This window comes from Plectropomus leopardus, chromosome 18 (assembly GCF_008729295.1).
Source record: "Plectropomus leopardus isolate mb chromosome 18, YSFRI_Pleo_2.0, whole genome shotgun sequence".
NCBI lineage: Eukaryota > Metazoa > Chordata > Actinopteri > Perciformes > Serranidae > Plectropomus > Plectropomus leopardus.
The window spans coordinates 12,511,906-12,799,833 of NC_056480.1; the positions used below are offsets into that span (position 1 = coordinate 12,511,906).

Genomic DNA, 287,928 nt, shown 5'->3' on the forward strand with positions numbered 1-287,928 from the left:
GATTGGTCCAAGACGCAGCGAGGATGAAGAAAGCGAAGTTTCCCCCCCCCCCCCTTTCTCTTTTTTTCTTTTTCATAAACAGACGCGTGAGGGAAAAGCGTTTCACCTTGGCTGCTGGTTAGTGCGCTTGATGTAGATGAATGAGCTGACATTCAGAACTCCGCTGCCAATAACTCCAGGCAGCCCCAAACAAGAGAGCCTCAAACCTGAACAAATACAGCACAACAGCTGTTGTTCGTGATATAATTCCAGTGTATTAATACTCATCATCAATGTCAGGACCTACTGCATTATTGCTAATACTAATGCAACTAATATCCCCAACATCTACGGAACAAACCTCAGCTGTAAAAATCTCCATCTTATCAAATCATGCAATGCATTGAAGGCTACTCCTAAAAACCTATTTTTTCCTTAAATAAATGAAATAATCTGTCTGTGCAGGAAGAATATTTCAAGCGCTTTCTAAGAGGCACTGAATTTTCCAGGGCTGAGTGTCAGTACATGGAAACTAGAAAGAATAAGATGTTGAACTCCAATACAGAAAAATGACACTTGATTTTTAGGATAGAAAAAAAACAACTTAAAATTGCTTTGCTCTGGAAACATGTTTTACATAATTAAGCTACAATCCATAGGATTTTCATTATATCACACTTGTTTTTTAAAAGTTATTCATGGCAAGTATTTATTTATGTATTTACACTCATTGGTTACTTTTCAGTAATGTAGTTTGCAATTCAGTGGCAGAGTCCGCCATTTGTGCACTGTGTCAAATTGCAACTGATAAACATGTCTTTCCGAACAGAACTCCGGGGCTTGTAATTTTAAGATGTTCTTATGACCAGTAATCACTTGCCTTACTAAATAATCCAAAACTGAAATCTTCAGGATTATCTGTTGAAGATTTTTTAAATTGTTGTAACAGAATAAAACTCAATGGAAACATAAGACTTGATGGACACTGGGCTTGAGTAGTAAAAAAAAAAAGAAATGTTATGGTTCCCGGTTTTTGTGGTCTGAGTAGTATTGACCAATCATGTTTAAGCAGCAAAAAAAAAGAAAAAAAAAAAAAGTCTGTGAGGAGAGGCGGAATGAATTGACCAAAATGCAATCTTTGAATCCATCGGCTATCATCCGACAACAATTTAGCTTCATATCAGCTTTTTAAAAATGTATCTTCATGCATATGCAGATATCTATTTATGTAAATTAGCCAAAATTACCGGTGCGCTGAAGGGGAAGTCTTAACCCCGGATATCTACTTGCTACCCTGGATCTCCTGAAATATTGGCCATTGCCCTCAGACGATTAACATCATCAGACCAATAGCCGATGGGTTTCAAGATTGTTGCAGGCAATCCTAGGGCTTTTGCCCCCTTGACCCCTGAGAGTTTGGGGCCCATGGTCAGTTGTCAGCTTTGGTAATCAAGCCTCGGATGAGAAAGGAGAATGTAATACATTTATATTTTTTTATTTTATGTGATGACAACTGAGTCAACTTCACTGAAAAAGAGCATCAGATGCGGCGAAGCTCTGAAAATGATACGTGGACCTGTGAGTCAAGACAGCTTTGTTAAGAGTAACATTTCACATCTAAATAGATAAGAGCCAAACAAAATTGCTTGTGTGTATATATGTGAGTGTGAGCCAGTGTGTGTGTGTGTGTGTGTGTGTGTGTGTGTGTGTCTGCTCTGTATGCCAGCAGAGGCAGGACAAGGTGACTAAAGCCTTCTCAGATGCTGAGTGTGTGTTTCTGGGTTGGGGATAGATAGATAGGATCCTTTTTGTCGAGGAACAGAAGGGGCGGGGAGGTGAGCAGAAAAGAAAAGACAGGAGGGGCTGTACTTTAATAAATCCCCAGCAGTCTCATTGCTACAACATTGCAGTGGTCAAGCATTGTCGCCATAACTCAGCCAGCAGGGCTGATGGGATCCTGCTCTGAATGGCCCAGATAGCCTTCACGGGCCCAGCATGGCATGCGGTGGTAGAGCAAGGGGCGATAAATCACCAGAGGCTGGCTGACTTCCATTGTGGCGGTAATAAAGCACAATCTGGTCTATGGTAAACTAAAAGGCCCATAATTCAGGATTAACATTCTCCCCTTGTTGATCAAGGATTTCTTATCCACATTTTGCCCAAAAGTTAACCCTTTTTTTGAGATTCGAATAAGGCTTGTTTGAAGAATGTGAGCCTCTGTGATGCAGGTTTGACTTAAATGCCAGAGTGATTAGGTGATTAGGATTGGGAAGAATTCTGTTTCTCATAATAATTCTCAAATAGTGAAGCTTGGTTCAGTGACCTCATATGTCAAACAGTGACAATCCAGTACCCCACGCTCGGGGACGACATGTCAAGTTGCGCTTGTTACGTGCATTGTGTTTTTTCAAATTAAACGTGCAAAGACTTGTTAAAAAAAAAATGTTTAAAAAGAAAGTACTAAAAAATATGCATTCCACAATGCACAGAAATAAGCTATTTTTGTGAGTGTGTGCAAAAATGAACTTGTTTTCAAAGAAAACGCATCATGTACATTTCACTCATTAAATTTTTGCAGTCCTTTAAAAATAAACCTAGAACACAGGTAAAAAATTATTTTTACATATACTTACTACTTAGATTTAGGTAACAAAAGCATATAGTTAGCTTAAAAACTAAATAATGATTTGGCTTAAAATAAGTAAATATATTACTAATGTATACGTATATACGTTACCACATATGTAACACTGTAATACATTACATGTCATGTGACTTACATCATGTGACATATGTTCGTAGTGTTGTATGCTCCACACACTAGACCACTGTGTTGTTATCAAAATAACTCGACTGACTTGTGGTTTCACACAGAACACTTAGAGCAGACCCCCGGGGGAAGGTCATACATTTTTTGACCTCCTACCCTATAATGATTTTCTTATGTTTTTTAAGCTATGGCAGTTGCTGAAAGCTTTAAATAATGCCACTTCCCAGTTTGTCCCACACTGCTAAAGGGTGCCTCTGTGTGTTAGTATCTTATGCTGAGGGCCACTGGTCAAGCATCGGTATTTGACAAGTAGAGAGTGAGACTGGGTTGTTAATTCTGTATCTCGTAATGCATCAGTTTAAGGTGTTGTGTGTCCTTTATATTTAGAGAGTCTGAAGTGTTTGAACTGCTAAAGGATTCATCGAATTGTCCAGTGCCAATGTTCTCATCTGGTGACAGAATTGCAATATTAGGTCTTAAACCTTAGCCTTGACCCCAACCAAATACGTAACCTTAAATTTCTCTTACCTCAACCATACTGTGGTTGTTGTGTAGTTACTACAGAAAAAAAGAAACACTTAAACCCTTAATGGGATTTTAAAGAGTTGGTCATTAGTAATGGCAAAGGGATCACACCTGACATTTTATATACCATACCACCATTTTTATTTGTTTGTTGTTTATTTTATGTGTTTTCCTACTTATCAGTTACTCCCTTCCATTCGCTTGATGTAGAATATGCATTGGCTTGAAACATACTTGAATTAGACAAAATGTATCACATGACATTACATTAATTGGAAGATGCTTCTGTCCAGTGATTTACAATAAAAGCAGGACACCTCCATGGGAAAGAGAGCTACATGTCATCCAAAACTGCATCTTTTCAACAAACAGCATCTTTCTTGAACAGTATGTTCAGCACCACAGTGAAGTGCTTTTGTAGAAAACGGGACCTGCATGTTCAGACTGTGTCTTAATGCAGTTGGCGATGCAGAGTGGTTAGAAAGGCTTCACTTTGCCATGTAATTATGATGCAACATTGATGATACAGTCAGGCATATTCAAGATTTAAATTGATTTTCAGATGGATTAGTGATATAAATGAAAGAACCAAGACTGCCTGCAAGGTTGGATGATACACTTAACATTTTTTAAGTAAATATATTATGTTTTGTTAGCAGATAGCATTACTTAAAGTATAGTATTTGGACTTTATAAGTGAGGCAGGCAAATTTATATAGGACACTTTTCTTTCACTTCTTTCTGAAATTTTATAAACACAATGAGACATGCCATTTCTATTCACTACATGCATTCAGCTTGGCATCATGTTTATGTTATCAGATTTCTTTCTTTCTTTTTTCTAAACACAGATTTACTGCATCTCTGTGATGGTGACGCTAAAGTCATGCAACCATGATGTAGTTCAGTTAAAGCTTAGCGTTAGGTTTTTACTTTTGGTGGTTGCATTTATGCTTTGAAAATGATAAAAATGGTGTTCCCTGGTGAAAATAATCTTTCTGAACAAAACATGTGAGTATCATAAACTTTAGTTTGCCACAAAACTTGCTGCAACTGCAACTATTGTTTTTTTTTTTTGTTAAGGGAATCAAGGTGAAGTTAACTTTTGGCCAAGCCTACAAATAAATGTCATCCCCGCAGAACTCTGTTGATTCTTTATCTCACCAGCCAGGGTAAACAGTCGCTGGTGAGCACAATACCAGACCTACAAATCAAAGATGTGGGTGGGATTCAGTCATCAGGAAACAGGCTAGTATGTCATGTTACCCTTACTATCTTAGGCTATATTGTTGATGGAGTAATTAACATTTGTAACTCAAGAGTCATTTTTATATAAATAATTTTAAAAAAGCTTAATCTGAGTAATTGTAAAATTGGGAGCAGAGACCTTCTGCTTAGAAGTGGTGAATTTACAACCCACAGCAACTTAATATGATACAGTCTCTGGCTTTTGTTTGATATCTTATGTTGGAAAAACGTTGTCTCACATTTACAATCCACTGTTAGTGCAGTTAACTTGTTTAGTGCATTACATGAATGCTGCTGACACACTGAACATCCGGCTGAGTCCCGTTATAACTATAAAACTTGGTATGGAAAGCCAAACAAATTGTTGAATATTTGTATTAAACAGCCAAATCTAATTCAGCTGGCATAATTCTGAGTCAGGTAGAGCCCTAATTCTAAGGGTGCAACAGGCATGTTAAGGTTGGAGTTAGAGATTAGGTTAGGTAAACATCAACTTTTGGTTCATGTATTTCACACTACTTCCTACAGTTACACTTATCATAAATCGTGAGGTTTGGAATCACCCAATATGAATATAATTCCAAGGGTGAATTGGCGTGAATTTGCGTGTCCTATGATAGCGAAGGCCTGACCCACCCTACTCTGCCCTTTTCTGCCACTGTTTGGCTTACCCTGACACTCTTTAACCTAACCTTAACTAATTTCACTCCTCTTGCCTAAACCTAACCAATCCAACCAATAAAGGCAAAGAGCACTCACCAGTCACAGGGAGAGTAGGGCGGGTCATGCCTTTGCAATCCTAGGATCACGTATACACAAGCTGGGCAGGTTTGTCAATTGATATGTGTTTGACATCACTCCCTAAACCTTACTCAAACCCTCTGCCCGGAGCCATCCACCAAGGTGGGCACAGCGCATAATAAGGAGGGAAACAGTTTTCAATATGGGAACATATTTCAATACAGCACCAGTATAAACTGTGTTTTGGTTCATGCAGCATTTGTGAGGTTAACGGGAGGCCTGCAAACAACAGTATAATGGTGTAAATTCTCAAATTCGTGATAGAGGTTTTCTTAATGATTGTGAAAATCTAACAACAGTGGCTTCTGCAGACACTGAGTATACAGACACCTCTCATCTAAGGGCGGTTTGGCCTTGCCAGTGTCAAAATGTATGTAATAAAATGGTGAATAAAAATGCATAAGCTATTTAGTGCTTTGACTAATGCTTTGGAATGTGCTCCGAGTCAGTAACATAGACAGTCAGCAGGGAAATATGAGTCTCATTGCATTTCAAGGGCACTATAGAGCATCAGTGAAGCACAGAGAGTTAGAACTGAGCCACTGAGTTGTGTCAGTGTCACAGAATGAGAACCATTCACAAGAATGATGTGAACACAGCCGGGCCCTGCCAGCCACTACAGAAAGGGGAGAAAAGAGAACATTTCTTACTTCTCAATCAAACACCTGCTCTCCTTCCTCCTTTCGGGCACCAGATCGTCCCTCATTGATAGAGTATAATCAGGAGGTCAAGTTGCTAATTTTCCAAGCACACCTTTTGGTGCCCATTCAGTGCTGGGGGAGAAAATTACAGGGTAGCCTTCTCCTAATAGCTTACCATTGGGCTGTAAAGAGGAGGGGCAAGAGATAAAGACAAGAGAGAGGAAGAGGATGATTGCCCAGCTGAGTGATGCTGGCATGTGGTGGCATGAATATGTTCGGCTGGCCCAGCTCCATCGCCGATTGTGAGGGCAGATGTTGCTGCGGGCCCTCAGGCGTGGCCGTGACGCAGCGGCAGCAGGTTTGCCGTGGCCGCTGCCCAACCAGCTGCCATCTGAAGTGTCACTCCACGCAAGGGATAGGAGTCAAACTGGGCTTGACCAGAAGGGCCGAGGGCGCGCTTCACGCCATGTGTGGCGACAAAAGGCCCGGCGGTCTGCAGTCACGGTTGAGGCTGCCAGTGCTTTTCAGGAGGATGTGGAGGGTGGGCGGGCTGAGGGGGAGCTGACAGAGACAAATGGCTGAGTGGAGCGTCGGTCACAGGATGCAGCTGCTGCACATCAATTGCTTCCTCATCACAATTAGAATGACTGCCGGCTTCACCGCCGAGGAGCGGGGACGGAAACTCAAGCTACCATTTGGCTTATTGAAGGGTGTGAATAGCCTACAAGTCTTCAAGTGAAAGACAGAATTTGCTGAAAACTTTCAGAACTTAACTTGGCCAGAGCAGAGTGCTTTCTGTCTTTATGCTGCTATAAACCATAAGGGAGTCTCCAATGAAAGAATTCTTGAGCAAAGGGACAGGAAGATAGCGTGAAAGGATGAATCAGGTTTATTACAACTTCGGTTTTATGTTTTGTAGCTTTGACTAATGTCCCTATTGGTCGAGATAACATTGTACCCAAGTTTACTGCTGAAATTTGGGAAGGTGGTGACATTGCTACCCAGTATCCCTTGAAAGTAAATACATATTGTGTGATTCTGCACTTCACGATTTACAGGTGCTGGCTGCGTGTTTACATCCAACTTTTGTGGGAGACCAGCATTACCTAACCTTTATCATACTGTATGTAATACTGTAGATGGATTATGGAAATGTTGGCTCTAAAAGTTAAATGTTTCTGATTGAATGAAATTCTTGTTTTTGCAGAATTGTCCAATCTCAATGGGCCTCACTCACAATTATGTGAATATGTATGATTCATGACATTCATTAGTTCTTAACACCTTTCCGATGTTGGTGAATCAAAATTGTTGACAGGCACATTCTAGGCGTTTACCATCAGCATGCTGCCACACAACCATTTTTCTAAACAAGGAAATATGTTTGCCTAGATGTGCACCATGGAGAAAGTGGTGATGTTGTTTCTTTGCACATACTAGTGAAAGTGTTACCAGTTGGTCTCCAAATATGCGCTCTCTCCTGAGGGCACAGACTGCAATATCTTCCAGCATGGCTTGATATGCCATCCTAACAGATGCTGGGAGGTAAATCAGAATCTTTTATATACCCTGCATTCCTGTTGATCAGCTACCAATTAAAAGTGGCAACATATGTGCAATTTCAGGGCACCAGGAATTGGTGGAAGAGGGCAGTCATCATAGGCCGAGTGGAAAAAAAGTTAAATAAAAACAACAAAAACCTAAACTGTTATTGTGCAGTACAGTATAGACATTCTTATATACATTTACATACACACCAAGTTAGGACGGGGACACACACTTTCTATCCTTGTATAATTTAATTCTGACAGTAACTGATGAAGTTGAAAGGATGTCATAATTTGTCATGCCTCATCCTGTCAAGTTGTCTTTTTTTGTTCTCCTTGTGTTTCATTGTTTTGTACTTCATGTTTTATTTTGAAACTCACATCTTGTCTTATTTCAGGTCCTGCACTTCCTGCTCCTGTGCAATTACCTGCCCAGCCCTAATGTGTTGCACCTGTGTCCAATTGTCTGCACTCCCCTTTAGTATATAGTCTCTGTGCGAGTTGGTCTTGATTTTCCGTCAGCATCCTAGCCATCCTTGTGGGAGTTTTGTGAGCCTTTTTTGAGAGTATGACCTGTTTTCTGTTTTTGCTCTCTGCCCTTTGCCAGACGATTTTGTACCTCTGCCTAGGATTTGTTTAGATCTTCTGTGTACTGACCTGTTTTCTGGCTATTAAAGGACTGATAGTTGATACTTTTATATAAGTTGCATTACACTTGCATAACATTTCATTATGGCCCAAAGTTGCACATATTTAAGGGCGGGGCCACTTGAGTGACAGGCTGTCTGCAAATCATTGCAAGAGTCTCTGAGTCACACCCAGCGTTTGCTCCTCCACAGCTTCACCCTCTCAGCCAAATAAAGTCACTTCTGGCTACAAAAAAACAAGGTGGCGACGGCTGAAATGCCGAACTGGAGGATTCAAAATGGAAGTCCACAAATTAATGGATGACATCAAGGTAGCTATGTCTATTTTTTATATAGTGTATGGTTGAACAGGGAAATCGGTCAGTAACCCGTGATGACTGTTGACAACAGATAGTTTGGAAATAATTTTTACGGTTAAAACTTCAAATTCCATTCTAAGACTGTGGGGTTTGACTAAAACCCACTGGCTCTCCTGACTGTGTTTCTCCATACGATAATATTAGGCGACCATGACGGCCCAAAGAGCTAGAATTCTTTGTGTAAATCTAGCATCAAAGACTCAAACAAGTGACACAAAGGCTTTTCTCCTGCTGTAAACTGTGTCTCCATAGATGAAATTCTTCTTTCAGGCATGGATTTTGGAAAAAGGAAAAAAAAAAAAGAGTGAAATAAAAACATTAGTCTGCACTGGGCAAAAGCACATATTTTACTCCTCTTGTTCCTTTGCTATCTTTTGCTCTAAACTATCAAAGTGCAGCTCGCTGGTAAACATTAGTGTGCTGTGTGCAGTTCACTGAAAATTAATTTTAAATTTCTGAAATTATCAAAAAGTCCCTTTTCACCAACATATGGGGCAGTGAAAGTGGCTGTTTTTCTCACAGGCTATGGCTGAAGAAAAGACGGAAAACACAGAGACATTTAATGAGAGGTGAGGAGGTTCTTCCGTGGCTTTCCTCTCTCACTCACCACAGTATCTGCAGTCTTTTCTGAAAGCCTTTTTTAAAGACAGACCACCACTTTCCTTGATTGAGGCAGTGCTTTATTTTATCAGGAGGAGATTATCAGTTAAAAGAGACATCTTTTATCTTTAGGCTCCGGGGAACAGAACTTCGAAACAAAGAATGCTGTAGAGATGATCTTTAGTGTTTGACCTAGTATCCTTAATCAAATTTTCCGCCAGATCTTGATGTCTCTGAGGTCGCAGCAAAGTCACCGGTTTGAAGTGGGTTTTACAACATGACTTAATTGATTAGGGCAGCCTTTTCTTGGCAGAGGGAATTTAATTGGAAGACAGAGACATGATTACGTGAAGTGCTGATTAAATGAGAGGACCAAAACCATGTAGCCTGTCTCTGTTTTACTTCCCAACATCCGATCATAATCAGGGGCTCTGGTGATAAAGGCAATTACATTACTTCAACAAGCAGAGGACAACAATTTAACCAATGGAGGACTAGAATAATTAGACCTAATTGTCTATCTACATGACTGCATTAGTACAGAATCCGTGCCTTCAGGGAGCATTCTGTAGCCAAAAATACACGGTGGTAAAAACCGCAAACATGCAGTATAAGGGAAATATCTCAAGTACTGAGTGTTTGACCTGACTGCTTCTCCATTTTTTTGTGATTTTTTTTTTTTGCCACATATGTTTATCCATAGTTTTCATACATTCTATCAGTCCAGCAATTAGAAAAAAATAACAATATTATCTCAATGTTCTTTACTTAGGCTTTACAATATTGCATGTAGGAAGGCATTATAGTATGACCAAATCAAAAATCACGCCAGCCTCCAACTGAGCAGTCTGCACAACTTAAGCTGTCTTTCACTGACATCTGGTGGTAATGTTATGGCACAGTTAGGATTAAATGTGCTTTGTATGAGTGTGCATTTATCGTAAATGAATACAGTACATTTTAATTTTTCTCCATGCCAAAATGTTGGTAGAGCAGTGTTGATTTTTATTCTACTGTTGTAGCTGTTATTCACAAACAGGAGTTAAGGCAAAACTGTTGAAGTTGAAGCTAAAATCTGCTGCTGTGTATTAGTAGCATCATTAACACCCTGTTCCTCCCTTTGCAGTGTTTACAGTTTTCCTGCTGAAATACTATCAGTTTCATATTTTCTCTGTGGTGATTTGATGACATGACATAACTTAATATGCAACATATAAGCACAAAGTTGAAATAGTGAAGTTCTTAAAACTAGATATGGACACATTTACCCTCCTCAAAAATAGGGCCAGCAGATCAGAATATAAAAGGTATAAAAGTTTTAAAGACCCAATTGTGTGAGCTGATGTCGTGTTGTATTTGCTATATAAAATTTGCACAAAATACAGTAGATAGCAAATGGTTTGTGGCAGCCCAGTTGCAAGAAGAACATGTTGGCATGATTCATACGTATCATATCAACATTTTCAATGTTAGGTAGTAAAGTGTGTCATAAAGATGTGAGGGAAAAAATAGTTACAATGTGATAAAAACAGGTCATGACATAGCATGCTATGAGATTTTTATGAAAAAGTCAGTATAGTATTTCATAGCACTGCAATGAAAAAAATAATTAATAGCATAGCAGGAAGTCATAGTATGCTGTGACAGAAAAATGTGATTGAAGAAATATTTTAGAATGTTTTGTCAAGTTAATCTGTTTTTAGCTACGTAAGTTTCATTTAAATCAGCAATCTCTTTTTCAAGGGAGACCTGGCTACGACTGCAGCCTCAGAAAAGTTAGAGACAAAAAAAACATTAAAAAAAAAACACAGAAGATATACAGTGACATGTAGAAATATTAAAACAAAACTTATAAACAACAACATCATCATCATCATCATCATCATCATCATCAGGTCCATCTGCTCCTGACTTGTCTGTACTGCCCTGAGGATTTGGTTTTTACTTTGATAACAACGTTCATTGAGAACATTTTCAGCTCCCATGTTAAACAGTATTATTTGATGATTTTATTTGTTTTAATTTAGTTTTGCCAGTTTTCTTTCATGTTTTAATAATGGTTGATGTCAAACAGAAATTGAATGTATATATATTAAGAAGAATATTTTAAAGAGAAAAATACAAATATGACAAGGAGTAATGGGGCATAGGGCGGAGGGGAATTAGTGGTATATTTCAAATATTAAATCTACAGTTTAATCCTTTGAAGTATAAGGCAAACAGTGCCTATGAACTTTTTACGCCATAGGAGTAAACACTTCTAACTTAGCAAAGTCATCCTCACTGCATCTACAGGTGACAAAGGCGTAGAGGGCGGAGAAGGAGGTGAAGAGAGGGAACAACAGAGTGAGGAGGCAGGGAGTGAGACAGGAAGAGACAACTGGAGACAGAAACTCACAGATGGTACTCTACCATATTTCAATCTGGGAACTGAGAACCTTGGAATTCAACTGGTATAGGTAGTGACAATAACATTTCTGGCATCATGGCACACCTGCTCCAGTGTAATATCACCTAACTGATGGAATTAAGAAAACCATTTAAGCTCACAGGTAATTCTTCTGGGACCTCGTGGTAATCTTGCCTCTCGGCCATATATCAGCATGAAAGGACTGTACTTTGTGGATGTACGACTCTTTGAACGCAGGGAGAACAAAGTTGCAATCGAAGAGGAGATGCCAATTTTTTTGATGGGCAGTGACTCGCTTTTTAAGGGCCCTAAAACAGAATAGTGGCAAACACCTAATGGTCATATACGTAGCAGATAAGACAGATACAGTAGCCTATCACACAAGTACAATAAACACTAATTACCTCTTTACGCTGTTATTTGTTTCCTCATCCAGAATGTTTGTCTGTGGGTGATATGCAGCTGCCGTCACATCCCGTTTTATAGAGAGCAGGTCACAAATAGAGCTGTTAATCTGAAATAAATTAATAAATGGATTTTATTATTGAACAGCCAGCTCACAGTCCTAAATGATGAAGTGCAACATAATGGTGAACTAGCCTTTTCAGTAAGGCCGTGCAGTTCAGAATGAATACATATCACAACACTCATCACAAGTGATTGCACAGAATATGTAACTGGACAGAAGAAAACAAGGACTAAATAGTTTACTGCAGTCTTTTTGGAAAACAAAATTCTGAGTTTGTCAGAGAATAAATGTGTATATTTGTTCGTAGACTCAGCTCATTAACTCTCTTCCTTGAGCAGAGAGAAATCTGACCGGGAAACCGTGTCTATAAATGATAGACAAAAGGTTTGTAGCCACTTCCCCGGCAGTTTTAGCTTTTAGTGGGAATGCTTCAACTCATTTTGAAAAATAATCTGTGACTGCCAAAATGTAAATATGGCCACGCTGGAAGTGGTCCTTTCCAAGTGGTGTATTTTGTGATGTATGTTATTTCTGAGAGCAAAACATGAAGGTCTCTTAAGCTTGTATTAACCACAGAACTTATTTAAGGCTTCTAACCAAAAGACCATTAAAAAAAGTCATTGACTTTGAGACGAGGGAAGTGGAGGTGCTGAAATGCTAACTGATTACTAACTGAGTACTTTTTACACCTGCCAAAAAGTGACTGCAGCACCTGTCTTGTTACTGAAAGGCCATTTTTGCCCAAAATTACTTGATTTCACTAATAGTGATTATATTTGACAGATTATAACCCACCCAGTCCCTTTTACCTGTCTAAATACCTTTAATAGACCATTTCAAACCATAAAATGCACTTAATTGCTGGGTTAAACTTTTTTTTCTGACTTCAAGTGCAGAATTTATTTAAATTTCTTGTGAGAGGGTTTTCAGTTTACCTTCATGGTACTGATTTTCTCTAAATTGAGAGAAAATCAAGCTCCTGTGACCTTCAAATGTTTGTAATGTTCTGCTGTGCATTTTTTTTTTTTTTTTTTTTTTTACAGTTGCCTCATTTTTATTGTTTGTTTTTTCTCTCTTTTTTTTCAAAATAAAATTCTGCAAAGACAGAATGGCAAACTTTAAAAGAAGCTTGTTGACAGATACCTGACTAATACCACTAATATATGCCATTGCACTTATACACACATATAGGCCTACACATACCACAACATAAACTATTGACCCTGTTATATGCTTTTTACCCTCAGGAAAACAGGAACGGGAAAACTAGAGACGGATGTGAATGGATTCTGGAGTTGCAAAACGCTTTAAATCATATTAATCATGATAAAAACCTGATATTGTACTGTTACCCCCTTCTCATGTTTAATCAATTGTAGATGCATTACCCGCTCGCATCAGCAGAGGGACGAGGCTGATGTGTTCAAATGCTGCCTTCACAGCGTCGGAAATATTCATGTCCAGCTCCTGCCTTCATGAAGACCCAAAAAAGAAGCCCATAAATACAACTGAGAAACATGGAGTATGACTCGACTGGCAGTTTCTGCTGTATGACTACCGATGGCGCGGAAGAATTGAAAATGTGTTCAATGCCAGTGACCACAATAAAAATTAAACTTGCATGCCTTGCTCTTGACTTTTTGCTTGACTTCTGGCCCTTTAAAAGATATTCAAACAGGTAAAAGGGGCCGGGTGGGCTATAGGTGATCACTATGAATGAAATCATTCTCATGTCACGTCATTCTGACGCAAAAAAAGTCTTCCGGTGACAAGATAGGAGCTGCAATTACTTTTTGACTGGTTGAAAGAGTGCATTTTATGCGTTGTATTGTTGCACTAGCAATTTATGTGCATGTGTTAAGTAATTAGTTAATAATTAGTTTAACTATATCAATCTGGCAACACTGAGTTTGACCGTTTGATGCGATTCCGGCCCGAGTTTGAGGCAAAGAGAGGCTCTTGATCAGCTGTGTAACCTACTTTTTTTTTAATCTGTGGGGGTGGCAGTTGCATATGATGGTACCAATCACAGCCGCAAGTATTTTCTGTCAGATTTCTTTAACACAGACTGCACTTGCACAAATCAAATGTTTAAATATCCAGCCTGAATATCCAGACCTCTTTTTTAAATCAGCTCGACTGCAGCTACAACATCAGCGTTTCTCTACACACATCTGTTTAACCACCTCAGTAGGTCTAATTTGTTTAGTTGAAGCTAAAAGAGAAATGGCTTTAAAAATTGAATGTACTGCATGTAGGAGGAGTTACTCATGGCATAATGATGAGTGTCGCTGCCTCCTAACTTAATGAGACCGGCTGGCGTTTATACAGGTAATGTAGCTAGTTAGTTACAATGCGAGGTAGCTTTACTTGGCTAATTCCATGGGACTACTACTTTATACTTCTGCTTCATTAAATTTCAGTGGGAAATATTGTGCTTTCTACTACAATAGGTTTATTTGACATTAATTTAGTCACTGTTCATGGAGATTTAACTCAGCGGAGTTATTAAATTTCTGAAAGGGGATGCAGTCAGATAACCTAAAGATAACTAACAAGTAGCAAAAACATGGACGACGCGCCCCTGCTTACCCCATGGAAGTCGACTTACCCCCGATATGCTTAAGTGAGATTTAAATATCCCGGATACGAGTACTGCCATCCCGCGAGTGTGATGTCATTGGGAGCCCTGCATCCATGATCTGCGCAGTAATGATAACCGCGGTGGGGAGAGTTCCCGCCCAAACACCCGTCAGACCAATCGTGAGCAGCTCCATTGAATGTGAGCAAACGGATTGGCTGATACAGCTGTCAATCATGGCGAAAACGCCCCCTTTTGTATGATTTCATTAAAACCGAACGTATCATGAAAACAAACACTTGAACAAACATCACGGTACTACCACCAGTAACAGAAACCATATTTGGGAAAAAAATATTTGGCGTATACTTTTAGTTTTTAGTTCAGCCTAAGACCATTCACTGACATGGAGGGGCGGGTCTTAGGACCTGTACTGCAGTCAGACACCAGGGGGAGATCGAGATCTAATAGCTTCACTTTGGGGGAGCTGTCATGTCGTCTATCTTTATATATAGTCTATACAGTCTGTGGTAAAGACACAGATATTATATACAGTCTAAAAGACTGATAAAGCGAAAGATCTGCCAAAAACTACAAGCTGTTGTGATTGGTTGATTCGCATTTGATGACATGCAGAGCTCCCGCCCCCCTCGGGTGGTTGGCGGGCAATACGAAAATAAGGAAGTACAAGGCGTGTGCATGCACGCGCGTCAGCGAGCTCGCTACCGTCAGTCCTGCTCAGTTTGTGCTTTGAGTGCTTGTGAGGGTGAGTTACGTTACTTTTGTACAAGTAATGTGGGTTACCACTTTTAGTTTTCACTCTTCAGTAATGTGGACATCTGCATGCAATGTCATGCCACATGAGGAAATTTTCTGCCTAGCTATCTATTAGCAAGCTAAATTTACACCGACATGTTCCCTTAGTAAAGAAACGCTCAGAATCAGTTTTAAGTGCACATTATTACGAGAGTCCCGGCCCTGCTGAAAAAACCCAAAAAAACAAACAAACAAAAAAACAAAACAGCTAAAAAACACCTTATGCTGGTAGCTGGTTTTAGCTGGCCGAACATGGTCTTAGCCTACTTGGTTTTGACCCAGTTCCTGCTGGTCTTTGGTTGACATGCTGGTGTGACAGACCTGTTAAGCTATGCACATTTATCTTTATGCATAACACATGATAGCAGACTTACTTTGCTTTTCTTACTTCCCCCTCATGACACTGTTATTTCTTCAAGGGCATTGATTTGGTTTCATTTTTACAGGAAGTTATGCGAAAACACACCTGAAGATGGTCAAAAAAGCCGGTCAACCAGCTTAACCATCTTAAACTGGTTAACTCATATCCCTTTCTTTGTAGCCAAACTCCATAGCAAAAAAGAGTGATTTAACATTGCTCAACACAGGATCTGCTGGTCTACCTCTGCTGTTTGGGAAGCATTACATTAGGGAGCTATGTAGGAGACCAAGGCAGCAATTAATGACATAACAATTGGGACACTACTTGGATGTGATAGTGCAACATATGTACTCTGTATTTTTGTTTTCTGTCTCATGAGTCAAAGACCGAGCTGCGCTACGTGTTTGACAGCACGTACATCAACCTGGCTGTTTCTAACCATATATGCCCTTGTAAGTTGTAACATATCATATACACATATCTCTTCACAATGCCGAAATAAAATTATATAAAACATGCTGAAATGAAATTATGTAAAACAAATTGGTGTACTCGTCTTTGTTTGCAGCTTTGTTGGCTGCCTCCAGCAAAAGCATAATGGGAACCAAAGCTGTGTTATGCTTTTCTAAAAACAATTTATTTGTAATTTTGCGGTACCAGTACAGTGTCTGCATGGAAATGTTTACATAAGGAGCTATCATTGCCAACTTACATATCAAACCAGTAACATAACCTAACTTCAATTTGGTTCATGTAAGGGCTTGAATAATAGTTCTTAAAATCCTGCAGCTCAGACAGAGGAGGCGACATGCCACTTAAAGGTCCAGATGTCTGAGATGCCTAGCAAAACCTCGGCTCTTTCAGCAATTGACAGTAAAAAATTCATCTCATCAGTTATACCAGCGGTTAAGGGTAGGATGCAGCATCTGTACCCTGCATTCTGCAAAGTCATGAAACGAGTTTGTTGTGCACTACACTGTGAATGAAATCTACATTTAAGGTTCTGAACAGCACAACAGTATGGCTGACTCACTAAATAGTGAGTTATATAGTGGACGGGTGTACATCCTGAACAGAGCTTTTGTTTGTGTTATTGTGTGACTTTGGCGTTTAAAAAAGTAAGCTTTGACTCACCAAAGCAACACAATAACACAAATTACCTGACAAACCAGAGCAGCAGTAGACCAGCAGCTCCCGTATTCAGCAACCCAAAATTACTGTGTTTGTCAGTGGAGTCTTGTAGCTTTGACAAGAGCATAGATGTGCACTTTCAAGGACTTTCCTGTCGAAACCGGCTGTATAACGGAAAGGTAAAGTATTCTCAATGGGACTTCTTTAGGTGGCTTAAATATGTTTTGTTGCTGACCCCATCCATAGCAGTATATTGATTAGCTTCTGTTTAGGCACTCTTGCCACTTCTCCAAACAGGGGGCATACTGACAGACATTGTTTTTTTTAAGGATTATATTTATGGAGATTTTCCCTCTATTTGACAGGGTAAAGATGGTGTGAAAGGTGGAGAGAGAGGGGATGACATGCAGCAAAGGGCAGAGGGTGGAATCAAACCCATGACCGCTGTGGCAAACACGCAGCCCCATGCACATGGGGCGCCCGCTTCACCAGGTGAGCCATTGGGCACCCCATACTGACAGACATCTACTGTAGGTTATACACTGACTATTGATAAGTAACTCATACAGTGTTGAAAAACAAAGGAAAAATCCCATCATCAGGTTGTCAACCCATTTTAAGTGAATTTCACCTTATTAATAATTTTTCAATTTACAGTCAGCGAGTGTGTGAGTGAGAGATGAGAGTGATTCTGGCCTGTTAGCATGGCAAAGCTTCTTAGAGGGGACCTTCTACAGCAGGTACATCAGCAAACAATATAATAAGGCTATTGTATGATAACCTTTTTAATTGAAATACTTTGATATCTGATCAGAGACTCAAACCTACAGGGTTTGAAATTTCTGTCAGGTAGAACATACATCTGTCAACACTCTGGTAAAGTCTGTAGTGGATTGTTTACAAGACAGAATGTGTTTAAGCACATTAATTATTTTTTATTGGTGCAGACATGCATTTTTTCACACTAAATTAATGGATTGTATTTTCATTTTATTTTGTATTGTCTCTTGCAGATGAGGGAAATGCTGCAGCAGCGCGAGAGACATGCGCCTGCCTGTAAGTACCTCTTACAACCTCACTTTAAAAACCTGAACAATCCCTTTAAGAAAAATACAAATCCTGCTTAAAAATGATGCGTTAAAGCACCATGGGAAATTTTGTTTTTCTTTTTGTACACTTCCTGGTTATGATAAATGGTGTGATTTTACAGATTTTTAAAGAAAAAATGCCTTCTGGCGGGATTTGGGGTTGAGGTTTCTTGAAAATAATACAAAATTAATACCATTTGAAGTTGTATGTCCCTCCCCAAGTGCTTATTTTAAAAAAAAAAAAGCCATCCCCATTTTGCACCACCCCTTCCCACCTGATATAAAACAGTCCCTGACCACCGAGGGTGGTATTAACATTAACCGCTTGCATTAACAGATGGGAACACTATTCAATGGGGGAACACATTTTGACACAATACTGATAACAGCAATTTCTGACACAAACTGCTGACCCTAATGTGAAGCTGATACTTCACCCCTGAAATAGCAGTTTTAGGATTCATCCACTCGATGGCAGTGTTTATCTGAATTCCTTACTGTGGTTGATGCCAGCAGCTCCAATCCATCTCCACAGTTGGCACTACTCACATGGTTACTTAACAAAGTTTGAGTCAAGTCATGTTGCACCAGGCATCTCTAGATGCCTCAAAAGTGGGATTTTCAGCCCCATAAAGGTGAGTCAGATCTGATTCAACAGTTTACCTTATTTATAAACGATGCTTTGTGTGCAAATAACTCTACAGAGAATGTGCTGCAAAAAATAAGATGATTAGAGGCCTTATTCCATCTTTTTTGAAGACATTACTCTTTTTAATGCAATTTTACAAGAAACTGCAGTAGGAACAACTTGAAGTATTGTCAACCCATCTACAGTATTTTTTTCTATAGAAATAAGTAAAATACGTAATCAACAGAAAATGGTTTCTAATGTGATCTTCAGTCACTAACAATAAGCTGCAGATATCAATTTAGGGACTTTATGCTTCATGGTAAGTTCTACTTGAAAAGCCTGAAATTTAAACTAGAAATGTAACTAAGTATGGGGACATTCTCACTGAGATCATTTTTGATTTACTCTTATTTGACTACATTTTGACAAGTTCTCACATTATGTGGTGCTGATTCCTCCGTCAGTTGCCATAAGACCCTCTGAGTAATAACATCACTCTCACTCAGTCTTCCATGCTTCTTGTCTTTTGCATAACCAGATTTCATAATGAGCTCCTGAGATAAAGAGGGCATGCAAGTACAATACTCATGTGTCCCCATGATCACTGGTGATGAAATGCTCTGAAACTCAAAATATGGTGTCAGTCTTATCAGCTGCTGTAAACTGCTGTAAGCTCTAAGACGCCATAAACAGAGTACTTCATTGTGAATGGTCGTACTAAAGGAAATATCCACTTGGCTCCTTGAATCAACAACCGGATGCTTCTATAAAGGTCATAAGGTTTTCTGAATGGTTTGATGAAACCTGTGGGATATTTTGAGACTCGTCAGACAGTGCGCTCCATCAACATCATGAAAACAGAAAATTAGCAAGAGCAGGTTATGGTGTAACATCTTACTAATGTTGGGTTTACCTTTCATAATTCACCCATTTGTGCCTTTGCAACATTTTTGCAATTAGAGGTTTCCTACATATTACCAGAATGCCTCTGAGCAGCTCCCAGAGAAGGGAATATGATCCTGTTACTTTCACCTTGAACTGAACCCACACACTCTTGATCTTCGTTCATCAGACCTTGGTGCCTCTGTGCCGAGCTGGTGTGATTCATCAAAATTTCAGTATGAATTAAAAAGTAAAAAAACAAATTATGTTTAGCCATTTTACACTTGGTTTGTTTCATATGAATGGCAAATGTGTCGTTATATTACCCACAATTAAATTATTTTAATTATTTCCATTTCACATTACTAATTCAAAAAAAGCTGGGAGAAATTAAAAATACATAAACAGCATAAACATGTGTCCTAGGAGGCTAGGGCAGAGTGAAAATTTGGCTCTAACACAAAGGGAAGAGAAACAATATTGTTTAAATACAGTGCACACTTTCAGACAGCAGGAAGTTTAGAGGAGAAATGCTAGGGCGTACAGGTACAGGCAGAAACTCAACCTTTTTGGATTTATCCAAGACCCCTGCTTCACACATCCAGCAGACAAAGATCAACATCAGCAGTCATCTGCAGTCATGTTTGTATCATTTTAGTTGCTAAATGCTCCACAGTGTTCATTAGCTAGGCGTCAGCTTTGTCTGTGTGCTGTTTGGTGCTTGGCTTGGTGTACAATGTTTTCAGAGCTTTTCCCTGAAAACAGCTGTCTGCTGTGGCTGGAAACTATTGTAGCATAAGTGCATTAAATGATACCAAAATATGCACCGACAGTTTACAAGCCTCAAGGGGCTCTGAAAGTATGCGTCCTAAACACATAAATTTGTACAACAGATCAAGCAAAAGATCAGAAATAATATCTTTAATATTAAATAACAGAATTTCACTTTTGTTAAGCCCACCTCAGAGCACCACCCATGTAAGAAAGATAAATAGTTGCCAATTAATTTATTCTGTCTCAACTACTAGGTTACTACTACGTTTTTGGCTCATGTACAGGGACCAATTTGTAATTTGTATTCTGACGTGATTAAACTAAAGAAAACATACTTATATTATATTCTAATTCTGCCAATATATCACCATTAACCCTGTATACGGAACCTTTAATATAATTTTTTCATATTATGTCTTTCTTCTTGTACATTAAGAACTTCCTGCTTGAAATAAGCATGCCCTTTTCTCAAAAAGTACAAATTTGTTCTTGAAATTCCAACTTTATTCTTATCATAGTACAATTTTTTTCTTGAAATCATGACTTTGATCCTCTGACTGTCTTTCTCAACATATTTCAACATAATTCTCGCAATTTTGGCTTTATTATCCTGATCCATCATAGTGGTCATAAGTAAGGCACTGAACACGGCAGCGTTAACAGTTGTGTTGTGAACTGTGGCCTCTAGGGGCCGACCGTGAGGACTTGACTGTTAATCTTGTTATTGAAGGTGTTGCTGGGTGGTTTCAGCCTAGATATCTCCACTCAGTCATTGTATGTGTGTAGAGACTGTGTAGTGATGGGAGTGGTCCGTGGCTCCCCTGCCTCTGTTGCAGAAGAAAAACAGGGCTGACCCACATTCTAGGAATATCACCCTTCAGTACAGAACCTGAATAATGGATACTTTGTCATAAAGACACATGGGACGTTGTCTGCATCCTATACAAAACTAGATCACAAGTCTGCACTTATAGAAAATAGAGTTGCTTTTCAGAGCCACGGATCAAAGATGAAATTCATATCAACTCTTTATTATCTTCTGTTGCCTCTCTGACACCTTCTTTCCCATCTCTCCAAGCCTCTTTTCCCCTGCCAACCATCCTCCGCAACGCCCTGAATCCTGCCGCTCTGCCTCAGCAGACACACTGAATGTCATGGTGAGCTGAGCGCTAGTTAGGAGCGTGACATTTCCAATACAGCCAGGCCAACCAGGGACATCAATTACCTCTGTTGATATCACGTAGAAACAAGTGTATCCTATTAACCCCGCTGTGTTCTCACAGCCGGCCCAACACTCGCCCAATTCCCAGCATCCTCGCTGAGATTTAGTGGTAATTCGTTGTTGAACCTGACAGGAGTCATACACTCAGGAAATAGCCAATTCCTTTTGTATGTCGGGAAAACATCTTATCAATTTCACCTCATCACATGCCTTGTGATGAAAAAGTGTGCTGGAATTTAAAGAAAAAGTACATCTCATATAAAGCTACACCAAATTTCTTCTAATTTCTATGCATAAATTCATAAATTGCCAAAAATTCATCTCGATTGTAGGTGGAGCTTTGGAAGTGTGGCTACTAAGTCAAAGTAAAAAGCCGATAAAAACAGTGTTCAGCTAGACACCAGTTTCTTTGCTGAGAGTATCCTTAAGAGACCAGAGTAAATTTTTAATGTCTCTGAGACGGAAATCAATCCTATCTGGCTAAAACATTCTCAGAGTGAAATATATTTGGTCTCATCTACCCTCAAGGGTCAACTCACTTTTTCAAAGGTTTGGAGCACATCTCACATTTTCCATGTAGTGAACCTTACTTGCTCAGGTAAATGTTCAAAGATGGTCTCAGGTGTGTGATGTGAATGTTATTTTTGATTTTTCTCTCATTGGTCCACTGACTCTTGGTCCATGTCTTTTGACGCCTGCTGGTGAATTCTTATTTTCTTATCCATGCTCTGATTGGTCAGTGTTTCCAGGCCTTTTGTATTACTGCATTTTTACATTGTCTTTGCACCCTATATTACGCCGTTACCAGCAGCGTTTCAAACTGCTGTGACAGGAGCCATCCAGAATGTGTCATAACGCTGCAAAAGGTTCAGTCTGACTGCATTATAAACCAACATCACCTGGCGTTATTATACCACTTTGAAAGGTGGGTTTTGGCATTGGTGTTTGATGCTGAAATCCCTGACTAAGCAGCTGTACTTGATGAGTTTGAAATGGCTCAATATAAACACTTGCAGAAGCGTGCCTTGAGCAGATGACCATATAAAGAAATTCGGCACACTATGACATCATACTGTATCCAGAGTAGAAAAACAAGCTGGAAAACCGAGTGTTCAGAACAGTAGGAAACCTGAGGTTTGGCTCATAGGGAACACTACATACATTAACCCCTTTTTGTTGTATGTTTACCATGAACATCCTTCATTTTAACACTATATGTAAGACACAAAAAATGGAAAAGCATAATAATGCCCCTTTAAAAGTTCAGATAATGGTAAGCTCCAGCTTACAGGCCACCAAGCTCAGGCAGTAGAAATAGTGCTGATTGTGGGCTTAGTTCTAAAAAATATTAATAAATTTGAAAATAACATTTACAAGGATTTTAAAATGCACTTTTGTGTTTTCATTGAGACTTTATGAAGAGTGCTGATTGTTCTCAATGCATCTGCCATGCTGCAGTTTTTCCAAACTAAATTACAGGCCAAAATTCAGTCCATATAAATGAATCCTTTAATCCTTCGTATCAAAACAACTGAATATTTTTACCCCTCAAACATCAAGTGAGAAGGATGGTTTGGTTGCCCCCATTTTGGAGTTGGCCTTCTTTCAGTTACACCCCCCCCCTGCACCCTCTGGTGGGGTACAATTCCAGAAATGAACAACTTTGGCCACTTCCTTTTTGTGACCTGGATTTATCATTTATCATCTTACTGCAAGGTCCAATGGGTGTTAAGAGCCCATATAAAACAGCACAGAACTGGTTGACCCATTTATTTATATCCGAGTGCATACGTTGTTATTCAGGTTGTAATAGGCCGTGAGACAACAGCTGTGTTTTCTGTATAGATATCTATTTCACTATTGTGCTTTGGAAACAGGACATGAAAATGAATTTACAGCTTAAAGCCCCTGGAATTTTTTTTCATCAGCAGATTTGCACAAACATAATTTGGAAAATTGGATTGAGCAAGGCTGTAAATATAATGTAATCTGAGCTCCCCAAGCTGACATATTGTGACACTGATATTGACATTATGCTGAGCTGATTTTATTTAATCTACAGGAAGTTGCTGTGCATATCCAGCCCAGCCTTTTTCTAATACACATCAATGCTCCCAACGGTATGGGCTGGAAATGTTAGACAAGTTAGTGTTGACCACAGATGTCCTTGATTTGACTTTGAATTGGAAAAGTCTTAAGATGCAGGATTTTAAATTTTCGCTCCATATGATGAAAAGTAAACATGGTAAATGTGTTTTGTTTTGGTTTTTTTTTGCATGCATGGCTTCACCAGGCAAGCAATTGTCATGCCCAAGGCTACTAGCCATGAAAACCCACATATTGTGCACTTTGCCAATACGGTAACTCTGTGATGTGGAATCATTGGGTGCACAGCTCGTGATTGGTGCTAAGCAGCATGACAGGCAGAGAGGAAAGGACGGCGCGAGACCCGGAGGTTCTTGTCTCTGGGAAGGAATGCCACTGTACAGCTCTCATTGGTAGAGCCCTGAAGATCCTGGGGGGTCGCGGGGAGTGCAGTGGGGGGTTCGGGTGTTGGGGGATGGGAAAAGTAGGGGTAGGGAAGCATGGGGGAAGGATAAAAAAAACAAGCCGGCGTGGTTCCTCCAACCTCGTTACAGCTAATATCCCGTCAACTGTAATTAACGCTGCCACTTTGTAGCGTTTCTTTAAAGTTCTGTCACTGGGGTCTCCATAGACTCGGCCTCATTACTATGCTGCTGCAAAGTACGTTAAATCCTTGTCTCAGCTCAAAACAGGGGTTTTTGAATATACCCAGCCAGATGCAAAATTATTGCTACAGCCTCATTTCTCAATTATGCTGTTGAAAATGTTTATATATGCACACCATCTGAAACTGTAAAAGTCTGATCTGATCTACGAATCTGGAGCCTACCTATTAGATATTATGCTTGAACATTTCGTATTACTAATTTTGAAGCTTTGCATGGTTAAAATATATTTATTAACATAAATGCATACACAGAATTGTCTTCTTATGTGAAAAAATCCTGTAATATAAAAAAAACAATATTTAGACAATCTGAAGACACCTACACTTAGTAATTGCAATAATAATACTGAAATATGTCATAAAAACAATTTGATTATAATGTTGTGTTATGATTACAAGCCAGAGTTGAGGTCGTGCAGACACTATCTAGCCCCACTCTCTACACAAAAACAGCTACAGCACTGCTGTTTATGTTAAAGCCATTCTATTGATTTGTTGTGAACATATCAAATATATGCTTCAATATTAAATTCATCAGAAAAACACTGATTTATATAGTGTTTTTACTGGTTTGACCCATCATGTCAGTTTCTTTTCCATTTCATTAATTTAATGACACAGAAAAGGAATTAAAAGTAACATCAGGTGTGTTACAGTTAAAACTGGATTTTCAGCAGGTTCCTGTTCAGCAGCACAAAAACGCATTAATAGAACAGAAACATACAACAAAGACATGACAATAACAAAACATAGACAGCCTCAGAGACATAACAAGGTAGCAGTGTTTGGTGGGAGCAGGATGGTTTGAGGTTTGAATCAGTGGTTGCAGGTATGCATAGTGTTTATATGTATGTTTGAAATGAGTGATTAAGGTAATTGTTCTAATGTAGTATGGGATCTTTTTCCTTGTGTCAACCTGGTTGGGATGTAGGAGGGGGTGCACAGCCTAAAAAGAGTGGGAACCGCTGGTCTAGAGAATGATTGCATGTTGTGATGTGTCTGAAACGGAAGGGTCTTTTCTTGTTGTAGACCTACAGTTTCTGAATGAGCTTCTTAGTTATGTTCACAATGTGGTGTTTTGGAGAAGAAGAGAGCTCTGCAGATAATTTTGCCAGTATGTTCCCACTGTTTTGCTCTCCACGCGGACTGTCAGATACCAAAATCCTGCACTGTTGCCTATAGATGCTGCATACATATGCAGGTTTCTGTTTATAAAGATTACACTAACCTCCATTCTGATGAAGTGCTTTGAGAATCTGATTCTGCAGCACATCAAAGACAACATCCCAGCCAGCTCCACCGCCCTCCACTCAGCCATAACACATTTTGACAATAACAACACCTACAGCAGAATGCTGTTGATTTCAGCTCCGTATTCTGTACAAACTCACCCATCAAAGTGATTTGCAAGTTCGGTACTCAATGCTTGAACACTGCACTCTGCAACTGGATGTTGGAATACTTCACAAAGAGACGGCAGACAGTTTGATTTGGTGGTCACACCTACCACGCTCAAATCATAAACATAGGAGCCCCCCAGGGCTGTGTGCTTAGCTCCCTCCTGTTCACGGCGTACACACATCACTGCAATCCCCAGTATGTAAAGATCTGTAGAAAAAAGAGAAAAAAGACTTGACTAGTTGCTCTGTTTACTCAAACGTAGATAAAAAAATGTGCCCTTGGAAAATGGGGAATAAAAAGAATGAAACAAGAAGGCAATCCAAGCCGTAGAAAATATAAGAACAAGTATCAACAGAAAAGAAAATCTTAAAAAACCTTAATCTTAAATTGTAAAGCCAACATGTTTTGACCACTTTAGGTCCTTATCAGCACTTCAAACCCCCCACAAAAAACCACCTTCACCTACATAAAGAACTCTTTTCTGAAGTTTGAGAACAACACCACCATCATCAGCCTGACTACAAAAAACGAGAGAATTCATATTTCAAGGAAGTCAACAATCCTGCTGAGTGGCTCACAGAGAATTAAACATTAAAAACTGGCATAGTTTGTATAAGTGTTTGTGTAGGGGATGAATAATTCCTCCCAGAACACCATTGGTACCCAGCGACTGAGCATCAGTGATATCAGTGAATTTTAACTTTAACTTTTAACTTTTAACCTTTAACTGCCCTACACCTACTGCCATTTGACTGGTGGTAGTGTAAGAGCAGCCTCAGAAATGCCTCCCACCATTGCAGGTTTGAACAAGGCAGACGATGAGGCAATGGTTCTTCTGGCGTGCCCTGGTTGCCAGAGGGCAGTGAGGGGAACTTCTTTTACTTTTTTATGAATGCATCATAACATACAGAACACACATAAAGTATAGTTAAACAAATGTACTATAGCTGTTTCAAATAGATTGAGTAGTATTCAATTTTGTTGTCCACCAGAGTGGAAAATGGCCTTAGGTTTACCATGCACAAGACACAACAGCATAAAAAGTAGATAAGCAGTTAGTAAAACAAAAAATCTGAGGTCATTATATAAAGTTTACACAAAAACAGATCTTGTCACAGGGCTGCCTCCTGAAAATCGAAGATTCAGTCCTAGACCCCTCAGTCAAATTGTGCAGTCTGTCTTTTGTTTCTCAGTGTGCAGTTTGCTCTTGGAAATGTTTCGGCCCCGAGATGTAGCTACAGAGTGAGCACTCCTTGCTTTCACACTGCTCTCCAGTACAGGCATCGGTGTCTCAGAGAGGCAGTTGTAGCTACCCAGTGGATAAGAGGCTTCGCCCTGACAGGTTATCTTCTGCCTTCTGCTTAGAAGTAGTGAAATTACTGCTCAGAGTAACATAATACAATACCATCTCTGACTTTTGTTTGATATCTATTGTCAGCAAATAAAAGTACATTTCAGTTTTGTTTTTAGTGTTGTTAGAACACGTAAGCGTAGAGGGTTTACGTGACTTGTTTATTCTATTAAGTGGACATTGGCGTCACCCTGAACGTCCTGCCGATCCCCGTTCAAACTCTGAAACGCTATATGGAAAAAAAGAAATAGTCAAACACAGTACTGAGCAGCCGATTTCACTGACATTAATCTGAGTCAGATGCAGCCCTAGCACCTGGGATAAAGGACTTCTTCAATTCATTTTAAGTTGCCAGAGGGAGTCTGTGGCACCTTAAGAGCTCAAACTGGCTGAAGAGAAGATAGAAGCTATCTGCCAGGATACTCCTTGCTTTTTTTTCTCGTCCTTTCTAAAAATAGTGGGGTCAAGGGCTTTTGGAGTTTGCCAACGATTTTGCTTGCCATCAAAGTTTTTTTCTTAGATCTGCAGTTTAGGTTACCACGCCAGGCAGGAAGGTGAAGGGTTAAAACACTCTCAACAATCTGACAAGCACTGAGGCCGCTAAGTTTCCTTAGAACACAGTCACTGTGAGCATCTCTTGAAAATATACTCAGTATTTTCAGAGAAGTTCACCTTAGTCTAGAACTGTGCCAAACTATTTTAAAGTTTCCACAGTTTTAACATGTTGGCCATCAAGTAAAACTGTCTCTGTCTTAGATCTTGATTTGCGCACATTAATTTCTAGCTGGACCAATGCAACATCGTGCTTGAAGGAACTTATTGTCGGACAGATAGGCAACCCCATCTAATGGGTTTGTTTTCTGTAGAAGGCCGAATAAGGCCATGTCGTCAGCATACTTAAACGATTTAAAATGTTTTTCTCGTTGATCATAAATTCATCAGAAAAAGAGACAACAGCACAGGGGAAAGAACGCAGCCTTGTTGACAGCCTGTGCTCACAGTGAGCATGTCTGACATGCTCCCCCTGACACAGACCCTCTGTGGGCGGTGGGAAAGAAAGTCTCTGATCCACAGAACTAACCTTTTACTGATGTTGAGATCAATGAGCCTTTTCAGGAGAATGTGTGTCTTCATTGAGTTAAAAGCTGAGCTAAAATCCACGAATAGAACCCTCACGTCCTTTAGGATGCAAAAGCTGTTTGGTAACTGTCCCTCTGTCACTGCAAACTAGAGTGAATCCACAGTGGCCATGGTGTTGTTCAAGTGACTAGCTAGAACATTTTGTTTGATGGTGTTACACAGTGGGGAAGTTATTGCAATGGGCCAACAATCATTTTGCGTATCAAGATATTTCAGGGTATTTTTGTTATAACGATATTCTTGATGATATGACGAAAAATACATTGAATATTTTATTATACATTTTTAACATCAGATGCATCTATATAAATGTTATAGTTGTGTATGTCAACATAAAAAGGTTGCCTTCAAATTTTAAGTAAAAACTGAACAAAAAATCTCTCAGTTCTTTTGTTGGTAAACAACAGTAACTCATAGTGAGACTTAGATTCTGTATATAATACAAATATTAAAACAAAAAAAATCAATCAAAAATTACACATCTTCACAGTAGCAAAGCACAAAAAGCATCGTCTTAAATCTATAAATAGTGCATTTTTTTTTTATAAATTACTGCGTTGTTTTCTTCACCTGGACCTGTATGCGCTGCTAATTCTCCTCGACTCTCATTGCTGTAGCATTTGTCTCTCAGCGCTAAAATAGTTAAAATTATACCGGCATTATCGTGGATGATGGTGGATGATATGGTGCACAGGCCTGATTATTGGGAACTTCTATGATTTTGGCAATATGCAGGTATCTAGGAGGAACCAAAACAACTATACAGAAACCTTTAGATGAGAAACATAGGCTTTCTTTTTGACTGTAAGACGACATCATCAACAACATCATCCTCATTGTTGAATATTGATATCTCTACATGGGAATTTTGCAGATTTGATCACATTCTGTCCTGCTGTCCATAGCGAGTCAAAATTCACAGAAAAAATACAGTAATTAAGGTCTTCAGCGTAGAGATGACAAAGGTTGCTTATTTGATATGGTCTTTCACTAAATGTCTTTACAATGCAAAGCTTATTTACTTTGTTCCCTAATTTTTTTTACAATTCCCTGTCTCTTGGGGTGATGGGATGTATCAGATATTATTACGTCAGATCTTGGGTCCCAGAGAGACATGCCCTTTGTCCTCACAACATCAGCATCTTTTGAAATTCCCCTGGGGATCCAAGACCGTATGCCGGCGCTACACTTACAGTCGCAAACCACCCTGCTAATAGTATTAATTTGCTTGGTAAGAATTGAATTAGTGTCCCAGTCGAGGCGACACACAGGAAGTCAAGATGAAAGGCCTCTTTGACCATGCTGCTGTGGGTGTAATTGCTGTTTGTGCAATTACGAATCAATCAATCAACCCCAGCATGTGGAAGATGAGATAAAGAAAATTAGTATACACTGCCTCATGTGCTTTCAATGACACCAGAATAAACATTGGCAGTGGTGCTGACCACATTAACGGTTATTTTGGAGAATAAACACATTTCTGTTGTCAGAGACAATTTGATTATAAGTGAATAAAATGTCACTGTGCTAGATACAGCGTGAACCTTATACCCCTTAACCCTAAAATGTATTAGGGGATTAAAAGGAGCTCATGAAAAATCCTTCAAAACATAGATGTGAGAAGCTTTTTTGAAACTGAGAACAGAGATCTGAAAGACCCTATTTTGCTTTTGGGAGGTGCTTGAAAGGTGCCCCTCCTGGGATCAGGAATAAGTACCATGGCCCAGGGATTCATCTTTTGTTTTTTCTGAGGAGGGGAGCCACCATGCTGGATCAGGGTTGATTTACATGACCTTTGCATAATTCTTCTTTAACCCTAGCACTACTATGTTCGCTGTTCATCCATCCATCCTCACTACATCATATAACCAAGGTCACTGCAGGAGAAATCGACTGAGCACACAGACTGACACTGAGATTAGTTGCTAAGTTGCTTTAGTTGTTTTAGGACATTACTAGCAAAGCATCAGTGATATTATGTATTAGCTTTTACAGCTAGTTGTTTTAAGGCTTTGGTTTGAGTTTGCCAGATAAAGCTAAGTTGGTGGATGATTTGGAATTGTCACATGACAACCCCAATAGCATGTGGGGTAAGACACTTCAAAAACATGAGAAAAAGGAAAGGAAAAAAAAAACAAAAACAAAAACAAGACAACAACATACAAGAGAATGACTTGAAAAAGTACAGAAAATTAAAAAATATGTTTTTTTATTCAGTAACATAATTCTAAACAAATAATTATAATAGTTGTAAATATAGTTTTCTGGACATTTTTGTGTAGTTTATCTTATAACTGACAGCAATATTTACATTTGCTTAAAAAAAAAAAAAATAGAAGCTCCAACAGAGGAAGAGAAAGTGTAGACCACAGTCCTACAATAAATCTGATAAATATGCTGGGCTATTGATCCACAAAAGCTTATTGCAGAGATGTTGTAACTGTAGTTTTCAGATTATAGTTAATTTTTACACTGTATATTGCATATATACATTTAAAAAAAAACCTTAAGTGACCCTTATGAATTATATTTGTTAATGTTGTGTGCTTACATTGCTTTATGTATAAAATGAATATTGGCCGATGTATCGTCATGTAATTTTTCAAATTCTCCAAAACTGATATCTGTTTCAGGGACAAAAATGTGTTATTGTCGAGGTATAACTTAATACCTGTAATTTAACTGACAGTTCAACTAAATGGTTGCATTTGAATTCCTGAGAAAATAAAAGTTATATACAGAGTGGAGACATCTGTGGGACCTCAACATTTCTAAGTTCTCGGGTATGGGCCCTTTATTTATTCAAATATTTTATGTATGTATTTATTTATTAATTTAATGTGTCTTAAGTGTCAGTAGTCATGAATGACAAGACAGATTTCTGGGCGAACCAGCGAGTTTTGGAATGTAAGCACTGATGTATAAATAAGTACCATAAGTTCAGTCCTTTAAAAAACAGTGCATTATGAGTCCAGAGAGAGATTTTTTTCTGTAGTTACAATTAGTGAGGGCTGAATTAGTAATTACAGGAGGACAGGATGGCAAATATTCAGGTTCAGCTACCACACAAAGGTTGTGTGTTTGCTTGCGTGAGTCCTCAGAGGATGCTCTTATGTTGTTTGTAGTAACCCCGTTAAATCCTCTTTTTGGGGTGCACCAGCCATCAGTCTGAAGTGGGACTTTTTTGGGGGCTAAAAGCAACCCCCCCCCCCGCGCTTTGTTCCGTCAATCTGGTTACCGGCTCTGGGCCAATGAAGCGGAAGACAATGGAGAGCTGGGGATGAGGCTAAAGGCAGGTTGCCGTCGTGGCCTCCGCCTGGCTGAACTCATTTCAGGGATGATTTGCTTTGACTGATATGAGCTGCTTGGATTACCGTTGAGTCTCTTTGTTCCTGATTGGGGAAGGGGTCACAACAAGCTCCTGAGAGCTTAGCACTAACACGTAACGTGCCCTCTGACAGATTTAAATTTTTACACCAGTGCTGTCGCTCATATCTGTGCCCTGCACGCTATTTCAGGGCTCTGCTTGACTTCAGAGGAGGAGCAGAGGGAGATCTGCTCCCATTAACTCAACAGGAAAAGCCCCTGTTGTGAATGCACATTTCTTTGTAGCTGACAAATGGAACAAGCAGTGCCGGACCTAGCACTTTTGCCACCCACACACACACACACACACACACACACACACACACACACATATGTAATAATAATAATAATAATAATAATATACCATTAATAATATTTTTTCATCAATAATATACCATTAATATTATTTTTTCATTAGCTTTTTTTTCATAACAGTTGTAATAAATATAAAATGGTGTAAATACAGCGTGTGCAAATTTGCACCTGTTTTTGCACTTCACCTCTGATGGCTTTTGCCTTTTCAATATCTCGTACTCTCGATCTGCCACTGGAAACAAGCTCCTTCACATGAAGCTTGCTGTTTGTGTGCGAGTGCCTCCCAAGATTGCTTATTTTTCTTATTTGACATGAACAAATTAACCTTTTCAGAGCACACATGTAGCTTCCCATTTTACCGTACACCTAATCTCTGATCCTTTTCACCCCGGAGTCTCGACAAAAGACAGTGTTCCCATTTTCTGTTGTTTCTAAATGCGATAATTGATTTCTCGATCATGCACGCCAACAATAGTAAACATTTAATTATATTATGACTTGCTTTGTTCTCTGTTCTCCCTCATTGCCACCTTGTTTCTCCATCCTGCTCCCTCCGATAACATTTGCATATTTAAATTGGATGTGCTTGGCTTGGCCCCGCAGCGCTTGATTTAGCAATTCTTGTCCTGGTCTTGAGTCAGGGTGGGATTCTCATCATCCATATACTGTTTCTACACATACAATGACAATGAATATGTTTGTTTTCATTCTCCGGTTGGCTAACCCTATTTTGCTTGTGGTGTGTTCAAGCACTACAAGAAACTTAAGATTTTTTTTGTGTCTCTCCTAATCTGCGAGAGAGGGAGAGTTAAGATGGTAAAGTACATAAAAAATCCATCCCCTCATCATTTGTAGTCTCATGTTATGGCAGCAGCTCTGAGTTATGATGATGCTCTACTAATGGAGACAGTAATCACTCTTTTATGTGGCTCCGTCAGCCCTTGAGTGCCTGAAGGGTTTTATTACATGGCTTGCTGTGATATGTTCGGTTATTACCACAATGCACATAGCTGGTAGCTGGAGTGTTTGAAACAATGGAATTAATGTGTTGTGCTGGATTTGCATTAGCTGCGATATACGCTTGTGTGCCTGTTGATCAGAAACCATCAGAGAGGAGGCTGCTGCTGTGTGTAAGCATGTACTGCTGTCTTTAAATTGCCTCTGCATCATAAATTATGATGTTACACAGACTAGAAGGTATGTATTTAAAAAAACAAATGGACAACAAGTGGATCAGGCCAAGCCCAGTTGGGTTCAGGCAGACAACAAGACCTCGACTCCATCTCTCTCTCTCATCACCATCTCGCCTGAGATGTCTCTATGGAGACCTGTGATATCTCTCTTATACCAACCCCCCGTCTCCTAGAAATCATGTTTTGCATATAGAACATTGTGGTGACAAAGTAGTCACAGCCTTTGTTATGTTATGAGACAATGGTTCTGTATGTGTGCGCAGCACCACAATGGTCGAGATTTATAAAACAGAATCAGACGTACACACGGCTTTATAAATCTGAGGAAAATAATGTGTATGCATATTTCTGCCTGTCTGTGTACACAGTTTTTGTTGCCAATGGTTTTATGCATCTGACCCCAGGACTGTGACACCAGAACCCCGGGTTTTTGTCCACACTCCTAACAGGTGTGGATGGTATCCAGATGTAGCACCACTGACAAAAAGGACAATTCATACTAGCCTTTAATACATCTCTTAGCAGGCTTGGGGATTTCTGAGGCACAGGAATGATCCAAAAACTTGCCAATGTGTATGCTGCCACACAGAGGACCATACTTCAGCACCGTTTAACACATGCAGATGAACAGAAAAACTGACTTAGAGCTGTCGGAGAAGAGTCAGTCAAACCGACACCAGGAATGTGGGAGAACAGCTCGTTTTCAGAGTCAGAAGGCGAAGGAGTTACTGGGAGGCAGGTGAGGTAATTGATTTGAAGTAGGGTGGGATCAGCAGCAAGGAATCAGTCTGAGAGTAAATGCTGGAAAGTCTTGCATAGGAATGGCAAAGAACAACAAGAGGTGAGCGTGACTGATACAGAGGAGTGGAAAACCAGGGTGAGTTTGTGACCAGTAATTCAGAACTGTGTCATCTTAGGTCTAGGCAACAAAAGCACTTTGGTTAAGGTTAGAAAAAGATTATAATTTTCTTTAGGGTTAGGTTTGGGCTAAAATGCAGCACTCAGGATTATGAGTGTTCAAAAAACTGTAAAAGATCTTTATTAAAGCCCAATCATGTTCATTAAAAAGCCTAAAACCATTCCCCTTTTTTTAACATAAAGAGTAAAGTTCAAAAAGACTGGAGATTTAAAAGGACCAACAACAAAAGCAACGCAGTGGGAGTTTCAGTTCTTATAAACATTGTAAAGGCTCCCACAATCTCTCACTCAGCCGTTAAAAACGATATCTGTGTGGTGAGCATTAATATGAAAATCAATACAAAATCATTGAAGTTATAAATAATAAATACATAAATAACGGTTCATCATGTAAATGATTTACATCTAAAAAGAAGGGTCTTAGGATAAGTGTTGAATTTTTTAGGGTTAGAGTTAGGCCACTTGAGGCTGTCTGTGAATTTACAGCATTTTCTAAATATGTTAAGAGAAAACATAATTTGCTCGACATTATGTAACTCTTAAAAACATATTTACAACGTCATTCTGATGTAGGTGTTGTTGTTACATTTGGGCGGTGTGTGGGCTGAGCTGAGGGCAGTGGAGATGGCATCCTCTGTGGATCTGTTGGCTCTGTATCCAAGCTGGGTGAGGGCCTGAGCTGACTGGGATGCTGTCTCTGATGTGCTGGAAAATTTGTTTCTTAAAGCACTTCATCAGAATAGGGGTGAGTTACACAGGGCGGTAGTTGTTTATACTAGACACAGCAGACTTTTTAGGAGAGAAAAAGAAGTTTATAGTCTGTGTCGAAGCAGGTGACAGTAATAAGTGAAAATTGTCAGTGATGACATTTACTAGCTGGTTGGCACATGTTCTTCTTACGCAGCCAGGGATGTAATCAGGCCCCGCAGCTTTGCTCACATTTACTTTCAGAAGGTTATTTCTCACATCTCCTGTGGATACTGGTAGTGGCAGATCTTCTGGAGGCAGTCATTTTTTAATTTTTGTGTAATTGTCTGTCTTGTTTTGTGCTCTTTCTGGTTAATTATGTGGCTACATTTGCTACACTAAGGGAGGTCGTTGTTTATTCCTGTTTTATAATCAGTTGTATTCACACGCTGCAAATGTTTGTCAAAGGAATTTATCACCGGATGGTGATAAATTTGACTACTTTTAACTTTTAATTTTACTTTTACTACTTTAAAGTAACAGCGCTTTTATTTGAATAAAATGTTCTAATACTCTTTCCATTCTTAAGTGTATTATGGTACACTCTAATCAACTATATTTGACTGTATATTCTACTGCGCTACACTGTACTATTCTTTGATAGACTAAACTATGAAGTGCGCTGAATATGAATTCATCATTTTGATATTAAGAGGAATCCTTCATAATGAGTTTTGTCCATAATATTCATCTGGGCATTGTATCATTACTGGTTTTAAGAAAAATTATATAATATGGCCAAATACAACCCCTATTTTTAGTGTCCCACTGCCAAAACTTTCTGTTCTATTTCCTCTGTTCATTTCTACCTTGGGACTTGACTACAAAGACTTGAGACTTGTGACTTTCAACCAATGACTTGGTCCCATCTCTGACATTTACACAGCTTAATTTGTATATTTTTTATATGGGTGTCAAACACAAATTCTATTTTTATTTGCCTGATCAAGGTACATGGTGTAGGAGTATTATATATACTATTTTGTTGGAGGCTAAATTTAGACATATTTGTAGTTTATTAAACAGTAGAACACAACTGAAGACAGATTGTGAAGCAATATAGAAGATTTCTATCAAATCCCACGTCTGTATTATAGTATACTATCCTATTCCATACTATACCATACTAAACTATGCTAAACTCTACTTCTCTGCATGACTAATACAAGTCTAATTTTATCTAGCATTTTTATAATACATTATAATCTCATATTATTATCTGTTTTACTTATACAGAGCTGTTCCAGACTTGGCTCTCTCTTCTTCTCGTAGCCAAGTGTTGGGTTTGTCATCTTAAAAGTAAGCTGGAGACTTTAATCCCACCCAGCAGATTCACACTAATCAGGGTCAGATTCAAAGTCCTTAGCGCCCTGGTAAGCCCTCCTTTAGCCTCGCTCTCACTCAAACTGGCTTTCTCCCTGCTCCATCTTCTTGAGATGCCCCAATGACTCATGTGGATACTCATCCTAATGCAAAGGCAGTCCCACCAAAGCGGCACCTGGTCTTCAATGCCAAAGGGGATTGTGGGAAGTGCCACACAGAGTCATGCAGGAGCACAGAGGATCATTAAGCCTCTGATGAGGATTTCAGTCTGCTTGTCTCATTATCTGCAAATGAGCATGGGATTCATGCTCTAAGTTTCAACAAAGTAAAAGGCATGTCATGATGTTCCTCTTAAGAGAGGCCATTCATTACACACTCATTTCAAATACCTCTTTCATTTGGCAGTGTTTGGACATGGAATGGACATTGTCCAAACACGCCTGAAACGAAAAGCTGCACCATTGCAACCATACGTTATCCATGTGTTGATAAGTTAATTCTAGACTATTTAATAAATTAGTGAAATTAGAATGAGTATTGAATTGCTCCGCATTTTTCCCCTGTGCTTCTTAGGCCATGTCCACGCGGGGACGAATTTAGGTGTATCTGCAAAAGTTTTCATCAACACAGAACCAGCGCTTGGGAGCCCAAATATGTTCATTTTTTTAATCGGGTCCCAGAGTGAACAAAACTGAAGACAGCACCCTTACGTTTCTGTGTTTACAACCCATACGCATCTTTCCTGAACCGATGACACCATAGCCCAAATTCTCCCTTAACCTGCATGTGCTAACCCCGCCAACAACAACGGCAGATTACAGTTTTTTGCGTTCATGCTGCAGAATCTACTAAGCAGAAATTCTACCTCATCGTCAATCCACACAAATGTCTCCTTTCTAGCTCGATTCGTATCCTCCGCCATCTTCTTCATTGTGCATGGCAGCGACACATTTCTTGAGACGATTCTGCTATGGAAAACATTTAAAAAACGAATAAGAAATAGATCGGTTCAGTCTCCGTGTGGAGACGGCCTTAAACTCTCAACTGCTTAATGCAGTAAACAGTAACAGTAATGCAGGAAACAGTATGGCGCCCTCTACCAGTTCACAAACTCTCACATTACAGCTAAACAGTACGCTAAAATATGTTTTAAGAAGACATTTTAGGTGAGAAATGAACAATACAGAAACAGTCTCAGTTTATATTTGGTCAGCAGTGCTTAGTTTAACAGTTTGATTAGAGTTTGGTCTGAGTTTGAGAAAGACAGGTAGGTTCTCTCTAAACTAAGACATTTACTGTATATTTCTATTCTGCTTTAGATTTGTAAATAGACAATATTGTTTCATTACTTTTAGTACATAGGCAGTGTAGTTTTTATTTTTATTTCAGTTAACACATTTTATTTACAGATAGCTTTGGTTTTTAGTGTAGTGTAAGTTAACTATAATAACTTTGAGCCATACTTAAAAAAAAAACACTCCAAAGAAATGGTGAGAGAACAGTAATGAACTGTTAGCACCAAAGGTTTATAGATGAGGTCAATCAAACAAAACCTATAACTACAATTCCCTGGCTGGTTTGTGGGAGTGTGATGATTGACATTGTCCATTTGATTTACTGACCTACCTGCTGCTGATCAAATTTATGATCTGCTTTCATTAAGTGCAGTGGTTACATCTCATGAATAATAAGTACCTCTTCTAACTGGGCTTGAATATCACACAAGGTCAAGCTGAGTACATCGATAATTTATCCCTTTTCCCCATTTTTTAATTTTATTTTTTTGATATCATTTTTAACAGTTATTTCTTACAAACAATAGCAAATACATAAAAAAGTTTTATGTTCATTATAAATCTATTTTAATTTCCCTATCTGCCCAAAAAAGTACACAAACAGGGATGCAAACAGGCATGATATTAGCACAGAATCATATCCACATTAGCATTCATGTGAGAGAGAACATCTCTAAGGCCTAGCTACTTTATAGAGGAAACTCATTTTGGCCACTTGGATCCACAATATCATTATGTTGGTTGCTATCTAATGTTCATGGGTTGGGGGTTGGGGCACAGACCATTTTGCTTATTAAGAATTTTGTATCAGTTATCATTTTTAAAAAAGCCATTCTTTCACCGTGTTGACTGTTGTTTTGTGCTGTATTCTGAAAAAGTATCCGTTCAGGCACTGTTTAGGTTCTAGTACCATTTTAAAACTATTGTTCTGGTACCGATTTCAGAAAGAAAACAACAACAACAAAAAAAAACCAATGTACAGTCCTACTGATAATTAGACCACAATCTTTGATTATCTTTATTAAAAACGGGAAACCACCTGCCCAATCTACCACTCCTCAGGCATGTCCAGAGCCTTCAGCATCTCAGGGCCAGTCTCACTGACACCTGGGACCTCGCTACTGAGGAGCTTTTTGACTACCTTAGTGACCTCTGCCAGGTATATTCGTAAAGCTTCCCTGAGTCTTCAGACTTGGTCTCCTCCACAGTGGGTGTGCTGGCCAGGTTTGGGAGTTCATCCAAGTGCACTCTGTTTTTACTGCATGCTCATCAAATTACCCAGTCCAAGTCTGCAGTTCTACTCCCCTGCTTTTCGTTTTCGAGTCAGGTAACGTTATGCCAGAAGTTCATTGAGGCCAACCAAAAGTTTCTCTACGTAGCATCCCCAAACTCCTCCTACATACAGATTTTTGCTTTGGTGACCATCAACAGCAGCAGCAGCAGCAGCTGTGGATCAATAAAATGATATCTGTTCACTTGCAGAACACAACAGTCTTCTGAGGCAGCTTCCTTGGACATAACACACTTGTGTGTGTTTTCCTGCTTATAAGAAAACAAACACATTGTTTCACTGACCTCTGGTGGCATTTAACCATAATAATATCAATGATAATAAAATTATAAAGTGACTTACAGAAAAAAAGACTACAAAAAAAAACAAGCATTGGGATCATAAAACCGTGTGGGTGGTTATGTTTTCATTTTTTCCAGGCTCTGGGCCATTTTGACTCTACCTCAATACAACAAATGTAAATGGATTTAGACCTAAATGGGGAGCCAAGCATGCGGTTATGTCTTAATAATATGTGCCTTAATTTAATAATCACAACACATGAAACATGGCAATGTAAGACTTGTAAGAAAATGGACATGAACATGAACTCTTTACAGTTTTAAGTATGCAAATACTGCATTATCCTGTGTTGTGGCCACCAGTTTGAATTATTTCAACTTCAAATTATATTTTGTCGGTGACTTTGGTTGATGGGTATAGTATCAAAATACCCATGAGCCTTGGCTGGCATTGCTTTAGAAAATAAGCTTTTCAGAGGCAGAGGTGGAGTGTAACTGAATACATTTTGTCAGTTACTGTATTTAAGTACAAAATCAAGGTACTTGTATTTCAATTGAGTTTTCCATTTTTATGCAACTTTACATCTCTGACTTCTCTAGTAACAAGATGCCTTTTAGATTCTTCTTGTGTTTCCTGTCCAGTGAAAACTGTATACCTCCAAAAATAGTGATTTTTAATGTCAGTGTTTGAGATAAAAGAAAGATGAAGTGCTTCTTTTTGCGTTGAGAAAATTCTCTGCGTCGTAAGCTAGATAAACTAAACCAAAAACCCTTTGGATCAACTAGAAACAGGGCTGTTTTGCTGAGCTCATTGGAAGACTTTCTAAAGACACTTGGCTCTCACAAGACAGTGACACTACAAACATATGATGATCTTATGGAATATGATGCACTGATGTTGACTGAACTACCAAACAGTATAAAAATGAGTTCACATTAGCACTTAAGTCTACAGCAATAAAACGACTAGAAAGGTGAAGTTATGTAGGTTTGGTTTGGACAAGTAAAATTACGAAGTTAGACATAGACAAGTAGAGTTATGTTGGTTGGGTTTAGACAAGTGAAGTTAAGTAGACTAGGTTTAGGAAAAGAAACATGTTGATGATGTTCTTTAAAATACCTCAAGGTCCACTTGGTCCCACACACTTATGAGTTTGGAAGTCCTTTGTCTGTTTGACCCAGACTTCTGCTCTTTATACCATTTACTTCCTTCTCCCATGTGTCACATACTAATTGTGGGGTATACCTACTTTTCAGAACAGCCTGAATAGTAAAACACTGAAAGGGAAAATGTTAATGCACCATGACTACTTTTACATCTGATACTTTAAATAGGGTTTTGATGATGACTCTTACATGTTTTTTCAGCAGAACTTTTACTTGTGGTGGAGTGGTATTAGTACTTTTACTTGTTGTTTACTTTTACTTGAGGCCACCACTGACCCAGTGCAATCCCTTTTTAACTCCCTAAGAAAATGATTGTCATGTTGTTGAAGATAACACTAATAACAAGTTTCGAGATGTGTTTTGACTCTATATTAAGGCACTTGTGCTGTTCAGTTTATCAACAAACACATCTCCACCTACCCCATCCAGCTGCCTGCTTCGATCGGAGTGCGGAGCAGCTTCACTGAGCCCTTTGGAAAAGGGATGAGAGATGAGTGAGCAGGAGGGGAGGGGAGGTAGGGTAGAGAGGGTGGGCGTGTGTGCATGTGTCTGTGTGTGTAAGAGAGAGAGAAAGGAAGAGAGAGAGAGGGAGGCGCTGCATCAACCCGGCATACAGCAGCAGCAGCAGCAGGCTGGGCTTAGGGCTCTATTGTTCCCTGTTTTATTACTGCCAGACCTCGTTCTCGCTCATTAAGGATCCAAGAGAGAAAGAGAAACAGAGAGGACGAGGGGAACGAGTGGAGACCTCAGCCCCATTTGCCTGGGATTACTTCTTCTTGGATGCACTGGTGTGGACAAAGCAGAAGCAGAAAACACACACACGCACTTCGGTCCAGCTCCCTACCACGGGCCAGTCTTGTTTTTTTTTTTTTCCTCTTGACTGCATTGGGAACTGCAGTACTTGCCGTGCGGTGGCCATGGAACTGGCCAGCAGAGCTGTGGGGACGCTGGGGGTCTCAAGAGGGGCACCGCTCCCCTCTCTCTGGAGGATAGCGCTGCTCTTTCTCTCCATCTGGGAGATGGAGGCACAAACCACAGTGGAAACTAAACCCCTGTATATCTGGCAGACAGGTACGGTCCAGCCTCTACTGTTTCACTACATTCCCCCTTGGGTTCGGAGGGGGGGTTCTTGGAGAGTTGCTGTATGGATGTCCCATCCACTACTATGCTTGCAGTCTTGATGCAACATTAACATGCATGTTTGTGTAGCTTATAGCAGGGTGCAGGGACACATGGTCAACTTGCTCAAAGTATTCTGCTTTGAGGCTTCTGATTTGCAGTTACTGCATTGTTCATTTTTTAGGATTCCATTGAGCCTTTATTTAAAGCAAAAGTTTCTTTACCGAGCCTCTTTTCCTGCAGACATGCATGTGGCAGAGGTTGATGCATTGGAGCCATCTTGCTACTGTATAGTGAGGTAACATATTTACTGCAGTCCCTGAGGTGAATGTCTCTTTGCCCCCAGACTGGAGGTTAGAGGAGTGGGGCTGTGCTGACTGTCTTTTGGCTGTGCTTCCCCTGTTCTGGACTGAGGCAGCTGGGACTCCTCGGCTGCCCCGTGCTGCTATTGGACTCATTTATCACAGTTTGACATATGTGCAGTTCATGAGGAATGGTGTGTGCACTGTAGCTGCATGTGGGGCTTTTTCTGAGGGGGGCGGGAGCACGCTTCAGAGGATGCGGGGAAAACACTCCGTAGTACACCCAGCAGTAGCCTATTTACACATGGAGGTGATTTGTGGAAAAGTAACCCAGAGGTGGATGTTGATGAGTTAAAGGCAGAGTGTTGTGAGAACAGTAGCTTTACAGTGCAGGCAGCTGTGCGGTACAATAAAAGGCTCCCCATTGCTGCTGGTTTGGGTGGTGCCTCTCACCGGTCGAGGCTCATTCACTGCGAGAGAGCAGCACATGGTCAGGAGGACACAATGCTGGTGCATGGTCCAGTGAGCAGAGTGCAGAAGTGGGAGAAGGATAGGAGGATGGGAGCAGGAGTAGAGGGGATGGGTCCCCCGACACCCCCCAACAGGGGTGCCCTTTGGATGCAGCTGGAGATCAATGTTCTCTTACACTACTGTCTAATCTCTCTCTGTTTTCCTGGATCAATGTACTGGCTTCACTGGGATCCTGCAAACCCCCCTCCTTCCCTACCAGTGGGAGCTGATCAATGGGTATAGTCCTGACAATGCAGCTCAGCCTATATGGAATCAATTCTGGCTGTAGGTGGAGTCTAAAATGTAATCTATACATGTTAATAATCAGTGTCTGTGACATCCACCGTGTGCAGGACGTAATTACCCTCTTGCTACTCTAGTCCATTGGTAAATGCATTGAATGTTTGCTAAGAATTCAACATATGCATCATTGGTGTTTGTTTTGAATTGTGCACTTTATAGGGTAAAGTTGCAGTAACAACAGGGAGATTTCACTGTTGACTATGTCTGCTGTTATTGCATTGTCCAGTGGGCATGAGTGTTGGTATCGTTGATAGCACTGCTGTTATTTGATTGGTGAAATATCTGTTAGGGAGGGCACTGAAATTGTGTTTGTATTTTTTTTTCTTTTTACATGTCATGTTTCTGTCTAATCGTCCAGCATTGGTAATGTAAATATTTTCCAATTGAAGATATTAATTCCCTTTCCTTTAGTCCTGTGCAAGCAAAAGTTAGTGCAAGCGATTTTAAATTTTGCTACAGTATACTAGGCATCTCGATCCCAAAAAACTCAAATTCAAGCTCTGTTTACATTGTTTTTTGTTGCAACTTAAATGATTTTTGTTTCCCTCTTCTGACACTATTGTTGTTTACCAGCTTCATTGCTCACACCCTGTGCAAAGGAATGGAAATCCTATGGTATTATGTGCTATACCTCCCACCGTGCTAAGGCAGGGGAGGAGATTAAGGGTAGAGAAACCAGAGCAGATTGGCCAGACAAAGTTAACCTAGATACGGTATAGACATGTTTATGAGTGTCTCCTCTTGGCTTAAGTGTGTCGGCACTTGGCTCCCGGATGCTCGTTTGGCTCGCTGACAGGATACTGATGCTGAGATGAATGGTGATGGACCATGTTTGAATATTCGTGTGTCCTTGTCTTTGATTTGACATTTTTTGGTGAGATCCTGTCTTCGTCTCACAGTTCCAATCCTTCCCCACATGCTCAATGCAACAATCCATTAGGCTTTTTCCTCCACCTCAGCACCTTTCGTCTGGGAGGAAGGTGCAGGAGCAAAGAGGTTGTCTGTTGACATCTTTAAAAAGGAAATTTTTTTAGGGGATCGTAATATATGTATTTTCAGTGAATACTATATACCCACTCTTCTTGTACAGATAGGTGGCTGAAATTAGCCACAGGAGTAATGCGGGGGCTGGGGGTTCTCAAGAGACTCCTGTGCCCAGCAGTATGTGCGGAAGTGCCGAGGGAAAGAGTACAATTCACTAATGCTCTGTGGAAATATAAGTATTTAATCAATTTAATCATCCCCGTGGACCATTACAACAGCTGATGTGTAAGCAGGCCAAAAAGGCTAAATGAAACAATAACAGATGAGTCATGTTTGTCACATTACTCCCCCCACGCTACCTGCATATGTATGGAATTTGGAGCGATGTTTAATCTGGCAGTGTGTAATGTCTTGTTGGCAGAGGACTTGCTTGTATTGTCTTAGTGACTGGATTACAGAAGCCACAGACAGATGGTTGAGCGAATAGATTCCGTTTTCTCTCTGAGTGGAGACTACAGGATGTTCTCTTGGTTTTAGTGATGTCAGGGGTTAACCGTTAATGGTTAACTGCTGTTAACTTTACCGATTACATATATCAGTCTATAGGTTAATTTTGATGCTCTTCAGTTTGCTGTACTGTGCACCATCCGGATTTGGTGGGAGCTAGCGGCGTTGCTCAATCTGTGATTAATTGCCAATAGTAATGTGGTCCCCAAGAAGCCTGTCTCAAGAAGCCAGCAAGTTAGCGCCTTGGGCAAAAAAAAGTGTAAGTGTAGTAACATTTCCTGTCTGATATGGGTTTCCCAAATCCTCATTCTAAAATCAAGAATCTATATGTTATTATGTTGGACACAAGTTATCAAATGCTTTACTGAAAAGTCAAAAGTTTCAGCATGTGCACAACTTCAGTCATCATACTTGCAAAGATTTAAAGAGAAACATGGAGAAAGTTTCTCTTTTCAGTGGATGAATGCAAATACAAAATGCAGAGTGAAGCTCCAACGTCACAGTGAAGCAATACTAAAACCTTGTTGATTTCTCTGTTAGCTCAGTGTTTTTTCAACATTAAAGCTGTCATAAATGTGTAAGAACCACAGATAGCATTGGGAGGAGAGAGAGGTGATAGAGAGGAAACAGAAAGTAAAAGAGCGCTGGTGAGGGAAAGCACTAAAGGAGAAGGAGAGAGGTGTGAGACGGAAGGTCATGTTTTTTAGATACCATATCATTAAGTCAAAATCATCTTTCAATTAGAAATGTGGATGTATTGACAGCTAATCTGTTTTAACATTAATGATCATGATGAGCCACTGACAGAGGATGTGTCTTCAGGTTGCCCCATGAAAATTGGACATTCGAATTATCAGTCAGAGACCTTCAATCAACTGAGATTGCTTCGGATCAAGCAGTTTTGGGTTTTTTTTGCTGCAGATTTTGTTGTAGAGTGAGTGCTTTTGACTTTTACGTTGCTCTTTGGTGCAGATGGCTGCAGACATGCAGGCAGCAGCACGGAGGACGAGAGAGCAGAGATCTTCTGCTTAGAGGTGGGGAATTTACAGCTCACAGGAACTTAAAAGGATTCAGTCTCAGGCTTTTGTTTGATATCTAGTGGCGGCAATACATGTTGTTGCACATTAAAACCCATTGTTAACACATTTAGCTTGTTTACTATGTGACATGAATGCCACTGTCACAGTGAAAGTCCTGTAGAGCTCATTCAAATCTAATTTGATCTGCATAATTTTGAGTCGGGTACAGCACTAGTGTGTGTCTTCATGCACTTCATGAAAGCATGTGTTTGAGAAGGGAAGCTTTTAGAGTTGATAGACAAAGGGCAGATGCTTAGTTTTGATCCTCAGCAAAAATTTTGAGAGGATGTTGACCTGAAAGTGCATTTATGCACAACATTTTTGATGGCTTTGTGCCAGCAGCAGGTGGCAGTGCAGGTGGGTGGTGGATCAGTTTTTGTCACATTAAATCTTTGCACCAATCAACAACTGTTGTTTCCATTAGTCACTTGGGTCGAAAAAAATAAAGACTGAAAAGTCAGTGGCCTGAAAAACAACTTTTGCTGCTACATACTTTCAGGGCGCTCTTATTGATCTTTTCACTGCAGTCTGCTACCCATCATGTACACCACAGACGGGGCTTGATACTTCCTGGTACAGCGCAGGACAATAAAATTCGCTGCAGAGCTGAACAAGCTGGAGCAACGTCTGATGGTAATTAGTGGGGCAGTTCTCCTGCACAGACCCAGTCAGCCTCAGAAAGACCTAATGAATGGAGGCTATTTATGCCTGTTAAAACCACACACACACATACACACACCACAACAACAACACAGTGTCTCTGTATTGTCCTCATGCAGTGTGCAGCTCTGTTCAGACGCTCTGTGGCAGATGCTCATGTCCATGTGGTGCACAAAAGAAAGAAGAGGCTTCACCTCGAGTCACATGGCCCACTCTTTGTTCTTCCTCTGATGTCCCCATAGAACCCCCCCCCCCCCAAAAAACCCCCCCACCACCACCACCCTCTCCCTCTCTCAAGGTGACCTTTAACCTCTGAGCTGAGAGGGGTCTCGTGAGGCTATCAACAGTGAAAAGGAGGCGGGGGTGGAGGGTGAAATACAGCAGCTTCTCCATATCAAGTTGTCAAGTGCTTAATTCAGCCATTTACACCAGTAAATTTAATAAGCTCTAGCTGAAGTACAGATCAACTGATTTAAATTTTTTTTAAAGATGATACAGTGATAACACTATTCGTGTTTTAATTAAAGGTGCCAGTAATGTGTACATTTCAAATTGGTCTTATAAATACATTTAAATGAACAAATGTATTGTTCTGAACATCCCAAACCCAGTAAAATAAGAAGGAAATAAGAAAATACAGGCAGAGGGCCTCTGAAGATAAATATGCCACCACACACTTGTAGTGGTTCGTAAGTGATGGATGAGAGGGATTACGTTTGTTAACATAGTTTTAAGGGATATCCTGCAAAGTATAACCACTAAAGAGACTGATATTTTTCACAGGAGTTGGTGGAAAACAAAATAGAACTAAAAGGAAGTTGAACATTGGACTGTCAATTGTTAGTTCAACAGAAATTTTACCCAATCTTGTTGATTTTTATCTTGTTGTGGAGTTCTCCCTCTAATGTGGGGTCCGTGTGGGTAGTAAATGGGATGAAAAATGGGCCATATATAAGTGTCCACAGGTTCCATAATGGCCCTTTGCCAATCGTCCAAATGGGTGGGTTAAACCAAGTGGGATCCATCCAGATGGGTTATGCTTGGGATACCTGGGTACTAAATGGGTATGGACCCAAAAATGGGCATCTTATTTGGGGGCAACTCAGGTAAACCATGGCATGGGACCACTATAGAACCCATGGACAGTCCCATATGGGGCCCATTTTTCATCCCATTTACTACCCCATAGACCACACCTACAATTGTTGTCAGGAGAATGGTCTGTCTTAGTCAGATGCAAAAACTGATAGCACTTTCATCTTTACACAATCTATACGGAGCTGGTAGGGTAATGATATGTTTTCTTAAGTGTACCCCACTTTCATGTACACGACACATGTATGTGCTTACGCACACACCATAGGCATCACCATCTGGATGTAATAGCACAATACTGACGGTAACATTCAGAACCATGGACAGCGCCTTGTTAGACATAAAATTGTGTTTTGTGTCCCAAAATCCACCCAAAACTGTATAATAACACTGCAACTCAAGAGACTATCAAAACAGTCCATGTAATTAAAGGTTCAGGTTATGTTTCACCACATGTTGGGCAAAGGTTCCCTCCTGAGCTGCCCATTTCAGTTGGCTTCACCAGCATTTGCCCTGCTGAAGTAATGTTAACGTTAGGTCACAACAGTGCTCCTTCCTGCTTTTAGCCTACACTTATGTTTGGCCATTTTAATATTATCTTTATATCAAAATCCCCACGGTGTGCAACCAAAAATAACGTATGGTGCTTTTTTTTTTTTTTTAATTGAGTGGGACAGTGTGATAAACTTTGGCAGTGGGGATGGCCTGTCAAAAAATGGTAAATAACTTCTAAATTGATTCAGTTTAAAGAAAGACACACACAGGCAGGCAGATGTACACACATAAACACACAACTTTGCCATGTCCCCTGTCATAACTCATAAACCACTTTTCTTATGCAGGCATAGTGATGAGTGTTTTTGAGGTTATCCGTGTCTAAATGCATGAACCCTGGATGCATATGCTCATGTGGTCACAGCTATTGCAAAATTGCACTTTTATTACTCCATTGCAGTACCACTTTTCATCTAAACGTTTGAATACTTTTTTGACATTGCTTTGCAAAATAGTTGTTCTTACAGTAAGGTTGTCATTTTTCAAGCATTTTGCCCAACTCCGATAAAACTCTTGACTTTTAGATGTACCAGTTTCCAGCTTGTCACTCTACATAATGTTGTACAACATGTGAAAAACAGATAGTGAGTTGGTGTAAAACTAATCATTATTTACTGATCGATCCTCTCATTTCACTATGCCAGCGAACAAGCCTGTTTCCTCAAATGTCCAACTGTATTGATGGACCTTGGTTTGGGTAGCAGCATGTGCAGCTCCCGGGGATGAAATCTGTTGAAATTTCTCCTTTTTTTGAGCGCTGCTTGTGTTGAGCACCCCTTTCAATGAAAACATATGAATGTGATTAAATGGCATTTGTTGTTTTGAACAGACACTCGAGTGTCAGATTGGCCTGCGCATACGGAGCTGGAGGAGTGCTATCAAGGCATAATGGAGGCGGGTGAAATTATTTCTGTTTTCCCTGGGATTCATCAAGTGCCAAATTGCAGCCATTATGTTTTGTGGGTTTGAAGAAGCTGCATCCAGCTGTTCAATTCTGCCTGGCGGGCCACCCCAGTTGGAGGAGGGATGTCTGAGAGTGTGTGTGTGTGTGTATAAACACACACAGGTACATGAACTCAGTGCAGTGTCTTTGTCTTTCTCTCAGCCATCTGCTGTCTGTAATCGTCCCTGTAATCCCCATTAACATTAACATTAATTCTTATTCCTGCCTTTTCTTACTTGACAAGAAAAAAAATAATTTATAATCATTTAGTTCAGAATCTCAACACCCTCACAAAAGCTGAGTGACAGTGCATTTCATCTCGCACCCACCTCCTTGCTATTTTACGCTTCTTCTTTTATTTCTCACTCACACAAATAGCTACAGCAGCACCCATTCACACACACATACACACTGGGATGGGCTTTGTGCCGAGCGTGTGCATGTGTGTGTGGCGTGCCTCATTACTCCCAGTAAGAGGGCTGACAGTGGGGGAGGAGTGTTGCTGTCAGCACCCCACCTGCAGGCAGTGGACACGGGGAGGCTGAGTAATTACATGGGAGTGGTGCTTGTTTGATTCGGGTGCGACTCCACTGCATGGCTGCCACCTCGTCCGATAACTGACAAGAGGCCAGTTCAGACAAAATACACACTCAGGTTTCACTGATAAATGACTTAACAGGTGAGTGGGCTCACATTGGCAAAGTATTAACAAGATCACATGTCAACAGCTGGCGGCCCCTAGAGGTAGCAGTTTTTGCTACATCTACAATGAAAGTGTTGAGCAGGTTAAACAAAAAATTCTAGATAAATCGTGGGTATTCTTTGAACCTTTCTAGTTGTGGGGTTAAAACTATAATATCGGTCATAATGATAGAGGGAATAAAACTAAACAGGGTTCATCCTCTGGGGATCAGTAATGTTTCATCGTGTATTTCAGGAAAATCTGACATTTTTTGACTTGTCTTGTGTACAAAGATAAATATTAGTGGATATTAGTATTACTGGCACTAAGGTTCACCAGCTAGTTGCTGAAAAAATTACCAAAGTAATTAGAATTCGTTCTGTGTGGGAACATGAATCCCAGTCCGAAAGTTTGTAGTAAATCATCTAGTTGTTGATCTAGTTGTTCAGGGGATCCCAAAAATCATTAGGATACCTCTTCTGGAAAGCACCTGTCAAGCACATTTTATGCCAATCCATCAAGGAGATTTTGAGATATTTACTAGATTAATGGTCTGTGGACTGCATTATTCATCGCTTTTTTCGTCTTAGAGAGCATTTGAAGCTTTTGACACTACAGGCACAATTCCTCCATTCTCACGCACACATTCACACATGCTGCTCTCTGGTCATTAGGTAATTGAACAAGCACTCACACACCATGGGCACCATTAGAGGCAATCTGGGTACAGCATCTTGGCCAAGGACTCTTTGACATGAAGACTATGAGGGCCAAGGATTAAAAAAACTTGGCCAATGTCAGCCCCCATACATTGAAACACCAACCCCCTGATTGGTAAGCAACCTCTCTATGCACTGAGCCACAGCCGCCCTAGGATAAGTGGACTTCTTGATGGTGCTAGAGAAGTCAGGAATCACCAGAGTCTTTAAGATTCATTATCTGGGGACCATAAACCAAATTTCATTGCAATCTGTCCAATAAATAACCAAAAGAGCAACATTGCCATCCCTTGAGCCACATAGAAAAGAAAGACAAAGCAAAACAAAGAAATAGTTCTTTAACTGTCAGTAATGGCAAGTTTTGCTTTGTTAGAGCAATTTAAAATGTGTCAAAAAGATGGGACACTCTAACTAATTAGCCACTGCTGCAAGCATACTGATTTGACTTGACTCAGAGAAAACAATGTCATCTGTAGGTCCAGTTTTGCCGTCTCCTTGACTTTCACTCACTGAACTAATGAGTCTTCAGAGTCATTAGTCACCAAACCGATCCACATCTCTCGTCTATCACCCATCAAAACCCAGTATCCTAGTGTTTTCATCATAATATGGCTGCTCACTTAATTCAGGCCTAATCATGAAAAGACAGAGATAAGAGTGTAGGCAATTGGAGCAAGCAGTGATGGCCAAGGTGAAGTGCTGTTCATTGCCAAGCAACTGTGTGTTGTTGCAGCCAGTAGTACAGAACAATACCAGTCCAACTGACCACATTACAGCGATTAGTGTCTTCCTGCTTGCAGATAAACCCTTGTTTCCCTCTGGCTAACTCTTGCTCCCTGTGCGGCTTGATTAGCCCTGGGAAACGTGCTGGAGGATTGCACTAAGCAGCATAAAGAGCTTTTCATCAACCTGCTTCCTCCTCTCCATGCCATCCTCTGTTCGCGCTCACCTCCGGCTAACCCTCACCTGACATTTGATCTAAAACCTCAGACTCTGCGCTCAGTGTTGCATATCTTCAGTTCTTCAGATAGTAAACACATCTACAACCTACAAAAAATCTGAATGCATGTGTTCAAGCCAAATGCATGTTATTAATTTCACAAGCATTTTTTGTGTTAACCTTCCATTAAATGCATTCATTCTTTACCAAAGCCTCATCCTAACTTTAAAATTTACCTTAATCATATCCTTTAAAATGTGTTTTGATCAGTTCCATGGCTACTGTTTAAGGACATGTTATGTTTTCAAAATCTCATTTTTTTGCTTGGATTTAAGAAAACTCCCAACAAACTGAAGGACTTTTGATTATACAGTTAAAATGTACACATGGTAATTTTTTATTTTTTTTTTACTAATTTTGGGGTAACAAAAACATCAGAGCTGGGGCTGAACATCAATATCAATATGTATACGATACTGTCCCATGCAGTTGAAATTATAGCGCTGGATGCGATATCCAATGATCCACTGTCATTGATAAAAAGTGAAAATATTGATACATATTTTATGAAAATACATATGCGTAAAGTTATTTACTTTACATGAAGTTACATACAGTAGATTAGGTTTAGCAAAGTAAAATTATGTAGGTTTAGGAAAAGAAACATAGTCGAGTGCCGTCACATTACGTACTCAACATTACTTTTTGTAAGTATACGTATGAACGGTGCATGACAACAGCTTGCTGTGTTTCCATTTCGGCACAATCACAGCTCCTTCCTTTACATTCAAGCAGTCTTGCAGACAGGCAAAAAATGGCAAACAGCCAAGAAAGATACAGTGAGGATATTAATATTGTCTCATATCGAAACACCGCAGGACATATCTCAAACTCTTGTTTAAAAAAATACCTGCTTTTGTTGGTCTCAACTGTGGTCTGCTGCCATCTCACTTGGTGTTACGTCATCTACTATCTCCTTCTCCTCCTGATTAGAAGCTCTGCTCATTTACCTGTAATCTGAGGTTCATCTCATTAGAGATGTTGATATGATATTTATGTAATGTTAAAATGTTACAGATCCATGGTTTGCAAAAATGTACATTGCCAACATTTTATCCTTGCCACTGGTGCTGTATCTACACTATGAGGCTTTGCTGGCAGAACCTCAATGACTTGCACACACACACACACACACACACAGACACACACACACATATATATACACACACACATATTTACACAGATGTGGTAGATAGCACTATTTTAGTTCTGTGTGATGTATTATACATAGCCAAAGAGCTTACACAAGCAGAGACTCACCTCTGGCAGTCAAAACTGTGCAGCTACACAAATAAGAACACACATGCACACGCGTGCACACACACACACACACACACACACACACACACACACACACACACACACACGCATACATGCACTGAAGAAAAGAGAAATACTCTGATTTTGATTTGCACAGTAATTGAGAAAATACCCAATTACCATGGGTAGTAAATGAAAAAAAAATTATTTAGAGAGAAAAATATGTTTTATCCTGCCAACAACTCAGATACAGAGAAAGGAAATATGTTTCTGTTATTTTTGTTAATTACTATGGCTATGTCATGCAAACACATTTGATTGCAGTAGTGTGGACATGCGTGGTCCCCATTACATTTATTGAGCTCATTCATTCTCTCTGGGGGATGATTCCAAGTGATTTTGTTGAATGCCTTCACTTGTCATGGACTGGATTTCCATAAAAGTTGAAATGGACATGCATGGTCACCAGATAATTTTTATAGGGCAGCACTATCAGGTGAAAACCAAAATAAAACTGCCTACCAGCTTAAAGATCAAAAAGTTAAAATAAGTTAACTTTCAAAAATTGACTCTTTTTGGTGAGAATGTTCATACTTCTAAGTAGATGACCCCTTAATCTTTGACTCCTTTTTCCTAATGTCATGGTCAAGGTAAAAATGTTCTTTAACTACACTTGTGACAAGGCATTTTGAAAACTTCCAACCTTCTTTCTAATTATATCTTGTGAATATTCATTGTCTACAGATGATAAATCCTAATTTTTCAGATAAAAGAAATTGTTAACATGAAATTACATGTAGAATGAACCCTTTCAAGCCCAGTCACTTCCTGAGTTTTCATAACTGTCCATAATCGGGACAAACTGTCAACTTTGTACCCATGACTAATAAAACAATTGTCATGTTGCTATTTAAGTTACTTAGCATGTTCATACTCCCAAGGGGATGCACCTCTCTGAGTATCTGATCCCATGACCTTTCCATCAGTCCAAACTGGACTTTTTTGTACTCATCGAAGAAGAGCAAAACTCTCAGTAGGGTATATTATTTGTACTTTATAACATTTTGGAACTGTGGTGTGTCTTAAATACTGTATTACAACCTCTAGGGTGGGTTTAGACTTCTAGTCTTGTTTTGTAATTGAACTGAATTGAGTTTAGTTCAGTTAAGGGTGAGAAACAGAGAGGCAAATAGAAAGATATGAGATGTGAAATATTCCGTCTGTGTACTCGCAAATATCACTGAAACTCCCGTAAATAGAAGCACTTTAACTGCAGTCATCACTGTATTATTCATCAGGTCTTGCAGGCAGTGGCTCCCTGGAAGACACAAACACAGTTATACCAGTCATCCTCGGCCTAATGAGGCCCTGAGGACGCCACTAAAGTCAAAACACAGCCAGAGCCCAGCATGAGAGCTTTCTTTTCCACGATAGAAGAAGACACACTAACCCTTTAAAAAATGATGATGAGTAGTAAAACTAAAAGGAAGAGACACACACTGTCTTCTGAATGAGAGGTTAAATTCAGGTCCCAAGTCCTTGTATAAAATATACGCTGGCACTGTGTCACAGCAGTGCCACTATATATCTTTTCTTGCTCAATCTCAACACTCACTAGTAGCCTATTAAATCAGATGAGCGGGTGATGTTTCCTGAAAAGAGGAAGTGAATAGATTGATTACCAGTTGATCAGATTAATGAGAATCTTAGTAGCACCAGGGCCACATTTATCATCAATGCTGTTATGATTAATTAATGACTTTTGAAAACTTACCAGTTGCAAAGCTTTTCATTTAGTCAATTAAACCACAGCTGTTCTTGATGGATCCTGACTAAATGGCTGGGTTCTGTTAAGCAGAAGATGGAATTGGCTATGAAGTAGCTCATTTTATAGCTCTGTGTCTGCAACACTTTAATCTGGGGAGTCCTGCATGAGTCAGTAAAAGAGTGTGAGAAGGCCCTGGCATCCTTTTATGCTCTATCTTTAGTTTTGTTTTTACTGCTTTTCAGATAAATAGTGGACAGATTATTTTCATGTGAACAATCTGCAGCTTGCCTTTTGAGTGCTACAGAGTGGAGGCGGATTAAATGTCCCTTAAATAACGCTCTGCCACAACCAGAAATGTAAGATTTAAATGTGCACGATCAACATATACTGGATCCACGTCTGAGTGTAGCTCAGAGGTTTTTATGCAACCTGTCACCTTACTCCTCCATATTGCTCTGGCCAAGTTGAATCCTTATGCTTGACCTTAAACTATCCAGACAGCAGTGCAATCAATGATTGACTGTCTTCTTCATGTTTCCTGGAAAAAGCCAACACTCCCAAGGTGCATTTGAGCATTAAGCTTCAAAATCCACTGCCAGGCTGGTAATGTTAGGCTGAAGTTGAGTTTTGTAGAAGATTGCTGAACACATTAAGCAGCTTGAATAATTTATTTGAATAAATTAGGCAACTGTGGCTCAATGTTATTGTTTTTTTTGTTTTTGTTTCTGAGTGACATTCTTCATAGCAATGATCACTGAAGCTCAGGGGTAATCAGTGAACATATCAAAATGCTAAAATGAAGGTGACGATATTGTAACCCCTGTTCTATTTGCACCGGTGGAGCCTTTTACTAGGCAAATTGGGCAATGGAGCCCGTCGGTGAATGAAACGACTCTGATTGGCAGTTCAGCTTGGCGCATGAGAAGAAAAACGGAAATGAGTAATTTAAACAAACATCTGAAGTCAAGAGGGAATGGGGCCGAAACAAACAAAAAAGATTGTTTATCTTTAATCACTTAGCTCAAGCAGAAATGTTTCCTGATAGGTTGTGTTGTTGTTCATTGGCGCACAGTAAATATGCTTTGTTTTTTTTCCAATATTGGGTTGTGTTGTTAATGTGCAAACTGGCTAACTAGCTTCTTGTACTGGTGTTTGGTGTTAGAGGGCAAGTTGAGCTCAGGGAGTGGTCTTTCACATGTTCAGAGCATAACCATTTTTAGTTAAATGTATTCAAATTTGTTTTAAAACTGGACTGCATTTAGCAGAGACTGATCAAGCTCATCAAGGGTTTTTTGTATAACTGGGTCACATCATGCATAATCTGACATGCAATAAACACAGCGGCCGGTCAGGAGGGGTCAGGGAGCTTCAGTGTGCTGTGGGTCAGATTTGGCAAACTGTGGCTCTGACTTTGAAATGGCTCCTGTGTTTGAATAAAGTATAAATAAAAATAAAATTTGTGGACAGAGCCGTTTCCGAGACCATGGTGATTTAATTACCGAGATCAGTCTATCCTACAGATGCATCAGTAAAGAAACTAGCAAACACAAGCTCCCGTCTAATAATAAACCCTCCTGGGTGAATTGTGCACACAATGCGCAAGGCATGTGATAATATATGCAGGGAAGTGAAGAAAATGAAGTGATCACAACTTTATATATAAAGGAGCATAAACAGGAACAATATATACAGGATTTAAAAAGTGAGCAAAGATATCAGTGGGAACAAAGCTGTGAGGATTTTGTTTTTTTTCTTTATTTCTCAGTTTCATGTTAGAAGTGAGATTAAAGCAACTTCCAGGCAGCATCTCTTCCTCTGGGCGCAAATGCTCATTTGCTTTTATCACCTGAACACAAAATTCAGGGTATAATGAGCATACAGATGGCCTGGAAATTATGGGAAAAAACAGTTCCTAGGTTAATAACAGTTTGTTAAGCTGGGAACAGACCTTAAAGCTGCATTAATGGGTTTATTTTTGGCCAGATGGAGACAGCAGCGCAAACACAACGTTGGAGTTTTGTTTGTGTCCACCTGATGAGTGTAAGCCCATTATGGACCCACTTTTAGCTCTGTTTTGGTCTCTTGTAGAGAAAACTATCTGGCTCTTTAGCTGCTAAATGATCCCCTTTGATTGCGAAGTAGTCAGTATTTTTTATTTCTGGTGTTAGGTGCTGGACAGTTAGGCTACAGGGGATTATTCAAAGCTTTTTTTGCCTTTTCTGAAAACACCTGTCTGCTGTTGCCAGTGGAAGTGGTTGAACTGGAAAGTCTGGATAATCAGAATTTATCCTAATCTTGCAATTTCTAATTGATGCTGCAGCTTTTGCAAGAAAGGCATAGAAAGGATGATGGCTTTGCACTCAAACCCAATGACGTGGATGATAAAATAAGTCTCACGGCATACAGCAGTGTTTAACCCTTTCCTCCCTGTCCTCTCTCTGCTCCTATCAAGTAACTTTTGATGGGAGCTGGTGACAGATTCCATTTTTATGTTAACAATGCAGCTAAGTAAAATTAAAATATTTTTTATGTGTAAAAAGTACTATTTGGTCTCCTGTGCATATGGAATATGATGCAGATTTGGTGTGTATTCCTGAGTGATTGAAAACAAGATTTTGCCTTGGGCCCCGAAAAAAGCTAGCTGGTGTGTCTACTGGACAAGATAAACCTGTAATGATGAGAGGCACAGCATGTTGCTAAGGACAAAACGTGTTAGAGAGATCTCATTGTAATCTTATGTCCCGCTTTACTTACGTTATTCGAATTATTGGCATAATTTGACCCCTTATATGTAGTGTTATCTTCAGCTCGCTCCCTGTAAATGTACATTGGCTGCCGACTCGTTAGCATTAACTGTAATGTTACTGTTAACATGTTAAAAAAGTGCACCAATACAAAGGCCAGGCAGGGGTCAACTTAGGTCGGTTAGGTCGTCTTGCAGAATCCCTGTGAGTCTCAGCCTTTGTCATAACTGCGAGAGTAATCCTTAGTCGTAAGCTGCATGTACATTGCCTGTTCAAGATGGGAATATCACTTTGTTAAGGCGCTTCGCTGTTCTCTATATAAAGTCCAAAGCTGGTAACAGAGTGGTTTTGCCTCAGAGTTGGGACTGGATGTAGTAACAGCACCATAACAAGATTTGTGTAAAAAGTAATGCTGGAAAGATATGAAAATGGGTGGCAGGAATGTCCTGGTTTTTACAATTTATGTGTGCGACCCAACATGGTTGATTTAAGAAGCAGCTGTTAGCATAGCGACTAATCCAAAGAAGCACAGTGACCGTAAGTGTCCGCAAAGTGGGAAAACAGTGAGATTTGGGATCTACTTACCTTCCAAGCAGAGGTGAGATCAGCTACCATATAACAGAGACAGTATATGATTGTGACATGTTATGTCATTTGTATTGTTTAGAAAGTGCTGCTAAAGCATATGTCATATGTCACACTAGAGGCGGACACTCATGTTTTAACCGTCTTGCCCATCAGGCCTCATTTGATCGTGGGATATTGTGATGCAGTGTATAATCACAAACTGGAGCGGAATGATTCTGCCGTTGTTTGGTTGTGTATAAAAAATGCAGGAGTGGTAAAGAGGTGACTTCTCTGTGGCCCTATAGTGCAATCTTTGTGTAAAAGTTGCTATATATACTCCTCTTGTGGGAGGTTGGCCAGCATTCATCCCATAATATTCCCTCATTTGGTTCAGTATTGATGGCGCTGTAGGTCCATAATCTCACCACAGAATAAGTAGATTGTTGATTTTGGTGTCTTTTTACACCTTTTCTCTATGACCTTACTGATGTCAGGACTTAGACAAAGCTGTCTGCCCCCCTGCTGAGAGAAACACTAGCAGATGAGATCTGACCTATTCAGCGGCTTGGTTACTTACTACTGTCTACTATGTCCATTCTTTACCTTTAGTGCCACTACAGTTGGTCACACCAGCTGTTTCTTCAGATCACATGGACAGAGATGTGACTGAAAAAAAAGAAACATTCTGCAGATCAAGAGGTTGATTTCATTCGTGTCGTTTTTCATCTGGGGGTGTCTACAGGGCCTGGAGTTAAGTGAGTTACAGGCACTGGTCGATTAATCATACTTACGGCAGTCACTGAACTGTACTCCCTGAAGGCATTCTCCTTCAAATCAACCTCCTCCTTCTTTCCACAATGCACCATTACCCAAAAACCACTAGCCACCCTCCGTCACCTCTGGTCCATGCAGTACAGGACTCACTGGTTGATGGCTCTGTGTGGACCTGTTGTCTCGTAACTGTGGTGAAAGCAAATACAAAAACAATAATAGATTGTTCTGTGTGCTTGATTTCCGTTTTCTGTGGGTGAATATGCAACAGATTTGTACTGTTTCTACTGCTGGCCTGTTACATGATATAGATTGTAATCAGAAGAAAAAGGCAGGGTGAAAAATAACATTGTAGACCTCAGAAATAGTGCTGTCACAGTCGTGAATTTTTGTTGGCAAATTATTGCAATTAACGCTATTTCTGTTGTCATTCCACACAGCAGTGCTGTTTTCTGCGGCTTTGCAACTAGCCCAAAATCCATGTTGTTAGTTTTAATGGCTGCTCATCATCGTCATCATCAAAATGATGCGATCATTGGCAAAGTAGTGTCAATTAGTTTACTGAAACAATGTTTCATCTCTCACTCTGCTGCACAGATTTATTTTAAATAGGCTAAATTGTTTTAAAACTGTTACAGGTTGTCATAATGTAACAAAAATGTGTTTCGGTGAATCCCAAAGATAGCAAGTGGTTAGACATCTGTGCAGGCCACATCAAATATGAGCCTTGGCTTTCATGATGATGTCATTCTGAAACATGGAAGAGACAAACACAAGCAGAGTTGGAAGTGCATCATTGTATCTATTAATATCTCCCCCAACTGGGATTCATGGGCCATGAAACCATGAAAAAACAGTCTATGTACTGGCCATATCTTATGAATAACAGTCTACTTACCAGAAAAGCAGAAAAAAACTTTCACTAGTGAGTCAGTTTTACACAAATTGTAGTAGAACTGCAGTAAACAGCAGCCTCAGCAGAAGCAGAAGCTCATGTATAAAGGTTGCAACCTTTCATTTCAGCGCATTCAACACAGAGCTAATGAAAATCCTATAGTCTTTTTGACACATCAGCAACTAGAAAAGCTTTATGTAGGAACGTGTTAGTTATGTTAATCTCTTAACTCAACCTTGATTTATCTGACTCAGCATTTGCTGTTGTAGTATTGGCTAACAATATCTGTTGGCTCTATGTGATGCCTACACAGACACAATGTTTACATGTTTGAGACACAAAGACATATCAACTTGTATGAATTTATAAGGCTGAAATGACTCGAAGCATTGATATTTTTTACTGATATTAAAATCTTTAAAAGTGACCATTTTCCTGCAAACGCTTAACTATTTTTGTGGCCTCTAAGCTGTTTTGTTGCTGCCTCCTGTTTAACTTTTGGAGAGACTGTAGATGCCTTAATTGTGTTCAAACAGCTGAGTCAATTTCTAAAAAGAAGAATATGTTGCTGGAAAAGCAGGGATGGGTCGGTAAAAACACCCAGGATTGATGGCTCATGATGGGGAAGTGAAACTAGCTGCGGGGAGTGCGTATTTTCAAAGAAACAGGGGTATTGGGTGGTGTTTGTGCTGGGGATAACAGACTGTCAAAGAAAGTGATTTTGGTCCAGTGGGACATTTTTCCAACCAATGGGGCTTCAGAATTTTGGGCTGTTGAATAATTGCATGGCACCTTAGTTCTGACCTGTTGCCCTTTGCTGTGTGTCATCCTTTCTCTCTCCCACTTTCCTCTCTATACTTATGGGACTAGTATTACAAATGGACCTCTGGCTATGTACAATAATTGTGGAGGTCGTCTGGGATCTTAATCACGTGTGAATCTGTCAAGTCCTACCTGTAATTTGTCAGGTAAAAACTCCACTGCAAGTTACTTACCATAGTTCACCAAACAGAGATCATAAGATAATATAAGTTCCTTGGGAATCAGCATTTCAGTGATTTGGGTTTATTTTTTTGTTTTCTCTGCATCACTTTTCTGTGTCTTTGTTAGCCGAGGATTATGGCGTTGGCAGTTATAAATGAAAGTTTTTGAATTTCTAAATCACGCGAGGTCCCCTAACAATACTGATCCTGTGCAATAGGGCTGCTGTTTAAATTTTCACATTTTTTAAACTTTCACTACAATTTACATTCAGATTAAGGGCTTTACTATGTGGATTCACACACTTACACCCTCTTGGACATCTTTTTTTTTTCATTTTGGAAAAGAAGGAAGAACAGTCACCGTAGGGGGCTGCTTATTAGGCTGATGACCGAGCTTACACTCCAGACACTGCTGATATAAATTTGTATGAAGGGATTACATATTATTTAATGTTGCTTATAAAAACTTGCTTAGAGTGCTTTAAGAGGATTTGAAGACCAGGTATTATGCACTTCTTATTTACATTAATTTCTGGTCTGCTTTAGAGCTCTGATGAAAGGTGTGCATCCATTTAAATAACTCATAAACTGACAGCCTATTTACAAATACTCTGCAATCCTTGCCAGAGCGGATATTTTTAGGATGGCTCTCATTTTATCCTGTTTAACCCATTTTCTCATGCCTACTCCTCAGTATGTGTTTAGAGCTCATGCCGACTCTCTTTGGCTGTCCTCATTACAACATGTCACAATTCGTTTTTGGAGACATGACGGTTGCTATGGCTCCATTAATAAAGCCTTTGATGATATTATTACTGCTAACATCAGATCACTTTCTTATTTTATTATTAGGGGTCCAAGCTGGGCCACTCTCTGCTGGAGACCAATTGTTCTTGTTCTTGTATTTCTTTCTTCTTATTTGTCTCTGTTTAACATGTTCATACAGCAAAAACTGTGAGCCCAAAAGTCACCAAAATTGATAGGTGGGTTGTAAATTCCAACCACTACTCAGGCACAAAACATGACACAAATAGACCTCAAGATAGCGCTGTTACAGTCAAGTTTACATTCGAGCAATTATCTCATATCTCATCTGCATCTTTGCTCTTCTGCTTAAAACGTCAAATTTTTGCAACTTTTTCTCGATTTCTCTCTAAATACTATTTTCAGAACTTGCCAGAAACCTTTGGACCAAAAATCCTGATACTTTTGGCCTCATCTTCTATCGACATCACTGATCTAAAGATAGAGGAAATTTTGATACACCAGTCAGTTTAGAAATCATACATTTTCAAAACTGCCTGTATAAGTTCACATTACATGCTCATAAATCAACATTTAAAAATTATATTTTTTAATATTTTAGGGCCATATCGCCCACCCCTAGTGACGTGATGACATGACAGCTTGAGGTGACCCTATGTACGTATGTACATAGCTCAAAATAACTGAATGTTGAATTTTAGTGTCACACAGGAGTTGGGACACAAACTGTGGCCTCCTAGTTAAAAGTCCTTGTTTGTTTGACCCATTCACCACCCCAACTACCCCCTTATGCAGACTTTCATGCTTGTTATACTATTTAAACTGACTTCCTCCTTTGCCCCATCATATTACAGACAAAAGCCTGCAGCGCATGTGAGCACAGCCTACTGTTTGCCATTATATGGGTTATTTAATAATTAGAAGTAGAAATATAAGTGTGAACAGTAAATGAGAGCGACCTGCATAACTCCACCCAACCTTTTCCAGTTCTATTACTCAACACGAGAACATTTTGTTCCATTTTAATTAGTGTCCATACCCTGAAATTAACAGTGTTGGACGTATAGCTTTCACTCAGACAGTAATCTCTAATTTATTTTTGAGACATGAATACAATTTACTCTGGAAATGAGTCTCAAAACAACAAGGTGGAGTTGTTAACATAATTTTACTTGATGAGTGTATTTGATAAAATTTTATTGCAATTTACAGTTTTGACAGCTATGGATGATTTTTATGGGTTAAGATAACAAATAATGAAGAATTATGTGCTCAGTGAGGAAAAAATTCTTCAAAGGTGCATGTTGACTTACAGATTTACTCAGAGAAGGATATTAAAAGATGCAAACACCTCCCAAACATGTTATGTGACCCTGCGTGTCAGACAAGCAGACCTTTCTGTCAGCATTGGTGTTCAAAACCTTAGGTTGAAAGCTTAGAGACAATAGCTTCTCTTTAATAGTCTGCATTTTTATTAGCCACAAAGTCCCTCTGTGCGTCCCTCTGTCTGTCACTCTTATCATCGCTGCTCTTCAGCCAGCTTTCATTCAAGCCTCATGGTCCTCATGTGGCCACATGTTTGTGTCCCACCTCAGCCTGTCTGCTCATGCCAGCGAGCCAGTATTGTGTCTGCACACTCTGCCAGGCCCTCCTACATATTTAACTCCACTACACTGTGTCGGATAAGGTGTGTGTGTGTCTGCGTCTATGTTTGTGTTTGTGTGTCTGGAGTGACATTCCCTGGTGCGTCTGTTTCGCACCACTGGACAGCAAAAAAAAAAATGGTCCACATGCTACACTGACACATGAAAATTTGCACAAGTACAAGTACACACACCACCCAAACTCTGCCTGTTTCACACACACATTGGCATCATTAAGGCTGTGTTTCTGTCTGGCTCTTCATAACCTTGCTGCTACAGAAAATTATTCTTTCCACTTCATCATTTACTGCCAGTGTTGAACGAAATGTCACAGACCGACAAGCGCTCCACCTCCTCAATAACTGTAATTTGTTCGGCACTTGAGGGGCAAATGGGGAACAAACATGACAGTTGGAATTGGTAAGTGTTGGTGTCTGGCTTGCACTAAACAAATAGGGCAACAGGCCAAGCTGAAACATTTTCACCTGAGTGTGGAGTCAGCAGAAAACGCTCAAACAGGGACATGAGAAGAAGGCACAGTTCGGTGATTTTGTTCCGGTGCATAAACCCTTAACTGTCTTTTTATCTGTGTTTGCAGCTTGAGATGGCTGCTATAAAATCATAGTGCTGTTAGTCTGGTCAGATGGCTGCTCTCCTCATAGTTACCACTTTAGATACACATCAAGCTGCTCTGATAGAAGGGACTTGCCCCAACCACTAACAAGATCCCACTCAAATGTTATATTTTTATTTGGCAGATAGAACCATTCTAAATATTTCCTCATTATATTTATAAAAAAAACATTAATGTAGCATTATCTCTGGTCATATTTGCTGTTTTTAGTATTAGTTTTAAATAAAAATCATTTCTAGGAAAAAAAAAGAGCTGTGTTTGGATGAGCCAGTTTTATTTTCCATCATCAGCATGTGTCAGCTCCTCAGAACAGCAGCAGTTTCATTATATTTAGCCCACAGCACCTTATCGCAACCTCTGTCTCTGTGTAGTGTTTGGTGGCCACTGGCTATAAAGACCAAAGAGCAAAAAAGCCAGTAAAGGCGGAGGCAGTAAAGTAGTAAAGCAGCTTACAGTGACACAGCAGCTGGACATTAACCTTCAGGTGTTGTTCCTGCAGGGTCACTGGACAGTTTGCTGGAGTGTATCCGGCCTGAAAGAGCAGCTGTCTGTGGTTTTCTTGCCACACATATACCTAAACTTTGGGACAAATAATACCAAATAGAGGGGCGTTAGGAACAAACACACTTGTATAACACTTTTAACATCTAAATGGACCCGTACTGTATTTTCATGCTCCCAAGAGAATGACCCCTTCATTAAAGAGTTTTGACATCATTTTGGATTGTCTTGGGGTGTTTAGAAACATGATATCGCTTACTGTAAGCGAACTGCAGGTAGAGCGGGTTTTCAGCCAATCACAGGGTTAGTTGTTATATCCCGAACTCCCTACGTCCATGTGTTGAAGTGTCCTTAGGAAGGCTAGTGTATTGAGTGGCAGCTCTGTGTGAATAAGACAATGAGAGGTGAATTGCAAAGATGTCTGTGAAGGTACTCAAGGCAAAGGGAGCTCTCTGCCATCTGTATAGGAGGAGGACAGGGTGAAAAACTTCAAGGCAGACCTCAACTATTTTGTAAACATTGCTCACCAGGTGAGGAGGTCCAGCAGAGACTATACTTCCTTGGGAAGTGAAAACAGTCCTTCCTCCCACACCAGCTGCTGGCTGATTTTTACTGGGCAACTATCGAGAGCCTCTCCAGCAGCTGCTGTACAGTGTGCTACGCAGTGTTAGGAAGGTTACTTTTGATGCAGGATGACCACTGCTCTACTCAGCTAAGTTCGGGCAAGGTGCTGAAAGTTAAACATCCAAACTTGTAGAAAAGATTTCCACACACTTACATCTATGCAGTGTCTCGCTTTGGACCACTACCGCAAACCTCCTTAGCTATTGCTGCACAGTGTGGTATGCAGTGTTAGGAAGGGTACTTTTGTAATGTTATAGGTTACAGATTACTAGTTACAATGTTAAATATGTAATCAGTGATGTAACTACTTTGATAACTTCATCAAAGTAACTAACTTCTTACATTTGATTACTTTCCAACAAATATAGATATGTATGTATATAGACTATGTGCAGTGTATAGTGTAGAATTTATAATCTGCTGATAGTTGTCAAACTCAGGTTATATACTATATAATATATTTATATATATATATATATATATATATTCTCCTTTTCTATTTTTTTTTATATTTACTACTGTACTGAGCCACTGTTCCCTTACCTTACCTTACCTTTACCTTACCTTACTTACCTTACCTGACCAGGCAGTGTTTAGCTATCAACAGTATTCCATGCCAATTATTGTCAATCTTTTACTAAAAGTGATATATTCTGCATATGCACTGTATTTTAGTTTCTATTTCCATTTTAAACCTTTGAAACCAGAGGAAATTGGCTCAAATTTATTTCATGGAACATGGGAAGAAGGCACTGAGCAATGAAAGAAAAAGAAATGACTCAAAATTTTGAAATAAAAAGTACAAGACAATTACCTGAAAATTTAATTGGAAGAAAATCATAACAGTTGAAAAACAAACAAGGAAATGACCTAGAAAAATTTATTTAAAAATTATAATAATTCTTTAAAAATAATTTTAAATATGCATTTATGATAATAATAAATATAGTTAAACTTTTTTCCTTGCTTTTTTCTCTAAAAATTTCATCTTTGCTTTTTTACAAGAATTGTCTTAATCTAATTTCTTGGATTTTGTGAAGTATTTACCAGTTGCTCATTGGCTTTTTTCCCATGTTTTTAAAAGACTAAGATCTAAGAAAAATCACATAAGCTGATATGTAATAACAGTTTGACTGTTTGCAGCTCTTTTACAAGATGATCTCAGTCTGAATTTTCACTGGAACAGACATCACAACACAATGTGATTATAGCAAATGAGGAGCAAATGGCCTCATTGTAATTATCTCGCTGCAATGTGCCACGAGCTGAGACAGGGTCTCTTCATTTCTTCCTCTGGTTCTTTCCACTGTGCCGCTTGGCTCAGTCTCATCAAGAAAAAACCTGAGCATCAGCAGAAAGTCGGTGGTAGGGAGTGGTTGGGGCCTCCCTGGGCCACTCACATCCCTGAATATTCTGCTGTGTTTTTACCAGAGTGGAGAGAGAGGCGCTGCAGCATTTATGCTAAATCCCCAGTAACTGCAGGGAGAGGGCGATAATGGGGAGAAGGGGAGCGCTTGGGTGGGTCAGTGGCTACTTTTGATCTTTCCCCTGCTGATGAAGACTGGGCTTTAAATGCAGAATCCCGCTGATTGACTGACAGATAAAGCAGGACTGGCAGGGAGTGCTGGGTTTCACAGAAGGGGAACTAACTGCCAAATATGGCCTTTTTGCTTTTCTACTAATAACTTGGTCCAATGGGAAGATCAATATCAGTACATTTTTTTAAATACTATTTAAAGGAACGCCTAACAGAATCTGGATTTATGCGGCTACCATGCTTATTTCCTGCATGAAGTATGTGGCACTGGAAATTATGTATTGCAAATTTTTTACCACTTTCTGTGTCCACTTTGTTGCACTACAAACAAAACACACGTTATGTTGCTGTATGTCAAGGGTAGACCACAAAAAATTAACATAAATAAAATTATGATGGTTGCACAAAGCCTACTTCCTGTTGTTGGTATGTGGCACAATGAGACGAGAAATGTCCTAAAATTCTAGAAAGCATTCTAAATATCTAGAAATATCCTAAATCCTACAAGTGTGCTTTAATCCCAGAAAGGTCCTATTACTGAGAAATAGGCTTAAAATCCTAGAAATGTTCTAAAATCCCAGAAAGGTCCTAAAACACTAGAAGGGTTCTAAAATCCTAGAAACCGAACCATAACTACAGCAGTGGCAGATTAGAAAATGCTGATATAAATCTTTTGTACAACAGTAACGTACAAAATCTAACATTTTATGAAGGTAATATCCCGCTGATCTGAGCAGCAGATCAGGAAAAAGCTACAAACTCTACAAACAACACCTAGAACACAACATTGAGCTCGGAGGACTTTCCATTCAGCACATTTCTATGACTGAAGTGAAAAATGTTAAGGATGTTGGGTGAATACGTCAGTCACCGCGGCCTCTTTAGGATAACAACACGCAATCTCAAATGAAGAAAGCAACAAACATAATGTCAGAGTTGATAGGCTGATAAGAAAATGCCAATCCAGTCTCCCCCACAGGGAGAACATCAAATAATTCTAACCCTCTAACATTGGCTCTTCGCTCCCATACAGCCAGTATTATGTGGTCTTTGCTTGCACGGGCAAGTGGTAACACCTCGACCCTGGCTTTCTTTCATTGTTCTCTGCAGCTGGCTGCCCTGAGGCTGTTCTGACCACACTGGCTGCTTTGGAACAAATGCTTCATACAGCTTTGTCCTAACAGAGATTTCATTTGCCCGTTTGCGATCGACTTCCTGGGGGTGAAGAAGCCACCCATTACCAAGATCCCACCTTTTGACTCTCATCTCTCTGGGCTCACCCTGGCATATGGTTATTATTCAGAAAGTTTTTGTTATTTTAGAGAGAAGCTGTAAAGGTCAGTAGCTGCAGGGCTGCATGGAGTCAAGCACAGGCATGAAACTGGCAGCACAGGGAAAGGTTATGTTTCCTCTGACTGCTACTGCATGCAGTAAGTAACGGTGGTGACTGTGAAACTGGGATAAATACTTGATAGTCAACCCTTTCCTCTGAGTGAGGACTACACAGTGAACATTGGAGCAGAGACACAGTCTGAATTCATTCTTTGTTTGGGGACTTGTTCTGTTTGCAGGTGCTTGACCTGTTCTTTTTCATCTCTATTATGCTTTTATAAAATGAGCCTTCAGGGCAGACTTCCTGTGAGCATGACTCAACATTGGATACGTTTTTTTTTTTCTTTTTGTTTCAGATCCTGGCGGTTTATCATGTCATAGTACTCCAGTACAAATACCCATTTGGGATGTCACAGTGACTCCACATAACGTGTTTAACCCTTTAATCTTTAATCTGAGCAATTTGACTTGATTTCCTTCAAAACCATAGGAAGAGGCAAGTGTTAAATGTATAATTAAGAGCATTATGAATATAGTTTTCTGGATATTTTCCCCATTTTTTTGATAATTATTTATTCTAATAATCCCCCTTGTTATTTTTTTTAAACATTTTCTGTCACCTTGTCACTATTTTTTTGCAGTTTGTGGGATATGTCTGGCTTATTATGTTTTTGAAAGACATTAAGCCAATTTCTGTAGATTTCAGAGGTTTAAATGCTTGTGAAAGGCATCTGAATGCAGCCAAAGAAAACTGCCGCTGATCTAGGTGTTAAAGGGTTTTTGGGTTTAGCATTTCCATCAAGAACCAGATTGTCAAAACGGTTGCATAAACATCAATTAAGGGTTTAAAGGTGACTTAATGTATCCCCCAGAGGATCTTGTAAATGGAGAACACAGCTGAGACAAGGTGGCTGCATTTCTAAATTTGAATCCCAACAGTGTATATTTGCTTTTAGATGGAGATTTACCATCACCCCATAGGATCTGGTCATTTTCCCGTCCCTTGTGTTAGCATTACGTGATTTGATAGTTACAGTAAATCATTTGTTGCAAAATCTTTCAATTTGAACAGACAGGTCTGCTTCATTGTTTGCTCTGGATAACAAGATTAAACTGTAGCGTTAGACATTGTTTCCCTCTGCAATTCTAGCAACACTTCCATTATTATATTTTAAAACTATTAAACACAGAGCAGTCCTATTGTACCATATGATATATGATAGTACACACTACCCATGTATTGTAAACGGGATGCTGTGTAAATAACTTGTGTGAGCCGCTTTAATAAGTTCTGGTCCTAGTAGACTGTGTTTGGCCCAGGGGTTCAATGAATATTCCATCAGAGGAAGTCGATGCACAAACAGCTGCAGCACTGGGAGTGTTGGTAACAGCAAAATGTCTTGTTTTAATGGTAGCTATAGTGTGTTTAAACTATGTGGCCACAAGAGAATATACTGCTGATGTGCACAGATATTGCTGGAGCACATTTATTAGTGGATGGAGGTCCTATATAGTGATGATAATGTTACCTGAAGAGTGAGCCCCCCCGTAGGGTCGTGGAGTGATTTCTTTCGTTCTTTCCTCACAATATTGCATACCACTCCGATATGTTTTGCGTTTTCTGTCATTACCTTTAAGTTATCTTACAATACTTTTTCCTTTATTCACTCTGAGAAGTATGTCTGTTTGTGAGAGAATGCAAAATTTAGCAACAATCGTTCCAAAGACTGAAGAAACCGAAACAAAGGCTATTGATAAACATCTTTACTTGTGCCAGTTATTGATTTTTGCAGTGCATTATCCCACCAGTATGTTTGCTACAGGCTGAAGCTACCACTGTCTGCTCCTCTGCAGGTCTGCATTACCTCCTGTAGCCATACACTACCATGTTGTCAAAAATTGATGAAAAACAGCTTTCATAGACATACTGCAGCACTGATGCTTGGAATTTGTTATTTTATCCAGTTCATGCTCTACTTTTTCTCATCATTTTTTTACACCACAATCACTGCAGCTGTATCAGTAGATCTGTGCTACCAGAGCTGAATATGAATATAAGTGATCTATGTGAGATCTGCACCACACTCATTTTGGAAAAGTGAAATATTAAATAATTTTAGGTAGTTAGCTGCTAAAACTGTATTGTTAGAGATTTCAGTCGACAGATGCACAAGCACAGCTTAACATGATGAATTAGTGGGTGGACAAAATGAGCTCTGATAAAAATCTTTGTTGTTTTTGTTATTAAGAAGTTTTAATTTCAGACTTTATTTCGACTAATGCACAGAGTGTGAAAGGCATTGGCTTTTGTTTCCTGGATGTGGATTTCTTTCTCTCTCCTTGTCAGAAGGATGTTGTCAGCCTCCATCCCCCCTCTCTATGCTTCCACCCCAAACTCAACCATGCAGCTCTCCCAGGAGCACTTATGGGCATTGTGGGTAATTTCATGCCACCAACATAATTAAATTCAGTGCTGAAAACAGTTACTGGTTGTGGAATTAATGTGCAGTCCCTCTGAATACTAACCATGCTGTGTGCAGCTAAATGGAGGTTTTTCTCCAGTCAAGTTAATATCATGACTACTTAGGCACCCTGCTATTAGCCAGTTAGCTATTGTTCCTTATTGCTGCTTTCAAAATGAACGACTTCTGTGGAACCCAGGAGTTGAGCTAATGCAGAATGTTTTAGCTGTACATTCAAATAAGTTATTTTAAAATGTAAATGTATTGAACATTAACTTGAAGGATCTGTCGAAATGAGCCATGGACTTTGAACTGTGACCCTTGTTAGCTTTCTGGCTAGTTTTCTAACCAGTATGTCATTATCTATAAGTATGTACACGTGTCTGGTGCTGGCTTTTTGAATGAGTTACAAACTAACATCCTATCGACTTGGGTCAAGTTGCTTGGTGGAGTCAGGTGTAGCACACCGAACATCCTTAAGTCCCAGTTACATTTTGTAGCTTCCGTATTGTAAGTTTCCATTGCATGGGTTATGCAATTTCTGATAACAGACTGAGAGAGGATTTCTACGAAAGAGGACAATACTGCACCTCCTACACGTGCATAGGTAGATCAGGAAATAGGCTCAATCCAAATGCAATTTTTTTTGATAAATCATATTTTAAAGTGCTGTGCAGTCCAAAAATGGCAAAAACTATAACAACAACACAGAAAATAAAGATAAAGTAACAATGATAATAAATAACACAGGAAAAACACAAGACCATACAAACAATGAAGACACACAAGGGAGAAATTCATGAATTAAAAATGTAAAAATGGTGTACGTACAAACTTTGCAAGAGAACTGCTGGGTCTCTGCGTCTGGCCAGCCCACTCAGATGCTTGAAGACACATCAAACATTTCTGATGTATCAAATACGCTTTTCCCATCTTTTCAGTAACAAGAAATACTCACTATGCATTTAAAATCACAAGGATGATTTATGGATGCACAAAGGATGCCATATTGTGATTTAGGTTTTTAATGCTCGTCCTGCACAGAGCTGAGTATTTTAATGCCATTTGAGGTTTCTACTCATAACATCATACAGTATGCTGCAGATGTTTAACATTCACATGCTGTGAATATATTAATTGGCTGCTCTCCTGCCGTGCAGATAAAACAGTTCAGTCATATGGCTGTAACAAGTGATACAATAATATACCATTTGAATGAGACATTTTGCTTTTGCTGGAGATGAAAGGATTGTAACACAATCTCTTGTTGAAAGCGATTGGTGTAGTGGGGCATTGATGCGACTGTGGCTGACTGATTTATGTGTCATTCTGCATATATGTGTTCTCCTGTGCATTGTTTTTGTTGAATGTATGTGTTAGCTGCGTCGTTTTGGAGCAGTAGGTTTAAAATGGAATAAGAGAGGCAGTCCTCCATTCTTAGCTTTTTAACGAAGGTCCTGTGGGAATCCTTAGCTTTCCATTACGCCCAGCCAGGTGAACATCACTGCGGGGCAAGGCAATCATTCCCCAGCGCATGAAATGATACTTTAATATTAAATATTAATGCCAGCTATTGTCTGACAGTGGTGCTCTCCATAAGACTGATGTACTCATAGAGCCCAGATTTTTTCATTTTACATTCTGGCAGCAGTGACAAAATAAAAACACTGAGTGTGCAGGGCAGAACCAACCACTGACATCCCCAGTTATTTAGCCTGGTACGACAGAGGTGACAACATGCAACTATATGTCTTGTTTATTTGTACTATTTTCTCTCCGTCTTTGGTGATATGTGCCTATTCTTTATCTGATGAGGTGCTCGTTCTTTCAGTGCTGCCTGGGATAGCTATTTGTTTTCTAATTTTCACAGTTTCCTCTTCAAGTCCTTATACGAAGTGAGGTTTTGTCTGTGTGTATTTATTTCTTCTCTTGCATCACACACATACAGTATATCCTTGGGAACGTCAGCTCACTCAAAAATGAAACCTCCCTTCCATTGTTGTGGGCAGTTAAGCGTACCTACAAAAAAAAATCAATTTGTGCTAAAACAAAGAGTCCATAAATCAATTAGTCAATAAAAAGAAAACTAATTAATTTAGCTAAGTAATTTATCAAATAAAAATATCAAACATTCTCTTCTTTCAGCTTTCAATTTGGAAGGATTTACTGCTGTTCTCTTTTCCATTATTGTACGTTATTAATTGAATATATTTGGACAGAGAAACAAATTTAGTCTGTTCTCATGCACTGTATGTATGTAAACCTATGAAAAGTAATGCACAAGAATTTTAATATAATCTACCTAATAATGAGCTGGTAGTTTGTATATAGCCCATGTATCCTGGAAGGCTGGGGTTACATCACTAATGCGGTGATGGGAGTAAAGGAAGAAGAATCATAAATACTGAAAGTCCAAATAACAAGGCAGGTTTAGACGGTGGATGAGTTAAACAAACGTAGGACTTTCCCCCATGAGACTAGTGTTTGTGTCCCATGTGAAACCAATTGAAGTGGTTGACTTGATTTCAGCACCAGGAGCTGTCCACAGTCTGCAGAGAGGCCCAGTTTCAGAAAAATAGTCAGATGCGCATCACACTAGCACCCCAACTGTTACTACCTTTCTTTGCTACATAAAGAGCACAGTATTTATTGCATTGGCGCTGAATGTTGGCACTCAAAGTAAATTGCAAAATGCTTAATTTCATGTTCTCTTCTCTCTAGTGCTGTATTTGAGCACTCGGTAAAAGCCAGGTAAACATGAGTAATTTCACTAGTAAACCAGATGATTTCTTTCAATGAATAGCTACATCTCAACTGTGTCTTGTTTATTAAACATTTTTTTCTAAAAATGTCATGTATCATCCACACATTTTTGTCACTATTAGGAGGAAGGGCTGTAATATCTTGCAATTTGGCTCTAGCAGTGCTCATCATCCCGTTGCCTGAAGGCAAACTGCAGCGGGGTCAATTAGCAGTTCATCCTCTTGCCCAGTGCTGTACATGAGTAAGCTCCATGGTAAACAACTGTCAGTCAGCGTCGGCTCTGGGAAAGACCAGAGTGTGTTCGCAGAGCCATAAATGGATGTGTGTGCTGAGGGGTGTGTTCTTTGTCTCAGTTGATGAACACTCGGGCTTCCAGATGACGGATTGTGAAATGTTAGGGTGGAAATGAAGGACTTGCAGGTGTTACTACACTGTAGGGCATCCTCTGTAACTTCTGCTTGTCTACTGTGTTTTTATGAAAACCTGGGTTAATAGATTTGTATAGTTTGATGCTGATAGAAATCGTGGAGAAGTGGTGGTATTGAAAAGTGTGGGTAGCAAAATATTGTCAATAAGACGATAAGCAGCTCATGGTCAACCCTTTCTATTCGTCATTCCTGGAACTACTTTTAGCAGCTACTACTGGAGGCTCTATTGCTTATTCAAATAACAAAGGGATAATGGGCGCTGTTGTTCCTTGAAACTGGTTCACTAAAAAACAAAAACAAAGCAAAAAAAACACAAAAAAACCTTGGAAAATATTCCATTCAGCTGTACTGCAGCATTTGGTGCATAGGAGTATGAGGCAAAGCTACTACCTATATTTCTTTTTGTAAAATAATTTTAAAAAATCATGTTTGTTCCTGTATTTGGATTTTTAAGTGAGTTGTTATTGATAGTTACAAATAGTTGTTGCTTGATATACTATATCTTGTTGCAGACAAATTAACATTTTAACAATGTACCTACAGTACATTAATTAATTAATTTATTAAACATGAAATGTTTTTGCAATCTGCCCTCGGAGAAAATAGAAAAAGTAGGTTTAAACTGAGTGTAAATAAAGCAGCTGTTAATGGTCCATGTTGAAAGCGGTTTTAAAAGTTGGAAAATGCAAGTCAGAACTTCATGATGGAGATGGTGAGCACATGTATTTACAGGAGGCCTACATCAATGTATAGTTGGTCTGAAAATTGAAATGTTAAAAAATACTAGAGCTATTGTCATCGGATGGGCCATAATAGCTCTGTAGCCTCAGCTTATCTTTTTTTCCATATTATACTGTGCAACTCCAGATGGGCTATTTGTGTATTCACATTAATTGACACCCCTAATGAATACCACGTGTATACTGTAGTACAGATAGACTGTACAGATAGCGGTCCAGGGGATCACCATGAGGTGCTAGGAGACTTACTGCTGTCTGTCTGTTAGCATCATCTACTTGCGGCTCATCATGGTCACCTGCTTGGCTGCAGCCCTGCACACATCCCTGCTAATTACACCAAAAGCCATGCGCAACTGTGCACACATCAATATTTCAATAACGCCATATGCTAATTTGAATATATAAATATGCAATGATATGGTGCTGAACTAGTCTTAAAACAAGTGCACACAGTGCGTACATGTGATACAAGTGCACAGAACAGAATCCATGGCAGTAAACCAATCCCTGTGAGGCAGCGTTTCTGCTCCGTGTGCACAAGTGTGGTCTCTCTAGCCTGGTTGTGAAAAGCACTTGCTCAATCTTGCCTACGCGCTCACAGCGTAGTTGCTTGTCAATCACATCTCTGGTAATTTCATAGGCCCTTTTTATAATGACGGAAAGTAATGTCTGCTTTTCGGCTAAGCAAGTTTATTTTAACTTCCATTTTATTGTCGCATTTTATTTACTGGGATGGCAAAGGCATGAAACACCAATGATCCTCAATACTTTGACCTCTGGTGCTATACCACTATAATCGACCAATTCGCCTGAATTCGCGTCTGCTCTACTCCATAGGTCACTTGTATCCATCCACAATCTCCCTCTCCCCTTTCTAACACAGAAAGTTTCACTTAAGTTATTTCCTGGATTTATGCAGAGCTGTTCAGAAAGTCACTGGTTCTGCAGCTTGAGTGACTGTTCTGGTGTGAGATATGTTTAAATTTTTGAAATGGTCACAAATTCTGGTCATCCTTCCAGCTCAGCTCATGTCGGTGGATTCCCACCATGCTTTGTGCGAGAAATCAGTTGCTTCCCAATACACAATGAATAGGAGCGGATTTCTGGTCGCGTATCGTGGGGCTGCACCCTTTTTCTGCCACTTACCAATCACAGTGCTTTTAACTAAACCTTACACCACCAACAAGGGCAACAAGTATCAGCCAGTCAGAGGGAGAGGTCATGCCTTTGCCCTCCAAGGGGAAACAAAATTGCACCAGAAACTTCTTGGAGAAATGCAGGAATGCTGAACAACAACCTGAAGTCATTTCTAATTTAAATTTCTAACTCTGAAGTTAAGACCGGTAATGTTAATGTTCACATTTTCTTTGTAACATTATTGATTATTTCCATTTTACAATTCTGTAACTTCTGTAAATGGTTGGGAAAGTAGGCTAGCTAAATTAGTAACCTTATGTGATGCTGCCTGCCTCTGCAGGAAATAAGAAGTTAACTAAAGTTAATTGAAGTTCAGTGTTAAGCATTTACTTCTTATATTTATGTATATTCACTCGCTTATCCCAACACTACTGTGTAGAATAGCTGGATAGTTACTGACTCTTAATCAAAGCTAAATAATGAACCATTTCCATAATTTGATGCTGATGTGATTCATCATATTGCTCATTCCCTTGTTGGCGTGTCTTTAGTTACGGTCGATTCCATCCCTGCCTCCAAAGTCTCAAAAGTTAACGTGACGAGGGAGAGAGTTAGTCGAGCAAGCGCTTGTCACCGCCCAGTGCTCGTGGGACGTTACTTGTGTATGTGAAGCAGAAATACTGAGGACAGTTTTCTGCTCGTAGTTACTGTTCTATGCTTGTATCAGGAGCCTGTATTGGCACTAATTAAATTCCATACAATGGTCAGCATAGCTAATATAAAGACGTCCACAAGAGATGGAGGAGTGGATGTTAGAGTGTAAAATCAATTTGGGAAAGTATTTGACTGTGTAGAAGTCATCTACATCTCCCACTTATGGGGAGATACAGTGTATCTCACATATCTCTCTGGTTTGAAGCAGAACATTATCTCATCTGCAGATCCCATTCAAACAAATTCACAATGATGCTTTCATCTAATAATACACAGTGCCTGAAGAGTTCAAGACTGTAAGATATAATTGAAATCCCTTTTCTCTGTGACAGCAGATGGGATCCTCTGAAAGCTTTTGTGCGTGGTAACTGGTTGCGTGAAGAACACAGGAAAATGGATTATACATTCTGTGTATTAATACATTTCTCAAAAAGGGAGAAAATGGATTTAGCAGCAAATCTATGGATTTTGAAAGAGCAGCAGTAGGTTTGTGCCAAGTGAATGCACTAAACCCACCGAGGCTCGAAATCATCCACGCACCCCACCTCCACACACACCTCACCCCGTTTCTATACGTGAGAAATGCTCCTAACTGGGAGTGATGAAGCTAAATATATCATTGGCAACACGTCACAACCGAGAACTCGGTGAGTCTATGGTGGGCTAATCAACACCTCCTCCATCCATCAACCCCCCTAACCCTCCATCCTCCCACCCTCACCTCCATAAAGCCCTCCCTTAGGTGCCACTGTACCCCATCTGCTGTGTTTACTGCAATTAGCCTAAGCAGGAGGAGATGGTGCAGCAGCAGGGGGTCACTCTCTTATTTTCCCAGAGTGCCTTTCTCGTTGTCTTTCATATTGTCTTTTTTATGCCTTGTCTTTGCATGCACATGAATTCTAAATGTGACATTCATGTAGATGTTGAGTAGTTCACACGCCGCCCTCGACCTCATTTTGTTTTGTTGTGGCAAAACACATGGAACAATGTGTTGTCAGAAGACAAATTTGTATTCAGCTTGGTTTTACAGTTGCATGGCAGCCAGAAGTGTATAGTTCATACATACATATAGAATAATTCATATATTCATGTCTTGCATTATGACCAAGAAGGTCCATATATATACAGTAGGCTTTAATGTAGAATTATTTAAGAATCAGAGATATCAGTATATCACTTAAGTGGGTGCAATCAGAAACTGAAGTCTCCGAAAGCAACCTGAATGTGGTGATATATTTTCAATGCAATGATATATTCAGAATTTTCAAAATAAAAGTCCACCAAGAATCAGAGGTTATGCAATTTGACCTGCTGAAAGATGTTTAAATTTGAAACAATGTGCAAAGATTGTTGAGTTTTAGGCCTTGTCCACATCAAGCGGCAACTTCTGGGGCTGAAATATGAAGCCAACACGTAATGTGCCCAAAGCTGCAGTTCTTTGGATGACTACTTGCAGCTGGCTCCAGAAGCCTGTCAGTTCCCACAGACCCCCATGTTTAACAGCAGAAATAAACATCGTTGAAGCCTGGTACAAAAAGTAGAGGGGGCGGACTGTACAGGGGGCGGATATTTATACAACCCACCTTTTTACTTTGAGTGACTGTCTGCCTCTAGTGTCCTGGGCTTTTCAGTCAGGTCCACCCCTCGCTCCTCCACAGCGCCACCCACTCGCCCAAATATGGTCACTTTTGGCCCCACATAACAAGATGGCAACAAATGCCATATCAAACCTGAATCTTCAAAACAGGAGTCCACAAATCATTGGGTGATGCCATAGTTACTATGCCTATTATTTTTTTCAGTCTATGCTCCACACGTACATGTTTTTATTTGAAAATGTAACTTTCCAAGCGTTTGGCTTCTCATCCCTGTCTTTTAGGACACCGAAAACAGATCTTTTCTAAAACTCCATCCAGAGATAAATTGGGTTTTTTTAAGAAACTCCGTATACAGGGTTGTTGTGTAGACAGGGAAAACAGGCTCTGGCTTCTAGTGTCAGATTGCACATTGGACATGACCTCAACGGGAGGGAGGACCTCAAAGGCCTTGAATAAAAGGTGTTTGCATTTTTTTTTATTTGTAAGTAATACGGCCATAATTAAATTAGAACTGGCTGAATAAATTATTAGAAAGATTGAACTTTGTAAAAAGGTGAAAAAATGGTTTAGTCCACCTGCACACTAGGATTTGTCTCTAAATGCAGCTGGAGCACTAAAGTAAAGTGCATGTCTTTCCCAAAGAAAGGGAAATCAAGGTTTAAAAAAAGAAGAGTAAAACATAGATAGGAAAGTGAAGGAAAGCAAACTAATTTTGGAAAAAGAAAAAAATTGGGTGGATCAAGAGAGGAATGATGAGGGGCCAGTAGAGACAACTTAAGCCTTAGGCCCAAAATTTGGTGCTACGCCCCTGGCTACGGAGGTTACTGCTCCAGGTTGCCTTCTGGTAATGGCTTTTTTTTTTCTTTTTTGGTGGTAAACATCTTCCTTGTTGTTCTGGCATGCTTTTGACAGCTCTTTAATTGTGTTTTGAATTTTTATTGGACAGAGATTTTCTTATAACAGTGCCTGTGTGCATGGGATTTTTTATTTTTCATTTTAGAACAAAGGAGGGGAAAATCCCATTTCAAAAAAGACTCAATTTAAAATCATTGAAATATTTATTCAGTGTATGGTGAATAAAAACAGCTTAAGAAGAAATGTATGTTACATTTTGTTAACATAACAGAAATGATGGAACTGGAGCACACAGGTTCTTACAGGTTCATAATAAGCCTCTGCCTACTAAGAAACCTTTGTTCTCGAAGTGTTGCTGAATAGAAATAACCTCCTTCTATTTGATGGCTGCCATTCCATCCTTCTTGTCATTGACTGAAAATTAACCCCCCAAAATGATACCATTTTCCGTCTTCATACGCATACAGTAAAGATACTTTGGTGAAATCTCACAAAAACACACATGCTGAGGCTTAACCACTGCAGGGTATAAATCTCTTTTGGTATGGTTATTAATTTTTCAACTGTATTCAGATCAGATTCTTTTGAGCTGCTGGCCAACACGTGGAGAGTAAATGCTGGGGGATTATTTATCTGTAAAGAGTCTATGTGACGATTGAAGCTGTTCTCCTTGTTGCTATAAAGCCTTTTTTTCCTGCTTTATAGTTTTCTTAATATATTCAGCATTTCTATAGGCAGCATGCTACCACCTACAGTAGTACAAGTGGCTTTTTTCAGAGTGATTTGATTCAGTGTTAACATATCAAAAATATTGTTTTGTGCAGCTTTAAAAATAAGTGTTTAACTCTAACTCTGTAAATAAAACACCAACCCTGGTTACCGGAGTGACTTTAACAATCTGCCGTTGGTTACAGTTTATAGAAAGCATTTTATGCACCATTGAATTTCACTGCACGTGGATTCATTATGAGGGAGTGTGTGTATGTGTGTGTGCGGACTACCATCCCCCACATGTCAGCGTGGAGCTTCTATTGAAGAACATGCCCCACGGGCAGGATGGCAGACGCAGAAAGGAGATGACAGCTCTTCCCAAAGATGGTGACACATGGTGACCAGAGATGTTTGTTTTTATGTCTTCAGTCACACACTGTATTGTGCGCACTATGTATACCGCATGGATATAGACACAATACAGTATGTGGCTGTTAACCTCAGTATATACAATAGGGCATAATAAAATCTTATGGATAAAAGGTAATCAGAAAAGTAAAGCCATTTGTTTCACTAAATCACAATTGGGCCTCTGACAAACATATTTCAGACATTTGACTATTGATTCAGTAGTCAATGTCAAGAAATTCAAAGTTTGTCTTGATCTTAAAATAAAATGGGGCAGTTGTAGCCCATAATTTTAAGTGATATCTGGGAATATCAAAATGAATTAATAATTCTCATTTCATTCAAAAGTGGTTTTATATTGAATGGTGAATGCTATGTAGTTCTCCGCTCATGGTAATTCTGACAAACTGGTCACATCTGACTGTTAGGATATCAGATATCATCTAAATGCTCCTGTTGGCAGCTCAGTCTCTCTGTAGCTGCATTTACACCGCCTGTTCAAGGTGGGAATATAAGGCCGTTATGCTGCCTTATTGTTCTGTATGTAATGTGCGATCGTGGAAAGGGGGGGCATAGTGGTCTTGCCTCTGAGCTGGGACAGGAGGTAGCAACAGCCCTGAAACGAGGTCTGTGTGAAATGTCTGCAAACGCAGAAAACAATGAGATTTAGGAGCTCCTTACCCTCCAAGCAGATAATGAGATCAGCTGCTATATAACAGAGATGATAATGATTGCGAATGACACATGAATGCCACAGTTATCGTTTATTAGGCACTGTAGACGCATATGTTACATGTCATGTAATAGGCTGACGTTCGTGTGTTCATCACACCGGTTATGCCTCTTTTCATTGCGGGATGCCGGGATTCAGTGTATCATCACACACTGGAGCAGAATGATCCTGTCATTGTTTGGTTCTGTGTAAAATTGCCGAGGTGGTATAAAGGGGGGACTCGTTGTGGCCCTATAGTGCAATCTTAGTGTAAAAGCGCCTTGTGACTGCTGTGTCGTTTGCCAGCATTCCTAACACATGGCCTAACACATGTATATATACATATATATACACAGATATAAAACATTTTACAACAGGATTGTTGTGAAACTCAAAATGTTTGGTCTACCTTTTTAGCCTATGCACACCAGATATTTAGTAATATTAACTGTAAAAAAAGAAAACCAGTATATCAGTCTGTGATTCCTTGACTATCATATAGTGTTTTCAACAAGCCTATATACTTTAACAGTATAACTGGATTCCTGAAATTCAGTTATAGATTTTGGTTTTAGTTTCCCATAGTAACATTTCTAGGGGCACTTACTGTTTATACTGTTTATATGTAGCACAAACTGGTACAATGTCAGCAGCATGCCAAAAACCATGACACTGATCACTCTGTAAGAAGAGCTGCATACCATCAGCCACTTTTCAGTCTCAACATTGGACATTTTTGTTTCAACTGAGGTATTGTTGCAGTATATTTTCTCAACCTATTTGTAACAGTAGGGTGGACTCAGTCTGAGAAACATCTAAACTGTTGCAGTTAGTTTTCTGCTTCATACTCGCCATAATTCTGGATAGTGATGAATTATGTACAGCCTATGCCTCTTTTTTAGACATATGAATGAATTTATTGATGGAAATTCAAGCACTTCTCTCCCTTGGGCCAAACAATACCATGCAGCAGGGGGAAGGGCGTCAACATTAAGCCAAGTCAATAGAGCCTAATCTTACGGTTCTTAGCATACGCATTGCCATGCATATGCATATGCAGACTGCGTATTTTAAACACTGCACACAGCACACACCGTAGTTAAATGATTCCCAGACTCTTTGAACTGATAACTAAAACAGCAAGTGTCATATTGCATTTCATTTGTGTTTGTTGCCATCCAGGAACAACACAGCCTGATCCCTGCTTTGAATAATTCATCAGTTACAGTGTGCTGCCAGACATCGACTGGAACAGGAGACACTTTTAGAGCAGGACGACTGTGCTAGCAGCAGTTGGGTAGAAATGGCAATGAGGTTTCATTTTTGTCACATTATACTTCAAGGTGCCTTCAAGGTAGCCGCTCTCCCACTCCAGTTACACTCAGAGGAGATATCATCAGTGGCTTTGAATTCCAACAAACACTGTTAAAGCAGTGCTATTCACTCTTATTGAGGATGTCAGTGAGAGCCACTAGACTATTTTTGTGTTTAAAAATCTTCCAAAAGGTGTTCAATTCAACTTGTACAGTACCAATTACAGTGTATGACACTAAGGCAGCCAGAAATGACCTCTTTGTAAAGCTGTATAATCTGTGTTGGCACTTTGTGAACTATTAAATACATGATACTGTAACACTCACTGGTAGGCTGACTGATTTGCAAGGTCAGTGAATTTGTGTGTGCTTACTGACACAGTGGCCCTGATCCGCTGAGCTAATGCTACGGGGCAAGGCTGTGTCTGAGCTCACTGTGCTAATTTTATTCATGTCAGAGTGGAAAAGCCTCTGCAACAGAATGTTGTGGATGCGCAGTAACTCTCCACTTTTACCCTGGAAAATAATCCTGCTAATAATACTAATGCAACATTTCTGCTGCTACTACTGTGGCTACTGCTACAACAACTACTGAAACACATTCATTAATATGAACAAAATATCACACAATAACCATGTGTTATCCAGGTGTATGTAGGTGTAATATCAATCAGTTTTCCAAAGCTTTCCATGTGTTTCTAGAGTCTAAAATGCCATGAGCTGATTTGCAGTGGTGGAGGAAGTATTCAGATCCTTTACTTAAGTAAAAGTAATGTACTTAAAGTATTAAAAGTAAAAGTACCCAATGCAGATTAAAAATAAAAACACACACACAAAAATCCCCCCTCAAAATTATTCAAATAAAATTGAAAGAAAAACACCCCCAAAACTCAAATTATGGTTAAAAAAGGAGGAAAAAATCCACAGAAATCAAAATAATAAAAAAACACCTAAAACTGCAACTGATTGATCATCGTGGTTATTTATCAATCTTAAGCCAAATGTGACATAGTGTATTGAAATAAGTCGAAGGCAGTGGTCACCTTGAAACTAAAAAATATAAAAATGAAAATGAACCTTAACATTACATACACATGACTAACTGAGTATAAACTTTTACTCGAAGCAAGAAAACTATAGAGAACCCCAATCTTTTCTCATCTGTAGCTCATTGAAGAACTCTGATTTAGGCCTGAAATGTCACTGAATTTTAAATCATGTCAAGGCAGGTGATAAATCAGAGACACTCCACACTGAAGAAATGGCTGTTTTGTGTGTCATATCAGAGCCCCTGGGTGCTGTGTGGGTCATGTTGGTGTCTCCATGCAGGGAATCCCCTCGTATCATCGTCTCCACCCTGCTGTGCTCACCGAGCCGAGCAGCCCTCACCTCGACCTTGTGGGCAGACTGGGCTGCCCTGATGAATATTCAAAGCTTTTTTAGGAGGGGCTTAATGCTGATTCCGAGCAACGAAGGCACAGCATGCTCATTTTTGTGACCTTGTCGTACAGTGACTGATCATTAGTATTCTAGGCCCAGAGGATAGTCAGTTCTGTCTGCCTTGCGGTTGTCACTTATCATTTGTTTAACACCCTTATTCAAATTAAAAATTGCGTTTCATTTTTCTTTTTGGGAGCAGTTTACTCAAATTGGTGATTTCTTCTCTTGCCTTCTAACATCAGAATAACTGCTATCAGAAAATCCAGACAATTTGAAATAGATCCTAATATCTCCACCAAAAAAAGACTTGACTCTTTTAAACTTGCTACAATAGAGTGATTCAGGCCCACAGAAACATGACTTTTTAGCAATTACTTATTTATCAAGTTGAAACGATTTCCTCCGAGACAGGATAACTTTGCTTTTATTTCTAATAAAAGTCGTGGTCAGAGAAAAAAAACAGTATTTGCTTAGCCTACTGGGTGAATTGATGTTCCTCTCTAATGTTTGTGAATACAGCATTATTAAATGAGTGCTAACCGATTTTTGTTACAGATGTTAGGGAGTACTATGTGGGAAAAAAAGTTGTGTGAAGCATTTTATATCTCCAGAGGGAGCTGTCTGAAGTCTGAAATTATTTCATTTGAGTCAGCGACATTGGATAAAGGAGTACTTGCCTTGTTCAAGTTAACATCATGAATATGTCGTTTCATCACATACTGCAATACTTACAGTCTGCTTCTTGAAGCCATGTTGCTTTACTTCCAGACACTATTTAAATCACACTGCGGCATCCTGGTGAACTGAGCCGGTGCAGCCATGTAGCCTTTTAGTCAAAGCAACTAAAACATTCTCATCCCTAGTCGTCGCGTATTGCCGCTTTGTCAGTGGACTTTTGCGTCTACATATTATGCTCTAGGTAGCATCTGCTGTTGACAGTCCGGGATGCTGCAACTAGTGCCAGGACATCAACAAAAGCACATGTTTAGGATTAGGCAACAAGAGCATGGGTGGCTAGGTTTAAGCAACTAAAGCACAAGTAACATTTAGGAAAAAGAAAAAAAAAACATTACACCTTGGATCTACATTGAAATAGGAAGTGAACACTCTCCGGCTCTGTACATGATGTTGTAACCGGCAGTGTTTCAACCTGACGCTGTCAATGCAGCACAACATACAACAGCGACAGGTTCTGTCGAGCCATCTTATCAACTGATGCTGTCCATCCATGTGTCACACAGCTGCGCCAGGTGCTGTCTGGCCAGCTAGTGGCGTATCATAAAAGATGGCTTTTGACATTGGTATCTTATGCTGAAATCACTGATAAAGCGCCAGTATGTGATAACTTTGGATTGGGAATGGGCTGGATCAACTGTAACTAAGGGAGGAGGGACTTAGGATCAGTCAATTAAAGCATATGAAAACACACACAGACACTTTTTTTTTTTTTAAATTTATTTAAATTTAGAAATTATAGTCTACAGCCCAAATCTGAGGACAGGACTTTTTCTGACAATGTTATCATATTACAAGTGCAATTTCATGACATCTGCTTCCAGGGTTGGTACATCCTGGCTTCTGTATCAGAATTTTGATGTGTGGTCTTGACACCAATGGACAGGCTTTACGTTGCAAAGTTGTGGATTGCAGTTCTGTTTAGCCCTCTTGGCATGACGTATCATCTTGTTGATTTAATCTCCACCTTGAAGTTAAATCCTTATTCACATCTGATGCAGAGATGCTTATTCTTAATCTGCTGCTGCTGATCCCACTGTCTAATCTTCAGTCTTGCATTGCTTGAATCTCCATTTTTATTTGAATTTCTTCTGTATCAACTCTCCTTAGGATATAATGAAACCTAAATTTTCACCCTGGCATTTTTGGTCCGCTTGTAAAGAACAATAACAAAATCAGCTAATTGTCATCAACAGATTAGTAAACTCCCAAGTCTGACTTAAGCTGTATTAATGTCTTTGTGGACCTGATCATCCCTGGCTTCGGTTCCCAAACAGATTTTCCTAGATTTAATCTCATCTGTTCGGGCTTTGCTGTGACATCGTCTCTACTGTCCCTAGGGTCAATAGTGAGGACAGGGATAAATCTGGTGCTCATGAAATAATTGAAAATAAATCAGATTCTGGTTAAAGATTTCGTAAAATCTGAACAATGTGCTTTTATAAGATACAAGTAATTTTTACAAGTTAACAAGATAAAGATAAGAGTGAGTACACTCTGGCGAAAAATATTTGATTTACATGGTCTTCAGATAACCTTACGATCAAAAAGTTGGAATAATGAAGTATTTTTTGTATCTGTATCATACTGTATCCAATCGAATGGAATCACGGAAGTTAGTGCATCCACGGCGAATGTTGTATTTTCATCATTAATGATTTAAGGTAAATGAAGCTGGAGCCGCTTAATACCAGCAACTACATTTTTAAAACGTATTTAATCAGTCTCTTCTGCGAATTTGGTGCAGACTTTATTTTGGAATGATGTTCAAGTACTGCTTAGACAGAGATGGGGGGTATTTTGGGGCAGCCTGTTATTGCATCCCACTGGTAAAGGGGCTTAAAGTAGTGCAGCCACCCGGGTGTGTTATCACCACCACTACTGATTGGAGCCAGAAGGGATAAATATCGTTGACTGCAGAGTCACAAGACCTTGGAGTGAATGCTGATTAAACCCTTTCCCAAGATATTAGCAGGTGTTTTTTGTGCAGTGGGAATGGGGCCATGGCATTGCTATAGATAGACATAAGTATCGTAATACTAGTGTCAATCTCTCCCTCATAGTGAGAGAAAAAAGTGTCTTTTCCTGAATGTTGTACTATTCCTTTCAATGGATTGTTGGTGTTCTGAAAATTGTGACTTTTACCACATAAGCTACAAAATATGATGCCTCTGTTGTGCATTGGCATTTCCTTGGGGGGAAAAAAAGAAGATTTTAGCTGTTTTATTTTTACCTCTAAATTGTTAACCAGGTCAAAACGGCTCACAAGGCATAAAAATAATACATAAATAAAATGTGTGCATTTTAGGTTGCTGTTTTCCTGTGATGCCTCATGTGTCTCTCAGTAAGCAGGCATCCCCATCCACCAGCCAAATCCACCCTCCTTCAATCCTTTGTCTCATCTCACCTCACTCCCAGTGACATTTAAGCAACTTCCCCTCCAAATCCCCCCACCGCCATCATCCCCACCACCCTTTGTTCCCTACCAGTCTGCAGAAGATCTGCCTTTTTAAATTGCACATGACTGTCTTTACCCTGCCTCTCTCATACAGCTTTAAATTCCCTCCTCTTCAGTTCACCTTCTTGGACATTAAAAACTGGATTTAATAATACTGATATCATAATATGCTAATATTTTTGCCCAATATGAACCTTTTATTAAGCTTTTATTAGGTTCAAACCAGAGTAGCATGGACCTCCATTCACTGAATGCTGGTATTAATGTTTTAATAACCTAAAGGGTGTACCATGAAGCAAGTTTAACAGAGCCAGGCTTTCTTTATCTCAGCTGGCCCAACAAAGCCTAACGCCTCAGTTAGAGATAACGAGTACAACAACACTAATATTCAACTTGCTTGTTAACAAAAGGCTTTCATCCTGACAGTTCATGTATGTTACCATAAAAGGGGACTTGTGGGGCGTCATTTGACTCTTCGACTGCAGAAAATGAACCTGCTTACACCAAAATATGAAAAACAAATATTCTAGCAAAAAGCAGTGCTGTTGCTTCAAATAAGGCAAAAGAGGAGTGCTGGCAGAAAGTTAGGTTACTAATTGTGTAAACTCACAAGTTAATATATTTATTTTACCACTCTCTATATTTTTAAGTTGTCATCGCATATTCTGCGACTCTAAAACTTCTGCTCTAACTTTTTTTTTTCTGGATGCATGTAAGTTCCCGCAGCAGCATGATGTATACATTCTGCTGTACTATAATTACACAGCTTCATTCAGTGGCATTTCTATGTAATGTTTAAGCTCAACAAGTTTGCATTTTTAACCTATTCCCTCAACTGTGAATCTTTGTCAATCATAGATTCATTTTTGACTATAAAGTGAAGCTATTTCTAAAGAAATTGTTTAGTGAAAGGTGCTTTTTAGCTGATTTCAGCTGAATCCATGAACAATAATTGGTCCCAACCAAGTTAGCCTATCAGCTGAAGGTACCATGGCGAGAGTCAGGTTAAAAGAGAGCCACCTTAGTGACATCTAAAACTCTCTCCATAAACAACATATCTCAGTAATTCACAAAGTTGCTTCATGCCTTATCCCTCTTACCCCCAATACTGATTTATGGTGATCATCATACAAAGATAGTCATGGACATGACAAAGGTTATAGAAAAAAGTACTCCCACACTCATGCTCGCTGATTTGATTTGGTCTTCCCCCTTGTGTTATATATGTTTTTTTAGTCAAAATTTTTCTGTTGTTGTTGTTGCTGCTCACAACAGAAGGCTGATGGTGTGCTGGCATACAGATACATGTAATTATGTGTAATGTGAACCTTTATTTGCATGAGATACGTTCGATACACAGATTGACGGTTTGCAAATTTTTAGATTTTAGGCTTCCAGTGATTTATATTTATTGAGCTCATAAATAGTTAATGCATGCTAAAACAAGCTGTATAGAGAGGAGTGACAGGATCATTTCCCCATACCTTTGTTCTTCCCAGAGTTTTTGTGTCAATAGAATTGTGAGTCCAGAGCAATAACTTCTTGGATTTTCAGTTTGAGAGTCTGCCATTTGTGGACTTTTCTGTTATGATTGCTCAATGATGGTAGGTGTCACTGTGTATGCTGGCCACCTAGTTATACCAAACTAAAAATGTAAAAACAAGTACATGAATCTGAATATTCTGAATAGCAGACAAGTACTTATTTTAAAGGATAATTCCAATAATTTCTTATTAGTAATAACACTGGGCACATCCCTTGCATTCTGGAGATTTCGGAAACAGCCACATCAATAAAATTTAAGGATGTGGAACTCATTTGAAAGAGCGATAAAAGGCAAACAGTAAAATGATCACCCGAACTGTTTGTTGTAGACATTAATTACAGTTCACAGAGCCACTTCCAAATTCAATTTTGACAAGCTGCACTTATTGAAGTTGTGCTATTACTGATATTTCCGTGCTCATTTTCAGTGTTTCCTACAAATAAATTGGATAAACAGCTTGTTTCTATCCTGTCTTATAATCATGTTTCTGCCTTCATCAGATTTTGTTGTGTCATTGTGTTCCAAAATCTAAGCAAATACTTAGATGAGAGCACTGTTAACTTTTTAAGCTACATCAAGGATGTCTTTTGCTGAATCCCTTCTCTTCATCATGTCTATGAGTGCAAGCAGATGTAGTGCTATAAGGTTCCTTCCCATTTATTCCAGTAAAAGCTGTTGTCACAAGAATAGTTCTCCAGGTTTCTTTGTAATTTGCATGCACTTTGGGCCCCCCAAAAAATGTCTTTTGGGTGAACCGGCAAGCTCCTCATATTATACATATTTATCCACACCTTAGGATTTATCTCCAATGTCAACTTTAGTGCCTGCTAGGCTGTTCTAACAAATTGTTAGCACATTTCCTTACGAAAAGTAATGCACCCAAATTCGTATATATCCCACATATTTTGAGAAGCTGAAATCACGTGACCAATGCGCTGACATGAGTAAACAAGGAAGCAGTCCTGAGGCAGGTTTTGGTGGTGGATGGGTCGCAGAAACTTTACGTTTTAGTCAATTTAAGGTATGTCCTTGCAAAGTTTCTTTTCCCAAACCTAACCACAATAACTTTTATTGCCTAACCTCTAGCCTCTGTAAGTATACATTAATTGTGTTACTGTTAAGGACATGACATCATTCCTGTGGTGCTGATTTGTAGGATATCATAAAAACTGTTCTATGAGAATACATCATGCCAGCGCAGGAAATATGTTGTCCCTTGTGCAGTGTATCAGAATCCTGACCATGGACGACGGTCCTTCAGTAAATTTAACCAACTGCTCTAGCATGATCTTACTGTGGATGCCACCCACAGATTGTAAAAATAAATGGTGTTGAATGGTATTGAATTTAATTTGAAGTTTTCAAACAGGGTTCCAACTGTCCTGAAAAAACCTGGAAAAGTCATTTCACAGCCTTGTTTTACAGGCCTGGAAAAGTCATGTAATTTTGTTCTATGTAATGAAATGAATTTTGACAGTAATCTTCTGAAAGATAACCTTCTGCTTAAAGTAGCATGCTGGTGAATTTGTTTTTTGTAGATTAGGTGTTCACATAAGGTAGCTTTAATGTACGTCAGCTTAGGGCTGTACAATATGTGGCTTCACCATCGTCATTGCAAATAGTCGCATCAAAAGACGTGCAATGTCATGTAAGGCAAATTTCTATGGAAATCTTGCACGGTTCTCAATTTCCAGGACTAATACCGGCCAAGCCTTATCGTTCAAAATGACGTTGTGTGTGTGATGTAGCATGATGGCACTTGTTATGGGAAGTGAGACTCCAGCATGTGTGTAGAAAAGTACAATAACTGAGCCTGCAAGTGCCGCAGACACAGTGAAGTGGATGCTTTTACAAATGGAAGCTTTAGTATTTGTCCATGAAAAGTCATGGAAGGGAAATTTAGTTCATTAACGTGTGGGAATTCTTTTAAAATTTGATAAATCACATGACTTTCAATGGAGACTTTGCCCCTATGGACCAAAATCACCTCACAACACCCTTGCACTGGGGTTTGATTATATTTGACCCCCTTTTATTTTGAGCTGTGTTGCAGTAGCACATTGTTGGAAGAGCTTTTTGCACGCAATTTGTATGATTATGTTAAAATGACGGGTGGGAAAGCGGGTAGAGCAGCGCATGGACTGAAGCCACAGTTGGCATTTCCTGTGTTGAGTCTCGTAATCAGATCAGGATGAGTGGATTAGTGCCAGTCCTGCCTGCAAAGCTGGTGTCTACAGCCTCAGCCACCAACCACATAAACACCCCCTGGCTCAAACTCTCTTCTTCTGTCAATCGTTTTTCTTTCACCACCCCCAATCCTTTCTCCCTCGTCCTCAGGGAGTGTACTTTGCCATGTTTCCCCAGCCAAATCCAATCATGTTAGCCTCTCCACTCCCTGGTCCTGGCTGACTAATGCCTTTTCATCTAAAGGGCACATTTCGCGAAAGAGTCACCCTACTATCTCCTCTCTGATGCCATTCGTCCTTTTCCTCTCCACCAAGTCACTATGTGTCTTCTCCTCCTCCTTTTCCTCCCTTGGGGCTGCCATTTCTCACTGAAAAGCCTTTTCAGATCAACCTCAGCACAGCCGGGCCCTCAGGTAGCTTGATAAGGTCGGCGGCCACTCAAAGCATGGTGGTTCTTCATATTTCCCCCATTGCTCAGAGATCATCCATCAACATGGCACCAGAAAACTGTATTCTTCCCTTTTTCTGTCCAAATATACCGAAACAACAGCCTAAATTCACCTTGAGGGCATTTTTATCAGCAGCTGTTATTCATTTTAAGATACACAGCATGCGGATTAATTAATATTTCACAGTTCTTTAGTGCTGCTTCACGTCATTTATTTCTGCAACAGCTGGTTAAAAAGGCAGGTGCAGGTTAATTTAATTTCAGAAGAATGGGTGCTTTTTATGGGCAGGATATCTCTTGGTCACAGTGCCTGTGCTTACTGTTATAACAAAAAGTCCCTGTCCCCTGCAGACGCACACTTGACGCCTGCCAAAATAAAGAACAAAAGAGAAATTCTTGACATCTCGGAGCTAGCAGTTTTTAGGGTGGGGTTGTAGGGGAAGGAGAAGGGGTAGGATGGGAGGTGGGTGGCCAGTTGCTACCATTAGGGAAAACAAACAGGGAGAAATTGTTTTCAGTGGAGCTCAAGCTGTCACAGCGGGCATAGTCAGTTGGTGTGTTAATGGCGAGCGGGCCTGCAGAGAAGGGTTAGAGCAATAGTTGGGGCCTCAAATAGGATATTATTACATGTACTTATCACCAAGGAAATGTGTTTGCTGCGGTTTTGCTTTATCTAATCTGAACCACTTGACATTTTTACCTTGTGGTGGCGTGATCTGCAGAATATTACTATACCAACCTCGTGTAACCAAGGGAATTGATTTCCAGCAAATGGTCACACAGTTGGACTCTGAACTCATCAAGTATTGCAACAACTGCATTTACAGAGGAATTAGTTTGAAGCCCGGTGTGTCATATAAACACTACTGGGTGCCTTTAGCATCTAGATCACACGCCCAAGAGCATGACATAGCATCAGTATTTGACAACCTAGGGATTATAATTGGTTGAATAAACACATATATGAACTGGAAATCATAAATACCACCAAAAGCTTGATAATTATAAGGTGATAGTTATAAAGGCTTCACTGTCCTTGCACAATGTATCAACTCCTGTATAGAGTAGTCTGCATAGCTTCTTGTAACCTGAGACCATGTTTGTTGGTATTTATAATATTGACTGGCAGCAGAACAAGTTCAGAAATATCTCATGTAGATCAATATTGGCTGAAACATTTAGTAGCAGAGAGCAGGGCAGGTGTTTGGCGCCTGTTTCCAGCTTGTTTGTGTTTCAGGAATGCTAATGTAGCAGGAGCAGCCGCATGGTTAGCATGGCAGAGACAGCCTTTCCCTCTGTGGACCACACCATCTCTGTAAAACAAACCAGTATTTAACTCTGCTGTGATGTGGTGGTTTATGTGATTGCTTTCTTTATGAATATCAATTAGTAATCATAACAGTGGTATATGTGTGTTTTCTTCTGTGGCTATGAGTGTTGTGAGTGGGCAGCAGTGTGTAATTAAGCCTTTTGAAAACGCTTGAGATAAATGTGCTCTCATGTCTCTCCAGTCACTCTGGCATATTCAGTCAGATAACTAGCATCTGTTTTCTGCTCGAGTAGTGCTGTAGCTTGAAATAGACTTTCATGTGTCTGTATATGTGTGCGCCCCACCTCTGAAGTGTTATGCTTTTTGTTGACGGTATAGGTAGCAGGCCGATGAGTCACAGTGAGTTGGTAAACATGCTGCCCTCGGCTCGTCTTCTAGGTTAGCCAGAAATTATATCAGCTGTGTTAACAACTCATTTTAAACAAATCTCCAGCTCAATCATATGATGGCTACAGTGTTGCTGGTGAAATTCATTGAAACTTTTCAGTCTGAGATTGCCTTAAAGCTCATTTAAAAAAGGACAAAGCTTGGTAACTTGTCTTTAAAAGGTCAATTCAAAAAAATCACCTACACTTGCACAAAAACACCCACTCATAAAATCGGAACTATCTGATCGCAGTGTTTTTTTGTTGTTGTCTTTTTTGAGAACTTTATGCAAATTGCATCTGCTTTGCACTTAACCTACTTTGTGTTTATCCGGCAAGCATTCTTGACATTTTTCAGGGCCCAAAGTTGAAAACATTCAACTCTGAGCAGAAAAACTATGTAAGCCCTGAAAGACAAATTGAAAAGTTTATCTCCTACATAGGAAATAAACTTAAGTTTGACCAACATTGCTTGCATTTTTTTTGCCTCCCAGGGCTTCTATAATGCTGTGTTCACACTACGAGCGACACGGCAACAGGATCCAATTCATTTTCACTGGAAGCCAATGGTATTACACTACAAACTAATGTCCAACCCTTGACGCTGCTGACGGGTGTGACACACTACAAACAAAAGTTGAGCTTCTCTCAACTTTTTTGTGTCAGGCAATCATATGGTTTGTTGATAGCTGTGTTATTGTTCTGTGTTATTTAGCTTAGTTAACTGACGCTTTGCTAGCTTTTTGTAAATTTTAGTGCACACAGGGATGCAAAGGAGCTCAGACAATGATCGTAAGCAAAGACTTCTTTATGACCAAACTCAAATTTTAGATGAGGCTAGTGATTTGTGGAAAGTAGCAGAGTAGCCACACTTCAACAGCAACTCTGCGATAGCTTGGCATACTGTTGCTGTGTTGGTTGTAGTGTGAATGCAGCTTAAATAACTCAAATTTAAGGAACTCTTCCATTAGATCTCAAAAACACATTAAGTGAGGTTAGTAGTTGTTTTTCATCACATTAGAGAAAGGGCAACATGGCTTTCTGTGTCACTATAATCTCTCTCTCAAAGTGTTTGAGATTATTTATTTAACTTTTAATCTGGTGGTTAACTCCATTCAGAACTCTCAGACAGATTAGAAAATTCCCATTCACAATAAGCTTCTGTTTCAGTGAGACATCTGCTTGATACTAATGTTATCAGTTGTCCTGTTTTGGTCTTAGAGCTTCTTTCAAGAGATCTGAAAGTCTTTCCATATGACAGCATGTAACACTTTTTTCCTGTCATTTCAAATTTTTATTCTAAGCCAGTTATTTAAAATGACTATATTTCTCAGGAAAACAAGAGGTTACATATCAGTGGTATACTTGTAGTGAAGTATATTCATCAGGCATTGAGTGTTATCTCTAACAGTGACTCTAACAGTGGTATTTCTGCATTCTGTATTTCTGTTCTGTTTGATAGCAGCAGAATGATTTGCCCTTTACTTACATTTACAGAAACTGCCTGCAAATCTTTTGTTCATCAGTGTTGGACAATTGCTCCAAATCTATGGAGCTCTGCAGCAGCAGGAGTTCCCACTAATTACACCAGAGTTCATGCCAAGACAGCTTTTCCCTCTTGATTGCATACATACTAGATTTTTACACAGCTTGAAATTGTCTTTCTTCTCTCTGTGTTTCTACTATATAGTCCTGCTTCCTGCTTCAGTGTTTGGAAACATAATTATCCCCACAGCTGAACATCATTCTTTGTCTATAAGAATTTCAAAAATATAAACACAGGCAGCTGCTGGTCATAAAAATGCCCCTCTTCAAATTCTGACCTGGGCAAATGATAATAATACAAAAAAAAAAACTTACAAGTCAGTACCATCTGCTCATGTTTTGCTTCAGGTCTGAGTTGGAATATCCAGAGCCAAACACTGCATTTAACAAGCAGCAGTGTGCTCTGTACTGCTGTAGTGAAGCTGTTTTCCATGTAGCAGCACGACACCCCAAATGAGCCGTGTAATGTCCCTCCCTGAAAGGGATGGCTTCGCTATTCTGACAGGCCTTATGAAAGATGCATGAACGCTGGTTCTTTTGAGCCTCTGGTGCCTCTCCATACCTTTATCTAATATACCCAGCAAATTGTAGCAATGTCATTATTCTCACTAGGCTCTCGGGTTACAAACTAAACACCACGTATAGTCTTTGGATTAATCATACAGTTCGGATTAGCTGCTTTTGTTTATAAACTGTAATGCTTCATGAAGCCTTCACAATGTAAAGTCCGCATCTTACAAATTGACTAAATCCAGTCATGTTGTTTCAAAGGCCGATACTCGAGAATCCCATATATGCATCTGTTTTCATGCTATACCTTCCATCAAGCTGGCAGGGGGCCTTTGGTGACCCCAGGACAAAACAGACCACTTTCCTGTCATTTCCGCACAAGGTCTTCTTTTGATCATGGCGTCTGCAGATCAAAGACCAGAGGCTCTCTGCCAGAGTTGAAATACAGCTAATCTGAAAGCAGTTCACCCTGAAACAGACAGGGAAGGTGGTTAAGATGGCAGCAGACAGTGGAATATGATGACATGAAACGCTGTTCCCCACAAGGGAGGCAAACTGAACAATAATGCGGATATATTTGAAACAGGATTTTGTTTCCATTTGGGCTTTTGGGTATTTTATTTTTCAGCTTTGTCGTCCTCTGTGACCACGAAACAGTAAAAAAGGTTAAATATCTTGCTTTCCTACTCTTCTGATTGATGAACAAATTTGTGCAATATCGTCATGATCTGGTAGAGGGCGGGGCTGAATGGAAGGCATATTTTGCAAGCAAATGTTTGTATTTCTGTCTTCTATACTACCCAAGGCTGATTTTAATTTAGAAGCTGCTGCCTTACAGACCATCAGTCAGATCAGTATTTTATACCCACACTGTACTTTTTTAGCTGAAATTGTCAAGTCTGGAAGTAGCATAAGGACTTCTACAGAGAGCCCCTTTTCCTGTATGCCGCTGTCAGGCTAGTTACTTTTCCACTACTTCGGTGACCCAATGCAATCTCAGTGAAGATAAATGAGCATCTACAACAGCACCATAAAGACTCAGCTGTACCTGACTCAGAATTATGTCAGTCAGACGAGATTTGGCCTTAAAATACGAATACTCGATGATTCATCTTGATTTTCTATATAAAGTTTTACAGATTAAATTAAGACAATCACATTCATGTAATTTAGTAAACAAGCTAACAACGATAACAACAGATTGCAAATGCACAACAACATTTTTTTACTGACACTAGATATCAAACAAAAGCTAGAGACAGTGTTGTATAAAGTTTCTGTGCCTTTTCTGGTAATGACTTCAGCCTTCTGGTTGGCCAACGTGGCCATACAGTAGAGGTTATATAGGCACCTGTTGCTTTGATGTGTTCACTTGACATCGCTTGACAGCCTTTGTTGTGTTTTGATGTGGACAGAGATTTTTTTTCAAATGCCATTGGTGTGTGTGGGAGGAGGAGGAGTAAACCATAGGAGGAAGAAATGTGTTTTTAAAAATATCCGTGTATATTTTTAATCATGGCATAATAGCAAATTTGTAAACTAGCAACAAAAAAAAAACCCTGTCAGCTTCAATTATGTTTTACAAGCTTAGCAGCATGTGCAATACCAAATACTTAATAACTGTTTGTTTGAAGTTGTAGTTTCACTTTAGCTATACTAAACTTCTTAACCTGGTGTGAAACATCATTCTTCCAGGTTTTGTGTGAACTAGATGTGATCAATCAATGAATAACAAAATAATTTAGCACCTCTTGTCAAAGTAACCCTGTCAGACACTGAGATGCATCATCTCTCCTTGTTTCATCAAAATCTTATAAATTGTTCATGGTGGAATGAAGAGGAAAAGAAGGAACGATGATGAAATCAGCAAAATGAGAGCGCAAGAAAGATACAGCTGCACAAAATCATACTGAAAGCATGAGAGTGGCAGAAAGGACGATGAAGAATAACAGAGACAGAGAGGCTGAAGAGAGATGATAAGTGAGTTAGGTCTGCAGTGATATCAGTGTCATATTGCTTTCCCTTGAGCCTGTAAGGCTTGGTAATTCTAATGTTGTGAAAGCTGCCAGGACTGTGTAATGCGCACAGAGAGGCACCGCGGCCTGGCTAAGACGATTTAGGGCCATTAGGGTCATTAGGTTGCTTAAGTCTGTGTGAGGAATCCGCTGAAGAATATGGGGCCTTGAGATGGTACAGTGCTCCAATTTGGAAATGTAGTATTCAGCAAAGAAAACAGCATACCTGTGCGAATGTGGCAAATGTGTCATGTTAACTGTCAGTGTTTGGAGGTATTTGTAGACACTACACGTAGCAATGCTGATGCAACTACATAATGTTCCACATGAGAAATGTTCCACAAAGTGCACAAAATCAGTAGATTTAGGAAATCAAAATGATTGAAAAAAAAAAGGGAAACTTCCTAGGTATTAAAAGGCCATTTCTTTGTTGTTGTGTTTTTTTTTTTTAATTAATTTTTGTGTGTGTTCTTTTCTTTTTGGGGGGATTTTCTGTGCTTTTTACTAATTTCTTGGTAATTTTAAGTGTCAAAGTGTTAATATTAATTTTTTCTTCACCTGAACAGTGCTATCACACTTGGTGCCCTAGGCAAGCTTCCCTTTCAACCTTTTTCCAAAAATGGTTTTAAAGGTCTTATAACACTACCCTGACCTCAGGACATTTATTATTCTAGCCACATTTACATCAGCCTTCATCCCATTATATGACCTGTCCACATTCTCATATTCTACATCAGTTTTCAGCTGCCATTCCCGATATATATGTGTTTGTCCCCCTGGAGTTTGTTGATTGTGCTCCGGACCTCACATTGCCAGATATTGTTTGCTGAACATGGGTACCAATGCAGGCCCTAGGGCAGTTGGGCAACTTATTTTAATTTATGTGTGAGAGATATCTTCACAAACCAAGCAAATAGTCAGATACAGTATGTAGTGTGCTGTAGGCGACCGTTGGTCTGAGCAGAGAACTTTTGCTTCTTATTGTTTGCCTTAAATTTAAGCACACAAAATTTGCATTGGAATTGTGGTTCAGACCTGATTTGCAATGACTCCAATGTCCAATGACAATGTATATTGACGCTTTATGCCTGACACCTGAGCAAACTCTGTCGACAGAGGACCATATGGTATGGCCGAAAGCTTTTTTATTCCTTCATTCTGATAATGATTGTGAAAAATAAAAAAAAAGATTAAAAGTTTTACATTTAGGGAAAAAACATATGCAGTTTCATATACAGCATATGTTGTTTACATATGCAATCCAAAAGCAGCACAATGGGTCAACGACTGCATTATATAAACAATGTATGTAAATGAAACCAAAACCAGTACAAATTCAAACATAAAAGAAATTATTCAATAATTTTCTGCCTGATTATCTTTGCTCAAGGGATGCTATTATGGATTTACAGCTGGAATAGGAATCCTTTATTTCACTATGCTATGAAAATATTAGCTTTGTATGCGGGCATCCAGTAGTTATGGTAAATCCATGACCTTTTCAAAGTCTCTTTATCATAGACATGTGTTCAACATATGAATACAGATCGACTGCGTGCTGCTGCTCTCATTTATCTCGCCTTTCCGTCCAAAAGCCACTGGTGGGTTGCACATCTCACACTGGTTTCCATTATCCCCGTAAATGCCAATGCCAATCTTCTGTTTGGCACCATGGGAAAAGCGGGAGGGAGACTAGGTCGGAGGTCTGGGGGTTGCAAGGTAGGGTGCATTCTAAAAGAGCAATCCCATTATTGGGGAGTGAAATCATTTCACACAGATCTCAATTTTTTGTGGCTGGCAAGCTACAGAGAAGATGAACCTGTTGAGAAACATCAGGAAAAAAGGCTTTTTTTCTCCTCCCCTGTGGCCTGATGGCTATTAAATGGACTGAATTGTGGATATTAAAGTGCGCTGAAGCTGTAAAGACACAATTTGCTTCCTTCAAAGATCAATCTTTTTCTACTCTATTGATTTGTCTTCCTGCTCAGCAAGTAACTCAAATAACATTAAAACCTAGAAAGAGGACTTTTTTTAGTGTGAAAGTCAGGGGGTCAGTATGCGAGTATATTTGGGTGACACTGAAGTCAACCTGAAGCCTTTTTAAACCCTGGCTGACTGCTAATGAACCCAACTGTCATGTTGGCGTTGTTTGATTCTGCAAACCACAAATATCTAGGATTTTTAAAATGTTTTTTTTAATGTAGGATAGATGTATAATAGATATTTATTAAATGTCTTTTTAGTGTGAAATTGCTCAGTGAGTTGTCGTAGAAAGAAAACTATTTAAAAACCGGCTATGTTCTGCTTTGTTTGCAGTGAGGGGAAACCTAGCTCCTCATGATTAGGAAAACTGATAGATCTGGTCATTATGACAGTGGCATTACTGACGGGTGTTTGTAGTTTAAGGATGGAGGCGGGTGTGATTAGATGTGTGACATCTCCCCTGGAGTTTTAGCCTTGTTGGCACAGTGCCCTCCATGCCTCCTGGCTCTTCTCAGTGGGTGATAGGCGATGTAGGCCAGCATGAGGACAACCATTCTCATTTAGCTGTTACGCTCACCATCGGCCTGGAGATAACCGTGTCATTCAGTGGCATGTACATAAATTATGTTGAACACCTGCACGAAGCTGAGACAATACTGCCTGCCAGGGAGGTAATACTTTATGGGTATTAAACATGCTGGCGTCTTTAGAGTGCTGGCTGTGGATGAATACACCGGCCCAGATGTCTACTTAGCCTTGCAGCATGTAGCTTTTTGCTGATATTGTTAATTACAAAATCAATTTACCATTGCTTTTCATCACTTAGCTCTCCATCTCATCACTGACGCGGTATATGCTACATTAAATGTTACACCAAATGAGCGGTGTGCCTCAGAAATCCTATTCTTCCTGTGGTGTATTTCCTCATTTCCAGCCAGAGAGGATAATGGCAGCCAGTGAGAGATGCCAGATCTGTGACTGCAGCTGTCTCTTGTGTCTGGGGCAGTTTCTTGCTACCTCTATTGATTTGTATTGATCCCGACCCTCTGCCTGCAGCTGTAAGCTAATTCAGCCTGCTGGTTCTTCCGTTGACATTTTCATTGCTGTATCCCAGCTTTATTGAGTGATACCATAAAGCACTGTTTAATACAACCTCTGGCTTTAGACTCTGAGCGCACTGAATAACTATATTGTCTGGTGATAGACAGTTACAGCTCATTTTCTTTTCTTTTTTTTAAATGGCTATTGGAGGTTGTTTGCAGGCGATTTGGCAAATTTGACAGGAATTCTAATTACAGTCGGTTTTGATGACAGTATTTTTAAATAATTTCCGCAGTGGTCTGCTGGTTTGATCAGTTCATCACATTGATGGATTCTTTCAGTCGATTGCCATGATCTGTTGTGCAGACATTCAAGATCGCCAGGGGCTAGAGTCTTCTGTCTTTGGTGATTGCTTGACCATTTGTCTAGTGCCACCATGAGGTTGACATTTTTGGTTTTGAGTGAAATACCTCGACAACTATTGGACAGACGTGGAATTCGGTGCAGATGTTAAACGTTCCCAAAGGAGGGAACCTTAATGACTCTGGTCATCCCTAATGACTTTGGTCATCCCCCACATTGCTATCCAGCGCCACCAGCTAGTCAAAGTTTGCCCTTATTTAATGAAATGTCTCAACCTTCCCTTATTTTATTGATACAAACATTTTAATAGACATTTATGGTTCCCAGACGATGTATCATATCGACTTCAGTGATACTGGGATTTTCCTGAGCGCAGCTAGTAGGTTAACATTTTTGGTTCAGAGTGTAATGTTAACTGTTGCTCAACTCTCTTTAGGTTTTGAGTGAAATGCCTCAACAACTATTAGACAGATTGATGTTGAATTTAGTGCAGATATTGAAGGTTACCAAAGGAGGAACCCTGATGACTTTGGTCATCCCCGTCACTGCTATTCAGCTCCATCCGCTAGTCAAAGTTTGCCCGTATTCAATGACTCTCTACATTTATTGATTGTATTGCCACAAAAAAATGTAACAGACATTCATGGTTCCCAGAGGATGTGTCCCAACTTTTTCCTTCGCACAGCTAGCAGGTTGATATTTTTGGTTTGGTGTGTAATTTCAACTGATGCTCAAATGTCATGACAATTGGGTACAGGCATTCAAGGTTCCCACAAGATGATTTACAACTGTAAAACTTTTCTCTCTGATGTAATATGTAATAAAAAAAGTCAAGCAGATGTGTACCAGCATTTGGTACTTCAACTCAAATTTATATACTGTAAGTGTACTATAAGTGGATAAAAGAGCAGTTTAAATATTGAATTGTTGCCTATTTTGCACTTTTTTTAGCTAATTGAAAAAAAAATCAAATCCAGAGATATTCAGTGATGGCACAAACTGTAATTTAGGAATCAGGTTTTAGGGCTTGAAATACCCCATACGTAAAGTTTGAGCTGTGCACATGATTCTCTTCAATGGTCCAGTGAGAGATGGACCTGCATATTAAAATTAACATTCACCAGTGCAAGACCAAAGAAAAAAGTGTTTCAAGCCGTGCCTGGAGTCGGTCCACCAGGTCCCGTGGTGTTTTCACTGCAGGGCCTGGTTGCTGCTGATGGGAAGAGATGACCCACTTGTGCTCTTTGATTAAAATGCCTTTGATCAGCCAGGGTTTCCCTCACATACAGCAGGCATCATGAAGAGGCTTTGTATGGTTAAACCAGTGCAGCAACAATTTGTTTTCACCAAGAGGTCATAGTAAAAAAAATAGCTATTTGTTGACAATTTAGGGGATTATTTTGAATTTCTTTGTTGCTCAGTTTTTAACCTGTCAAGTTGAGTTTAATTGTGCTGAATATTATTTTGAGCTCATTGCTATGATGTCTTACTGTATTATTGTTTGAGCTAAGTCCTCAACATTTTTTTTAAACATTTCAGTGTGGACAAGGATGTTAAACCTTTTCCCTGGATTTCTTCTCGAAGTTTGTATTTTTATTGTTTACCGTAGGTAGGCTTCATACTATGGGACGTAAATGTTGCCAATGGATTCCTTTTCTTGAAGTTTTCTTTGTGAGCATGAGATAATTACTGTTTGATCTTGATATAAGCAAACAACTATGTTTTCTTATTTTGCGGTCTTAGTACAGCAATCATAAAACAGATATTTTCAGTCTGGACTTACAAAGGTTACCAGCATTGTAACACCAGACAAGGCTAATGATATGCAGGGCCACTCCATTTCTCATATCAGTTAATTTTTAGGTTGTAATCGATTGAGTCTTTAGTCTCTGGCACTGCTGCGCTCCTAACAGGTTTTGTGCTGAGAGTGGATGTTTACTTAGAACTATAATTGCATTCTCATAAATCCAGTGGAGGGGCAATCACAGTATTGGCACTTGGAAGCACTTACGCGATGTGGAAAGGCAATAGTGTTGTCCTTAGAAGCACTTCAGCACTATAAATACTATCCATTTTCCTTGGGATACTTGGTCTTTTTTGTTGTTAGATTATGAGACAGGTTGTAACAAGCCAAAGGTTTATCTAGATTGTATAAACCACTGGTGCTTTACCTTTTCAGTAACAAGGTTAGGTTATGGAGACCTTCATCTGAAAAGATTTTGGTTGTTAAATATGATAAAGACCAATTAAGGAGATAACCATGGAAGAAGTGAAACTTATGATCAGAATAGTCAATCATATGATTCTAAAATACATTGTGCTCACTTCTGCAGTTGTGAAAATACGCTATTCTCCATTTTTCTGGGGACTACTTGGATCTCCCTCAAGGACTCCTTGTTGACAATAACTTAATTTAAACCATACTATTTGGAGGTAAATCTAAAATGGATATACTCCCATACAGTGCAGGGGCATTGTGCATGCACAACTCTGATATTCACTGTGGGTAGAAGATGAACCATTAAATTAGTCTGAAATTGAGATGGTTCCAGCTGGACAGTTTGCATAATAACTTTACAGTTCACCTTTGTGTTTTCATCTGAATAGCTATATCTAACCTGATGGTTTGTAAGCGGATTGTACGATTGCTCTTTTATAAGCAAGATAACTTTGAGCTTTCCTTTACCTCTCTGTTGTCTTACTCTTTACAGGTCCATGGGGTCGTTGTATGGGCAGTGAGTGTGGGCCGGGCGGCAGCCAAAGCAGGGCTGTATGGTGCGCCCACTCTGAAGGCTGGACCACCCTGCACACCAACTGTGACCAGACAGAGCGGCCGGACAACCAGCAGAGCTGCTTCAGAGTGTGTGACTGGCACAAAGATCTGTATGACTGGCAGCTAGGTGCCTGGAACCAGTGTGTCCCAGTGTCGATGCGCAGTGCCGGGGTGCAACGCCCCGCTGTGTGTACCCGGGGAGAGGAGGGCATCCAGACCCGTGAGGTGGGCTGTGTCCAGAAGGCAAATGGCGAGCCCGCAGAGGATGCAATCTGCGAATACTTTGAGCCCAAACCACGCCTAGAGCAGGCCTGTCTTATTCCCTGTCCACGGGACTGTGTGGTGTCTGAGTTTAGCCCATGGACTCACTGTTCTAAAACCTGTGGGATGGGCTTACAGAACCGGATCCGCTTTGTTCTGGCTCCCCCATTGTTTGGTGGTGCTGCCTGTCCAAACTTGACTGAGTTTCAGACATGTCAGCCAGGTCCCTGTGACGGCGAGGAGAGCCTCTATAGCCTCAGGGTGGGACCCTGGGGGCTGTGCTCTGTCCCGATGCCAAGACAAGCCAGACAAGCTGATAAACCACCCAGAGAGAGTGACAAACCTTTCAAGGACAATGATAAACTCCCCAAAGAGGGTGACAAACAGTCCAGAGAGGGTGAGAAAATGTCCAAAGGGGGTGACAAACAATCCGGAGAGGGTATCAAACTGTCCAGTGAAGGTGGCAAACAGTCAAAAGTAAGGGACAAACAGAGCAGAGATGGTGACAAAGAGCACAAAGAAGGAGAGAAAAAGTCCAAAGAGGGTGATAAACTTTCCAGAGATGGACACAAATCCTCCAGACCCAACAGAAAACTGGGTAGGGCTAACAGGAGACCAGACAGGCCGTCCCGACAAGCAGACAGGCCCAAACGACAGAAAAAGGCTAAAAACAAAGAGAAGAAAGAGAAAATGAGAGACAAAGTCCGGGACAGGTTAAGGGAGAGGGGTAAGGTTAAGGATCCTGAGACCAGAGAACTCATCAAGAAGAAGAGGAACAGGAACAGACAGAACCGCCTGGGAGGAAAGTTCTGGGACCTGCAGGTCGGCTACCAGACCAGAGAAGTGACCTGTGTGCACAAGAGTGGGAATGTCGAAGCCCTCAGGTAATAATAACAAACAAGCGTTCTTGTGTGGCTTACACAGATTCAATGCATGCTTTTGAAGTAATACTGTTAAACTATCATGTACTCTGTGCTTTTGTGATTTTGGTTTGTCTTCACTTTCTTAGGCACCAGTTTAGATAATGATTTGGTGTCAGTATTAACACTAAAATAATAGTTACATCTATGTCAAGTTTAGAATATTTTAGTATCAGGACTTTCAAGTTTAGTTTGGGAAAAGGATTAGGATTGGTAAATTTTAAGGTCACGGTTGCTGAATTGAATGCCATCATTGGATGGTATGTCAGGGTTAGAGATTGGAGTTGGGATTCGGTGCCGAGATCAAGATTAGAGTTTTGTATGTTGGAAATTTTGTCCTTTCTGCCTCGAACTGTGTTCATAGAAGTTAATACAAGAGCTCGTAGGGCACAGGTGTCTTTGTCTTTGGGCATAAGGGTTATCATCAGCTCTTTCATTCCATGTGTATTCAAAGTGTTTTCTAATATGATGGACAACATTCGACTCTTTGCTTTGCTGAAGGAAGTTATGTTTATTTAACTGGTCAAAAAGTACACATTAGTTAATAGGCTTGTAGCTCATCTAAATTCCATGCAGGACATTGGACTTAGCATCCTGTTACAGACAAGCAAATAATGTCCACCTGTTTTTAAACTGCTGCTGCAATCACTAACCCTACCAAGTGTATGCCTTACCTTAATCATAGCTTGACTACATTGTATTTGCCATAACTTATCTTTTCATTCGAACCATACCGGGGTTCCCTGGTGTATGGGTCTGAGGGGCTGGCCATGTAATTGCAACATCCCCAGTGAGCCTGGCCAGTGTTTTGTTAAGGCGTAATATATGCTAAAAAAATAGCAGTGCTCACAACTCTGAAAATATATTTGACAGCATCAAAAAGGTACTTGGTAGAGGCGAAAATCAGACAAGAGAAACACCACCAGCACTCATAACATTTGAATTTTTTATTGAGTTAATGCAATCATGGACATGAATACGTTTCGGCTAATAAGCCGTCTTCAGTGTGACCAATAATAAATGCTCCCAGCTAAACGAAACCCTTACCCAAACTAATGTTGCCATGCACAAGTGTTGTAGAAAGAAAGGACTTTAGAAAAGAATAAATATAAAAAGAATTATTGATGAAACTGCTTTTTTTTTTTTTTTTTTTTTTTTACTTCCCACCATACAGTATAATTGCTGTATTTTTGATATGATATGTTCATTCATGTAATGTGATTTGACATATTTTCACAGGAAAGGACTTATCTGATATGCATTGTCAGAGTGCTGCATGTTCCAGCTCACAATGTGCTGTCTGTGGCACTCAATGGCATCTCGTCTCACGGCTCATAACACTCAGTCATAACACTTAGTGTTTTGAAATGCTGTCAACGTTTAGTTTTATCTTTGTTTTCTTCCTTGAATCTAATATTTAGTCAGAGCTAATTGAGGTTATTTAAAGTCCTGCATGAAGACATGAGTTTAATTAGTGGAACTGTTAATTAGAGATTGATAATTGCTAATAATTTATATAGCCACAATGAAGGGCCGCAGTTATAATGGTTGTAATGAGAACCGCAGTCAGTTTCAATTAGTCAGTGTTGAACATCATTTTGTCTTTTCTATTTGCTCAGTGTACATACAGTCTCTCCCACCTCAATAACATTGGACACATTTGTCAAAGCTCTACTGTGAGATCCACCCGAAGACGTACAGTCTCAATACATGTTTATCTTCAGCTAGGTCACTGTCCACGTGGCGTCTTAGATCCATGTTCTTTGTTAGAAGATGAATGGCCTCATTCTGTCTTGCTGTGCTTGCTCGGCTCTAATAGAGGCCACTGAGCAGCTTCCGTTACGAATGTGATACGTTTGCTTTTAATGCCTGGGAGGAGGTCAGAATTCATAAATCTTTCAAAATTCAAGCAAACGCCACTCGTCACATTGCAGCATTCAAGCAGAATGTTATGTTCATATGATACACACCAGGATTGATATGTGGAATTTTTATCCAAAAGAGAACCACATATCCACACTCCTTTTCAAACCCCTGTCTAAGCCCGAGACTTTGTTTTAATACCCTGCTCGGAGTAAGTTGCAGAATATAGATATGGCTGAGTTGATAGTGATGCTGACTGTTTAAATGTTTGCTGGAGCTACGTTATTTACATTTGGAGCCATCACTTTGGCACTTTAACTGGTGGCTAAAATTGCTAATTATCCCCAAGTGTCAAGAGCTTAAAATGATGAACTGCAAACTTCACTGGGCCTTAATCAAGCGCTTAAACATTGATTGAGAAACATTGTTTTGACTCACTGATTAAGATTCTCATTTATATGTTAATATTGGTCAAGATATATATGTATGTCAAAAATTAGTATAAAAAACAGTTAAGCATACTGAATATTTTTATACATGTTGTTTTCATTAACTTGCAAATATTATTTATCATAATACATATCAGAAACATTTATGGTAGCAACATATAAAATGTAAATATAAAATTTTATGACGTATAGATATTTAAATATATGCACATATACATATTTACTGTATAACATATGTGTTTCACATATGTTATAACCTTATATTCATATATTAGGAGGATGTATGTGATAATTAAGTGTATGCTTTTTAGGTATTGAATACAGAAACATCACTTGTAGTGTTTTGCTAGTATTTTGTTGTGTAGTTTGGAGGACCTTTAGTTATTGACCACATTCAGTTCAGAAAAGATATTTATGGTCTCACAACCACAAGAAGTAATTTGTATGGAAAACATAAATGCAGGTCTTTCTGAAGTCCTTTCTCAGTATGCCAAACACACAAAGTGCTTGTGTTGTTCGTCCTGTGATAACATATTGTGGTGTGAACATCAGAGTCAAAGCCAAAGTGCAAACTGTTACATTTTGATTCTGTAAAGCTTCATGACGCCATAATCGCGTATGTGTCTAGACCCTGCTGCTCTGACTTTTCTATAAAGGGTTTAAAGAAAGAACCTCAGTGGTTGCAGGAGAACCGACCCCAAAACACAACCTAAAAGAGCAGAGTTTGTTTTTACATGAAGCTTCTGAACAGAGTTGAAGAAAAATTGAACTGAGACTCAAAGGGAAGACAACCAGAGAAGGGAAGCTGTGTGTCATTATCCCAAATGGCCTATCATCCTCTACAAAACACACAGAGAGAAAAACAAGTGTCTTTCAACTCCTCAGCAATCCCATCATCAAACAAAGCCACGGTGCTGTGAAGCACCCGCTGAAAATGGGGATAACAAATTGTTTGGGTTTGTAATGAACAACTTTCAAACCCCTGTTTATCACATTGGCTGAGTCAGACAAAGGAAAGCTGCAGGATGTACAGCAGCATTTCACCAGTCGTTTACATCTTTGTAATCCCCACAAAACAGTCGCTTTATTCCTTTCTTAATAACCCAATCTCTGAATGTAGAGGCATTTTAACAGGCTAAAAAAATGCTGTCTGTCTGTCTTTTTTTTGTCTTGTATGGGTGGCTTTTTGTGGACTTTGTGATGTCAACATGATGCTTTTTCAGCATCACGGATATGTAATGGGGTTTGCTATATTAATGCTCTAAATGTCACATACAGCTCCTTTAAAATATTAAAGTATCATCTTGTCTTTTCATCTCCAGCCTGTGCTCCCAGGAGTCGTTGCCGGTGACTTTCCAGGCCTGCGTCATGACCAAAGACTGCGATGTGACTGAATGGTCTGAATGGTCAATTTGCTCTAAGGAGTGCTACGACCCCAATGGGCCCAAGGGGGAGCGCACTCGTACCAGAAAAGTGAGCCAGTTCCCAATCAACGGAGGAGCAGATTGTCCAGAGCTGGAGGAGAAGGAGCCCTGCAGCCCCCAGGGAGACGGAGTGCCACCCTGCATTGTGTAAGTACTGGACAAAGATAGAAGTGCAATTGTTGATAAGTTGAGTAGATGTACAGTTTTTCATGTGTAAATCATCTGCGATTAATAAAGTGACTGAGTTATGTGAAACAAAACATTATCTCAGGCAGAAATACCTAGAAGTATTCAGGTTGGATGTCGGCTATACCTAATACATTTTGCGCTTTTTGGGGGGTTGATGTTGTTAGCCATGTCAAATAAGATGTTTTTGAGACCCTGACGTAAATTAGCTATATGGGGTTGACTCAGTTATCAATCTTACCCATAACTGGAGTACATATTGACCCTCTGTGTGTTTTTCATCCAGACTCAAATGTCTCAACAACTATTTAAAGCAAGGCTGTCAAATGATTAATTTTTAAAATCACCATAAATCACATAATTTCAATAGTTAATCCTGATTAATTGCATTTTTAATCCCATGTTTTCAATTCCATTATTCTGCGTTACAAAACAGTTATGAAGTCTATATTTACAAGGAAAAGCAGTTCTCACCAGGTTGTCTTGTCTTCAGATCAATGGACGCATTAAAAGCCCACCTTTCACATTAGGTGTCATAATTAGGTCAAAATTTAAATTTGTCCAATACCTTTGTTTATGACCAAATTCCCTCCAAAACTACACTGACCAATCAGCCTCAGCTATACTTTATGTTTAGTGCACATTCGCAAATGTTGACAAGCTAAATTAAGATGGTTAATATATTGAATATTACCTTCTAAACATCACCTTATAGCATTGTTATTGGGGCCATTTTTGTGCAGTTGTGTTTGCTCAAAGCACTGTCATGCCTAAACACAGAGGCACAGAGCTGCATGCATGACTGTAGACTCTTAATCTTATTTTTTTCACCTGTCTGTCTTGAAGCAGTAGAATAAGGCTGTTCTGTCATATTACTTTACACCACAGAGCTTAGCTTTCAGTGGTGGGGCTAATAATAGACTGGGCATCCAACAAAAATTGGTGCTTTATCAGAAGACACCGGCAGTAACATTAACAAGTAACCGGAACTGTAATAAGCTGTATCATAGCAAATGTGTTTCCCTAAATTATGTTAAGAGTGCAGGGTGAGGCAATAACAAACCCATTACTGCCAAGGTCTGCAGGTTTAATAATCCCAGACAGAGTGAGGGTGGATGACGTGGGTGGGGTTAGAGGAAGGGTGTTGTTGGGGAAGGGTGTGTGAGGAGATGCGGTGGAAATGGCTTGTGTCTGGCTCAGTGCCAGCAGGAATAAGTAAATAGAGCATCTGAGAGGAAACTGCTCTGCTGAGTTATTTTTTTTCTCTCGCTCCACCTTGCTGTCTCATCTTGACACCCCCATCCTGCTCTCCCCAGGAGGGACTGTCAATTACCTTTTAGGTTCCTCAAAGTCAAGTTTATTAGCCATGAAAAAAAAGGTTAAAACTAGGTGGTCATACCCAGTGGTATGATGTTAGATTTCTGTATGTTCTGGTGCTGATAGGGCCATATTTTGTGGCTATTATTGGAACTACGTTTTTTCTCCTCCATTTAATATTTTTCCTTACATCAGTCTCTTTGTATGTTTCATAGACCATCTTTAAGACACAGTGGTAATGTTTAGTTTTCAGATTTCAACACTGGAAAGAATACAATTTTAGATCACACATTTTTTTCTCACTTTGTTGTTTTGCATAGTGTTGGGTAATTTAATGCATTGCCCATAATCACACACATCAGACATGACATGCAGGCAGCAGTCAGGATAGCTGGGACATGCCATATGTGTCTGTGGGCGTAAGCACGGGGAATGACATGGCATGCTGGTAAGTGGATTTATACAGACAGCAAAAGGAGTGGGCATTTTGATGGCTGTCATCAGCTGCTGATGAAAGGTGATCTTTGGTTTTTCAAGTTGATGACGGTTCACCCTTCAAACCCTGAAAAAATTGGTTTGATTTCATTTTTTTTTTAAAAAAAAAAAAAACATGAGGAAAAAGGCAATGAGCAACTTGACAATAAATGTCAAATTTAGAAAACTATTATTATTTAAAAAGCTATATTTATCATAATTATATATTTAAAATTGTTTTACAGAATGTTAAAAATCTGAGGCCTTTTTCAGGTAATATCTGTATTTTTTTAGTTTGTTTGTTCATTTGTTTTAATGTCCTTTTTTTTAAATTTTCAATTTCCAGGTAATTTTCTTGCACTTTTTTCTAATTTCTTGCCAACTTCTGGGTCATTTCTTCTTTAGTTGCTCATTACCTTCCTCCCAAAAAAGAAATCAAGCCAATTTCCCCAGGTCTCAAAGGGTTTAACAATGGTGGCTTGGGCATATGGTAAATTGTATTCACCAAGGCTGCCAAAAATAAAAATAATAAATTGAGTAAGAGAAAAAAAACTGTGTGTAGTGCATGAGTTTCAGTGTGATTAACAATATTTCTGAGGGTTTTCTTTCTCCTGGAGCATAATTTGATAAAGCATTTTTGTCCAACGTCCATTGACTCACATTGCCTTTTGTTTGATGTACAGCAGGAGGAGAGGCAGCAGCTCTGTCCATGGTGCTGAAAAACTGCTCTGTCTGAGTGTCCCCATCTGGGCAACTTAAAGCCCCAAGATGCAATGCTTTCCCAGGGGCCTCATTGTTGTGCAGCAGTGCAGAGGCAACTGAGGGGCAGAGAGACCTTGCTCATGAATATGGAGCCTTTTATTGGCGACCTCAAATGAATTCCATTATCAGCCGAGATGGAGGCAGGGTTTACGTTCTCTGACCTCAGGGTGGAAACCACAATACATTATTGCTGAAGCAGACTGCTGCCAATTCACTAACCAGACACAAACCCATCCATGCTGCAATTAACAAACTCCTTTCAGCTGAAAAAATGGAGTCTTAGAGATATGTCAGTGGGAAGTCTTGGTGACATTACAAATCCTGAGGCGTTTTGTAAACAGAGATCTAAGGTCAATAACATAAAAAGTCTTTCTAACATGCTCGCCACCCAGACTCAGCCAGGCACAACTGATGCTGTTCATTGCCTGCAAAAAGCCATACACGCTCTTGAGTGTGCCTCGAAGCAATTTAAAACATTTGGTTAAACCACAATATCTGCTCTGCAAATGATATTTTAAGGATCTGATATTTGATCAGATTTTTGTATTGTGTAGTTCAGCAAGATAATCTTCACACTTTTATGGCTTTTGAAGCATATATGCAATCGCCAGAAGTTAAAAGCAAACAATAGATGGTTAATGAAGTACACTACAGCTGCGGGACGTTCTGTAGTCTCATTTAACCACTTGTTAGCAGCTGCCTTTTTTAAGACATAGCCTCAGAATTCACAGATGGGGTTTTTACTGACATACTATATATATTGTAGAACAAAACGTAAACGTTTATAAAGCTTGTGATGACCACAGACCACATTTCAGGGAACTAAAACCTCATTCAAAAAAGATCTGGTAATTTTGAGATGAGGGAACTGGCAGTGCTAAAATGCAAAGTCATTTCCAGGTTTTAGGGCTCATTCTTGCACAACTCTATTCGAGTAAGAGAAAATGATGAAATGAAAGGCAACAGCCATCCAGGATGCAGAAAGTAAAAAAAGAATACAACATTTGCAAACTTGCTAATTTTTTCGTCATTTGTTATATAGTTATATTTGCATTATTTAAATTGTTTATTTGTTTCGATTTTGATCAGCTCTTGTTCTTGTTTTTAATCAATATAATAAATTCAAATGATGCTAACTACTACTACTAATAGTAGTTAGTAACTAATAATAATAATTTTGGGGGTGGGGGGCCCGAGGGGAAGCTTGCCCAAGGTGCCGAATGTGCTAGGTCTGGCATTGGACAAAAGTTATCAGTAAAATTATGTTAAAGAAGAAAGTTAAAACAAGAAATGTCAAAAATGTCAAAAGTTTGGAATATTTCATTATATTGTCATAAAGGTTTGCATTTGATTCTAACAGGACCATACTACATTTAATGTACCAGTTTCATTTATTGTTTTGTGGTGGTTAAGCCAAACACGTGATATTTCGTGTGTGTACTTTGTCTTGTTTGCTTTCTGAAAAAATGTAAAATGAAACCATTGATTTTTTAAACTTAATCTATGGGCTGTAACAGGAAATGAAACTTAATATCCAGTGACCTTTGATCTGACTGCTCCAGCTTTATGGGTACATCTGGTCAATATGAATTGTGTTTTGAACCAGACCGACAGACCACGCTGATAGTTTGTATGTCAGCAGCTTAACAACAACCAACTCCTTTTCCCCGCTTCTGCTTTTTGAAAGCTGATACTAATGACAGCATTTGTTGTTTCAATCAATTCAGTTATTTTTTAAGGAAAGACAACAAAAGGCTGACAAACTCACCAGACTAACTCTTCCAATGTCCACCTCTGTCCTCAGCTACAGCTGGAGGACCACAGAGTGGACAGAGTGCAGGGTGGATGTGCTGCTCAGCCAACAGGACCGTCGGCGTGGAAACCAGACAGGGTTGTGTGGAGGTGGGATTCAGACCCGTGAGGTCTACTGTGTCCAGACCAGCACTGACACCCCGCCAAACCTCAGCTCGCTCAGGAGCAAAGAAGGTGATTTTCTCAGCATGCTGTCGTCTTGTATTGCTATATTTGATCTTCTGTATACAGTTTTAACCATTCAGCACCGCAGGAGTTTGCTTACTTTATTTATTTACCTTGTTTGATAATATCGTCTCTATTTATTGATTTATCTTATCTCTGTTGAAAGTGAAACAAAAAGTAAAGGAAAATGAAAATGAAAGATAAAAATGGCTTAGACAAACAAGTCTCAAGCCAATGGTTTTATTTTCTTCTGCATCTGACTAAAAACTTGGTGGGTGCTGGAGTCTGCCAAGGGTGTCTCTTGTCACTCGATGTGTTTGTGACAGACTCTCTTGGCTCAGCCAAACAGTGGAGAACATCCAGTTTGGTGACCTTGAGATTGCATCTCTGCTTTTGGAAAAAAAAAGTACTAATAGAACATAGTGATACCAAAATATAGAGATTTGTATGCATTTCACATAGATGTCTATTTGTATTAAATGTAACACTATGGGACTGCTCTGCCTTCTTTTTGCCAGAGAAAACATTCCCCAAATGGTGCAGCTCTGGCTCTGAATTAACGCCATCTGGGTGTATTTTCTTTGGTCATTAGGTCACTATGATTGACTACCACAGGCACACTGCTTTATCTTTCCCTATAGGAATATTGTATAAATAAATTGTAGCACCCGTGTAATTTGGACACTATACTGTTAACTGTTAATAAACACGGGCATACTACTAGTTTTTAAGGGAATTTTTATAGGCACATTACACACATTATTTGGAAGTGTTATGAAGTGAAGTAGTGTTGTGTTTGCTGTTTTGAATCTGAGTGGCAACAGTGAGGAAACTGTGGTGGAAAAAGCCAGCTGATTATAGATGATATATCCACTTCAGAATATTGGATACCAGTTTCTAATAAGGGTTTGTTTACAAAAGGTTTGTAAGTAAGCATATTTTAGTTGCAGTAGTCAGGTTTCAACCTTAAGAGGGCAGTCACTGTGCATATTTCTAACAAATATGTAGAATTTTAATCATTTGCACTCAAATGTCATTTCATTTTAACTATAAAAAGTGGTTATGTTTTTTTTTTTTGTAATGTTGCAGTATGTAACATTAAATTAAAACAACATTACATTTCACACGGGTCAGAAACTGCAGTCCCCTGGATAAAAGTCCAGTTTTGATTGACCTATTTACCTCGCTCTCACCCTCGTGCTATACAACATCAGTTGCTCTCAGCGTGCAGTATCACTGCGGATTGGTTTATTTTGACTTACTTGAAAGCTTGGTGCATCTCATAAAGACCTCACAGGGTTTCTTGGTGTCCGAGGGGCATAAATTGTTTGTATTTGATGACCTTGGACAGGAAACAAGTTGGAATTTGATTTGCTTTCCTACAATATCTTCTTTTGACAGCTAAGGTATGAATACTGCGCTTGTGATTCTGATTAGGCTGCTAAAACACTTGGATAAGGTCAGGGAGAGGTCCAGGGCTTGTTTAAATATTGAAAAAGGCTTAAAGTGAGACTGGAGGTGCCTTATTTTTAAATAATAAACCAAAACCACAATCTTTCCCAGCCTTAACCCAAGTGTTTAGAGGCCTTATCCTGACTTGACATCTGTAACACTTCCTGGACTTGAAAAAAATCATGCCAGGAAATGTAATCTGGGAAAAATGTCTTATGATATGAGTGTATGAATAACAGTAGACAGGGCTGAAAAATTACTGCAAACAAAGACCAATACAAAGAACACTGGCAGCATCATTTTATCAATGTGATTGTTTAAATTGGATATGAAAACATCTGCATTTCTTTATATAGTGGAACACTTTGCAAATAGTCCTTATCTTAATTCCAGTCCCACTACTGTACTGTAAATGAATAGTAATCATTATATGAAACAGCATTCATACAGCCTATCCAGTGCCGCTTATCCGCTCAAATAACAAACAAACAACATCAAGAAAGAATAGGAGCAATATCTTGGTGACACAAAGCAAAGTGGGCTTATGGAGTAAATTATAGCCTTTTTAATAGCAAGTGTTTTGACAGAGGCTGGTTTAAAAACAGCTTCAAATTACATCTGTGAGGGCTGAGTGGCACACAAAAGTTGTTTATGAGCTTTTGAATCATCTGTTTGGGCTTGCATTTCACACAAACACGCACACACCAAAATCGTGTCATCTGTTCCGGCTCTGCGCACAGTCACTGATATCCTCCCCCCTGCTTTACCAGAAATGTGTGAACCAGAGTGGAGAATTAAAGAGGTTTTCCCCTCATATTAAATCTGGGACTGAGCTATATGAATATATTAATGTGCATGCAAAAGCACACGGAGAGGATCGCAGATGAAATGTGAGCTTTTGCATAAATTGGTGGCATTACTGAGCATACGGAGGGCTGGAAGTGGCCTGGTAGCACGCCCATGCTTATCCAGCACTGACACAATAAAGTCTCAGTCCATCTGGCCGGAGAGGCCGAACTGGCGTCTGCTGCTAGAAATTATTTAGATCAGATGCTCACAACCAATCACGCGCTTTCATCCTTCAGTGTCAAGAGTCCACATTGCCAATTTTGTTAACAGTGGTGAGTCGTAGTTTCCACTGTCCCCCTTTATTGTCAGAATAAGACAGAAAATAGCGACTGCACCTTCAGCCAAGACACCCTGTCTGCATGTTAGCACAGTAATTGTTAAGGAAAGTGTTTTTGGGCGGAAGAGAGGGACAGTAATGAAGGCACAATGACAGCTGAAAAGCATCTAGATTTGGCTCGGATGGTGGCAGAAGAAGAAAAGCGAGAAAAAGAATGGATGTGATAAATGAAGTGAATAAATGATCCTCCTCCTTCTTTTCACCTGTCCTTGATCCCAGACAGGTTTTGTTCTGTCATGTCTTGTATAATTTTAGCTACCCCCTAATGTGATGTGCATGAGAGACTTCACCTATCCTCCTTATTCATTTGCACATTTTCTCAATACTTCCTTTTGGCTTTTTTCATGCTGGCAACATGTAATTCCAACACTACAGTCTAGTGATGGCGCTACTGATTCATCTGATTGATTTTGTTTTAAAAAAAATGTCAGTTAAGTGGATAGAGGAAATTAAGTGCCTGGTCAGCTGACAATCTCTGTTTTGCAAACGTTTTTCACACTAGCATATAGCCTAAGCAGCAGGTACAGTAGGAGCATGCATCAGAGAAGGCTTAAAAAAAGGGGAAAACATTCAATTCTATCTTTTCAACCTGAAGGCAAAAAAGAACTGCAATGAAAAATGTTCATTAATTTCCATTTTCATATAAGACTGTGTTTATGGAGCAAAGACTGTATAAAATAAGGGCTGTAGTGACATCACCCATTGGTTTTTGTACTGCAGTTTTAAAGCCTCGAGTTTGGCTGTCGCCATCCTGGATTTTTGGAGTGCCATTAGTATGGCATGAGTGCTTCTGGCCTCTAGCTTGGTTAGGGTGGTGCATTTACAGCCATATTACATATACTGATAATACTGATGCTAATATTTGCAAGCAAAAAACAGACTTAAAACCATTGAACATGGACGAGAGGTTGGAGCTGTGGAGGAGCGAGGGATGGACCTGACTCAGACCGTAGGAACACCTTGCAGACAGCCTATCACTCAAGCGGCCAGGCCCTTTAATATGTGTAACTTTAAGCCTCAAGTAAATGTAATTGGGCAAGTTATATCAAAATTTCTCCCCTTTACAGTTGTTATGTATGTTAAAATTAGCTATAGAGACAGAAACCTTTTTCTGAACAAGTTTATTTCTGGTGTAAAGTTGTACATCTTAACATGGAGATCTATTAGGATCAATTGACTCGCTTAGAGCCAGCCTCAAGTGGCCATTAGAGGAACTGCAATTATTGTCACCTCAACATTCACTTCATTTTTCAGCCCCAAAGGTTGCCAATAGTTATTGATATTATTTCCCTGCTTTAAAGGAACAGTTCACCCCAAAATCAAAAATGCTTATGTTTTCCCCTATACCTGTTGTGGTAGATTGTTTTGGCGTGAGTTACAAGTGTTGGAGGTATCGGCTGTAGAGATGTCTGGCTTCTCTCGAACATACTGGAACTTATGGAAGTTGATATGCGGTGCTGAAGTGCCAAAAAAAAGACCATTTTAAAAAAACTCAACAGCAACCTCTTTTTTACAAAAATCAAATACTTCAAATTTCATGATGCAATTGGATGATTTTGCCAAGAGTTGGAGTGAGCAGATACATCCTAAGCCACCTTTACTGAAACTGCTCTTATCATGACCAACGGATCATTTGCTAGTTCTCGTGTCAGCATGCAGTGGATGATTTCAGTGTCATGAGCCAAACGGCTGTGTGAGGGGAATCTGTATCCCAATTAAAGCTGATGTAATCTTATCATTTGCTTTCAAGGATGATGAGCAAATCCCATAGTGACTGAGATAGGACACTCTGGCAGTAATATCTGTATTCAGACATCATCCCCATTGCGATTACTGGGAAATGCTACCATCCCAGAGCATTGCTTACTCACAGTTGTAAATTGAAGGATTTACTTGGTCCTGAAATTGTGTCACGCATGCAAAGATTACTTGTGACAGGATCACTGTTTATAACAATGCTACATTCTCAAATTGAGTGTTTTTTGATTATCATAAGCAGCTTTTATCCTCCCTTGGCACACATTTCATTGCCAGTTTCTCATTTTCTCTTGAAGATAACAGTCTGAATGTAACTGAGTGGGAGTGTTAGTTGTTTCCGCTGTTTTTTCTGTATTGGCTTGGATCAATGCGAAACCCAATTTGGGAGCAAACTGTAACATGCTGTATAACAGCTGTGCCACTGTGACGCCATGAATCCTCGGCTGGAGAGGAACTGGGAGTTGTGTTATTAATGGCAGGTGGCACGTGGCAGCGGAGGTTCCTAATTTGGCGGCTGGAGGCACAGCACAGGGAAGACTAGACCATCTGGCACAGAGATACCTGGGCAAGGTCAGACTGTGTGGAGATTTCCATTAATCAGCCTTTGTTATGGTTGTGAAGAGCTGCTCAGAGTGGACAAGGAGTGAGGGAAACAAAAAAGCTATTGTTCTCCCAAATTCTGAATGAACCATGTGGATGAAAAGCTTTAATAAGAAATGGGATGTGTGACTGTTTGGTTGGCCTGACAACACTTGGACATGGTGGAATTATCATCAACAGGTCATTAGGATGTTGTAATAAATGGTATATTTGCTAATCTGATTTGGGATTTGATATCAGGGTTCCAGTGGATCAGTCCTGACAATATGATATCTCAGTTAATATAGAGTCTTACACAGCTAATTGTGAGGACCATTGCAAAGTGCTAGTTGTTCAGGTTCAGTGGAGGCATATCCAAACACATAGTTCATTTTGAAGCATTTGGCTATAGTGGAATATTCACAAGAGTGTGGTAATTAATCACTGCCTTCTCAGCCAGTTACATTACAGTCCTTTTACCTCTTACACAGTTGTGTCAGTCAAAGTGGGATGTGAGAGAAATGATTCATGAAATGGAGGGCAGGGGGCAGAAAGTGTAAAAATAATAATGTCGTGAAGTTCAGAATGGTAATAAGAGAACATGTGACAACACGGGTCTGTAGCCAGGGGTAGATGGCTTTTAAAATCGAATCTGTTTCCAAGTTTTTATTTCCAATCCCTTGCCACCACAAACTCTTTACTTTTGAAACCATTACAATACCAAGCAATTTGTTCCAATTTAAAGCACTACAAGATCTGAATACAAAAGGCAGTTATTTTAATACTAATTTTGTTGATGCCTCTAAATGGATTTAGACTTAGAATTTATAGACTAGTGTAGGTGGCTTTTATAACTGAAATTTGGTTTAATTAATAGGGGAAGCTTGCCTGGGGCACCAAATTAGCTTTGTCCGGCACAGCAGGTCCCATTGGATTTCCAAAATGATGCCCCCCGTCTGATAACATCAGTCCCATATATCAGCCAATTTGAGATTTTATTGTTCTCTGCATGAAAACATGTGTTCAACAACTGTTAACATAAAATGCACATCAAACTATTTACAACTATGTTGAAGTATTCGAAAATAATTTGATACTGTTGTTGATGGGAAAAAAAACCTAATCACATCACAACATTTGACATATCACCTGTTCTTGCGTCAGGTGTGTACTCAAGGGCATGCCACATGCACGCATACTTAAGCGACACTATTAAAGGACGCACCTTTGGCCAAGTGGAGGCAATTTGCATGTAAATTAGGCTCAGTCCTGTTGTGGCACAGCGAGAATGATTCATCAGCCTGACGACCTTGCGGAGAGTCACCTACAGCTGTTTGGAGCTGAGGTCCACAGAGAATCAGGCCAAATTGAAGACTGGCCTGCTGTGCTGTGGGAAAATTTTTAAAAGAGCTTTGTTGTTTCAAAGTTGTCTGGTTTTGGAAGATTTGGGGTTTGGGGGGTGGGTGCTGTGAATGAAAGAGGAGGGTGTTTGCAATTTTTGGCTTTGATTTTTAGCTGAAAGGATTTGTTTCTGGGTGATGTGGGATTCTGAAGGCAGGGGTATTGGAGACCTAAAAGACCAACTTTTGCCTTTTTTCTCTTTTAATGTTTTTATGTCTTTGTGGTTTGTTCTGTTAAACTATACAGATTTCACATAACTTTGAAGACTGGAGTTGAGATGCTGTTGTCCCTGCAGTATTTGTGGCCTTCTGTACAGCTTTGAAACTGAATGGAAGATCCTGATGTATAAGTTAGAAACTTTGGCAGCTGGTATTGCAGAGGGAAACTCTTCTACTTACTTATCTGAGCAACCTGATTTTGCTCCGAGTGTGGTTCTTCTGTCAAACAGTGTTTGAACAATTATCAGTGACAAGAACTACGGAATGTGTTTCAGGCATCTTTAAATTGTAGCTTTTAGTGTTTAATGTCCCTATTTTTTCTGGTCTTTCTCATAACATCATTCCTAAAGTGTCCAATAACTCTTGTGTTTGTCTCCATAGCATTGCGGCCGATGGACAGTGATCTATGTCTGGGTATCCCTCCGAACACCACCCAGCTCTGCCATATCAGCTGTCCTGTTGAGTGTGAGGTGTCTTTGTGGAGCGCCTGGGGACCCTGCACCTATGAAAACTGCCAGGACCAGGCAGCCAAGAAAGGTAAGAAGTCACTGACTTTTTGGATATAAAATGTCATCACTTTGTTTATATCCTATTATACATGTGTTTGAAACTGTTATAATAAGCACATGGATTCTTGAGTTACGGCCAAAATTATGTTTTGTGAAGTCACAGTGGCCATGACCTTTGACCATGAAATCCAAATAAGTTCATCCTTCAGTCCAAGTTGGACGTTTTTGTGCTAAATTTGAGTAAATTCTGATTAGTTCAATGTTGATTCTAAGACATTTATGCCAAATTTGAGGAAAAAAAAACCCTCAAGATAATCTTGAGATGTTGCATTCATACAAAAATGAGACACATGAGGTCACAGTAACCTTGACCTTTGACCTATGACCCCCAAATTTAATCAGTTCATCCTTGAGTCCAAGTGGTCATTTGTGCTAAATATGAAGAAATTCCCTCAAGTCATTATTAAGATGTTGCATTCAAGGGAATGAGACAGACGGATGGACGGGCGGACAATCCAAAAACATAATGCCCGTGGCAGTGGCATAAAAATAAAAGCACTGTTGACCAATCAGAGCAGACTGGGCTTTTTCGAGAGTGGAGGTCAAAGAGATAGGCTCTGAAACGGAGCATTTCAGACAGAGGGTGAGTACAGGAATCCAGCACAGCCAGTAAGAGGAAAATAATGTTTTTGAACATTAAAGCAGGCAATCATGTTCTAGTAGAAAAACCCCAAATACAAGTCTGAACCTGAAAATGACTATAGTATTGGTAGTCAAACTCCTGGCCTTGTGACAGCACCAGAGGAGGGTATGAGTCTGGAGTGGGAGCCAAAGCGCCATCATCTTCCCCGCCTATTTGTCGACTGTTGTAGCAGGTCCATGAGCGGGTTGATGCGGCCGCTGCTTCAGACCTTAATTATCCCCCGAACAGCGGCGTCCGCCATGACTAATGCATGTTGACTCTGCTTTAATGAAGCGCCTCAAATGAAAGGGACGGCTGGAAATTCTTCTCCATGCATCTTAATGATGGATCCGCTCCCACTTGCTCATTTTCTCACTACTCTACTTCTGCTCTTGCTGTCGTGTACTGTACATAATGGAAGATGAACACACACACACACACACACACACACACACACACACACACCAAAGTGTGTGTGTACCCTGGCTCTCATTATCCAGAAAGATGTGGACTCAAAATGAGTCCTCCTGGCTTCAAATCTTTTTATCCTGCTGACATGGAACATGGGAATCAAGTGGCTAAGATTATAGTGTGTTAGTTTACTCAGTGTTGGTTTGTACTGTATGATCCAGTGTACGAAGGGAAATGCACATCTTCTTCGTATTTGACTAAGGCCTAATTTTGACTTCCCCCAACTGGGATTTACAATGCATTCATTTATTTTAATTTGAACGCCAGGCAGGTACTGTCTCAACATATCTTCATACAATATTTGGTATGATATTTAATGAATTAGCGCCCCACAAATGACATTATGTACTTATTATAGAGTTAAGTTACTTAAGTTATTTAGGTTTGGTTTAGGAAAAGAAACATGGTGACAATTAACCTTAAAATAACTCAAAATTCACTTGGTTTCACACGGTCCCAAAGACTGGTCTCCTGGGGGAAAATTCTGTGTTTTGTGACCCTCCACCACCCCAGCCTCCCTTTTTAAGTGGATTACTTCCTTCTTTACTCCTGTCTACATACTGATCATGTGATCACAGTCTTCTTCACTTGACAACTGCTTTCCTGAAAATGATGCAATGCATTGTGCTAAGGCTAGAGTGATTGAGAGCCTTACTGCATTATATTCCATTATGTTTTTATATTTTGAATTGTTACCTGGTTCCTGAATAGCGTGTTTTCCTTTTAAATAAATGTTACTTAAAACTGTTCCATCAAAAGTAGATGCAGAAAAAATGATCAGAATACAGCAAATTAAATGTTTGAGGTCAAAATTTTCCTGGGTGAGGATGACCCCCCCCACTTGATATGCTTTCCCCCAATTCTGATGCAACACCCATTTCCTTGATTACAATGATAGAGATGGGTGGTTCTTACTTGAGGTAACCACGTTTTACTGAGAATGAATATTACAGACAGCAGCATTCAGAAACAATCTAAGCTAGCTAATAGTTTCATCTTGTATTTTGGCTAACTAATCCAATCAATGTTAGTTTGCAACAGTTCACTAAAATAAATTTAATTTAAGATGAGATCAGACAAGATCAAACTTTATTGATCTCAGGAGGGGAATTAAGCACTGCAGCATGTATCAGACATGTATAAATAAGTAGATAAATATGTGAAACGGTTGTTGAAAAACTCCTCCGCCTCATGACACTGTTAATGATGTAAGACAGAAATGATGGCTCTTACAATTTGAAAATGATCTTTGAAGCTTCAGTTTAAATCTAAAAACAATAACAGGACTCTTGCTTTGGTATAAAATCTCTTTTTATGTATATCTTGTCCATCTCCTTTTCTTGAGAATCAGTGGACAGCCTTGGTATCCTCAGCTGATGTCTCACGCATGATAGGTCATCACATATGATAGTTTCCATGTATCTGTGTCTTCAGTCAAAATGAAGCCTCTAGCTCTGATAGCAGCTATCTGTGCTGTGCTGCTCCCTTGCAGCCATGCCATTCATAATACACCCTGCAGATAGCAAGTGACTGATGCCTGATAGAATTGAATTCCCTGCACCCCAAGCCTTATTACACCCCCCCAGATAAAACCTCCATCAAAGGGCCCAGACACATGGCGGTACATGTTCTGCCAACCTGTCTTATTAAGTAAAGGTTTTTGAGGGGAAAAGAGAGACAAAAATGAAATTGAAAAAGGGGAGATCCTGCCGTCTTCACCTGAGTCCCGCAGGCACTCCAGGACTCTGCTGCCTTATCGGGCTGGAGCAGGAGTGTGGATTAGGGAGGTTGGTTGACCTTGGTTGAGCTGGAGTTAACATCCCCCCTTCCCAGGACCCGGGTCACAGAATCCCATGCCCTTGAGCAGAGGACACGACACACATGAGAACAAACCCCAGCTGAATTAATGGATTCCTGCATGCATTAGTCACTTTGGATAAAAGCCACTGTAATGAGAGGAGAATGAAAACATTCATTATGTGAAGTTCTTCTTGAAATCTCCGTCAACTTCTGGCTTAATGGACTGTCATGTTAAATACAATATTACGGTTATCATCAAAGGCACACTGTGGCTGAGGAGTGAAGTTAATGTTCTTTTGGTTGCACATTAGATTCTGTCAAATTGCAGCAAGTTTTTTCCTCAGTAGATCACAGAGGGAGGGATGTGGTTAATTAGCGTGGGGCTGGTTTGTGTTCATTTACTTCATTAGGTCCCTGTTGTTCCCCGCAGGCTTCAAACTGAGGAAGAGGAAGATCGTCAATGAGCCGACGGGCGGGACAGGAAACTGCCCCCACCTGGTGGAGGCAATACCATGTGAAGACCCCAGCTGCTACGACTGGCTGGTGGTTAAACTGGAGGAGTGCATCCCTGATAATGAGAAAGAGTGTGGACCAGGGACCCAGATCCCACAAGTGCAGTGTGTCAACAGTGATGGTGAGTAGTCACAAAGGTTGTCATGATACTAGAATTTCTAATTCAATACCAAAACCCACAAAAATATAGGATACTCAATACCACACATTTTTGGTTTTCTGTAGATGAACCCTTTATTTTATTAGTTCATTCAAAGCAACCCGTACAGCCAGCAAATAGGGCAATATATACTGAGACAATATAAATGTGTCAAATAATTGTCATACAGAGTAGAGTCACTGGTTATTCTTATTTAAAGAACCCAGTCAAGGTGGTTCAGGCATCTGATCAGGATGCTTTCTGGGCTCCTGGCTTTGGAGGTTTTCTGGGCACATTTAACTGGGAATAGACCCAGGACACATTGGAAAGATGATATAGGCTTGGAAACACCTCAGGATGCCCCAGGGAAAGTTGGAAAACAATGCTGGGGAAAAGGATGTATGGACTATCTTGTATAGCCGGCTTCCATTAAGGTCTCACCCTGGATAAACAACAGAAAAAGGATGGATGGATTGGGCAAAGTCTCTGCAGGTTTCCAGAATTCTGATTATATTACACAAGCTAACCCTGCACATTAACACTGATTTATATTGGCACGTAGACTATGTGCCTATGGAAGCGGGCTGCACTGTTGTAAGCACTCATGCTTGTGCTGTGGTGGGTCTGCCTTGCTCTGCAATTACACCTCCAAAATGCTTGTTGGTGTTGGGGCTTCTATGCCACCGTATTGAGTCTCTGTAAATCGCAGTTTGATTGATTCTTAGGCACCATGTAACTTATCTGGTAGAGCAGGCTTTGTCCTTACCACAGCAGTTGCAGGTTCGATTCCAACTTCAGCCCTTTGCTGCATGTCATCTCTTCTTTCTCACCCTTTCACTTTACCCATCAATAAAAACAAAAGTCCCAAAAAAATCATAAAAAGGTTTTGATCAAGCTAACACCCCTAAAACAACAAACAAACATTAAACAAATGCACAGAATTCGGCTCCTTTATAACTCACATGGTTTACCAACAAAACAATGGCCTCTTGCTGGACGTGCTACCTGACAAATACAACATGCTAAAGTTATTAGCATGAACTTATGTTATACATCTATGTCATTTTACAATGCATGAATTAGCTTCGCAGCTTGCAGACATTTTTCTACTCATATGAAGCTGGGAACAAAAGTATCATTCCACAAAGGTAACATTACAAAATCCATCTCCATCAAAACTAACCTCAGAGGTTTACAGATAAAACAACTGTTCAGACTAGGTCCGTTTTCCTTATACACAACATGCTAACGCTGTTAGCCTATAACATTTCCCATTGCATAGATTGGCCTAGCTCTTAGCTGACTTTTCCTCTGCTCTGCTCTTCTTTTTAAAGTCACTTGAAAAACAACAGCAGTCGATCCTGTTCAATGAAACTAAGAAGGAAGGACATCGCATCATATTTTCCTTGATCTTGTTGTAGAATTATGTTACCAATCCTTAAACACAGATGTTAGTTAAAGAAAACTGTAAAAGACATCTGTAGGAGAGCGCTTTTAAGTTATAGGCTGTGATGTTTGGCACAGTAAATGTACCAGCACTGATGGAGAGGCTCTGTTGAACCCATGAGCTAATTACCAGATAACTGCAGATGTTTTCTGCTTTATTTGGAGGTTATGTTCAATGTGTCACAGGTCATTCAAAGCTCTGATCGCTGCAGAGCCGCTTGGCCTCTCTTTGAACTACCACACTATGGGTCCTATAGCCTTGGCTCCCTGCCCAACATTGTAATTGCCGTATATGTTGTAGGCAGATATTCCTCTATTGTTTGTGCTATTCTAAGCAATTTCATTGTGCTCCTGTGTGTGTGTGTGTGTGTGTGTGTGTGTTTGTAGCTGCCCTCCCCTGGGTTCCAGCACAGGCGACTGGCCAAAACTGTGCTGGAAGAGAATGTGAGGCACCAGGCAAACAGTGCTGGCACTGCCTTAGGGAGCTCACTCTCTCTCACACACATACACACTTACACACACACACACACACACACACACACACACACACACACACACACACACACACACTGACCTGAGGACTATGCACCTGCTTTCTTGTTCATATACCTCAACATACCACGGACCTAGCAGGCAGATTAATACATTATGTTCTTTCTAGACAAAAGCATCAGTTACACAGTTTAGCATTTAACAGACAGGTACTCATTGCACATGTTGCTGTTTTCCTGTGTGGCAGAGAAAGCAGATGCCTTCGCTTGTCTTTCCAAGCCATGCTACTCACAGTGTTGCTGAAGCTACATTTTACATAATAATAAATCATTTGTTCATTCTCAAGTTTAAGACAACAGATCTACCATAAGCAAATGCATCTGTATCTACCAGCCTTTACACTGCATTATACATCAAGTGCCAGTGGGTCCAATTAAAAGTGAAATCTGCTGGACTTTTGTACTTACTACATGAATGGAGCTCAAACTTCCAGAGCTTCTGCTCACAGCAGTGAGAGGAATGAAGCCACTGTAAAATAACTTAACACACATATCTTGTCTTCGGGGATAACCTGTTCTCATTCCCAAGTCTTCAAATGCAGACGCTTCATCATCCCCAGAAAACAACTGGGATTGTGCTAAATACATTTCTTGGTCTTTGATTGCTGTTTATTTTTGTTAATCAAATTCAAATTCGTCTAAATCAAAGAGATGCTAAAGCTCAACTTCCGTCACTGTCACGTATTCTCAGAGGAGGTCTGAGGAAAATCAACAAACATAAATACATAAACTGTAGGAGCCAGAACTCCTCAAGATTTAATTAAAAAAATAAGTTTAAAAAAAAAAAAAAAGTGTGATGTAAGATTTAGATAATGTAGTCACAAATAGTGTACAATAACAATAAAAATAAAATATATATTTTTTAAAAACCTAGGTACAATTTTATAAGCTGGTACAATGCCAAGCAGCTACAGATGAGTGGATGACTTAGCAATCACTTTTGACCTAAATATTGCCATCCAATCTTTCTAGTCCTTTTTTTCCCCTTTTTAAAAAAATAAAAATTATCTGTGTATATGCATATTTGTCTGTGGCGGGGGGAGGGGGGGTTGCAATTATGGGTAAATTCCTGAACTATAACAGTAGCTGCTAATGAGGGCTCAGGGGAGAACGAGAAATAGAGAGAGAAAGAGAGAAAGTTGGGGTTGTTCATCAGATTCCATATTATACTCATAATCAAGGTCCCCATTCACTGGCTGCAGCGCTCCGTGTTGTTGCAGAAGCAGTGATTACCATCTTCCTCATCCCAAACTGACTTGTTCTCGGCAACTCATTATTTTCATTCTCTTTCTCCTGAAAAATTAAAGGAAAATTGTCCTTGAAAGATCATTTATTATGAAGCAGTGGGACATATGAACACCGCTGAGACCTTTATGATAGTTTTCAATTTCTTAAGGTTCAGATCTACAGTAGGTCTGCAGCGAAGCATGGCAGACATGTGAAACATGCTGTTTAACATGCTGCTGGAGTTTTTCCTCTGGCGTTTTAATCAGTTAAGAAACAAAGACGCAGCTGAATGTTAAGACTGCAACAGTTGTAGCTGGGCTCAGTTCTAGGTGGCAAAAAGGTGGACATTTTTGTGAAAATGGACTCATATATTACATACAAGAGCAAAGTATTGATTTGTTATTATATAACTTAATAATATTGAAAATCCAAATTCAACTTTTGGTAGCCTACTAGTATAATAAAATTGATTGCTTTTCACTCCACTAGTTTTCAGTTTATTGCTTCCATAAAAATAATATTGTGACTTAAGTATTATGATAATATCTGTACCATGGGGCCACTGGTGATTCCCACCGCTAGATTGTGGTGGAATATTTTTTCTGATAAACATTTGTTTTTAAGAATCATAATGATTAAGAAGCCAGCGATGTGGAGAACATCAAATATCCTTATATTATTTTTTTTTATTATATATGTATATATTTTATATTTTTATATTTTTTTTTTTTTTTTTTACTGTTAATTAGAAAATGCCTACCCTATCAGAGGCCAGATTTAACCTTAAGTTAATTATCACTGTTTTACCAGACTGTACAGCCAATTCATAGACCGTGTTACAGACACTAAAAGAGGTATTTGAAGTATTAGTGATCATAAAAAACCTAGCCACAGCTGTAGCTAAGACCATAGCTGTAATTACAGCGACAGGGATGCCAGAGACCCTCTACTAACCACACCTAAAGGAGCAATCAACTGTAACCCCGTGTAGAGAACTACACAAAAAACTACTACAGAACAGAAAATTTACTGCAAGACACATACTTGTTTTTGTGAGAAAAAGAATAACAGAGAGAAAAAGAAGACAAAAAGAAGTATGCCATTTATTTTCTATTAGAATCAGTATAGACTGTGGTGTCCACACATTCTTAGATGAAGAAGAAATCCGACAGTATCACTTATCCTTTAGCCATCCCCGACATATTCATCATATCATCACTCCATCTTTTAGCCCTTCCTCTATTCCTTGGGGCACTCTTTATCATCTGGATCCTTTTAAATGACTGGTGAATACATCCGGGTAAGTAGTGTCAGCCATAAAAATACCCCAAGGTGACCTCATCTTCATCTTTCTTTATTTCTTCCTCTCCTTGCCTTTTCAGAAAGGCACTCAGCTAAAGAGGTGCAGGCTTCCTTTCATGGAACCCTGTTGAATCAAACTTATTGGTAAATTAGATTAGCACAGCCTGCTCAACACAGTCAGCTTGGATTTAGTCTGCCTTTCTTCCCCATTACGTCTGACTGTGTGAGAGGCAATCTCCCCCGGATGTGGCAGAATTGAATAGAGGAGATGTCAGCCTCCGTCTGGTACATTTCCATCAACAGAGGTTCAGACAGCGGTTTGACTTGTCTGATGTGTGTAATGTTAGAAAGAAAATTGTCCCTTTGATCGCTTCAATTGCTTGCTGAGCTCAGGGTGAACTGATATCGCTTCAGCTTCTCAGATCTGTGAGTTTAACAGAATGATTTTGAACACCGTGTGGAACAGGAGAGAAGGAAGGTGCTTTCTCTGAAAGTCTTCCTCCATGCTATGCTTACAAGGCTTCTTTGAATATGACTTTCATTTACACTGAAAATCTTTCGTTTACCAAAAAGTGAAACATTTTTTGTTACTCCCTCTGGGAGGTATAATTCAGCATTTTGCTGGAATGCATCTTACCTTCTTATGTCAAACTGTGGCATATTATGCGGTTGCCTATAGGAAACCCAACCTCCATCCTAAATGACAAGAAAAGGTAATTTTGACATTGCCATTCATAAAATAAGCCATATGGACTTTTTCTGATCTGGCACCTCTGTCAAACTGTGGCAAAGTCATGCGTTCTCTTGTCTTAGCATTAGTGAAAATGTAAAGTTTGTCATCAGTTGGTGAGGACAAACAAAGAGCATAAAGTGTAAAGGGAAATTTCATGGCAATCTCTTTAGTAGTTTTGATAGAAGTATATTGTGTACAGCTGGAATATTTTTTGCTTGATGGTGAAGTTAGAAGTCTTAGGTGTTAGTCATTGTTTTGCAAGTCACAAGTAACTCCTACATTTTGAGTCCATAATGCACTTTTCCTCAAAAGTAATGACACCAAAATATCATGACTGCTTTTTAAAATTTGAATTGGTTTCAAACATGTTAGTCAAAAAAAATGTAGCAGTTAAGCAATTGGTAGCTAAGCATTAGTTCATTGACTATGTTAATAATAACCTCAACTTTCCGTGCTTTGAGCAACTTCAAATATTGAACGATTTTGGAAATTGTTGTTCCTCTGCGTGTTATTTTCAACCAGCACATTATGCATGCTGCAAATATTATTATTGTTGTATGACTGCAGTTTTTATATGTAAACAAAATCAGATTTCGTATTATTTTTTCTAAAAGGCGCTCAGTAATGTAATGTTGGTTTTTCTTGGTTCTCTGCAGCAACTTGATTGGATGCTGTTGGATTGGTTGAAATTAAGTGGATCTGGGGAATTAAGTGTCAACCTGCTGAGGTGGAATAATGTTAATGCAAGATGATTCAGGGCATGATAGGAAGGGAACTGAATCGTGGCACACTTATGTAATTACATACCTTATCATTTTTTGGGGAAGATACCAAATATTTTCTAGTCAAAAGGCTCAAGTTCAGGTGTATTCATGAGTAATTAGAGTTTAAGGCCACATCCACACGGAGACAGAACCAATCTATTACTTTTCCGTTTTAAAAAAAAATTCCATAAACACAGAATCATCTCAAGAAATGTGTGTGTCCACACAAAACCACTGAAAACGTTGTAGTATATATGCCAGGCCTGTAAGTAGCACTGTAACGCTGCCACAGAAATACACCAAAAACAGGGAATAAGATACGGAGCGTGCACATAAAACTCGTGTGATGTAAGCAAACACAGGAAGAAGAAGATGGCGGAGAATACGAATCGAGCTAGAAAGGAGACATTTGTATGAAAGCCATATCACGGTCAGTAGCTTCAGCAGCACAAACACAACATTGTAATCCGCCATGATTGTTGTTGTTGTTGTTGGCGGGGTTAGCGCATGTTGGTTAAGGTTGTGCAGAGTCAGATATACTCTGAACTTGAAGATAAAACAACAACATGTATCGTATGTATTGTTAACAGTCTCACCTTTCTGACTACATTATGGTGTGTTTTTGATTACCAAGAACTACAGTTGAACCCATGCAGTGCTGCAGTAACAAAAGACATCATGATAGCCATCAGTTTCATACAGACACTGTAATGATTTCCTTCAGCATCAATCACATGGAAGTCAAGGCTCCATCTGCCCCCCCTCACCAAAGCACCCCTGCCCCACCCCCATAGCCATGTGGCATCCCTCAGAGTTTCTCTTCACTGGCCTCTTATTGATCTCTTGTTGTCTCCTTCTGATGAAAATGGATCTGTTTTTCCCTGGGGTCCTAGACGTGTCATTCGACTCACTGGTCGCCATTCTCTCAGCACTTCACAATGAGATTTTCACAGATATGGTCCTTCAGCCACAGGATGGGCTGGGGTTGAATGGGATAAGAGTGAGGACAGCCTGCAGACCTAGATCAATATTGGCCACGTCAGCATCTCAGCACCTACACCCCCAAATCCTTGAAAGGACCTCAAACATAAATCAGACGTCCTTTTTCCTTACGTCATTTAGGAGTATTTGTTTGAAGAACGTAATGTTCCTGCAATCCATGCTTATCCGTCAGTGTTTCAGCAATAGATCTGTGCATTTCGCTCTGTAAGGCTCCATAAGGAAATTAGTTTTTTCATGACAGTAATGTTTCCAGCGTTGCTATCATCATAATAAAAAACTTGGATAAAAAAATCCACAAAACTAGCAAAATACATTGCATCTGATTTTTTAATTCCGAGGATGATTAAATACTTTCACACAAAAAATCACTAGGTCAAAAATTGACCCAGTTTGAAATGTTTTAGCTTTTTAAACATTTATTTGCCTTTATATTTTCAAACATTGATTTTCTCCACTCAAAACACATCTGATTTAGTGAACTGTGTCAGAGTGAAGTATGTTTAAGATTTAATGTCAAGTTAAGTGATATTATGAATTTAACATTTGACAATTATTCATAAGGATCAAGGCTATTTACAGCATTTTGATTGAAGAAATGCATACACATATGGGCCAGACTGACTCGATGTAGTCAGAGGTTGCTCCAATTTAGACCACAGACTATATTTAGTAAGTTAAGACAAAATACCACAACATTTGATCTGATTGGTTTGAAGTCTTGAAATCTAATGAGGAAATGCTTTTGGCAAGTGTTTAACACTACAACTCTGAACAGTTTTGATCACATGAAAAAATCACACTTTTATTTGAAAATGTCTTCAGATTTGTGCTTTAAAGAGTCCAGAGACCCCTTCCACCAAATGAAACAAGCAGGTTAAGCTCGTATGGATTTTAACATGTTTGTGTTTGTGTGTGTGTGTGTGTGTGTGTCCAACTTCAGTCACAGCAACATAGAAAAACAGTGCTGTGGACCCTCTTTTCCAATAAGGGTTCATGATATATAGTATTGTTTTACTGTCAGTTGACTCTGTGGAAGATACATTACCCAACACACTCTGCTCAGACACATTGATTTTGAGATGAATCTGCTCAAGGTCCATGGCAAAGTCACTGGTCTTAATCTGTGCACCCTCATGTTCGTTTCACTCTTGTAAACCTTAGTGTTGACTGATAAAGACATGGACATTTTAATTTTATATTATAAGCTAATCTTTCATGATTTTCATCTTGTCTTTGAGTTTTTTTTTTTCTGTTTTGGGGGAAAAACACAACTAGAATTTCATGTCTCAATTGCAGTTTAAGAATGTTTTTTAAAATAATTTCTGAATATTGAATGAATATCTTATTCAGCTTATTTGAATTTCTCAAGTTGATGACTACTCTGATGAATTGTTATCAATACTGGGTTTCCTTTTTGAGCCTCTAAGTGACCATTTTTGGTGTTTACCAAGAAAATAACAATCCAGACTGCTCACTTGTAGTGCTGCTGGAAAATAACACAATTTGGCAAAACAATTTGGCAAGCTCTGTTGTGTTTCTTATTAAAAGATTTTAATGGTTTGATATACAGTATATGATCATCTTTTACCCTTTTTTGTCTTCTGTTACATTGCTAACACCCAGAATCTGCTCGTGTCCATCCAGGTGAATATGTGGAGAGGCAGCTCTGCCGTGACGCCATCCTGCCCATGCCGGCCATCTGTGAAGTGCCTTGCCCAAAGGACTGTGCTCTGAGCCCCTGGACCCAGTGGTCTCTGTGCTCCCACACCTGCTCTGGAAAAAATACAGAAGGCAAGCAGACCAGAGCTCGCTCCATCCTCGCCTATAACGCAGGAGAAGGTAAGAACTTCTATGTCCTGCAACACAAGGTCAAAGCTAGTAGAGTTTTTGCAAATATATGGGACTCACATGGACATTTCAATCAATTAGAAATCCCAACCCTAACCGTAACACCAACCCAGCTATCCAGAAAGATCAGTAGTCTGTTTGCCCTGACAAACCTATGTTGAACTAGAACCACAGTGATGCTGGTAGTAGAGTGAAAGAAAGTCTTAAAGGTGAAGTGTGTAAGATTAAGGGGCATTTGGTTACGTCTAGCAGTGAATGGCAGATTGCAAGCCAGCTTAAACTTCTCCTGGCTGTAATTCCTTCAATGCTTGTTGTTAAGGATGTTTTTAACAGGAGCTGACTTATCCCCAGAGACCCCTTCCTCTCCAAAACAAATAGACCAATTAAAACTGCTAAAAACACTGAATGAAACAGTTTCACTTTACAAATCATGTATGTCCATCGCAGGCCGCTCACCTCTTGATGTGTGCTCACCTTATTTCTAATACAGATGTGCAGGAGGTTTTTACCGGAGACAAATTATCAGCAGAGATTTCCTCCTTTCCAGAACAAACAGAACTGGTGATTTAAACTGGTAAAAACACTGAACGAATCAGTTTCACTTACAAATAATGTATTTTAGATGTAGTTTAGCGCCTTGCTATGGGTCATTTGTCCAAGATGTGTGGTCAGCTTCTTTTTCCAGTAACTTACGATCCAGATATCAAAAGGTTTTAACCAAAAGCCAAATTATCCTCAGAGGTCTCTTCCTCTCCAAAACAAACAGACCAGATGATTTAAACAGCTTGAAACACTGAATAAAGTAGTTTCATGTTACACATTAGTGTAAGTCCAGCACTGCTCATTGCACTTGGGCTTCTTACTGCGGATGCCGACACAAAAATGCAAATGGCCATATCTACAGCCTACATCCCCCATCTACAGTGTTTGGTTTGTTCATTCTGGGCTACTGTAGAAATATGGCGATACAACATAGCAATCTCCTTAAATGAAGACCTGCTCCCTATTTAGATATAAACAGCTTATACAAAGGTAAGTAGAACACAGCAGTTCTTATTTTCAGATGATTTTGCACTAAAGAAAACATATTTATTACATTATATTACATTTCTGCCTATATGTCCCCCTAAATCTTACACACTGGTCCTTTAAAACTAATTTTCACTGCATATCTCATTTCCTTCTCATCTTCATTTACCACAATACCAGGACAGAAATGTCAAAGTGAAAGGAATTGTTCTGTGTGCTCCTCTACAGCAACTGCAAAGGTTGTGGCGTGGGTTACTGTGATGCAGGGTAAGAAGTGACTGGAAGGATAGCAAGCCAGCTTAACTATTGGGAGCTTAAAGCCTAATGTTTATCATCATATTGTCAAACTTTATTGTATAATTATTCTCTTTCCTTTTTTAAAAAAAACGGATGTTGTCTTTGCTTCTGTTCAAGGTCCCTCCCTGCTGTCATTGGTCAATCCAATCTTCGGTACATACATATTTGATGTTTTTAGATGACAGCAAGCGATTTTTGCTGATGTAGTCATATGTTTAACTAGAGGCATATAGAAATGTGTCTACCTTGATGTAATATCTTCCTACTGATGTGCTGGCCCAGCAGGATCCCTGTGCTTTTAGAATAGAAATAAAGCTCTTACGCTCTAGTAGTAGAATTGAGTATTCCTTAGCATTAAGTGGTTCAAACCCCAAGGTGAGGCATGGGTATCTAAATGGGGCTGGAATGATACTGAGGCGAGTGCCTCTGGGTTAAAGCACTGCTCTCCAAGCTGCCAATCATACTGTGAGAACTGAGCCATTCTCACCAAACCTCACTGTGAGAAAAAAACAAGAAGCAGCACATATGGTTCGCGCATGGCTTGGCAGCAGATCAGACTTTTGTCTTTTACGTCCCTGCTATCATTTAAACAGCTCTTGCCGTGTGACTTCTGGAACACATTGACATGTGACATTCTGTCTTTGGCAAACTCACAACAGCAACAACAACGCAGCATCCACGCCGAAGTAAGGAGCTGGCTCATAATGTACATCAGTAATACTCAACTTACAGCCAAATCTGGTGCTGGGTGGCCCTCCAGTCATTTTCTAATTCACATTAAAGTAGTGATTCCAAATGGGATTTGTATTTGTATTTTGAAAACACGAGGTACCAGGGCACAGAAAACAGCATCAAAATAGAGCTTGTTTGTCAAAAAAAATGCCAGTGGAGGATCCTCTGCACCCCTGCACAGAGGTCCTAGCTAAGCCCCTAATGTCCTGAAATCCTGGAGAAGACCTAAAATCCTAGAAATGTCCTTAAATCCAGACATGTCCTTTAGTCCCAGAAGCATTCTAAAACCTTAGAAATATCCTAAAATCTGAGAAATGTCCTAAAATCCTAGATATGTCCTAAAATCCTTAAAAAAAATCCTTACATCCTACAAATGACCTTAAAACCTTGAAATGTTCTAAAATCCAAGAAACATGAATGGGGCTGCTGCGACTGGCCCCTGGCCTGCTGTCATTTTGCTAAAGTGCAAGCAAAGCAAGTTAAGTATCCATGCTGTACATAATAGATTTCCTTATGAATATTGATGCCCGTGCTGGGCATCAGGAGGAAGTCCATGCCGGAACACGCTGAAGGCTGCAAGCTGCAACTTGTTTATTAGCTTTCCGATCATTTAAGAGGCAGACATCGCTGAGGTGATAGATGGATGAGGATCGACAGAGCACGGAGCCAGACAGGTTGATGTGGTGTGTGCTAAATGAAGCATCAAGTCACAAAGTCGTCTTCAGGCCATCAGCTATATCAAAGTTAGACAGGCTGGAAAGGACTTAAGTATTCAGCATAGGTCGAAAGATAGAGCAAAGAGCAGCAGAATGGAAAGGATAAGTGCAAGAATCCCACCTACAAAGACTGAACTCTGTCTTTTGAATATGATATGAAGGTATCATTGGAGCAAAGAAATTTGTAGCTGTAGAAAGTAGTGATACATGTTTATCAGTAAATATGAAGTCACAGAGGGAAAATGCTGTAGGAGTTGTATACTTGATATAGTTGTATACTGGATTTTCTCCCAAAATCATAACACAGCAGTTACGCCTTCAAATTCTTCATTGCATGTGCAAAATTCCTATTGTACAAATCACAAATTATAAAACATAAACTCACTTTTTTGCTATAGACGCTGCAGTGAATATGGTGCATGACAAACACCCAAAATTGGCGCGTACCCAAAACAGTATTTGAAGTTGTGCAATGAGAGTGCACACCTGCACAATATTTTTCTCACAATACAAGTCTCAGATGCTGTTTTTTTTTTTTTTTTTTTTTTTTGCTCAAAAATAACAATTGCTGTGCATTCTCACTTTTACACCACGTATATCATTTAATGCGGAGCAAACGTGATTTGTACCTGTAGAGCCAGGGGGCAGGCGCTCCTCAGAGATCAGTCAGCTCTGCTCTTAATGCACAAACATGAGACTGTTTTTTCATTTTCTTAGCTAACTTTTCATTCCTATGGCATCCAAACAGATTGCAGTAGAGGAGAAACAATAAAAAAAAAACACAGTAAAATTTGTTGAAACATGTCATATTTTGCATTTTATTGTATGAAAGTAAAAAAAAAATGTATCCGTCAAGTGTTACAATATGCTATGTACCATATAGCCTACAGGCTGGTTTCAATAAACAATTAGCTGCATAATCACATTGACGCTCTCACACTAAACAAAGAGTACCAAGGCAGCGTGCACTAATGTTGGTATGAGCTAATTATTCAGGTCAAGGCAAATACTGTATGTCAGGAGGGATTATTGCCTGTCAAGGTAGTGTTAGGTAATTAATTTAATAATCCACAAAGTCAATAATATGTGAAGATAATGATGATGATACACAGTATAATCTGTTGAAGAATTGTTAACAGGGCAGCAAAATGACAAAGCTAATCCGCAGCCATTTGAGTGTTACGTTTTTCAAATACATGTTGAGTTTTAGTGCTTAAATATCTATCAGTTAACTATTTAATTAGCCAATGCAACACTAATGGTGAGTCCTTCTATGGGATAATGAGCTCCATGCCTGATAAATGACTGCCCTAATGAAATCCAGTAATATATTTCTAACTGACCCCTGTGCTATTACACAGAGGTCAGCCATATCTTCTGTCTAAGGCTTCCTCTTGTCCAATTCAAACGCTCCGTCTCTGGCTGGAAGATGACATTCAGTGCCTTCTGAGGCGCTAATGGCTGACGTTCTCCTCGGGGGTTCTCTTTTCCCAAGGTGATAGCTGCTGTAAATGATAAGTTTACATAGTGAAGAGGGTCACATGGTGTGCACACCCCACCTGGGTCCATATCCAGGCTTCTGGCTTCAGTATCGACATTCGCCCCCCCTGGGTCATCTCATCTCTGTCATACCTCGTGAGTGGTTGTCCTCCAGTGACACTCTGATTTATCTCTCATCCTGCTTTCAGCATTGTTTGTTTTCCAGAGTTATGAGAAAATCAAAGCTAAAAGCTAATCTATTGTGCTGCACACAGACACATACAACATGGGATAGCTAACACCATACTGCCAGCCAATAGAGAAAAAGAGAAAATAATTTATGATTGCTGTAGCTGTAGGTTAATCCTATTTGCTGAAAAATAATAGAACCTGATATATGTGCAAAGTGTTTCAAAGACAAAATATAGCTCGATTTGAGCATCATTCTCAGTACTTGGTGTTATTTCCTTGGATTTTCTATTAAAGAAATACGTTTTTTTGACGGTATCTCTCTTTGTACAGTCAAGTTAGCTATTTTTTTTTTTACTAACTGACCAGTCGTTCCAGTGTGCCACTGCTCAGTTTGTTGTTAATAACATGGACATTGACACTGAAATTTGAATTCAGTAAAAAAAAAAATACGTAATTCATACAGCACAACTCATGCACTGAGTGTAAGTCAAAGTGCTTTTCCCAGAAAAGAGGTATAGTAAAAACAATAACATCACTGAATGAGAGGAAAACGAGTAGCCTGATTGAACTATGTGAGATGGACACAAAGTCTGAACAGATTTCATGGTGGTAGGCATGAAATGTGTAAAAAGAAATTACATGCTGGCAACACAAAAGAAAAGCCAATGCAAAGTTACCAAGGATCTTTTGTCATGGTGGACACACAAATTAAGAAGCTGCGACCATTTGTAAAGGACTTTGCATTGGCATTGCTTTTATGTTGCCAGCATGTAATTTTAACATATTTTGGACCACCAACATGTAATGTGTTGTTTCGAGGTCATGTCTGTTTCACCTATTTATGTCAAACTGTGTTGAAATGAGTGAATGCAACATGAATGATGAAATAACAATAATTAGGATAAAAATTATTGATTAAAAATCTGTAACGCAACTGTGAGTCAAACCACCAACCAGATAGAGAGAAAAAAAAACTGGATATAGAAATGTGTCCGACCAGAATCAATACAGAGACCAGACTCGGGTGCTGCAGACTCTCACAGAAGGCTTTGCATCTTCCTGTATACATGCTGATGTCATTTCCAGGCAAGAGATAATGTTTGCATTGTACTTTTCTGCAAACCTAAGAAATGTTAAAGATGTAAGTTTCATACGTCATTATTTCTAAAGTGACGTAGTAGATGAGCTAACTTTGTCATCTGGAGGTCAAGTGGATTGTGAATTGTATGTTATCAAGGAAAAACACCTGCCAAATTGCAGACAATTGTTAAGGAACAACAAACGACAAACCCAGTTTGTTGCTTTTGGTGACCCATCCCTGTGTTCCCATCGTGAATAGTGCCACCAAAAGTGATTGTATTTTACAGAGACATCACTGCATTACCTGCTGGAACTCTGCCACTTACAGCGGTAGTTTTATTACTGAGATTTTGGTGTTTTTCCAATGGAATTGTGCCACAAAGAGCAGATGTTTTTTCCTGAGACATGACTTCCTTTTCAACCCAAATTGTACCAGCAAAATGAGGTATTTTAAGCCAAAACACGGTTTTACATACATGACATACAAATGTAATGTGTCCATGATGTGCAGAATTATACAATGTCAACAATTATTCTGGAAATTTGGTTGTTATTTTGATTTCATCTGTTGTATAGAGACGACATTTACACTGCTTTGTGCTCCATCATTTCTCAGGTGGAATCCAGTGTCCCAATGTCAGCGCCCTGCAGGAGGTGAGGAACTGCAATGACCATCCCTGCACTGTGTACCACTGGCAGACGGGCTCGTGGGGGCAGTGCATCGAGGACTCCTCCATCCCAGCCACCAATTCGTCTGTGGGCCGAGCGCGGGGCGATGATGCCTCCTGCTCAGTGGGGATGCAGACACGCAAGGTCATCTGTGTCCGGGTCAATGTGGGCCAGGTGCCCCCGAAAAAGTAAGATTCCACTTTATTGTTTATACATACAGTTCGGATGTGATTGAAAACATGCCATCCCATCTCTGTTACATACAGTGTGTGACAGGACAATTCAACTGGTTGCTATTAGTAATTAGGCCTTGATGCTCGGGACAGAGCTTGATGACAGGGACAGATTGTAGTCAGACCAGCAGAATGTGAGAGTAAATGAGATTTTTATTGGATCCTTTTTATGATTACACTGAGAAATTACTTAAAAAGTGTGAGGAGTAATTTTGGGGTTCAGAGATGGTGAAGTAAAAGAATCATTCATTTCCAATACAATGAAGATGAAAGTGATTGCATTTTCAAAGTTTCCCACTTAAATCATCAGTAGAAAAGAAGACAGAAACTATGTTAGAAAATCTCTGTGATGAAAAGTCAAAGGTTCAAGCTTGTGGAAATAACTGAAAGAGAAAGATCGTACAAAACTCAAAAGGGGCATTTTTAGTGAGTAAGTAAATCCTGTAGCCAGCTGTAGCTGTTGACTCGACCTCCTCAAACCCTGATCAAAGCGTCAGCGGTTTAAATTAGTTCCCTTTTACAGTTTCAGGGTCAGTTTTAGATAGATTGGGCAACTGTGGTGTAGTCTTTTGTTCCCACTGGCATCAGTAAAGCGTTCTGAATTTGCCAGGCCTCTGACTGGCCTCGTCTTCAAAGGCAGTCTCTAAAGAGGCTTTTGGTTATTGTAGTATTTAGAGCCACTGACCCTACCGAATGATCACCATCTACATGTTTTTCCAAAGACAGAGGTGAAGAAATCAACACAAATGACCAGAGCAGTGCAATGCCATGAGATTATCCAGGAAATGTGTTGAATAATATTATCACTGTAAAACATTTTAAATTTGAATTTCCACTGAGGAAAAAAAAACTTTGAACAATATCAAGTCTCTTTCACACTGGACAGAAAAAAAACATGAACACCCACTGATATGTGGATTTTGTCTTTAAAGGGAAAGGTTGGAAGCCAAAGTCATTCAATGGACAAATGTCTCCACAGTAGTCACGGGTACTTATCAGCTCACGGTCTGTTTGCTCTGATCAACAGTAAAAAAATCAGGACAACAGGGTGGAAAAACTAATTTTTGTCCCTTTTGTGGCAAATTTCCTCCATATCTGTACAAGTGGCATTCGAACATCATTCCAAATTAGTCTGCACTGAGTTAACAGTGATTGAGCACCTACCAGATATAAAAAAGTAACCGCCACAACATTTTCACTGGCCTCCATGCTGCTTTCTATTGTTTACTTACCTGTTTTCTGTGATGTTGAACATCACACACACACACACACACACACATATTGCTCCAGTGTTCATGTATGTCACTCAAACAATTTCTGTCAGAAATACCACTTTTGGTACTGAGACGCGATAATGTTGAAAGCTCAACCCATACACCACTGTAAGAATGGTATTCCATTTTGTGCACTCTTACCGATGACTCCTCAGGTGGTGATATAATTACTAGTGTTTCAGTGCTAATGCTTTCAGTTGTATAAGTCAAAGACAGCCTTTGTTTTTGGTTGCAGACTTTGTTTGCACATGGCACGTTGTGCCATTTAGTCTCCTGGTTAGTCTGTTGTTGCTGGTGTCTGGCAGAGGTGTTAGCTGATGAGCTGTTTTAAGCATCTGGGTCTGTTTCCCCCCTGAAGGCATCTGCTGGGAACATGAATTATCTATTTATTTATTCAACAGAACGCGTGCATTATTCTGGCAGCACAACAGCACTACGCAGGCAACCCCCCCCCCAGCCTCCATGCTGTGTATGGAAATTAATCTCGCTCTTTATTCCTACGCTTACTCCTAAACCTACTGTTACATGCTGAGCTGTGAGCCTGCAGCCTTGGGACACACTTTCACATCAATGGAGAGAGGGGTACCAGCTTTCACCAGCAGCACCAGCTGTGGCCAAGATGTGAGGACTGCCACCAGTAAACATAAATTGGCATTAGATCACTCTAATTCATTAGCATGATAACAAAAATGAAATATGCATTAGGATATCAATTGGGTGTACAGTTTTAATGTGGTAAAAGCTGTGATGAGTTTAAAAAAAATACATTTATGTTTTGCATGAGAATTTGCTATAGCTTCTTCTGCTTTTGGAGAATGTTTACTGTTGATCTGCAATGGGCACAGCAGAGCTAATTGAGCAGAGCTGAGCCGAGCTAATTTCCCTGTCGGCTCCACAAATAGATGGCATTCCTACTCTATGGAGAAGGGATTCAGGATTTGAGAAAGGGTTAAGTTTCAGCGTGCCCAGGCAAATCACTTTTGTTGAAAGGAAATGCAGACTATTACCTATTAAGGTAATGATCTACAGAATGTAATAAGTTTCAGAGAGGGATAATTTGGGATGCAATCAGTCCAAAACATGACAAAATGACAGTTTGGGTGTATGGCTGCATTAGAAAAGCATTAGACAAGTGCATTGCAGATATGTATGAAGTGTCCATAAGGGACTTACTTACTTTGATGGGTTTACATTGACATCAGCATCTTCTACATATAGTGTCTCTAAAGTTGTACACATCCAAATTCATGAGGACAGGGGAAATTTAACCTTTCTGGCATCACTCTATATCAGTGGTTCTCAACTTGTGTTTTGGTCCAGAAATGGGTCGCAGGTTAAACCTGAGAGGACTGCAAGAGACTCATGTGCGTGTCAAGTTTGTGAAAAAAACAACAAAAAACAGGCCTTATTTTGAAGTACAGTGATATATTTTTAACATTTTGTGACATAAGACTAAATATGTGTTATTTATGTAATGTTTGGACCTTAATTTTAATGACTTAGGAGAAATCTAGACCCTGTGACTTGGTAAATTGCCCATCCACCCTCCCACCCATCAACAGATTCACAGAAACATCCAAGGCTGAAGTCATGCACATTGGGACTCTCCAAGTGAACTCCAAGCATAGTTTTTTTGGCTCTGATCCAGTTCATCTCCATCACTTTTTCAAGGGTACTCTGTGTGTTTGTCTGAGCATGTCAGTGATGTACTTTCAGGTGTCCAGAGAGTCTGCGTCCAGACACAGTCAGGCCCTGCTTACTGCCATGCAAGAGAGACTGTATCGTCACCCCCTACAGCGACTGGAGCCCCTGCCCTTCAACATGCCAAGCAGGTAGCTACGGCTCTTTGTTTAGCTTCACAGTGAGGCCTTGCAGGCTGTCATACAGCACAAATGTACCAGAGAGGGAATTCATTAAAGCTTGTTTGACTGTGTTTGATACATAAATGATACCCTGAATTTCCCCAAGCGTCGGAGGTGAAACAGTCTCTGCCTTGATCTTCTCACTACTGAGTCAGTGGTCAGACCCTTTGTGATGTGGACACCAAGGTGCTTGAAGCTGTTGACCTCCTCCGTGGACCAGTTGAAATTAAGTGGGGCATAGTTCCTTCCCTGCTTCTTCCGAAAGTCCCCTATCACTAGAAAGACAGACACTTAATTCAGAATACACCAAGACGATATCAAGGTAACATTATAACAAAACAGTTTCATATAAAATGTACTTCTAATCTTGATGTAGATGCGGACATGAAGATGATGGTTTATGGTATTCAATTTTCCCCTTGATTGCATTAGCCTCCCTTTGAAGTGGTTCCTTTCAGCAGAGGGCCAGCAAATAGACAAATTACAGAAATATGAAAACCTCCTGGGTTTCATTACATTTTAATCTACACTGACTCATCTAATAAAATACTAGCCAGGCAAAACCATCCTAAAGACATAAGCTCAACATTCTCTTTCTCTCCCTCACTCTCGACACGCTGCCGTCCCAAAAACCTTCAGTGGGGGGGGAGTACTCAACTTGACAGACAAACAGCTAGTCCTTGCATTAGCATTAGTGTCTGCTTCTCTACTACACAAATATGTTGTTAGCTAGACAGTAACGGTCTAAAAAATGTATTTATATTTTCCATTTGTATGTAATGTGTATATCATTGGCAAAAACCCCATTGAGGTTTTTGCAATACACTGGCAATGTTTCTCATTCAGCAGCCAGATGCCTCTGGACAGCTGAATACCAGCTGGCAGTGTCATTGTTGTCTGTCCGAAGTATTGTGAACACCGATCTGCCTCTCATATCTGATCCTCCATCGGAGCAATCAGTAGCAAATCAACAATAAACGTTGGATTTGTATCAGGGAACATCTTTTTCATCACCAACAGAGCCAGTTAGTAAATCAAGCTTTTGCCAAATCCAGTCAAAAAAGAGGTACAGCTTCAGAGGTACCATATGTTTTTTTCTTGTGTTCCTTCTCAGGTGGGAGCACCAAGAAGAAGCAGTACAGGAAGCGTATTACCATCCAGCTACCAGCCAATGGGGGACAGGACTGTCCTGAAGTGCTGACCCAGGAGAGAGAGTGTGAGGCTCCATCTGTCTGTCCAGGATACAGGTAACTGTTCCTATTCAACTTAGACTCCTGCACACATTTTGCATTGACAAAACCCAAGTATCAATTATGGGGTATTCATGATGGCTTTGATATCCTTCAATAAGTCAAAATAGTTACAAAAGTGTACACAAATTGGTGCCAAATGACTGCAAATCACCATCATCTGCAGATCTTTAGGTCTGTGTTATGTAACTGGTGACTAATTTAGCCTGGAGCCTCTAGCCTCAAGCAGATATAAGGAGCAGGCTACAGAGGTCGAATAAGCTCACTTTTTGAACTCCACAGTTTATCTTCATTTGCAGTCTTGTAGTCTTTTGTGTGACATCGTCTTTATTATTACTGATTGTTGGCTAATGCAACCAGTTGCCTACAATCTTTTCTCTCTACCTTTACCTCTTCCCATGGGCTCTGCCACAGTAAGGAGGAAAAGAAATTCATGAATGACCTTCAAAAAATTTTTTGGGGAAACCAATGGTTTCAGGTTGCGTTGTTGGATTCTTGAGTGTGGGTAGCTATCTTGTATTAATATGCAAAGGCTCCCAAGCTGTAACAAAGGGGCTTTTTCCCATTCCTTCCACAGCTATCAGGCTCTCCAGAACATGGACCCTTGATGGTCATTGACTGGCTTTTCACCTTGAGCATTTGATGAATTGTCTTTTTTTTAAGTGAACCATGGTTCCTTCAGAAAGAATACTGTTGATCCTTTTTTGTATTGCCATCCTGAAGTTTAAATAAAATGAAACCTTGGGAGTTATTGTTCGGGTATTCAGTTGAGTCTGTTACTATATTTGCAGATATAGTGTACTCTTGAAACTATTTGATAATGGCCTGGATTATGAAAAAGACTGAAGATTATTATGACAGGCTTAAGTCTATGTTCTTGTACGATGGGATTTATTAATGACACCTAGGCTTGCCTGCAGTGTTTCCTTTTGGCTAGTAAGGACATCAGAGCTTACAGACACCAAATATTGATCACACACTACATACATACAATACATTCACATAATAATCCTTTCCTGATGGAGTTTGCATTTTGAAGGGTTCGCTGACAAAGTATTTAACTTTTATTCTTGTATTATATCTGGTTTAAGGATTTAAACCAGCAACCCCTTCTCCAACACGCACCCACACACGGCACACGAGTTTAAGGCACATCTGATTGTTATACTTCTGGTTTTTTAGATGGAAAACCCACAAGTGGCGGCGATGCCAGCTGGTTCCTTGGTCTGTTCGTCAGGATAGTCCTGGAGCTCAGGAGACCTGTGGGCCAGGCCTGCAAGTTCGGGGTAAGGACAACCACACAGACACACACTCTATATGCATCCCAAGTCAGTGTAATTACACCCATGATTCCTGCACTTACATTAGTAGGCATCTGGGACCACTGATCAGATCCTTCCATCTATCTACGCACTGTCTTTGCAGGAGCCTGGAATTAGGGAGTTAGTATAAAAGCAGTACCCGGGGGCTCAGTTCAACTTTAATCTAGCTGTAATTGTTAAGGGATTGGGAAGAGGGATGTGAATGCTGCAGTTTAAGTGTAACAGAGAGTCAGATCTCACCTTCTCAACTCCACAATACGTCTTAACTGAGTAATCAGTTATTTGTTGGGTAGATACAATCTACAATCTCAAAGCAAAACAAGTACTATTTCTTTAAGTTGGCTTGCTGAGTGGAGCATTAATACCTGTGGCCTGAGTGAGATCTCAGTGAGAGTTGACTTGTTATCAGTGCTCACACTCAGACTCCTTTTAAAGTCAGAGACAGAGACCATTATCTGATTCCAATGATGAGCATCCTGCTCCTCCATCTTGGGAGGCTCTTGTCATTATGCACCATTACCTGTAATGGTATACTCTGAGTAGCAGAGACACAATTCGATACAAGCCTCTTACAATTCACCCGCTCACTCAATGCAAGGCCAAAGCCGTTTTACAGCCCTGACTTCTTTCCAATGAATGTGTGCATGGGTGTAAAGAGAGAAAGACTAAAGGACAGCATGGACTGTATAAAAATAATAGACATAGGCACTTTGATGTCACTAACTGGTTTGTAGACCCCAAGTTAGCATTTTCTCCTTCACTGATAATAAATACAGTAAAATCATCTCTCTGTCTCCAGGAGGTGAGTAGCTCCGTCACTCCATGCTAACACTCTACCTTACACACTTTGTTGAGTGATAGTAGACAACCAACATCATTCTAAAAGGGAGTCAGCAGCCCTTTTTTTCAGTACTTGTCAAATCCACACAGTATGAATAATGTATTGCACTGTATGTAGCTACCAGGCACTTCATCAGTGTCTGTAAAGAAATCATGGAAAAATCTTGCTATTTTTCAGGCACAAAAGGGTTTGCAACAAGATGTACGGATATTTTAAATGTGCAGCTTCTGTCTAAATGGTCAAAGGTTGCATAGGTATATAGCTCTATGCAATTGTGAATTTCGTTAGCAACAATGTCAATAGAATACCTTTTCTAAAATTATGACTTCATCACAGATCTGCTCTTTTATTTTTGAAATACTTGACAGGTGATATATGTTTTACACAAAAGAAAAACAAAATATGAAAAATGGTCCATATGGTCATTTCTGTCCAGTCATGCATGATATGCATGCCATACTGCGTTCTACATACTGAATGTAAGTATGCTTAGTGTATCCAAAATCATGTTTTATTTAGGAAAATGGCGAGTCTGCATGCCACATTTACCACATACAATGTTTTACTTTTAGAGTAATGCTTGGATAGTGCTAGAGCAGTGATACTCAACATACGGCCTGCAGGCGAAATAGAGAATGTTGAACCAAATATGTGCCAAAAGAGAATTTGCCTCTTGACAAAGATGAATGAGGACAGTAAACATTAAAAGGTTGAAAACAGGTAATTGACTTATTATGAATACTGATAGATATCATTTTTATGTTTTCGGGTTGTCGGTTCTCATATCCCATTCTCATGAACTCAGTATCATGAGAGATTTTTTTTTTTTTTTTTCAAGTTTCGCACAAAAATTTACTTGACTCAGAACTGTACTGATTAGATTTTGGGAGTCAAAGGTCAGGCTATTGCAACGTTTTCACTTTTCATTCTTATGAACATAATACCGCAAGAACACCTTAAGCAGATTTGTTTAAATTTGGCACAAACATCCACTTAGACTCAACAATTTTCTGATTGGAATTTGGTGGTCAAAGGTCAAAGGTACTGTGACCTCTCAAAACAAACTTGTTTGTTCTGGCCATTATTCAGCGTCATAACTCGGACAGAATGGAAGACATTTGGTAAGATACCAAATTGGTGACACTAATCTTGGGTGACCACCTTTAAACAATGCTCATTGTATAGATCATATGTGCTATTGGGGAGAGGGTGTGTATGAAGTTTCCATGTTTTCACAGACATGGATTTAAACTGTAAGTGCAACTTAAGTGGTTGCCGAGGCATGCATTGCAAGCCCATTATTCTGGTTTGTTTATTAACTGGCCTCTGGGTACTGTCATTTTGCAAAAGTGACCCTGGGGGCACGGTGAGTTGTGTATCCCTCTACTAGGGGCTTACTGTCTGAAGGTATAGTGTATGTCGGTGTGTTAGTATGGAAAATAAGAACCAATAATCTACCCTGGACACATGGATGACTCATGTTTTCAACACGTAAAGAAAAGTTGACCACAGTCCACAACATGAGAAGTGTCAATCCTCATAAAACGCTATTTGTTCCTTTCACCCTGTAGCTGTCTCATGCCGGAAGCAGGATGGTGGACAGACAGACATTGAAGCCTGTCTTAAGTTTGCCAGCTCCATGCCGCCTCTCACACAACCCTGCCAGCTGCCCTGCCAGGAAGACTGTCAACTCAGCAGCTGGTCCAAGTTCTCCTCCTGCACAGCCGATTGCGTAGGCGTCAGGACGCGCAAGAGGACGCTAGTCGGTGAGTGAAAGACTTCCATTTTGAGCCGACTTCCAGATTACATCAACCCTTTAAGTAAAATCTGTGGAAGTGGAAAAACTGATTTTGAGTTTGAACTTTTTATAAGTATAAAGTTGACTGAGAGGGCTCTTTGTTTTTGCAGGGAAGAGCAAAAAGCGTGACCAGTGTAAAAACCACCAGGTGTATCCCCTGAGCGAGACCCAGTACTGCCCATGCAACAAATACAATGCTCAGCCTGTGGGCAACTGGTCGGACTGCGTCCTACCTGAGGGCGGCCGCATGGAGGGCCAACTGGGCATGAAGGTCCAGGGTGACATCAAGGAGTGTGGCCAAGGATATCGTTACCAGGCCATGGTGTGCTATGACCAGGACAACCGCATAGTGGAGACCTCTCGCTGCAACAGCCATGGTGAGTTTTTCATGCTAATAACCCACAATCCTGAAAATAACCCTTCTTAATTTTTAGGACCCCCATCACTAATCACAACTATATTACAAGATATTGATTCAAAATTTAAAAAGGAAAAAAAGAAAATTGCTGACTAATCATTAACTCCCAGTGGTAAACAAGTTTAGACCAGTATCTGCACACAGGATAGCTTCCTCCGAAGGGAATATTTCTGCACGGTGTGCACAAATGCAATCTTTGTCAAGTTGATTTTAAAACTTAAGAGGTGGGAATGGAATAGCTGATATTTTTGCTCTTAGTGACCTTTGAGTCACTGTTTTGTTTGGTCACTGACTCAGTCAAAGAGAGGCACTTGACATAGAGAACAACTATTTTCATGGGGCCATCATAGCTTATCTAAAGACACTGGTTATGATGGTCCCATTATAGCTTTTCTAACTTATAGTAGTGTAGATGATTAGAACACACTGAATTACGATCTTTTAGTCAGCCTACTTTCCTCATCATTCATCTTCATCATTTTTGTTATTCTTGTTTTATTGGTTTACAAATACAAAATGAACTTGCATAAACAAAATACACAACCACATTAATAGAAAAAAAACGAACAAGTAAATTAGTAGATAAATTAATATGTGGTTTTAACTAAGGTATTGGATCAAAACATACTCAGAGAGACAATGGTGAAATAATGGTTAGAGATCCCATTCTAATGTTGCTTGAAGGTTCTGATTTTGTTAACTGCATTATGCACTGTGATAGTCTGTTACAGCTATCTAAATATTATAATATATACCTATATTGAATGTATGAACTATTTCATATTATTTTTTGGAGTAATTGTTGTCAGTAATTTTCATAACTGTAATATAGCAATATTAATATAATTTTGGATATTGTTGGACAATATCATGGAATAAAATACAGAAATGAAAAGTCCAAATTACAACGTACAGAAAAAAAATAGAAAATTATAAAGTATTTTACTGTATTTTGTAGCAATACAGTATAATTCTACATACAGTAGATTGCATTACAGTTCAGTTACATTGGTTTATTGTTAATCAAAATACCTGCTGGCAATGCAACTGCCAGTAACTTTCTGTAAAAATACAATATACAATTATTTGCAGCATGCAGGAGGGGATTACTTAAAATATATCAACTCGCTGATATTAATAAAGTAGACTACAGTTGTTTTTCAATTTAATCCTGCCCATGAATTTTGGATCAGTCGACCTATCAAACTGATCTCTTGTGATCCAGCTCAGGGTCACTTATCGGTGTGTCCTTTTATCAAAACTCAATGTAAATTCAACAATCAATCAGGAGAACTGGAGGATGTATTTGCTGCAAGCAGCCCAAATCTGTCAGGCCGCTATGCTGTGAGCTGTATTATCATTCCACAGTGTATTCCAACAAAGGGAGAAAAGGGAATTAAGAATCACTGTGCCGTCATATTCTGCATCTTAGCTCTGGGAAATCGAGAGCACATCAAAGCACTCGGGGGATTGAGCGTGGCTGTGTTTGCTCATTGAGAACACCATCTTGTGAGTCGAAGCTTTCTCCCAGTACGGAGCTGCTTGATGGTAACTGGCTGTAACTGTAAGAAGACCATGGGCTCAGAGACGGTATGGCTGCTTGCTTCCTCTCTGATTTAGGAGTCTTTGATTGGTTCTCTTATGCTAGAGAGTATTGTGGTAGTAACATAATAATTGCCTGCTCCTTTTTTTGGTGGTTATCTGATGAGAAAGTCAGACTATCAAATTGAGAATCTCTCTTACATCTCCTTGCAACAGGTTGGATCACGTAGTGCAGTCGAGAGATTGCTAAAAATCTTACCTCCTACCTCTTACACCGTCATTTTTCACCAGTTACATTTAATTCTTTTTTCTGGACTTTTTTGGTGTTTTCATCACAGTGAGTGATTTCTTTCCTGGTCCTATTCCTGATTTTCTTTTGACAACCTCTCCAGAACAGCTGTACATTTTGGCTTTCACTCAGAGCTGGGTTCATGGATACTTTAACAAAGCTAACTTGTAGGTACATTTTGATATTCACTGATGCTTCCTCACTCTGAAAATGTAACATGTTTTGTGATTAATCTTTTCATGGTGGGAACTACCATTGGTTGCATTGGTGTCAGAGCCAAAGCACGATAACTACTTTTGACAGGTGATATATTGTCCCACAAATAATTGCAATAAACAATATAACTGTCATATTAAGATCATTTTATGCCCCTCAGTACGTTTACATGCACAGTTATAGCTTAATTTGGCCATTTAACTGGACAACTGTCCTTGTGCTAGAATACAAGCACCAGGGCAGAATCAAGTTATTGATGGAAGTATGTCTGACTTAACTATCGTAAGTGGCGATATGCCCCCTTTCAACTAGTTGCTACTGAATCTTCTTTTGGTTGACCTAGTACCTCACATACCAAACAAGTTGGCAAGTGGCAAACAGGTTGCATGTCGAGCAGTGAAAACACAGATAACTTTTGGTGTTGTATATGGAGCATGCCCAAAACGCCTAGGCCAGTTCAGGTCCGGTTTAGACGTATACATATATATATGAAGGAGTAAATCGACCCCAAACGGCATTATCTAAGTGTGTTAGTCCAACTTCCAGAAATTCGATTTCAGTTGGATTAACATGTTTGCATGCATTTCAAAAGTCCAGTGCTAGTCAGACTAATGCAATGTAAATATCATGATAATATAATTGGACAATAATACGAAGCACACCCTGCGGTTTATTCTGGCATCATTTGGCTAAAGTGTTGATGACATTCTCACTTATGTAAACAAACATATATTAAAACCAAAGCTTTTCAATTTTCATTAAACATTTTTTTCTGCTGTCTAAGTCATGCTGGCAGCACACAGACTGAGGCAGCTCAGATGTCCCTCTCCCAAGCCAAAGCTACCAGTATGGGATTCCTTGTCTTGAGACAATCATGGATCTGCACTGAAGCTTGTTTTTTATTTTGTGATTGGTTACAGGGTACATTGAGGAGGCTTGCATCATCCCCTGTCCATCTGACTGCAAACTGAGTGAATGGTCCAACTGGTCGCGTTGCAGCAAGTCCTGCGGCAGTGGGGTCAAAGTTCGCTCCAAGTGGCTCAGAGAAAAGCCATACAATGGTGGAAGACCGTGTCCTAAACTAGACCATGTCAACCAGGTGGGAGACGTTTCACTTTTAACTGTCTGTAAAATTGCAAAAGGAGGGTTACTGTTACTAAATGTATACCTCTGCTTAACTCCTCGGTACAATAATGAGAAACACTTACTTTCTTTTATTTCTTTCTTTTTTTTTGTGAAATGCATCCATCCACAGGCTCAGGTAAGTACGCTGTTGATTCATTTTTTTTATCTTTCTGTGTGTTTGTTTGTTTTATTACACCTTTTTCTGCAGTTGTTTTGGAACTTGGTATTCACTTTAACTTTGACAGTGATTTTCTTGTGTTTAATCAAATTGTTATGGGAAAAATCCAATGAATAATAATAAGTTAAATTGGATTTTAAGCTATTAAATCCTTGTTGATCTCCAAGGACACATACAACTTTTTGGTTGCTAAACCATGCATTTCCATTGCAGAATCAGAGAGGTAACTACTGTTTTTGTGTGTCAGGTGTATGAGGTGGTGCCATGCCTCAGTGACTGTGGGCAGTACGTGTGGGTGGCAGAGCCCTGGAGTGTGTGGAAGGTCAGCAATGTTGACCTGAAGGACAACTGTGGTGAAGGTGTTCAGACCAGGAAAGTCCGGTAAGATGAAACCATGTCAAACAACATGATCTTAGTCAGAGACAAGGTCTTTCGCGATCAATGTGCTTTTCTGTACTTGTGTCCCTGCAAGATTTCTTTGTCCTACAATTGTAGCTATGTCACCAGCATTTTATGTCATCAATTTATCAAAGTACTGTACAAAATTCCCTCCATTTTTTTTCCAGAGATGGGAGATACATAAGCCACCGGCTGGTCTGGTCATCTCAGTAGATGGCCAGAGTAACTATATATTAAATTACTGGAAGTTATTAGCACTTCTTAAAATTTGTTTGTTTAAACAAGCCTTCTTTCCACTGCACAAAAAACCTTTTAAGGACAGAGGGATGTCGTATGCTGTAAAGCCCTCTGAAGCAAACTGTGTTTTGTGATAATGGGCTTTATAAAAAAAAAAAATTACTTGACTTGCCAAAGCAGGACTCAAACAATGATCCAAACTAGTATGCAAAAGAAATCATCTTTGGCATATTTTTCTTTTCCACCTGGTGCTGGTTCTGCAAGGTTATCGTCTGTAACTTGATTGGATTCTAACAGATTGGTTCAGCCAAAGTAAATATGAGGAATTAGGTGTCAACTTATGAAGAATAAAAAGTGTTATTGTCAGTTGATTCAGAAAATGAAGGGAAATGAAATGATTCATAGCAATGTTTTTGCAGAACACTTTCTAATCTTTGGGCTTGGGGGAAGCTTTCAAGTATTTTTAAGTCAAAAGGCTGAAGTCCGCTGAATTCATGAGTCATTGATGTTAAAGTTCAAGTTGAGTTACAAGTCTTTTTTGATTTTGTCAAGTTGTGCCTAAAGTCAAATTTGTGACTTGAGTCTGACTCAACTCCAAGTCATGTGACTTAAGTCCATGCCTCTTATTTCTACAGATCTAGAGTTGAAAACAATAAAATCACTGTAATGCCTGTCACAGATTACCAGGGTGTTGCAGCAATGGACTAACCCTTAGTTGAACCCCTTTATCCCCTTTGTCCCCCCTTGTCCAGGTGTATGCTGAACACTATAGACGGGCCCTCTGAGCAGGTGGAGGACTACCTGTGTGATCCAGAGGAGATGCCTCTGGGGGCCCGCAACAGTCGGCTGCCCTGCCCTGAGGACTGCGTGTTATCAGACTGGGGAGCCTGGAGCCCGTGTCCACTGGTAAAAACTACATATTATGTTCTCTGTCACTGCGCTACACAGTGCTTTGTGTTCACATAGTTTTCAAACTATCACTGTCTCAAGTACTTTTTTGGGAAATTTGCCTCCGGTTGAAAGTGGACAGTTGAAAGATGTCAGTAACATGATGCCACATAGATGTGAAAAGATTAATACTGGAAGTAACCGTATTTTTGCACCACTTGCAAGGCTGCTGTCTTTGATATGATATGACACTTGCTGTCTGATAAAGACTTAGAACTGTCAATACCAGATGTGTCAACTAAAAAGTGCGCATTCATTCTAATTATAATAATTATGAGTACAGTTTGAACACAAATAGGCAAAATCTCAAAATCTGCTCAAGGATTTATCTGCTCCTGGTGTTTGTTTTTTTTTAAATCGGTCCATATCTGCAGCAGGCAGGGACAGACTAATTAAAGTAACATTTGTTCATTGTGGTTGCTCACTGGTGTGTCACAAGACGACAGTGTGCATATGCTGTAACAGTATGGCCCCAGTAAGTAACAATCTTTTCTTCTGCTCCTCAGCCGTGCAGTGGAAACAGTACTCGAGAGAGGAGTGCTTACCCGCTCCGCCAGCCTGGAGAGGAGAAGGAGTGTCCTTCGACTAAAGAAACAGAGTCCTGCAAACTTAACAGCAACTGTTTCCACTACTCCTACAACATCACCGGTAAGACTCAAATACAGCGTTAACTTTGTGCAAATATCAGCAGAATTTAAAGTACAACATGAAGTCATGCTCTTGTGCTGGATTGCACCACACACTTAAATGTTGGTGGTACACTAGGCTGTGTGACTCTGTGAAATGTTATTGGCTGATGAATAGTCTTTCTGCAGATTGGAGTACCTGTCAGCTCAGTGACAGAGCAGTGTGTGGAAACGGCATCAAAACCCGCATGCTGGACTGCGTGCGAAGCGACGGGAAATCTGTGGACCTCAAATTCTGTAAAGAGGTGGGTGGTGTAGCAATTACTTTTAATGCTGCTTTAAAAAAAAAAAAATAAATAAATAAATAAAACCCTATAATTTCTTGTAGCTGGGGCTGGAGAGAAAGTGGCAGATGAATGCTTCCTGTGTTGTGGAATGTCCCGTCAACTGCCAGCTGTCTGATTGGTCACCATGGTCCGAGTGCACCCACACCTGTGGGCTGGCAGGTATGTGTGTGTACTATCCATTGTAGTGTTCCCATGCCAAAGTAACAGAGCAGTTGGTCATTGTGAGGTGAACGTGTACCTGAACAAAGTACTGCATCCAATTCCATGAAAAGGTTTTCATCTGCGTCCAGCTCTGATGTGATTTCATTCTTACTGAGAATACTTTAAGTAGCATGGCCTGCTGTTTGATAGATCACATGGTAGAATCACTCTCGCTAGGGCAAGTCCATCAGGTTAAGGTGACTTTGAATTATTGAATGAATGAGTTGTAATTCAGTTTATATGATTTCATGTTTTGAGCTCTTGTTTTTGTAGGAAACTTTTACACATAGCAAACAAATGTTTTGGTCTAGACTAACTACAGGCACGAACAAAACTGTAGACTTCCAAACATTCCCTTATTGTAACCATAATACATGTTTTCTACTGAGATGGTTAACCTTCAATAATATGTTTTGCATTTGCTTTAACTCTGGATTCAAAAGCAGTGGCGCCCCCAGAAATTTTTCAGGGAGGTGGCCACATGAGGCTCCTCCTGGCAGTGCCACTGTTAAAACGCCAACATGGAAAGAGGTGCTCAAAAGTATATGAATTTTAATAGTTTAATCTGCAAAGGGAAATTATGTAATTGCAGGCTCCAGAACAGCTACTATATTGATTAAAACTTGTGGTGAGATTGTGTCATCGATTAGTGCTTCCAAGGTCAAGAATAAACCTTGAACCTCAAAAATAGCATAGTAGTATAACAACAATGTAACAATGATTATAATCTAATGACATCTGAGTTTGAAGCTTAATCTGCTCTGACAAGTTAAAAGCTCCAGAAAAAGATTTTGTGTTATATATTTCATATTATATTTATATTATATTGTAGATTTTATACTGTGTTTTGGGTTGGGTTTTTTTTTAAATAAAACTAATATCTGTTCCCATAGTTTAGAATATCCTCATAAAGGTCAAGCTCAATCAACACTACATTTCTTATCATGCAACCATTAGCATCTTTTTTATCAGAGCCTGGCTAAAAAATATCTGTCTTCAAACTCCAGACATCCAGTCTGTATTGCTGGCTTTCTGTTTAAAATGGAGTCCCCAAACCCAAACTGAGCTCTAATACTCCTGCCGACGCCATAAGGATTATTTTCTCAGACTTGACAAAGCTCCTTCAGAGCCACAGAGGACATTGCAAAGTGCTCACTGGCTTAGCCATATTCCTTACAATTAATAAACTAATCTTTATATGTAAAGTTTGTGGAATCCCCCTTTTCAGATCATGTTCCCATACTGCAGTAACACTTCAGCAGTAACCTACAGGAGAAGGATCAAGTGGCTGGCTGCTATTTGGGTTTCAGAAATGAAATACTTTAGTAGAAAAATCAATATCACCACAAAGTCCATTTGGTAGCTGCTCTGGAGCGTTCAGTCATATCCCGTGCTTTCTGAGTTTGCCCTGTTGCCTTGGAATAGTAGGTATTTTTTTCTGTGCACATCAAAGACTTCTTGTCCATGTTGAGTTTCAAAAGCTAATGTTTGCCCCGGGACCAATACAGTTTTGGAAATGCTTTAGTTTTAAAAGATGCAGCTAAGACGTGCTATTACTCTCTTTTTAATATTCTCACATATCTCACAAGAAAAAGATAGTTAGACAATTCATATTTTTATACTACGTTGATGATTTTTTTTTTAAAAATCCTTTATACCACAGTCAGTTATTTAAAATGGGAGTAAGGCAGGAATCTCAAACAAGTTTCCTACAAGTACAGTCTAAATACATAACAATACATGACAATTTTAACACAGGTTAACATGTCATCACATACTGATGCTTTGTCATGCCCCTCAGCATCTCACAGCGATGCAAGGGGAAACCTTTAGCATCTCTATGTGATGTAGAGCTGAAACACATTGTAACACATAGATGATGCTGTGAAATGGTCACTGTTACACCCAATTCAGACCAAAGATTTGTGATAAGACGAAACTGTTTGAGAATGCTGCATAGAAAAGGAGCAGCGGTGTGAACTGGGTGTGTTCTCAGCTCGACTTTGGCTTGCTGATGGTATCATCTGCAACTCAAATGATCAAATTGCCGGCAAAAGGTTTTAGAATGTAGAGCATGTCACCTGTTTCAGGAGCCAGTTGGCTTGTGGTGAAGTCTGCTGGTCAAGCCACCCGGCTCCCTTTTGGGGGCCAGATGTGACCAGTGGGCTGTAAGTTGAGTATCACTGTGCGAAAGGGTGCGTTGATTTCACACAGAGGGGCATGACAAAGCATCAGTATTTGACAACCTAGAGATGAGAATGAGCTAGTCATTGATATTATATGATTGCATTTTAATGGAATTTCAACATAGCAGCCTCTTCACACAACTTTACTAGCATAGTGCTTTTATAGCCGTGGGTGATCCATCACTACTGGGGCTTGGCAGTGATTGTCTCTCAGCTGTCTGCCTCTCTTACGGTAATGGTGGAAACCAGAAACGCTGGATGATGTCAGAAACAATGGTGTTATAGCCCTAAACCAACTGAGTGAGGGATAATAATGTCCTTGCATGTAATTCCATCGGATCATGCCATTGATTGGTGGTCCATTACCAGTGTGTGCTCTGGGGCTCAGGGAGCACTCTGCTCTCCACAAGTCCTTGAGAAGAGCAGCAGCCAGAAGCAACAAGAGCAAATAGTAGATATGAAACCAATACAGGCTTTAGATACTGTGGTAACCTTAATCTGTCCCCAGGCGAGAAGGATTTTTTCTTTCCTCGTGTGGAGAAACAGCAGGTAGGCCAAAGGAGTAGAGAAGCCTCCTTGCTTTCCACCCTGTGTTTCTTTTCATCTCCAGGCAGGCTGCGAGGACATACTTTCCTGGAAGAGTTCATTTTTGTTCCCGAGCCAGGAATAGCAATGAGCTGGATTTGCGATTTTAAGCAAATGGTCATACCTGGAAGCAGCACGGCGCTGTTATCAATCAGGCGGTGTAAAAACACAGCTATTTCCCTGGATGTGTCCAACCTGTGTGCATAGATAATCATGGCACTGTGTGTTCTCCAGCCAAACACTGATAGTGACAGCTGGCACAGGCCTTCTTCTACCCAAACAGCCCTCGCTGCCACCCACCGCTCAACCCCAAACACTGCCACGGCCGCCCGCAGGGAGACCACTAAGGCGTGGAAATCATGATGGAGGGTGATTGGTTTCTGTGGGCAGAAGGCGCCAGCATCTTCTGCAGAGCAACCAGTGAACAAAGCATCACTCAGACATGGAGATGCTGAACTTTCATTAGAAATCTGGGGCCCAGATTTAACTGGAATTTGTGCAGGAAAAAATAAGACTTACATTTTTATATCAGGGGTTAGAAAGGCATTTAGCTTGACGTTTATTTATTTGTTTTTTGAATGGCACATCCCCCCCTGACAAATGTGGATTGAAGCAGAATATTTATGTAGATAAAAGCATTTTGAGAATTTGTAAATTGTACATCTTTTTTAAATTAGATTTTTAGACTCTACAAAACTCTCTGGATTTACCTTTTAGTGAAAATGTTTGGATTTCATGAGTTGTGACAGTGAGATGGTGACAAGGCGCAAACTTTGCAGAAAGGGTTTCATTTTGAAAGCATATTGCCTCACAAAATGAGTGCATTTACATCCTATCTTTTATTTTGTTGGCAACCGTTGTAAAATCACAGCATAACACTTGAGGGTAAGTTTTAACGTCATTATTGGCACCACTGTTGTGCTCATAATAAAGTAAATACAAGTTCAAGTTAAATCACTCGTATGTGCCTCGTAAAATCGAATCTGTCCTTACGAGTGGTTCTTGTATGAGGCTCGTTGCTTCATAGTCACAGAGGATTTAGGAAAATCCCTTTCTTCATGCACACTGGTTGGTTTGTTGGAAGAAGAACTGGCAGCTGGTGCGACCTGCTGCTGGGGAAACATCACCGAGGGACTTGTCCCTGATAGTGTTCAACATTAAGTGGAGTGTTACGGAACTTGGCAAGAACAACACTGGAGATAATATCAATTAATCCTACTTGTATTTGAAGAATTGGAGTTAATGATCTCTCTGTAAAGGCCTGGAGCTCTGGGAAGGAACTTTTTAAGTAGATCAAATAATTTTACATTTACAGTATTCTCTCTTCTCAAACCAGCACTATAAAGTGACACATTTCTGTATCAGTAGTAATGTTGAAATGCCTCACAAAATGCACTTTAAAATGTACAAAGGTCTTTGATTTTTGAAACCTACTTTTCTATTTTGCATCACTTAAGAATTATTGCTGAATGTAGTATTTGTTTTCGGTGGTGCAGTGGGAAAAAGAACCCAGAAAAAACCCAAACATATGCACTCCCTTTGAGACAGCAGCTAATTGAGAGTTTTCTCACATCCCATCCCTGGGGCACTTTGTTAAAATGCAGAGTGAATTTGGTAGAGGACACTCCTACCATCCTTCCTACTCACACCCCCCACCTTAAGACAGTCAGTGTTTAATTTTAACACAACAAAGGAGTCTGAATATTCAAAAAATGGCTTTAGGGAGTATGATGAAGCCCCAAAATTGCACCTTAGATTAAGTCAGCTAAAATTATTACACTGAGACAGAAGAAAATGAAAGACTTTATTACTTGGAAAATGCAATTACTCAATAAATTCATCCACATGTAGAGCAAAAATAGAGCAAAAACAGGAGCCATTACAGCAGAAACCTATAATAGTGAGTGGTCTTTATCTATCAGTGCTGGCCATCATTCGAATGCCAGCTTAGATTTGAGATTCAACTGTAGCTCCATCAGTGAAAGGCCCAGAGGTCACCTTGACAGACGATATAGTATTCCAAATCACTTTACACATCCACACTCTTCCTGCTGCTCTGACCCTGACTGTCTTCCTCCTCTCAGTCAACGTCCTCATGAATAAATAATTCATTTTTTTCTTCTTTTTATCTTCTGTTTTGCAGGCAAGCTGTGGAGGAGGCGGACAGTGATCCAGGCTCCCCAGGGTGACGGGAGGCCCTGTCCGTCCCAGATGGAGCAGTGGAAACCTTGTCTGGTTAAGCCCTGCTACAGCTGGAGATACAGCGCCTGGTCTGAGTGCAAGTCTGAGGTCAGTCTGTCTCCATCCGTCTTCTGTCGGAAGACTGCATCAAGTTCAGCCAGTGTTGTCTAAGCGGCTTTACTACAATACCAGGACTGCTATTTTTATCCTTCAGCATTAAATATTCAAGACTAAACAAGAAAAAGTTTGACACTGAACAAGAGTAGGTCAAAACCCAGTACATGGCTGTGCATGAAACAATAGAGGGCTTTTATTTTGAAACTTGAAGTGGCAGTATATCATGTAAATAAATCTTAAAATAGTACTACTACAACTACTAAAATAGTACACTGAAACGTAATCACACAGCAGAGGGGACCTACTTTCCTTAGAGCTGTACCCACTGATCAATGAACACAGGAAAGGTCATCAAAACCTAATATTTAAAACTAATTCAGTAAAGAACTGCACATGTTTAACCACATCTCCCATCCTTGTTGTTGTTTTCTTTCTCCTGTCTCATTTCATTCACATGACCATGTAATGCTTTTTTACTTTATTCTTTTCACAGTCTTTTTGCTCCATGTTCTTGTACTTGTTTTCCCTCATATTCTTCCACTTTCCCTCCCCACCTTAAACATTGTTCATTTTTCCTTCCCTGAAGCATCTTATATCTGTAATATGCCAACATCTGAAAAAAGCACATTCATTTGTTTTGTTTTTTCACAATGAACAGAAGCTAATTGTCAGCCTACAGTTTTTTTCTTTTGACCAAAAATCAATTACAAAGAGCTAAGCAAAAAGGCTTGAAATCCTTTGAAGTTCCTGCTGGATTTTGTGTAAACAACTAGCTAGCTTTTCATGATAGCATTTGCTGCATGAGTTAAAAGTGCTCTAAATATAAAGGTATGCTGGACTCACACATATATTTGTTTTCTGTCCCGTCAGGGGGCGAAGTGTGGAGAAGGCCTGCGCTTCAGGAATGTTTCGTGCTTTGTGTCGGACGGTTCGGGTCAGCAGGACAGCAGCCTGGTGGATGATGAGCTGTGCGGAGATCTGGAGCCCTCAGTGGACGGAGATACAAACATCATTCTGCAGGAACCCTGTACTGTACCCTGTCCCGGTAAGAAGACAAAGCAGGCTCCAACAGAGAGAGAGCTTTTCAAAATTAAAGCCCAGCAAAATCTCATGTATTCAGTTCAGAATGATCGCAAACCACCCCAGTGTGCCCGTCAGGAAGTTTTGATATATTCTGTTGTGAATTTCCAAAATTAAAAGTACTTTTCCTGACACATAGGCATATGAAACCAAACTGATTCACACACTTAACTGAAAACCACACCCCCATACAAGTGAAATGCTTTAAAATACACAACTGAAACACTCACTTTCTACACTCACATACAGAGTTTTAAAAAAAAAAGCAATTTTCAGAGTTATTGACCTGCCAAAAATCCAACCAATTGTCTGTGAGACACGTCTTTAATCATTCAGGCAATTAATCAGGTGTTGTGACACTTCTCAATCTGTGCCACCGTAAATAACAACAACTGTTTTGGCAGAAATTTGGCACAATTCTAAAACATTTTGAGGAATTTAGGGATAAATCTGGCTTAATCTGCACAGTGTCTGTCAGGCCTTATCACTTGTTGTTGTCTACTGATTAGACAACATATACAACAGTACTGAGTGTGTTGATGTCTAGTACCACTAATAGTAATTAGTCCTGGTTTTTACAATAATAACAAAGTCCTTAAAGCATTCACTGTTGAGTGTGTTTGATTGTAAGTGCTTCAAGAGCTCCAGAGTGTGCCCCTAAATCCAACACTGATGTGAACAGGTGGGAGGAGGGCAACAATGAAGAGGGGCTCTTACAGAGCTGATGACAGATGTTTGTGGCAGTCGGGCCTTATTATTCCTCAACGAAAACCTTTCGGTTGCTACCAAGTTGCTGAAAAAAGAAAGCTGTCCATGGTTACAGCAGCCACAGTGTGTGTGCAGTCTTTGTTCAGGCATGTGTGTATGTGTGTACTTACACTGACTACTCCAGCTCTAATTGTGTGTGGGTGTAATCAGCCCCTAATCAAGTCAATGGGCTTGGTGGAGACCACAAGGTCAAAGAGGACTCTCAGTTCTTCTTGTGTCCTTTCTGACTTATGAAAAGAAAGCCATTGACTTCAATGGAAATCTGTTTTAATAGAAACAAGAAATAAAAATGGGATTTAGCAATTCTGTCCTTCATTAGCAGACTTTTTGGGGTGAGTGTGGGGTGGCTTCATGATTAATTGAATGTTGAAATGTGCTCACATCAGCCTCGGCATAACAAAGAGAGCAGTGTAACCTATTTAACAGAAAATCATCTCTTTGCTGAGAGTGTCATTTTTGCAGGTGCTCATGATGAAAAATGTTTCGAGGTTTCAGTGGGAATATATCTAAGAAGGGATGTTTTAATATCACCAAAGTGTTGATTATCGAGCTTTGTCCTGGTGCACAACCTTCCACTACCAGTAAACAAAGCTGACATTTGAATGACGCATCACATCGAATCGCATCATATCATATCATATATATATATATATTGTGTTTTAAAACAGACTATATTTATATATATACGTAAAAAATATATTCCATGGTTCAGGGTAAAAATACAGTTTTTAATTATGTTGCCAACAGTCTACTCGTATTCATAGTACTCGACTGTGATTGGCTGAAGTGCCGTTTGGAGGCTTTCCACCACAAATGCTGAAAATTGGCATAATTGTATGTTTCTAACAGTGCAGGGAAAATCAGAGCTTTCTTTTAAACAGGTCTTTTTTTCTAATTCCCCTGTTTATAAGCATAATTTAGTAAGCCCCCTCTGTTTCCTGATCTGCTGTTTTGATTTGCGAATGCAAATTGCTAATGCAAACTCAGAGCTACCTCTATCTGAAGCTTTTGTCGTGATAATTTCAGCAATAGGCACATTTTCATGGCATTAATTTAGTCAGTACAACAGTAGAGTCATGTCAGGTTTACCACTCTGCTGTTCTAAGTTTCTCTTTCAAACACTTCATTCACTAATTCTCTCCAGTCACCTCTTCTTTTGTGTCTTTTGTTGTTTTTTTTTGTAAAGCTACTGTCAGTGAAACTATAGATTTATCTTTATTTTAATGCATCAAGAGTCTCTCTAAAATGCATCTCAAAAGATGTAATTCCCCCATCTCCCTCTCTGCTGTTACTGTAAGATAAAAAAAGTTCTGTGGTATAAAGAATTTAGATGTCTGACGCCCCTAAAAAGTCTTAACTTCAGTTTCACTGACAAGATTTTTTCTGTTTTCAATCATGTCTTTGTCAGTGGATGAACTTTGCTGAATAGTCTTTGAAAATGCTTATCTTTGTCAAACTGATGAAAACTGATGCAATGCAGAGTGATTGTATTGTCAAACTCCTGTTGACATTGTCAAAAATTAACTTACAGGTTCGAATGTAGACATTTGCTGTGTTGTATTTTATTGAGATAAGCTTAACAGTGAGTTAACTTTGAGGTAGACGCAAGTAGAATTGATTCATGAAATCAGAATACAGTTAATTCAACACCCTCTCAATGTTATTTTTCACTTGACATTAATAAGCTATTGGCTTTTATTTGTTCATGCTGGCCAGTATTTAAATGCTTCTTTTTCTTGAAATGCTTGGAAATATCATTATATATGTACTGTAAATGTCAGCTGTTGTCGATGGAGCAGTTTTATGCTTGAAAAGAGTTGTGTTACTGTAAATGAGGCACAGTTATCTCGAGTTTTGGTTGCTGAAATTCGTGTGTGTTCTGTAGGAGAGTGCTACCTCACAGACTGGACTGTTTGGAGTCCGTGCCAGCTGAGCTGCGTGGGTGGGGACGACTTAGGTTTTGGCTCAGTCCAGGTCCGATCCCGAGCCGTGGTGGCCCAAGATCCAGAGAACCTGCTGCAGTGTCCAGAACAGGAGCTGGAGGCTCGGCCGTGTACAGGTCAGTCTGGCTGTGTCCCGCTGCAACTCAAAATGACGAGACGAGTCAATGTATTATATCTACAGTGGTGGCTACTTTGTTATAAAAGCTTTAGACAAAGTCATGACCATCATACTCTTCCTGCAGAGGGTCAGTGTTTTGAATACAAGTGGAGGACTGGACCATGGAGGGGTTCATCTCGCCAAGTCTGGTGTCAGCGCTCAGATGGACTGAATGTCACAGGTAAGCAGAATATACCTCTGGGGGAAACTTTTAATAGTTACTGAATGTTAGCTACTAAAGTTGGGATCTGGGAATGCAAAAAAGATCACTCTGTAGTGTTAACCAGTCTTAGTTTTGCCCTAGACTAGTCAAAAGTTAGTTAAAAAGCTGCATTAAAATATAAACTGACAATTAAAAGCCCAAAAAGTTTGTATTTATTACACTCTCTTCATCAAAAACAAAAAAATGGTCTCCAGATATCTCACTGTGACTCTGAACTCTATTGTACTGAGTTGTGGAGTTACATTGTTAAACTGATTTTCATTATTTTTGTGTTGAGGTTTTTTTGTTGGCCTGAAATGACACACTGGAGATGTCCTTAATATAACCCCTCACTTACATTGTATACACTAGAGCGCAAAGCATAATTAATTCCCCACGGCTCATTCGGGAGTTAGAACACTTATTTACCACAGCCTTAACTTTTCTAGCTGCCAACTGTCAAATAAACTGACAACTTTCTGAATTATAGTAGCAAAATTGTCAGGAAGACTGAGACAAGGACTGAGGGTTATGCTGTCTTTCTGTGTGTGTACATTTGAGGGAGAGAGAGAGTGACAAAAGGAGAGGAAGAGAAGGTGTAAGGTGGACTATTGCACACAATGTTTCTTTAAGGTAATAATAACTTAAAATACGTCTCTGTCACGCATAAATGCTGCACTGGCTGCTTTGACTTATTGATGTGTAACACAAACATCGCTGTCATATCGGACCGGAGGACTTTAGCAAACACAACTCTAATGTTTCACAGTAGAGAATACTGCTTTTTTTCCACAATTTTAAACCTTATTTTCTAGCCTATATAATTTGGCGGAAGGTTAACAACACATTTCCTGTGGTGTGACAGACTCAGAAAACATATTTATTTTTGCTTTATCTGGACTTAAAGCTTGTCCTATTTTCTTTGTCTTTTCAAAGTATTTGACTGTCTATTCAGCCTACTGTTGTCAACCTTTTCTGCTTTTGCAGCACTCATAAGGAACAATAAAGAATAATTGGGCTGCAGAGAGGGACTAAACTTTATTTTTTAACTTTTTAATAAGCAAAACTTAAAAGGCAGACCTTTACTTTGACTAACAGAAAAACTGTAATACCCTTCACTGATAATACAATAGTATTAATTTAATATATGCACACACACATTTATACATAAGAAAATAGCATGTCACCTTTACTGAACAGTGCAAATGCTCACACTTCACCAAAAGCTACTTAATCAGGTTAATAACACTACACCACCAAATAATTCGACTGAACCAGATCTAGGTCTCACTGAGCTTCCATTTAAAAACAGGAGGGGCTTAAAATTACACATTTAAATCTGGGATGAAAAAATACATATAAAAGAACTTCCCCTGCTGTGCAAAATAGACCACCCTCCATTTAGCAAAAAGAAAAAAAATCCTTCCCCTTAACTGAACCCTCCAATAATTTTTGTACAGTTGCAAACTGAATTTTTTAGATGAAATGCCATTTTAACTTCATAAAATTCAACGTCTTGTTTCCAGACGCAGTTTTTTTTTTTCTTTTAAAGAGTCTCATTTCACCCACTTAGTTCAACAAAAGAAAATCAAGAACTAGACAGTTTTTGCAGCAAATGAACTGAGATGTCCACAGCCTGACAATTCTGATTAAAGTCAAATGTCTCCATGTGAAAACAGACCCTTAATGGTGTGAATACTTTAACACCCTATGTAGACTAGTCTGCAGTCTTGACTCAAGTCAGAAAGCATGGATGTGCCGTAAATGAGTTAAGCTGCCACCACACAGCTCTGACACATGAGGTTCTGCACTCTGCATGGCAAGGTGAAGATGTAGATAAGGTTACTTAAAACTATCTCTTTCAGAGTGTCAGAATCCCAGATAGCTTTCTAAGCATATTTTTGACAGCAAATTTCAGTCAACTGTAAGCAGATGAGGTTTTAATCCGTAGCAGTGCGACAGCTAAAGTTTAATCCCATTGTCCATCACATGTCAGGGTTAAGCTCATCGTTGACAGCATTGTTCACAGCCCCACAAAGCATCATTTTTCAGCTGATATGGCATTTTATCTGAAGGGTTATATGGAAGAATGACTTCCACTCGTCAGGGCATTGGCTTTTATTTACAGCTCCTTCTTCATACAGGCCTGGAGCAATGTCATATTTCTGGGTTCGGTGAGCATACAACACTCAGTTTTAGTGAACGAGGAATGTCAGTGCACCCCACTCCAGATGCTGTGCCTACGTGGGGCCTCTCTGACTGGCATACTCCACCTTTTTTTTTTGTTAATGTTTCCTCACAAGCAGTGGCGTTCCCCCTCATGAATATTCATACTGAGCTCTCTTACTGAGCTTGTCACCTAATAAATATTCAGGAAGCTCTGATAGATGTTTCTGCAGGCATATGTTTTCTCTGAATGTCTGCGGGTTGGATCAATGTCAGTCGTACTGTCTGTCTGCCTTATCCAGCTTATTCTACCCGCAGCGGGAATACACACTCCTATCCCCACATACTGTGAAACTCAAAAAAACCTCAGATGAACCCGATTACCAAATGATACTAACCCTATGACTGACAAAATTGTGAATTCATCGTCAGGAAGGAAATGAAACTAAAAAGATCCCACTCTACTATACATAGTAACCTCTCATTGGTCAGTGTGGTGGTTTAAATAAATACCACTAAGTGGTGGAAATGAAAGCTCTGGCCTTTGCCCCCAGGCACTTTATTCCATAGCAATAATACGACTATAGAATTAACCCAGAGGTGATGTCTTGAAGTTCACTCAAGTAGGCAGGATACAGGGAGGGACAATAGTATTCTATGGTTGAGAGTTGATATGAGGCAGTTTTAAAGTGAACCTATTCCATGATATGGTGTCATAATTGTTCAATTCTAGCTATACTAAGGAGTCGAAATGTCTCAGCCACTTAGATACCAAGTTTGTATGCAAAACACAATAACACAACAGTTAGCTCCAACCAGATAATTTGATTGATTAAGAGGCATTTCATGAGTGCTGATATACAGTACAACATCACTGGGACTTTTAATTCTTCATATATTACTCCACTTTAAAGCTGTTCTAAACTATAGGTCAGCATATATTAACGGTCAGTAGTTATCTACCGTCATCATAGATTGTACCAGTGTTTGAAGAGCATAGAAACCCTCTCTGACCAGTAGGATAGATCAAAAAATGCCTGAGCAAAACTCTGCCTGTTTAAAAAGCCCTCTACCTGCAGCCAAATAGGTTATCGGCTGTGACAGCCAGTTTTTGGTAGACCACTGTTTACGGGGTATAAACAAGCTGTCAAAGATGTTACATGGATGTGCAGTGAGGCAGGGTCACACTCGTCTGACACTTACTACACCCTGAGAGCCACCGCCATACACAAACTGTCTGATGCGGACTCAAGGCAATGGAGATCATGGCAGTGAGTCAGCACACGGTGGAGCGACGTACTGTAGCACACGCTGGAGCGACATACTTTCTGATCAAACTAACTGTTCTATGGTGTAAGAGTAGTAAGTAGCAGCAGCAAAAGTTGTCATCCAGGCCCTGTCAACCTGGAACTTTGATGATGCAGTATTTCCATTGAGGGAATGGATTAGAGCAGGTACATGACCTGTATTCACACACTCTTGTTAGATGTATACAGTTATCATTGTGGAGTGAAGAACAAGTTTAAAGTCATAAAAGACTTTTAGAGATGGTCAAAAGCAGGCTTTAATCTGGAAATTCATTGGTTTGTAGTAGAGCTAATGGCATACGAGATGGTACTGTCAGTATGAAAATCCACACTGAAGTAGTGAATTGGGCAGTTAATGATATTTATGTAGAAAATAAATAACAGCGGGCCCAGGACTGATCTCTGTGGAACACCTTTATCAAACATTTGGGAACTTGATTTGAAGCCATCGTCAACAACAGTCTGAGCTCTGCCAGGAAGTTATGATTTTAAGAAACTGTAAGCAGAAACCCAAAGCAAAGCAGCTTGTTTTGTATTTTTTATCAAATATATCAAAGTCTATGACAGATTTAAAAATGAATGCAGTTTTTTTTATTTTTTTGAAAATGTCATCCACAGTAGCTATTCTTATTATATGAGGAGGTCTAAAGCCTGACTTCTATGGCTTATGGTTGTTATTATCTTTTAAGAAGACACATAGTTATGAACTGACCTGTAATTCTAAGATTTAAGACAGCACATAAACAATTTGATGGTTGTTTTGGTCACAAGTTTTACTCTCAGCGATTATGCAAATGCTCTGCCAAAAGATGAATTCAAACAAAGTGCCTTAGGGATGTGAGGGGAATTTTTAGAGCTTTTCAAACTGAGTTAGTTATCAAATTATTCCAGTACCACAAACCATGGTAAATATCATAGTATGTAAGAGAGACAGGAACAGAGGTGCTGCAGTAAGGAAACTGGGCTACAATTGTTTCTACTCATAGATTTTTTTTTTCTTGCTGGACTCTAAAATTGTTATTGACAAAAAATAAAGGTCTGACACTGTTTCTTACAGTTTACAGTGACAGAAACAACAGCTGTAATCCAGCATCTGACTCATAAGTTTGACCTTTTGCTCCACAGGTGGATGCCCATTGACAGCCAAGCCGATCGCTGACCGGTCCTGTGACCCGCCCTGCACCAAGCCACGCTCCCTGTGCACAGAGGTGAGTTGTGGATAGAGTGATCATAAATAATGCATATATCTACGGTCAGATCCAGTCTTCAGCTCGCGCAGTGCTACTTTGCTGCGCTGAATGTTGTTTGCTGTGATACCTCAAGAATAAAACATGTTTTGCTTTTGGTTGCGAGCTCAGGAGCCTTCAGAGGAATTTAACAAAAAACAGCCAATGTCAATTTTAGTATTTGGCATTACTCGCCACAGCTATCTGCGAATTCCTACTGCAGCTACTGCATTTTCCAGTGAAAACACAACACAAAAGTATCGATCCATCTTCTTTCAGCCATGTTAGAAATGAATCAGCATTTCAAAGCCCTGTGTCTATAGACCTCCAACATGGGTGTCTGTGTGCTGAAGGCCAAATTGAGCACCAGACCCCCTGTTGGGATGAAAGCTGGATAGTTGAAAGGGGAAATACACCCATTTTCAAAAGTCATACATGTTATTTTTATGGTCTAAGCCAGCTTAAAAATATTTGATGAGCATCTCTCTCCTAAATCCAAAAAGTAGAGTTCTTAAACCTAAATTTGTGATGTCATAAAGTACAAAGAATTGGGACAGATGTTATGCATGACCCTGACAGCACCCAAGGGGAACGTTCTCAGTATATGGGTACATTTTCTGCTGCACCCTGTGACATCACAAGTTTGAGACTCATTCCCCTGGTTTTTGGCTTTGTGAGAGAGTAGCACATGTTCACAAATATTGAATGAACTTCCCTAGGCCATGGAAATAACATGCTGCAATTCTTGAGGTGGTGTTATCATTTAAAAACAAAATCAAATAGGGGTGTTTGGTGGCTCAGTGGATAGAGCAAACACCCCATGTATGAAGGCAAAGTCCTTGCCGCAGCGGCTGTGGGTTTGACTCCAGCTCACGGCTCTTTGCTTCATGTTGTCCCCTCTCTCTCCCCCTTTCACACTGTCACTCTGTCCTGTCCAATAAAGGCAAAAAAATAATAATAACCCTAAACCCTTTAAAAAATAAATGAATAAAAATGAGTAGAAAAGTGAAAAAAAGGAGAGGGAAGGCAACACAATAATCTGACTCCCGAGGTGTTGACGCCTATTGTTAATCTTGTCTCATTATCCTCTCTGAACATATGAGGTTAAACAACAGCTGCTAATGAGTTTTTCCAGAAATACCCAGCAGCAACACAGACACCAAGAAAACTTGCTCTTGACCAGGGTAACTCAGAGTACACTGAAATAAAAAAAGCCCATCCATCCTTAAGCTGTACTATGTTATCCTCTAGTGGGTCACATGGAGCCCAGCTGACATTAGATGAGAGATGGGGTTGCATTGTGGTAAAAGTGAATTCAGTTTGACTAATACTAGGGACTGAAAGTCGGGGAATCTTTGATCCTGCTGCTTTAGTTTGACCATTATTTTAACTCTTTGAAACCGGGGCACATTGGCTTGACATTACCCAAAAATGTGACACCCAAGTCAATCAGATTTTAGAGGGGCTTTTAGATAAAATATTGGAGGACTGTTTTTATGGTCAGATTATGAGAGTTATTATAAAATTAGAATTATTTTACTGAGGCAAATACCTAATCTGTACTGTAAAGTAAAGCTTTACACCTATATGCACACTTCCTGACTTTTCATCCAGTGCCACTCGATTTGTTCAAGACTTTGTTTTATGAGTAAACAGCCGCAGAACTAATGACATTCTCCTCAGGAATGCTAAACAATGTGTTTAGTGCCAATTAGCTGATGTTGGCATGCTAACTCTGAATAAGATGGTGACCATGGTAAACATTACCTGCCAACCATTAGCATATTAATTATGACATTGTGACATTAATTGCTCAATTTGTAAGCATGTTAGCATGCTGACATTCACATTTAGCTCAAAGCACCATTGTGCCTAGTACATTCTCACAGAGCCGCTCGCATGGCTGTTGACTCTTCTTAATTGCATGTGTTTTGATAATGTATTAATCAGTCTTTACTACATTTAGTGTTGCTTTGGCAAATATCTTGCAATTAGTAATTGGTTTCCTAACTTATTCCATTAAATGAAACTGATTCACATCCCTTTTTTCTAAAAGCATTTTAAGGTTGTGATCGTGGCAGTGCTATAGGCATTTATCTGTGGTATAAAGAGCCACATTCAAATACTTTTAAAAGTATACCAAGCAGAAGATGAGGATTACTGTTTGCTAAAAGTATAGCCAATGAATGTGAAAGCCAACCCAGATTGGTGTTTCGCCTTGTGATGATTGCATTTTTGTCAACGATTTTCGTAACCTCCTCTTGTCTGCATGCTGCTTACTGTTTGGCACCCGGTCATTACCTTTTATTAAAGTCTCCACCTCAGTTGTGTGCTGTGCCCCAGAATGTCCCGACCACAAAAAATAACAAGAAAATAAGATGATACAGGCGTTTTCTGATAAATACGCCGCCTCACACTTCTAGTGACATTTAAGAGGGTTTACTTTTGGTTGAGTCTAAACTTTGTTTGAAAGTCCTGCATGGTTAACTTATAAATATAATACCTTTTTCTAGTGTTGTTTTTTTTTTTTTAAATTTGCACAATACGACTGCAAAGTTGAGATCAACAAGTGGCTAGACTTTCTCACTGAGACTGGCTGCTTTAATATGATCAAGTTAATTTGATATTTAGTTTATTCTCTTGTGTCCGTCAAATGAAATGAAGTTTTGAGACCAAAAGCAGTTCAATTAAATATTTCGCTTTAAGCTTTGTTTCAACAGTATGTCTTATTAATTAATCATAAAGTCTCTTGCAGAATTTGATGCAAAAAGAATATTTTATTCATATGTGAGGATATTTTTCTTACCAGATGCCCATGATGCTACGTTTGAAGCTTTTTTTTTTTTTTTTAATCCTTAGTTATTGATGTTGGGCCATTTCCAAATTCACTGTGAATACCATGGGAGAATTTAAAGTGCTACTCAGGGAGCGGAGGAAGATAATCAATAGTGTTTTGCTCAGAGAGTTGTCAGACTGAAATGTCAAGCTGAACTGGGACCTGCCAATGCTCTCCGCTCTTTCATCTGTAGTCAGGAATCTGCTGCTGATTAGAGTGACACAAGCAGCACAGCACTGCTAACATGCCTGTAGTAGCTGTGTTGGCAGTAAAGTAAAACTGCAGCCATATACACAGTCGACACTGATACTTTTGTGCTGAAGCAGCTGAATGTTGATTGACTGTGCTGATATAGAGATTCTTATTAATTGATCAAAGCGAGAATTGAAATGTTTCAGTGTTTATTTTCCTGTCAAAAATTCCTATGAACAAAACTGGGGTTGAAGAATATGTTTGTGTAATCTTAGCTTACTGGTTATTTTAGAGCATTTTATGACTGCCTGTAGTGAGAAATTTTTACGGTTGTGCATTGTGTTTGGTGTATTTTGGCAAAAATGGTTTATGTTGAAAAAAGTGTTATTATAATTTTCAAAACAAAAGCCAGAGCACTCAGATCCTAAAATGATACACAACCCTAGATCGAGGATAAAGTTTTAACAGTTTGGCGCGAGGCACTAAACACCACAGAGCAGAAAATGAATGGAGTTTGTTTTAGCATGTGATTGTATGACTCAGAGATGTCATTGCTAGAAGGAAGCTAGATATCTGGAAGATGAGAGGAGTGTGAGTGAGTTTATAGTGAGCATGTATGATCATTCCAGCAGCACCCTCCAGAGACTGAACCCAGATATGTATAAATTTATAACACAGTGCTGAACTGCACTTCTATTCCTTTGTTTGCCACTGAGGAAATGTAAATGATCATTTCCTCATTTCCTGCTCTGTCTGCTGTTGGACGTACTCTGCCACTGTTTGCACGGCGGGGATTTTTGGGGCCGATTATCCTCCAGAGATTGTCTGAAAGCTGGGGACCCCCTGCAGAGTGATGAATATAGTCAGAGAGAGAGAGAGATGTGGAGGAGGGGTGGCGTGTCTGCACACACACACACACACACACGCACGCACAAACCCACACAATCAAACACAAACCCTGTCTGACAAAACAGACAGCAACATCAGACCGCAGTACTGTTACTGAGATGATTTTAGAGATTGTGCTACTCAATCATAGCTTCATCAAAGGTTCTCCATGATCCGTTAAAGATATAGTGTTTGTGTTTTTATATGTCGATACTATCTTAGATCATTCTTGTTTTAATGTATCTTGTTTCAACGTCCTTTAAATCTGTATTCCTGTGATGTCTTGTTTTGAAATGCTGAATTTCCCATCTGCACAACAAATTTACCCATTGGTAAGAAACCTTGAATCTTGAACAGCCTTGCAAATAGCCTAGTGCGGACTGCATGACTTTTGCAGTGATTTGTCTGTCCCGAAGAATTTTTTGGGGATCTTAGGCATTAAACCTTGAGTTGGCTTGAAATCCATGCTCGTGCCCATCAGGTAGAAGTATTACAGGTCAACCATTTTTGATATGATCTGATCAGACACTAGACTAACTGTAGTTGACAGAGATCTGGACCTGGCCTGGATCCACACCTTTAATATCGAAGGCTTTTTTTGTTTTGGTTGTTTTTTTTCAAAGTTAAAGTGATGTGCTTGCTTTGGACCAATATAAAAAAGAGACAGAGATTTCTTATTACTTTAGACAATTACCAAACCTGAAGCCTTAAGCTTTGTAAAACAAAATGGCCTGAAATCTGGATTGCAGTACTCTAAAACACAGCCAACATCAACACAGGCAGCGGCTCCACTAATTAAAAAGCAGCCACAGTTGAGGTAACATTACATGTCATTTTTCCCCCTTAACTTTATGTCTGTCCCAAAGAAATTCTGATGCACCCTTGGACTTAGGTTCCAGGTCAGGTCTTAATTACTGGTATCGAGAGAACCCATAAAGAACTCTACCATTAGGACAAATGGTATAGTTTTTTCATTTCTTGCTGGTGTGAGCTGCCCCTAATGCTATGTAAATTTCCATACATTTGGTATTTGCCAAAAACAAGAAATATTCATAGTAGCAATAGAACACACAGAATTAAATACGAGCACATCAAGGAGGAAAATAGTATTAGTGACAAAGAAGAGAAAGATGTGGGAGCGTTGAAGAAAAATGTGGAAAAAGGGAAGAAAAGTTAGGGTTGTTTACAAGAGAATGACATTTAAGGAGAAGTAACTTCTAGTGTGGCTTCCTGTTTAAAATGAAATATGAAATAGTTTTACCTCTACAACCTAATCAAATGAGATCTGAAAAAGGAATACTCCCTCTTTGGCCTAACCCTGAACCAAGTTATCCAAGCTTTAGTGTTGTCACGCCTTGGGTAATGTCTAAAGAATGAATAAAGAAAAACAACTGAAAATTGCTAAAAACAGAGCTGCCAGATTAGCTCCCCCATTGTTCAGTGGGCACAAATGTTTTCCAGTGTACCGTAATCTCTAATGGCCTCCTGTAGAGAACAGATTACAAACCAGTCTACTAATCTACTTCAGAAAGGTCTCAAGTAACAAGACAACACAGTATTTTATTGACTAAGTACATCATCAGCTAGCATAAGTATCTGAAAAGATGACCAGTTTAGAATATGTCTTATCCCTTAGACAAATCTCCTCAAGTCTACTGTAGTTTAAAGAGCTATTACAGGTTTTAACTCTGTACCTAATCACATTATTAAATTAAATACTAGAGCCGTGTTTAAAAAAACATTAAGAGTTCTTAATGTCTTCAGATTATTTTGTTTGTTGTATCTAATATTTGACAAAACATTTTTTTTTTTGTGCAACGTAATATTTGAATGTATGTATTGTATGTATTTGTTTGTTAATCTGTGTGATTTATGTGCCGACCCCAGAAGGACCAGCTGACGTCATGGTGGTAGCTTATGGGTATCCTAATAAGCTAAACTAAACTAAACAGATGGACGTACGCAACCTGTGATATATTGGAGTATAGCTGTTACAGTTGTTTTGCTTGAAATGGTCACAAGCCTTAAGAGGTTTACTATAAAGAGCCTTAATCTTACAACATGTAAAGTGAAAATGTTTCTTAAAATGGTAAATTATAGCATTATTGGGAAAAGATCTTAGACTATTCAGTCCCCTTTTTAAAAACAGGGCCAAGATTTGTCAGTGAGTCTGCTTTCTTGTTATATCACAAAATTGAAGTTTGTTTGTTTGGTTTTGTTTTGTTTTTATCGATAGCACAGAACTTTTAAAAGCACAGCTCACCCCAAGATAAACTGTTTTGGTATGAGTTGCAAAGTGTTACAGATATCAGCTGCAGAGATGTGTGCCTTCCTTTCAAAATCATGGAAGTAGCAGTCTCAGCGCACACATCCTACTGTACAGTAAAACGGTTGGTGGGTGTAGACCAATAGGAAAACAGTTCCTATGTGAAACTGCTCATACCAAGGTCTCTGGATTATTTTAAGTGGTGGGGTCATAATTTCTGGAAAAAGGCATTGCTGTTGAGTTTTTCAAATGTAATTTTTGGGTGCTTTGAGCACCACAAGCCGAGTGCCATCTAGTTCCAGTATATTGGAGAGAAAGCAAACATCTCTGCAGCCAATATCTCCAACACTTACCAACTCACACCAAAACATCTAAATTGACAAATAACATTACAGGTAAGAGGGAAAATGTGTATTTTTGGTTTTAAGGTGAACTGTCCCTCTAAGTTTCCAGTGACTGCAAATAGTATACAAAGCATACAGCTGATCTGTCCACATCATTGTGTTTAAATCTCCTTCCTCCTGTGTTAGGCCGGAGTGTGTGGCTGTGAGGAGGGCTACACTGAAGTGATGACGTCAGATGGCCTGCTGGACCAGTGTACGGTCATCCCAGTGCTGGAGATCCCCACTGCAGGCGACAACAAGGCCGACGTCAAGACCATCAGAGCCTTCAATCCCACCCAGCCCGCAGCCAGCACACCAGGCAGGGCGGGGCGCACCTGGTTCCTGCAGCCCTTCGGCCCAGGTAACACACCTCGCACACGGTCTGTGAGCTACCCGCTATAGAGCTGCTGTTTTTATCATGCAGTGACATTGATGACTATGGATTTTTTAAGATGAGCTGTAGGATAACACAATGAAGCTAAAAATAAATAAGACTTGGGTAAATGGCGAATTCACCATCACATATGTAAACAGTAGCAGAGCAGATTCAGACAAAGAAAACCCCTTTGAGCAGGTAAATTACAGTGTATTAAGTGCATTTTGTGGAGAAAATGCTGATTGCTGAAAACAGAAAATTATTGCTTACTAAGCTATAAAAGGTGGATATGGACGTGTGTGTGTGTGTGTGTGTGTGTGTGTGTGTGTGTGGGGGGGGGGGATGACAAATGAAGGAAGGTCAGAGGGGATGGAAAAATGTGAAGACAAATGTACAGGAAGTACAACAAGACTTAGGTTAAAGGAAAGAAATGAGGAAATTTATTTGCGAAGGAAAGGAAGAATGAGAAAAGAACAAAAGAAAAACAGATGATGCAATAAGAAACAGCAATAATGAAGAATTAGGAGGCAGGGAGGAAAAAAAAATGAGCTGGAGGGTGCAAAACAGGAAAAGGGTAAAAAGGAAAGAAAGAAATGGGAATTAAATGGATGCATAAGGAGGGGAAGTGGAAGAAAAACTAGGATAATGACAAAAGAGAAGAATAGATGCAGGAAGAGGCACCAAGGGAGGAAAACAGAAGGTGGTGACAGAGCAAGGAATGAAGGTGGGAATCGGATGAACAGAAAAAACAGAAAAGGAGAGAAATCAAGAAATCGGGGAGTAAAATGAAAAGAAAGAGGAGCATTAAATTAAAGGAGGAAATTAGGAAAAACAGCAGAAACAACAGAAAATGAAAAAAGAAAGAAGAAATAAAGCAAATAAACCAGGGAATAAATGAGAAGAGCAAAAGGACAATGATTAACATTCAAAAACTTTAAAAAGAATAAATTAAAAGAGAAGCTCTGAGTGTTATGTACATTTACAGTGTATACACTAATTTAAAAAGTTTCTAATCAAATATTCATCTCTTCAAATAGAGCAAATAAAAACAAAACAAGCTGCCTCTAGAATTAAAAGTCCATATACACTGAACATACACTGACTGTGTGTATATGTTTATCTGTGCTCATTAACACTGACTTATCACAGTATATACTTAGATGGAGCTGTTCCAGTACAATGACACAACTGACACCTCCGTTCTGTGCTGTACACTGATGTTAAAGGTCGATCTGTGTGCATTTGTGTTACATTGATGATTCACTGACCAACCGTGATGTCCTCACTGAAGTGTAGCAGAAAAATGTGTTTAACTCTACTGCCCCCCTCAGATTAGATGAGGAAATGACATGTCATACAGTACATATCCCTGCAGTGTATTAATAGTACGTGTGATTATCTGTGCAGATGGGAAGCTGAAGACCTGGGTGTACGGAGTAGCAGCAGGGGCGTTTGTTCTGCTCGTCTTCATCATCTCCATGACGTACTTAGCATGGTAACGTATCAGCACTTACATGTTAACACTTTTTATCTCTTCCATGTGTCTTGTCTGTCATCACATCAGTTACCCTTCATGTCATCATTCACCCAAATCCAGCGCTGTAATGGAGGTTGTTTGGGGGAAAAAATCAGCTGTTTAAGCAAGACATGGTTAACGTCGACAAAATCATTCATTTCCACTTATATTTATATATATATTAATGACAATAATAATAATTATAATAAACATCTGCAACTCAGATATAGTTAGTTAGATATTCTTTCTATTCTATTCTTTTACATACAAATGTCTATCAAAATGGACTGCTTCCTGTATAGATGTAGTTAAATGTGGCATAGGTCATTCTGATAGGCGCCATAGGTCATGTTATCAGCCACAAATGTGTATAAGAATATAGTCTTTCCTGTATAAATGCAGTTAAATGTGGCATAGGTCATTCTGATAGCTACAAATATCTATCAGAATGTACTACTTTCCATATAAATGTAGTTAAAGGAGCCATAGGTCATTTTGTCAGGTGGCGAAGTTAATTCTTTCAGTTACAAATGTCTATCAAAATTGACTGTTTCCTGCATAAATGTAGTTAAAAGTAATTCATTCACTTTTGGTTTCACATAGTACACAAACAGCAGTTTCTCAGGTGAAAGTCCCGAGTTTGTTTGACCAATTCGCCTCAGCTCCCACCCGCCCTATGTGAACTCTATTGCTATTTAAACTAGGGTAGTTGCCTGCAGAATCCCACCGCCTGGTGCGTCTCAGCTGCTGCTGAGGGTGTATTGTTGCGTCGATGGCTGATGCCAAGAGCCACTGACCAAGTTTTGGTATTTGGGAGTGAGACCAGGTTGCACCTATGCACTGTATCGGAACATCCTGAGCACAGCAAAATAAGAAGAAAATGCAGGCAGTGGGTAGTCTAAATTGATAAATACACAGCCACACATAATTTATCCCTGCTTATCAAGGTGGATTAAAGATTTAACCCTGGTGCAACCTCCATTACATCACTGGTTATGTTTTTGTCATTCATTCAGTTCATTTCATTTTTCATTTTACTTTGAGTTCCCTCATCATTTGTCCCTTCCTTTATTGTCTTTCTCTCTCCACATTCACCCTCACTCTCGCTGCTCAGTTATTGTGGTTGTTGCCTTTGCTGCAAGTCGAACTCCAAGTCCCCCTCAGATGGGGTTTACTGGACGGACCCAAACGGCTACACAGTGCCTTACACCTGTCCTGCCTGCCAGAAACTAGAGCAAGACGAGTTACAACGGCACAGCCAACTCCAACAAGAACAACAACAACAACATCATCAACAGCAGCAGCAGCAATATGAGGCACTGCTTCAACAGCCTCAACCATCACAACAACCACAGCAGCAGTCACTGCCACCCCCACCACCGCACTTTGAGACTCTCATCACTTAGTCAGGGCCTCATCTCACCTTCCTCTACCTCACTGCGCCTGACATTCATATGTGCCCAATCACATCCAGTGCCTTTTCACTCATTGCAGTGTGTTACTTCCTGGAGGTGAGCAGTTTGTCTTCCGTCAGACACACCACATAACTGCAGGGTTTTACTGTGCATGCAAACTGCACACTGCATTTTACAGTTTTGCTTCTTTGATAGTTTGAATAATTGATAGATTTTACTAGAAAAAAAACAAATTCCTTTCCCAGAGCACTTACCTATTCTTTCAAAAGGAGTGAAGTTAACAATTTAAGGTTTTTAGATAGACGGAAGGATGGATGGATGGATGGATACATAGATAGATAGATAGATAGAATTCATAATTGCATTAACAATGAAGAAATTGACATATATTCTATGTTTACTCACAAAATCTAATCCTTGTCTGGTTGTAAGAAGTTCTAAGGCAACATGTAGTTTAACTCTTTATTGAGAAACATTGTAACTGCTTCTACGGCTGCTAAATCTAACGCTAAACTACCAGAAATACTCACACTATGTTACTGCTGTTACTATTACCATTGTGTGATGTTGTGTTTCCAACATGGGTATTTATAATTTCCCCACTACATTTGGTTCAAAAAACTGTAAATTACAAATTATTTATTTATTTAATTATTATTTTCTTATTTTAAATGTAATCAGATTTTAATATATTGTGTCTAAAACTCATGGGATGTGCCAGTTATGTATGTATTTATATATTATTGATTTAATACTCACTCTTTGTAGTAGTTTTAGCTGTAGGCGGTAGAATCCTCCCAGGTTAAAACTCCAATTTACAGAAAAAAAATATATGTATATGACCTTAGTTTCCTTAATATTGGCGAATGCCCTGAGTGGGTCAGACATAATTTTAAAATCTTTCTTCTGCTGCCATCTTGTGGTCATCCATACACATTGGATATTTACACGAAGTCAGTCAGACCTTGTAGGCAGATGTGAGCAGTTTCATGTGGGAACTATTTTCTCCCAACTGAACTACACTCACCAAATGTATCACTACACAGAAGGAAGTAGCAAGTATAGTTTGGAGGGAGGTGCCATTGGCATGCTGACTGCGGGAATGTCCACCAGATCTGTTGCCCCTGAGCTGAGTGTTCATGCCACTACCATGAGCTGTCTCTAATGTATCTCTTTGAATTTGGCAGTATATAAACAGGCCTCACAGCCACACAAGTCTGTTACAATGACAACAGTAATTTAAACTATTTATTGCAGCTGTCTGGGTTGCTGGTCTCATATGATCTGGAACTTAAGGATGCTGGCTGTAGAGGTCCTAAGCTGGTGGGGTTACATGTGGTTTGCGGTTGTGATGCTGGTTGGATATATTGCCAAATTCACAGGAACAACAGAGGAGACGGTTTATGGTCGTGGAATGAATATTCAGCATACCAATGGCACGCTCCCTTAAAACTTTTGCTACATGTGTGGTATTGTGTTATGTGTTCAAACTGCATATTTAAGAGCATTTTAGTGTGACCATCACAAGGCACATCTGTGCAATGTTACAGTTTAATAAGCATGTTGATATCCCAAACCTGAAGGTTTTGGAAAACGGAAAGAGCTCTCCAGTATGGATTTTAAAATAATAATAATAATAATAATAATGAGTGCATTGCAAAGTCTTAAATTGTTATTATTACATCTTAAACTTAATCCTGTTAAAAATAGAAATAAAAACAAAAGTGTTGCATTGAAAATTTTGCTCAGTCGAATAGACTGATATATAGCACACTGGTAAAAAAGATAAAAATGTATTTTTTTTTTTAATTAAAGGGTAATCTGTCACTGAAAAGCAAAGTTACAATTGTGGTCAGATTCTCTAAACTATGTTCTCCCTGTTTACTCCGTAGCAAAAAGCCAAAGAAGCCGCAGCGAAGGCAGATGAACAACAGACTGAAGCCGCTGACTCTGGCCTATGATGGAGACGCCGACATGTAGAAGTCTTCCTGCTGACCACACTGACCTACAGACATTTGTCCTACTGCAGGACACACGGGGTTGCTTTGGAAACCCTTGATGTCAGGGCTGCCGCTGGGCATTTTTCACTTCACGTGGACACGTTGGAAAGATGATTCTGACAGAAATATAAACCTCAAAGTTCCAGAAGCAGAATCCATGTCCATTAGCAGCCTTGATGTTCTTGTCCTCTTTTGTAATTTCCATTTTGATACTTTGTTTCACAAGAGCCTTCATGAATTCTTTATCTTCTTCTGCAAGTTTGCCTTCGCTTCTTTGCCATCTACTACTGCCGGTAACATCCAAATCACGGTCACTGGAGAGGGTCGCCCCGAAACAAAGATTTTGCTGTAAAAGCTCAAATCTTCATTTGTCTTTTTGTTCATTTTGTCACAGCTGAGTGTGATCATCTTCTAAGGGCACTTCTTTGTCCCATTAAGAACATTCAAATGCGCTTGTGGTCCATGTCCTAAGAAAAGAAAACCAGAGAACAAGAGCGTAATGATTCCCAGGGCCCCCATCACTTCTGCCTGCCTCTCCCTTCTCCGTTTTCAGGCATAATTTTTGCACTATATTAGTGCAGCATGATATGTACTTATGTCTAGCTTTGCCATAGGAAACTGCCTCTCTCAATACAAGATGGTGTACAGTCTTGTGCTAGAAATGTACAAAAGTAGACTTTTTTGCAAACAGAACTCACCAATGTTTGTTAATATTTTTCTTCTATTACCTCTTATGTGTGATACGATGGGACTCGATGTAAATAGGGATTTTTTCGGTGGTATCAACTTTACCTTTCTAGTATGTACAGCTTCTCGTCCCAAACTCTGCCTGAGTTCAGTTGTTCTCTGACGATTGTTTGACTGTGGCTTAAGATCACAACCTTTTTGTTTGGTAAAATATTAATGGCCAATACAACTCAGACTGCAGAAGATGCGTATAAATCCCTTCCATTATGAAACCCTTTAGCTGTGATACTGGAAGAAGAAAATTGATTTGTACTCCACTTTCTTACAAAGTATACAGCCAAAATGGTTTATCAATACTGATATTGTATTTATGCTTTACAGATTAATTTTTAAATGTGTATCCATAATAAGCCATCAAGCTTTTGGTCACAAATGTTAATTAGTCATTTCTTTTTTCTTTTTTCTTTTTTTTTTTTGGCCAATAAATATCAAATCTGCAAATATAAATTGAAATTATTATTAGCCAAAAGATGATTTTGACTTTTTACTCATTTTAAATTTATATAGGTCTCATAAGATTTCCCGTCTCTTTCTATTTACTTAGACTGCCCTTTAAACCAGTCTGTAATGCTGTATGCTGCACCAGGAAACAAAAAGCTCTGTCAGATCCTTTCCAGAAGCTTTTCTGTTGATGGGAATTCAGATCAGGAGTAATATCTGTATTCATTGACATGTATTTTGAAGCTAAAAGTCCAGCCACGCAAAATGAACTGAACATTATTTATAAGTTTGAGACATCACATCATTGCCAGAGAATGGCAGTTTATTATTCTGTGGAGTTTGTTGCTAGTAAGTTGATGGAATGTTTAATTTATATCTCTTGGAATATGAGTTGTAAATATAGTGCTAAATATTTCTTTTTTTAATTTATTGTTTATGTACCATATTGTGTTTCCTTTTTTACTGCACAAGATGTTATGCAAAAAGAAAAAAAAAATGGGGGCGTGAATGTGGGTGTGCTCAAAGCGATATTGAAAACCTTGTAAAAAGCAAAGTCGCTGAAGAACTCTGTCCTTTTCCTACTATTTGTTTATATGTATTTGACTAATGGCTGATAATAAACAAGAGAAATATTTGAAAGTCATGTTTTTTTGACAGCTTTTTTCAGTACCTTAAGTAAGAAACATTTTTATTTTATATTTTACATATTTAAATCGGTATGGTGGAGTATTTTGTTTAAAAAAGAATAAAAGGCACACTTTGATATGTCGTCCAAAACGTCATACAATAGTAAGGTATTGCAAGATGGAAGAAAACGTCAAAAAATAGTATGTGGCATATATGGCATGAAAATACCATCAATCGAATTGCTTAGTCGGAAATAACTGTTGTATAATGGAGTGTAATCAGTCAGCCAGTGGCAGCAACCATGTAACTTTCGGGCTAACAAAACAAACAACACTGATCCTTTTACAAAGGGTGAGTATTCAATCAATAATATATAAATACATACATAATTGGCACATGACTATGAGATTTAGACACAATATATTCACATTTGATTACATTCAAAATAATAACATAACGAATAAATAATTTGTAATTTACAGTTTTCTGAAATAACCAAAACAGGAAAAATAGCAGGAAACTTATAATTCCCTATGTTGGAAACACAACATCACACAATGGTAATAGTAACAGCAGTAACAGTAACATAGTGTGAGTATTTCTGGTAGATAGCGTTAGATTTAGCAGCCGTAGAAGCTGTTACAATGGTTAGAACTTCTTGCAACCAGATAATGATTATATTTTGTGAGTAAACATAGAATATATGTCTATTTCTTCATTGTTAATGCAATTATGAACTCTATCTAGCTATCTGTGTATCTATATATCAGAATCAGAATCTAGTTTTATTGCCAACTACATTTACATATATACAAGGAATATGACTTTTGGTGCAAAACAGTTAACATAAAGGAAGAATAAAATAGTGACATTAAATAGAATAGAACATAAAATGAAAAATATAGAAGCAATTTAAATATATCAAATGACAAAATAGAATAATAAGGACACAAAAAGTATGTTACAAAAGTTGCAATGGAGGGATTGTACATTTTCAGTAGAGTTGCAGTGCAAATATCTTAAGTTTAAATAATTAAGTTGACCTAATTCTATTTATCTATCTATCGATCTATCTATCTATCTATCACAAATAATCGATATCAGTCTAAGTGCACGTTTTAATACTTATTTCCTGGCAGCGCACAGACGCTGATCTGTCCCGTTGTTTTGAATGTATCACACGCGCGCATGTCTGTTTTTCACAGGATAAACAAAACTACAAGACCCACTAGCAGCAGTAATCCTGTACAGTCAAACAAAGAGTCGCGTCCAGGTAATCATTTCTGGTCCTTTTTCACTGAAAGTATGTGTTTGTGCAGCGTATCGCGTATTAATGTTTGATAAATAGGCTGTGGTTGCTGTGAAACTGTCCGGGTGAGTTAACGCTAGCTGTCGCCACGGCTAATTTGTTAGCTGTCAGCTAGTCTTAGCTAGCTAAAGTCATCTCGCTGTGGTTGTGATTTAAGGAGGCATTTTGACAGCTTGCAGCTCCACTTTGGTGATATATATAAAGTTTGTCGCTACACCGACAGTGACCGTCGCTTTCAGCTGAAGTTACAAAGGTAAACCGCCTTCTTGGCTTGTCAGGTCACAGGTTTTAACACAAAATACACAGGCCTTAACTAAGCTAACGATAATGTTAGCGGTATTAACGTTAGCGTTAGCCTGCTAAATAATGCACTTAAAATAATAAATTGGCTTCAGTTTGGATGTTGCTAACAGCGTTTAGACGAGATTTCTTTTACGAGACATGGCCCCAAAATTACCAAGAAATTTAAGAAAAAAGTCGGAAGAAAATTTCCTGGAAATAAGTAAACAAGGAAAGTATACAAACTAAATAAATAAATAAAGGTGTTGAAAATAATACATATACAAATACATTTTTTCTGCATCATAATTTGAAATTTATTAATATAAAATCATAACAATTAAAAAATGATGTTTTATGGATTTTTTTTCTCGTTAAAAATATCTAATGACTTAACCCTTTTTATGACTAATTTTCGCATCATTTTCTTGTCACCTTTTACTCATTTCCTGCATTTTGCGGGACATTTCTTGTCGAGTTGGTCATTGCCTTTACTCCCCTAGAAATCAAACGAGTTTGCTAAGGATGCCAAGGGTTAAAAAGCTTGTGACAGATGTCTGAATGCAGCTTGAGAAAACTGTTGTGAATTCAGGTTTCAAATTGTTATTTCCACACGTCATTTGATACCATTTTCTATCTGGTTGTCTGAGCCTGTTGACTGTCTTCCATGAATTTTTAAAACATTAAAAATAAGGAATCTTATGTAATATTATTGATAATTGCACTAAACCAGGGATGTGAATATAGACAGTGCAGGCAGTACGGATGCACTGCGGAGAAGTTCCCAAAACAGTGAGTGTGCTAACATGCACTATATAGTCTGGTTTTTGCCCTTACTCCATAAAAGACAATATTCCTACTTAGCTATTTACATGGTTAATGAAAATGAGGAGTGAAATAACACTCCCATTTGCATGCACCTGTGCATACTCCAGTCAATGTGCCCTAACATGTAATTTATCATGTCAAAATACGGAAAAGTAGAACGGCTAGAACCACTTGTAATTTTGCTTCTTTGCATCAAAATTAGCTTTTTTTTGCAGTTTCCTACAGTTGTTAGATTTGTTGGATCATGCAAGCTCATCCACCCTCCATGAGGTTGGGATTTGTTACGCTCCTCTGACTTTGTGGATCAGAAATCCAACTTTGTAGGGGTGTTGCAGTTTACATTTTTATATGGATCTTGGTAATTCCTAGTGCAAATAGAACGCACCTTCAGACATGGACTCAGAGCAAATAAGTCAACATGGACAGACCCATCCATCAATCACAGACTGTCCTTGTGTTTGCCTTCCAGGTGTGACTATGGGGAAGTCTTTTTCCCACCTCACCAAGCAGACAGGCCACGATGAGGGTCAGGACAGCCTGACTTCTCCTCTGGAGGACACCCACACTGAGGACGGAAAGGGTGGCGATGTGTCCCAGTTTCCTTATGTGGAGTTCACAGGACGGGACAGTGTGACGTGTCCCACATGTCAGGGCACTGGGAGGATCCCCAGAGGTAACACCGCCGTGAAAACATTTAGAGTGGGGGAAGTCAGTATGTTAGAGAGCGCCACGCTGAAGGCTAAAAAGTTAGCCGTCCTACATTGACACATGGTTTTACAATATCTAGTAATAATCGTAAATGAAACAAGGCAAACCATGATGTAACGGTTGGAAAGTAACACCTGCCACAGGCTAAATGCTGGTAAAATATACAAGTGGCTGCTCGATATGCTTCACTCACCAGCCTAAAAAGCAATGGTAATCTATTGAGTGGCTGGTAGATTTTTTAAGAGTCCACCAGCCACAGTCGCAGGTGGACAAAAAAGTCCATTTCCAACCCTTGTTTCAACACAGACTTAGATTTCAGGACAGCTGACAGTCACTCATGATTAACTATTGTCTGTGTTTCAGGACAAGAAAATCAGCTTGTGGCATTGATTCCGTACAGCGACCAAAGGCTGCGACCCAGGAGGACGTAAGTACTTTTATCTTTGGGTGTCCTCTAGATAGAGCCACCAAAAGTGTTGAAGGCCTGAACAGTTACATCTTTACATTAACTGCACTTAAGTTTTCTATTAGAAGTTGAATTAAATATAGAAGTTTATGAAACTTTAGCAAAGATACTCAAAAATAACTTTTGTTTGGAAACCTTTTTGTGACATTACAGGGTTCTTTGATAACATACACTATAGGTAGTTGTTTATCTATGTAACCTGTATTTTTTTTACCTCCGCCATTTTGGCCATAACTCAAGAAGTTAGAAGCTAATTATGACGAGTCAAACTCATTTGAAACTGATGGTCAAGATTTTCTTTGCTGCTCTGTCGAAGATACGTCTGAAACATCTGTGTTTTGGAATAAGCAAGTTTTTTCGTAGCATCATTTGAAGCATTGTCAGCTGTCGTGACTACATATGAGTCTGGACAGACACGGATGTAAAACTGGATTCGCAAGGTGGTCATTGTAGTTTTGCAGAGTTTCTGGCTTTAGAGCAAGTAGCCAGTAATGGTCGTTGAGCACTCGGGATGGGTGCCATTAGGAGTTTATGGATACTACTGCTCCTAATCAGTTTGGTTCTTTAACGATACTCTTATCACTATTTTTTCATTACTAAACAGCTGCTTTTTACCAAAAATATGTATTTGAAAAAGGAATGAATTCAGAACAGAGTCAGAATTGAATTTAAGTAAATATTGCCAGAGCAGCAACACAAATGTTGACTTCAGCAAAGTCACAAAATAATTTCAAAAGACAAAACATAGACATAACATATCAGTCACATTTATACGTTTGCGTTTTGTGTTAAGTATTAAATCATGTGGTTGTCTTGTCTCCTCAGGAAGTTGTATGTAACCGCGTCAGTGGTGCTCTGCCTGCTGCTGTCCAGTCTGGCCGTTTTCTTCCTCTTCCCTCGCTCAATCGATGTATCCTACATCGGGGTGAAGTCCGTGTTCGTCAGCTACGACCAAGAGAAACGCAGCGTCTATCTTAACATCACGGTGAGCTTTAGCTTTAGTCTAAAAACGAAAGAATGCAGCAAAAAAAGGGATATGGCTAATGTTGTAGTTTAGGAAAAAAAGGTTGTTTGCATTTGTGTAAACCATGGAGGTAAATCGTGGAGATAAATATAAATATAGCAAATGCAGTAACCAGAGAGGATGGTAGAAAGGTATTCCACATCAATGTGTTACACTACTTAAGGTTTATAAACCGTGTTTGGTGTTTTCATGAGAAGTAAGTAGACATTTATTGCCAGTATCCATTATTAAAAATCCTCCCTGCACAAGAGCATAATTTCCAAAGCTGTTTTTGCTGTCCCCCTGAGGATAGACGATTAGTTTTGGGTTTCTATGTTGTTTCTGCTCAGATCCAGTAGATGTCAGCAGCGTGTCTCTGAGAGGCTCATTCTGACAGGAGCTGGTGTTGTAATTTGGTGTTAGTGGGTGTTGTTTTTGATGCGTTGGGCCTTGTTGAACTGATGTAAAAAAAAAGAAAAGAAAAAAAAACTTTTTTTTTTGTTATCTGATAATATGATGTTTGCAAAACTGGTCAAATGTGACCAAAACATGAGCTGAAAATTAGCAAGGGGGATTATTACACATTGACAAAAAACTCGGGAAAAATGTCTAGAAAACTATATTCATATTTTGTATAAATATACACCTAAAAGGATGTTACTGAAAAAGATTAATGAATTTTAGCAAATTTTAAGATCATTTTCTTGTTTGTTGTTGTTTTTTTGAACTTTTCTCCCTTTGTGCTTATCAAAAGAGAATTTTCATGTAACCCTTAACCAATATCCTGCAAATATTTCTGATTATTTTCAGATCATTTTCTTGCTAATTTTGGGGGCATTTCTTGTTAAGTTGCTCAATGCTGTCCTCCTATGTTTTTGAAGGGAAGCAAGCCATTTTACTCACGTTTCACATGGTTAAATACAGTGTTTTCATGGTAATATGTGAAATGGAAACATATAATGGAAAGTATAAAACGTACTGACAAAACTAATCTCTTCCGATGCTGGTTCTCTCCCAGAACACTCTCAGTATCACCAACAACAACTACTACTCAGTGGAGGTGGCCAACATCACAGCTCAGGTGCAGTTCGCCAAGACTGTGATCGGTAAATCTCGCATCAGTAACATCACTGCCATCAGCCCTCTGGACATGAAACAGGTACAGTTCAGCGTCAGTTCACCACTTTATCGTGTGTCTGCGTTGGTACAACTCCCACTTTTCACTGTGTGTGTTTTCAGATTGATTACATGGTGCCCACCCTCATCGCCGACGAGATGAGCTACATGTAGTAAGTACTGTTACAAAGTTACAGATTTGCCCAAAATTTTCAAAATGTCGATAAAACACAATAGGCAGATGACTGCTTTTCCACTGAGTGATGTTATTCGACTTCTCCTCTCACGATAACATTCCAAGAAGCATGGCGATGGATATTCAAAACATTAGCAGGAGTTTTTGTATTGCAGCTACCGCACTAGCCGACATTATTTCCAATCGAAGGCGACGTAGGCGTGTTATGCGAGCGATTATAAAAAGCCAAGCCCCGTATACATGAGAGGGGCCACATATGAGGGATTCTGGGACGTGATAGTCCACGATTTGACAGAGCAATTGTGGATTCAAAACTCCAGATGATCAGCTCAACTTTTGAAGAGTTATGTGACTCCTCTTTTAGCGCCTGCTGCTCCCGAGGGAGCCAGTTCCTGCCGACACTGTGCTGTGCATCATGTGACCTGTAAAAGCGACAAAAGTGTTTCCATTGCAGTTTTGCAAAATATTGCTATATAGAATTACACGATATACCACCTCATGCGAGCATAAAAACTTTTTTTGCAGTAAATGGAAGTTTTAGACGCATTTCCATCAGGTGTTTTTTATATTCGCAATTTCAATTTGCGCAATTTAAGGGTTAATGGAAACCCGCCTAATGAAATGCAAGTGGTGGTCCCTTCATGCTACTCTACATTGAACATATACACTGAAATTTAAATGGATGTATTAGAGTAGAATAAAATTAAAATATTAGAGACAGTTTATCCAATATACACATTTACCAACATTGGTTTTATTTTTCAGTGACTACTGCACCCTGCAAACCATCAAAGTCCACAACATTGTCGTCATGATGCAGTGAGTTGTCTTGATCCACTGTCAGTTATGCTATTATCAATCTAAACATCTGTGCTCTCCGTGTGTTGTGTGTGTTTTTGACTTCACCTCGTTCCTCTCCGCCCTCTGCAGAGTGACCATCACCACGGTGTACTTCGGTCACGCCGAGCAGGTGTCGCAGGAGATGTACCAGTACGTGGACTGTGGAGGGAACACCACTTCTATCAGAGGGATGACCAAGCCGTTCAACATCCCGCAGCCTGCTGAGTAATCCCACCTCTGTCCTCCTTACCTGCTCTGACTCGGCCTCTGAAAACTGGCCTCAGATGGTTCACTGTGTTTCACCTTCTGCTCCACCTGCAGTGTCTAACAAGCTGCCGCTGCCACGATACGGCGGCGTTTACTTCCAACGTCAATGCTAGAAGAAATTCACAGAAAGAGAGGAAAATGATGTTTCTTGTGGAAGCACATTGCATTCAGCAAAGAAAAAAATATCTAGTAAGTATGACTTTTGGTGTCATGATTTTAAGATACTTGACAATTGTCACACAATCACAAGATTTATGTTTATTAGCACAATATAAAATCTCATAATATGAGATCCATATGTCATAATTGCAGTAAGATTCTGAAATAAATGATCTCTATCTTGTATTTACAGAAATACTGTCATTTAAGGATAGTTAAATGATTTGCACATTGATTTATGACATCTGTAATTTAAACGTAATTAAAGGATCTGTATCTCGCAAATTACTAGAAAACCATTGTATAATTACTAAATCCCTTCAAAATCTCCTTATTACAAGACAGCTAATATAATAACAATTAACTATAATCAGTAGGACCTTGTAATTCCAAGAAAATTGTCTCATAAATACAAGTTGTGTATCAAGTCATTATAAAAAGACCATTTTAAGATCAACATCTGTTAAAATAATTACAAGAAAGCTATATAATTATGAGATTAACATTTTGTGATGTTATTTCAAGTTAGAAAGTGTCACGATTTCTATCTAATAACTACGAGAAAACATCCCATAGTTATAAAATATATCGCTCGTAAAATAACTTTAAAATTTCTCACATATCTCACAGTTACACATTATGTATTACATTATTACAGAAATGACAAGTTATTAGCTTGAAATTACAAGAAAGCCATATGTTTGCATTTATTGTAATAAAAATAAATAAATGTAATAACTTTCCCGTTGTTTATTACTCACAAGAAAACTATTTCATAGTTTGAACGTCTGTAATTCGTAATTTTGAGATATGTGTCTCTTAACTAAAACTTAAAGGACTAATATTTTTGAGTACATTTTCTTGAAATGGTCTCATAATATCCTCATAATTTTGAGATATGGATCTTGTACTGATTGTGTGGTAACACTTTTTTTCTCTCTCTTGCTGAATGCAGTGTTGCCTCCGTATATTTGTCCAGTCAAAGTAAAACCAGTCAGGGGCTCTAAAAGTTTAAATCAACTGCTTTTCAGATGAAAACCAAGTTAAACGTTTGATCGAGCGGCTGCAACTCTGACTATCCGGCTCTCTTCCTTTGTCCCCTTCATGTATTTGTAGGCGAGTATGTTAACACCCTTTTAGGTGATGCTGATCATTTTATCTCTACCACTCTCTCGAAGCAGCCGTCGTTGCTGATACATTTTTAAGGCCTCTTATCTCGAGCTAACAGACCGACAGATTTGCTATCCAGATGTTGCCGAGATAGCAAATCATGTTTTTGCTCTGCTTAATTGTATTTTTCATTTCATCCCAAAGTCACTGCTTAACTTCTTATTTCAATTTCACTTTCACTGTTTGAAGTCTTGCAGTGTCTGTGCCAAAGGTTTTTGGCTACAATGCATTCCTACAGATATTTTCAATCTTTAGTTTAAAGATTATGAATGTGTTATGCTGCAGTTTTTCCTCATTTAGCAAAATAACAGTATTGGCGATTCTATGGATGTATTTTAAAAAGTATTCCAAAAATATTGAAGTTCGATAATTGGAAACTAGTCCCACTGCTCAGTTATTTTTGCCATTATACAACATACCTCTTTGTTAATTCTAAAAAGACACATTTATAGGCTGATTATAGGAAAACAATATTTGATACCTCAAGATAACCTTCAAATGTAAGTGTTATTTATGAGTAATCGGCTTAAAAAACAAATAATTAGCATATATTATCAGTCAAGTTAACTTAAAAAGTCATCAAACTGCTTTGTTTTCCTGCCACGCGTTTATTATTGGAATGGTTTTCTCTCGACAGTACTGAAATGGCATCATTTCCATTATCATTTACACTAATAAGTCGATTCCACTCCTGTCTTTGTGTTATTAACATTATCTATGATTTATAAAAGAGGAGGGAACCAAGGGTTATTTATTAGAATAAGAAATGATTTGAAAACTTGACATTCCACTACCTACGTAACCATCATGCACTTTATAAGTATATTTAAATAGCACACTTTATTAACTTTATTAGCAGTCTCAAGTTCTCATAAGCCTTTTCCTCCACCACAGTGTGTTAGGCTAAAGAAGGAGTGTTGTTCCTACATGATTACAGTACTCGGATACTACTGTTTGTGATTCTGAGATAAGCTCATGTTGGATAGTGTTTCTCTCTGACTGCACCTTTGCTTTGAATTTTGTACAATCTGCTGATTTGGTACTACTACTACTACTTACTACTGACTACTGCTATTGTTTTTATTTGTTGGGTGTTCATTGTTACAGTATACGTTGCTATTTTTTGTCTTTAACTTTGTGGTAAATTAAGGGAGCTCCTATGGTATTCCATTTCAAAGATAGGAGTGAAAAAAAACTTATAACAACACCTATTTCACAAAAATGAGTGTTGCTGCGTCACTTTTTGAGGTGTGGCTGGGCTTGAACTCCTCTGTAGATCTACACGACATCATCGCTGCACAGGGTGTAAAGAAAGCACCACAAGCTGGCAGTGCAAGCAAGCTCATAAGACTTTATAAAACTCTTAAATTACAAGAGGATTTATCAATTTAGAGGGTGTTACATCTTTGATCATTCTCTGCACTGGCAACTCTATGGAAGCAAGTAAGAGACATAAGTATTTGAATTTTAATAGCTACGTAATACCTAATGTTGAAATTTAAACTCCACTGAATCCATAGCATTGAATTTTTAGATCTGAATTTGACCATCAAATATGAGCAAGCTGAATATAACCTCAAAATATATTATCCATTAGCTGTTATAATATTCAAATACTTATTTGCTTCTATACAAAAACTTTCACTGGTTCATTCTTTTGAATTCCAACGGTTTGTCATTTTGCTGTTTGACATCATTGTATATTGTTATTTTTGGGTTTTGAACAGACAGGTTAATCCATCATCAAACTTTTGTTGTTTTTTTTTCCAAACACCAGTGCAACATTTTAAAAAATATGCTTTTTTTGCCATTTTACTTAGATACAGATGAGATTATTATATTTCTTAGTTTCATGGAAGCAAAAAAGAGACGTGTCTGTTCAAAAATCAAAGATGATAACTTACAATCATGTTAAGTTTCTCGAATGCAGCGCTATATTTGCACTCTCTATCCTACTGATAAGTGTTAAATTTACATTTTGGGGCACTCTGTGATTTGATGATCATAATGATTATGCATACAAATTATTACTAAATTACTCTTACTACTGGTATCTTTCTAGAAACAGTATTCTTATTTTTCTACCTTACATAAAAATATGGAGTAATATTTTTTTCCACCATTTCACACAATTTATTTTGTTGATGAAAAGTATTTTTTCATCTTTGACCAAAAAATAATCCAGCTGTCTAACAAATCTATTTTGCTTGAAAAACATCTTGCATATCCAAAATACTTTTTTTTCAACATTGTGTAAATACAGAAACTTTGTTTATATCATATTCATACAAACTGTAACGGTTGGAAAGCTACACGACAGCGATAACATTTGTACTGAGTGAGATTTGAAGAAAAGCACACTTTTTTATCATAGCTTTCACCCTTAACAATACCTTTTAACATTAAACATTTGAAATGCTATTTTAGACTCCTACCTCTAATGTCATTTTAAATATTTTGTTGGTCATTATTCATAGTGACTGTTGTGGGAGCATGAATAAAGTTTTAAAACTTGATTATGCATGGAGTATTTTATTTATTTATACAAATATACATTTATATTTTTTTTTAGCATTATGTTATTTTGCAGCCTTAAGCTAAATGTCTTTTTCCACTCAACAAAAATTGAAATTTAGAAAGTTGTGAAATTTAATTAAGCATTAAGCAAGGTCTCAGACTTTGCTATGACACATGAAATTTAACTCTCCCTTCTTCTCCCAAGCTGTGTGTGTGTGTTGTAATGCCATGAGAGGTGGAGTCAAGGGTTGCAGCAAGGACTACAAACCATCAAGGCATCCAGTAAAAGATTACAAGGACCCACAGTAAGCCAGCAGGCAGGCAGGACATTGATTGCAGCCCAGCTGAAACAAATCAGCTGATTGCCCCAGTAAAAGGATCTGGAGGGGAGGGGGAGTCAGTGCATGTAGGAGAGAAGATGAATAGAGAGAGGAGCAGTTTTAAGTTATGTTTCCCAGGAGGCAGTGGACTGGAGTTTTGATTTACATACCTTTTTTTGTAACAAAGAAATAAGTTGATCTTTTAATGAAGACTGAATACACTTAATTTAAGTTGGAAAGCAATGTTTGGCTTCATTTCCTCTACCCACACCTCCAAAGCTTTAGGAGAAAAGCTCCTGATCCTCTCAAAACGTTGCAGTGGTGGAGAATACGGGGAAGTAGGAGGGGTGGATTTGAACAAATGCTCGTCAGTGATTTGACTGTTCGCTTTGCACGATTAAGAACCAATGAGGACAGCGTGGAGGAAATGTTTGAATCCCCAAAGAAGATGACTTACTCACTGAGCTGCTTTTCACATATCTTCCCTCTTGAGGCAATAACATCACAAGTGCAAAACTGTGATAATTTTTGGCTTTTCAAGCTCAAAACGTGCACAACGGTCATATACTGGTGATAAAATGAAAAAAAAACATTTGGGTTTATTGCCAAAAACTTTGTTAAAAATTTTGATAAAAATGTGTTTCCATAAAAAAAAAGTATGTGCCGTACAAATTATAACAAAATATCAATGCAGACTCACTTTTTGACATATCTGAACACCATTAAAAATTAAAAATAATCTCCTATGCAAAGAGTGTCTCTGCCAAATTTGGTAGCATTTGAATGGAGACTTTTGGAGATGTTCATTCGTTCGGCATTTTTGTAAAAATATAGAGCGACGTAGCTCTAAATTGACCTTAGGTTGCAGTAAGGCAAATTTCTGTCACATTTAATTGAGGCATTGAACTTCCCGTAAGCTGGTTTTGCACATTCCTAAACCGCCGCCACATCACTACAATTACATATCAATGTACAATCCCGTATTGCAAAATTGCGATAATAAAATCCTTACAACAAGCTATATGTATAGTATTTATGATCAGCTGGGGCAGTTTGTGGGACAAAGGACCGAAGCAATAAAGGCTAAATGTACAGTCATTTCATGTCATGCCTGTAAATTTTTTCTTTTGTCTGTAAAGGGAAAAGAATCGACAGAACATCTTTATGCATTCTCTTTGCTTTAATGTTTACATTATTACAGTATCAATGTTCTCTTGTGTTTCCTCTACCCACTGGGTAGAGCATGTGCATAATATATTAAGTTATATACAGTCCTTTACAGATCAAGACTCATGAGTCAGACTGCTGAAAAAGCACCATTGGAAGTCAGGCACAACAGAGGTGGGGCTTTTAAGTGCAAGTGGTTCCCTGTGACTGATGCAGTGTCACCATCAGGCACAGCGTTAGCTCATATTTATTTAACATGCAAACCCACCTGAAAAACAAGTCAGAAAAACTGTCACCTGGAAATCACAAGAGCAAGAAACTTGTTCAAAGGAAAAAAGAAAAGCGGAATAAAAATCTACTTTTGATCATTTTTCCTAAACAGTAATTTGAGGATGTGAAATTGGGAAAGTGATAAAACTGACAGCAGCAGCTTGTAGCACAACCGGCAAAGACAACATGTACGCTGCATTCTCTGAATCAGACACAGCATCAAGGCTCAGGCCAGGCTACTCTGCGATATGGTAAAAACTCACTCAACTGTGGATCAAATTCTGCTCAAACATTAAGAGATTATCACAGGCTTTGCCGACCGTTTCCTTGAGCTGCAGGAGATGACCTGGGAAGCTTAAAGTTTCATGTTTCTTGTAAAAAAAAAAAAAGTAACATAACAAATGTAAGAAGATAACAGGTCAGCTACTAACTCATCTTTTAAATGGTTGTCTCCAGTCTGACCTCAGGCGCACAGCTGATAGCTACCTTTGTTTATGTGAAAAAACAGAAGTGCTTATTTACTGCATTCAGTGTGAAGTTGTGAACAGAAAGCTTAGATATTATGCAGTGTGACACGAAAGTCAGCTGCTCGATTGCTGTTATTATGTTTCACTCGAGAGCAGCTACTGAGTCAAGTGCGACACCTGTTAAAATTCAGCGTACCGGTCCTGTCCAGTGTTTAGCTTAATATTGAAAAACGGTTCGAATTTTTTTGACCGTCCCAGTCCTACTCAAATGTGTAGCTCATTCTGCTCATAATATGAACGGAAAATCTTAAAATTGAATCTAATGGGGTCTGGCAGTGCATCACTGCTGGTAAAAGCGGCAAAACTTTAAGTGCAGAACTGTATGGAAGCCTCACATTGCAAGCAACCTAGTTGCCTAATTTACTGTAGTATTGAAAATTAGCCATTTGTTGCTTGTCTGTTTTATGTTATTGTAAACAGAATATCTGGGTTTTGGAAAAGAATGGAATAGACATCTATTTAATAAATCTATCAATAACAAATAGAAATAGAAAATGTCTCAAAGTTAAACTTCTAATGTGAAGACTCGAGTTTTGTCACACAAAAAAAAACAACAAAAAATAAATAATATTTTGATCTTAGGAGCGTCAAAAACACAAGCATTCTCTGCTTTTAACAAGTTAGTGCAAGTTCAGGTTTGCTTAAATTACAAATACAGTACGTTCCCATCACTAGTGACTTATTTCTGGATTTATGAGGGGTTTGTGCACAGGTCTAGTCAATCTAAACAGAAAATTACTCACTTTCAAATAACTGGGCTCAGCCCCCTTTGCAACAAAATCAGACATCCACAATATCAGCATGTAGAAATGAAACGGATAAAAAAAATAGTCAACCACAAGCAGAGATTTGTAGTACCTAATAAAAAAATCTCGCAGCTTTAACATTACATAAAAAGAGTTCCTGCGATTAGTTCATGTTTTGTGTGGGAGTAGGTGACTGAGGAAATGTGGAGAACAGGGATTATTGAGTTCCAGCTCCCCTCTTTCTTTCCACACACCAAATCAACATAAGGAACTAGTGGCGATGAAGGCTGGCTGTTGCGTTGCCTCACATGGCCTGCGTCTTGCCCAAAAAGTTGCCTTTGAATACACAGAAAAGACTCCAGCCAACAGAGAACACTAGTCATGAGACATAAAACCCAGAAATGAATTTCCTCGTCTCAAAGTCAATGGGTTTTTGGTTAGAAATAAGGTCTGTGGTTAACAAGCTGAGGAGTCTTTCGTGTTTTGTTCTACAGCATAAAATATGTCAGTAAATACTCAACTCGGGAACTTTGAAGCTTTTATGTGTCCAAAAAAAGATGGTTGCTGACAAGTGGCTAAATGAGACCACAGAACATCGTCACACCAAGCCGTGCCAAACACGGTTTTACAGCCTCGTGGCAGTGACGTGACCTTAGAGTAGTTTGTTTAGATCCTAATAATAGCTGTTTACTTCTGCGGATTACATTTAGGCTGTGAAAAATCCAGAGTGGTGCTCATTTGTGGAGATGATCTTGCTGAACAAAACATGTAAATATCAAAAATGTTTGTTTACCACAGAGCTTATTTTCTGCAATGATCCAAAATCCAAGGGAAAAATCCCATAGGCTTTTTGACGAGGGAACCAGGGCGATGTTAGCTTCGTTAGCTGGCCTAAAGAAAAACATAATCCCTGTGCACTCTATACCTTAATCGGCCTAAAACCGTCGACAACAGCCAACTATGTGGAAAAGGATGCAAAAACTAGGGCGACAGACGCTCACCGATGGCCCAACATTGACCGACGGCCAACAGCAGGCCTGGTGTGTCAGGGCCCTGAGTCGGTAGAGGCCTTTGTTGTGCTTTCAGGGCCACTGCTGTCAGAGACTAGTGTCTGTGAGCTGTCCTGTCTGTTGTCTGTGAGTGGACGGGCATTATTGCTGCTCTGGCTGTAACAGGCTGTGGAGCCTGAGTAGTCCCTCATCACCTCACTGTAGGAAGGTGGGGGCCCCTCCATCCTGGCATTGGCGTCATTGGTCCCAGAGTTACTGCTGGGGGCCTGCACACTCTTACTGTGTACATAAACGTCAATGAGGTCACCATCAAAGACAGTCCGGTTCGGGGGAGCGCGCACGGCGGCTCGGATCAGCTCCAGCTGCTGATCTGGGTGGCGGAGCTGTAAGCTGCAGGGGCCCTTGTAGGGCAGCAGCTCTTCCCCATCTGACAGGCAGATGATCGGAGGAAGGTTGATGATCTCCTGTGGCAGGTAGGGGTAGGTGGGCTGGAAGCGACACAGTCGCTGCCGCTGCATGAAGGGTGGCAGGTTGCTGTTTGGATGGCCGCACATCACCTGAACATGGACAAACACACAACGCAATGGAGCCTATTTCAATCTCCAGACACAGACAATAAGGTTACTGACAACAAGTGATTCTTAGGTCCTGGAACTATCGGTCTAATATCGGTAAAGCAGCCTGTAAATGACTATTAAAAGTAAAAGTATTTCTGTAAATTAAGGTAAAGATATGGTACAAGTCAACTCGGGTAGGCCTTTATTTTAAAAATTCCATTTCCTTTTTTGATCTCACAGGGACTTTATTTTAAAGCCTCTATTGGCAGAAACAGGATGTTTGAAATGTTTGAGAACGAATGAAGAATATCAAACTGTTTCTTGTACAGTTAATGTGATATGTGTTTTAATGGAACTGACAGTAAGCAAGAATGCTTAAATTGAAATGTATCATTGTCATGTTAAAAAAAAAGCTATGTGCTTACAGTGATACAGGTTGAACAGTATTTGAAGGACAGGTGACGTCTGAATGAAATAAATAAAATAATATAATATAATATAATATAATACAACACAATACAATACATTACAATACAATACAATACAATACAATATAATATAATACAATACAATACAATACAATATAATATAATGTAACATAATATAATGGCAGGCTAGACTTACAGGAATACTCACCTTCTACCTCACTCAATGCTTCGTGAAATTAATGGTTTACGTGATGCTCAATGATGCTCATTACTCACCTCACTATTTCTCTGCTGAGTCAGCACACTGTCTGACCACACGCTGCCATCCTGAAACAGACAGAGAGAAAATTAAACGAATGGCCATTACAGATGACTCAATTATAAAATGATTAAAAGACTTTAATGAAGTGCAGGTTGTTATTTGTCTTTTCTTGATGGGTTGCATTCTCAAGAGGACAGGTCTAGGGGCAATCACCAGGGACTGAGAGACATCGACAATGAACACTCACCCCTGTCCCAGAAATATTTAGGTTCTGTTTTTGTCTGTTTGTAACTTTAATGAACTGAAGCGCAAACCGAGCTACCCGAGGTCACCTGGATTTCAGAGCTCGATATTGTTGGCCAGTTGTATCTGATTACAGATATATCAGTACAGATTACGATAGGTATCAGTGTCTATGCCAGCTGATAATCAAAAGATTTTTTTCTCTTCTTTACTCTTTTACTTTTTGTATTTGCACTTTATATTCTTTTTTTTAATTTTAATTGTTTTTTAATGTGTATGTGTTCACATACACATTAAATATATTCATGTATTAGCGTATGTTTACTCCTTATTGTATTTTGTAATTTATATTCATGTTTTTTTTCTTTTTTTCTTTGTTTAATAGCCCTTTGTTAATCTGCGGGGAGGTTAAAATCATGAATTGGGATCAGAGATATTTTTCCACAATTTCAAATTACAGTAACAAAAGATTTAACCCTGTCGTTATGCATCTTTATTTATCATTAAAAACATTAAAACCACTGGATGACACAACTATTCACATAACTTTTTCATTTAAAAAAAGACATGACATCAATTCATGAGATATGTAAAGAGTAAGGTACATGAAATGATATGAATATGAATATTTGTCACATATTTAGACAAAACTTAAGTCTAAATACTTCAACTGTTAACATAAGGCCCAAAAAAGTCCAACCATGTAGGGCAATTCTGATTTTTGCCTCTTTTCTTGTGAATGGATCTACTGATCAGAGGAATGATTAACCTATGAGCCTCTCTGAGTGTAGTGACACCTACTATCTGCGTAGCCCGGTCTCTCTGGGTGTGGCTGAGCCTGCTGAGGAAGGCCAGGGCTGGCAGCCAAAAGTGGTTGAGTAGGCAGATGATCACAACTATCATGAAGGTCATCACGAGCAGGATTAGTAATATCTGAACAAACTCCAGTTCAGCTGCAAACACACACACACACACACACACACACACACACACACACAGACGAAGAGAAAGAAAACAGAGAGAGAAGTTAGAGAAAAGACAGTTTCACATATTACTGAGGAACCTCATGGATGAACTTTAAGTGGCTCCGTCACGTGGTTACACTGGAGAGATGGAGCTGCAGCAGAAGCTCTACGAAGCCTCACCTTACCGACCTTTTTATAATTCTTTCAGTACTTTTAATAAAGTCATTCTAAATCTTCCTGCATTACTCCCAGTTAGGGTTAGGTATAGGTGCTCTATACCTTTAACCCTTTAAAACCTGGATTGACATCAGTTTTTCTATGCTTCAGACTTCTTTCACAAGTATTTAAACCTATTAAAAATATTTTTAAAAATTATCTTCAAAAACATGGAAAAGGCAACCAGCAATTGGTAAAAGGTGACAAGAACCCAATCAGGAATGTTTATATATATATATATTATATATATATATATATATATATATATATATATATACATATATGAAGACACAATGGGGTGCAGGAAGCTGTCAGGCGTCTGACAGCAACCTACGCACCTGCTGGTGGAAACCCAGCAGAGAGGTGTTTTCCTAGACTGCACCGGTTGGACTGAAGGGCTGCAGCGGAGGCAGTCGCCAAAGCAAAAACTCGGGTGTTGCTGGGGAGAGGGATGTCTGGAGTGCTCTGCTCCGCCTGTTGTCCCTGTGACCCAGCCTTGAATAAAAAGAAGTAAATGGCACAGGTAACCCTCTACGGGAGAGTCTGTAGACTTTTACTACCTTTGTTTCATTTCATCTGCATTACAGTGCAGATATGTTTTGGGTTTAGCTGAAATACCATCAGAGCGATAGCTGATTGGGTCAGAGATGGACCGGACGGTAAATAGTAGCTAGACTGTTGAGGCCGTTGTTTTAGTTAGGGCCCGAGCACCGAACAGTGCGAGGACCCTATTGAGGACCCTGTCATTTTTTCCCATGCTTTTTGCTGTGATTAAGCCTGCAACAGCGCTGTAAGTGGCAGATCACAACACACACACATACACAAACACACCTGCTGAAGTTACTTAGCGCAGCTCCAGCCTCAGTACTACAGGAAGGAAACACTAATTCACTGCTGCGTGCAGTGTTGCCCTTCCCAGAGAGTTACGGCCGCATCAGTCGGCGTCCAGCAAGTAGCCCCAACGTGCGCGGAGGTGCAAGGGCCTGTTCATCACTGCTTGCAGCTTTAATTTTCTTTTAAGTTTTTACAGATTTGTTCCTAATTATTGGGTCACTTCTTATTGAGTTGAGTTGAGTCCAGTAAAACATTATCTGCGTTCAGTCCTAGCATCTACAGTCTGAACCCGGACCAGTCCAGCGTCTACACTGAGTTTTTCCTAATTAGGGTTGCAGCGATATACCAGTTTTAAGGTATACCGTGATATGAAAGCTGACAATTATCATACCATGTACCATTTGCTTATCTATGATTTTGGAAAAAAAATGCAACTCAATGGAGAATATCACCTTTATTTTAGTTATTTTCAAAAGAGAGACATTTTACACATAGTTACATTAAAAAAAAAAATGCTTTCAAGTCTAAATTATAGTAATAAAATGTTTGTTTGACCATATCTAACCCTTCTGTTTCCATTCATTAATGGTATTTCTGACAATAATAATACCGTGAAACCACAGTATTTTCTGAAACGTTATCGTATGTTAAAAATACCGTTGCAAACGTAGTCCCTGTATACAACTGTTTTTATTTCAGAATGGAGCAAAGGCGATAAACATGGAAAACTGGCGAGCGCGTGCACATGCTCCACAGCCACTGTGAGAACAAAGAGGACAAAGGCCCAGACACAGTGACTGACAGGCCTTCACCTTTCACCCTTGACCCTGGGGAGGAGCGAGCGGAGACAGCAGCTGGCTGTAATGAGGAGTCTGGTGCATTGCTAATAAACCTGGGTGTGTGTTTGTGTGTGTGTCGTCTCATCAGCCCTTCTCTACACCCCCTTCACTAATGCCCCCTATAACTCACGCTGCCTGTGCTCCTCTTCTATGATCATACATCGAGACAAAGAAGAGGGTGAATGTGAGTATTCAGTTGATCAGGATCGAGCCAGGCACATTTTTAGTCAATCTCTCAAAACCCAAAATCTTTTATGATTCTTTGTTTGCTTCAGGTATGACGCGAGGCCTTATAAAAAAAAAAAAAAAATGAGCCATGGATGTCACAAAACAATCTGCACTCCACCCTTTCAGTTACTGAAATGAACACCTGCCCAGACGAGCTACTCCATGAAATCTGTTCATTCTTAGCAACAATTTGCAGCAGTATCATGGCTTTACAGACCTGCAGGTAGATCCAGAATGCAATTAGGCAGTATTTGGTCATTTTGTAGGCACAGAGAAGCACTGGACCTGTGCTGTTTCAATGAAAAACCTTTTTCAGCGTATGGCAGTTTGGAACAAATGCAGTGTCATATCAGACCACAGTATCCAGTTTTCCTAACAGATCCACGATCCAGACTGAAACAATACGACACTATTACAGGGATACTCGACCTGCTTTGCCCAGAGGCCACTTTTGCAAAATGACGGGAGGCGAGTGGCTTTTCACAGCAGCTCCACAGCTCAGGTGTACACAGGGGTGATTATAGGTCTTTAGGAAATTCTGGGCCCATACCTCTGTCGGGGGGGGGGGTCCTTCTCTGGCACTTTTTTTTGATAAACAAGCTGTATTTTGAAGCTTTTTTAGCGCAATCTGGCACTTAATTTACACTTAATCCCAGTGTCAGTTTATTTTCATTATAAATTAGAAAATGACTGCGGTGCCACCTGGCACTCTATCACGGGCCAGATTTGGCCCGCAGGCCGTAAGTTGAGCATCACTTCACTAAATCGTTGTGTGTACTAAAAAAGCAGTCTAACATGAAGGCACGAGATGAATATAGCACTGTGAATGAAAATCTTAACCCTTTTAAATGGAGGAAACTTGCTTGAATTCTTTCACTAATATGGACAGAAAAAAATCGCCTAAATATGTACAGGAAATTAGTAAAAAGTTACAAGATAATTTACCTGAAATTAGCAGAAAATACATAAATTAAATAAAATAAAAATGAGAACCCATGTTCAGCACGGTACAGCACCAAATAAAAACAATGTAAAAAAAATGATATTAAATATATATTTTTGTACCATAATTTTAAATATATAAACTATAATAATTATAAACTTAGTTTTCTTTATATTTTCCCTAGTTTTTGATGACTCTCTAATGATTCTCTCACTCTTTGTTTTTAAGCTCAATTTCAGGTCATTCTGTTGTTTGTTTTTTTTTATTTGCGAGACATTTCATGCCGAGTTGCTGTTTCCCATTTTTCTAATGTTTTTGAAAGAAATCAAACCAGTTTGCTCACATTTCAAAGGTTTAAATACTAGACAGAGGAACACAGCATAAGAAAACTGATGTCTGTCCAGGTTTCAAAGGGTTAATTAAGATGAGTTGTTATCATGTGACCTGATTGTGGCCATGCAATAACCAAACATACTGTATATGTGATGAAAAAGCTCTCTGACTTTGATTTAAGATTGTTTTGTCAAACTGCTGTTTCCACCACCTTATTCACTTTATACCTCCAGTTATTAACCCTTAAAAACCTGGAGCGACATTACTCTACTTGTATTGCGTTCAGACGCCTTTCACAAGCACTGAAACCTTTGAACTCTAAGCATATTGGTGCAATTGCTTTCAAAAACCAATGAGCAGCTTAGTAAGAAATGTTTCACAAATTGCAAGAAATTAGCTGATTTAGGGAAAAAAAAACTAATGGTAAATGTCTAGGGAAAAAGGAAAATAAGCAAATATTTTATAACTATCATATTTACATACTCAAAAATATGTTACAAATTGCCATGTTTAAAGCACCTTTTCCAGGTAATTTTCCTACATTATTTTTTTTGCAAGTTTTTGGGTAATTTCTTCTTTTTTCGCTCATTGCCTTCTTCCCCCGTTTTGTTCATTTTATGTCTCCAGTCATTAAATTACAACTTGATGTTGGTAACCTTGATGTCCCACCCACCCCCCTTCACATGCATCATAATATCCAGACTGACCCCTGGCCCTCCAGGTTTCATTTGCATATATATTAAAATGCCCCCCACCATTAACGTCATATGCTTTGCACAGTAAATATTATATAGGTTACCAACAAATTAGCAAAAATACAACACCAATCTGCTGTAGCTTTAAATATGACCGTGCATTTGACTACTTGTCAGCAGTGATGTCTCACTGGTCCCCATGAGTGTCTTTGTGCTGCAGGGACTGTGCTGTCAGACAGCAGTCTGCCGGCGGAAAGTAGATGATGTGGGGGAGGGTGGATGTCTCATCAGCCGGCCTGTCCACACAGACAGACACACCAACCAGGAGCAAGTCTCTCAGCCATCTGGTTGTTTCTAAGCAGCTCTGAACCCCATGCAACATTAAATTTAACCCTTGCATCATATCATCTTGCAAATTCACATAATCCTAAATACTGACAAATAAGCCGGCAGACATCACCTCATCTTTTCCAAACTCCTGCTGGCTGCACTATCATAATTAAAACAGAAGCTCATGTCAGAAGCAGCATTTACAGCCATTATGCTACACTGTTTAAACTGATATGAAAACCTTAAGAGATTGACTTACATATATCCATGCCCTGTATCTGGGGTCCAACGCAGTTGCAGCAGCAAAAACCATCGGACCTTGTGTTGCTGGAGCTTCCCGGGACCGCTCTGTCCCGCATCGGGCAGAGAGCAGCGGGATGCCGGAGAGCCGAGCCGGCTGCCGGCTGCTGAGGGCCGCAGAAGAGCGACCGGTGCAGCAGCCTGTCAGCGCCCACCCCGAACACACAGCCTACATCACGGCCCCGGAGCTCCGCGCTGAACATGGTCCTCATCGCATCACACTGTGGTCCTCTGTCCGTCACTGCCCGCTGGTCCTGCAGCTGAGCAGCAGACTGATGGCTGCTGGGAGTCAGAGTCCGCCTCCAGATACACGGGGAGGGGGCGGGGCGCGCACTGCTGACTGCTCAGAACGGTTTACTTTTTTGAAATGTAATTAGCCTAATTTTATTTCAAATGAATTCATTCCCAGAAAAGGTCATTAAAGCATGCACAAGAGTTTAGGAAAGTGGGCTACACATTAAGGACAGTTTAAAGCAGAGATACTCAATGTGCTTTGCTTGGGGCCCACTTTTGCAAATTGACAGTGTAGGCCAGGGGCCAGTCGCTGCAGCCTAAAACTAGAATTTAAGGATGTTTGTAGGGATTTAGGACATTTCTTAAGTGTTGGGACATGTCTCAGATTTTACGACGTTTCAAGGAAGATGCTTCTTGGATTTGGGGATTTTTCTAGATTTTTAGGATATTTCTCGTATTTTAAATAATTTCAAGTATTACAGAACTTTTTTTTTTTAGTATTTTAGGACATTTCTAGGATTTTAGGACATTTCTCCTATTTTAAGACATTTCTAGAATTTTAGGACTTTTCTACGATGAGGACATTTCTTAGATTTTATGTTTCTAGGGTTCTGGGATGTTTCTAGGTATTTTAGGACATTAGGGGCTTAGCATGAACCTCACCAAAGTAAAAGCAGTTGTACAAAAAAATGTCTTTCTCCACCTCTTGGCTTTTGAAACACATGAAAACATCTTTATTCTGCAATTGAATTGTTTGTCCTTTTAAAAAAAAATCAAGCAGTCATAATTGTGAGAATTATTAAGTTTATTTCTGCGTACACCTCTGTAAAAACTGAGCCTATAATACTTGAAGAAAAACAGATTTTTTTTCCCCTAAAGGATGTAAAGAACCAAAATCCTGTTTCCCTTTACCTCCAAATCCATCACGTGTCCGTCTGTCTGTCCCTTTCATCCCCACTTTGCCTAACTAAAAATGCTTAGAAGAAATATAGTGGAATAAAAGGACTTAAACCATTCCTTTATAGCAGAACTTATGACTTTTTATTAATAACTTCTTGCTGCTTGTTCTACTTGTTTTTATGCTCTTATTTTTTGGCTTTTTTTATTTTGGGTTGTTTTTATCTGTTTTTTTTATGCTGATGCTTTTATCTTGCAGCACTTTGAGAGTTTTTCCTAATGTTAAGTGCATTACAAATAAAATATATTAATATCATTTTATTATTCTGATTATTATTAGTAGTAGTAGCCATTATAAAGGCCTACACATTTGATTAAGGAAATGTAATAAAGTAAAAATGAAAGTTGATGGAAATATAAAAACTCAAGAAAAGTGTACTGTGACAAAGTATTATTACTTTGTTTCATTACACCACTGCTTTGTGAAACTGGTAGGCTGAATTTGTCATCGTAAGTAGTGATACTGAGATTGTTGAATCTCAGATGCTGAGATCGCTACTGGTTATTATGGTTATGGTTACTGTGAACATTCTTTCTTTATTTAGCTGTTGAGTTTCTCAGCGTTGTAAATACTGTATATATTGTTTGTTTATGTCGTCCTCTGTGCTTATTTCCTTCATCTTCATCCTGCACGTTTTTGTACTTATTTATTAATATAGTTTATTTTGCACAGTCTTTGCTATCCCTTTGCTGCTGTAATGTTGGAAATTTCCCCACTGTGGGACTAATAAAGGATTATCTTATCTTATCTTATCTTATCTTATCTTATCTTATCTTATCTTATCTTATCTTATCTTATCTTAGCTTATCTTACTTATCTTAGCTTATCTTATCTTATCTTATTACTTTGGTTTCCAAAAAAAAAAAAAAAAAAAAAACAGGGGGGGCTGTGCGGCACTTCTTCTGCCACTAGACGGCAATACCTGTGACCAATCACACCTGAAGCACTTTTTGCACTTACTAAGGGTTTTTTCCTTAAGTCTAAATTTTTGCTTGTGTTGTACGTCGCTTTGGATAAAAGCGTCTGCTAAATGAAATTGTAGAATTGTAGAATTTGGAGAGGAATTCATTCATTATAGTCGCGGTGTCACACACTCCGGTACAGTAGGTGGCGGCACTGATTTGATGTCCGCAAATTCAACCAAAGAAGAAGACAGACTAATAAAGTTTTATGCACAAAAAAAAGGAGGTCGAGTAAAAGGAGGAAGAAGGTGGACGAAGAGAAGATCAGCCATTTTCGTGAGGTCGAAATCTGCAGTGCAGGGTAATATCTTTCTGAATCATCATGAACTGCAGCGGGTTACTGAGCCCAGGTAGTGACCGAGTACCGGAACTTAGCGGGTTAACGTTTTAGCAGCGCCGGGCGGCACTGTTGTCCAAAGTTAACGTTAGCAGCAAGAAATAACGACGAGCCGCTCCTGACAGTAACAATATAATTACCGGTTTCATACAAATGTATCAAAGCGAATGAGTGTAAATGAAGAGTTTAAAATACAGTCGTAACCAGGAGGCTGTGAGCTGCACAGCAGCAGCATGGAAACAGTTAACATCCGTCGATATTACAGCTGTTTTGTCTCCTTGACATTTAGCTTGACTGCAGTGTAACACAAGAGATTTAAGGACAGTGAAAAGTGTTTTTTCCCCTTCAGTGAGAAAAACTTTATTACTGAAATCAAGAATAAACAAACCAGCCAACAGTGCCATCAAGTGATGATGCAGGAAAAAATAGAATATATATGTGTGTATGTATATAATAATAATAATAATAATAATAATAATAATAATAATAATAATAAACTTTATTACAGACTCAATGGTCCAGATAAGAACAAGACAATACATACAAAAGATATAAAAGACACATAGAAGTACCATACACAACATATTCACAATGCAATAAGATCACTTAATAAAAAAAAGTAATAATAATAAATAAATAAATTAATAAATAAAAAATCCCCAACACAATATGTACAGATAACTTAAAAAACAATTAAAAAAGTCAATGACCATATATATATATATATATATATATATATATATATATATATATATATATATAATATGATGAAATCTACTTTAAAATAGGTGACAGTTTTAGATTACCTTAATACTTCTATGAAGATGCAATAAAAGCATTTGTGTTTGTTTTTGTCAGTACATTTACATTAGTGAACATGGCATTTTGTTTTTATAAATAAATTAACCTTTTGAGACCTGGAGCACTTTTCTTGTGCTGCTTTCAGGTGCCTTTTACAAGTATTTAAAAGTTTAAAACCTGAGTAAATGGATGCATTTTTTTCAATAACATGGGGAAAAAGGGTAATAAATGGCTTAGTCAGAGATGTTCCACATACTGCAAGAAATTAGCGGATTTGGAAAATTGTTTTTGGAAAAGCTATGGAAAAATGTCTAAGAAACAAGAAAAAAACTTTGTGGGAGTTACTTTATTTTTTTAATTATCAAAGTTACACATTTAAAATGATGTTACAGAATTATTTTAATTTTTGAAAGCGCTTTCTTCAAATCTCGTTTGCTTTTTTTTTTCTAAAACTACTTTTCAGGTCATTTTCTTATTCATTTTCTTGCTAATTTTGGGTCATTTTTTTTCTTTGTTTGCACATTGCCTTCTTCCCATGTTTTTGAAAGAAATCAAGCCAGTTTGCTCAGGTTTCTAAGCATTAATAACCAAACCTGATACCGAACATTAACCTGCACAAGCACAATTTGTCTACCATGAGATGTTGCAAGCCTGCACAGTCTGACTATCCCAACAGGGACTGAATTTTTTTCATGCTTTAATTATTATTAATACTTGTCAAAATCTATAACTGACTTCTCTCTTCACTGTATCCCTTTCAGATGCCAAGACACTGCTCAGCGGGCGGCTGCAAATCTCGAGACAACCGCGAGACTCGTAATGCTGGTATCACCTTTCATAAGTGAGCATTTTGCACAGTTTGTATAACATCTGCGCCGTATATCTGTATGTTTTTTAGAGACTTTCTGATTTCTTTTGTTTTTACTTTTCAAGGCTGGTTACCAATATTGATGTGTCTTTGTAATAATTGTAATAACTGATTTGTCAGCTGATAGAAAAGTGATCTCGTTGGAAGCAGGGATAAACTTTTTGCCTAGCTCAACCAAAAATGAATGAATGCAACTTTAAACAACTGCAGAGCTACAGTGTGTTATTTACGTGCTGTGGTGGATATTCTTATTTAATGTATGCACACATTAAAAAAATACATGGAAAATGGTGTTTGAAAGAGGTAGCTCAGTGGTTTACCGCCATAGCACGGTAATATGTATGTCATCGTTGTGACAAAAATGCCACACCGTCACAGCCCTAATCTCCCATATCCATATTTTCATCAGGGTAATTGTAATGCCACAAGTCTTTGGGTAACAGAGTATCTATGGTTATTGTCAACAAACACACTTTTCCTTCACCTTTTATTGAACATTTATGAGAATAATTCAGAATTTTATATTATAGATGACTGAGAGTAGAGAATGATGACATTAAAGAGACAAAATGTTGTTTGATCAATAATAATTTGACAATGTGACGGTCAGATTACCAAAAGGAGAAACTCGGAGGAGCCTCTGGATCACCAACTCCCACCGTGCGGGCTCCTGGGATCCTCAGACGGACTTTGTCTACTTCTGCTCCAAACACTTCACTGCAGAGAGCTTTGAGCTGACTGGATGCAGGTCTGTACACTCAATCCGGACATCAAGAGATTATCAGTAGTTTCTGTTATTAACCCTTGGTGCTATTCTAGTGCAGACGATGTTTGGATAACAGCCTAAAATGTGTTTGACCTTTTCACTCACAGTGGGATCAGAAGACTAAAGGAAGATGCGTTTCCTACAGTATTCGATTCGTCTTCAGCAGCCAACTGTAAAAGACAAGGAGCACTGCAGACACAAGAGGACGCTCCTGTCAGGTACACTGAACCGATACGGAGTCACGTTTTGTCAATGGTCATTAGCAGCGTGTGACGAATCACCTGCCAACCTTTGGTCAGCAGCTCATGAGCCTCGTTGGTGTGCTTTAAGACAGAAAAAAAAAAATTCTGATCCTGTAAAATGACACAAACACGCACACTCACAATTTGTCTTGATCTTTTTGTCATTTTTGGTAAGTATTGTAATTCATTGCATTACTTGTGATTCATTGTTTTACCTTTGGTGAGGTATTTCTGTGATACCATTTGGATTTTCTGTATTCTTTTTGACCTGTTTTCTGTTACTGTTTTTTTTTTTTTTGGTGCGAGTAAATAAAATAAACTGAAAATGAAATTATGTCACAATGTGGGCGCAAGAAAAAACAGAAAAGACATTTTCAATAAAACCATGTAACAAACATTGCCCACAGGCAATTATAGATACACCGTACTTCACAGCATCAGTGCTAATAATTGAATGTGCAAAGGCTTGTCCTTTTCTCTGTCACCCTTCTGTACGTTCTGCCATGTGAAGGAAACAATAATGGAACAAACGGCCTTTGTCATTTTATCTGTTTTTTTCTGTAGGAAGAATTCCTGCTCAGGTGACCAGGACAGCGCTCAGCAGGAGGCAGAGCGGGGCCAAACCTCAGAAGAGCCCACAGTTCAGAGGTCAGTGGCAGCAGCTGATGAGACTAATGAAAACATACCTGCATCTCCTCAAGAGGCATCAGGGGTGGAGCAGCTCTCACAGCAAGAATGTCCCTCACCGGTGTCTCGTCCCCCCTCTCCGTCACGTTACATGAGGCGTTTGCCCCCTCCTCCAGGCTTCTACCTGTCCAAGGAGCACAGCTACGCTCAGCTCTGTCCCCTGCAGTGGAGGAGACGTTACGACCAGGCTATTGACTGCTTGGAGAAGGCCTTGCGACAGCTGCATGCAGCCAGGCGGAGGGAGAACCGCCTGAGGAGCACTGTGCTGAGGCTCCGTGATAAACGGCTGAAGCACACTCTGCTGTTATCACAAGACGGGTGTAAAAACAGGACAAGCTGGACACCGGGTGGGGAGAAGAGACGAAGCAAAGGAGGTTCCAACCAGGAGGAGAGTGAGACTGATGGTAAATCTGAGGATACGGGGTTGTTTGAGGACAGATGTGTGGATCAGATGGAGTTGGGGGATCGTTTTCTTCCAGAAACAAACAGCTGGTCTGAGGAGGAGAAGGGATACTGCTTTTACTGTGGACGAGGGCAGGTTGGTGCTCAGGTAGCTCGCAGAGTTTCAAAGACCGGCAAAGATGTCCAGCAAACACTGCGGGAGGAAACAAGGACTTGTGACACAGGAGAAAATGCCAAAGACACACAGATTGTCAGACTGGTAAGACCACCTGGGAAAAGTGAAGAAACCAGTGACTCAAATGTAACAAACTCCCAAGTCCTGCTCCAAACTCAAAGTCTTCAACATGCGATCCCAGCTGCAGTGTCTCTGCCTGATATTCGTGAGCAGAGTTTGCAGTTTCCAGGCTCTCAGCAGAAGCTGCTGCTCTCTGACGTGTGTGAAGGGGACACAGACGCTTTGGGTGCAGAGCATCACCTGGACCAGCAGCAGCTGTTTTGGATACAGGACAGCGCTGAGGGACAGGTCATTCTGGTGCCTGTCCCTGCTGAAGATGGATTACAAAGCTTTCTGAAGATGGACCGAGTTGTCGATGAAGCACAAACAATACTTGTGTCAGAACTGGATCTTAAAGGAGACTTGGGGAACCTGATGGAGAGCGGCGGATGTCTGTCCAGAGTTGAAACAGCCAGTGATGATGGACGCAGTGACCAGCACTCTGTTATCAACACTACACCGGTGGAAATGGGAGAAGATGTGAGGGAGAAACTGAAAGAACACTTGGAGGGATTTCACCTTCAGCTGAGCACTGAGTTTATAAACTGACAGGATGTTTTCAGTGAACACAACAGGGTCGCTTTGATACCTGAGTGATCCATTTGTCATTTCTGCCAGCATAGTTGAATATGTTGTGCGTTGGTTAACCCTAAAGGTGTGTTTCAGCGGATGTTGACCTCTTGAATGTATGGCACCATTTAAGAATCAATCTGGCAAAACAAACCTTCAAAGAAGCTCGAAAGAGATATCCAGAGCGTATTCACCCCAGAAAGGTAAAAATGAACGGATAAATGGGTACTGTTAGGTCTCAAACAGAAAATGTAACAAGTATTGTATGCGCATCCAGGCTTGATACATCTTCTTCTTCTGTGCTATTTGCCTAATTCACCGACTTCATCATCTTAAACTAAAATATGGCTAAGGAGGATGGAAGTAGTGCTGGACTGTGGGATGCCTGCAATGCTACTTCACTGCTGCTTCCCCAAATGTACCTCATCAAAGAAAGAAAGAAATCCTGTCGAGCCCAGACCTTTCACCGTTTCCCCAAAGATCCTGTCCTTCGCCATGAATGGAGATCCTGATGGCCATTTCGAGGTAAGATGTTAGGTACAGCGTTCCAGAGGATCCTTAAAATACATTGAATTCATTTATCTAAAAATAAAGCCTTAACTGGTATTATAATGTCTTAAGTCAGTCTTTCAAAATGCAGAGATATGGGAAATAGGATTTTATTGTAATTTTTTGGCGTTTTGTAAAATCTCAGAATAACAATTTTTAAAAAAATTTTATGTATTTATTTATTTTTACCACTAATTTAACAAATGCTTTTTACTTCGCTTTAACTTTTTGGTGGCTACATCAGATTTCCAGAGGGGTTTATGTTGGAGGTTTCTGCTACTGACCTGCTCTATCTGCTCTAAATATGACTTGAAAGGTGAAATCTATTATATTCAACTGAACCCTATTTCCCATACTTGTTTTTTAAACTGGTCCAGTATTGAAAGAGCAGCAGCCAACAGAAATAAACCGCTATTCTGAGACTTTTGCTTCTTCTGGTCTATTTTGTGTTCAAGTCTTGTGAAAGAAGAAGTCTGAAATGGTGACTTTTTGCAGGAAGAAAACCGCAAAAGCAGAGAGAGGAGTGCTGTTAATAGTCTGTTGTATTGGATTCCAGAAAATCTATCTTACTTTCATGTAAAAGATTTTTTTTTTTTGGAATATTATATTTTTTATTTTTCAGGTAACAAGTTCTTGCGAGCTTTACATATGTCAAAATGATTTTTAATGCCATGGATGAATATGAAGTTGATTTCGACAATGTGAAATAGTCAGTGTAATAAAAGTTCTTTAGTGAGATTTGGACACATAACAAACTTAAACAAGCAAAAGCACAGGTAAGTAGTTTCATTTCTCTGTAGAGTTATTTCTGTTTTTCTATTGTAAGACACTCATAATACCAATTTGAGACTTTAAGTGGCAAAAACAAGCACTTTCAGTGGACTACCCGCAGAGGTTACATTGTAGCCTCTCTCAGTTATGCTGCACAGTACTGGACCAGTTTCAAAAAATGTTGTTCCACAAGTCACTTGGGCACTTGGGTCCTGGTTGAAATTATTGGAGTTCCCCTTCAAGTGAAAATCATTGTATTACATATGAATAACCTCAGATTTAAGGATCGGTCACTTGTTTAATTTTGCTCTCCTAAAATGTGTCCCTCTGTCCCCTCATTCTTCCAGTGAACCGACGGCCCCTCAACACCCTGATCACCATTATGCTGCAACTGGAGGAGCGACTTGAGGAACAACACCATCACTGACCAGGCAGACCAGCTTCATGATGAGCAGGTTCACCTTTCAAGATTCCAGGGCGACAGTAGGCGCATCGTGTTTTCACAGGCTGTTTAGATTACAACACACTCAAAGCAGTGTTTACGGCCCCACAGCTCACTGCCAAGAACATGTTAAGGTGGAGTCAGGCACAGCGACTAATGCAAGCTGATGAAGAAACTCTAGCATTCCTAAACTGCTGATCACAGAGCACATATACATAAACAAAATAGTCCAGTCTCTGCCTTCAAGGTGATATTTCTAATAAGCTGTTTACATTCTCACGGAAATGAATATTCCACTGACGCTCCCGTTCACATGCAGCCGTTCACACTCCGATAACGTCTTTTAACCTGTCGTTAATGTAAAAATATTAAGTAGAAAAGCTGGAGCCGCTTTTCATTCTCTTCTTGCGTCATAATAGGATTTTTCACAGTTCCACCGGTGGCGGACGTGTAGACCTCTCTCCGGTTCCTTCCTTCACCTTCTTGAAAAGGTGCTGTGATATTTGCACATATCCAAAAACCTGTTGATGTCTAAGTCTTTTTCGTGAAGAGGCTGCTCCTATTTGCTTTGTTTGTGTGCGTGCAGTTTTTCACGTCAGCTGTCTAAAAGAGACTCATCCTGGAGCAGATTATCTTGAGTGGTGATGATGTCACTTGTTTGGCTCGTACTTGATGCCATGTCTCGCTGTTGTTCTGTCCTCTGGTTTTCATTTATGCTCCACAGCTAACTGTGTGGCAGCCAGGCTACTGTAGTGGTATGCTTCAGTATCTTTTAGGACAGTGATAAAGAGACATGGCTGTGGTGGTAGGGGACGCTGAGGTTCATTTTTACTGGAAATGGGCAGTGAACTGTGAGTTTGGCAACATGGATCAGAACCTTGTGAAAAGTCTCCAAAATCTGTGGCGAACAGGAGGACTAAAATTGGACCAAATTGGAGACAATTGAACGCTGATTTTTCTTTGGTGGTGCATTGGTCATTCATAGTTTGATTTTGGATACTATCTCAGTGCTAAACATACATTCATATGTGTATGTATCTCCCACTCCTGCAGGGAGGAAATATTTGGCATCTTGTCACTATTTTCTGAAATTATATAGATTTATGTTTTAAAAGCAAAAGTAAAGCATTCTGAAGGGAAAACAGCACAGATATCTTACAAAAACCTTAAATATACTTCACATAGATTCATGAGCAGCCCTGTCGTGTTCCCTAGGCCTTTTTAAAGTCATCTCTTGCTCGTTCAGTCACCTGGACGCTTCGATTCTTTAACCCACTGAGCTGAACCCAACCACTGTAATTTTTTCTTTATAGCTGCTCGGCCTGTGACGACTGTTTACACAACTAAAGGTGTGATATACTGTATCAATAACATGCTTAAATGGGTAGCTCAGATCTTTTGAAGTGGGTTTGTTTGAGGTACTCATCCATAGTCTATATATATATAGTTTGGCTTTGTGGAGAGTGATGTAACTGTTTCATCTCCCCCGTCGGAAATCACCGTCTGACAGCAAGATAAACTGGCGAAATATCCTCAAAAAAGCGTACACTTACGCTGATTCAGATTTTTTTAAGGTCGGACTTTTGTTCTATGCCTTAAATACATTTAGAAGCTACACAACGCACATTGTGTAGCTTCTGTGTCATTACTCCTCCCTGCTTTTCAAAACTGAGGACTGACTATAGACCTCATACAACCCCACTTTAAAAGATCCAAACAATCCTTTTAAATCGTATTTTACTGATTTTACATATCAAGATGTGTTTTGTGGTCGTGGTTAGGTCCGCTCAGCACGTAAAAACAGTTGTGCGTCCTGTAGGAGCTGAGATGTTGTCATCAGGGTTATCTCGGCTTGAATAAATCAAAGAAAAGTAGAGCTGGAAAGATGCGGGTTTTTACCAGGCAGGGAGGGTCTAACAAAGAGATGCATTATGGGAAGTGTAAGATCCAGCGTTTTTGGAGTTTGACTCATACCAGGGATTTTGGTGACAGAGACTTAACCCTTTGCAACCTGAACAGAAAAACACTGGGAGAAGGCAATAAGCAACTTAACAAGACATGGCCCGAAAATGAGCAAGAAATAAACAAAAAAAAAAAAAGAAAAAAAGAAAATTAACTGAAAATTACCCCCGCAAAAAAAAATGAAAGAAAAGAAAAGTAATACCAAAAATAAAATGACTGCTGAAAATTAAAGAAGAATATGCATACTTTATTTGGAAACAAAATTTTAAAATATAATTGTAACAATTATACATATAGCTTTTTGGACAATTAAAAAAAAAAAATATGGGTATTTTCTCGTCACCTTTTTACTAATTTCTTGTTATTTGTGGGACATTTTTTTTGTTCGGTTTCTCATTGTCTTTTCCCCTGTGTTTTTGAAAGAAACCAATTTGCTCAGGTTTCAAAAGGTTAACTTAATTTGTTGAAGTGACTTGTAAGGAGCGCTGTTTGATATCACAGCAGCTAATGTGTGTTCCAGCTAACATGTGTTCATGTTTGTGTGCCTGTTTATGCAGAGCATGTATGAGCAGCGCAGTGCAGTAACGCTGAGGGAAAATCAAAGGTTGATGGTTTCATACCGAAACAATTCAGTGTGACTTCTTTAACTGGGTGTGGCATCAACCCTTCCCAGGCAGATACTCCAGGACCTGGAGGAGAAGGAGGGGTGGCAGTGGGGGTGGGACTCTAACCATGTAAATCATTGAAATCATATATTCGGACACACCCTTCCCCTTGAGGACATCAGCTGCTCTCTACAGTAAGCTCTCTTTTTAGCTCCGGCCGAAGATCCGCTATCAACTGGATTTCTGCTGATTTTTTCCCTTTAGCAAAATTCTTGTGGTTTATTTGAACCAAACTGTGGCTTTCCCCTCACTTGTACACCCACCCCACTGACTGTCTGAAGTCATAAAACCGGATTGAAAGAATGTGGTTGTGCCTGTTTCCTTCTCCCGCTTCGCTTTCCCTTTTCCTTTTTCGTTTTTTTTTTTTCTCTTTCAACAAAACTTTGGAGTCATTTCTCATTGCTTGATATTTTTTCGTCTTTATCCTTTATTTACCCAGCAGAGTCTAACAAGAATCCAGTATATAAACCAGACAACAGCAAAGAGCCAGGGGGATATCACATTAAGCATTGGTGGACATACAAATATCAAGTGTTTGATAACCTTTTTGTTAGTCGAATCAATGAGTGGTTTCATATAATGTTTAATATCCTTCAGAAGGACGAATACTTGGTCTTTTTTATCACTAAACTTAGATGTATGTATAAAGTACTTTGCTAAAATAATTACCAAATTTAAAAAAAAGAGGGTTTTTTTTCTTATTTTCCTGGGTAGTTGAGGAAGACAAACATCACATTTTCAAAGTAATGTGAAGTCTTTAAAGATATGGACCATGATGAATCTGCAAATGTCCTTCCTGACCTTTTCAGTGTGTGTACAATGCCAAAAAAGGTGTGTTTCTCACAAAAGAGCAGTTTGTATTGATGTCTTTTATATTCTGCATGTATTTATCGGCGGGTTAGTCACAGCTTGAATGTTTCATAAAGTGTGCATGTAAGCCTGACGTATCAAAAGTATCTGGCGCCACATTGACAGTTGATAGCAGGGTTCCCGCAGAACTTTAAAAAGTCTTAAAAGGCATTAATCCAAAATAAGGCCTCCATTGGTATTAAAATGTCTTAAATTAATGTGGCAAAAATCTTAAAAATGTTAAATGAAAAAAAAAATAGAATTGTAATATTTTTTTCTGATGTTCTTTAAATAATTGGTAGTAATGAATAATTTGAATTATTAACAGAATGCCTCTTGTATTAACATCACACCGAACCGTATGCCACATAAATTATATCTTATGTATCCACTTTTTTTTCATATGAACTTACATATATGGACTGATTATTATTATTATTAATTTATTTTTATATTATATGTTTCATTTTGTATTTTTATCTTTCTGTATTTTTGAACTTTCTATTTTTTTCTTTTCTGTTGTGATCAGAAACTCCAGTCAAATGACATAAAGTTGATTTTTTTCAAGGCAAACCAAATGGATACTTCTATGCTAATATGTGTTTTGCCTTAGAAGATATTAACTTTTTTTCAGCATCTTAAGTTCATCTTCCAACTATTTAACTTGACCAAAAAAGTCACATTTTACAGTACTGTGCATAAGTCTAAGGCCGCCTTAAACTTTGTAATTTTAGCAAGGTTATAATGATCATGCATGTTTATTCCTCAGTAATCACTTTACGAAAATACAATCAGAACATACAGGCAAATTGAAACACAAATATTTCAGAACAAAACAACTTCAACAAGCTAAAGTTGCAAGTATTTCGTGTGACCTCCTTTTCCTCTCTGCATGTATTGAACTCTCTCGGGCAGAAAATATGAGATTTACAGAACTAATCTTCTGGTTTATTTACATCAGGTTGCATTCAAGACATGTCCAAAGCTCAATATTGATTGTTTGAGCTACCTTTTGTTATGGTTGTACAATGTCATGTTTTACACTTAAGAATCCATTTTTGTTCTAACTTTTTGCTGTTTTAATGCATTGTACATGTTCTCTGTATTATTTATTTATTAATAAATAAATAAATATACATATTCTCATTTCAACTTTGCTAAAACAACAAATCTATGGTGGCCTAAGACTTTTGCACAGTACATGTTTACATAAAACAAAATTATCCCTCACCCTAAGGTATTGATTCTTTTTTTTTTTAATTGTTATTTTTGTGAAATAGCTCTTAAATTTCATTCTAAATGGAATCAAAAGTCTTAAAAAAGTGTTAAATGTATCATGTGCTAAGCTGTAGGAGCCCTCTGGTAGTGAAAAGGTTAACACTGTGACAGTCTGGAGGAAAAGTAGAATACCAGCCTCAACTTGCAGGCAGTTATTGCGCAAAACAACAGCGTCCAACTTTGACTAAAGGTTTCCAGATGTGGAATGAGCTGTCTGCTGAATGTGAGCTGCGCCTCACTGCAGTATCCCAACACATCACTTTCGACAGTATCACACTTAAACAAGCTGCTGTCCACACAAAAACGCTACTGTTTGTGCCATATTGTAACAAATGGAAGAGTTTAGTTGTGTGTGTGTGAGAGAGAGTGGAGGTGGATGTTAAGGTGGTGCCTCATTGCTCCTTCTTCCTGGCTTTTCTCTCGTGCAGAGGGAGGATCCGGGCGCGCGGCCAGCTGGTGACTGTCAGTAAAGTTAATGCTCCACTGACACACAGCGCGAGACACGCAGCGAGACAGAGCGCGAGACACGCAGGAAGAAAATTTGAAACAGTCGACATGCCTCAGGTAAGAAACTGTGCCAGCTATTTTTTTTTAATTTTCGCTCCGAGAAAAGCTCGACGCACTTTAGTAAAGTCGACTTAAAAAAAAAAACAAAACTTTAGTCTTCACTTTTGAGTTCGCTGTGAAACTAAACATGTACACAGGGAGTGACAGAGTGGAACAAGCCATTAAAAACGGTTTCCTGCTTTCCATTTAAGAAAAAAAAGTCTCCAAGGAGGAACTTTCCTCCGGATAGGTCGAGTTTATCTGCTTGCGTTTCACTAAACAAGCACGGGAGCCATTGTGCATCCCGTGTTAGACTCTTCTCTGCTGGCTGCCCCTCCCTGAGAAGAGCCTGCTGTAGCAGTCAGTCCTGAGATACATTCAACAACACTATACACTCAGTGTTATGGCTTGTTTTGGATCATGGAGAGCGTTTGTGCAGCTCTGAGATTAGCTTTGTAAGGCCCAGGTGGAGAACTTCCACCTGTCTGTGTGTTGAATGCAGAACATGGCCTCCTCTGTGTTATGGGACCTCTCTCATTGTGTTACATGTTCTTTTTTTTTTTTTTTTTATTAATAGTGACCAGTCTGCCATGCTCAAAATTTGGAGGGAAGGGGACTGTGTCAACTCCCAAATTAAAAACAGGACCAGCCCTTATTAAACAATAGACCACAAACAGTGACATCATTATATCAGAGCACATGCAGAGCCAGCGGTGGATGAAGTACCTGAACGCCATACTTGAGTTAAAGTACAGATTTGAAAATGACTTGAGTAGAAGTTAAAGTCACCTATATTAGAATATTCAAGAGCAGAAGACTCAAATGTTTCCTGCAGTTATGGATCAAAAGTATCTTTTTTTATAACTTAAATAATAAAATTTAGTGTTTTTTTTCCCTTCCATTCCTTTAATTGTCCACCCTTTTCTCCTCCTTTCCTTAACTACTTTATAGTAAATAACTACAATGCTTACTGGAAAATTCTAGATTTTATTTAGGAAATGTAGTGGGTAAAAGTAAAAGTTGACAGAAATATTAAAATTCAAGTAAAGATACTCCCAAAAAATACTTGAGCACTGTAACAAAGTATTTTTTGTTACTTTACACCACTTTGCAAAACAAATATGTATTGTATTGTAATATGTGAATTTGTGGGATAGTTTTAAAAAGGAAATTAAAACATGTAATACACTTAATGGATTTAAAAAAAAAAAAAAAAAGATTAACAAATAGGCCTACAAACTGAGCTTTGAACTCTTAAGTTTGTGTATGATTTTTTGTTTGCGACTTTTGGGATGTATTTGTATATTTACATATTTGTTTAGCTTGGTTGTCTCGTTTTCATTGTTTAAAAAAAAAATCAAAACGGAAAAGTACAAAAGCCAAGAATGTGAAACAGGTAAGCTAAGGCTTTGACTGCACCTTTTTCGGTCAGCAAAACCTGTTTTGGTTTATCACTGCTTTAAAAGTAATGACTTATCATAGTTTATATAAAAATTTGTTCGTGTGTGTATTTGAGTTGTTTAAGTTGGAAAATGAACAAAGCGCAGTAAACTAAACTAAACATTGTGCCACATAAGATAAATGATAAGAAACCGCTGAAAACAAACAATACTCCACTGCAGCCTGTGGTCAGCATGATGTTGTCACTGTTTTAAGATGCATTTGCATTTATTATTAAAGGTCTCAAACAAACCAAAATCCCCAAACTTTGTCTCACGTGACTGTTAAGAGTGATCAACAATGAGCGGGAAAGAAATGTCATGATTTGGGTGTGGTAATGAGTGCTGACTAACCGGGGAGTCTGTCTTTAATCTTTCTCGTGTAAACCAAACATATCTTCACTACTAAACGTTGCAATAAAAGTTTGAAAAAGTGTCTCTTTTTGAAAACAGCAATTTTCTGCCGTTAAACTGAGGCCCGCTGCTCTTATTTCAGAAGCTCATTGACTCGATCGGTATCTTTGGGCCGACACAACGTTTATGCAATAGCTGAGTGAATATAAAGAGGTGTTGGCATGTCCTGCAGTAGTAAAACACTGTGCCTTGTCTTCATTCTGTGGGATAGTTTCTGTTGAGGTGAAGTGGGCTTGCAGCAGCATGTGCACATCAGTCAGAAAGGGTGTGGCTTTCACAAAGCTGTTGGCCCACATGCACTGAATAACTGTAGCAAGACAACCATCTTTATCGCCGCTCTGAACCACGTTAACAATGAATCAAACATCCGCGTGTGTAATGTGAAAGCCGTTGCTCACAGTGGTGAGATCTGCACTTGTACACAGCTTTTTAGTCTTTTAGCTCATAGTGTTGGCTCCTGAGCATAAATTTAATGTTTGTTTTAGTGTCACATTCTTAACAGTGTTGTCTCTGTCCAGAGGAAAAAGTCCGACTCCTACTGTACCTGCTCAACAGGAAACAGCACACACAGTTAGAAACTAGCTGGTGATCATAGTGGGGCATTTAGTGGGTAAAGAGAGACGAGCGCTTCACTCGGGAGTTAGTAGAGACCAAAAAAGAGCTTAAGGAGAGCGAATTTTGGCTTTATCAGGTAACACAAACACAAATCCCAATGGAAAATTTTCTCTGAATGAGTATGTAATCAACTGTGGGCTAATACGTTCATCCTAAATAGTTCATAAGGAGATAATATCAGTGTTCCTGCGGATCCTTAAAAAGTCTTAAAAGGCACTGAATTCATTAATCTAAAAATGAGGCTTTACTCGGGATTAATCCGACTTAAATTTATCTTTCCAAAGACTTAAAAGTGCGCAGACATGGGAAGTGAAATTTTATGAGTCGTTGCATTTTAATATCTCAAATTAACTCGTCATGACGGGAATCCAGGCAGTGGAATCTCACATGCAGATTGAGAAACACAAAATCGCCCAGAAAAGTGTGCAGAAATGCCAGACATTTCCCACTTTTGTTGGTAAACCAAACAGATACTTCTGAGATGACGACATATGTTTATTGTCTCCATGTGTTCCACTTCAAAAAGGTTGTTTTTTCAACATTTGACACAGATAATTGAGCTTTTTCACTGGACAAAAAAAAAAGTCATGTTTTATGTTACAATAAACATTTAGGCAAAATAAACAACAAAAACAAAAAAACCCCAAAAAGGCAGTGTCAAAAATTTTGATTTGAAGGTGCATTTTGTTGAGTGAGCTCATGCGATGCCATTGAAAACTCATACAGCCACTAAATTGACCTTGTGGCATCGTTTGGTGGACTCAGTTATAAAACTTAATAAACTTGTAAACAGTTTTAACAGGCTTTGAAACAAATATTTCACTCACTTTTGCCACTAAAAAAGATATGTGCAAATCAGAAAAATTAATTATTCAAAAGATTAAATAAACCTACCATAGTATCTCCCCGCTGCAGCTGCTGCTTCACAAACGACAAGTCCCACAATTCCACAAGCCGTAATGCGCCAAGCTTAATGTGGCGATGTAGCCACTGTCAAGTCACAGGTTCATCTCTCTCTAGAATAAAAAAGTAGAAAGATAAATAAATGAATAAAGAGGAAGAGGTCGCTCAAAGCTCTGTGGGACTTTTTCTGAGAGAGGCTTTTTCATTCTGTTCTTCACATGAAATGTAGTTTCATTGTGCCGGGAGTATTTGATTAATGGTCAAGGCAAAATTGTAGTTTCCGTATAGTTCAATCTGCCAGTATGTTAGCAGTATCCTACTTTGAAAATTACATTACAATTACAATACATTTTATTGAAATAATATGGAAATGCATGTTGATTTTATTTGAAAGATGTAGGGCGAGGTCATGGAAACTCAACTTGCTTTGCTCGGGGCCACTTTTGCAAAATGACAGGATGCCAAGCCAGTTAATAAACAAACATTAATAATGCTGATTAGTATATTTAATAAATGAATTGCCTGTTTTTAACCTTTCGATGGTTGCTGTTCTCACTCATCTTTACCCAGAGGCAAGTCTGGTCACAGGGGTCAGGTGTACGCAGCGGTGTTTCTAGGATTTGAGGGCATTCAGGAATTAGCCCAGACCTCTTTTGGAGAGTCGGGGATCCTCAGCAACTTTTTTTATGAACGGTCTCTATTTTTATTCTTTTTAAATACTCACCTTATTAACATTCAGAGTACAAAAATAAATTCCCAGTGTGAATTAATTTATTTTCACTGTGAATTAGTATTAATGGTCGCTGGGCCATCCAGCACACTATCAGGCTGTAAGTTGTGTATCACAGAGGTGAATAAAGGACTAATTCTTTCATTTAGGAGCAAGTGTACTCCCTGTGAAAAAAAAAGTTTGCCATGACAGATATAGGTACTTGCGTAAACTCACGTAGCTCAAATGGTACAGGGCGGATGAAGTCTGTGGCCTTAATCAAATAGATATGGTATTTGTTTAACAGCTCAACTGTCTTCAGCCTGTCCGTCAAGTGCTGCCAGTCAACTGACGTCTTCAGTCTGACTTCATCTTCTCTAAGAAGCTGTGGTATAAGTGCTCCTATAAGTAATACACATTTATTTATTCCTTGTGACAGAACTCGGCACACATGAAGTCCTTAAATTGATATGCGCAGGATGACCTGCTGTCTGATTGATACTGATACCAATACTAGCCTGAACTCTGTGTCGGGTCTGGTTCTCCGTACTTTCCTGTCGCAGCTCAAAGTTCTTTATTGTGGTTTTTTTCCTTTTTTATTAAGCCATCACTGCTATTATGTGGTTAAACTAGTCGGGGTGCAAGCCGCAGTTTGCTGCGGGTTGCAGTGAAATACCGCTTATATCGTGATATGAAAGTTTACGGTTATCATACCGATTACGTTTGCTGTCGAAAAAAAAAGCAACTGGTTGGAAAATCTTACTTTTTAGTTATTTTTTTCTAATCCATCCATCCTTCCACCAAAAAATATTTTCAATTTTAGTAATTAAACATTAATTCAACTGTTTTTATTCCTTTAAGGGTCATTCTGATTGATGTTTTCTTACATGATTATAGATCTGTGAAAATCTCATGGTGTTGTAACCCTAGCTGTGCGTGTGCAACATACTTTCCGTATTGAGCATTCGCAGTTAACTACGGTCACGCAGATGCCCACGGCGAGTCTGTGTCAGCCCCCGGCAGTAAACAGGAGGGTTGGTAGGTGAGCTTACGGTTCTCCTACTGCAGGTATTGTGTATGAGTGAAACTAAAAAGGCACTGCTGGGTCTGGATTAAGCTGTTTGAGTGCAGACAACACAAGATGTGTTCACGACATCGGGACATAGTTTACGACAGTTTTACCACTGAAATACAAATGGGTCATACAGATAAGAGAAATCCATTTTGGTACTGATCTTTTTGGTGCTAGGATCGATCTTCACAATGAAAACATAGTATTGAGGGTTTCGATATTTGGATACATCGATCCGCCTACTCCTACCAGAGGTTGCTGCTTGGAGTCAATCAGAGCAGTTACGTTGCTGCCATAAAGCTAAACGAAGAGCTGCAAGTCATTATAAAGCTCTGTAAAGCGATGTTTCTCTGTAATTTCATCACCACGAGTTTCACATCGTCACATTTTCCCATTTTCATTTGATATGAAGTTATTAAAGCCATGTTGATGACAGTTGCTTTAATGTAGTAGTTTTATTTGCCTAAATGAAACTAAGCTGTAATCATAGGGAACAGATCAAAATGCTAATTGAGATTGTTATCGAAGGCAATGAAAAATAATATTTTTGTCCTTTAGGGTGAAAGTCTCTTTCACATTGTCCCTGCTGATTGGTCAGCAGCTGGATTTGTTATGTGTGCAAAGCCTCTAATCATAAAATGGCACTAGGTGGTGGTGGAAGAAGCATTCAGTTTATTTACATAAGCAAAAGTACTAATACCATACTGTGAAAATGTCACAAGTAAAAGTCCTGCATTAGAAATATCACTTAAGCAAAAGTAAGTAAGTGTAATCAGGAATGTACTTAAAGTATGAAAAGTACCTAATGCACAAAAACCTCGAAAAATTGGACCCCCAAAATCCAAAGCCATTGAAAAATGAACAAAAACGTAATTAACTTAAATGTTTTTGAAATAATTGCCAAAGCGCCCTATTCATAAAAATAAAATAAAAAGACCCCAAACTCAGAACTATTTAAAAACAAAAAAAGAAAACTACTTATGTGTCTATTAAAAAAATGTCATGTACACAATTCAGAAAAAAACACCCCCCAAAAAACAAAACTATTCCAAACAGAGAGAAAAAACAAAAAAATGATTAAAAGTCAATCAAAATAGCTGCCAATTAATTTTCTGTTGATCAGCTAATTGATTAATTGACTAATCAGAAGTGGACTTCTATAAACTATTGTGTAGTTTGATATATATATGTGTTTTAGTTGAATATATAAAAAAAACACTGTTTATACACTGTTCTCAGGTTTTGTGCAAAAATCTTAATTATTAAAGTTACTAAGGCTTTCAGATAAATGTAGCAATATAGTGATGTAAAAAGTACAATATATTCCTCTCACATGTAGTCCAGTAAAAGAATTAAGTAGAATGAAAAGAAAAGACTAGAGTGTACAAGTACTTCGTTACATCCCACCACTGGCATTAGATGGAGGTATGACTGTCCTTTTTCTGTTGTTTTGCTTCTCCCCAGTATTCAGACCTGGAGACTGCCATCAACACGCTGGTCAGCCAGTTCCACTCTGCTTCAGCGGACAACAGTGGGACGCTGAAAACTGATGAATTCAAAAATCTGTTGAGCTCCGAGATGCCAAACCTGGTCAAGGTAAAACCGCTCCCAGTCTCCATGTGCTGCTGACTGCAGCAGTTGGGTGTGTCAGCACAGCTCACCTCACTCACCTCACACACACAGTCAGACACACGCTGAGCAGCAGAGTCACACAGCCTTGTGCATACACCAGTACACACACACACATATAAGACCTGTAGGTTATGTAAACTCAGTTGACTGTTCATCAATGCTTAAATCAAGACAGGTGTTCATTTTTTAAAGTAGTATACCGCTGAAAATCTGGTATTTTAATGTCAGCAGCTTGAAAGATGGCTCTTATATTTGTTTTTTGTAAATATATATGTATATGTGGCTTATTTATGTTGGTTGCAATGTGAAACAGCAGCAATCACAAGCTATGCGTTCACTTCAATTACTAAGAAGAGGCAGAGAATTTGATTATGTTTTCTGTGGATGTTGTGATTTTTTTCGTACGACATGAAAGTGGGTCACTGGGTCAGATGACTTCAGCTGCCGTCTTTCGTGAAGGGAAAGATTTAAACTTTTCAGAGTTTTTAAAACCTACATTATTAGTGAAGTGCTCCTTTAAAGGAATAGTTTTTCCCAGGGGACGAAAGAGTCCAATATGTCCCTGGAAAAAAATCCACATAGAGTCTGACATTTTTGGAGTTGAGGCTGCAGTGTTAAAGGAAAACTTTGCCAATTTGTAAAAGCCAGCAATACAAGGAGCAAAAATCAAAGTATATTTTCGTAAATCTATAAGAAAAAAAAATAGAAAAATCATCTCTGTTTGAAGTTACAGTTAGGTGTAAGGTCTCCTTTAGGTTTAATCTTGGGGTTAATGTAAAAGTTATGTTAATAAACAACTTTTTAGGTAATGTTTTGGTAGCTTATTGAAAAAGTGATGGGCGGCTGTTCTATAAATAAAGCAATAAAAATCCACTAAAATAATCACTGGAAAAAGCAACAAGACAACCTACTGTGAGCTGATGAAAATGAACATCAAATTCACAAAACTTTATGACACAGGATTTGACACAATGTGTCAAAATTTTAGGAAGTGCCTCATCAGCACAAAATAACAACTATAATGTGAGGAGACATTTCAGTAATTTTATTACTGTATAAATATGAAAACTTGAAGTGCATTAAGGAACATTCATGTTTATTACAATTTGTTAGTTTTGTTCATGATAACATTGTACTGACTACGTTAATAACTGGACATGGTGACATCACTAAAAATAAGTGTGGCTGATAAAAACAGACACGAGGTAATGAATGGGTGTTTGAAATGGGCAGTTTGCTTTCTCTTCCCCTTATTGATCATTATTAAATTTTCCTGTCTGGGATTCAAACAACGTTCTGATCACAAACCCACTTCTCTCCTTTAAGTCACCGCCACCTCCACAGTAATGTGTACATTACATAAGTACACGATTTACACATGGCGGGTTATTTTAGGCTGATACTGATATACTGTATATTTGTTCGTTAACCCTTTGAAACCTGAGCAAATGTGCTTGATTTCTTTTAAAAAAACAGAAGAGGGCAATGAGCAACTTAGGAAGAAATTTCCCCCCAAAATTGGCAGGAAATCAGTAAAACATCCAAGAAAAATACCTGAATGCTTAAAAATTGTAACAATTCTGTAACATAATTTCAAATATGTAATTATGATAATTATAAACATAGATTTCCAGAATTCTTTCCCTAGCTTTTTTTTTTTTTTTTTTTTTAAATCATATTTCTTGCAATTTGTGGAACATGTCTTACTAAGTTGCAACTTGTGAAAGGAATTGTGGATTTCAAACTGATTTTAGATTATCATATAAGAAGATAAAAACTCATGTTTATGGTGTCTGAAGTCTGGGGAGAATTCTTCTGTTTCTTACCTCAACTTCTCCTCAGCGATGTCACTATGCTCTCAAAAGTCAGCTATAACTATGATGTGTACAAAGTTAGGACCAGCATGATTCTTTAAAGTTAAGTTATTTTTAGTGGCTAGCACCTTCACTTTCACCGTGGACACACAAATCATTTCTCACTGTTTTTGCTTTGCTCATTATGTCACAACAGTTTGGCTCAGACCAGGGACTGACTGACATATTGCGGAAGATGGGTGTAGGCGACGGCGAGGGCATCTCTTTCAAGCATTTCTGGAGTTTAATCCAGTCAGTAGCCACCCAACAGCACGGCCTCCTCAGCAGCCAGATGGGGGGCTCCTCATGCAGCTGCGTCCTCCTGTGAAGAGCAAGCTCTCAGCCCAACACATCAGCTCCAACCTGTTTCCACCCTGGAGTTTCACTACACAGAGTAACCATATGCACATCACTCTTATAATCAGGTGTCTGACAGAATACAAAGGTACAAAGTCTATTCTGCACAAAGCCAGCGGTTCCCAACATTTCTGACTAAAAAATTTACAGTTTTTATATGCTGTGATCTCTTTTTTTGACAGTTTACTACATCATGCTTCTGCCAGTATACTGCCCAGCATCCTTTGCACCCGTTTAAACTCAAATTCAGTCTATCTTGCTTTGAAATTTGTTGCGCTAGTTAAAGAAAAACACCCAAAAATTCCTCCTAGATGTAAGTCAAGAGTGATTTGAGGTAAGGTTTAAAACACCTGTGAGCTAGGAGAAGATTTGGGGAGTTGAGGTGCAGTCAACAAAGGCACAGCTTCAGGGGAACACTATTAGGCAACTCGACAAGCAGAGGCACTAACACTCATTTTTAATTTAATTGGTGCAAAAGGCACTGGGCATTGTCATAGTCATAGACACTAAGAACAGTCATTTTCCCTCATGTGCTACAATTTGTTTTCCATGTATTATAATGATTCGTGATGCCTTCAAATACTGAATGTTTACTTCACTAATAATAGAAAGAAGAACAACCCTCTGTTGTGGTATTCACAACTTCATAGATGTATTTTCTAATAGTTAATAGAGGGTTAACAGTTTTGAAAATGGTATCAAATGGAAGCATGGCCTTAAAATGAAGATACTACATCATTCACCATTTTCCAAAAGGGAACAAGGGCATAATCTTAGGGTCATCTCACTATTTAACCACATAAACGTTAAGAAAATCGTTTCTCTTCAGTAATATTGTGTAGTCAGCTTCGCATGGAAACGTTAACTCACAAGTACCATTTGAAATCAGTATGACAGCGTGTATCAACAGAGTTGACCTGGAGAAACATGAGTTTAACTTTCAGAAGCTCCGAAACATTTTAGAATTTCTTACTTTGTGCAGACTCCAGTTCAAAGTATGTGTTGTTGTGTTGGTAATGATAGTTTACAGTTGTTTCAAGTTTAAATCATGCCTTAATCTTTAAAACTACGACACTAATCATCTCATTTTGACCTTGTGTCAGCATCAAAAAAAAAAAGTGTCAGAATGTTTGACTTTGCAATCATCTGATGAAACAAAAACTGCGTGCTTTATAGTCTCTTTATTAAGTTTCTACCCTGTAATGCTTTACCCCCTGTGACTCTGCAATTTCTACGTATTTATATTTTGTAATTCTCTGTATTCTGACCTGTGTGACACCATAAGAAACATGACGCAATAAACATACAAACAAATCACCGGCACTGCCATTTTGTTATTGCTTAATCACTGATTGATTTATTGAGAAAAGAAATCCCTTAAAATGTGAAGAATCTGCTGTAACAGTTATTGATTTAATTTAGTACACTATAACCCATTCTCTAGTTATTTAAACCATCAAATATGTTGCTGTGTCAGCAAGCTGAAGCAGTAGATTATTTAGCACTTTATTGCAGTATCCTATCAGTGTGAGGCAGAACACAGCATCTTTGTCAGACCTTGTTTGCTCGGAAGAATACTAGTGCCAACTATGCAATGAATACACAAATGAGATGAACCGTAGTCAAACATTACGCCAGTATCATGGATTATAATTCTGATGGAAAGAGGAACTACAACCTATCTTCAGTTTCTTTCCCTCAGGTGTACCTCGAAAGAATTCTAGATACGATGAGAAAACATACTTATTCATGACTTTGACCTTCCCAAAGATGTCCAGCTCTGTTTGTTCATCATGGTCGACAGCATTCATCATCAGCTTTGATTTGATGTACAGGGCGTTTTCCTTTGCAACCACCTCATCCAACCAAATCTGTCTATTTTTCGGTGCCATTTCATAGTTGTCCACAGTGCAGCCGTAGAATCCTCGTCGCAGATGCTCAGGCCAGGGCTGGTCAGTCATCATGGGGTGGTCAGCGCCAACAAATGCTGTGCACAGGGGGCTGTCGGTCCCTCGCGAGCGGCCTACTTCACAACCTATGACGCTCATGAGAAAGAGCGAGAAGGTCCGGAAGTTGTACACCGACGCAGCAAACACTGCAGCCATGAAGTAACGACCCCATCTCTCACAGTTGTAGTTACACTGCTGGAACTGGAAAGTCTGGCGACAGAAGTCATTAAATTTAGATGGTTTGAGACCCTGTACCAGCTCCTGAAGGGAGGATGCATCCTGCTGATCATTGAAATTGTGACGGAAATATTCTATTTCAGCTTGATTGTCAGCGCTCATGAACTTGCCCACCAGACTTACACTTAGATTTTTCCCATGTAGTTTGTAAATGCATTCATTGAGAACATAGTAAAGGTCCAATGCAACTTCCTCCTTGGCATTGTATCGGATCTCCACAAGTAGATCTTGAATGTTACTGATGTGCTTGAAGACAACTTCTTCTGGACCTGGCTCCGTCAGCCAAATTGCTTTCAGGAGGTTTTTGTCTGGGACATAATCAGGAGCACGCCTTCTTTCATTCTCCTCAAAGAACAAGCTCCAAGTAAGCCCCTCCAGGCAATCAATAGACGGGTACTTCTTGCGCAGCTCCATTGGAACAAACATTTGAGGGTGGCTCGGCCACTCCAATGTCTGGAGATATAAAACATTTCCTTTGTAATCAGAAAACACCGGCCCGGCACAGCCAAGTTCCACTTTGGTAAGTAGGCCACCTCTTTGGTCCAGCTCAGCAATAACTCTTCCGCTGTGATCATGGGACCTCCAGACTCCCTCAGTCCTTGTCATTATTTCTCCGTCAGAACTAACAGACAGGAAGGAGTTGTGTAGGTGGAGTTTTGTTTCCACATCGAGAGACCGGAGATTTTGTAGCAGCTGCAACATAAAGCGCTGTTCATTTCCAAGGTTGCAGCTGATGAGGGTGACGGTGCCAAGAGGTCCAAAAATGCTTTTGGTTTTTAAGGTTGAAACAAATCTAGCAAGTTCCTCTGGGCCATAACCAGCAAGCTGGACTATTCCATTGGAACCATTGCTGCCATGGCCAACCAGTATGACATTATGATCTCTTGTAGAAGAGACATGGCGTTCCCTGAGAACATGTAGCACCCCCTTGTGGTACTTTAGCAGAGTGGATACTATGAGATGCCTCTCAAATAGGAAAGTGGCTGCCTCAATTACTGCAGGGTCATCCTCCATGATAACTACCGTCTGGTGGCTGTTTGTAGTATCACTTCCTTCGCTAAGGGTCAGATGTTGTTGGTTAGACATCATTACAATCTCAAATGTGTCATTGTGGCTGGATATTAAATGGTCTGCCTGCCATGTATCTACACTTATATGGATTTCACTCATCAATTTGTAGATGGTCTCTTTGTAAGGATCAGTTGGCCACTTTCCATCATCTTCAGTGTCAGGGTGTAGAAACTGTGGTTGAATCCTCTGAAGATATGCACTAGAAATAGATAAATGATGGGTGAATAATGAACCAGTGGATCAAATACAAGCACTGCCTGAATATAACCATGTTTCACTGGAGTAAATTAGGAAAAAAAATATAATATCCTCATTGATAAGCACATCTTCCAGATTGATTGTGTAGATTTTTCAGTGACAGACATTTGGAATTAAGATGTTGATGAAAGAGTTTGTACATCATGGCAAACTCAAAAGTTCAAAATAGTCCAGTGTTAAAAGTTTTGGGCTGCTAAACTTTTTGGACAAAATTCCTGGGTGTTACAAAATGTGAACACCAACTTCAGGGATACCAAATCTTTCTTCAAACTAAATTGAAATGTTGGCAGCCCCCTTTGTACACTTTCACAGTGGGAGCTGTTCTTTGTTGGTAATTGGATTTGATTGTTTTTACACAATAAACAACATGTACAGTGGAATGAATTGTATGTATACATGCAGTGTAAAAGGGAGCCTGTTTCACGTCCCGTCATAGCTTCTTCTTCCACCTGAGACTCTATAGTCATGCTAGCAGCTCTCTGAGTCTGTGCTGCGACACATTGGTGCTTTGAGCTAAATGCTAAGATCAGCCTGCTAATATGGTCACAATGACAAAATTATTTTAGATGTTCAGCAAAAAATGTTTGTTCACTATCTTACCATTACATTCGAGTATTGAACAAATTTTGACTTGATGATGGCAATAATAAGAGGATCTCCAGTATTAACACTTCATCCTGTCTGGGAATGTACTAAATTTAGTTGCAAATCATCCAATAGTTGGTGAGATATTTTAGTCTGCATTGGCTAACATCATACTAATCTGGAACAATTAAGAAACATACAAAGGACATGACTCTAATATGTGCCTGATATGACTTGTCAAATGTAACTGGTAGAAACTGGTGCTTTTTATCTTCTCTTTAAGTTAGTATTGACTTTTTTGTAGTATAAGGCATTAATACAATGTTACATTTTACAGCGGTAAGACATAATCTGCACATTCATGTCAGCTTTATCACATAAAACCAGCAGTCTTTTGCATTATGTGGCATCTCACCTGTTTGCAAGATTAGAGCTGAAAGGAGTCCCCTGGACACTCCAGTCTGTAATGACAAGCAAAACCCTAAATAGTTAAAAAGCTTTTATCTGACACCTGTTCCACTGGTTTTTAGACAGTGTAAAATGCTGCTCATCTGATGATCTCAGTAAACGTAAGAATGATCCACTGATGCATTGTACTCCAAAACAGTCCATGTCTAGAGCATACTGAATCACCAGAATAGATGCTGAAACTGTACACATGTTGATATGTTACACATAAAATATACAAATGTTGCATGCCCATGGTTTGCACAAATGTACAAAGCCACCAAATATGTGACTCATTTGGTTTTCACTAAATGCCACATACAAAGAGACAAAACGGCAGCATTTGTGTCTATTTTAAACTAAAGCTTATTTTAGTATCTCCTTAAAAAGTACGTAATTATCTTACCAGCATTCATTCCTGCTGCCAAAGACAGCTGAACAATAACAACACAAAATCCACTGGGCTTCAGCATGGTTTCTCTGCAGAGCAGCTGAAGTAAGATCACTGTGAACTCAGCGGGCAGGAGCTTCAGGTCATATCTCACTACACATTTGGTTAGATAAAAATGAAAATGACAAAATAACAGTTATGACGGTACAGTTCATAAGTTAAACATTACAAAACTGCAGGCTGTGAACATTATAGTGTGACTGCTCCACTTAGGCTCTACACCTCTGTGTTAAATGTGTAGATTAGCATGCTTTTATCTGTTTTGACTGAATATGTAGTTTACAGAAACATATTCACACATCCAAAGGTTTTACATGCAGGTGTGCCAATGAATATCAAAATGACTGATCCAGCAGAGTGCTCCAACTTGCAAATTAGCTACACATGAAACTGTTTACTAGATTAATTCAACAGTCCAATGCAATTGAATATTCAATACATGATTTACTAGAAGGATGTTGAGATACTCACCTCAAAGCAGAGGTGGAGGACCTGAGTCGCAAATTTGAGGACTTGAGACTTGCTTGACCGATGATAAAAACTTTGACTAAAGTTTGACTCGGTATTCACGGCTTGAGACTTGATCTAGACTCGAGACGGATGACTCTAAAGGACTTGACTTTCTAGATACTTAGAAGTCATCTTGTGTTTTAAGCATGAATGGGTGATTTCATGTGAAATGCCTGCAAACCTGGCAACTTACTGGGATGCAGCGGACCTGCAACACCATGCATTGCATTCTTGATTAACTGAAGAACAAAAACCTGAATGACATCAGTTCTTAACAAATGTTCTCCGTGTTGAATTCTTTCTTCAGCAAGGCATGCAGGAAAAACAACATTTTCTTCACAAATACAGCATAAAATGGACTGAGTAATTGATATACAAATGCTTATTTGGGGGGTTAAGTATTCTTTTATTGAATGCGCACACACACACACACACACACACACACACACACACACACACACACACACATTTTGTTGCAGGTGTTGCACGAACTGAATTGCCTCCAAACGATTGTAGTCAGACAAAGTTTGGCCAGCGACCTTTACTTCACCACCTGTTGTCTTTCGGATTTCATCTTCAAGCTCATCCTCTGTCACTGCAGTGTTTTTCTTGTCTCATGCTCATTGCTCAGCATCGACCTGTGTGCCAGCAGCTTCATGTTTGACGCTGGGAGGCGTACAGCCTGTTACCACATGGCTCTTTCCAGGTCACTGCTAATCCTCTCCAATCTTCTTTTCTCCTCATTAGCCATCTTACCCACTCCTTTCTCCGCCGCGCTCACAATGAAACCTGCCTATGACTAATTCTGCAGTCTAATTTTACATGCCATAGTTTAAACCTAAATTTGGTACTGGAGTTACTGCTTTGTTCTAATCTGTAAGGGTTTGACATGAGACATTAAACACACATTTTGATGAACAGAGGAACTGGAAGCTGAAGCTGGGTGGAGAATAAATAGCAGTGGCTTTAAGAAGAGCCGAAAATGGACCGTCTAAGCGAGCAAAATCCTCAGTGTGCATAAAGTTGTTTGACCAATTCAACAGGAATAGCTGTTTTTTTTAAACGAAGGAGTCTGAGCAGATGAGGTAACCCGGTGGCGACTGTGAAGCCAAACATCCGAAGATTCTTCAATAAAATATTACAACGGATACCCAACAGGTACAGCTTAATAACTGGTTTTAACCCTTGCAACTTTCTTTACTTTTTTCCTATCAAAAAACACTCTCCTTTATGCACGATAGCATGGCATACTATTGTTTCAATGTCGTATTGCAGCTTTTTTTAGTAAGTAAAAAAAATTATCAAATGGAAATATTTTAGATGTGTTATTCAGCTGACATATCTTAGGATCTTGTGACTGTGGCTTTGTGTTAGTCTGGGAGTCAGAAGAATCTGCGAGCTTGTGCTTTTTTAGCTTTGGCCAATGCATCTGGCCCGCCTTCGCTTTGGACAGATTTTCAGCCACTTGAGATCTGACGGGCCAATCATAACCGTTCATCTAATTTGAGGAGAGTTTGAGACAATGACTGTAAAGAGATGCCATCCATTGAAACACTTTTGAGGATCAACAAGTCAATCAATCCTGTTTAAGATATTTTAGAGTGAGTAAAAACACCTTCAAATTCTAATAGCAAAAACAGCCGAACTCATTCACAAAAATAGTGATGCTACATTATCACGGCTCATTCTTGCACGCCGTAGTCTGTTTGCATGTTTTATGTTGCTAAGCATTAAATCACGTTCTGTTGCTCTGTCTTTTCAACTGTATCCAGTGACGTTTTCGTCTATAGTCAAGGAAATCCGAAATGAACTCAGAGGTACCAGACTAACTGGCATTTTGGATTTGGTCTGGTGATGTCAAGTTAGGTTTGTGTCCACTCAAAGTGAATAAGGACCATTGTTAAGTCTGTTGGGTTTATTTATTTATTTAGATCCCTATTAGCTACTACCAGGGTAGCACCTAGTAAACATTACATCATAAATTAAAACGAATAATTCAAAATCCAAGGCATAAAGGAATGAAAAACAACAAGAAATCAGGAAAACTACACATAAAACAGCAATCAACAAAGGAAAAACAACAGCACAAATTCATAACCAAGAAAATAATGACAATAATTGTGATGGAAAACAATGAAAAAACAGGAAAAACTGCAAAACAAAACAAAAATCAACAACAAGGAGAAGTCCTATATTTAGTATCACCACTCCGTAAAGACTGTGGACCTGCCAAAGACATATTACAGATATGTTACTTAAAGGTTTTGAAAGATTTAGAGGGACTTTTAGTCCTGCATATGGAGCAAGCTCCAAAAACACCTAAAATGGAATGGGATAACATCTTCCTGTCACAATGTGCTGAATAAAAGGAAGATGGATTGGACCCAAACGCTAACAAATCAGGCAGACAGGATGAGCTCAGTGATTCAGTCTGGGCATGTGGGTTTACTGGCAGGTACAGGGCAGGCAAAGGGCAAAACAACGCAATCCAAACAGGCAAACAAATCCAAAGGGCCCAGCAGGGGAACCAAAGATCAGGCAGAGGTTCAAAACAGCCAGGTGACACTTTACAGATTCCAGGCAGCAGCTAACAGAAGCTACAGTGAAAAGGCAAGACGCACATTGAAACTTTGATGGTCTGGAAGGTAAAGGAACCGAGCCGGACTGAGAGGTCACTGCAGGGTTAATGAGTAAAGTGGGAACAGGTGTGTAGATGGGCTGGGCAGTCAAGTGATGGAGAAAAGAAATCAGAGAGCACCAGTGAGTATTTCTGTGGTGCTGACTGTCTTTCGTGGTCTGTCTCTGTCCCCAAACTGAACTGTAATGTGCATGACTATAATGTGTGTGGTTGTGATGTGTGTGACTGTAATGTGTGTCGTTGTAACATGTGTGCTTGTAATGTGTGTGACTGTAATGTGTGTGGTTGTGATGTGTGTGACTGTAATGTGTGTGACTGTAACGTGTGTGACTGTAACATGTGTGACTGTAATGTGTGTGGTTGTAATGTGTCTGACTGTAACGTGTGTGACTGTAATGTGTGTGGTTGTAACGTGTGTGACTGTAATGTGTGTGGTTGTAACGTGTGTGTGACTGTAATGTGTGTGGTTGTAACATGTGTGCTTGTAACGTGTGTGACTGTAATGTGTGTGGTTGTAACATGTGTGCTTGTAACGTGTGTGACTGTAATGTGTGTGGTTGTAACATGTGTGCTTGTAACGTGTGTGACTGTAATGTGTGTGGTTGTGATGTGTGTGACTGTAATGTGTGTGGTTGTAATGTGTCTGACTGTAATGTGTGTGGTTGTAATGTGTGTGGTTGTAACGTGTGTGACTGTAATGTGTGTGGTTGTAATGTGTGTGACTGTAACGTGCGTGACTGTAACGTGTGTGGTTATAATGTTTGTGATTGTCAGGTGTGTGACTGTAATGTGCGTGACTGTAACATGCGTGACTGTAACGCGTGTGGTTGTAATGTGTGTGATTGTTGCGTGTGGTTGTAATGTGTGTAACTGTAACGCGTGTGGTTGTTGTGTGTGTGATTGTCAGGTGTGTAACTGTAACGCGTGTGGTTGTTGTATGTATGATTGTCAGTTGTGTGACTGTAACGTGTGTGGTGGTTGTGTGTGTGATTGTCAGGTGTGTGACTGTAACGTGTGTGGTGGTTGTGTGTGCGATTGTCAGGTGTGTGACTGTAACGCGTGTGGTTGTAAATGTGTGTGATTGTTGTGTGTGGTTGTAACGTGTCTGACTGTAACGTGTGTGGTGGTTGTGCGTGTGATTGTCAGGTGTGTGACTGTAACGTGTGTGGTTGTAATGTGTGTTGGTGCCCTGTAGGTGGAGGCTGGAGCCTGCTGGAGCCTCAGATGGGAGGAGGCTCATGGCTCTGAGGCTTTGTTGTTATAGTAAAGGCTCAACCGCGGTCAGCGTTTTCCTCACCGGGTCACGTTTCTTCTGTTCAGTTTTCACCGGTGCAGAAACGGACAGTCACGAAACTGTGGATTTTTCGCTTTGAGCATTGAGAGGAGAGCAGAAAGGAAACTACGCGGTGAAGGAAACCACCCACAGAGATGTAAGATCACTTTAACTATCTGTTGGATGAGTGCTGTTTGTCTCTGAGGTTTACAAAAAATGACGGCTCGTTGTAGCTTGTTGCACAGAGGAGAAATACGAGCCCCAGCTGTGAGTTTCAGCACGTAAAACACCACAGCTCGTCGCTTTAACACTGGACGCTAACGTGTTGGTTGTAAAAATGTTAGCAGCAGGATCTGACTGCAGCTGAACTTCGGATACCACGTGTTTAGTTTACAGATAATTGTTAACTGTGTCTGTGTTTCAGCCCAGAGGAGATTGCTATCTTTGCTAATGTTTGCTACGCAGTTATCTTTTTGTAGTGTGCCCACAGTGCTGCAACATATAAATGACATGCAGCCAAACAAAGACAACAAAGCTGAAGCTAATTTAGCCATGTTTGTTGCTGATGTTTTACTAAAAGGTGTTTGGATTATTCCTTTTCAATGTCGGTATGGTATCTGTAAAAAGCGATGTTTGGCAGAACATAAGCATACATGTGTTTGTTTATAAATAACCATAAGAAGAGGGATGTACCAGTAGTAAATAGGTAAACACGCCAGGGAGTCTTTCATTCAATTAAAACATATATAAGTCATGAAATACTGTTAAATTCTCATTTCTGAGGAGGTCTGAATTGCCACAAACAACATCTTATCCATCTTTTAATTTATTTTTGTCAAAATGAGTTTAGAGCTGCAGATTAGTTGATTAATCGATTAGTCAGAATTAGCAGCTGTTCTGATAACCATGTAGTTGTTGTAGTCTTTTAGGCAAAAAAAAGCCAAAAACAATTGCTGGTTCCATGCCTTTTGGGGAACTTTTTATTCATTCAACACATATCACAAATGCAGTACATGCAGAACACACAATGTAAAAGAGCTGTTCAATGAAAATGACGAACATTTATTTCAGACATATAAAAACAAAATAAACAAACTAAACATTAAACTAGTTCCAACAAATAAGCAGAATAAGGTAAGTGTTTACAAAAATGTTCACATACTTGTCTTACTCTGAAACTTTTCATGTACATATTCAACAGTGATAATTTTGTCTCTGATGGTGGTGTAACTTTCCAAAACTATATTTGGATCATAATCCATACTTTACCACCCAGTCTAATGAAAAGAACACAAGAAATTAATTAAATAATTTAATGCTTCCTTTGTCCTAGATGACAAACTAAAATAGCTTTGAGTTTTTGGACGTACCATTTGAAGATGTCACCTTGGGCTCTCCGAAATTACGCAGAACATGTTTAAGTATTTTCTGACATTTTATTGACAAAATCAATTAATGGAGAAAATAATGGGCAGATAAATCAATGATGAATAATAACTCTTAGTTGCAGCCTTAAATAAGTTAAGCTCACATCTGCATGAAAGTCCACAACATACTCTAAAAACCATATTTCTACATAAAACTTACCTCCTCATGGGACTATATTTATACTTACCTTTATACTTACATGTGTTTGAATAAGAAGAGAATGATTTGTCCTATAATCCGTCTTAAATTGGTTTAAAGATCACCTTTGAAAAGGTCTTAAAAAGCAAAAGATTTAATCAATATTGAATCTTTCCTTCACTTAAACACAAATGATCATGATAGCTTTTACATGGGAATTTTTAAATTTTTTATCAGAAATGGTGCAACTTGTTGCAATAACAGACTTTCTAAATCAATAAATGACCCTTTTGAAGTTGCAAATAAGTACCGGGGTGGCTCAGGAGGTAGAGCAGTTTACCAACTGAAAGGTGGGTGATTTGATCCCTGTCCCCTGCAGTCTGCATGTCGAAATGTCCTTGGACTGTCGGTGTGTGAGTGCATGTGAATGTTAATTTGATGAGCAGGTGGCACCTTGTTTGGCCGCCTCGGCCACCGATGTGTGTATGTGTGTTTGAATGGTGCTTGTGTTGTAAATCGCTTTGAGTGGTCGCTACCAGGACTAGAAAAGCACTATGTAAATGCAGCCCAATTACCATTTTGGACACTTGTCCTCACAACTTTTTACAACCCACAGAATTCTGATAGACAGCTGATGGCTTTAGTTAACATAACACATAGTCTAAAATGACAGCTTGTAAAGGACTGTGTGAAGAAACATGCTTAAGATTTTAAAATTCTGTGTAGAGTACAAATAGAACCGATACATGAAGCAACTTAGAGCTCTCCACACACAGACATACAGCAAGTTTTATACAGCATCCTGATACCCAAAGGGTTAATGCACCGCCAGCCTCGAATCACGTCTGTCTGTTACTGATTTGCGTGGACATTTCGGACAGAGTCCTCTTCAGCATGCTTAATGTCAGACAGAACACACGTGGACGACAGCGGTATATAAGCATCAAATTGGATAAAGATAACAAGATGCACCCCGGAGCGATACGCAGCAGTAGGATCAGGGAAAAAAAGCAGCCCAAAAAAAAAAAAAAAAATGAGGTAAACAGAATCTTCTGGGCTCTCTTTCCTAACCCCCCATGTTCAGGCATGTTATGTTCTGTAAGGAGCAGCTGGAGATTTGATGTGTTTGTTATGAAAAGTGCACTCATGCTTTCAGATCATTGGCTTTAATGCTTCATGTTTGCTTATTTTTATCAACGTAAATGACATCTCAGAATTTAAGCAGCATAAAATTACATGTGGGTGTGCAAATGTGTTTACTTTAATCACCACTGAGTAATTGGTAGCGGTGGAGGGAAAATCGATACATTATACTATTGTGATGTTTTTGGTGGCAATATTGTATCGAAACACCCTTTTTTTTTTTTTTTTTACCTTTAAGTTTCCTTTATTGTTTTTTAATGATTGTTTGCCTTTATGATCTATGGATGCTTTGCTGCTTGTTTTTAACTGTGTCTTGTAAGGTGTTCATCAGTGCTTTGAAAGGAGCCTATAAATAAAATGTATTATTATTATTATTATCATTATTATTATGAAAAGAACACCAAGTATTTATGTTACATTATAAAATTGTTTAATGTTGCAAATAGACATGAAACTTTTTGTTACTCATTAGAACAATAAAATCAGTTGTTTTTTGATCCACTAGATACATGTTGCTGCAATAAAAATGATTTAAAACTCTGTCTTACTAGATAAAAACAAATGTTTTTTTCTTAATTTGCAGCTGAAAAAAAAGTTTTCAAGCCTAATATATCGCACATTATGTAACCCCAATACTCAGTATGTTGCAAAAAAACCATTTGAAATTGCAATATTGTATTGTAACCTAAGTATCGCAATAGTATCGTACTGGGAGGCCACTGTTATTTCCTTCCCTTGTAACTGATGCGGTTATGATGGAAATGTACGATGGGGAATGCTCAATGCTGTCATAAAAAAAACATCCCATCTGAAATGAATCTTTGAAATTTAAGGAATTCTTGCTAAATGAAGTCGATGGTGGAGCACAGAAGACAACATGTTTGTCTGTCTTTTCTCAGATCCAGTGATGGTCTGCTGTAGAAACCAGAGTTTGTGGCTTCAGCTACGATCTCCACCCTTTCTAACAAGTCCTGGACACTCTGGATGAACATCGGACCCAGTGCTCGACCTCTGACCTTAAATGTAATTAAGGTCAGACTCCCTCATTCCTGCTGTGATGGAGAATCCCAGCCTGCTGTCCGTCATCGTGGCCTTGCTGGGTTTTCTGAGCCCGTGTCTGTCCAGACTGACCCCCAGAGTCTCCTTCCCCATGGGTGAGTTTGTGTTGTTTTTTTGTTTGAAACCTGTGAGAATTTTGTTTGATTTATTAAAAAAACATGGGAAGAAAGCAATGAGCAGCTTGAAAACAAATGTTAGACACAAGAAAATTACCCCTAAAGAAAAACAAGCATGAAAAAAGAAAGAAAAGAAAACGACAAACAAAAAACTCCCAAGAAAATGACCTAAAAACTGTGTCTTTCTGTCTTTTTCTTTCTTTGTCTTTTTTTTCTGTAATATAATTTAAAACATAAAATTTAAATATAGTTTTCTGGACACTTTTCTCTATTTTTTGGATAATTTTCTAATAATCCTAATTTGTGGGTAATTTCCTTGTCGCATTTACTAATTTCTTGGAATTTGTGGGACATTTCTTTCCAAGTTGGTCATGTTGTTTTCCCCCTGTGTTTTAAAAAGAAATCAAACTAACCTGCTCATGTTTCAAAGGGTCTAATAGCTTGTGAAAGGTGATCAAATGCAGCACAAGAAAACCAGTGTCGACGTATTCAGGGATTTTTGACATCTGGGCAATGAATGCTCTATGGTGGTAATGGTGCTTTTAATTGTCTTTGGTAACTGAATGAAAAAAAACCTTATCCCTGTGTTAATTGCTGTGAAACAACAGGTAGTCCTGGGAGACATCTCACACGCTTCAGTAGCCATGATGTCAGCAACACCACAACGCTGCTGCTCAGTGAGGACGGAGACATGCTGTATGTTGGGGCCCGGGATGCTGTGTTAGCGCTGGATGTTAGCCACAAGGACGGCATCATAATGAGGAGTAAGGTAGGGAAGCGACCACTTAAAAATACTATTTGTTTTAACCTAAAAAGAGTTAGTGGTTGCAAATCATCTCATGTCAAAATCATGTCAGAGAGGAGATGAGTTTTGTTTTGAAACAAAAGTTTGAACTGGGTCGTGTTGGTTTAAAAAAAAAGCTGACCTTTCAGAATGATACAGACCACTTAAAGTTTTAAGTTGAATGAATTTAAGAGGATAAGTTGAATCACTACAAAATTGCCTCAGAGAGACCATATCTCTGCAATGTTTTGGTCCCCAAATGAAGCTGCAGAGTGAGCGCTCCTCACTTTCACAAATTTACAGCTCATAGCAACTTGATTGGATATGGTGTCTGTTTTTTGTTTGATATCTAGTGACGGCAAAAAATGTTGCACATTTTCATTCTGCTGTTGTGTAGTTAGCACGCATTAGCTCGGACAACAAACTTGGTTTGTGGACAATATTTCGTGATCGTCGCTGTCACGCTGAACTTCCTGTTGAAATTTCTGCGGAAATTCCTTCCTCAAACTTTAAAACAAAAAAATAGGAACATATAGTTGACTATTCAAATCTGGTTTGTCTGACACAATTTTGTAGAGCTCTAGAGATTTTTTGGAAATGACTCATCTGCCTGTATGAGATTCTTCAAAAGATGTAAATGGAGAAAAGAACAGAACTGCATAGATAAAGTGGGTGGCACCCTTTTCAGTATTAAACATATAGATGGAAGAAATCAAGACCTGCTACATTTAGCTGCTATGTCCTTCTGAATTGATTTCCTCTCGCCTGCACATAAACCACAGCTTTGTAATGGAAAATGCAAAGTTTTTAATGCGTCCTGGGAGTTTCATTGTTCAGCTGAAGTTTGTGGTTCAGTTGCTTTTCTCTTCTTTCAGCTGGACTGGAGCCCTTCAGAGAAAGACCTTGAACAATGCTCCATGAAAGGCAAAAAAATGGTAAGTAGTTGGTTTGATGTACAAATACTGCAAACTGATTCAAGTTCAAACTTCAAAACATCTCCTTTTGACTTAATGTACCAACCAAACAAGACCAGGCTGTCATTAACATACAGCTAATGCTTCTTTTAACAACCAGAAGCACCACAATGACTATTTGTTTAACGAGCAACGTTTATGAGTGTCTCATAATCTTTTATTTAGTGGGTGAAGCTTACTTTGACGAGATCTTAATGTTCTGTAAAATTCAAAAGCCCTGCTTTAGGCACACACTCTGCTTGCTGTACTTCTTGGTTTTACTGAAACGTCTAACTTAATGGCCTCTGTGTGTATTTTTTTTAAAATTTTTTTTAGGCTGACTGTCCCAATTTCATTCGTGTACTGCAGTTCTTGAACACCACCCACATCTATACCTGTGGAACATTTGCCTTCAGTCCACGCTGCATGTACATTGTAAGTTTGCTTGTCCAGAGGTTTAAAGTTATTGATTTGTTTAACATTGTGACAGTATGATAAGGCTCACTGTTTAAGGACTTTAGCATACATCTGATGTGATCTGGTTGCTCCATACATTTTAATTTAGTAAGATATCAGCTCCGCTGTTTCCTCTTTTTCTTTCCAGAATTCAGAGACGTTATCGATGAGCCTCAAGACTGATGAAGGAAGAGGTCGCTGCCCCTATGACCCCTACCAACGCAACACTGCTATCATCGTAGGTAGGTAAGGCTGCAACGCCACAGCTGATGTGAAAATGTTAGCTCAGGCAAGCTGAAAGAAAAATGTGGCTGCTTCTCAGTGTATGTGGAGAGATTTACTGTAATTCCAAACATGCAGGGAAAATTGATGATAGAAGCAGATCGAGTACTTGTCACCAGTGGTGGAACTTTTCCTTTCCAGCAGATAATGAGAAAACAAATGTCTTTTTTTTCATACAGAAAAACAAACAAAATTGTCCCTAGTTTTTTTGTTTTTTGGGTTTTCCAGAAAGAATTGAATAATTGAATGAATGGATGATACACGGACCGCCGGGGCCCATCATGGACCGGCTGTTTTTTTTAATATGCTGTATTTGTTATATTCTATGATTTCCTGCCAGCAAACTAATAGTAGTTTGTTTTAACGGTACATGGCTTAATATATTTTGTGATATTCACCGATGCTCCTCAGTATTGTTTCAAGTGTTCCTCTGTTTCTCAGATGGAGAGCTGTACACGGGCACGGTGGCAGACTACAGGGGGAACCGGCCCGTCATCTCCCGGCACCTCAGCGAGGGCAGGCGTGTTGACCTGAAGTTAGATGATACGTTAGGATGGCTGGAGGGTGAGTTTGATGTCTGTTAGAGTGAAACATATGGTAGTAATAGCAGTTGTGAATACAATTATATTAATGAATAAACATGTTGCACCATTCAGATTTTTGTATTCACTCAAATTTTAAAATTTTTTTTTTACTCTTCGTCAGTTGTTTTGTCAGTTCCTGAGCACTTGACAATGTGAGAGTTCACCAGCTAGCTTGACATTATCCAAAAGGCACAGTTTAACAGGATCACACTGCAGATAGCATGTGAGGGCCGTGAGCTGCCAACAGTGAAAACACAAACAACATGTGTTGGCCGCGGTTAGAAAGACGAGAACAAACCCAGCTGGTGTCCCTCAATGGCCTTGTAATGGAATATACACTGAGGTAACTGAATTCAGGAAGTAGTATCAAAATATAATTTGATCATTTTTGCCGTCGTGTTTAATGTCCACCACTGAGCTCACATATGACACACCCATTGTTTGTTTTGGTTGTTGTGGTAACTTTGAAATGTCTCTGACATCACTGAAAAGATTGTTCCACATCAACAGGGGATTTTTATGCATGGCCTCAAAGGGTTCAAGTCACAAGAAGTTGTTTTATTATATCAAAAGCCCTACATTTGCATATTCTGACAAATTTAGATTGTATGCATACTTCATGCCACCTGTTTCCTCTAGATCCAACCTTCATCAGCTCCAGTTTCATTCCCGATGAGGAGAAAATCTACTTCTTCTTCAGCGAAGTGGGCCGAGAGTACGACTTCATCGACAAATTCATTGTTTCTCGTGTTTCTCAGATCTGCATGGTAAGGGTTAAACGGTGTGCCGCATGCAAGATCTCACACAACCACACTTGTGCTTCAGCGGCACATACGAGCAGTTTAAAGGGACAGTTACGTTTTTTTTAAGTGGAGTTGTATAAGGAACATAGAGAGTAGATGTCTGTCGGCGTGCCCCCAGTTTGGAGCACCAGATTTAAGTCCGACATGGAGCAGTGTCCTGCTGTGCAGAGGTCAGCAACAAAATCCATTCAAGCCACCTAAAAAAGTCCCACCCAAAATAATCAATATCACTTAACATGTACACCATATTACGAGTATTTTCACTTCTTTACCTTAAAGTGGGACAGTGATTTTCAACAGGAATATGAAGCTGTTATATAGGTGAGACTTCTTTTTGGTGGCTAACCGCCAACCACAGCAGTAAACTGCTTAGCTACCGTGTTGTTGATGTAGGTAATACACCGACGTTTGGTAAGTACCCAGTACAACCTCACTTCAAGACATATGAACTATCACTTTATGTCACCAATTTTATTGTTATTTTTGTTATTAGAACTTCGTTTTTTGTCTGATGCCTTCTTCTCCTCTCAGAGTGATGTTGGAGGTCAGCGGACTCTGCAGCGACGCTGGACCACGTTTGCCAAAGCTCAGCTGCTGTGTCAGGCTGACAACGAGCTGCCCTACAATGTGATCCAGGACATAGACACCCTCCCACCAGCAGAGGGAGCTCCTGCAGATGACACGCTCTTTTATGGCATCTTCACCTCCCAGTGGTCAGTTAACCAAAGGGACATGATCCATAACAGTGCCTAATCTACATTTCCTAATTTCTCCATAATACCTCCATGACATTCTCCAGAGCTATAGGTGGCCTGTTTTCCCACAGCGTTGTGTTTGTGCCTCTCACAAGGTTTTTCTTTACTCTTTTAAAAAGGGCTTTTCGGCTTGATTTCATTGCAAAAGTGCAAGAAAATTACCTGAAGATTAGTAAAAAATAAAAAAAGGAAGAAAAAAAATTAAAACAACAACAACTAGGAAATGACTTGGAAAAAGTGCTTAAAAATTATCATTTTGTAACATAATTTTAAATATGCAATTATATTTACCTCCTAACTTTTTTAAAATCATTTTCTAGTAATTTCGTGCTATTTGTGAAACATTTCTTACCAAGATGCTCATTGGTTTTTATTCCATGTCTTTGAAAGCAATTGCACCAATATGCTTTGAGGTCAAATGTTTAAATACTTGTGAAAGGTGTCTGAAAGCAATACAAGAAAAGTGATGTTACTGATCGTTTTTAATTACAAAGCACAGCACATTGGAGCAGGTGGTGCTTCAACTCTCTGTCTTCATTCTTATTTATCTCCACATGTACTGCTGTATTGTGTGCATCATGTGGATTTTGTCTGTAGCTCTCATTCAGCATCTTTCATGTTTTTGTTTTTCCTCCATAAACTAGGTCTGTCAACTCTGGACGGTCAGTCGTGTGCTCATTCCGCCTGGCTGACATCAAATCAGTTTTCTCTGGTAACTACAAAGTTCTGAACCGGGACACGTTACAGTGGAGCACATGGGTTCAAGAGAAGGTCGCAAATCCAGGAGAGGTAAATGGCCGGTTATAATTGGCATGACAATGGAACAGCAAGATGAAACTTTATCCTGAGGGGCATTGTTGTGCAGCAATTACAGTACATAGTTGGAAAAGTGCAAATATATAAAGTTTATATCAAAGCTCAGCTCTGTCCGCTTGTGAAGGGAAAGAAATATGAACAGGAATTTAATCAGTGGTAAATAGTGGTTAACCCTTTGATACCTGGGCAAATTTGCTTGATTTCTTTTAAAAACGTGAGGGCAATTAGCAACGTAAAAGAAAAGACCCAAAAATTAGCAAGAAATTAATAAAAAGTACAACAAGATTACCTGAAACTTAGCAAAAACATTGAAAATAAAATAAAAAATGTAAAAGCTAAAAAAAACAAAACAAAAACAAACAAGGAAATTACCTCCAAAACAGCTTAATGATAATAATAATAATAATGATTTTGAAAATAATTTTATATTATTATAATTATAAATATAGCTCTCTTGACATTTTTTTTTCCCAAAATTGTCTGAATCAGCTAATATCTTGCAGTATGTGGGACATTTTTTGCCAACTTCTTCTCTGCCTTTTTTCCCATGTTTTTGAAAGAAATCAAACCAATTTTGCTCAGAGTTCAGAATATTAAATACTTGTAAATGTTTGAACGCAGCACATGAAAAGCGATGTTGATCCAGGTTTCGAAGGGTTAAGCGGTTCACCTTTCCTCCATGTATCTTTTAATGTAATTAAATTGTAAACAGTGCGTTCAATTTTTATTAACGTCAAAATGCCTTTGTGCATTGTAGTGTGGTCTGCACAACGCATCTGACAACGCTCTGCGCTTTGTCAAAGAAAACTTTCTGGCGGACGACAGCGTGCGACCTGTGGGACGGAGTCTGACGATGGTGTCTGCTGAGCACAGCTACAGCCATCTGACCGTGCAGAGGGTCCAGGCTGCCAACAACAGAGACTACACTGTGCTGTTTCTACTGACAGGTAGGTCAGGAAGAATCAAATGTGCTATCTGGACTGTGCTTTCTGGCCTTTCTTCCTTCTGTCTCTCTGGCTGAACTGGTAGGTGTTTATATCCCAGTGTCCACTCTTCAGCTTTGTTGCAGGAGATTTAAACGTTTCAGTGCGTTTTTATTGTTTATCTGAGAAATCTGGCACGTCAGACAACTTATTGTCACAACGCTGCAACTGCTAACTCCACAAGGGCTGTAATTGTATCAAATCTGACCATTGCATAAACCTCTAGCGTTTTCTCCGTAACTGCGTTTCAGAATCTGGTTACCTGCATAAAGCAGTGCTGCTGCAGAGCGGAGCACACATCATAGAGGAGGTCCAGGTGTTTGAACAGCCTCAGCCTGTCAAAAGCCTGAAGCTCTCCGAAACAAAGGTACACACTGAGAGCAACATTTACATTATTCCCCTTAAACTCTATCTTTAAGCTAAATATAGCAAGTATATAGCAAGTTAAGTAAGCTGACTAACATTAATATATTGAGTTGTAAATAAGACATCATCATCTCAGTTTTTGTAGCATGGACGAATGTGATCAGTCTTCACAAACATGTTCATGTGAAATCATCTGAGAGTACTGCGCTAATTGTTTGTCCTGCTGCAGGGTGTGATATACGTTGGCACATCAGAGGGTGTGGTGAGGGTCCCAACAGCCAACTGCTCCTTCTACTGGACCTGTCCTCAGTGTGTTCTGGCCCGAGACCCCTTCTGTGGTTGGGACCCTGCCAGCAGGGCCTGTGTGGAGGCCTCCAACACCCACAGCAGCCTGTGAGTACCACAAGATTGTTATTGACATTATTAAGTTGAAAATGTGGCATATATGTTGCGCAGAAACAATACAAGTCATTTGAGGAACAGGGCGTAGTTTATGACCTATACTGCAGCCAGCCACCAGGGGGCGATCGAGATGTTTTCGGTTTACATTTTCGGAGCTGTTATGCTGTCCATGTTTCTTATACAGTCTGTGGTTGTTGCTACTATATAGGTGAAGTTGTCTGATTTTAAATAAAGACCTACAGTAGTTGAAACATTGGCTCTTTTTAGGATTTAGCCACTACAATAAAGGCTTTTCAATATTTACTTCCTTGTTGATATATTTCTTCTTGGATTTTGAAGTACCTTTGTTGCCATCTTGTTTATTCTGGGTATTTTTCCTCCAGTTTTCCATGAACACTGGACCAGTTTACATGCCTATGAGCTGGCAATGGCTGTAGCAAGATGCATTATGTTTTCGCGTTGTTTGTCCTCAGCGCTCTCATGAAGCGATGTCTCAAGAAAGCTTGGAGGCTATTTCTTCCAATTTGCAATAAACATGCACTTGGGCTCAAGAATGAACTGATTGGATTTTGGTGGTTGAAATTCAAGGTCACTGTGACCCACAACACATGTCTCCCCTGAGCTGAGACTCCTAGTTGAGACTCTTTAGGCTGAATTAAGAGCTGTTTGAGAGACAGGTTTCTGCAAAGGGAACGAAACAATAATGCCAGTTAACTGTAACAACAGGAAATGGAAGTTCCCTGTGATGGTTACCTTTCAGGTTACCAGTTGTTTCAGCCTTTTTGTTGACTGTAGTTGTCCCTCCTCAGACGCCAGGACATAGACAGAGGGAACGTTGAAGAAGCATGCAACAGTGTTTCAGTCACACATACAGCCAGATTTGGTCCAAACAAACTGCCTCCGGGTAAGTGTCACTCACTCATTGCAGCTGCTTTGCTTTGCTTTGCTTTGCCTACACTAATCACACACTCCATATAAGAAACATTGACATGTTCTTCAGAGTATCATGTATTGTCCAGTGTGGCACTTAAGCTTGTGATATGCTTGTTTTTGCCAATCACAGCAGCTTACTTATGTACTTTGTGTCTTTCTGGAAGAGGATCCATTAAAATGTAGTTTTATGAAATTGTGGAATTATGAAATAAAAAAAAAACACCAGGCAAGTTTGGTTAGAAAATGGGTCCCTGAAAAGTCATGGAAAAGTTTTGAATTGTTGTCCATGAAAATGTGTGGGAACCTTGTACATATTTGTGTTACAGGTTTCGCGCTTTGCATAGATTATGTAATCAGCATGAAAATAAAATCAGTGTGCTTGAAGCCTTTTCGCTTTAATGATGCCTTTTAGACATGCTCATGTAACATGCACATTTATGCATTTACTTCCCGGCGAGCAGATTCTCTAGCAGGTTGAGATTGCTTTAGGCAGCTTTCTTGATATTTGATGATGTTGTGTAGTTCTTGGTGTATTGGGGTTTTTGGTGAGTAATCTGTATATCAGCCTCATGTCCTGCAGGTGAGCTGCTGTCAGTGTCTCTGAATGAAGTGGTGCGGCTGCAGTGTCCCGCTGCGTCGCAGCTCTCCAAGCAGCTGTGGGAACGTCCCAACAGCCGGCTGTCCTCGGACCTGTACCTACACCTGGAGGACGGGAGTCTGAGCTTTGTGGCCACCCCCGCCACACTGGGCCACTACATCTGCCTGTCCACAGAGAACGGCTACCAACAGACTATGGCCATCTATCATGTTAAACAGAAGAGCAGCCCTGTGGCTCAAACTCCAATCAGCTACACTGGGCCTCAGACACACCCCATACCCACCACAAGGGCTGTGGCCAGACCAGGGCCCGGACTTCAGACCTCCGTGGGGACTAAAAGAACAGAACCAAAACAAAGAGAGACTGAGCCGACGCTGTCCAGCAGGGACACTCAGGCCACCACCAGGCAGCGGGGCAGAAATGTGACCCAGTGGACGGAGGAATCCGGGCAGAAAGAGGCAAAGTTTCTGGACGGGGAGGCCCTGCTGTCGGCCAGAGGCCCCTGCTACCTGAAGGAGCTGGTGGTTGTGTCAGTTCTGCTGGTGCTCTGTCTCAGTCTGCTCATCACCACGCTTCTCTATGTCATCAGACAGCGCTGCCGCAGCCGAACGGCACCGCAGGCAGGAACTCCAAGCAGAGACTCTGACAGGAGGACCCCTGTGGAGCAGGAGGCCCTGAGGGGGAACCAGTTTCTTAGCAAACGCAATGGCCAAGTCCCACACAGCGGACAGGCCAGTGGGTTAGTTTGTAATGGAGCACTCACAGGCTCGAATGGCCATTTGCCTAACACCCCCATCTGAACATTTAAACTGTGTGAGATGACATCAGTGGTAAAGGGAGGTCATCCCAGGTACCAGAATCACCATGGCAACTGTTAGTCAGCAAAGTGGGAGGTTCTGTTTGCACAGCCAGTGATACTGCACAAACTATGGACTCTGCTCCTGATGTGTAACATTTGGTTCTAAAAAGAACAAAGACAATATTCCTGTGGTACTTAAATGGAGTCACACGACTGTTAAGATGGGACTTTTTTTGTTGACACTGACACTGTTCCATTGTGAATGTTCTGTGTTTTCACTTTGTAGACGGTGACATTTGAGACGGAGAGGTACAAGTTGATCCAGCACAGCTGGATTTTTAAATATTTTTATAGACTAGTCAATGTTTGTTACAAAGCCAGTGACTGCCACAGATCTCTTTTGGGGAATAATTGCATTGTAGAGAGTTTATTCAAAACACACATGACCAAATGTTGTCTCTCGTTTGTAAGAGAGAATGTGGGCACGTGCTGATTTTACATACAGGCAGATCAGACATGCATGTATATGCAACTCTGCCAATTTGCTCTGCCAAACACATTTTGGATGAAACATGGTTGCGTCCTGGTTTGGAAAAGGCCACAGAGGTCAGGCCAGTAGGCTTGTTTATCTTTTGTTTGCGAGATAGTGTTACACACATAATGTGAACGTGCCTTGGCGTCAGTTTAGGTGATGCTTTGATGGAGCTGTTGGTTCATTTTCACTCATCTCCTGTGCTTCAAACACTTGAAATTCAAAGTCTGACTAAAACATAAACTTGCACTAAGTCTCCAAAGTGCAAATACATTGGTTTCCAGCAGTACCCAGCTGACTATTTAAAGGCACAGTTCAAAAAATGAAAAAATACAAAAAAAAATAAAAATTCCATATTTTTCCTCTTACCCGTCGTACAGTTTGTCATATTGGATTGTTTTGGTGTGAGTTGCAGGATGTTGATATCAGCCATAGAGGCGTCTGCCTTCTCTCCAATATAATACAGCTACATGGCACTCAGCTTGTGGTGCTCAATGTGCCAAAAAATATATTTGAAAAACTCATCAGCAATGTCTCTCTTCAGAAATCATGACCCGGATAATCAAGATAATTCACAGGCCTTGTTGTGAGCAGCTTCATGTAGCAACTTTCAGCACTTTGAGCACCATCAGTTGAGTGACATCAAGTTCCATTATGTTTGAGAGAAGGCAAAAATCTCAACACTCAGCTGCTCGCAACAAATTCAGACTGGTTGATGGCACTACAGGTAAGAGGAAAAATGTGTATTTTTGATTTCGGGGTGATTTGCCCCTTTTAAAAGACAAAACCCAGGCATATTTGCATTAAGGAAGCTGATGTTACAACAGAGCCTGACCTCTCACTGCACTGTCAGCCCACCACGTACACACAAACCAGGGGGCGTCGTCTTGTATCACCACAGTTAGTAATAGTAAACCACGTTGTGTATACATGGATGTTGCAGGTACAAGGTCCCAGTGTATTTGTCGTCTGATTTCCTGCTTAATCTGAAAAATGCTTGCCTTTGTAATACCGTCACAACAGTCATCAAGTTTTTTTATATTGTGTTGGGCTCACTGCCAACATTCTCAGTGTGGATACTGGATTTTTAAATGACATCACTGTGTCATTGAGGTGTATGGCAACGTGACGACCCATCCACCTCAGTGCTCATTGAGGAGACCAGCTCCATTTTTTTTATGTTTTAAAAGTCTAGAACAAATAAACTTTATCTATCATTTCAACAAACAAGGTAATTTGAAGTATTATTTTCTATTTCTGGGCAAACCATGCAGAACTCTGCTTTTATAGTAATGCAGCAATCTCATCTAACAGTGCTAACAATTGATGATAAAGGTGGAAAAATATTCCTCAAATAGGTCTTTAAATTATTATACCAGTTTTGTTTAAGTTTGTCCATTTATTTATCCTTGCAATGCCATGATTTTGTTGTACATTTTGTAAGAGGCAGATATCCCGGCAGTGACATCATGATGCTTTGATATAAAATAAGGTCAAGAACACAAACTTTGGAAGAGCAACCATCCGAGGAGTACATGAATGCATCCTTGGCCTTGACTTGAGCCCGAATTAATCGGTCCTCGATGGTTTGTTCAGTGCCGTTGCTGCACTATGATATGACACGTTACAGCTTCATGAGTACTCGGACATTTGACAGGCTGAACAGTAGCTCTTGAATTCATTAGACACTTTATTAATTAACTTGGGGAAGGCAATGTCCGTATTTAGATTCCAGTATCTCACCTGGACAGAGCTATTCTTTCAGAGAAACAGATGCAAGAATATATTTCCAAAAGAGGCATAAGATCATGAAGTAATCAAAAATACAGGATGATATTCAAAAATATCTTCAGGGTTAGGGCGGTGAATGCCACAATCTATCTGGTTGTTGTCTGGTATTATGAAAAAAAGGAATGTGACATGTTATGGAATGTGATATTATTAAATGTGGACAGACTCCCACCAGCTGCAGCCTTGACATTGTGGACTGTGGAAAAAATGCATTTCCTAGTTCCACCATGTGACTCTGAACACAGCTGCCACAACAAGACCAAAAAGTGCTGGCTGAGAGAGATCAGTTGGTTGTGAATCTGAGATTCGTGCCACTGTAACACATGCAGTACATGTAGGGAATTAGGAATGCCCTCAACAATGTTTTTAGTTAATTTTTTTTAAGGTCTAATGTTAGCTATATTTTGTTAAAATGTGCGTAACCAGCTGTCCTCCATTTCCTTCGAGCATGTGGATTGTTGTAAAGTATATCAAGTTTCCACTGTGTGGTCTCTTTCAGCTTAAAGAGTGATGAAGCTATTGTGGCTCCACTGCTGTACCAGTGCCGTCTATCTGCTTATCTATCTGTCACAACGAGAGAAAACCTGGTTGTCTTTTGGCGCCACCTCCTGGCAAAATCTAATTCATCCCAAACTGAAGTCCTGCATTTACAGCTTTTCTTTTATTTACACTATAACTGGCCATATTAACCTTTAAACCCTGAGTAATCAGTTTGATTTCTGTCAAAAGCATGGGAAGAAGGCAGTGATGAATGAATGAAGAAATTACCCAAAACTTAGCAAAGAATTTGTTAAAAGTACAAGAAAATAATGTTAAAATTCTTCAAAAATAAAGAGAGTTCACACACATCAGGGAAATAACCTTGAAAAGGTGCTTCAAAATCTGTAAACTTAATTATTTATTGTATATTATGATATATAGTTTTTCCTTGTTTTGCTCAGGGTTCAACGGTTTAAATACTTGTAAAAGGCATCTAAAGCAGCAGTCCAGCTTTGAAAGGTTTAAAATGAATACAATCGCTGATTTCGGTGGATGCATGCAAAAAAAACCCCCTTTTTTCTCACAAATTTAAGGTAACAGGACATGGCTTATAGATATGGTCATTTTGTGGGTGAAGTGTTCCTTTAAGTGGCATCATCCTACGTCAAAAAAAGGTACAGTTTTTCCACTTAATTTTTTTTTTCTTTTGCAGTTGACCACTAAAAATAAATGCACAAAACAGTGCAAGCACATACATACATTATTCTGATCATGGTTTCATCAGGGCAGTAATCAGTAACACCTGCTGTGGTTGTGGGGTGGACTGGGGTCCCAAAAACTGTAGGTCCATTCCTGCTACTTCCTGTGTGCCCTCTGACAGTCAGCTGAGACTAAACTTGTATTGATAAAGTATTATTTAGAGAAAGCTGTAATCTACCTTTTTTTTTTTTTTTTTTTTGAAGGTACATCTACGTAACGTGAGCCCAACCGGGCAGTCTCTCCTGTCAGCAGTCGTGCATGTGAACTGCATCAGACAGCAAGTCTGCAGAACGAAGTGTGCACATCAGTGTGCTGCAGTGAGATCCAGCTCCTGAACACACCCTGCTGCAGCCCGCAGAGCACCCACACAGCACCGACAGCGCACCGGCTGCACCCCGTTACCGAGCGCAGAGGAAGAACCGGCGAGCTGGTGTCACGCAGCTGAGGTAAGATGGTCTGCTCACCGCATTGTGTCCCGCAGGGAGTCGTGAGGACAGGTAAGCTGCGGGACGGAGTGACATTGAAAACAGCGCCGGGGAGGCGAAACGTCAGCTTGCGTTTGGCATCACTATAGTTTGTATCGACACAGTTGAGAGGAAATAAGGACATTAGGCCAATACGGGAGCCTGTCAAAACAAAAACATCCAGGAGTCCTGCACGGAACGGCCCGGCTCGTGTTGGGGCGGCTCCTGCAGCTGTGCAAAATTCACTGCGGTCCCATCAGCGTCTCTGCTGCACCAACTACATGAAGCTGTCCGGTCTGAAATGGATGCTTTTAGCTGCTGCTGTCTATAATTAAACATGTCTGAATATCCTTCACTACTTATACAACACTCAGCCGATAATAATGAAGGAAATCACAGTGTTTTTGTAGAGGTCCTGCAGTTTTGCTGACTCAGTGATGTGTGTTGGAATTTGAAGTCAGCCTCCAGGCTTTGGCCTGTTAGCTCATCATATTTAGGGGAGACCGGGGATGATTGTAACACTTTTGGTCTCAGCACTTAGTTATAACTTTTGTGATGGAGCTCTTAAATGTTGGCCGAAAGTACCCTTATTTCTCAACAGCATATAGGAATTTTTCAAACTTCTCCAACTGAATCACAAAAAATCACTATCTGCTGTCAAATGCAAGGAGTTACATTGTTGCAAGCTGCCCCACCACCAGGGCAAGTGGTAACAACAAGAGTGAAGTATTGAAAATTACACAATAACAAAAAATACACATAAAACATGAATACATGCATCAGTAACCAATTCCTACTAAGGTCTAACTCGCTGACCTACACGTGTCAGATGCTTAGTACCTCACATGGAGTGAATCCAAAATACAAGTCTGTTGCCCGAGTCAAGTAACTAGTCAGTGCTGATACAGAAAATGTATCAGTAAATAGTTGAAGTTGAAGCATTCATGTGACAGTCATCTCTGACTAATTACAGGAACCCTTTGAAACCTGAGCACCTGGCTAGATTTGTTTTTAAATTCGGAGGTAAGGCAACAAGCAAAGCATGGGAAAAAAAATATTGAAGAAATGTGTCAAAATACAAAAAAAAAAAGAAAAAAAAAGCACATGGTTGTTAAAAAAATGACCTGAAACTATTATTTAAAAAACTAGGTGAAAAGTGTGTGGAAGACTATGTTTATAATTCTTATAGTTAGATATTAGATTATTTTTTTTTTTAGCAATTTCTTAAGGTCATTTTCTTGTGTGTTTGTTTTGTTTTTTTGTTTTGGGCTTATTTTCAGGTAATATTCTTGTAACTTTCTACCAATTTTCTGCTAATATTTGGACCATTTCTCACCAAGATGCTCCCCAACTTCTTGCTGTGTTTTAGAAAGAAATTAAGCCAATTTTGTCAGGTTTTAAAAGGTTAAACTATATTAAAACACAATATTTATGTATTACTTTAACGGTTCATTTATGTCAAAACAGATCAGCTGATCAGGATGCTATGGAGTATTCTGGAGATGAGATTCATTCAGTGTTCTGTAGATATTTTATTCCATTTTGGAAATCCCCTGTGGATTGAGGTATGGATTCCCGTCATTTTTTAAAATTAAACATGCACAAAATGTAATTTCCTCCGTTCTTTGACAGGTGAAATCGGTACATCATGAGTTTCACCTCCTGTTCATCGTTGTGCATCACTTACATTATATTTATCTTCATCTCTTCACAAACCTTGTAGCTTTTCTCTCCATTCTTAAGCTATACTCTTTCTCTTTGACCAAATCTTTTTCTACATAATGTTTGTTTCTCCATCAGCACCAGGATGGCTCAAAATGACAAAGACCCGATGCCCGCAGTGGGGACGCTCTCCCCGAGCCAACTGCAGTCCCACCTCAAGATGGAGCCCAAGACTCTGGGGGTGAGCAGAAGCACTCAGAGTTCATTAACCAGACCACAAATAATATACGTTGTCCATTAGTGATTCAAACTCACATACACACACACACACACACACACACACACACACACACACACACACATACTGAATATGTATCCCATACAAAGTAACAGCTGACATAACATTCTATAAAACATATATTAAAAAGCTTAGAAGGCCTGGTTTTGGGATTCCTGTTTTCCCAATAGAGAGCTCTGAATTTTTGACTATTTGTTGCACTTTGAATGCTTCTGTAGGACTCTATGAGCTGATCTCCTTGTCTCCTGCTCTTTACCTCCCTTTCAGGCGATCCAGGTCGTTATTGGAGCTTTGATTCTCTGTCTGAGTGCCTCTGTGCTCCAGATCCACGAGGTCCACTTCACGGGAGACGTGGCGCTCTTCCTGATTGTTGTCATACAGGTCAGTGAGAGGCTAGTTAATGAGAAGTTTCGTTAAACACATGTCATGCTTTTCTAGTTTTCTCATTATTGGACTTGTATATTTCATATTAAAGGAGGACCTATTATACTTACAACAACAGGTTCATACTTGTATGTCAAGTTTCTAATTGAACATTTATTTACCTTATAATGTTTAGCCTGTAAAATATAACATTTCTTCCAAATGCTGCGTCTAAGACTGTATTGTAACCCACCAGGTGACGTTGTCTGGCTCAGTGTTGATCCACAGTGGGAGGAGACCCACTCTGTTTTGGGTGAGTGTAGTGATACACAGCACTGTTTTACACTAGCTTCATTCATTTAGTCGTAATTAAAGGAGCAATCCACCTTATAACACACAATCACATCAACACACTATAACACCGAGGACTCTAGTTTCACACTGGTACACTGGCAGTGACAGCAGATAAGGCTGTAGCGATGTGTGTGTGTGTGTGTGTGTGTGTGTGTGTGTGTGTGTGTGTGTGTGTGTGTGTGTTCTGATGTGGGTGTGTTATGAATTGCATTGTGATATGCATTATGTAACACTCTTTCATTCTTGTGCATTTTTGTTTGTTTGTTTGTGAGTAGGCTATTATTTGTATGTAGGATATATATATATAGGATTCTTTTTACCATCAAAAAACAAAACAAAATACAACTGAAAAACAAAAACACCATTTTCTCATCAATTTCTTAAGTAAATGTCAAATAAAAGAAACAAAAAGCTAATAAAGGCCTCTTGTTCAGGCAAATGTGAAAGATGCTGCAGAGTAGTTCATGCAGGCATGATGTAGCTCTGTGAAACATTGCGTTTTTTTCTATGCTGGTATAGCTTTTGTGTAATCACCTTATTGTAAATGAGCACTTCTGTTAACATTTGCAGGTGAAATGTGTCCTGGTTCTGCACCTCATCAGCGCAGCATTTGCCACTGCTGCCCTCGGTCTGATGTCCAAACACCTGCCCTACCGCCAGGACTCTTACCACTGTGAACACTGCCGCAGGCTGGAGCTACATGCTGTGGTATTGTCTTTAAATCCTACACACAGAGGCCATTGTATGAAGTTCAATAGTTTCAAGGTTTCGATTATCATAAAAGAGAAACGCTACTACTGTACCAAAGATTTTCTGCTGTAAACGTGAAGTGAAGTCCGGTTACAGCCTGATTAGGACGTAGATGCACATGTTTGGAAGATGTGAGTCTTGTCTGGTGCAAGACTGAAACAATGTTTGCAGGACAGAAATATAATATTAACCCTCTCAGGTTGTACTGCTATACTTTATTTGAATCAAACTCAGGACACAGTTACCACTGTGTAAATATGAAAAATACATTTACAGACCAGAAGTGGCGGCGGCTGTGCTGCTTCAACATCATCACAGATATTTTCCGGCCACTGTGATGAGTTGATAGCTTTGACATTTCTCATGGCCTCTTTCTGCTTATTAATATGTCATCTGAAGTGATACAGTATGTTTTGACTTTACGAGCACATTTGAATGTGTCAGCCGGACTTATTATTATTGTTTTAGCCATTGCTGATCCTTTTGTAGAATCACATGATTCACAGTTGACACTACATGTTGTGAAAAAAGCAGACTCCATGATTCTTTGTTTTTACTGTCCACTGCAGCAACATTGTTTCAGGAAATGCACCGGGCTGATCGAGCAAAAGTGTAAAGTAAGTGACTGAATACTGTTATAATTAATACTTTGGTCACATAGATTATATTGTCCTGTCTTGTAAAGTGCATGTAGAAGACAGAAATGTCTTTTAAGGTCCAGTGTGTAAGATAAGGGGGTTTTAGTGCCATCTAGAGGTGAGGATTTCACATTATAAACAACTGAAACTTCTCCAGGTTAGAATTCCCTCAGTGTTCATTATTCAGGAGGTTTTTTTACCAGGAGCCGAATCATCCGCAGAGGTCTCCTCCTCTTCAAAACAAACAGACAGGGTGATTAAAACCAGTAAAAACACTGAATTAAGCAGTGTCATGGTAGAAATCATTTTTTCTCCTATGCTGTTTGGTAAGTCACAGATGAGCTGCTGGCCGAGGGCCTGCTTATGTGTGTTCACCTGATCCAGAGGTTCAGGAGGCTTTTACAAGGTGCCATAGTATTTGCAAAGGGGCCCATTTTTTCAAAGCAAAAGGACCTGCGTAAAAAAGAACAAAATAAAGCAGTTTCACATAAAAAAAATCTGTTTCTCCCACGCTGTTTGGCTTCTCACAGACAGAATACCAGCCTAGCACCTGCTAATGTGTGCTCACCTTTTTTTTAATAATTTAAGATCCAAACATTCAGGTTTGTTTGTTTTTTATTTACCAGGAGTAGAATTATCCACAGATGTCTCTCCAGCTCCAAAGTGATTTCTACCAGTAAAAAAAAATAAAAATAAAGGAGATTTATGTTTAAAAAAAAAATTTTCCGACACTGCTCATCACAGATGGGCTACTAACTATGGTGGGCGATGTGAAAATACCTGTCTAGATGAATGTTTGATTTATCTATTCTGGGCTACTGTAGAAACAACATGGCAATCTCCATACACAAGGACCCGCTCCCTGTGCAGATATGAACATATTTCAGGTGATCATACACTAAGAAAACATACTTATTATATCATATTCAATTTCTGCCAATATATCCCCCTAAATCCTACACACTGAACCTTTAAGTAAAAGACAAAGTATCCCAAATCTTCTTTTTTTTGTATCATCAGTTTAACAGCTTGAAACACTGTTGTATTTTACAAAGTCTTCCTTTTTTCTCACCTTACATGCTCTTTGATTTCTCTGGCCAGCTGTTGATTGACGGGATCCTGGGGACGCTGGTGATCTTCCTGGTGCTGGAGCTGTTGATCTGCATCACTGCCATGCTGTTCGGACTCAGTGTCCTGGCTGCTGGTGGAACCCAGGTGAGCTCTCATAAACTGTACCCAAATAATACATGGTTGTAGTGTTTATCTTAGATAGCGGTGACTGGGGTAGTTCGGTAGATGATTAGGTGGCCCAGTTAATGTTACAGGTAAATTTGTTATGTGGCTGGGGTGTATGATATCCTTAATTAGTGTGTTACCAGACTGGATGGGTGAAATAGGTGGTGAAAAGGATAAATTTGTGCAGTGAAGTTAGAAAGCAACAGTACATTCCCCCTCTTTACCGCTGGGGTGAAGACAAATCAAAGCAGGTAATAATGTAGTTGAGCAGTTAGAAGTAAAATTGAGCCTGCTACTATCAGAACTGTCAGATTTAATTTGAAGAAGGCCTGAGATGAAACTATTACTTAGAAGCATAGAAGCTGTTAAATGTTTTTGTGTGTGTGTCCTGCAGGCTCCCAGTCAGAGACCTGTCTATCCACAGACGCGCCCCCCACCTGCTCCAGCTGTTCAGGCTGTTCCAGTTGCAGCAGCCGCAGCAGCTGCAGCAGCGGTAGTAGCAGCAGCCGAGCCGTCTCAGGTACCAAACGCACACTGTGTTAGGGCCGGTGCATAGTGCAGGGTGCTGCCTAACTGAGGTTGTTTCCTCAGTTGCTTCATTGGTGTGTATAAATAATTTGCTGATTCACCATTTGAGGAAATAGCAGGATCAAAAATGAACCAATGGCATATCTGTGGTGTCATATATTTGAGCTGTGATATATGTTTTGAACCTGTGCACCTCCTGTACTGAAATATTTGTTTCCTCTGTGGAGAGGTCAGTGTGGTACTGTACTATTAACAAACACCAGCTTGAAGTTTGTTTTTTATTTCCCTGTGTCTGATATGTCTTTAAAGTGTCCTCCACAGAAACAAAAAAAGCCCCTGTGCACTGCACATAGTTCCATATGATTCTACAGTTTGTTCTGCGTGAAAATACAGCTTTTAGGTGTTTATATCTGTTTTATGGGAAAATGAAGCATTTTTTACTAAACCTAAGCTGTGTAACTTTATTTGTCTAAATCTTACCGACATAACTTTATATTAATAAATACATAATTTAATGTTATGTAGGCTACGTGAAGTGACCATGTTTCTTTCCCTGAACCTTACATATGTAAGTTAAGTATGAAACTTTACATTAATGCAACATGATGACATCATTCATGGAGCGGTAATTGCAGCAGAAGGAGATGATGGAGTAATAGGTGTCCTTATACTCAGAGAACCAATCATCTCAACCTGTTTAGTTAAGTGTGGTTATTCCATATTATGTTTACCACAACATTCAACAACCATTCAACAACCAAGCAATGACCATTTAACATTTTCTGTGAGTCCTGTTCACGTTTTACTGCTCTCTGTGTGTCAGCAGGTGGCTGTAGTTGTGACTGAACCAGATTCGGAGCAGGTGGAGGACATCTCCACCCCACCCACTGAACCCCAGGTGGAGCCGATCGAATCTGTGACCACAGAGCCCTGAAGTTAACACACACACACATACACACACACACACACACACACACACACACACACACACACAGAGTTCCCTGTGCTGTCATGTCATGTCAGTTAGAGTGGAAATACAGATGTCAACTGAGAAAAACTTTTCTAGACAGCCGTCTTCTGGCCGTTTGAATAAGAACTCAGTAATCTCCCATTTAGGTTGATGACTCATGTATGTAAGTGACAACATATCAGTCAAAGGTAACAAACAGAATAAGAATTGGTCAAAAATAAATGTGAGTGTCCCAATAAGTTGCCATCCTGTCCTTTCACTTCTGCCATGACATGACCACAAAATCAGTGTCAGCACCATTGGACCTACAGCGCACTATATTGTGGTTATGATATGGATCAGTGTTATTAGTGATGTTGATTTATTCTTCAAATACTAAGATCACTAAAATAAATCGAGAGAAATTAAAAAGTCGCAGAAAAAGACAACCAGATTCTTAGCTTCGACAGCGAGGGGAAAGCAAAGATCTCTTAGGGGTATGTCGTATGTATTCACTTCACTAGTAGTCTGTGCGCGTTTTGTGTTAATTAGACTGAAGGCAGATATAATATGTGATTCATATTATTTTGCCTTTCAAAGATCTTTAACCTCTCTTGCCTAAAACGTATTTGACTGTTGAACTAAGATTTTCTTGTTGTCTGGTTATAAAACTAACCTTTTACTGAGTATATGCTATTTAAAACTTGTCTTAATGCCATTACAGAATTTTATAAGTATCACAGCAGCTGATACTACTGTTTATATGATCATTTATTGTTGATTTTTAACATTTTAGACATGTTATCAACTATATACTATATCTTACATTTCCCATAGTGCTTATAAACTTGTAAGCTTCTCTTTGTTAGACCTCCACACACACTGACAAATACCCACTTTTTCAATCTGCAGTCAGCCTCTTTGTAGCATAATGCGTAGTCTGTGGAAACAAATTTCCACTTTTGGGGACAATCAAATCAAACAATCTAAACGAGTTTCTCGTCTCCAAGCCACAATAATCGTGCTAATAATCCTTCCGCTGTTGGTAACATCTGTGTGTGGAGTTTAGGGAAGAGTTGCTCCTTCACACTGGATAGAGATGTCTGCTGGATGCCTTTCTAAACAGCTGGAAGATGCATACCTCATTTGTACTTGCAATGATCCGAGATGCCACAGAAAGTACTGTGGGACATTCGGTCCACCATTAGGATAACGGAGGCATACCAGCAAAGTAATGTTAAAGCCATTTTTGAGGCAATTTAGCCACAAAGCATCTATAACAGAGTCAAAGTTAATTTATTATGAGCTTGCTCTCTGTCATTAGACTAAAGTGTCTTTGATTCATTAATCAAATTGTCTCTCTAAGGTAGAATTCTAGGATTTCATAGAAATATGCTGAACCCTGTACCATTATTGAGGTCTATGAGTTTCACGCTGAAAACGCATCAAGCAGCAGAGAAGTGCAGCCCGACATAACGTCTTTCTTTCTCGGCCAGCAGATGTGTTTGTTTGATTCAGGCAGATGTAAAGTCTTTGTAACATAGGTCGACGTGTCAAAAGAGCCACAGGGCTCTTTTATTGGCTGCGATTCAGCTTAAACCATCCCCGACTTTAAGTCTGTCCAGAATTCACTGCAGAAGGAAATGGCTGCAGCTCAGAGCAGCTTCAGCAGCTTTCCAAAGACCTTGCGCGGTAGTTCGCCAGAAGCCACACTTCGCTGCTGCTTTCTGTGTTTTCGGTGTAAGACATACATCTGAAAATGCTTTTGCAACTGTAATCCCTGTCGTTGCTCATTGTTCAACGCAGTCTTGGCAAACACTCCATAACATGGGATTGTGTTTGGACTCATGAGATTATCATGGAGGCCACAGTTCGTTTTCCTGTTCAGATCCTTGTCAGACACGTGATGACAGTGCATGCTCTCCTGCACTGGCTTCTTGGTAATGTTAGGATTCTTTGTGGAAACCACAGGATGGCATGATTAACTGTAAATGAATGTATGAATATTTTATTCACAGGGAATAAACTTATAATCACCTTCAGTTCTGGAGTGTTATTAAAGCATTTCATTTTCAAATATGTCTTTATATAGTTTCATACACACAGTACAGGCAAGACCAATTTCCTTAAGTGAATATTATTTTAAAGAAGGTCACTATCTATTCTTTCAACCCTATTTTAAAAACTGTTGGCAACAAAGCCTGGCTGCATCCAATCCAATTGTATTTAGCATACACATTCAAATCCCAAATTCATGCATTTTCGTTAGGATAAAATTTGTTATCTCAAGTAATATTTACATCACATGTTTTCTTCTCTCTCTGGTGGTATTTCTCCAGTTTTTGTCTGTGTTACTCTCAGTATAAAAACTTTACAGACGTAGTGTCCCTGTTACACCGGATACCACAAAACACTTGTTTTTGTACTTGTTCATCAAAGTTCATGAAACGGAGGCAACCTGATCTCACAGAAATGCGTAAAATGACCTTGACATCTTAAAATTGCATTATGTAGTGTAGAATAGTTGCAGTTTTAAATATGTGGTTAATTGTATTAAATGGTTGTTTTTTTTTTAAATAAGGTTTGGGAACCAAAATTACTTGGTTTAAGTGTATCAAATTAGAATAAGTCAATACTGGTTTGTGGTTTCACACAGGGGTCTCCTGGGGTGAAGTCCTGTGTTTGTTTGACCCATTCCTACACAGACTTTCTCACTCCTTATTTTTATTTTTTAAAGGCAAACTCAAGACCTACCTTTTTAGCTTGGCTTCTAATTGAACTTCATTTATTTGTTGACTATTTATATATTTTAGTCTGGTTTACAGTTTTACTACTTTATTTATCATTTTATTATTTTTACATATTGATTCATTTTACTTTCTGTTTTTATCCTTAGTTTACCTGTTTTTTTTTTTTTTTTTTTTTTTTTACATTTTACGTCTTTTACCAATTACTCATCTGCTTATTTATTTATGTATTTGTATTGCTATTATTATGTTATTAATCATTTTATCTAGTTCCTTATTTATTTTATCTAGTTCCTTATTTATTTACTTTTTCATGTTTTAGCTATTGGTTTTATCCCGCCTCTGGTGTTTCCTCACTTATGGTAGTGTTTCCACAGTTCCCAGTTTAATAAGTACAGTTTTTTGTTTTTTTATTTACATGCTTGTGCATGTGTGCATGGTTGTGTGTGCGTGTGTGTGTGCGTGTGTGTGTGTGTGTTTTGGGGGGTGGGGGTAGATTTTGGTTTTATTGTAAGCACTTTGTGTTACGGTTCACCTGTATGAAAAGTGCTATACAAATAAAGTCTGATTGATTAATTGATCGACATATGGGGTTGTTACATAGAGTAGAGTCAGTTACATATGGAGTGGATGAGTGGAAATGTGCTGCAGGGGTGTTGTGCTGTAAAAACAAAGAACACAAAGTAAAAAGGTCTGATGGAGAGGTCTGCTGGGCCCAGGTGTGTCCAATGTCACTGATTGCACTTGATAAAATCTGCTGCCCTGGAATAAGAGGACAGCACCAGAAACAAGCAGAGGGACCATCACACAGGCAACATCAGATAGGACCTGAATGCAAACCACAGCAGAAAAAAGACAACTTCAAGTGTTTTAAAAACTATTTAGGTTTACTGACAGGCACAGGAAAGTGAGGCAGGTATGGATCAAAATTAGAGGGGCCATCCAACCAGGCAAACAAAACCAAAAAGGTAAGTAATAACTCCTCATTTTAGAGGAGGAAAATCCTGTTAGATCCTTTTTATTTGTAGCTCACAGCTGAGAGCAGTAGAGGTCAGCAGAGAACAGCAGTCTAACAGCATGGAAACATATTTGCACTCCTGCTGTTAAAAGACCTCAGTGGAACGGTCTTTATTTTGTTTTCTAACTACTGCAAATTATTCAAAGACTATTTTTTTTAATTATTATTTTTTTATTAAGTTAACCCTTTAACACCTGGATTGACACCAGTTTTCTTGTGTTCACATACCTTTCACAAGCATTTAAACCTCTGACACCTGAGAAACTTGGTTTGATTTCTTTTGCAAACATGGGGAAAAGCAGCATGCAAACTGCAAAATATATTAAAAGATGACAATGAAATGACCTGACAAATAGCTGCAGGGGATTATTATATACTATCAAGGGGAAAATGTCCAGAACACTACATTTAGAATTCCTGTAATTACATTTTTAGAATTTAAAAAATATATATATTTCGCCATCCTTTTCTTGTTGTTATTTTACTCTTACTTTTTCCTCTTTTTTTTTTTTTTTTTTTTTTTTTTACATTTCTGGTCACCTTCTGTTCATGTTTTTGAAAGAAACCAAGCCAATGTGCTCATGTTTCAAAGGGGTAAGGGACTGTGATTGAAGATTATATCAGTCAAATTCAAATGGATTGTCTCCTGACGAGTCATTTTCTTTATGTAAGGGTTATATACAATTGATATGCACAGAGCCTAATTATCTGTTCATTTTCTCACATCATCTACATTATTTATAGCTGTTGCACGATGAATCAGTGTTTACCACTATGAGTCATGTGTACAGTAATGTGAATTTGAGAACATGGTAGTGGACGGTGCCACCATACACAAACTGTCTTCAGACACTCCCTTTTTAATGGTCTTTATCTGAAAAACGTAGTACTGAATGTAAAATAATTTTTGTTTAATAGAGCACTCGATTGATTGTACACAGATAAAGCATTTGTGTGACACTTTTAGTCATATGACGCTGGTTAGCTTAGGGTACGTCAGCCACTTGCCCTGCCTAAGTCAAGCTTACAAATACAGATTTACAGTACACTCACACATTAAAGGGATAGTTCAGATTGTTTGAAGTGCAGTTGTATAAGTTATTGGAGGGTGCTGCAATATAACATACCACCTACAAATAAAGTCCCACCTACAAAAGTCAATATCAGCTTAAGTGTATGATATAATAATATTCCCACTTCTAGCTCTGATCTAGGTTTTTGTTTTTCATAACTTTTTGTAATGTTTACTTTAAAGATATCCCTATATTATTGTTTTTTAATATTTTATACTATTATATAGCTGATATGGATTACTTTAGTATTAGCTGTGCCTACCGCACAGTTTGAAGTCTGTGGGCACTACCTCTAAAAAGGTTAACTTAGTTTATTCTCCGAGTTGTTGCCGTGGTTTTGTGGCAACAACTGCATTTGCCCTTTACATTGCAGTCTCTCTTTTGGAAACAATTTTGTTTTGTTTTTTTTTGTTTTTGGTGTGTATGTATGGGGGTATGTGGGTGTGGGTGGGGACCATGCTGGCTGTCTTCTGGTTTCTTGACTCACAGATAAATGTGTCTTGCTAGTATGAACCCCAGCATTTTTGTTTCTGCCATGTCTATTCACTTTGTTAGTTGGAACATGCGTGGTATGGGTAATCCTACTAAAAGATCCTTTTGGACGACTCCTCAAAAAAAAAAAAAAAAACATTTTTAAAACTTAGGAGTGGACTCACTATGGCGAACTTTTGATTCTATTACTGGGGTACACACTTATAAAATACTTCCCTGGGTGGACTTTGCTCATTTAGCTTGGAGCAAACTAGAACTGAAACTCATTTAACGCTCCATGATGAAACAAGGAAGGCTTAATAGACTTACTACCTCTCCACTGAAAAAAAAAAATGGCCAAAAGACATGACTTCAAGGATTTAATGTAAATTTATGTACAGAACAATAAGATGTATACAGTAGGTTTAGGGAAAGAAATATGGTGACATTGTACCTTTAAAGAGCAATTTAAAAGAAAGTACAAATCCAACATTGAACAAGTCTTCTTAAATGACAGTGCACCTGATATTTTTTTTACAAAATGAAAATCTTTTCCTGATATTTGCATTCAAGAAAATATCAGGGGCTCTACAAAATTATTAAAAATCACCCTCATCACAGTTTTTTACAATTCATAACACATTTTTAAATACTTCGTTAACTGTTTCTTTCGCAATTTCACCATTCTCCTTAGTCACAGAGTGGTTTATCGCTCACTTTCTTTCTATGTTACTTTCCATTCCTTTACCTCAAGGCTTTATGACCACCAGATGTCACTCTTAGACACAATGAAAAACTCGATGTCTGGACACATTTGCAGAATATTGCCAGGGATGGCTCGGGTATGAAAAAAGATTATTTCCGAACTGTAGACCTATTACAAGAAACAACATGATGTCTGTTGTGGATAAGAACTTAGGGCCAAATACAGAGGACAGGTTATCAGCTCTTTTGTATTTCTATAGAAGTAGCTGCCCTTAGTAATTATGTAGTTTTATATTGCATTACTGTAATGGTTTTAGTTTATTTTTTCTGCATAATTTTAACTGGAAAAAGCCTACAGAAGCATTTTGCAGCAGATCTGACTCGCATCTGAAAGTGCATTTTTATGACAAGATTCAGACAGAAAGGCTCTATTTGTTATTCTGATCATGTGGCATGCAAATATGTGATCACATCCACTGATTCCTTTTCCAGAGCAGATTAAAACATGCCTTCTGATCAACTTAGTGTTGTTAAAGAGGGAAGACCAGCCTGCTCAACTGCGCTCCAACGTATACTGGCGATACTGGAATCCTACATTAGCACAGTGCAGGTAGCATGCATTTTGGTGTGTGTGTGTGTGTGTGTGTGTGTGTGTGTGTGTGTGTGTGTGTGTGTGTGTGCGTGCGTGTGTGTGCAGGAGTGTGTGGTTTTGGCACATTCATGTAGCCACATTGCACATTGCATTGTATTTGGTTACACCCTGCATTGTGTTGTTACCTTTTTACAGTGCCATTGTGCGCCACTGTTCTGCTGACAATGCAGCAGCCATTAATCTCCCTATTAACAGCTCTGAGTAAATGTTGCTTCTCAATCATGAAAGAAAGAGTGGAGTTAATCATGCAACTGTATACACAACACTCTATTTTATCATTGTGATTTATGCACTTACAAAGCAACTGTACTGTTAAGAGTCGAGAGCAAAGTTGTCACTAGTGTTACCTGCCCAGTACTGTGGTACCACAATGCCATTTAAACAATGGCTGGGATTAGACAATGAGTTCCCAGCAGTTATATGTTTGTATGCAAACATCATAGATGCCTGCACAACCTTGTGAAATGCATCACCATCAAATATTTACATTCTTCAAAGCAGGATGCACCTTTTTACTTCACCTACAATGTTTTTATTGTTGAAGAATTTGGTGGTGACTGATAAATAATCAGGTTCAATTTAGGGCAGACAGACTTATGAGAGAAAGGGCCACTTAGGCACACATATTGTCCATCAGTATCAGTGGGACATATGGGTAGGACACCCATTGCTTGCCCTGGACCACTTCATGTGTGGTTACCAGGGCCTTGTCCAGCACTTTAAACAGCTGAACAGCCTGTTCATCTGTCCGCAGAGGTCCACTAGGAGGTGTGTGTCTGCTCTACCTGAGATTGTTCCGATCGTTTCCGTGCGTTGATTGGGACAGCATTTATGATAATTCCCAGTTCAAGTTATACCCCATTGTTTCTGTCTGTTCCGCCTGTTAAATGATTTGAATCCATTTCTCACCAGTGCGATATAAAAATAAGATAAGATAAGATAGAGCTTTATTAATCCCCAAGTAAATTATTGTGCCAGATTGCTCCAGAAATACTGTAGCAAAAAGGAACACAACAACAAAGCATCAAATAAGTGAAAATAAAATGAAATAAAATACAAAGTGTCTGAAAGAAAATACAAAGTGTTTAGTAATAATGATGTTTAAAAGTAAAAGTAAAAAAAGAATCATATTGCACTTGAAGTTTAAAATTGTATGTTAACATAAGCACAGTACTATTGCACAGAATATACTTTAGTGAAAATGGGGTGTGGAAACAGCAATTTCACATTCAGATTTCATGCATTACAGCTACTGGGTCTATTGTAATTTTTCATGCATTTGTTGAAATAGGCCCAATAAAAGAATGGCAATTTATTAATTTGGCTGGTAAAAAAATATGCTTGGTCCTCACTAGCAACAATAAGAAAACTACTGCATTACATTAGTTCTATTAATAATGGCCGGCTGCAAATTTGCTTCACTCCATTCCTTCTGTTTTCAAATTTAAAGCCACAGTTACCAATGAGGTAAACTTAGAAAGACTGCTCTCTGTAATTTACTCCTTTATAAATGGAATAAATTTCAGAGAATTTAAAAACTGAAATTCATTCAACTTACTGACCAAAGTTAAACTTAAACTTCTGATTTATTTAGTAATCTCTGTGATTGGCTCTGAAGATGTATATTCTATGTGCAGCTGTAATTGTTATATACATATGGATAAAAAATAAAAAACAACAACAAAAAAACAGCTGTCTGGATGGTAGAAATACACATTAAAAGGCATAAACGTGCACAAACATTAGAATGTTCCTTTAATCATATTTCAGACAGATTTAATTAAATATTAATACACAGAAAACATTTGAAATGCTAAACAAATATGGTAACAATTTACATCAGCTATTGATCATTGGCTTGTAGTGAATAATTGCTATGCAGAAAAATAACATTTCTATTTTTTTATGTTAGTATATATAATATTTTAGAAATTTATACGTCAGTGAAAACGAATGACATTTGGCAAAAAACTAAAGCAATAAATGCAATAAATAACATCTAGATAACTGTAAATCTGTGCTGTTCTTCACCATTGATGCAGTTTTTGTTTCTTCGCTCTGCCTCTGCTCACTGCAGTGTGCCTACAAGGACATGCACAAATGTGATTTAGTGTCAATGATAAACACAGACTTTTGACATGATTAATATTTAGAGCTTGTCCAAGTTTGGGGCCTTGAGCTGAATGAAGCTGTTTCAAAATACAATTTGCAGTGTATTTTACCAGGTGTTTATATGTCTGTCTGCCTTTGGGCAGATTTTGTCAACGTGATAATGCCACAACTGTGTAAAATAAAAGTCACAAACCTTAACAGGTGTGTAGCTGAGATCATAATAACAGCCGAGTTTGAGGTGGTTGTGTGTCCAAGCAAAGGGGCCACAAGTATAAAACTGGCCCTTCCACATTACGCACCTGGCTGATATTCACTTTGGATCATGGGTTGCTGTATTTAAGCTGGAGTGATCCCATTATAAGATGAGCTCTAATTCAGTTTAGCTTTGAAATGAAAGCATGAGTGAAAACGTTTTGGAACCGCTGGCATTAAAGGCATGGCCATACCAAAGAAAAAAAGTCTAATTCATCGTTTAGCTTGACAAAATTGTAGTAATCTACTGACCTGAGCCATGTTTAGTACCCATATCATGATTTTAACAGAAACCTACAAGCTTAACAGAAATGACAATTTATTGTGGAACCTATAGCACAATCAGGCAGTGTCACTTCAAAATACCAACAGTTATCCATAAGACATGATTGCTCACAACTTTGTCATCTGCTATGTTAAGTCTTAGCGACATCTGAATTGTGGACTTGTTTGCTGAACTGCGCCTGTTACTGTAAACCCTTTTGTTAGTACATTCACATAGAAAAGCATGTCTTTATCCTATAAGCAATACATTCATATAAAAAGACATAAAGCCAAGCCTTGTTGTATTGTCGGACAGCGCCTTGGTGTGAGTGTCAAATGTCAAATGAGTAAGCTGCGATTGTGATCTACTGTTGAGAAAGTGGGAGAGGTCCGAGACACTTCACTTCCAATTACAACACAAGTTTAGATTGCTATCAGTTACAAAATGTGATGTCCGAATTCAACTGTATTTATTTATTTAGCCATTTATTATAATGTTGCTGTAGATAAAGACGGCTGTATCACCAACATGTCAATGCTTCAGGACCTAGCCAATAAAAAGCACGTTGGAATGATAAAGCAGAACTAATTATAGAACCTCAGAGCACACGACAATACTCATCACGTGTTTATCACTATCAGATTATAATGTTTCAGATAGCAAAATTCATCACAAATCACATTTTAAAACAATTCACCAGACTCAGCATCTACGCTATATACACACACACTTTTTTAAATTGCTGCTCCATTGCTATGGCAACAGCTTTGTTTCCTGTTTACTTCCTATTAGCTACTACTTTTACAAAAGGGTGTGTTTGGAAATACTCTGAGTACCGAAACACACCCTGGCACAAACTGGACCATTTGTAAATTGGGAGTGCTGTCGGAAAATATCGTTAGGTTATACAGAACACCACACCCTTCGAGCATCAGAGCCCACTGTGAGCACTCTTGTGTGAGTGAATGTGTGTTTAAATTAGCATTTGTTAATTCATATAGAAACATAACGCAGACAACTTTTGTAGTAATGCGGAGAAAATATGTTAAATGTAGCATACACTTAAAGATAGATACAGATTATTTATTTTGAATAGATTTTTTTAGGTGCCTAAAATATGTTTTGCTGAGCCTCCATGCCAATAGATTTTTTTTTTATCAAAGACACTAGCAAAGCAACATAATACATAAATAAAGCAAAAACGTCAAACAGGTTTGACTAACATGTTTGACATGTACCTTTAATTGTTAGTTACAGCTGCTAAAATCAGTTTATTTACCCAGAAGATCATTGTTGTTACTGCAACGTCACAGTGATTCAGTCTATATGTGCACGTATAGTTTTGTGCGAACTTGAAAGCTGCGGACAAGTCACTGAGTCATAAAAATCAAAACTGTTTATTCTTTTTAACCTTGGCAACAATCAATATACTTGGCTGAATTAAGTGTCAAATGAATTACCTGTTGCTTGATGGCTCCAATTCATCCCGTGAATCTTATGGATTTACCGCATAGAACCCTGTCTTATTCTTCCTGGGTGTGTCCCCCTATTGAAAAACACGAAAGGACCACATTCAAACATCCTATCAGGCCATCACTAAATAAGACAGACCTATCAAGCAGTGTTTACATGCATGTAATTTTGAATACATAACCGAAATATAAACACTGCACTGGTCTTACTGTACGTGCAGTACTTACAATAATAATAGGGGTTGAGTCCGGTCTCTGTGCCATAGGGGGTTGAGGTGAGTACACTGGCAGAGGATGCTGGGGCGGTTGTTTCTTTTCAGTGTAATATGGGTCCGCAGCAGTGTCCATTTGGTCACTTTCCGTTTTCTTACAGCACCATTGAACCAACTGAAACAACAGAGCATCAAAACAGATTGAAGAGAGTGGAAAGTAGAGAGAACAACAATTTCATGAAACTGTCCCGATGCAATTCCTCCAAAAAATAAATGGCCTAGATGTAAGTGATCCTATACATTATCCCAAAATCCTGCACCCGTTCTCAGTAATGTACCTTATTATTTATGTTTGTGTTTGACAATCATGTGAAATGTTTATAGAATAACTTCTGTTTGATACATTGGTGTTTTTTTCTTGTTTGCCTTTAATTGCCCGTAATATGATAACAATAATAAATTTGTATAGAGCTTTTCTAAAACTTGTTACAACCAAGTAACAAAAACTGGGGAATAAATTAGTATACTGTATTATACCTGCCGGACTTACCATCATGATAAAGATGATAATGAGTAGTAACAAGATGGCAGCGGCTAATACTAAGAGGGCAATACCCCATCCAGGTACCCAGTCACTACTCCCATCACTGCTGCCTCCACCTGATGTTGGGTCTGTGTTTCTGCCATGTGGATTCACTGTTGTGTTGTTCACAGCTGGATCTAGAGTGGGATTTCCACTTCTATCCGTTGTGGAATGGTTTTCATGATTTGCCTTGGTGGTTGAAACCAGCGCAGTGTCATCAGACAAGTTTGATTTGCTAGAAGATGTAGGAGGATCTCGGGTTGTAGTCGTAGCAGATGTAAGTGCTGGAGTTGTGGGTGCAGCTGTAGTTGTTGGTGTTGTGCTTGTTGTGGTAGTTGTACTTATTGTGGTTATTTTAGTAGTTGAAGGTGTTGTGGTTGTAACAGTTGTATGTGTGTTGGGTATGGTGGTTGTAAGTGCTGCGGTAGCTGTAGGTGTTGTGGTGGTTGTAGTAGTAGTAGGAGTTGTGGTGGTTGTAGTAGTAGTAGTAGTAGTAGTAGTAGGTGTTGTTGTGGTTGGAGTAATAACAGGTGTTGTTGTGGATGTAGTAGTTGTAGGTGGTGTGGTGATAGTAGTAGTTGGAGTTGTGGTTGTAGTAGTAGGAGTTGTGGTGGTTATAGTAGTAGTAGTAGGTGTTGTTGTGGTTGTAGTAGTTGGAGTTGTAGTTGTAGTAGTAGGAGTTGTGGTGGTTATAGTAGTAGTAGTAGGTGTTGTTGTGGTTGTAGTAGTTGGAGTTGTGGTTGTAGTAGTAGGAGTTGTGGTGGTTATAGTAGTAGTAGTAGGTGTTGTTGTGGTTGTAGTAGTTGGAGTTGTGGTGGTTATAGTAGTAGTAGTAGGTGTTGTTGTGGTTGTAGTAGTTGTGGTGATGGTGCTTGAAGATACTGGAACTTCCTTCACATTGCTGTCTAAAGAAAAACAGGAAGTATTACATATGTAGAGGGCAACTTTAAAACAGAACATATACATCACTAAAGAGGAAAAAAATGGAATTATGTGTACGACGGTAGATCTTACTGCTTGTGAAGCTCATATTAAGTTGGAGGGTTTGGGGTTTGACACTTTTGGCATTTTTTTTAAAGTAAAATTGAACGACGGCTTTGTTGATAGATGTTTGATTGAAGACTACAATTGGATTTGCAATCACGGATCCAGAGCTGTGAAAAAAAGTATTATAAAACAACACAGAAGTTAGACAAAACTACATTTGTCATTTGTAGTATTACAATCAGATAATCGTTTTAACTCTTTTTGCGAATGACAACATCTACTTCCATTTTAAAAGCGGATATAGTAATTCTGAAAAATACCTAAATTAATTAATTAATTAATATTTGTTGTCTCTGATGCATAGGATGCTGAAATAGTGTAGCAACATTTCCAACTTTCTGTTGTTCCACTTAACGTTAGGAAAAGGAGTCTGCACTGCCACTATCATCTCGCATCTAGCATAGAAGTTTAAATGCAGTTCTTTGGTCACTGAGAGATCAATGATATTCATGATACCTGAAATTCATTGACAGAACACCTTTATAAAAGGGAGTTGTTGGACATGTGGTTTTGTCAGAGCAGCCGTAGACACCTTTTAACTGCAAAAGAAAAGAAAAACAAATACAGATCAAGATTATGCTTTAAGTTTAAAATACAGAGGAAATAGTACAATATGGTGACAACTGACAGCATGGACTATTACATGACGCTGAACACATAAGTACTGCTATCCCTTGAACAAAATTGCAGCTGCATTGCATCCAGACTGCGACCGCTTCGATCTAGCCACATTCTCACTTGACTAAGTCACCCTGGTGATACTAAAGTGGGTATCATCATCTGCTGTTCTTGATCTTACCAGGTGACTGACTTCTTTAAACATGGTCTGATATTCTTGAGTTGCTGGGTGAAGCAATGCGTCAGTGAAAACCTTGTTGGTGATCTCCATTGGCACGATGAAGGCTCTCTGCAGAGGAAGGCTGAGTTTCTCTTCACTGATAAAGTCTTGCAGAGGAAGAGATTCAAGAGCCAGAAGCCCTGCAGATTTCAGTGTAACAAGTTAAAATACCAGTCACATATTGATGTTTATCAGTATGTATCGCTAAATGCTCTGGATATAACCACAGCGTTGCACACCCAAAAATGTGGAAGTGACTGATTTATAACATCTTTGATTTAGTATTTTAACATTGGAATCTTCTGACTGCTGACTTTTAAGTGCCAGCTTTGTCTTCTGTATATGGAATATGTGTGTTACTAACAGACGTGTTAACTTATTATGAGAATAAGCGAAAGCTATTTAAATTGTATTTCCTGAATTACCTTGGTTTCAAATATTATATCTTAGTTTCAAATGTATAAAATGTCCCAAATAGTGACTTTAAATGTGTTGCCTAACCAAATTATTTGAACAGTGCATGGTTGATATGGGATATGTGGTTTAGGGTCAGGCTGCTTCAGGCTTGTGGTGGCGGGTCGGACCGGGTTGTTGAACTATCTGGTCCTTTGTGCAGGTGGTGGGGCGGGTGTACTGTAGTGTTGTACAGTGCAGTTTTGGTTAGGGAGCAGGTCTTGAAAATCCAATCTTTGCAGGACTTCGGCTCAGAAAGGGGATATTTAAACAATCATGAGTCAAGCTGGACAGCTTAATCGGCTGAAAAAGATAGTGTGAAATGACTGAAAGCTCCAGCACAGCCACTAAATGGCCCTTGTGATGAGATTGCCAAAAATATTCCAGTGGGGCCTTTAAATGGCTATTGAGATACATGATTCAAACTTCCATGTTTATATTGCCACTAGAATCTTAGCATTTAAACCTCTTGTGTCTTCAGCATGTTCAATGAATCACCAAATATTTACATTTAAAAGGAACCATGCTATAGAAGCATATTGTATATACAGTATTGTAGATATTCGTATTGCTCTTCTTACTTATGTATATATTATGTTGTGCATTGTTGCATCATACACATATGTTATATTTCTAACTTTCCATGCCATTTTTATACATTGAACTGTAGTATAAGACACATAGTTTTATATGTTACACCCTCAGCACATTATTCATATTTATAATTTTAAATATTTACATACTAGTGATGTTTGCTTTTTATTATTTCTGTATTTATACTTAATATTTTCACATACTTTGTGCTGGTACTTATTTCTACTTTCTATAACTGTCTATGCATCAGAGTGACTGTAATGAACCACAATTTCCCCCTGGGGATCAATAAAGTATATCTGATTCTAATTAGTGTTTAAGTAAATGGGCTATTGCAAAAACCTAGTACTTAGCAGGACATCTAATCTTTCTTTGATGAGTTGTAAATGATAAATGTTAATTTTGCTTTTCAAACCAGTTATTATTGCATTAATCTTGCTTACCTGAAGTAGCAATGGTCATTAAACACATAGCATTGATCCATGTCCATCTCAGTTGTACCATGGTGAACCCAAGCCAGTAAACGTTACTCCAACACTGCTCTGGTGACCTGTGGGACGCTCTCTTTGATTACATAAACGGTGTTTCATGTACCGGGTTTTATTCATCCAGGATAAGAATGGGCAGGGATTAGAGGCTGGACCACAAATGAATGATATCTCTTCCACATTACTGTTTCTATGGTTCAGACGTAAAGGCAAATCTGCTTCACATACGCCCTCAGAGTTTACTTTGGCTAGAAAATAGAGCTTAAATTAGTTTGTTTAGATATCTGTGGGCTGCGTAAACTCTTTATTACAAGTACTATCTAATCTCTCTTTTTTTTTTTACTGGCAAAAAAAGGTGTAGTGGGAGCCTGTTATGACGCCATTGTCAGGGACATTTGCTTCATTTTGTCGTAAATAAGTCTGCTGAGACCACACTCCTTCATACTTTCCCACTCGCTTAGGTTTACTTCAATTACGCTCATAGCTGCTGTTATTTTTAAGAAACTATACCTGTATCACACTCTATTTGTACATGTGTTTCTGGTACTGTTACTACTGCTACTATCACCTGAAAAACATAAATAGAATACTTCACCCAGAAAATGTTTTGTATATCAATTAGTCACGTTGTGTTACCTTGAATTCATAGATTTTTTTTTTTTTTTTTTTTTGCATAACTTCATGGAAAACTATTCACATATTGATTTATTGAATAATTGGGGACCACATTTAACATTACAGAAAACTGTATCAAAACATCCATTTTTTTAATTTTAAATTGTATATTTGAACACATATTTAAATCTTGAGAAAATAAAATATAACAAACAAATTTACAAAACTTCTTTTCTAAAAACACCCTGTCGCAGTACTTTAGAATTATATTGCAAAAGCAGACTTGACACATAGTTGTTGGCACATTCTTGGCAAATAACGAACAAAATCATACAAAAAAAAAAAACCCTGAAAAGGTACCAAAAAAAGAAAAAAAAACTGTGCTAAGGGGCATTTTTGAAGGGCTACAGGTATCTAGGGTGCAGGGTGGACCCCCAACCATTTTCTAATTCAAAATAAACAATAATATGCTTCACACTGGGAATTGTTTTTTGTACTTTTAGTATACAAAAGGTGCCAGAGTGCATAGATCTTATTTTTGAAAAGAAGTGCCAGTGGAGGATCCACTACAGAGGTCCCAAAACAGAAAAACAGAGACAGAGAGACTGTAGTTCTGAGTTGAAGCATGGGACAATGAGAGATGAGGCTGTTCTCACACCCTCTGCTTTTGACTCTTTTTCCTCCTTGTGAAGAGTTTCTCCTCCTCTCCCTGTCTGTCTGTGTTGGGTTATGATAACAGGAGTGGGATTAGGTGTGCAGGTGTCAGGCACTGAGCTACTAATCGTCTCCAGTCTTCTCTTCCTTCAGCACCAAGCTACAACTCCAGCAGATCGTAGACTCAGCTGCACCGTTAGTCTTCTTCCAGCTTTTGAATCTCTTTACTTGTTTAAGGTTTTGCTTATTCTTGTCTCTCTCCACCTGCAGCGGTATTTGGTCTGCCGCCTGCCTCTGTCCCTCTCCTGCTCTGCCTGGTAGCTACACTATATATAATCTCCCTTTTTTAAATAAATATCAGTTTTTTAATAAATTATCTCTTGCTCCAGTTTTCAGCATCTGCCTTTTGTTTGGTGCTCGGACTCTCTAAACTGGCTTCATATAGCAGGATTGGAAAGGGACAGAGTAAAAGTGGAGCAGCTGACACAGAAGTTGCTAAAGGAGGGAAAAACTCACGAGCCGTTGTTGGTTATTGGTAGACGTGAATTTTGGGTTTTATTGTATTTGATGGCTGGAAGCATCTTTTGCCTAAGTTTGATGAGAAAGATCCTGACACATTTTTTTTTCATTGTTTGAGCGTGTGGCAGAGATTAGAGGACGCTAAAAGTGCTGACTGTGGGTAAAGCCGCAGTTCTGAAGTAGTTCCTGAAAAATATAGACAGAGATTTAGAGAATTTAGAGAATTTTAAGACAGGACAAAGAAAGAAAGAATGTAACACTGGGGGCTTCGATGTATACGACATAATGTTACATTAAATATCTCTGGGCTGCTATATGCAGCTGACCTTGATCTTTTATTTATTTCTTTTATTTCTGCAAATGTCTTGTTACAATTGGAATTTCATGATTAAATTTTTAAAAGGTGCTTTGGCCCTTTGAAACTTTGAAACTTGATTTCTATCAAAAACAATGGAAAAAGAAATTACCAAAGAATAAGCAAGCAAGCAGTTAGAAAGAATTGCAAAAAACGTACCTGAAAATGAGCAAAAAACAATGTAAGATAAACAAAAAACACCAATGGAAAAGTGAAAATTAAAATTAAAATGACATTAAAAGTGCTTAAAATGTAATAATTCTGTAAAATATTTTTAAAAAATATATAATTATGATTATTAGACTTACAATTTTTTGAACATTGTTCCCTAGCTTTTTTAAAAATATTTTCTCAAAATTAGCTTTTTGCTACTTTTTTTATTTACCTTTCCTTCCATGTTTTTGAAAAAGAAAAAAAAAATCTAACTAATTAGTTCAGGGTTCAATACTTTCAGTACTAGTTTCAATGCTTATGATAGGCATCTGAACCCAGCAAAAGAAAAGGGATGTCTTTCAAGGTTTCAAAGGGTTAAAGACTATAAGTGGAATAAAACAGTTGACTTTGTTTTGTACTGGGAGCCGATAAAGTCACTGAGGTACTGTAGTAATGTGTTCAGACACACACACACACACACACACACACACACACACGCACACACACACACACACATGCTTGAGGTTACTGGTATAAGTCAGGGCTTTGCAGAAGTCTCTTTTAACCAGTAGGTGGCAGAAACTGCTTGAAATTAAATCAGTTCACCAAGAGAGGAATTACAGAAAACAATCATTTTTATTCAAATGGCTGATAAATTAAGGAGTGCATTATATATACTTAAATTCAAATTTGTTTAACACTATCACTCCATCTATTTTGACAGCTTCAAATTTGTAAGGTTTAATCAGCTATTAATGGATATTTTCATGAATATTAAAAACTGCACCAGTAATAGTTCTATAATAAAGGAAAGATTCACTGCTATACAAGTGTGTCTTAAAACAATAGACAGGTGACCATATTAACACAGAAACAAATCCTGCTTGTTGTAATAGCACCTAAAACACATAGACAGCGTGAGAAGTGCGTGAGCATCACAAAAGCTTTTTCTTTTTGTTTCATTGTCTGTGTTAACAAGTCAGAGCAGCCACTCTGCCTGCGTGAGTAGCACTGGTCAGGTGCATCTCATTTTTCTTGTCAGCTGCAGCAAATCTTGAGAAATGGGGGCTTGCTGATTTTTTTTCTATGTGCTATGTGGGGTTGTCAGCAGAAATAGACAGAGAAAATGGTGTTTTGATTATTATATTGACTATATAACACCATTTATTACAGTTTCAATATTTTCATCTGTCACAAGGATGAGAAAGTACAAACATCTTTTTTTTTACTCAAGCTCTCCTGCTTCTGTGTCCAAATAAAAGTCCTTTGACAACGTCTCTGTCGACTATCGCATCAGTTGTTGACACAAGGCATGTTATTGTGAAACATTTGCAGGACCGTGTTGCTGACAAAGCAGGAGCTTGCATGACTTCATACTTGAGTGGAATTTGTGCTTATGAATGTGGAAATACAGAACTCATAGCAGCAGGCAGCTCTGTAGAAGCATCACGGCCACAACGCTGCCAGTGTGAACACCACAAGCGTGAAACACGTTGCAGTTTGGCGAGGTCACGTCACATGCTGCTTGGCATGCAGTATGTTGCAGGTGTGATTCTGGCAAGCCTGAACTGCAGCGCTGCCAGGAGGTTCCACATTTGGTTGTGCATCATGTGGCCTGTAGTACCTGTGGCTCTGTTTTAGGTGAGGGCCGCATGAGCCATTGCAATGTTGTAAAGGACACAGTGAGCCAGAGTGATTCTGCACACCTTCTCAGGTGTATAAAGGAGCATGCCTGTGGTGTTTCAAAACATATCCAGAGGCCTACAGGTGCGCTCTATGACATTGCGTGCGTGGACATGGGCATGATTATAGCGCACATCTTGAAGGGTTATGGGATTGGCAATTTGAGTCATCAGCTATGTGTCTGGGCCATATCCCTGGTCACCCAAACTATATAAAATATTTTAGCATAAATTAAATGTAGTCAACATAAAGATGCTCACCAACAAGCTTCTCACAGCTCCCTCTTCCAAACACTCACACTGTGCTGTCGTGGGTGTTTGGGGTTGTGTTGTCAATGTGGTAACCATGGATGTATTGAGAATCTAGTCATGGTCATGGAGGCGGGGCCTCATTTAGTCCTATGAGAGCTGCTCATTGGTGAATGGAACAAAATAGCTCTTTTTGCTGGCACAGAACAAACATGCTTGTTGGCTGTCAGTTTCGTGTGTTCCTCTGCAACTTTTTGGCACGGTGACGTCAAGACGATGTAGGTGGAGGCTTTTGTCACTGCTAGTTTTGAGAAGGCGTTTCAGGGAGCTGTATAGATGCAGGAAAACTTGTCTTGGCAGTCGGAAATGACTGATAGCCAGTGGGTAAAACCACCGTAGCCATCATGTCAGATTAAGGGGCTGACTGGAAGTTAACTTCATCCCTCCCACCTCGTCCCCTCTCCCCCCCTGCCAAAAAAGCTTGACAAAGGCCCCTTCTATGGATCAGAGGGCCAAACAGACCCCTATCACAAAGCCTTCACCTTCTACCTCGTCTCCTATTCCCAACCACAGTGCAGTACAATTTGCTCTATTTTGGATTTGCTAGCAGAGGAGCTGGAGGTTTTGCTGGATGATGCCAGGGAGACATCACCACCCACACACCAGCTCATGAACCTAGACTTTGCTTTGGCATTATTCATTTTGACACAGTTTCAGATTTGTGAAGGCTAACCTCAGCACAGAGATCATTAAACCAGCATATCAGGGCAGTGCAGCTGTTGTGATGGACAGAGAACAATATCTGGGGAGGATTTAGGTCAGTAAATTTTGGAAATTATGACTCTAGATTAAATACACCCATTTACCTTAATACTATTCCATTAGTAGAGAAAACTGTCCAGGCATTTTATAATAAAAAATATTAATGTCACCCTAAAGGAATACTTACTGGGCAGTTCTGAACCTAGACCTAAATGCACAAACACCACAATAAGTAGAGTACACCACATGACAGCGTTTGAGTAGTTTCATAGTAGTAAACGTAGTCAACAAACACACATGCTGCCACGGATGGTTATGATTTGGTTAAGAAGTTATGAATGGTTTGGGGGGAAGGAGACACATGGTAAGGTGTAGAAAAAGGAAAACATCACATTGAGATGGGAAGCGAACTTCAGACTTATAAGTGCTCTTGCACTCCTTATATTACATTGTCACTAGCAGTATTTCAACCTGACGCCGTTTCGCAACGTGTCATGTACAGAAGATGGGCTCCGTCTAACCATCTGCTGGCGTATAATAACATCGCTGACACCGTCCAGTGGCATATCAGGTGGACATAAAAGGTGACTCTCAGTCAGGATCTGGTCAAGGTCTTATGCTGAAAAGCACTGACAAATTGGTGTTATTTGATGACGTCAAGAAGGAGAATGGGCTGCAGAGTTCAAAGTGAGACGGTTGAAGAGTTTTAAAATGTTAAGCATTGTAATGGCGACAAGAAAGAAAAAACATGACATATCTTTTGCAAACTACATTGCAGACTTTACATTTATGTTCAGCACATTTTGCATGATCATTGTGTAGTTCATCAGTATTTGCATTCTTCTGTGGCTGTGTAGTCAATACATGGTGTAAAGTGTAAAAAATCTCAGGGGATAAATTTGTGTTCAATGAATGCATCTGTCTCAGATGCTGCAGCTGTAACTTTTGCACTTTAACTAGCTCCATAGTTTGTCTCCTGAATGTTCTAGACCACATTTTTTCCACGTGGACTGATTTCATTTGTACGTTTCATATGTATCATATCAATGTTTCTTAAGTGATGTAGCATGTATGAGGACTTTGTCCCTGTATCTATCTATCTATCTATCTATCTGTCCATCTATTCTTCCTGTGTCCGTCCTGCTTAATACTTTGTGTCTAGCATTCCAGGATTCTTCCTTGTGTTAGTTTCAGTTTATTTACATAAAGTGTCAACATTTCCACACAACATAATATCGTGCAAATGCAGTGTATTTGTGGTTTGCAGAAATTTGTGGTTTACTGACAGTTTTATAGGAGTCAGTAGTGAACATAAATAAGGAGGCAGTTAATGTAAAATGGCCTTGTAAAGAAAAATTAAATTAAATTGTTGAACCCAATGTCTAACTAATTTGTAGAAGAATTACATTACTGCAGGCAGCAGCGGACACTTGATCACTATGATTTGCAACCACAGTAATGGCGTCGCTGCTAGATAAGACATTGCACTCGCTGGATTTGTTTCACTTGTCAGTGCGTCCAAGTGGAACTGGTCACATTCACACGAAACGAAGGACAACGTCAGGTAATAACGTTGCCAGTGACAACATAATATAAGGTGTGCGAGTTGGCTTACAGGGCGGGCAACTGACTTTCATGATGGAGTCTAGTGTTCGCTGGATGTGAATTTGTTTTTTTTTTCTACACCCTACCATGGCATTGATAGGCTTGATAGGCTTTTGCCTAAACTTACCCATCCGTGACTTTGTTGCCTAACGTTAGCCATCAGTGATAGTATTGATTGACATGTGCTTATGTTGTGTTAATGTTAAGATGGGCTGCGTTATTCCACCATGTGACATCACAGTGGCGACATCCCCGGGCATGAAAAGCTGACGCAGAGGATCACTGAGAGAGGGGCATCATGTGACAAGTTGGGGTGAAAATGTGCTTAGTCAACAACAGCACATGGCAGCCAACACTGGAACGTCAAACGCACATGCTGGCACGGATGGTTAGGATTAGGGGAAGAAGACAAATGGTAAGATGTAGAGAAAAAACATTACATTCAAACAGGAAGTGAACACCCATGTGAAAGTCTGGGGTTTCATGCTCCTTATACTATGTTGGTACCAGCAGCATTTCAACCTGACGCCATCCTGCCACAGTTTATGCAGATATGACAGGTCCTGTCTGGCTGCGTTCTCAACTGATGCCTTGCGTGGTGTGTATCATGTGGTGCTGTCTGGCGTATGATAAAACCGTGATTGGTTCTCTTTGGTTGTTTTCTTACCTCACTCCATCCAGTATTGTTTCATGCCGACGCAAATGGTGGATTTTGGCGTCCGGATCTTACACCAAAAGGATTGTCAAAGCAGTAGCATTTTACAAGTTCAGAATGAGAACGGGCTGAGTTTTTCAGTAGCTATCAGTGTATCTGTGAATCACGATGGTCATAATGGCCTTGGCATAACTTTACACACACTGTCCAGCAGGCCACCAAAAAGTTTGGGCCTGAGCACATTAGCAACTTTGCAAATGTTAATCAGAGCTATACAACGTTTTCAATCAAAGGAATTACTGTTTCAAAAAATTCCTTATAGTCTAATTAGTTTTCCACATCTGTACCTTCAGGGCATATCTATCAAACACATCTACATACACACAGTTCTGGAGCAACACATACATGATCATGTAGTCAACGGGGCTCTCGTTTTACAACAGGACCAGCTGATCTCTCCCTGTGAATTCAAAATTTTTTCCAGTCTGATAACGGCTACCTGAAAAAGTCATGTTCATAGTTTTAATAAAAGCAGCTTGGACTCTGAGTGTATGTCCACCTTAGGTCACCACAGCCCATCAGGCAGGGGGCGGGGCGGGGCAGAGTGGATGGCCAGCAGCCCTCTGCTTAAATGAATATCAATCATGCCTCCCAGGCTGAGCCGCCACCCCCCCCCTGTCACCGCAGGGCTGCGATTGGCTCATAGGAGACCAACCTGCAGCGGCCGGTGAAAGCTGCTGTATCAGTGTCCATTCACTGACAACAATGAGGCTGAATAACTAATGAGCTCCGTCCAGGCTGAAGGGTCGTCCTCCTACTATTCTCATAGTAGCTTTGGACATGACCAGCAGCCATCCGTGGGCCAGATGCTGGACCAGGGAAACTACAGAATAGCAATGCTTTTATAAAAGAAAATACATTTTTTTTTAGCTTTATCACCAAAGAAGAAACATAATAGGAGGATACAGACAGCTTTCCTGTTGGATTACTTTTTCTTATCTATTTGATTTTTTGGGGTTTTTAGGGGAAGAAGCTTTGACGCTGAGGAGGTTGGAGTGAAGAAAACCAAAATGAAACCAAGACTCTTGCTCACCTGGGTGGCAGCTTTATTCTGTTTGAGTAAGTGCAGTTTAAATTTACTTCTGTAGCTTCATTCAGCTGTTGGAGCGTGCAGGATGGGAACTAGGGGAACTTTGCCAGGTCAACAAAGCAGAGGATGCTGCTGCATCTCACACTGCTCTGTTGCTGCTTTAACTTCCAGTAAACTGGAACTCAGATCTCTGGCACTTAATAATAATCTAGTTTATATACTGAAATTCATATCCATGATAACAGCTTCCTTGTTGAAGATCCAGTTGTTCCCCATAGAACCTGTCAGTAAATTAAACAACATGTACGTTCCACCAGCATTGATCATCCTTGTATTTTAAGCTACTTAAACTGTAGCAAGCTGAAGAAACTGGCTCCTGCTCTGTCCTTATTTCTTGTTCTGCCTTCCTTCTTTCCTCTGCCTTGTTACTTGTCAATATTTGCATGGATGTTGATTGATTTTCACTGATCCCTTGAATGAATATGCACAATATACAAATGTAATGTGGCTGTTAATGTCTGCAACTAGAACTAAGCATTGCTTTCAACAAGAACTGCACTACATGTACAAACTGGCCAAAGTTCTTATCACAGCATCCACTTTTCTGACACTTCTGTCACATATTGAGGCAAAAGCTTCAGAAACATCAAGTCAAACTTCTATATATGTGCCCAAAAATGAACCTTTGACACAATTTTAAAATGCCTTATATAATGTACACATATTCATAACTTTTGCCCATTTAAACCTGCTGTATTGAAAACATTATAACTTCTTTTAGACATGGGAACGTAATGCAAATTAGCTGGCCATCGTGTTACTTTCGTCCCACTTAAATATTGAAAGCAGAGCGCTACTGAATGGCCATTTATTTTGGGGTTGGGGTATCTTCCAAATTACTCCTAAAAATGGTGTCATACATTAGTAATAATGAGATTTAATTAAGAATGTTGAATAAACATAGAATATTCAAACTGGAAGCCATACAACACTGTTTAACTAAACAAGTTTATTCTTGAACTTGAAAACAGTTGTTAAAAAAGGATCCACTCACTATCTCTCTGAAGATTTAAAAAATGATAATAATGGTAATAATAATAGTAACAAAGCAGCTCTCCTTGCTAAGGAAGACTGTGAAGTGAATTTGAAAAAAGTGGTAGAAAGTGGACCTAAAGTGAAGATTTCATTTTTAACTCTTTAACTTGATTTTTCTGTTTGAGTTCGCTATAATTTTTGGGGGTGACAAAAAAAAGAAAGTTGAAAATATTAGGGTGAAGTATTTTCATTTTCCGGTGGTTTACGATTATCACGTAAGTAACTTTTCTTAAAAATACCTAAAAAAGTTGAACATGGGAGCAAAAAAAGTTTTATTTGAGAAAAAAACAGTACCTTTGCATGTGCAGACAGTATACGAGACTCTGTCTTTAGCTCAGACCACAGTAAAGGGTCAGAGTCAGTGACCTCTGACCTTTAAGAGGGGGTTTGTCTCTGGGCCGTCCTGGTCAGCGGAGCAGTCTGTGGGGAGGGGGCGCTGACACAATAGACCCCCCCTAAGTCCTCAGTCTTCAGTGAGCTGACCTTCACACCCTCATCTCCATAACACTGCCCTCAGTCTGCGCGCAGATTGAGAACTTATTAAAAATATGTGTGTTGGAGGTAATCCCCCCTACAGCTGCCCGTGACCGTGTCCTCAGCAGCCCTCCCCTGTCAGGACCCCTCACTCACAGTGTCCACAGTGAAGGAGGCGGCAGAAACACCCCTCTGGTTTAATCCTCAGCGGGGACACAAAGGGCCTGTGGTGATGGAAAAGAGGCAAACATCTCAATCTGTGGAGAGTTTAGGGTAATGCTAACAGGATTTGAAGAATGTAAAGGTAGAATTATGAGACTGAAGGAGAGATCCAATATCGATCTGACTATATGAGGCGGACACTGCGCTGTGAACTTTTATCTGTCTATTTAAATACTTTACCACTTGATTTTTGAGATCCTTAAAGGGATACAATTTTCAATAAGCTTTGTATCAAAACAGTGATGAACTGTGGTAAACTTTCCTCCATCTCACCACTGCATGAATAACCCTCCTCTTGAGGTCAATGTGACTGCACTGCCTATTTCTCACCAAAAATGTTTTCAGAAACTTATTTTAAAGTCCAGTTTCACCGTAATGCTGGCAGTCTGTGAACAGGAAATGGGCGCCACTGCTTCCTGCTCAGTGAAAACCGAGGCTGAAAAAATGGAGATCAAATGATATCTAAAGATAAATCTAAACCAAGATTCAGTTACTCCGTTACTCAGCTCAAATGTTTTCAGAAATATGTTTTAGCTTACTGTTTAGCTGTAATATAATGATCTGACCAGCCGCCATTATTGTTTCACACAGACCATTCCACATTACGTCAGGTGCATAGCATTCTGGTAGTTGTAGGTTTTCTACCTTTGAGCAAAAGCACTCTTTTTCTCTGTATTCTCTCCTCATTTAGCACCAATTTCTAAGCATTTGTCTTTTTCCCTACAAAGGCAGCCTAGTTTTTGTGAGGGCCTTCTTTATGTTGGGAAAATACTTCTTTAGTGCTTATATTTCTACCAAAGTACAACCTTAGAAATCCAGTAACTGGTTGACAGTAGGGACATGTTGACAGTTTGACCACAAAGGATGAATATGTATTAAATATAAACCCCAAAATTGGTGAGATTCACCAGCAATTTTAGTATGATCATATAGTATGATTTTAGTATGATGAATGTGAATTTCCAGCTGCTTAAACTTCTGGTTAGTGGAGACAGTGGTCCCATATCATTCATGATAACTGCAAAGGAGCTTATAACTTATGACTTCCACTACTCCAGTTATCATCCCATTAGATTACAGTCTAATTCGTCCAGTGTCCAGTCTCTTGCACAGTGAGGAGTCTCTGAGCTTCTTATTAGCTTGTGCTTTTTGGATGTCCTGCCAGGCGTTTTGTTTTTAATGAGAGTTGCTGCAGCTATCTTGTGAGCTGACACCTCACTGATTAAAACCGCAGGACAAACAAAGAGGCCTCCTCTATCACATTCAAGATTATTGCTTATTGATCCAACTGGCTGGTGGGGACCATGGTTTTTTGGCCAAGCTTTTTAAATCTCCACTGACCATTAGAGTCAACCCCCCAAATGCAGATGGGACGTACTGGTCCCAGGAGCCCATGGGACCAATCTCAGTTTATGCATTGGTAAGCATATCGATAGGTCAAGGATATTAAGCAAGAGACCAAGTCTGATCCTACTTTAAATTTAATAGCATTGTATCATTATCAAAAATTCACTTTATACCATATGTTTTGTAGGCTTATTTACAAAATAAAGTTGTGTGAGAACGTGTTGAGTAGGGCTTGGTGTCAAACCTCAGTAAATCTTTAGTACTAGTTTGAATTTAAATGTGTCCAAAGCACAAATTTGTAAAAACTGCCAAGTTCAGAAAGTTTGCCACTTAATCAGATCTTTCCTGATTTCAATCAAAACTAATTTTTATCAAATTTTATTTTATTTTCGTAAAGGGTAATAAATAAAGAGTTTCATAGAAAGCAGGTTTATATTTCTGAATAGTATTGTTTTCGGTGCCTAACACAGATATTGTATCACCAAAAATATCAAAAAATGTCAAAGTCTTAGTGTTGGGAAACAAATTTTGACCACACTGAGCTTAAATATGTTGTTGGATGGGCAAGGCAACTTTAATTGTATAGCACATTTCATACAACAAGGCAATTCAAAGTGCCTTACAGAGCAATAAAATAAGATAAAGGTAAAAATAATTTCAAAATGATTTACAATTGTTAATAAAAATCCTTAAAAATTGCAAAAGTGAAACAAGAGGAGCAAAGATTAAAAAAAAAAATGAAATGATTTAAAACCAAGTTTAATGAATAATGAAATTACCATTTATAGTACAAGCTGAGTTAAACTATACCTGTTCAAACTGCACTGAGTCATGGACACAAGCATGTTTCATCTCTGCTCAATACTCAGAAACATTCGGTGTTTGGACATTGAACTTGGCATATGACACTCAGGAAATAACCATCAGTTGGTTAAAAAAACTCCAGGCAGACAGACCCCCCCCCCCCCAGCCACAACAATAGCATGTTTGAGAAACACGGCTGACAGAACTCGCTGTCTCCAAGCAAGGACAGTTTTACTCCCATTAGGGGGACAAAGGAGGAAGCCCCGGGGCGATGGGTTTCATGCCTGCCCGGCCATTTCCCACCTTCCAGATCAGACCTTCGACTGCACAATCATTGTTTAACTGCTCCCTCCTGTGAAACAGATATATCAGAGGGAGAGGTCAGGAGCGAGCAAACAAAATAAAAGAGACTATTGGAACATATTTGCACACATGCAACTTTTGATGTGCTCTGATTTCTTAATATTTAGATCAATTATCCAAAATTTGCTCTAATGGTGTTTTTGAGTAAATCCATAAAATGTTAAACTCCAAATCAATCTTACTCTCGACACTACATCTTACGGGGCCATTTTTTCTCCATTTTATTCCACTTGTCATTCCTGGCTCAAATCCACACAGCCCTCCAAAGTCGCCTTTCAAACAGACACATCTAAAGGGTTAGAGAGCATAAAGGAAATAAATTGATGAACGGATTTGGATATGGCGCTCAAGACCCCCTTCTCTTTGTCTGTCCCTTTTTATGGGGGGATGGACAGAAATCTGTGAAGTTCAGGGGCAGTGATCGTGCTAAACAATAGCAATGGAGGGCTGGGAGAGCAGCTCAGGCTGGACGCAAGCTGCCCCCCACCCTCATCTACACATCCATCCTCCTCACCTCTGACTCTCTCATGACCCCTGAGGGGCTTGGGGTTACAGGCACAGGGTGCTAGTGTGGGGGTTGTTGGACAACCCCCTCCCTTCAAAAAAATCTCATTATAGACCTACCCCCCTATATTGAAAACAGCCCAATCTCTAATGCTATGCACTTAATCAGACCTCATGCAGGTTCAGCTTTTTTGGACATTCAGAGTTCATTTACCTCTTTCGTCTGCCTAAAAGGTTTTCATCTGACATCTTGACATACTCTCACCATCCTTCATTCATTTTGATGCACAGAGTCTCACTGGACCTGAAGCTTCAAACTAGAAACCAGACAAGAGATTGATCCTATGTCAATGTGTCAAGGCACAAAGGTTAGCTCAAAACATCTGATACACTTGTACAATCTAAGGCAGAGATACTCAATGTGCTTTGCTTGGAGGCCACCTTTGTAAAATGACAGGAGGCCAGGGGCCAGTCGCAGCACCCTCATACATACTGTATTTCTAGGTAAAAACTGATGATTACAATTAAGACTATAATGTTTCTCCCCAAAAAAAAGCCAGAGTAGAGTAAAAAGATATGTCTTTAATTAACTGAATACAGAGAGAACTTGTTATACTAATAGCCAGAGGCATCAAGTTCCACAGTTTAGGGGCAAAAAACCCAGAAAACAAATGGAAACAATAAGGGACCTTCATCTGAAAAGATTTTGGTTAATAGAAATGATTAAGACCTGATTTCTCTAGCTGTCAACTACAGTTGAGGAGATAACCACAGAGTAAGTTAAACTTATCATCAGAATAGTTACTCCTATTTACTGAAATAATGAAAACAAATTAATGCCCATTTTTCTGAGCACCCCCTCGAAATCTTTCAAGACTCCTAGTTAAGAAACATTGGTTTGGACCGGTGATACTCAACTTACGGCTGTAGACCAAATCTGGCCTGCGATAGGGTGCTAGGTGGCCTGCCAACCATTTTCTAATTCTCAATAAAAAGAGATTGACACTGAGAAATGTTTTTGTATTTTTAGTATACATAAGATGTCATAGTGCATACAAAAATATCAAAATAGAGCTTGTTTAGTAAAAAAAAAAAAAAGCAAGTGCAGGATCCCGTGCACCCAAACCCTTAATATCCCCAAATCCTAGAAATTTTAAAAAATCCTAGAAACATCCCTAAAATCCTTTTAACGTCCTGAAATTCCAGAAACATCCTAAAATCCTACAAATGTCCCAAAATCATAGAAACATCCTAAAATCCTTCAAACATTCTAAAATCCTAAAAAAAAAATCCCTAAAATCCTAGAGATGTCCTAAAATCTTACAAATGTCCTTAAATCTTAGTAACATCCTTAAATCCTAGAAATGTTAAAATTCTACAATTGACCTAAAGTACTAGGAACATGTATGGGGCTTCTGCAACTGGCCCCTGACATACTGTCATTATGTAAAAGTGGCCCCCAAGCAAAGCAAGATGAGAATCCCTAGTTTAGACTATTTCTGAACTTCCACGATCATATCTAAACAAGGAACAATACTGTTTTAGTGACCAGTCTTTCAAGGTAATCTTGCAGCGTGTCTTCAGTCTTGGGCCTGCTCCTGTATGTACACACTGTAATGTTGATTATCGAGTGGAAACCAGGCACAGAAATTCAATGTTAATCTGTATTAGTGCTTTATGAACCAATACCCTTAAAGAGTCCTACTATGACATAACCTTGTCCTAATGGGACCTCATTCATACACTC

General features: G+C 39.2%; 7 protein-coding genes and 1 long non-coding RNA gene across 10 annotated transcripts; 7 read left to right on the forward strand and 1 right to left on the reverse strand.

Moving 5' to 3' along the window:
• Positions 1 to 8,042: 8,042 nt before the first annotated feature.
• Positions 8,043 to 13,593, forward strand: LOC121958002. Its single transcript, XR_006106804.1, has 3 exons — positions 8,043 to 8,077; positions 8,351 to 8,469; positions 13,376 to 13,593. It is a non-coding gene; the product is annotated as an uncharacterized LOC121958002 (long non-coding RNA).
• Positions 13,594 to 40,939: 27,346 nt separating this feature from the next.
• Positions 40,940 to 177,374, forward strand: thsd7aa (thrombospondin, type I, domain containing 7Aa). Its single transcript, XM_042506803.1, has 28 exons — positions 40,940 to 41,093; positions 101,022 to 102,228; positions 105,899 to 106,147; positions 110,544 to 110,725; positions 117,692 to 117,847; positions 121,203 to 121,406; positions 130,094 to 130,288; positions 136,439 to 136,679; positions 139,715 to 139,830; positions 140,975 to 141,107; positions 142,293 to 142,396; positions 144,845 to 145,039; positions 145,182 to 145,448; positions 148,457 to 148,635; positions 148,792 to 148,797; positions 149,087 to 149,220; positions 150,228 to 150,381; positions 150,930 to 151,071; positions 151,239 to 151,354; positions 151,438 to 151,555; positions 156,512 to 156,657; positions 157,537 to 157,711; positions 160,400 to 160,573; positions 160,700 to 160,795; positions 165,415 to 165,497; positions 172,228 to 172,441; positions 173,864 to 173,951; positions 177,280 to 177,374. The coding sequence occupies exons 1-28, from the start codon at positions 40,940 to 40,942 to the stop codon at positions 177,365 to 177,367; spliced, it is 5,316 nt and encodes a 1,771-aa protein (XP_042362737.1). The 3' UTR covers positions 177,368 to 177,374.
• Positions 177,375 to 180,390: 3,016 nt separating this feature from the next.
• Positions 180,391 to 186,658, forward strand: tmem106bb (transmembrane protein 106Bb). The gene is made up of 8 exons (XM_042506839.1): positions 180,391 to 180,475; positions 182,088 to 182,291; positions 182,690 to 182,753; positions 183,618 to 183,777; positions 184,814 to 184,954; positions 185,035 to 185,084; positions 185,873 to 185,926; positions 186,038 to 186,658. The coding sequence occupies exons 1-8, from the start codon at positions 180,391 to 180,393 to the stop codon at positions 186,174 to 186,176; spliced, it is 897 nt and encodes a 298-aa protein (XP_042362773.1). The 3' UTR covers positions 186,177 to 186,658.
• A 7,477-nt stretch (positions 186,659 to 194,135) lies between these two features.
• On the reverse strand, positions 194,136 to 201,476 carry LOC121958161 (protein TMEPAI-like). The gene is made up of 4 exons (XM_042507032.1): positions 201,233 to 201,476; positions 196,392 to 196,543; positions 195,362 to 195,412; positions 194,136 to 194,657 (listed from the first exon to the last, which is right to left on the reverse strand). Exons 1-4 carry the CDS (start codon positions 201,474 to 201,476, stop codon positions 194,136 to 194,138), a joined length of 969 nt encoding a protein of 322 aa, XP_042362966.1.
• A 2,191-nt stretch (positions 201,477 to 203,667) lies between these two features.
• On the forward strand, positions 203,668 to 213,244 carry thap7 (THAP domain containing 7). Its single transcript, XM_042506161.1, has 7 exons — positions 203,668 to 203,728; positions 205,327 to 205,406; positions 206,044 to 206,181; positions 206,307 to 206,417; positions 207,006 to 208,899; positions 210,042 to 210,177; positions 212,656 to 213,244. Exons 2-5 carry the CDS (start codon positions 205,327 to 205,329, stop codon positions 208,351 to 208,353), a joined length of 1,677 nt encoding a protein of 558 aa, XP_042362095.1. The 5' UTR covers positions 203,668 to 203,728; the 3' UTR covers positions 208,354 to 208,899; positions 210,042 to 210,177; positions 212,656 to 213,244.
• Positions 213,245 to 215,352: 2,108 nt separating this feature from the next.
• s100v2 (S100 calcium binding protein V2) lies at positions 215,353 to 225,744 on the forward strand. The gene is made up of 3 exons (XM_042506162.1): positions 215,353 to 215,454; positions 222,053 to 222,184; positions 224,231 to 225,744. The coding sequence occupies exons 1-3, from the start codon at positions 215,446 to 215,448 to the stop codon at positions 224,399 to 224,401; spliced, it is 312 nt and encodes a 103-aa protein (XP_042362096.1). The 5' UTR covers positions 215,353 to 215,445; the 3' UTR covers positions 224,402 to 225,744.
• Positions 225,745 to 233,793: 8,049 nt separating this feature from the next.
• Positions 233,794 to 248,240, forward strand: sema4ab (sema domain, immunoglobulin domain (Ig), transmembrane domain (TM) and short cytoplasmic domain, (semaphorin) 4Ab). Its single transcript, XM_042507120.1, is given in 16 exon segments — positions 233,794 to 234,006; positions 237,458 to 237,593; positions 237,595 to 237,712; positions 238,342 to 238,502; positions 239,393 to 239,452; positions 239,807 to 239,905; positions 240,075 to 240,168; positions 240,650 to 240,772; positions 241,432 to 241,559; positions 242,127 to 242,308; positions 242,995 to 243,139; positions 243,924 to 244,113; positions 244,401 to 244,516; positions 244,745 to 244,908; positions 245,727 to 245,821; positions 246,431 to 248,240. Coding segments are annotated over 15 exon segments (2,544 nt in total). The 5' UTR covers positions 233,794 to 234,006; positions 237,458 to 237,542; the 3' UTR covers positions 247,249 to 248,240.
• A 2,797-nt stretch (positions 248,241 to 251,037) lies between these two features.
• Positions 251,038 to 259,259, forward strand: si:dkey-81h8.1 (uncharacterized protein LOC100034657 homolog). Of its 3 annotated transcripts, none has more exons than XM_042506902.1 (9): positions 251,038 to 251,255; positions 253,074 to 253,176; positions 253,501 to 253,614; positions 253,853 to 253,909; positions 254,521 to 254,658; positions 255,270 to 255,317; positions 256,440 to 256,553; positions 256,969 to 257,094; positions 257,926 to 259,259. In XM_042506902.1, the coding sequence occupies exons 2-9, from the start codon at positions 253,081 to 253,083 to the stop codon at positions 258,034 to 258,036; spliced, it is 804 nt and encodes a 267-aa protein (XP_042362836.1). In that variant the 5' UTR covers positions 251,038 to 251,255; positions 253,074 to 253,080; the 3' UTR covers positions 258,037 to 259,259. The 3 variants fall into 3 exon arrangements, with proteins under 3 accessions (XP_042362836.1, XP_042362837.1, XP_042362838.1); XM_042506903.1 differs by having other exon boundaries at positions 257,929 to 259,259; XM_042506904.1 differs by lacking the exon at positions 255,270 to 255,317.
• Positions 259,260 to 287,928: the final 28,669 nt, after the last annotated feature.

Coding starts and splice junctions, on each gene's coding strand:
- thsd7aa (XM_042506803.1), top strand. CDS start 40,940: ATGGAACTGGCCAGCAGAGCTGTGGGGACGCTGGGGGTCTCAAGAGGG. Junction 130,289..136,438: donor CGCCTATAACGCAGGAGAAG/GTAAGAACTTCT, acceptor ATCATTTCTCAG/GTGGAATCCAGTGTCCCAAT. Junction 172,442..173,863: donor CCTGCAGCCCTTCGGCCCAG/GTAACACACCTC, acceptor TTATCTGTGCAG/ATGGGAAGCTGAAGACCTGG.
- tmem106bb (XM_042506839.1), top strand. CDS start 180,391: ATGTCTGTTTTTCACAGGATAAACAAAACTACAAGACCCACTAGCAGC. Junction 182,754..183,617: donor AGGCTGCGACCCAGGAGGAC/GTAAGTACTTTT, acceptor TTGTCTCCTCAG/GAAGTTGTATGTAACCGCGT. Junction 185,085..185,872: donor GACGAGATGAGCTACATGTA/GTAAGTACTGTT, acceptor TTTATTTTTCAG/TGACTACTGCACCCTGCAAA.
- si:dkey-81h8.1 (XM_042506902.1), top strand. CDS start 253,081: ATGGCTCAAAATGACAAAGACCCGATGCCCGCAGTGGGGACGCTCTCC. Junction 253,615..253,852: donor TCCTGATTGTTGTCATACAG/GTCAGTGAGAGG, acceptor GTAACCCACCAG/GTGACGTTGTCTGGCTCAGT. Junction 254,659..255,269: donor GGCTGGAGCTACATGCTGTG/GTATTGTCTTTA, acceptor TGTCCACTGCAG/CAACATTGTTTCAGGAAATG.
- s100v2 (XM_042506162.1), top strand. Junction 222,185..224,230: donor AGATGCCAAACCTGGTCAAG/GTAAAACCGCTC, acceptor ATGTCACAACAG/TTTGGCTCAGACCAGGGACT.
- thap7 (XM_042506161.1), top strand. CDS start 205,327: ATGCCAAGACACTGCTCAGCGGGCGGCTGCAAATCTCGAGACAACCGC. Junction 205,407..206,043: donor GCTGGTATCACCTTTCATAA/GTGAGCATTTTG, acceptor TGTGACGGTCAG/ATTACCAAAAGGAGAAACTC. Junction 206,418..207,005: donor CAAGAGGACGCTCCTGTCAG/GTACACTGAACC, acceptor TTTTTTCTGTAG/GAAGAATTCCTGCTCAGGTG.
- LOC121958161 (XM_042507032.1), bottom strand. CDS start 201,476: ATGTTCAGCGCGGAGCTCCGGGGCCGTGATGTAGGCTGTGTGTTCGGG. Junction 196,544..201,232: donor GATACAGGGCATGGATATAT/GTAAGTCAATCT, acceptor GTGTGTTTGCAG/CTGAACTGGAGTTTGTTCAG. Junction 194,658..195,361: donor CTCAGCAGAGAAATAGTGAG/GTGAGTAATGAG, acceptor GTCCATGTTCAG/GTGATGTGCGGCCATCCAAA.